This window comes from Aythya ferina (assembly GCF_964211825.1).
Source record: "Aythya ferina genome assembly, chromosome: 4".
NCBI lineage: Eukaryota > Metazoa > Chordata > Aves > Anseriformes > Anatidae > Aythya > Aythya ferina.
Window position 1 is genome coordinate 59,984,578 of NC_140300.1, and position 243,793 is coordinate 60,228,370.

The 243,793-nt window shown below is 35.3% G+C and overlaps 1 protein-coding gene and 2 long non-coding RNA genes across 7 annotated transcripts; 2 read left to right on the forward strand and 1 right to left on the reverse strand.

Moving 5' to 3' along the window:
* Window positions 1-76,440: 76,440 nt before the first annotated feature.
* On the forward strand, window positions 76,441-79,693 carry LOC311436485. Its single transcript, XR_014692893.1, has 5 exons — window positions 76,441-76,514; window positions 76,774-76,832; window positions 77,716-77,818; window positions 78,543-78,643; window positions 79,043-79,693. It is a non-coding gene; the product is annotated as an uncharacterized lncRNA (long non-coding RNA).
* Window positions 79,694-114,754: 35,061 nt separating this feature from the next.
* Window positions 114,755-238,486, reverse strand: TUSC3 (tumor suppressor candidate 3). Of its 5 annotated transcripts, XM_084518202.1 has the most exons (10): window positions 238,314-238,486; window positions 191,496-191,665; window positions 182,472-182,589; window positions 179,759-179,899; window positions 178,954-179,094; window positions 172,040-172,129; window positions 140,429-140,492; window positions 125,130-125,204; window positions 122,975-123,065; window positions 114,755-115,047 (listed from the first exon to the last, which is right to left on the reverse strand). In XM_084518202.1, exons 1-10 carry the CDS (start codon window positions 238,449-238,451, stop codon window positions 115,032-115,034), a joined length of 1,044 nt encoding a protein of 347 aa, XP_084374328.1. In that variant the 5' UTR covers window positions 238,452-238,486; the 3' UTR covers window positions 114,755-115,031. The 5 variants fall into 5 exon arrangements, with proteins under 5 accessions (XP_084374328.1, XP_084374330.1, XP_084374329.1 ...); XM_084518204.1 differs by lacking the exons at window positions 114,755-115,047; window positions 122,975-123,065; window positions 125,130-125,204; window positions 140,429-140,492 and adding an exon at window positions 146,260-146,317 and having other exon boundaries at window positions 238,314-238,483; XM_084518203.1 differs by lacking the exons at window positions 114,755-115,047; window positions 122,975-123,065; window positions 125,130-125,204; window positions 140,429-140,492 and adding an exon at window positions 147,317-148,179 and having other exon boundaries at window positions 238,314-238,483.
* Window positions 194,034-208,548, forward strand: LOC311436410. The gene is made up of 2 exons (XR_014692824.1): window positions 194,034-194,124; window positions 207,765-208,548. It is a non-coding gene; the product is annotated as an uncharacterized lncRNA (long non-coding RNA).
* Window positions 238,487-243,793: the final 5,307 nt, after the last annotated feature.

Consider the following 243,793-nt stretch of genomic DNA (forward strand, 5'->3'; position numbering starts at 1 on the left):
GGCTGTCATTTTCCCTTACCAGAAGCCTGGCAGGCTTTCATTGTATGAGAGTGCCTTTTAGTTCTGTAGAGTATCATTGAACTTTGGAGTAAAATATTTGATTACAGAGTAACATGCATAGGTTATCCTTGCATAAAAAATGAAATAGTCTGGTTCCTTAAACTTCTTATAAGCTATTTCTGTGAAGAATCACCTGCTCCTAAATTCTTCAAAGCTTCTTTGAAGAAAATCTTTTCCAAGAGGGTGGCTGTTGCCATATTAACACTGGATAAAACTTAACATCTCTGGAGCAAGGTTAGAATGAAAGAGCCCGGCAACATGCTGGGTCTTTTTTGTTTGAAATTGTGTGGAGGACAAATCTTTTCATTAACGTAAAATTGTCCTTAATAATCTTGATGGGAGGTTTTTTGGCTTCTTAAGAAACAGAGATGGGAAAATAATGGAGCTGAGTAAATGGAGTTCGAATGTAAGGTTATAATAAAACATAAAATTCATTCATCCAATTTCTGGGTTAATTGTAAGGCTTTAGCACAGCTCTGAAGCTAATGGGCCAAATTATTTTTTAATGTGAATAGAAATAAGTTTGAAAGAATATGAAACATAGTTGCCTCAACATCTACATGAGACTGGAGGGTAAGTCCAAATACATTACTTTTGTGGTTTAACGCAGCTGGCAGCAAAGCACCACACAACTGTTTGCTTACCCTTCCCCCCAGTGATATGGAGGAGAGAATCAAGAAAAAAAGTAAAATCTTGTGGGTTGAAATAAAGACAGTTTAATAGGACAGAAAAGAAATAATAATTATATTAGTAATAATAGGTACAAAACAAGTGATGTACTACACAACTGCTCACCACCCGATGACCAATGCCCAATGACTATCCGCAAGCAACAGTCCCTCCCAGCCAGCTGCCCCATACTAATTGTTCATCATGATGTCCTACGGTGTAGAATATCATATAGCCCCCAGTTTGGGCCAGCTGTCCTGGTTCTGTCCCCTCCCAGCTCCTTGTGTACCCCCAGCCTCCTCACTGGTGGGAGGTGGCGTGGGAAGCTGAAAAGTCCTTGGCTTAATGTAAGCACTGCTCTGCAACAATTAAACCAGCAGTGTGTTATCAATATTATTCTCACGCTAAATCAAAAACTTGGCACCATACCAGCTACTAGAAGGAAAATTAACTCTATCCTAGCTGAAACCAGGACAATTACATTGAAAAGAAAAAAAAAAAAGTATACAATTGACATATGGGGAAGAAAAAAAGTACCTCTCCTGTGAAAACAGGATATCTTCCACCCTCAGGCTGTATATTCAACATTTTCCCAAACATTAAGTTGAATTTTTAAATATCTCTGCCCACCTACTCCATTCAAAAAATACAATCTTAAAGATGTGGTGATAAATTACATAGTATTTTATTATGCAATATATTATTAACTCAGTGGTATATATATTCTTAGCATTGTACAAACAAGTAAGAGGAAACAGAGCATACCCTAAGGACTGCACAATGTAGGACAGACACAAGCAAAACAGCTCAGGCACATTAAAATCTGATTAACAGCACATACAGAAGATGGTGAAGCGATTTTGGAGTTTTTACAGAGGTTAAATTTGAAAGGCTTTGCATGGAGGAAATAATTTAAGGAGGGATTTGAGGGAGATGGACTGACTAGATAATGTAACAGAGATAGTTGGTAGACAGGTCCAGTCCTGCAGTAAATGAACCTGTGCTGTGAGTTTCAGGCATGGCTATTCAATGGGACAATAATGCAAGAACCTATGAAGGAACAACGCCAGGGAAGTAAAAAGGAAATTTGGACTGTAGATAAAGTAGCAAAAGAATGATGATGAGGCAATTAAGAAGGAGTAGGATAAATGGTAAGGGCATTCTAGAGATCTTATAATCCAATTAAGTATGGCTGTAATACCAGGTATAACCTGTTGGCTCTTGGTTTTCTTTCTGTAAACATGAAACATAATAAACAGAGATGAAAAGGACAAAATGTGTTGCATTTTGATGGGAAAAAAACATTATTTTCATCCACCTTTCATCTGTCTTGTCTCTTCATGCACTTAGCAATGAAGCTAAATGGAATATTAAGGTTCATCCTACTATGCATATTTTTCATCTTTTTTTTTTTTTTTTTTTTTTTTTCCCTAGGCTATGTTAATATTAAGCTGTCCTAAGTGCATTTACTAATTATCTGTTAATAACCTTGTGATATTAGTTAACCAAACCTTTTCAGAAATGCTGCTTTTTTTCCTGCCAAAAAAGATCTTTGCTTTCATGTGCTTAAATAATATTTTTTATTCAAGATGTTTAAAATTAATCAGATAAATTTTTCATTCCCGTTTAATTTTGAGGCTTCAGAAATTCACCATTACTACAAGATTTGGTAGCAAATCTTTTTCTTTAATATTTTTGAAATTTGAAAGCAAATGCTAACACATAACTACTGGTAAGTATTATTCAGAATAATAGTTTCTTTAAAGAAATGAGACCAATCTCCTTCAGAACATGAGCATATACTACGTTCAAACTAACTGTCCACCAAAATTCAGGCCTGACTAAAATGAGAATAAAATAGAGAAACTAAAGCTACCTAAAAAAGGCATGTTTTAAGAGATAACATAATTTCCTAACATGTAAAGTATGTTTACATTTGCAACATAAAGGTTGTAGATTTACACCTCAAAATAACTCAGTGGGAATTTACACACCCTTCCCATCACCTGAAAATCTCGCGGGAATGAGCTGCAAAAATCAACTGTCATAAGATGCATGGCTCCAAGAGAATGCCTCCGTGAGTCATACTCCTGCTGGAGGCTGTACTGACCTTGCTGGTGGTGGTTAAATCCCAGTCCTGAAATACCACACTGCATCATTGTCCTTATGTTGAATTCTCTTTTATCCTTTTCCTTTTTTTTTTTTTTTTTAATCAAAATACTAGTTTGATTGTTTTTTTGTTGTTTATGGGAGAAAAACAACCTGCTTTGTTTTCCAGCGTAGAAAAGGCAGCATTGGTGAAGCTGATAATAGTCTTTGTCTGAGTGTAGCAAAAACAAAGAGTCTTAAAACTTTAAGTATGCTAGAATATAGACAGACGTGTGTAGTTGGGTGTCTTGGATCATCCAGATTTGATAATAGACACATTTTGACACTCCTGGAAAGTACTGAAGCAAAGTCACAGTCTCTATCGTGTTCACTGCTGATGAAAGGACAAAGAACATTTGCCATTCTGCAGTTCCTTGGTGGGTTATTTGTTTTTGCCTCTTGAGACTCAAAGCTGGTAAAGAAGTTGTCACCCTAACCTGTGTCAGCACTCTGCTAGGCAGTGCTCAAAGATGTTTTGTGTGGCAGTTGCATCTTTGCCAGTGCTGTAGATTTCAGATTTACTTCGCTCCACCTATTGCCTCTGTTTCCACAACCAAAATCAGTGGAAGCAACAGAAGCCTGAAAACTTCTGTAAATGATAGTGGCTGCCACTCCACTGTCTTTACAGGTTGGAGAGAAAGAAAGTTCTTGCTCTAAAAGTGACACTCTTCAGATTTAGTAGACCTCCAGGGGCAGTGCTGAATCTTTCCCTCTCTTACTGCAGTAGTGATTGTAAAGCTAAGTGAGACACTGGAATGAGATCTACTGTAGGGCTTGACACTCCGCCATCTCTTTCCCATGTGTGAAGAGCTTTCAGAATATCCTGTCCCCTGCTCTAATTACAAACTGAAAAGGGATGAAACCTACTTTAAAGTTGTTCATTTAGTTTTATAATCTATATGTTTTGTATTCTTTCTGAATTAGCAACTGTGAGCTGTAGCATCCACCTCCTTCTGTGTTCTCCCTTTTTCTCTCTGCTTGTTATAATTTGCTGACCAGGAATGGTTCATATTTAATGTCTGTTAATAGTATTAATAGCCACTTAAAGGAAGCCACTGACAATTTCCCATACTATGGGAGCTGCTAGCTAAAAAGCCTCTGTGGCATGTTACGTCTGAGCCATGGCTAGGGCATTCACAAGGTGGATTTCAGACAAAACGTCTGGAATCTCCTCCAACATGAGCAGAGATGGGCAAACATGGACCACATGGCAGTCCAAGTTAATTGTACGCTAAAGGCAGTTCAGATACACTGGTAACTTGAGTCATGTATCATCCAAACCCTGCCCTCAGCACCTAAGAAAGCAACAGAAGAAACAATTGACTACACACCAGGCGGTGAAGATATTTTGCTTATGTAAATGAAACTTGTCTCTCTTTTCTTAAACACTGGGAAGACATGCAGCTGAAATATTGCTTTTGTCAATTCCTTTGAAGTTTCTACTATTTCTAAATCTTAGTCAATCTCTTAAAGAGAACAAGATGTGTAGACAACAAGAATATGGTTAGGTAATTTGTTATTTTTATTTTATTTATTTATTTATTTTTACTTCTCTTTTCTGTCTAATTTCTTCTTTTAATTACCTACTGGCTTACTGTTTTTTTTTTTTTTTTTTTTTTTTTTTGGTTTTGGTTTGTTTTTATTATTATTATTTTCTTTTAAAAGTCAGTCATGGTACTAGCAAGTTAACCAAATAAAAATATGATGACACCAGTTTGTGCTGTTATAAACTATTCTCAAACATGAATTCCTTTAGTAATAGCAATACATAACATTAATAAAGGGTCATGCTACTGAAAAGAAATGAAGGGTGGAAACAAATAGCAGCAGGCTGGCATAACACAAATATGATTTCAGGATTGAGAAACGTGTGACTTAGCTGAGAAGGGTTATATGAAGGGGTATAATGTGTCAAAGACTAAAAAAAAGGTGTATTAATCTGAGGAACAAGGTGGATATTAAGAGATTAAAAGGATTGATGAGAATGGGAGAAGCATGATGAAAAATATTTGTGGGACTATGTTTTTAGTGTTACCCAACTGGAGGTAAAAGTCAGTGCTAAGGACTGGCTAGACCAATAAACATAAAAATACAGAGTCAAGCTTTATACAAGTAAAGAAATCATTTTGGGAAAGAGTTAACTATTTAATAGAAGTGAAATAAATGTTAACATGTAAATTCCCAGAGATTCTAGGAAGTGCAGAATTTATACACTAATGTACATGTGCAAGAAGGTTCTGTTATGCACATTTTTACACTACATTGAATGTGAAGATTTAAGAAACTACCCTAGTACAAAGCTAGGAGTTTAAATCATTGAATTTATTATTTCTAACAGTTCCTATCAATATTGATTTCTACTTTTCCTTATCAATATATTCAAGTTTAAGTAGAAAGCAAAATCTAATTAAAAGGACCTCCAGGACTATACCTCACACTGCACTTCCCATGATCAAAGCATATATGATTTTGCCTGTAGGGAAGTATTAGCAGAGTCCTTAGGAAAAGTTAGAAGTCATCCTGTGTAAGAAGGCATTATTTTTCTGATTTCCTATGATAATGTCAAATGACTTTACAGTCTGACAATCCTCTTTCCGAGAACTTCAGACTTTATATAAATAGGTGTTTTAGGTGAGTATATAGTAGAAACTGTGAACACTAATAGAAGGAAAGGAACTGGGTGTGTGTTTCTAGGTGAATGTCCAAAATCGAGCTTTTGAACTTCCCAGACAGACCCTGCTTCTTGCTAGATGGTACAAGCTGGTTGTAAATTTTGGAAGTGTGTAGGCAAACAGAAGTGTCCCATCCAGTTTTCTGAAATTAATACAAAACCAGGAAGCAGAAACAATTGGGAGTCTAATTGTATTCCTGCATTTAGGCTGCTTAGAATAGGAAAACCTAGGGCTTGATTTTCTAAGAAGAGCTGGTGACAAAAGAGTTGGACAGATAAATCTGAGAAAAGATCTTGGAAGTGGGTGCAGGTCGTAGGGGATCTAGGAGGTGCATGAATACATTGTGAATGGGATGCTCCAGGATCCTGGCTGGTGATGTCCATGAGGGGTAATTGAGACCAGCAGCAGAGCAGGTACTAGCAAAACGTAAGGAACTTCAAGAGCTGGCTAATGTAGTGCTGGGGAGGGAGAGTGAGTGAAGGAATGAAGTAGATAATCAAGTAGGTTGGTTAAAAGTGCTAATCTCATTGGTTCTTAATTAAACTGCAGTCCCAGAGGCACATAATTAATGGAACCTGAAAGCTGTTATGAAAACCTTTGGGAAAAAGGAATGTCAGATGGGATATGTTAATGGGATACATTTTTAAAAATACATCTGATTCCTGTGAGCCTGTGTACCAATTTTATCCACCCTTCTTAGCAACTCCAGTCACAGTAGAATAGATTCAAGATAACCATTTAAGAAATTCATTCCTTTGAATCTAACATGGCTTTAATCATCTACAACTAGTTGAAAACATCATCCATGGTTATAGATTAAAAGGGAACTCTTTGGATTAAATGTGAAACTTTTTCAAGAACTTCCTTGTAGTTTGGCAATGAGCTTTGAGATTAACCCCACTTGGGACAGATTCATTGGGAAATTGGAATGGGATAATCAAAACTATTTTTTTTTTTTCCAGAATTGTTCTCAGTAAAATTGTTTTACTGCTGATGAAAGAGCCACACAGTTTAGTAACGAACTTTTGTAGATGCTGTGATACCATAAAAAAATCCAGGCAGTCTGTAAAGGGACTTACATGCCTCTGCCTTGGCTTTTGTCTCTAGTGGTTGAAGCAGTCTCAAACTGACTTTCTTAACAAAATACAGAAGATTGCATGAGGGAATGTATTTATTTTTCTTGGTCTGTGGACCAGATTATTAAAAAGTAAAATTCATGGGAATTAAGAGTCTCAGTGTTTTTTGATCTCTCAGAGGAATTACCATCTGTGGAGACTTAAGCACCTTAACAAAACAGACACCAATCACAGTCAATTGTCTGGGGCAAACACTTAGCAGGTGTAACCTGTATGATGACGGTAATGATGATAAAAAATTCTCTTATTACTGTTTGTACTGTTTTGTAGCACCTGGATCTGTTATGCCATGGTCTGTAAAAATCACATAGGGCAAGAACAAATGACGTTTCCACCAGCAGATTTACATGTTTGTGTGTAGGATAATATTGCTTATCCTGCTTGATAGGAGGGTTCAGAACAAGTGCAGTCACAGTAATCAGTTCTGGCTAAACATCTGGCAAGTTATGTTATCTCCATGTCTCAGGTACACACAAACATTTTCAAATGCTGACCTGAAGTGCTTGCTTCAGGGCATACCTGAACTTTTTTATCTACTTCAAAAAACTACATACTCAGAAAGTGAGTTTCAAGCTATTTCATAAATCAAATAAAATAGATACTTAGCACTCTAAGTATCTATTGGCTGCTATATAATTTAAGAGAGAATTGAAAACTGTCTGATGATAATACTGTAGGGAGAAATAATTAGTGTGAATTTTCTTTTCTGCTTTTTCAGAGACCTGTGATCTCTGCATAGCAGATGACAAGGTTTCTGAAGAAAACTCTCAAAAGGAAATCAGATTTGTTTATTGTCAGAAACCCTCAGTGCAGAGATTTGTGTCAACACATTCTTTCAGTTCTTTCAGTTTAGTGGTTACAATAACAGGGAGGTGAAGAGGATGGGAGGGGGAGGAGGCTAAAAACATAGGATCCTCTCTTGTATACAATTTCTAAGGAGAAGGCAATAAGAATTCTGATTTGGAGACAAAGTTTTGTGGCTGGAGAAAATGTATCTATGAATACGTAAGCAAACATTAACTTCTGCTAAACATGCATGCACAGACTCTCATGTTGAAGCACCTTTCAGGCTCTATGTGCAGATGTGATGAGGTTCAGTCTGTGTGGAGCAGAGGAAGCAGATCATACCTAAGAGACAGCTAAAGTACATTCTTGCCAATAGTTACAGACATGCAAATCTCAATAAAGCTCTGCTGTTGCTGTTCATGCACAGACTGAGATTTACTTCAAAGTTGATGAATTTATATGCATTATTTTAAGATTTCTATTGCTCTGACAAATTGAACATTATGAAGTAAATGAATTTTCCTTGGTCCATAGTTGTAGGGTGCTAAACCACACTCATTTCCTTTTTTAATATTATTATATTTTCCATTATTCCCTTGGAAAGATTTAATCCATTTGACTGAAATGTTCCTACAAAATTTTTCGTGAGGAAGCCATAGCTAAGTAAGATGATGTAACTGGAAAAAGGGGCTTTTATTGAGATATGTCAGATCACCTTATATATATTACAAAGATGCTGAATATCTGTAACACTGATAACATTATTTAAGCCAGGTTACACCCAGTAAAGAGATATTGCTCCACTTGCTTCACTCAAATTACCCACTTACAGATTTACTTCCCATGTTTTATTAAACTTTTGTCAGGTATTCAGAAAGATAAAGATAATGCATTTTTTAATAGTTTTCTACTATTTTCAGCATATTTGACAATGTGAAATCAGTATAATTTTGGAGTGATTTTGGAGGATTTATAGGGATAACAAAGTAAATCAATTTTGTATGGAGTCTTATTTTTAGAGTGCTAGTAAAGTGAAGGCAAAATATGAGAATAACATAAATACCAATCCCTTATATTTTCTTGACATTAAGTGTTTCCAAATTAATGAAGGAATCGAACATTTCTAAGTATTGTAAAAATTGCTAAAAGGTTTTGTAATATGTCAACTGAGCTTGATTATTTTCAATTGCAGAAGACCAGCTAAGTAATCCTTTTACTTTTTGGCTGTTTTCCCAACTCTGTTTGAGGGATAAGAGTCTGGGAAGATTGAAACGGAGAATGAAAGCATTACTTTATGCAGTCTGCACGCACAGGGCAGGTACAGCCAAAAAAAAAAAAAAAGAGAGAGAGAGAGAGAAAATACAACTTCAGACCAAGATTTTTTAAATGGGCAGATGAAAGAATAAATGTGCTAACAATAGCATTTCTAATTCTTTAGGTATGTAGACAGTAAATATGCATACAAATTGTGAAAATGTTAATCCCGTAAATCCAATGAATATGCAGTTTTCATGTTGCACAGAAGAAATTAAATGTGTAACTCTAGGCCTCTGTAATTGGAAAAGTTAAATTCAGATACCTTTGCTAAAGAGAATTTATCCCACTTACTCCTCATATTGTGCCATCCCATGCCACTGTATACTTTAGCAGCATAGCACCACTAGTAATTTAGGTTAGGAGATATGACTATGCAATTGAGCAAGTCAGAAACATTTTTTTAAAAAAGCAGATGGGATCTTTCTGTAAGTCATCCTCAGATAATAAATAAATATTGAAACATTAGTATTTGTCTGTAACCTTGTCAGAAAGCAGGTTGAATAAAGTGTTTTAAAATAGATGGAAATAACTCAAGTGCATATCTACCTTTCTAAAAAATGTCATGTCCACAGTGATCTCCTACCTGTCTGTAGTAAACACTTGTGAAGCAACTGTTAAAAAGTAAAAGAGGGCTATGACACATATCAGAAACATTCATTTTATTCCTGAAAATATTATACTTATTACATTGAACTCATTAGCAGGTATTATTAACAATATTGTAGTGTAAATACATTATTAAGGCATTCAGAAGTGTGCAGGAAGTGCTCTTAAAGTCAATTGTTAGATACATACCTAACTGAACTTCATTATTTTCTATAGTTTAAGTCCAGATCATTATTATTAAGTCCATATCATTATTATCATCATTATAACTCCTGCACTCAAGACCATCAATTCTTACCCAGATTAGTGTATGGTACTCCTAGTGAGTCAAAAGATCACTTGTGCTTTATTGGTTTTAGAATATCAAAGTTGTAGAAATGTAGAAATAAATAATGTGGGAAAAACTCATGATGGCTAGAGAAGACAATAGTGATCTAGAGATATCACACATATCTTCTGAAAAGACGGGTATTCTTGTCAAATCCAAAGAGTAAACTGACCATTTCACATATGTGAAAAGCACAATCAGAAAGAACACCACACCATTTTGAGATCACTTAGTGAGGAATAAGGTAAAAAATCTGTTTTGGAACAGAGCAAAAGAGAATGGCTGTTGTCCCAGCAATCTCTCTTAATATGTAGCCATACATAGTATAGCCATACATAGTATAACATCCCACGAAGTTATCCTGGCTCATATTCAGGTCTTTATTTATCAAAGCACAAAGTGTGGGAATGGCCACTGATATGAGAATGAATTGACTATAGATTCTGCGCACATTCATCTCTGTAGCATAGAAGGAACAGCTTACTAATGTGTAAGAAAACAATGGATTTGAAAGGCATATGTATGAAACCAAATGGATTGAATCAATTTGAGTTCTTGTTTTTGTTTGTTTGTTTGTCTGTTTTCCCAGTGAATTCCTTCTGATTTCAAATGTTATGTACCATATGTTCCTCTATGTCAGACAACTGAAATGACCAGTTTCTTTACAGAAATATAAACAAAAATTACTGAGTTTGGCATAGTTAATACAGCGCTACTTAATATGGCTACTATTACTCTCAGATCTGTAAGCCCTTCTAAAGCATTTGCTTAATAGATCAATGTGACATACACTTGAAGATTTGCTCTGCCAATATGCTTACATCTTTATTTAACCTTGTGCCTGTGATTAATGAAATATGCTATTTCTACTTTACTGTAATGGATGGTTATGTTGGAACAATACACAACTTAGTAATGACATCTCATTCCATGAAAAAGATTATAACAAAAACACATAGGTGAACCAGAGATGACAAATGCATTTTTGTTCAATATTTCTATCTCTCTTTCCCTTTGACATATCTTTACAGACTAAATGGTTTTCCAAGTAAAATCTCAATGGTAACACTTCTTGAAAGTTCACTCCTGACCACCACAGGGATTACATTGCCCCAAGAAATGAGGAGAATTTGTTGATACATTCACAGACTGTACACTGAAGTGCAGATTCAAATGTGCATCTCCTTCATTTTGAAGGCAGTTGTGCACTTCAAAGGACTATGAAAAGTATGTCATATCCCATGGTTACTAAAATGTTAAAGCATTTTTTTTTTTCCTGAAATGAAAGAATTATTGAAATCCTTTTGCTTACATGTATCAAGCATTACAGAAAGATAATGTGCCTTGTATCTGTAGATTTTCAGCTTTTGTAATAGTGGACTAATTTATATAGTTTCATGAATATAAAGAGAACCACACTGCCAAGACTGAAGACTAAAATTAATCTTGAATTCGTTTATGAATTTATATGTTGCCAGAAGTGTTTACAATTGAAAAAACAAACAAACAAACAAACAAACAAACATGCTGGTCAAGGCTAAATATTGTTTCTTCAGGTTTTATTTACATATATAAAGTGGATTTGCCATTGGATTAAAATAAGGTACTTGTAAAGCAAACAAAAACTACTTAACTGATCCTAATTATGCAAATATGCAGTTCTGGTCATCTCACCTCAAAAGAATATGATAAGATTGGAATAAGTTTAGGGAAAGATGGATAGAAAGTCAAGATTATCCTGTAGAGCTTGATAAACTTTTATTTTAAAAGATTTTTTTAAAATCAGAAAAGTGATAATCAATTGAAAACTAATCTATGCTTCTTAAAAGGCCTAGGGAATCAGGATTCCACTGCTCTAATAGCACAAAGGGTTCCAAAGGAAATAATGAGGTATAAAATAAATGGAAGGAAATACATTCCCACACAACACATATGTAAATTGAGAATATGATTGTCAGAGGAATTCCAAAAAGCAAAATTACAAACAAGTTCAGAAATGGTTTTGTCAAACTCATGAAAAATAGATCATTTGGCAACTGCGAACTCAAAAGTCCTAGATGCAACCTCTGAAACAGCAAGTCCCCTAAATTGGCATTTGAAGATATTGGAAGAAGAGTGGAGATATCAGATTATTTTTCCCTATGGGTACACTTCTCTTTCAGTTATGGTTGGCAACTGTTATTGGTTGTCATCAGAAAAAAAGATACTTGTGTAGAGAAACCCTGTGTTGACCACGTCGTCAATCTTCACCCATCCCTTCCATTGCCTGTTGTATTTACCTTTCATATTTTCTACTATTTAAAGTTTTTCAGCAAAGGCTTTTTTCTTAAAGTTGCCCTTGGAATTCATCCTGCAATGACCACAGCATTGATAATGCCAAACATTTGGAGAGTATGATTTAGAAAAACATATCTTATATAATGAAGTGATTACTTTTATGAAGTAAATAGAAGATCAAGGTCCTAAACATATTTTGGGCCTCTGAGGATAGAGCAATGCATATAATAATAAATATATCACTTTTTGTTTGTTTGTTTTCAGTAGGAACATTTTCAGGCTTTGCAGCAAACTATCTGTTAGATGGCCAAAATCAGTTTTGATTGTATTGATGCAGACCTATTTTTTTTCTTCAGAATCTCCTTGAACCATAATGTTTTACAAGAATTGTACTTGTCATTTTGATTACACTCAGCATCCTTCAAAAATGCTTATGTTAGTCTAAAACACTCGAATGACAAATCTTGTGTATTGATTATTGTTGACATTAATGCTGCAGTTAACATCAAAATATTATAGAATTTATTCAATATTTTTGAGGGATTTTAAACAGTTTTAACTCTTTTCTGGAGGTCACAGCTGCTTTTTCTATGTTACAGATATTTGTTAGATGAAGTTTCCCAGCAATGTTGCTTTATTTTTAAGAGATGGAAACAGAACAAAAAAATAAGGAAAACTGAAGCCTCTGTTCAGCTCTGATTTGGTTGGTAATTACAAATAATTTGCTTGTCATGGCCATGAGAGATATGGGGATGTGCCCTAAAGGATTCTAGAAGCTGTCAAAAATTGCAAACATTTTAATGACCTGTAAAGTTGTATTGTGAAAGAACTATTGTATGAGGTTATTTTCCTTAAAAACAAAATTAATTTGAAAGATGCAATACCATTCCTCTCCTCTCTTTTCTAGCATGCATTATATTTTATAATTCATTAGTCTCTGTCTGCAGAAAATAGAAATTGCTGTAGGGAAGTTTAAGGTATGTACATGGTGCTAACTTTTGTTGTTGAGACAGTGTGTGAAAATGCTCTCTGGAGTGTGAAATTCTCTAATAGAACCTATCAGAATATAAACTTACTTGCATATCATCACAAAATATGTGAAAATAGATTTTTTTGGATGTTGCTGTTGATTTTTTAAAATTCTTTGTGTTTATTACAAATAGAAGTATTTTAGAAAAGCTCTAATGGATTCTGATAGCGTCTATTTTGTGACAATTGAGATTATCTTCATAAATGCATACATAGTCTAGGGTTATATCACAAAAATATGTCAGCTACCTACTATGAATTAAGATGGTGCATAAGCATAAGCATTTTGAGTCTTTAGATGCCTTCAGGTGTAGAAATAAATTTATGTTTTGAGATTAGTGTCTTTCTCAATAAATTTTGTTTCATAAAGAATATCAAGCTATATCATTTTCCAGGTCTTGTGAATTAGCTATCAAAGATGCAAAGCAAAGATATATATAAAAATTAGTACTAATGGCATGCAGCCTTTCCATGGGCAAAATCTCCTGAAACATATTTGTAGTGACATGTAATTTCTTCAGTGGAAGTCAAGAGTTAAGATTGCTGCTTTAGATCAGCTGAAAACTACCTTTGGTCAGCAGAGGATTAGAACATATGGACAAGATATATGTAGGACATCTGGTAGGATTTTATTTTATTTTACTTATTATTTTAAGTTACTATATTTTAAACGATGTCTGAATGGATGTTGAAAAACGACTCTTCTTAATTCTATAACACACCAAGTCAGGTCTCTGACAGCTACATATACGGTCAAGTCTTTGCTTCTTGTTCCTGTATTTTACCTGTTCCAGAGATTAGGAGTTCAGTTTTGATGACAATCTACTGAGTTTTAGAAAAAATAAATAAATAAAAAATTCAGGGTGTCATTTGTTTCCTGGTTCTCACTGTTGCAGCGAATCCAAAATTCTCTGTTTTATCTTCTTAACAAATACCATCTCAATGCATTTGGGAGTAGCACAATGATACTTGACAACCATTTAAGAATAAATACCTGAGATTAATCTATTTATTCTTTCTAGAGAAATATTCTGCTTCCTTCTGTTCTTTTAAATAATTAACTTACTATTCAAGCAAAGTTTAACTAAAGCCTTATTTCCCTGACTTTCTAATTAGAGAGGCCCAATGATACACAGAAGCCTTTCAGTTTTACTTCATGAATAAATGAATGTTCTCTATTCTTTCAGATAATCCCAAGCCTTACAACACTTTGGTATAATGATTTCAGTGAATATACTGTCAGTACTGATGGCATAGATGATTACAAAGTTTTCTCTTCAAGATACATAAAAGGCAGTTTGGGTTCATGATCTGTCAGTAGCTTGTATTTAAGGTCCCCTCCTGTATGTTTCCTTCATGCATGGCTGATTTTGAAGTATTTTTTTTCTGTATGTTATTAAAAAGCAAATGTTGCTGCCATTTATTCTCTCTCTCTCTGTCTCTCTCTCTGTCTCTCCCTGTATCTCTCTCTCTCTTTTTCCAGACTATATAAATCAGCTACTATGTGAGGGAGACAGGACGTGTTTGCAAGTTAAAAGCTTTCATGCAGCATAAAGGAATGACAATGTCACTTCTCTAGCTGGAAAGACTAGTAAAGGACATCAGTTTTCAAAAACACTGCAGCTGTTTTCAAATAAAGAAACACATCAAGACGTATTTATAAGACGGGGGAAGAACATTCATACCATTCAAGTGAGAAAAATAACTTCAAATGGTATCTTTGCATCATACACAGTACATCTAACCAGAGCATAAAACTTGCAATGAGCTTTTTAGTTAAAAGCATACAGCTAAATATGGGTATATTTAGGGGTAAATACATTTGAGGTAAGTGAAGGAAGTAGTTAACTGTATAGCAGGAGTAATGTTAAACTGCTGTTAGCACTATCTCTTTGCTTTTACTCCCAGGAATACCCCCATGACTGTAGGGTATCTTGCTGCCAAATGCCCCATCTCAGTGATCACTGGAGTCTGCATAGTAAAGCTGGATGTGTAGAAAATGTAGAGTGGTGTAATTCTTAGCCTGAAGCTAAGCACAGCATGCTGCATACATTACTGTGCTGCCCTGCCTAAAACAGAAGAAATTAGACCAAATACTAACTAAAGGCCCTAGTTTAAAACAGCAAAAAGTGAAAAAGCCTGAAGTGCCAGCTCCTGACTATAGCAGTGCAGTTGTGATGCAGTAGTGTTAATATAAGCAGGGTTATCTAAAAAATATGAGTGACATGAGGGAGAACATGTATTAGACCAAATGATGCAGCTGGAAAATGCTCCAGGACACACAAGTTTTTCTGATGTTGTTACCTAGGAATTCAAGCAACACAGAATCTGAGGAGGAAAGCTCAAGCTCTCAACTTCATTACAAGCTCAATGCCTTTTTATTGAGATCTGTTATAATGTGGCCACAGCTCCAACAGCTCTAATATGAGAGCACACTGCATACATAACCTGTGGAGAAACATGCAGTGTTGTTGTGCTCTATGATTCATGTTGACTCCAGGTGAACCAAGCATTTACACTGGTTAATGACCTGTTAGTTTCTTTTATTATTCTTCAAGGGAACTTTCTACCAAAGTAGCAAATCCACAGTTCTCCTTACCTATGTTTGAGCTCAGTTTTGGGAGAGGTGTGATATGTAAGCAGTCAATAGATACCAAGTTTTCTTTTTAAAGTTTTATTTTGTTTGTTTGTTTTAGAGAAGATGAAAGGCAGCAAGACAACAGAAAGAGAGGATTTTGTTGCTTTTTTTTTTTTTCTTCCAGACATGCAAGAATGCCCAAGATGCATGACTCAGCTGTGTTTCTTTGCTTATCTTTCTAGTTTATGACAAGCCAATTCGTTCACTGCCAATCAGATCATCCCATCACAGCAGTCTGTGATGCTGTTAAGTCATCACTGGGCTAGCAAATACTGGTTTAGTTCTTGCTTGCTGACCTGTTTACCTCTATCCGATTTGCCTCAGAGCTTTTTATTTTATTTATGCTGCTACTAAGGTAGTAGCAGCATCTACTGCCCTGAGCAAGAGGCTGTTTATCTTGACTGCTAATTCAGAAGAGGAAAAAGTGATGAAAAAAGCTCATGAAGACATTTTCCTAGAGATTTGTATGTACTAATGAGGAGCTTAACACTGGAAGAATAACTTTCCAGAAAGTCTGTTACCAATACAGCAACACTGAAGCAGGGAGGAATAAGAATATTGATAGGAGTGGGAAAAAGTTGGACTTTTGTGGAATTAGGAGGGACTGAGATCTGTAAATGGTCACCTAACTAGAAATGTGGTAATGGGAAATATACTCTTTGATTTCATAATCTCTTAGGGAATATATGTAAGGAAAGATGGCTATGATGCTGAAAACAGCTACTGTGGGAAAGCAGACAGACCTGATTTCCCTTGCATCTCCTCCCAGAATTGTGCAGTAGCCTCATGGAAATATATTTAAGCTTTCCTCTTCACCTATTGTCCGAGGGGAGAAAAGCTCTTACACTATCATGCTTGTATGGGTGAGACAGGCACAGACTTTGGGTTATCTCCACACAGGTTTCTGTTTTCTCTTTCAGTGTCTGTTGGCTGTCCTGTTTTCTCAGAAGCAAATATGTGGTTATGGTGGCTGACTTAGTCTTGCATGGTCAGACAATGCTCCAGCTCATTTTGACCTTTGATAAAATGAATTATGTCATATGTTTCATATGTGCCCTTTGTAGATATGTTATAGATATCTATCTGTCAGAGACATAGAGAAAAGGGCAAGACAAAATAATAACTGATGTTATCGGCAACACTAGAAAGAGGAGATATATATATATATTTAGTTTTTTCATCTACACATGATTTTTTCTGAGATAGTAGAACAAATGTATTGCTTGTAAAATACACAACCCATTTTTCTTTCTGAAGTAAGTCAAGCAACCAAAGGAAAAACTTATAAGCCATGATACACACTATCTCTTTTTTTTATCTCCTTCCTATATGTGCTGCAACAGAGACTTTCAGTGGTTCAGTTTCTGGAAAATTCATCATCTGTCTTGAATAAAGCAGCATAAAGGCTTCTCAGCAATTATTTAAGACCAGAGTGCTGAGTTCAGCTTTTACGTAAACAGCAATTCTGAAGTTTGTATTAAATGGAAGCAGGAAAAAAAAAAAAAAAAAAAAAAAAAGGCATAAGCATAACCTAAGAACAACATTTATGCTTTCTAAGAAAAATGCAACAATCTGAATTCTTCTGTGCTGTTCTGGGAGGAAATTTGCCAGTTATTTATCCAACAGTGAAACAAATGTTTCTACTAATGACTTGAGCAAAAAGGCATCAAATTCTGTATAAATCTTATTATTAGTGTAAGTTCAGATGGGTTGAGTCTTGAAAAGAACAGCTTTTCAAAGGTAAGCACAAAGCATATGTAAATATGTGAATTGACCTTAATAAATAAGAGGCGAAATGTCTTAATAAATAAGGTGCCAAATTGGTGCTTGCATTAGTAGTATTTCTAAGGTACTCTGCATGTTGCACACACAAATTCATGTATCTTCCATTATGTTGTGCTGGCGTAACTGTACATTTAAAAATAAATAAATAAAATCATTTATTAGGTCTATACAATGTGGTTCCAATGCTTTATCGGGTCTGAGTATGTGTATCATCACATCTCTGCTCTACAGTGGGATATGACCTGCTGTGCAACAGGTTATCTCTAGATGTTTAGCAGGCTTCTCCTCCTGTACCTCTCATTTTCCTGAAAATAAGGCTGGACACACAATGTATGTAGAAACATGTACCCACTCTGGCTGGAATTAACTTCTGTATTTCAGAAAGGTGTTCAATTTTAAGAAACTTTCCATAAACTCTAGAAATAAAACTCTATAATAATAAAATAATAAAACTTAGATAAAACTCTCTGGTCCAGTAATCCAAATGGAGAGATTGGTTTTTCCTTTAAAGAAGAAACTGTAACAGGTGAAAAGACACAGTTTTAGTGCTGCAATCATTAAATACCTCACTAGACAACTTCTTATCTTATTGCCTTCAACACCAATTGCTACTTCTCACTAGCTGAAACTTGTGGTCCTGTTTAACATGAAATAAAAAATATTATGTGCCTGGAGGATGTCCAGGTGATGACTTCTTAATTCATAAGTGGAATACAATGTAAATGGAATGTCTCTCTATTTTCAGGCTTCAGCTTTAGATTATTTTTTGTCTTCAGTGTCTTAAAAACAATGTCTGTGTCTTAAAACAACTAAATAATTTAAGTTTTGAAATGGAACTAGCCTCCAAAGTTTGAGACATATGGACTAACAAATAATAAAAATCTAATTATTGTAAGCACTGTAAGCTGACAGAACAAATTTTAAAAAATTGTTTTCTGTAATGTTGTGGTAATAACAACATCTGGTATGAATATTTTTCATCAAGGGTCTTAGTGCTCGCATTCCTAATCTCAGATTGAATACAATATTTCTTTTGAAAAGAGCATTATACAACCTTATTTATTTATTTATTTCCCCCGGAGAGAGAAACATATAATTTATTTGCCTAATGTCAGAAAGGAAGCCTAAAGAAAATCCAGAGAAAAACCCTGCTCTTGCATAACTTGGCTTTACCAATTTGTCACATCTTTGAACAAACATTGAGAAATTTGCTTGACTGCTAACTCAGAAGTGGAAAGAATGTTTTTAGGAAAGCTGTATTTTGACCCAGAGAAATTACTCTATTTTTTTGTAACCATTTAAAACATTACATTATTTTACATGGTGATGTATACACCAAACACAGAAAGTGAGAAAGTCTGGAAAATGATCTGTTTCATAAAGGTATGTATCCTAATCTATGGGGAAAGAAAAATGTGAGTAATGCAGATATGCAGGATTGGATTACTCCGGTTTTCTTCATATCAGAAAGAAATAAAACATGTTCAAATAGGTACTGCACTTGACTTTTTTGTTTTACAGGTCATATAGCTTAATTGCTGGAAGAATTTAGCCAATTTTAATTTTTAGCCAATATTTAGCCAATTTTAAGCAACAGTAGACAGAAAAAAGCTTCTTAGTTGTGGAATGGACACTGCAAAACAACCAAGCCACAAGCCTCTCTTAGCCTGGGGAAACCACAGATTTTTGCCAGGATAGTGGGCACTAAAGATATTGCTAAAGCCAAAAGTATGAAACCTGGCAATAAGTGAAAGAACCGACCAGTTCTGTTTCTTTTGAAGTAGGAACGATTATGTGGAATATGGGAGAAGACTAAGTCTGACAGATTTAAAACAGTTCCTTACAAGTATTTGGTATTTTACATGAAAATGGCACATCAGTAGGCACATTTTTACTATCACATCATTAGTATTTTTACAATTTGACATATATTAACAATTCCACTGATATTTTCACTTAATGTCTTTGTGATGTATGAATTCTTTCCTCATGGAAGCCATCATATCCTTAATGCTATATATTCCATATCAAGAACGATTCTTTCATGCTAATAACAGAAATCTACCTAACAATAGGTTTATATGAATTATGAATTTCTGATATAGCATTTAACCTGCTCAGCTTTCTATTTTGTGTGCATTTATGAGCCTATCAGAGATGTTGAGTAGTACATTAATTAATGCTAAATGTCATAAGACCTTCCACAGCTAATGGTTCTTTTCTTGGCCATGGAAAACAGTTTTAAAATCAAGACTTTATGTGGGTTATAAAATTCAGGAAAAGCTGATTTGGGCTGATAAAGATGCTTTAATTTATGCTCTGATATCAAGGAGTGATATGAATTAAGTGAGCAAGTATACACAATTCTCAGTGGTTTTAAAGGGTAACAATTTTGTCAGCTGCGCTTGAGCAATTACTTGCAGAACACAATTGTTTGTTTGGTTGGTTGGTTTTTGTTTTTTGTTTGTTTTAAAACACCACCTAGAGTATATTTGCACATAACTTTTGCTGAAGTTAAGAACTAGAATTATATCTTTTAACACTCTGGACCCCCTTGGAGAAACTTTAATGTAAGTACCTCCAAGACACAAAAAATGTTTTAAATCATCAGCAATCAGTAGAAAAGATAAAGTGCAATATACAACTTCTAGTACCAATGAAATTACCTTAGTTCTCTATCATCTATAGTATCATGTTAATTTGCAAAACAAATTTGGTGCTTTTTCAACAAACATCATTATCACAGGTAGTAATAACAGTAATGATGATCTTTGAGAAGTTAAGCTAAGAAATAAGGAATCTAGTTTGTAAAAATAGAACTTAAACTTTTAAACAGTTGATTTTATTCTGCACACAGCAATTACTCCTGTTCTCAGCAGGATGAAAATTTACTACCCCAGGAAGTCATAAAGACTCTGATGCATTCTTACAAAACACAGCGTGAGCTGCATCCGAATTAGAATCTTTTCCAACAGCTTCACCCTCCCCTGTACTACACTGCATTAGTGCTTACATCTGCTACATACTGTTGGGGGCTTTTGCACATTGCAGGACCAGATGAAGCTGAACACCAGCCCTCTCTATTATTATTTCAAGCTTGGAAATATTTTCCATCTATTTTAACCAAGGGCATTTTCCATTGTTTTACAAAACACATTAAGATGTGATTTTGGCAAGACCATGTTTCTCCAATGCCAAAATAGCCAATAGAGAAGATTAAAAGTTTTACTATGCCTCTTATGAATAATCTGACAAAGCTATGAAATGGATGCTCACTTGCTGCCCATAACAAGGACTACTCTTGTTGTGAAGGTGAAGAATAAGAGAAAACACACCATCAGGATGTTGAGAATTTGGAGTGATCTGTCTGCAATGATGCTACTCGCTGACGTGCTTCTCAGGTTCTCTGAGACACTCTTTTTAGTCCTACAAAACATCCTGGGCACATAAACCCAATGGCAGCCAATTTGGACCAGATTTCAGAGTAACCATTATTAGTTATGGATGTCATGTTTGCTGACTGGATATTTACTCACTGAGAGATTTTGGTTTTAAGTACTTTTCACTCACAGTCTTCAAATGTAGTGCACATGTGGACTAGCACTTGAAGACTTAAAAAAATAAAATAAAATAAAATAAAATAAAATAAAATAAAATAAAATAAAATAAAATAAAATAAAATAAAATAAAATAAAATAAAATAAATTGTTCCCATTGCTTGCCCTGTGTCCATTCTGTATCACATTTCTGCAAGTTCATGTGTATGGAGAAGCTAAGTTGACAGAAATAAAAAATAAAATTCTTTTAAAGTATTGAAAAAGATGTACAGAAAAAGGTTCTGTGAGCATGAAATACAATCATCTATTTCCTTTCAGTGTCAGATGAATGTTTTGTATTGAACATATTTTAGGATGCTTTTCTGTTCTGACAAACTGAACAACAGAGATTAGTGATTGATCTCTTTGACTTACCTGTATAGATAAATATTGCAGGTTCCAAGAGATAAGTCAGAGTATTCTGGTATGGCACATCATCAAAAGGAATTATAGATTAAACAAATAGTAATGCAGTCTTTTTTTCCTGGCCTTTTACTATAGAAATGTATGTTTATTCAGTGAAATCTTCTTTTCTGCTCATTGATTGTTCAACATTTCTTGTAAAGTTGTTAGTTTTATTTTTTTAAATCAATAAAATCAAAAGTTACTCACAAATTCATTTAAAATAGCACTGAAAAGGCAGGAGAGAAATATTTTTGCAGGTATACTATTTTAAATCAGTAGTGCCATACAGAATAATTCAGAATATGGCTGCAGTTTTGAGTTAGAACCCCTTGTTTAATCAAAGTTCCATGTTTGTCTCTAAAGGCGAATCCTGTAGATACTCTGCAGACTGCAAGACACAGTTTTCCAGATCTCTCAGGCTGGTTGTCTTTTGAATTAATTCTGGGGCATATTTCTTCTACCAGAATATGATCAATCAGATTGGCAAAGTTTGCACTGTACAAAAGAAAGATGACTGATGTGTGGACCTTGGAGTTGCATGTTCTGCTTTATCAAACACATTTCTACTTGAGGCACGCAAAGAAAAAACAATAAGAAAACACATCCTGCTAGAGATCTGAGGACTCCTTCACTTCCTCTTCTACCTTCCAGGTTCATCGACTTATGAATAAATTTTCTGACTTTCTCCATCCTACATGCTGCAGTTTTTAGAACATTCTGAATTTTTCTCTGTTTGTATCTTCTATTCTGCTTTTTTTTTTTTTTTTTTTTTTTTTTTTTTTTTTTTTTTTATCATTGCTGTACCCCCAGCGTACCACCCAATCAGCCTCCTCTTTAAGAGTTCATACATTTATATTATTCATCTTAAAAGCTGATCACAGAATCACAGAATCACAGAATTTCTAGGTTGGAAGAGACCTCAAGATCATCGAGTCCAACCTCTGACCTAACACTAACAGTCCCCACTAAACCATATCCCTAAGCTCTACATCTAAACGTCTTTTAAAGACTTCCAGGGATGGTGACTCTACCACTTCCCTGGGCAGCCTGTTCCAATGTCTAACCTGATCACTATTCACTTAATCAGTCTTCTTGAAACAATTCTGTTTCTTGTAGATAAACATCTACCTCCATGTAGCAAAAAATATATTTTCTCCTTTTTAATGCTATCTCAGTTCTGTGTTAAAACAAAACAAAAAACAGGTGTTCTTCCTCCAGCCTTGTGCCTTGTAACCATTTCATTCATAGTCAGTATTTAGTCTGGTATGATTTGGATATTGTGTAGCATATCTTAAAAAACAAACAAACAAACCAAAAAAAAAAAAAACCACACTTTTTCACTTCTTCAGGTACATCATAACATCATGTAAACAATCTGGTACACAAAAATTGATCCATCTCTTTCCATTAGCATGTTGTCATCACTTACTTTATCTTATTTATAAATAATTTTCTTCTCACTTTATTATGAAACAAGGCTAGTTACAGCATTACTGATTTGAGATTTAGTGTGGCAGGTTTTACCTCATTGGTGTCATTTTCCCTTTGAATCATATGACGAAAAACTATCAAGGGATAGCCATGAAATCACCAGATAACTGTAGACCAGCATCCTGCTGTTTTGGGAAATGTCAAATCTTACATTATATTGTTGCACAGTATTAACACTGAAAATTAAAAAAGGTCACGAATAACATCAAAAAAAAAAAAAAAAAAAAAAACAACAACTTGCAACTTATATTCAAATTAATTATTTCTGTGATTATTTCTGTACTGATCTTTCAGTTCACCTCACAGAAAGTTTTTCCAGCTCTGCTAAGCCAGTAGTTTGTAATCTGAAATTGTTTCTCTTGTTATCAGATTGATTCTGAAATGTCTTTAATCTACTTCACTAAGCTAACATCACGACCATCACTAGTTAACACCTTGTATACAGGTTTTATCTCAGATTCCCAAAATGTTAAATCAAAGTTTTGAAATTTATTACCCACTGAAGGCAGTTCAGCCTGAATCTCATATGATCTAACAACAGCTCCTAAAGTCTCAGTTAAATATAATTCCGATGGATGGATCATATCTGTAGCATCTAACAAATTGTATTGGGTTTATGTGGCAAGGACTTGGTAGTGGGGGGCTGCAGGGGTGGCCTCTGTGAGCAGAGCCCAGCAGCTGCCCCATGTCAGATCAGAGCCAGGTCCAGCTGGCTCCAAAACGGACCTGCTGCTGGCCAGAGCTGAGCCAGGGAGCAATGCTGGGTGGGCCTCTGGAAGAATAGATTTAAGAAAATGAAGAAGCTGTTATGCAACAGCAGCTGGGAGAGAAGAGTAAGAAAATGTGGGAGAAGCATCCCTGCAGACACCAAGGTGAGTGCAGCAGGAGGGCAGGAGGTGCTCCAGGCACCGAGCAGCAGTTCCCCTGTGGCCTGTGGAGAGGCCCCTGGTGGAACAGGCTGTCCCCCTGCAGCCCATGGGTCCCAGATGGGGCAGATCTCCATGCTGCAACCCGTGGAGGAGTCCCCGGTGGAGCAGGTGGATGTGGCCTGGTGGAGGCTGTGGCCCATGGACACCCCAGGAGCAGACCCCGGGCCTGAGCTGCAGCCCGTGGAGAGGAGCCCACACAGCAGCAGGAGGTCTGGGGGGAGCTGCTGCCCATGGGGGACCTGTGTTGGGGAAGTTTGCTCCTGATGGATGGACCCCGTGGTATGGAGCCACATATGGAGCCATGTTGGAGCAGTTCCTGAAGAGCTGCTCCCTGTGGGAAGCTCACACAGCATCAGTTCAGGAAGGACGGCATCCCGTGGGAGGGACCCCATGTAGAGCAGGGGCAGAGAGTGACTGTGAAGGGTGAATTGGGGGGGGGGGGGGAGAGGTAAGGGGGAGGCTGTTTGTACTTTGCTTTTAGTTTCTCACTGTTCTAGTCTGCTAGTAATAAAAAATGCTGTAATAATAATTACAGTAATCTCCTATGCTAAGTCTATTTTGCCCATGACAGTAACAGGTGAGTGATCATCCTATCCTTATCTAAACCCATTAGCTTTTTTCATCATATTTTCTTCCCCTGATCTTTTGAGGAGGAGCAGTGGCAGACCTGTGTGGTGGAGCTTAGCCGCCCATCAGCGTGAAACCACCACATAAATTGCAGTGAACTTCTTGGCTGAAAAAAAAAAAAAAAATTACGTATTCAGCTGTGAGCACATGATTATCTCAGGATTTCTCAGGTTTGCATATCCAAAAGTCATAGCAAAAGCCTACATAGTACTGCCAGGAAGTAAAGGAATTGTATATCATCATTGTACACTAACTTAAACAAAGAAGCCTCATTAGCTACAATGGCTAACATACAATACATCATACCCATGCTGATGTCAACAGAACATACTACATTTATATTCATGGTTCAAGGCTAGCAATACGAAAAAGTTTTCTACATATGAGAAGAACTGACATGAATATAAGAAATATTACACAGTGAGGTCAGCCAGTGATTGCTTACAATCTTGTGCAGCTGAGTGTAAAGAAAGTAATGAGAGCTGTGGGTAAAGACATCGTGATAACTGTCTTTCCATCTCCTTGTCAGCAGCAATTCTTCAGACAGTTCATTGGAAAAACATTTTGTATGCACTTAACTAGTCCAAGCTGCTCACTTCTATTCCTGCAGCATTCATCTTTGTGTAGCACTCTAGATTATCTCTAAAATAGTTGTCTTTTTATTAGACTCTGAGGTCTCAAGTAGATTTACTGTTTTGTTTCATGTTTGTGATGCCAATGATTGCTTAACAGAAATCATCCACTCTAGAGACTTTAATCCTACATCAGAAGACTCTCAGGAGCACATGGTTAGAAACTGCAATACTTTTTCCTACTATGTTGTTTTCTTCTGAAAATGAGATACTGAGGAAAAAGAGTTTATATTTGCATTCTTCATAGATCACTACAATTAAAGAAAAATTAAAATTTTACATTTTATGTCCTTAGAAAGTAATACCCATATATATGAATGTAAGCTACATAAATATACATAATTGCACACAAAAATATACACATAAATATAATATTTTTTACAATGCTATTCTTTAGCTTAAGAAATTTTTCAGATGTAATGAAATATTTATTTCATACATACAAACACTCATATCTATGCCACTGAAGAAGATATGACTAAAAGCTTATTAACTTGCTGTTAATAAACTTCAGACCCACACAATGCCTTTCTGCTTACCAAATATTTAAAGCAATGATAGGTATATCCAGTTTTATTCTTTTACTATATTCATTCTCACCTTCTTGTACAACAAATATTCATTTCCTAATAAGTTCCTTTGAAAGGAGTAAAAATTTTGAAAATAGCCCCAAAAAGCTGCAAAAGGACCTATTAATAGATTATTCTACTTGCACAGCTTTACAGCTCTGCAAATCATATCACTATGGAGTACTGAATAATTTCACAACAGTACTGAATGCCATTACAGAACCTTCATTACTGGATTATTGGTCCATTAAAGCCATCAACATATCATTCTTGAATTATCAACATAATGATGAGCCACTGCCCTGAAACATAATGATGTGTATATACCCTGCAGCAATACTAAAATCACAAATTGATGTATACTAATATTACAAAATGCTAAGTGGAGTTGACAACAATCACTAAAAAGACTGACGTGCCTGTTTAGTATTCCCTAAAGCAATAAGAATGCTAGGTGAAGAATTTGTTTTAAATATACTACATCTGAGTTAAGATATGAAGAAGGACAAACTGTCCCAATATTTCCAGTATCCAGCCATGGAAATATAACAAAGATGTGCCTGTATTCTACATGTTTTTTATAAAGTAATATAGTAATTAAATATAGTAATTATAGCATTAAATTATAGTAATTAAAAAATAAGTAATTAAGAGATTCACAGAATTAATTCATGAAAAAATCTGAAAATCTGTAAGCAGAAGTTCTGTACTTCTGCAGAGAACAGATACAGCAGAGCAACTAGAAGTGCACATTTTTATATATTAGTCTGCCAAAACACCTTCAACTTTAAAAGACCCCCTTATAGAAAAGAAGTTGCTCATTTTCAGTGCTCATTCTGTTCTTGTAATTTCTTCTGAAAGTGCCAACTGGGATGCCAATTCCTTGGAGTTAAGATAGATTTTGTAATGTGTATTGAGATCATTGTATTTCAACAGTAGGTCACTGACCCACTGTTGGCCAGTAATCTATTACTGATCGAGAAGCTTCAAATTGTTACGATTCATCCACCAAGTTCTCATTCTTTTTTTGAAGGGAATTATTAAATTTTCCTTCTTTTCAGATAAAAATTGTATTGTACCCTGGAAGATATGCTATGGCTGAAATGCAAGTTACTGACTCAGTTCAGGGGCAACTGGGTGAAATATAAGGACCTATGGTAAGTGATCCAAGTATATAATCGTATTGTCCCTTGAGTGCCTCAGGTCTGTCAGTCTATGAAGGTTAGCTGAAGCATTCATGCTCTTTGAATCTGCACAGTTGTATGCTGTGATGAGCCTCTTCTTAAAGAAGTCTTATCACTGTTCTGAAGCAGCGACGAAACCCCAAAACAACTATTATGCTTCAGTTGTATTGATAGACCTGTAATCACAGACTACAGTGCTTGCCACTATAACAATAGTGAAAGCCATTCATCTACCATCCTTAAACATACTGCATTTTCACAATTAGTTTTTATTTATTTATTTATTATTTATTTCCTTTATTTCCTTTTAAAATGAGGCAAAAGGAGCAGATAAAGAAGGGGTGTCACTTCTAGATGATTTTCCTAAAAGAAATAGCCTGAACCTGGTAGGACGTGATTTTAAGTTCATCTGAAGATATTTCAGCTTTCCATTAATGTTTATGCTTCCCACTTTCCTGGTTGTAAAGTATTTTAGGACTATTGCATCATGGAAGGAGAATTATTTTTCATCATGGAGGAAGCCTATACTGACAATCTGGAGGCTGAGGGGTCTCCAGAGCTTGGAAATCTGTAGACACTTTTCCCTAAGTCTCTCCATTCAGTGGAGAGCTTTCTGTTTCTCCTTAATGAGCGCTCTGCAAATAAATGAAGGTGCTATATAATACATTTTTCATTTGGGATAAATTTGCACATGGCTACAGTCTTCTCATCTTTTTGTTTGTTTCTGAGGTGGGGAGGTAAAACTAAAAGGTCCTCACTGGCATATGCCAGTGAGCTAATCCACACTGTCCCCAGAGAATACACGCTTCCTTTCATAGTATTTCTATGTGGAAATGATAGGTTTGAAAGCTATGCTGTGCTTGTACAGCCACCATGATTTTTTGCCTTAGTGTTAAGGTGAGTGCTAGACAATGAATAAGGCTTCAAAACTTTTAATTAACAAAAGAGTTTATAATTTCCATGGTCAGAGCCAGAAATTTGCAGAATCAAGCTCTGAAAGTCTGTTTTTTTCTTCCTGTAGAACATTTGCCAATTAACTTTTTGACAATACGCTTTATTTCATCTGGTCAGAGATGTGGCTGCTGACTGCACCATACAAGTTAGCAATGTAGCAGATGGAGAGGGTGCACTAAAACTTAATTTTTTTTTTTTGCATATATAAGGCAGTAATACTCCACCTGGGATTTACTCAGCCTTTGTGCTTCATCAAACACCTCATCAGGCTGCAGAAGGCATCCTAGCTTTTCTGCTTCATAGAAATATTGTCCCAAACTTCTGAGTACCTAGACAAAACTTTTCTATCTACATTTTGCTTGAATGTATTTGATCCCCATGGGGAGAATTTATTATTCTTACCTTCATATTTTCAAGCCACAATAAGGAAAGTGGTAGTGTTTCAAATGAAGAAGATTAAAGATAATATAATATCTAAGATAGCAGAATAAAGATAATATTAAAGATAATAATATTAAAGATGTCAAGGAAACTCAAATGTTTAATGAACAGATGAAAATTAAAGCACATTGATCAGATTTTTTTAATTTAAAATTATATATTTATAAATATTTTTTATTATTTATAATTATAGCTACTAAAATAGTTAATCCTAACTGCCTCTGAATCCCTTCTATCTGAAAAAAAATCTGCTAGGAGGTGAAAAATACGAATGTTTCTTAAATGTCTTTGAACATTTGTTGATGCTGTCACCTTTATGTTATTTTATTTATTTATTTGAATTATGAATTACTGTAAATTTGTTAGTTGCAATTATCAGACCACTTAGTGGGCACAACTGATACCTTTTTGTAAATTAAACTTAAACTATTTTCATTTACAGCTGCCATATGTCCAGTACCAGCATATGGCTGTTACCCAGTGAAATATACTGTATTAATGGAATCAGTTCTTAAATACAGCAGCCTTGTGGAGCGAAACTTCTACAGAGAGTGTATGGAACAATAAGTATTTCCCCTCCATTAATTTGATTCATTGCGTTGTTTACTCGTTGCCAAAATATACTATAAAATGTAAGCAAAAAGTAGTCTTTGTCCACGTATACTAACTGCTGCACAAGATATACTGGTCATATTTGTGCAAAGAGCATGAAACTAAATCCAAGAAACATTTAATTAAAAAAGATTATTCAGATTCTGTGACACAGAAAATTAAATTATATCTAGTTGAATTCTGGGACAATGTTAGGTCACTTAAATCTTAAGCTGTACTCCAAACACACATTGTTTTCCACCTCATCAATCACAGTAAGGAAGGAATGTTGTTGCAGCAGTAGTTGCAATGCTCGTCTCAGCAAATGGTTGAATCTAACAATGGCTATTGCTTTAAATGTATGCTTAAAGGGGTGAGATGAGAAAGTAACAAATGCAGGTATTCTCTTTCTGGAGGGTACCTGTGGCAGAGCACTGTTCTTCATCATCTCCAGTGACCTTTGGCTTGAGCACTTTTGTTGCACATCATTTGATTTCCATCTTGCAGTCTGCAATACCTAAGGGAGAAAAAGAGAACTGTTTGCATTGACAGCATTGCAACTTGTCAGGAAAGGATTTAACTTTGTATGTGCTAGAGTTTGGCTGACCCAGAAAAAAACTCTCTCCTTTTGCACAAATGTTACCATTCAATGCAGTAATTGCATCTAAGGGATATGTCAGAGAAAATGGAGCAAGAGAACTGTCTTGCATTATATGCTTATGATGGCTCCAGCCACTGATGTCCTGGAAACTTTATCTGGCATCCTCTCAGGATGGTTCTGCTTCAAGTGAGTTGGAGCAGTTAAAGTGAGATACAGAGCTAAGAAGTTCAACACCTACATTTCTTTAATGAAGAATGATAAATTCTCTTTTTAATGATGTTAACTAATGAGTGAATAACTGGTGAGGTACTTGCACAATGCCACAAATCAGCCAGAGCTTCAAGGCTCTCCATACTGGTCTTTTCTTTTATGTGAGCTTTCCAACAAGACTAAGTAGCTTCTATATACCAATTTTTACTGGAATGAGAAAGTCCTTTTAAAATGAGAAGAAAATAGAATACGAAAAGGAAAAAAGGGGGACTTGGAAACAAATCTTTCTCCCTTTACCAGCCATCTCCTTGAGGAACAGGACCTTTCATTTAGGCTTGCTTTCATCCAGCAACCTTTACTGCCTTCTTTGGTGATAACAAACTAACCCTGCTCACTATCTCTGTCACCCTGGAGGAATAACTTTGGATTTACTCTTAGTTCAGGTGTCTCTGAAGCTAAGATGTTCTTTAGAGAACCACACCTGCCTACCCTACTTTGCGTTATGTCCCCTGAAAATTTCTATCTGTTCCCATTAAGGGTTTAATCTCTTCCCCCATGTTCTAGAAAGTTTTATTTGTGTCTGTGTGCTTCTCCAAGCACACAGACACTTCATCCTGAGGGAAAAAAAAAAATAATAATGTACAAAATGTGAACAAATAAAACAGCTGCTACTCACAAAAAAAAATATATATATATATGTAGGTGTGGTGGTTCCGCTCGAGTGGGCAGCCGAGCTCCACCACAGCCGCTCTCTCACTCCCCCTCCTCAAAGAGGAATGGGGAGAAAATACGATGAAAAGGGCTCAAAGGTTGAGATAAGGACACGGAGATCACACAGTAATTATTGTAACGGGCAAAACAGACTCGGCATAGGGAGATAGTAAGATTTATTGCTTATTACAAACAAGCTAGAGAAGTGAGAAACAAAGGAAAGAAACCAAAAGCACCTTCCCCCCCAACCACCCTCTTCCACCTCCTCTCCCCGAGCGGTGCAGGGGAACAGGGGAATGGGGGTTCTGCTCAGTCTACAGTACTTCTTCTCTGCCGCTCCTTCTCGGTCACTCTCGTCTCCTGTGCTGTGGGGTCCCTCCCACAGGATGCAGTCCTTGATGAACTGATCCGGCGTGGGCTTCCCACAGGTAGCAGCTCTTCCAGAACTGCTCCAGATATGGCTCCGTACCACGGGGTCCATCCCTCAGGAGAAAACTGCTCCAACCTAGGTCCCCCACAGGCAGCAGCTCCTGCCAGGTCACCTGCTCCTGTGTGGTCTCTCCACAGGCTACAGGTCCAGCCCGGAATCTGCTCCGGCAGGGGTCTTCCACAGGCGGCAGCTTCCGTCGGTGTAGGGCCACCTGCTCCACCATGGTCTCCTCCACGGGCTGCAGCGTGGAACCCTGCTCCATCATGGTACTCCATGGACTGCAGGGGGACATCCTGCTTCACCATGGTCCTCACCACAGGCTGCAGGGGACTTCTGCTCCGGCGCCTGGAGCACCTCTCCCCCTCCTTCTGCACTGACCTTGGTGCCTGCAAGGCTGTTCCTCACTCCTCTCACTCTCCCAGCTGCTGTGTGGTGCAGCGTTTTTTTCCCTGTCTTAAATATGCTCTCACAGAGGCGCAAAACAACATCGCTTATTGGCTCAGCTCTGGTCAGCAGTGGGGCCCTTCCCAAACATGGGGCAGCTTCTAGATCCTTCTCACAGAAACTACTCCTATGGCCCCCTGCTACCAAAACCTTGCTACTTAAACCCACTACAGTAGGCCATGACCAAAGGAATCAGAAAAGAAAACTGAATGCAAGATCACTTTAAAAAAAAAAAAAAAAAAAGTAACATTGCTGTTGAGTATGTTGAGTATTTATAATTAACCATTACAGCAATAGAGAAAGGACTTCTTCACTTTCAAAGAAATTTTAATCAGTGTTTATGAAAGCAGGTTCATCTACTGCTTAGACACAAACCTTACTTTACACACAATAAAACCCACTGTTATTGTTGATGAATGCATATGACCGTCTCAGTGCCTGTTACAACTTTAGCCTTCTCAGTGCAGAAACTGTGCTATAAATATATTTTAATTGTGAATATACGCTCCTTTGTAATCTTATTCTCAGGATCTATACGATTCTTGGAATGTGGTCTTGTCATGTGCTTTTTGGGGACCTGATATATTCATTGTTTTATTGATGTTCATTGTCAATGTATATGGGTATGTTTGAATCGACATCCAATGTTCTCTTTCAAATGCTTGCAAATGATACCCTTCTTATAAGGGAAAATTTCCACTTGCAGAGAAAGCTTTCATTTAACTGTTGCAAATGTTCAGTTAGCTGTTACATGCAGGTGGGATGCAGGAAGCCTTGTGATCATTGCTGCTGGCTGAACATTTGAACAGGAAGATGCATGGAAGCTACATCACAGCCATCATGACATGATTGCAGATTAGTTATCAGAAGAAATGCAAGAGATGGCATGTTTCAAAATAACTACATCAAGTAAATCATAGATTACAGTATTTATCTTAAAATTAGAACTTCAAAACATCCTTCATCAGTTATTTTAGAGCAACATTTTCCATGGTAAACATGTGGAGAGGAAAGTAAGTATGTGTTCAGTTCTTCTCCTACCATGAGAAGATTCCAACAGATCCCTGGCTAATTTTTGTATGAAGTGTGACCTTATTTAGAGAATATCATCCATTGTCTTCCCACCTAATCAAGAAGTAATGTGATAATGCTGTAAATGCTGATACTGTCAGTACCAGCCTTTATCATACTAAAAGTCTGATAACCGTTTTACTTTGTGCAAGAGCAAGTTTTAAGAATTCTACCAGAAACATCAGGGAATGAGGGAATGATCTTGGACATTTTATATGATTTTTTTTCTCTCTCTCTTTTTTTTTCTCTCTCTCTCTCTTTTTTTTTTTTTTTTTTTTTTTTTTCCTTCTTTCTTGCATTTATGCAAATATGTACTTCTAAGTCTTATTACTTAAATTTCACATCAGTTCATTCTCATGCATTGGAACATTGTATCACATGCATTAATGAAGAAGTCTGCCCATTTTTTCCCCCTTCTAACTTTTTCCAAAATGCATTTGTTGCCTGTTTACTTGACTTTGAAACTATACATGAGCATTTCTCCTTTTCTGGTTTGGAGATCACCTAATTCAAAGTCTCTCTAATCCTTCACTGTTGCAAACAATCCCAATCGCACTCTTCTGCATATCATGGTACATATGATGTGTAATAGTTAGTAATGCTTCTCTACTTTTCACATTTCTGTTCAGTTCTTAAAAGAGATTTAACCACTCTCTTCAAGGTAAGCTGATTTTGCTCTTACCTGTTCCTTTTGGACTGTCATCTACTGGCTGTATTTTGTGTACTACAAAGGATATCTGGAACCTCTATGTATGTATCTGATTCAGTAACCAAGGCACCATGACAACCAGTCTCTTTATTTGCAGTACAGATATATAGTCCTATTCTCTCAAAAAACGAGCTCGTTTGCCCCGTCACTTAACTCTTTTTTATTTTTTTTAGTTTGTTATATTACATTATATTTGTTATACTTGTTATATATTTAGTTTGTTAATATTACTATTGCTGGTCCCTTGCTTCACCTGCTTCTTTATCAAAGGTAAAATATCTGCTGCTGATTATTAAGATCAGCACTTCTCTAGGATGTTTCTCCTCTCTGTAGTACACCTCAAAATATCTGTGTTCTTCCCATTATTTCTCCATCTATCTGTCCATTTCATGCATGATTCTTCAGCCAAAAGTTTTGAGCAATACTGGAAATTTGCAGAATCATAAATTTACCAATCTAAATTCAGAATTCATTGCTGCTTGCTTAATACTGTTTAGTTTTCTCTCTGGAACACTGCTACTTTCTCTCTTTACTGATAATTCTTTGCTCTTCATTGGGCTGACAGGTTTGACAGAATAAGGAAAGCTGCAGATAGCAGGGGTATGTATAATGTATTGAAAGGTGAATTAAGAAAGACAGGCTGCTATGAGTGGATTTTTAGGATTGTGATTATTAGGATTGTAGTTAATGGGCAGAGAAAACTGTAGGCAACATAATGAAATTACAAGGTATGAAAACCAGGTTGTGAACATTTAATGAGGGAAATGGCTGTAACCCTCCAATGTCCAATATGACTCTTTCCACTAAAGTAATTGATAGATTACATCAAGTTGAAATTCCCATATGTTAGAAATTTAATAAAATTATGAACTAATGTTATTATATCTGATATCTGCCAATGTTTACCAAAGTGTAAAACAACATCAAGAACAAAAACAGACAAAACAAATCATTAAAAATTCATAGAAAACATTATCAATAGCCACAACAGCTACTAAAATCTTGATGCTCTTGTTAATAATCATAAACAAGATGTGGTTAATAATTATTAATGAGACATTTTATCTGTGTAAAACTAAACGGGGATTTTATTTTTGTTGTTAGATAAAAAGCTTCTTCAGCTAATTTCAGCTTTAAGAACTTTGGAAACCAGAACAAGGAAGGCAGTTTTATTAGTTTTTATTTTTTGGACTATTTGTTTTTTTGTTTGTTTTTTAGAAAAAAAATAGCCAACACTACTGCTTATATTTAAATTTCATTGATACCTACATATAAATTTACATATTTTTCTAGTTTATATCATAGTTTATATCTACATAAAAATCTACATTTTTAGCAGAGTCAGTGGAGAATCACATTTGAATGTGTGGATCTTTATAACATACCATAGTTTTAGATTTTGCTTTGGGTACTATATTAATTCCTTCTTAAATTCCCTTAAGACTTATATATATGAGTTCTTTAAGCAGGTTTTCTTACACACAAGGGTAAGTATTTACCCTTGTAGACAATATTTGTCATCAGTTTATTTAGAAAGTTTCTGAGAAATATTAGAGAGAGTATCAGATTAAAATTGTTCAGTCCTCAACAGTTCATCTAGAGTAGGTAAAACGTCTTTAATGTATCCCATACTATCCCGTTTAAAAAGTGCTTTCAGCATTTATTTATTTTTTTAACCGACACCCAAGTTAATAGAATTTTCCTGTATTCTTTGTATTCCAGACAAACTAAATACTCTCCACTGAGCTAGAATAACTTCACACTGGATCTTCTAAAAGCTAAGGAGAAATCCAGCCAACGTTACTCAAAGATCTAGCTCCCTTTTAAAAACAAATAGAAATGCTTGTCCGTCTCAGTCCCCCTCAAAAAGGAACCTGCCAAGTAATTATGTTCAAAATACTTTTTAGTCTTCTGATGCTGCATACTGCTTATAAGTTATACTGCTTATAAGTTAGCTCGGAATCCTTCAGGCTGTGTTGTACAACACTGTTAACCAGTTAAAAGCAGTGATTAAAAAGAACTAACAGAGCTGTCTGTAAGAAAAGTTCTCCTCTCTGATTCTGACTCAGAAGGCTATGAGGAGTGACACAATCATACCCTGAGGGGAAAAAAAAAAAAAAAAAAAAAAAGGAAAAAAAAAAACAAAGAAAAAGAAAAAAAAATGAAAAAAAAAAATAACTAAAAGCATAACTGTCCTAGCTCCATTTTTAATATTCTCTGCATTAATATCCCTGTGGAATTCAAGTGTTACTTTGTAACATATCAAAAAAGGTTCGTTGAAACACTCTGAATTCCCAAAATAATGTTATTTAACTTATTCCTCTAGCTTGTCTCAGCCCTAATTAGAGTACCAACTACATCATCTTTTCTGACTTTTGTAAAAGTCTGGTTTAGAAACTGTTTGCAACAGAATTTATCCCTTATTTGGAGAGTTTGATATAACTGGGTCCTCTTTATCCTACATGAATGAGATTCTTGTACAATTCCCTGTGTCTGGATGTTATTCCCCCCCCCTTTTTTTTTTTTTTTTTTTTTTTCTGACCATCAACTGTTGTTATTTATTGAATAGTTCTTCTCACAAAACTACAACTAGCTCTAGGGAATCAGTTGCATCCTGAATTTCTATCTTCCTTCCTCCATTTCTTAAGATTTCAAGAACTTTTTCTCCCCTGGAGGCAGAAATGATTTCCATTCAAGCTGTGCTACCCATTCAAAAGTTCCTCAGGGTTTATTGAAGACTCTGAAGGGTCATTCAGGAACAGGAAATAGATCCCTTCATTTGCTGCTCTACTGAACACAATGTGCAGTTTCCTTTATATACCTTACTGAGATAATCCCAGTTGTAAGATTTATGAACACAAGAATTATACCACATGTATTTCAGTGCATTCAAATCAGAATCAGAAGTAAAAAAAATAATACTAATAATCAGGAAATCCCCAGACAAAATTTCATACCTGCCTGGAATGTTTTAAATAAATACCTCTTGTGATATAAGTAAAGTATACTGGTAAAATGATGCACTATATTATTAATGTTGGAAAAAATATATATATAAATGGCATCTCAAAATACACCATTCATTTCCTGAAACCTATTGTAAACTTTAGTTGGTGGATAATACCAGAAAGGTAGAATATCTGTTTCATTCTTGAAAAAAAAAAAAAATAGTAACAGGCTTAACAGAGGGCTGATAAAAGGAAATTGTTACTATATCATCCCAGTTTCTAGAACCTTTTCTAATTGCACAAAGTTTTTCTGAAAAAAAAAATAATATTTATATATATATATATATATATATATTACTGTAAAACTAAGAGCTGACATTTAGGTTACAGCTATCTTACTGGTGAATCACAGCTTTTAGTTGCAAAGAAGAAAACCATCAAGTTTTCAATAAAAGAGTCTCAACAGTCCCAAATATTCCAAATGGAATATTTGTCAATGCCAACCACAGTCAGATTAGAGGCCTCTACCTGGTTAAGCCCTTCCCCCAGAACCTTAATTAAAAAAGTAGCTGAACAAGAGATTTTCTTTATCAGCTAGGAAAAAAAAACTCTTCCAGTATTTTTTTACTGTCACTATTCCTCTGTTATTCACTGCAGTACTTTCTTTTCTTTCTTTTGCATTCCCTGTCAGGCCTGCAATCGTGCAAAGAGAAATGAGGTATTGAAGGAAGAAAAAAATAATAATTAAGTGATCAAAGTAACTCCGAGCTAAAGAATATATAAATTAGAGAGAAAAAAATCTTTCAGAATATAGTGGAAACTAAGCAATAATCTGGGGAAAGATTATTGTTGAACAAAGTGGCTTGTTTTATAAATCCGTGGAGTGCCACATCAAAGACAATATGGCATTTGGTCAAGAGAAAGAATTACAAGCATCTTATAAAAGTGGTTTAAAGAAAAAAGGTCCAGTTATGAGGGCTTGGGTGTCAGTCTTTCTCAGGTGAAAGTGGTTGATAGGACATGAGGAACTGGTTTTAAGTTGCATCAGAGAAGGTTTAAATTGGAATTTAGTAAGGATTTATTCACAGAGAGCATTGACCTAGCTGCCCAGGACAGTGGTGGAGTCCCCATCCCTGGAGGTCCCTGTATGGATATGGCATTAAGAGACATGGTTTAGTGATGGGATTCAGTAGGTCAGATTGATGGTTGGGCATGAGAGGTAGAAGACAGCAGTGGCTAACAGAACATTAATAGTGATAGGCATTTGCTGTTCCCATAGGAAAAGATCACATAGTGGAGTAGCTCTAAATATAAAGAAACAGTTTCTGAACTTCTTCCGTTTCTTGAAAAGCTAATTCTAGTAGTATCTTCTCTGAAGTAATTCAGAAGCTACTTGGTGGTAGCTAAGCCTTCAGCAGTGAACATTGTTTATCAGTAGTTCAACATCTGAAAAGCAAATTGAGTATCAAAGAGCAGCACAATAACAACAAGCTTCAGAATGAAAGATCCAGTAAAATGTGGTTAGTCAAAAAGGCTGCATTGCAAATGGTAAAAGTAAGCAAAATACCTAAATACTAAACCAGATGTCATGAAAAAAAAAAAAAAAAAAAAAAAAAAAGCAACAAGTATTGAAAGAGAAATAGTGAGCAAGGCCTGGAAGATCTCTATCTGACAGTGGGACATCATGAGACAAGAGGTAGCTCTAGGAACACTAGATCTTATCCAGACTGATTTCCAAAGACTTTTTTTCCCCCTGAATGTATGACTTTTTCTCTTAGGTAATTATACTAACTTGTCTGTGCTATGCCAGACATCAAAGAATCCACATGAAGTCTCTAATAAGGCATAAACAGACACAGGGGAAACTGAGGTTCTCCTTATGCTTCAAACACTGACAGCAGATGTCATTTGTGTGTTTTCCCTGATGTGTAATAAAAGTTGAGCTCGTTGCACTGCATTGTCTCCTCCAGTTGGCATACTAATAAGGCCTCTAGTCTCTGCTTGATTTCTTACATCTAAAAAATTTGTAGTAATTTAGCATCTCTGAGGCTCATCAGATTTCTTGGCAATTTACCTCTGGCTTCAAAAGTTATTAGGAGGGGACTAGCAGGCCTCTAATCACATGGACCTGTACATTAACTCATAAATATAAAACAGGGCTGGGAATGTTCTTTGTTTTCTGAGAAAAACAGGCTTTTAATAAATAAATAAATAAATAAATAAATAAATAAAGCACACAGTTGAATCTTTTAAGAATCTTTGGATGCATAATGTTAGTGAGATCCCTTGAGAATAATTTTGGTAGACTTTCACAGGATTCTTGACAAGACTTGAATCAGGAGCCTAAGAAATGAAGTAAACATGAACAAAAAGACAAAGTATTGTTATGGATAAAAATCTACCTAGAGGACTGAAGAGGAGAAAAGTTTCATTGTGAGAAATAATTAGTAGTTGTGTTTCATACAAGAACTGTCCCTGGAAAGCTATTGAGCACTGAGACAATAAATCTGCAAATGATATAAAATTATTTAGACTAATCACTACCAGAAGGAGCTGTGAAGAGCTTCAGAAAACTATAACCAATCAGGACAATGGGCAACTTGACAAGCAGATGAAATGTGATATTACCAAATGCAAAGTAGAATGCATAAGAAAGAGAAATGCAAATCTTCCTTCTCCGAAATGCAAGGCATAAATATTTCTTTCACTAAGTATTTCAAACACGTGAGTCATAAACAAACACAAGAATTGGAATATCATATCCGAAGTAGTCTATATGTCAATATTTCAGTCTTACCTGGTGTCCTGGTTGACACCCGGGCTTTTGGTTACTTCACTTTTAAATAGGTGTTTCAAAATGAAAGGAGCTCCAAAAGAGTGAAACTACTGAAGCTGTAGAGAGAAATGTCCTGTGAAAGGAGGCTGAGAAGGTTAGGGTTATTTGCTTTATCAAAGAGACAGGAGAACAAGAGGAAAACCTACAATATAATCAAAGACAGACAATGTGAAGTCACCATATTTAACTGCTTGTTTCATAACACAAGAACATGGGGACATTCAGTTTAGTTCAAAGGCAGAAACTTGAAAGGCTATATGCACTTTTTTTCCTACAAAATGTAGTCATACTGTGACACTTGTGGCCTGTGTAAGGGGGTAGCTTATACCTTGTATATGCCAAATGCGGATTGGTTAACTTAGTCCCTCAAGCTCCTTCGTCCAGTTATTTCTAAACATAAATTACTGTACAAAGACCACTGGGCTTTTAGTATGACAGTACGGCATTTAATTTGTTTCTATGCTGCTGTGTAATCTAACTGAATATGCAGGTTCTAAAATACAAATAGATATATATATATTGTGACATTGCATTATAACTCAAATCAGAATGCAGCTCAAAGTGAATTCTAAAACTAATAAGAAATGAAGGTAGTTATAAATGCAACCTGAAGTACATGAACAACCACTTTATTTAGCTAGCAAAAATCTAACGGATGCCTGAGCAAGCTTCCCAAAGGAACAAACAAGCAATTAAAAAGTCAAAATCACAAAAATGTCAGTGGTTATTTTGGCTTTCTTTTCCATCAGGAGCAATCATTAAATAAACATGAGTCTTCTTTTTATGTTTTTGTGTTTTTGCCTTTTCCTTGAATGCTTATTGTTCCTTTGGGCTTTTGGTTTTGTCTGATATTGCTTTCTTCTACATTTTATATGATAGCTAGGATATAAGGAATATAAATTGCAAACTAGTCTTACCAGATGTCAGAATTACAATTGCATGAAAAGGTCCCAGGCCAGAAAAGCTTATAAAAATGAGTTTATTGTCAATCAATTTTATTTTATTTTTTTACTAAGATAATGATAATAGCGTAACAATATCAGCTAGGATTCTTAAAAGAAATAATGTGCCTGTTCTATTAGTTTCACTAAGTTATCAAGTTCCAGGTGTTTTTCTTGTCAGTCTCCCCATTAATTCTAAGCAGTCCACCAATTTCTTGGTTCTAGAATTGACCCATTAAATAATAGGAACCACAACATCAGGACAACAGTGCTTTCTGGGAAGTGACCGTGTCTCATAAGATGTCACAAAAATATATAACATGGTAGAAAGTAATGTTGTATTGACCTATTTCTGCTATAATGATGCTAATTACTAATATCAAAATAACCTGAAGAAGTGTCATTCTTCACTTTCACCACCATAGTAAATAATATTAAGTAAAGCTCTACAAACTTATTGTATCATAATGTTATTTTATGAATGTTAAAGAAGCAAGTGATAGTGTACATATGGCTTAAAATACAGTAAATGAAAATATATACTTTGTTCTGAAGTTCAGAATTGTGAAGATAATGTATTATTATGGATTTTATATAAACATTTACCACATACATTGAAAGACAAGTAAGTATTGATTACACAGGTCATGGTACCTACATTATATATTAGTCTTTGATTATGTATAGAAAGAATCTCAAAGTGAATATGAACCATACAGAAATTAGGTTATTCTAAGTTACATTAAAGAAATTGTTATTGGTTTGGTTTGGTGTTTTGGAAAAAAAAAATAAGAAATGATCAAAGCTCCACTTGCATGATTGCATAAACTGACTATGGATTTTGGATAAACTATTCCGGTAATTATTCCGTACTATATTTCTTCAACCTTTCTCTACAACATTTGATGCCAGCTATTGTCAAAAAGAAAATATTAAAGTCTGTGGATTGCTAGATTTTTGCTGTAGCAATGATTAGATTATGTTGCCTGTCATGGATTTTTTTTTTTTTTTTTAATTTAAATATCTATTTTTTCAGTGCATATTCAAATTGTTTTGTTGTTGTTGTTTTTAATTAATTAATTAATTAATTTTAACTCAGAAAACTTTTTAGTTGTTAATTTCAACATCTAACATGTTTTTAAATATCCCATAAAATTCTGTTAATCTTAGAGCTTGACACCTGTCCCATTCAAGGCTCAGCTGAATATTTGGCTGGCAACTTGTCTCAGTGTTCATCTCTTAAAAAGCAAGCCTGTCACTCTCTCGGCAATGTTATATCAGTCTGACAATGTCGCCTTCTCTCTCTCCTTTTAGTTTCATTAACTCCTGGCAGAAGCCAAACTTATTCATAAACGAAAATGGGAAGAGAAGACCTTGATGAGGTTCATTATCTCGGAAAGTGATAATTACGTTATGATCAGAGGACAAGATGTTGATGCAGCAATTTTTGATAGGTGGAGCTTCAAGCATAAAATTATATACCCAGTAACAAATATCCATGGTGATAGCCTGGAACAAAGCAGAGAGTGAATAGCAGCATTTCTGTAAAGGAAAATTGTGGTGTAAGAGGCTCAGTGGAGGAATAATGGGCAGAAAAAGAATACAAAATATAGGTTGGAAAGATTGTTGGTTTCTGTTGTTACAGTTACTGAAAACTAAAAGAAAGCTCAAATATGGTCAGGACAAGCTATCCATTAAAACAAATGATAAAAACTGGAAATGAGATTAGCTGCAATGAACTCAGCGTATTTTATGATCCCTGAAAATGATACTGATTTAAGTCTCAAGAATAAGACAGCATGGACAATCTTTTACTTTAGGTAGTGATACTTTGAGTTGGGGCATCATACTATATTATACTAAAACTGGTTAAAGAAAATAACTTTATGTTAAAAAAAGCAATGAAGCTATACTCCTGAGTCAGAAAGTTATGATAAACCTGCCTCATCTTCTGTGTAAGCCTGTAAAAATTTTGCCATTACTTTTAAGGAGAGCAGGTTAAAATTATTATTTAAATCCCACTGAAGACATTTGGGCCTATTTTCTTCTCACAAGGCATTTTAATTGCTTTGCCCTAACTTGTTATCTAGGTTCCCTCAATAATTAACAGAGAAAAGTAGGCATCTCAGGAGGACAATTAAGACTACCTGTATTAGGATTCATCTTTGGAGGGAATTAATCAGTTTGTGGAAGCATTTTGTAGTCTGACTACTATAAAGACAGCCTAAATGTCCAGTTTAGAAAACACATAATTTTTGAATATTTAAAATAAATTATGTCATTTATGCACCTGAATTTGAGTGCATGGTTTGGGGAAAGTGATTTTAACCATATAATTAAAGCCAAACATATCTTTGAATGACATCTGAATTCTCCTGAATCAGAGCTCTGAGAAGTGAAACAAGATGTTTATTTGCAGTGTAGCTCCACAAGCTTCAGTGAAGACTCCACATAGACTATGTGGCCAGATATACTGGCATCAAAAGAAGCAGTACGCAAAATCAGAAATGAATAATTCAGGAAAAAACTTTCAGTATTTTTATCTCAGCACAGCCTCTTCATTCATTCACAGAACTATTTTATAGACCAGACTTATTCCTTGCCTGCCAGAATATTCCTGGTGGACTCTTAAAGGGTTTAGATCAACCTTGATTTCTTAGACTCATTTCAGATGTAAATCTGTTGAAGTCAAGGGGTGAATTTGAGTCTAGATAAGGCACAGAATGATCTCCTGTGGAGAATTCCAACCTGCAGTTTTTAAAGCAATTTGGATAGAAATACCCAAGAGTATATGCATTAAAAGAATATATTAGGGAATAGCCCTGAATTTGTTGATTCACAGACAAATAAGAAATTATTTTGTGACAAATATAGTTTGATTTCAATTTATTTTATCTTTCTTTGGAGTTTGCTTCTTATTACAGGCATTCAGATGTCAAATGGTATACTGTAAACTGAGTAAATTAGAATTTCTTCTGAAAAAAATAATCAGAAAATATGAAAACAAAAGTAATATTTGCCTTTTCCTTTCTTTATTGTTTGCTATAGAAAAAAAAAATGTTAAAGAATAAAAATACATTGTATTTCACTTGTGATTATGTTGTCAAAATGCCTGTGCCAGAAGTAGTATGTGGTTTTATGTGTTTTTTGTTACTCTCTTTGAAACTGGGAGCCTAAGACATGATGTAATTATTGTCTATGCAAATATATGCATTTTTTACCATACAACTGTATCCCCTCTCTTGCACTGTACTTTATGTGGATTTTTTTTTTTAAGATACACCTTTCAAAAATGTATTTGTATTTTTAGGAGCCGAATGTATACTTTTGAAAATCCCATCATTTTAAGAAATATGACCTCCACATTTTAAGTGTATTTGGTAGCATACTAAAACTGGAAATGGAAATCCAGGCAGTGGAAATCAGTATGCCTTATGTGTAGACTTTTTTTTTTAATTTCACTCAGCACAAGACTGAATGTTAAATGCTATAAACATCTTTTAAAATCTTACCTTAAATTTTACTGAGAAAATTGAAAACAGCTGTCATGAAGAGAAGGAATGAAAAAGGTAAAGGAAGGACTCATATGGCTAAGCTTTTCATATGTTTATGATTAAACTTTTCACATGTTTATTGTGGTCCTATCCTGGCTTTCTGAACTCCAATGTCAGCTTTTACAAGTGTAATGCTAAGGTGACATTCTTTTAATTTGTAACAGGCAGTGTTTTATAGCAGTGTCTGACTCTCTACCATGTAAATGTTCCCCAGCAGTGCAATTTTAAACCAAGATTACAGCCACTATAGTGAAACCAGGGAGACCACAGCTTCACAAACTTATTTTTCACCAGCTCAGAACTGAAACTGTTTTCATCTGTGGAACAAAGTGCCTGTAAATAAATGATAGTATGAATAAAAAAGCAAGTTGTGTAACTGCCATTGTTATCTACATTGCATTTCTATCTTTTTGTGAGACACAAAAAGTGTGTGAATAATAAACTATGACCTCCTTAATGAAGGTACAACACTTGCTGTGTACTTGTACATGCTCTACCATAGTGGAGCACAAATTCTATTCAGGGTAATAGCTTTTGATAAAAGTAAAATAAAATAAAATAAAATAAAATAATAAAATAAAATAAAATAAAATAATAAAATAAAATAAAATAAAATAAAATAATAAAATAAAATAAAATAAAATAAAATAATAAAATAAAATAAAATAAAATAAAATAAAATAAAATAAAATAAAATAAAATAAAATAAAATAAAATAGAGAGAGAGAAAAAGAGAGAAAGGAAAAAAACATAACAATAAATAGCTGATAATAGAAAAAAGTACCGAGCTTACTCACATAATGGCTGCAAATCTGTAGTGTATGTTTGTTCCTGATCAGAATCAAACAATGAGTAACAGTTTGAGCCTTTACAGTTTAAGAGCAGAGGTTGGAAACAGTTTCATCTGGGGTAAACTGGAAGAAAGCACATATTACATTATATGAGTAGACATGATTCTAGAGAAAATACTTCAGCTGAGTATTTCAGCATGTTGTGTCATTATTGAAAGAAGGAGGATACTACATGTTTTGTACCAAAATAAAAGCAGGAACATTTGACGTGTATTATTCTAAGTTGTCACTGACTTTTCCTAGACAGGAAGCATATTTTGCTATCTTATTAAGTTACATAATATTTCTTCTTTGGACTCCTAACCCTCAGAACCATTTTTGAATAAACAAAGAATATAAATAGCCTTTATTTTTTTTAAGCAAAATATAAATACTTGGCATCTGATAGAAATTAAACTTCTTGTTTGTTTGTTTGTTTGTTTTTTTCTTATATTAAGAAATCTCTGTGAACATAACTTATTTGTATGGAAGAGAATAGTGCTAAGCAACAGTTTCCCATGATACTGGAATCAGGTAAATAAACATACCATACATTTCTTTAAACATATGTGTCAGTCATGGACAAATAATAAAATAGCTAGTATGGTACTTGACTAATAAAAAAATTAGAGGCAGGTAATGTAGTTAATGATAATCAAATAGATTTTTGGAAAATACTGTCTGGCTGACCTGATACTCATCTCCCCCCACTAAGATTATAAGATAATTAATAAAAAGTAATTATCAGAAAGACATTTGAATTGTTTCTATGTGACATTTTGATTAAGAATATAGAATGATACAAACTTAACATGACATGCATTGACTATATTGAAGCTGACAAACCAGCAGTCAAAACATAATGGTAGTTGTCACTGAAGGGTTCGATTCCAGCTGGGTCTCACAAAGATTGATTCTTGGTCTCATTCTGCTTAGCATTCTTAGCAGTGGACAAAAACATAAAATCAGTACTGACAAAGTTGGCAGATAACATAAAGATTGAATGAATGATAAAAAATGAGTGTGGTAGGTCACAGACTACAAGCAAACAATATATACTTTAGTATAGCCAAATAGAACCAGAAACTATAGGACATTGAGTTCTCTGCTTTCTTTCCTTCCTGCCTTCATTACAGCTCCATGTCTTTTCTTCCACATTTATCTAGCTTTTAAAACCTTGGGAGTTACATGCTGTTTGCTACAACTACTGCTTACATTCTTATTTTCATTCATTCTTTCATTTCATTCATTCTCCTTATTCCCAGCCAAATGTCCCTGTTGACATGTTTTATCTCTTTGGACGGGGACCACCTACTGCTCTGTGACTGAACTCAGTTCTTCAAAACTCTTCTGCTTTTTGGGCACTACAGGACTATAAGCCAGTTTCTAGTTGTAAAAGCTTTGAAAGGAACCATTCTAGCTGCCATTTCATTGGATTTATGAATGTGTTGGACTGCTTCTGGATTTTTTGTGGGAAATCAAGTTTTTAAAATAATTTCACACCTCCATATACTAATATATTTGTTTCTAGTCCATGAAATGAACAAGGCTACAATATGGAAAATATTAGTAACTTCTTTTATGAGAGTGCTTTCCCCTGTCCTGAGGTAATATGCTTTCCTTGATCTCCCAATGCATGTACGTGTATTTAAGATAGTTGGTTTACTACAAACTCAATATGTTGTAACTATGCTTTTAATGCTTTTAGTATTTCTCAAGTTCCACCTACATGTTAGCATCTTGAAGACTTGTCAGTCACCAGTAAGGGTGACTGACTGCTAACTGATTGCGCAGAACTTCACAGAGTATTTTCTCAGTGTAAACTTGCTCATAGGTGATTACTGCTGCTAAGACAGTTTTTCTCATAGAGGTTCCCCCCCTTGCAATCCAAAAAGCATCAATTGTTCTCCCATCCATATCATGTGATATCGTGTCTTTTGAAATTAGCATTCAAGTTCATGTGGAACATTCATCCTTTCATTCAAGGGAGCTCTATCCTTGATTAAGAGATTGGTCAACAGTCAAAACCCCTTCCACTTTGTAATTTATCCTTCACAATAGATTGCCTCTGGCCATCCCCCAGGAGACAGACCTGAACAGATGCAGGAAGACTGTCAAGTATAAAATGCCCATCCTGAGGGCTTATGCACACAGAGAAATTGAAGATGCTAAACGTAGTCTATGCTGAATAATCTTCTCAGATAAGTTAATCTTCCTGACAATTTCAATAGTGAAGTCAGATTCTAAAGCAGAGAAACCTGCTTCTGTCATCTCTTCTGTCCTCCAGACAGTCCACACTAGATCCTAGCTTCTTCTGCATTTATTTTACTGGCAGTACTCCACAACATATTAAACAATTTGCAGGCAGATAGTTTCTTGTCATAAATTGTAGATTATTATGCAAAGGAATTTTTATGTTCCACTACCTAGTTTGCAGTAAATGTATAGTGCTTATATAACGTTTGTCTTGTATGTTTACTTCATCTCTTTTACTCAAACGATGATGTCCTCAGTCTCGAGCCTACTAATATTTTTCTCTGCTAATCCAGACAAAGTCTCTTTACCTTTGGGACTGAGGGGTTAATCTTCTTCTTTCCTGACTGGCCTGTATGTTTGCTCTAGGAGTTATCAAAAGGATTTGGAATGAAGTGTGAAAATGAAGTCAAAGCACAAGGGCATGTTGCCTGATAAGGCAATGTTAAGAAGCAGTAGAGACTACCTAAATTTATAGTTTAGTTATATTGAGATTGAGGGGTCAGAATAAGACACTTAATTTGTGATAACATTGTAACAGAAAAAAATATATTTAGGTGTTAGTGACGAGAAAATACCAAATCTCCTCACTTTCAAAAAAGAAAGTTAGTACAAGAAAAAGCTGAAATTTACAGAAAATATATAGAATAAAGAAAATGAGCTTTCCTTAGAAGGAAAGCACAGTGAGGCTTTCTGTGGACAAGTTATTATCAAACTGTTTAGTGTGCAAAGATTTGGCAAAACTAGATACTCCTGTACAGAAGAAATTACCTGGGGTAAAATAAACAAAGAATAAAGATGTCTGATCCTTTGTTGCCTTGCATCTTGCCTAGTCTTGTTTTAATAAGCACAGAACATACACAAGGTAAATATAAAATGCCATTCCAATATGTGACACAATTCATGTCTCTTTTCACATGACCTTTGCAGTCTTGTAAGACTGAGTAAGGTACAGGGCAGAATGAGTGTCCACTGAGAGATGGGAATATGGAGTTAGGTGCCTGCTGAAAAGAACTTCCTCATCCAGTGTGCAGTTCACAAATAATGTAGTATCACTGCTATATCACTGCTATACCTGGCTTCTATTTAATTGTTTCTCTGCTCATGAATGTAACATCTATAGGGGATCTTTAAAAATTCTGTCCAAAGCAGATGATGTGGTATTGAGGTCAAGAGTTATCTCACTTTCTTAAATTTTTGTCAACTGATCAGCCCAAGAGAAATGAGAACCCCAAGGGCAACCCTGGTTGATAGGTAGTATAAGAGAATGTACATCTCTAACAGGTTACAACAACAACAACAACAAAAAGTAAGATACGTTTGCTAGATAATTAATGCTATCTTCTTCTAAAAATTCCAGGTTACCATGTAGTTCCTTCCTAACATTTAGTGATTTTTGATAAAACTGGAAAAAAAAAAAAAAAAAGGCAACTTGAAACTTGAACTTTTAAGCAAGATAAGTATTCCACAATATTATCAACTACTTAAATGCATAATCTTTTACTGTTCTTCCAATGTATATCACTTTATGTCATTTGCTGCTTATATTCTTAGATAAGATGATAAAATACTGTGATGTACTTGCTATCAGTCACTAACTTTGTGGGTCTAAATTTTTCCACTTTTTTTTTTAATTTTTTTTTTCAGATAAGAGCTGTGTCCAGTTATGTTATCCATTATGATCCTCTGAAACAGACTTTTTTTATCTGATTGTTCCCACTAAATATCAACATTAGTCACACTATCTTGTGATGTTGCTTCTATCAACCTCCATTGATCAAGTTTTAATAACTTTAGATCTCTTACCTGCATTTCCTTCTAGTCTGCAGTATATTAAACAACTTGACAGTTATGGAAACTTTGAGTGCAGCTGGTTTTTAATAATTTTGATTTGTTGCAGGAAGCACAAAAGGCTGGAATCTCAGCAGGATTAAATATATTTAGCTTTCCATAGTCCTATGAAATTAAATGGCAATGTGCCAATCTATATGCTGTGAGTTTCTACATATAAATATGAAAACAAACTCCTTTTTTTTTTCAGGAAATATTTGAAGTTTTTCTACATATTATCACTTGTTTTTCTATGTTTTTTCTATGTTTTTTCTATGTTTTTCTATTTTTTTATGTTTTTGTTTGCTTTTTCTTTGCTTTATTTTGTTGTTGTTTTTGTTTGTTTGTTTGTTTGTTTTCCTGGGAAAAGTGAACTCTTCCACATATTGCTCTAAGGGTTTGCAGTCGTGACACTGGGGAAAGAATGGAGTACATTTCTCTTTGTAAGAAGCAGAATGAAAACCACATCCATTTATAATGCAGAACTACAGTGTATCATACAAGAATAAGATCATAATAAAATAATAATGCTGTGATTCATGAACCAGAACTCTGATTGTTCAAGAAATATAATTATAAAATTAAGAACCTAATTCATTAGTGATATGAAATACAAGAGTTTTGAAACAGGACCTGAAGAAAGACTCATAGTAGTTTCTTCATTAGAGTTTATTAGGAAATTGAACATGAATTCATGTATAATTAAGGTTAAATTAACAGCAAGTATAAGACATATCATCCATAGTACCCTCATAGGTGATAGCTTTGGAAACATAATTATGCATGTGCATAGTAAGTGATGTCCAGCCAGGTGAATACCACCTTTAGGATTCATTTGCATGTTGCAGTGGCATATAATGAGGTTTACGTGGAATTCAGTGTGCTTAATTAAAGATAAATACCCAATGGTCAACTTGTTAATTAAGAGAGTGGCCTAAATAAGATTTTATTCCACTTCTTATCATTATAATTATACGCAGTACAGATGAAAACTACTACTTCAGTTTATCAAAATGATTACTTTGATAAGTAGCCAAATGGTACTGATTATTTTTTCAAGGACACAGGGTTGTATCTGAATTTATGGGATACATGAAAGATCAAAAGTCCAGGAGTGAGGAACAGCACCTGCTTCTCTTACCTGGCTGATGAGATCTTCTGCTGCTTGGCTGCTTCATCACCTGAGCCAAGTCCAGGTGCTATTTGGGGAACTTTGTTTTCCACAAGTTTATTGGTTTCTGCCTTCATTTTTAGTAACAGATTTTACTACTGTAATCCCATATTAATATTAACTGTGTATCTATGTAATGCTGTGTAACTGCCAGGGTTAAATTACAGTGGGACAGAAATTTGTCTGAGTGTCAGAACTTGCTTCAGCTCTTACCCAGTGAACTGCATGCCTTTCCTAAAGTGCCACGCTGTAGCATCCAGTACCATCCCACATCCCATCTCTTTTATCTCAATTGTATTTATTCCTTGCATTCAAACTGTGCATGACATTAAAAACAAACAAATAAAAAAAAACACAGCTGAGTCACAAAACCAACATCCTGAGCATAAACATTTTAATGGATTATTAATTAATTAATTAAGTTGTTGACTATTTTCAACAGAGCAATGAACTGAGCATGTAAGATCTTGAGTTTACAAAGCTGCAGGCACAAAAATGACCTTCTAAAGTGTTCACTGAATTTCAAACATGAAACACTATCAAGCATGAAGCAAGAACTGTAAGAATTGAGCAGTTTACTTGTTTTCCAGATGCAAACTAGATGTTGTCTTGAATGTTTCCTTACAGAAAGCAGAAAGATGGGATGCTTTGTAAAGACACTTTTTCTCGTACTGGTATAAATTCGTGCATGACAGAGACACTATAGTGGTGGCGTGGTGAGTCTGATAAAAAGGCAAATTAACATTCATAAGCATGAATATAAATCCTACAAACAAGCATTAGTGCATCGAAGGATATTCCCTGGAATATTGGATGCAGTTCAACTGAAATAAAAACAGTAACATTTCTTTGATACCAGATTTTAAGTAATCAGTCTAAAATATTTCAAATGTACCATTAATCTGTTCTTAAAATAGGTGTATTTTAATAAATATATATTGACATTCTTACAACTTTTGACATTATTGACATTCTTACAACTTTTCTTAAGCTGATTTTTTTAAATGATTATTTTTTTAACTCATTTTACATTAAACCTTTTTTTTTTTTTTTTTTTTTTTTTTTTTTTTTTTTTTAAGCCATTGATTCTTACTGATTGAATTACCTTATACACTGAGAGAATTAATTTCCAGTAAGGAAACTGCTGTTAGAAACAGTTCCTAGAACATGGAACCACTTCTTGGTTTTCAATAGTAGACTACAAAAGTAACTCATCCATCGGCCTGGGTAGAAAATACGATGTTACTTTTAATTCTGTGCAGGAGAGTATTTTTTACACCTTTTTCCCAGCAAACTTGAATACTACTTTCCAGATGTGTGCAATGAAAACTAAAAAGATACCACTCTCTTGAAATCAGTTTTGCTACCAATCACAGAATCAGAATCGTTAGGATTAGAAAGGACATCTAGTCCAACCATCACCCCACTACCAATGTCACCCACTAAACCACGACCCTAAGCACGAAGTCCAACCTTTCAATGACTCCAGTTTTGAATAAGCCTAATTTAGTTAGTAGCCTAATTTCAGAGATGATGAGGGGATAAGACATTTTTCTTTTTTGAACGATGTGTGGGTGTAGCCTATCCCAGCCAGAAGTACCTCATAAATTATTCCTTTTTGTTCTTTGAAATTTCCTGTGCACTGTCTTGACCTTAAATAAATTCTTAAAATATTAATTCATGTAAATGCATATAAATAGTAAGAAAGTAGAAATGCAGTAGTAATATATTAATAAATTCTTAATTGTATTTGGTTTTTGTGGAGATCTAAAAGTGTAGTTCAAACCATGGCTTATTACCACTCCTATCTCTTTCCATTTATGTTTTTAAAGGTAAAGTATATGATTATTTGTGCCTCAATCTTAAAACATCTGATTCACCTACAGATTTTGTACACATTAGATAAGCATCCCAAATCCAAAATATAGGTTTTGCTACAGTAAATAAAAATGAAAAACACATCATTGTAGTTTCAGGCTTTAAAATTACCTCATCATCACATATGTACTGAATTTAAGGTTTCTTTGGAATATTCATATAATCACAACACTGGCAACTCTCCGATTTTGTACTCATCAGAGGTTTATCTGCTTCTTATGGGTGTTTTTGTTGTATTTGATAATTTCATTTTTAATAAAACAGTAATAATTGTTAGGACTATAGGACTATAATAGGACTATAATTGTAGCACTACATCAAGTTTTTATTTTTAAAATAAAGGCAAAATATCTGCTTTCAGGGAAATTAAGTTTCAGTGCTTCTCTGCATTAGAACTTAAAATATGTTTTTCTCCTCTTGTTGCTAAATAATAATTGTGCTTCTGAGACTTTTTCATGACTATTGTGCCAAACTACTCTTAAAATAGAACCTTAAAAATAATTGAAGCTAATAGCAGTCTGCACTTTTTTTTTTTTTTTTTTTTTTTTTTCCCAGAAAAATAAATGGAAAGATAACAAGGATATAAGCTAAACTTAGTTTATCAGATTGCTTCTTCCATGTGAGCCATCTATCTTAGCACTGTCCCAGTGTCTTCTTGCATCCCTCTTCTACCTTTCTAAAGACATGGATCTTAGTCAAAACACATCTGAGAACCAGCAATAGTTCTATCTCATGGGTTTAGAAAAATGTGGAACTGAATCAATGAAGAAAATCAGACCATAGAAAGATTTGACTAGCCCTTATCCCCATTTCCAACTACAAGAGAAAATTAGTACTAATAGAAAAAGAGCCACCGACAAGATAGTGTTAAGTAGATTACAGATTATTTCAGATTACAGGCATAAAAAATTTGGCCAATTATCTGTTAGAAAAAACTTTGTGAATCTTGTATGTGGTTTATCACACTGTATTTCATGGGTTTAGGGGAATAGTTAGAAGGGAGATTTTTGTCATGACTAAGAAACTATAAAGCTTACGGAAATCAAGTTTATATATTAACTGGTTAACAGAGGCAGAGTTCAGTGACATGGAGATACATAAAATCCTTAAAGTTCTTATTTTAACACAACAGATTTAAGTTTATGCCTGCACAGTACTTTCTGAGGACCTGGAATATGAACGAGCTTTGATTCATGCTTCAGCAAATGACCAGGTTTTAGGGTGCAATATAGTTTGCTTTCAACATAATTAGCTTTGATAATGGCTAGCATTGCCCAATATTCCTTTCTGGTACAATCCAGACTACTCAGTCTGGAATACCTGAAAACTAAGTTGGTAAGCAAGACTGGAACAGTCTTCACTACTCCCCATGCTGTACCTTACCTGTGATTAAAAAAGGGCTTCATCTTTCCTCTCTTCCAGGTTAGTACTTTTCATGAGCACCAGACTAATTTATAAGATTGCTAGATACAATGCAAACTTGTCTGGAAATATTTCTTTTCCTGGAATAAATCTATATTCCATTGTCACTGCAACCTGAGGTAATATTGTATGTATCAGCATTTTTAATGTATGCTAGTCTGCTCATAAAACCATTGCTGTCTGAGCTTACATAATGTCATATTTTAATGCCCTAGTGACTAAAACAAAAGAATATGTGATATAAGCCTTTTCCAAAATCACATTTGGGAAACAACCAATGTCATTTACAGTCCAATAGAAATGTAACTATTTAATACATCAGTACATTCTGCTCAGCTCTAGTCCCTCTTCCTGAATATAAGATCCCAAGCATATATCATTTCTTTACTTATGCTAAGCACATACAACTAGATGAGATTCTTGACTTTTCTTCTCCACTTTTACGGCTTGAAATGAGATCAAGGTGTTATGAAACTCTTCCATTTTGTTGTCTATCATATGAAGAAATACCCTTTTTATATGATGCCATGACTTCAAGGTCCATTCAAAATTCTGGTCATTCCTATCAGTCCAATACCATGACAGATTTGTTTTCAGAATCATCAGCCTTCTAGGTGTCACCTTTAACACTGCTTTGAACACAGGTACAGTTCCTGAAATACAGATGAATGAAAAAGAAGAATCTGACCTTTTTCCCTCCAGCTCCTAAGTCATCTTGCTATTAATGTTTCAGTCCTTTATGGACATTTTCCATATAATCCCTAATATGTTTATAGTGCTAAGGTATTTAAAACGCTTCCTACTTGTTAACGTGTCTTAAATGCTGTTTATTCATATCAATCTTTATATTTTGTTGCAGATATTGAAATGCTTTTACAATCTCTCTTTATGAGAAATATTTGGGGAAATAATTCCTCTGTAGTTTTAAACCAAGCTCACTAAAGGGAAAAGAAGCTATGCAAAATGTAGACTTTGATCTGAATATAACCGAGCAGACACTAAGGACCATATGTAAAAGCTATCTTCAGTTTGCCTAAAAAGTAGATGCAAAATTTAAAACAGGTCCTTGGAATAGGATTCAAAGTAATCACGGAATTGAGAGAAGGATGCTTAAATCAACTTCTAGGAAATGAGAAGGAGATATGGAAATCTCACCCTTTCTTGGACTGTGATGGATTTTCTTGAGCTAATGAAAGACGGCAGTGAGGGATACTTGTGAAAATTGAATTCAGAGTCAGAAATTTCTACTGCACTGAGTGATGGGACAGGACATTACAGGCATGATGGCTGTAACCTTTTAGGAGGCTCAGGAGTTCAAAACCTATGTATCCTGTAACCTAGCCTTTCCTCACCTCTGCAAGCCAGTGATTTCGGTACCTACAGAACCCCTGACAATAAGGATGAGAGTACTCTATTGTGATGAAAAAAATCTGAATTCTGCTCCCTGATCTCAGGATTCTTTAAGTTTTTTTCCAATACAAGTCTAACGCATAAATATATCAATACAGTTGTGATCAGTCAAGTCTCAGTATACCTTGTGCCTTCAAAAGTCAGCTGTGTACTTGTTACTACAGCAAGTATGCAATAAGTTGAGAAACATAGAACAGACGATGAAACAACAATTATTTGAATATTGGATACAAACAGTAGTGTAGAAAATGGTTGAGACTTCTTTCACAACAAAATTTATTTTGTCCTAAGGGTGTATACGATTGATCAGACAAAATTAGTTCCATCTCAGCAAAATAGTTAGATATATGTTTAGCTTTTAAGCACAAATTTTATGTTAGATCTTTTAGGAATGGCTGAGAATGATTTACTCTATATTTGTAAACTGTTTCTAAATTCTTACATAATAGACATAACTCAAAAAATATTGAGATCAGAAGAAATGTAGAAAAAATAGGACTGGAATGTGGGAGCACAGAAATCACTCAAGCAACTTGCTGAGCATTCAGAATAATTCACTTGCTGTTATCATATTACTTCTTCATGAAGTGACCCATTTTTAAATAAATTAGGTGATGTTACTACTACTCTGACTAGGAACTTTCTAATTTATAATCTAAATGTATTCAGAATCAGTTTGTACCAACTTGTTCCTGTGTCAAGGAACAAGTCCTTTGGCTACTTATCCTTTAGGTCATGTTTTTTTTTTTTTTTTTTTTTTTAATTATTTTTTATTTATTTATTATTTCCATGTTTGTTTTCTTTTTGATCTATTTGCGGACAGTTATCCTCCATGGCTTGCATTTGCTAGACTAAAACAAGCCAAGCTATACTAATCTTCCCTGTTAAGAGATGTACTACATTTATTACTCATCCCAGAAGCAAGTATTTCTCAATATTGACCGTCTTTGACCCTCACAAGAAAAATTCATGAAGCATCATGTTTCAGAAATATTCACATTGTTCCTTACATTCACAGTCTCTGACAGCTAGCAGTGCACTGCACTAGAATAGGCAGTGTCTAAGAAATAAAGTGTCACTGCAATAACAATGCACAACTTTTGGCTTTGCTTAATAGCCAAGGACAGCTTTCACGGATCTTTATTTCTGCAATCAGAAAATACATTCTTGTTTCTAAAATGAATTGTATTCCAACACCCCACCCCATTTTATTTTAGCTTTGAATTGCTTCTGGTTTCTAGCCAACAGAATGGATTTTACGACTCATGACTGAAAAAAGAATGACATTGAATTTAACCTTCTAAATGTAATCCTTTTAAGTCTTGGTGGCTTATAATACAACCACCTTGGTTTTAATGGCAGCTGTTTCCTCAGATTTACAGCTCAATTTTCACAAATACATGAAATGCTTGTTGTGGACTCAAATGACACATGTTCAGGAACATTACAATAAGGAAAAAAAAAAAAGAATTTTTGTACTGTCACTAAACATATAATCATGCTCTCGAGAGTGTACGGTTTTGTGCTGAAGTACTACATTATGCTTTTTTTCTTCTGGCATTAACTCTATTAGATGGTCTGTACTACTTGATTATTTGTCCTTTGTGCAACATTCACTTCTACCAACTGAATATAAACTGCTAAAAGATTCATCTTAAGAAGGATGTTTATAGAGACAGCTACATCGGCCATCCAAACTATACATTGAGAAAGGCTTTTTATATACCTAGGGGAAGGGCAAGTTTCAGATGATCTGAGCAGGTTTTAGACTAAAAATTAATGGGAGATTACATGCTTGATTTCCACAACATTAACTATTTTCTAGAGATTACTACAATCTAAAATTGGTGAATCTTGTGAGAGGATAACTTCTTTAATATCCACCATTCTATGCAAAACCTTGATACAAAGAAACAGCCATTTCATGTGAGAAAGATAGTAAAAAAGAGCAGGTAATTGTGACCTTGGATGAGGAATTGATTGTCCACAGAAAAAGGAACAGTGGTTAATATAGGGAAACCTATAGGAAGGGGCATAAGGAGAAGAGGGTGGTATGTGCCAGGATTCAAAATGTCCTCCTTCAACTCTGTTGTTATCAATTACTGCTCTAGCTATTTTGACTATTCTGTCTGGAGCTGTAATTCTTGTTTTGCATGAGGAATACTTCTATTCTGTCAAAGATTCAAATTTCCAAGTTTTCAAAACTTTCATTTTATGTCAAAATCCAGTTGCATTCTCTTGTATGTACTGAAATTAGAAGGGCCAAAGCCCAGGTCAAGTTTGACTTGGCCACTGCAATAAAAATGTTTTTATAAGTACATTAACAAGAAAAGTAAGGCTAAGGAATCTGTAATTTCTGTACATATAGTTGTGATGTAACAATGTCTTTGAGAAACTTTTTTCATCTCATTTTGCAGTGTATTTTGCAATACTGTATTATTCTGACAAGCACTGAGCAAATAAGCTTACATTTGTGGATTCAGGTTAGACTTGTTTTTAAAGGTCTGGAAATAGCCAGTAAATTCCATTAATTTTCAAAACAAGTCTGTTTTTAAAATATTGAGTTTAAGTTTCCTCAAAAATCTATATAGAATGTGTAGTAGCAGCACTTAATAAAAAAAGTAAATAAATCTGTATGTATAAACCTCTGTAAATAATGATTGGTTAAAAATGAAAACTACAATGGACTACATCTCCAGAAAAAAAAAAATAAATAAATTCTGGCATATCACTACATTTCATTTGGCCTAATGCATTTGCTCAATCTTCAGAATGAGGACGGTGACACTGTGTATAGAAAGATTTATTTTTTTTTCCCTATAAAACCTTTTTTTATATCCATTACAGATAATGTCTTACATTGCTATATTAAAGATATAATACATTTAAGTCTGTCAATGCCAATTATATGGCAAAAGTATGGTGTCTTATATGAAAAGTACAACTGAAAAAAAAAATAATGAGATTTAAAAATCTTAAAAAATAATAAAATAAAAAAAATAGAAGAAATAGAAAACATTTCTGGTGTAATTTGCTCCCTTCCTAACACGAGATCCTTTGATGCTAGAATTTTATTACAGTGGCTAACACTGGACATAAGTTAGTGTGATAGACCACATTGTTTCTTTGAAAGAATATTGAAAATGTAACTGACATCTTTTTAATTATTTTATTTTTTAATCCACCAAGGTATGTCTTTATTAATGAAAAAACTGCGGTAGCATCTGGCGTGACATTGTTTACACTGATTGTGGAGCACGGTGTGTAGTCATCTGACCTACGCAAGTATTTTTCTTCAAGATGATTAAGTTTGTCAATATTGCTTGTTGGCTTGATATTCAAATTGAAAATCTTGGGAAGTTTAAGGTTGTTAGTTCTTTGTGAATAAGAAAGTGGAGTGAAGGGATGGGAGGAGGTCATCCAAACAGACCACAGCTTTGCCTCCATGTTGTCCTCACTGCACTCACATTCCTGTGATTCTAACATCATTCAAAGGCATTCTAACCTTGCCTTTGAGATAAACCAACGTGCCTACTTTCAGTAGTAAAGTCTTTAAAAATTATGCAGTTTCAGTCTAGGTTTTTGTCCAGGTTTTAGTACCAAGGAAGATATGATAATTTTCACAGTTCTAAACTAGTCACGGAAATGAAATCACCAAGTGACTTTCTGTGTCTTGAAAGACTTAGAGTTGAAATACCTCTGGGACCACTATAATTCACTGTGAATACCACAGGCAACTCTTTATCTAGCAAAGCTAGGGCAAAACTGTAAAGACTTCCTAGAAGAATAGTTCTATCAAATTAATAGCTGGCAGACACTCAAACTTCTATGGCTTGAGTACATGAGAAGCTTTTTGAGAACCTTAAAAATAAATGTTTATTCTTGAAAAAGATAGCTAAAATACATGTTTGCATCCTACCCAAAATGGTGTAAAAAACTAATCCAATAAAGAAATAAATGGATAAATAAATAAATAAAATAAAATAAAAATAGAATTACGGTACTCCATTTCTAATCTTGTAGTATTATTTCTAATAGCTACTATATTTAGTTCTAGACATTCAGATTACAGCTGTATTAGAAATCCATTGATGTATTAGATTAGGTAAAATTAATTCACTTGTGTTGTTGGATTTTGTGATATTGCTTAGAGACCTTTTTATTCCTCATGTCACAGAAGAAAAAAAAATCATCATAAAACTGGAGTATATTAAGCATGCTAAAAAGACAGGATTTCTGAAAAGAAGTTGCACAAAAGACTGTGAAAACAGAAACAGATATTTGTGTTATTTTAGCCACTGATCTTTTCCAGGTGTGATCTTTTTCACACTTTTCCCCCATTACAGAACATTCTGCTATAAAATGTCAGTTATCGTGTTCCAGAATCATCATTCACTTTTAAAGCCTCATACATGGCTGATACCAGATAGTACATCTCAATCGTATTTTTCCTGTCTGTGACCTTAACTATTACTATTGTATAACTAAAAGTGTGAACCATGACTACCTGAGTATAGCATTGAAAAATAACATATCTGAGCCTTTGTGGAAACTGGAAGAACGACAGGATCTGCTCTGTAACAATTGACCCAAATGAAAATGATTTGTATAAAATTTGTGATCTCTTTACAGCATGAAAAGAATAAAGCTAGAATTACATGACACGTCTTCTTAATTTTCAGGTAGAGAATACTATGAAAACTAACTAGGAATTCTAAAAGTTCTATATTTAGGTATCTGAACTACAGCTTCAGCAACTGGTGAAACTAAGAATAGTTAGTCATAGCTAGGTCTTTTCTAATTTTTAAAATCAGAAGTAATTGAAAGTTTCTATAAAGGAGACAAGTGAGACTATAATGAAATTACACATTACTAATAGTTTTTAAAGGAAGGCTAAATGTAATGGAAGAAGATCTATAATCCATGGTCAGTTTTTAATGTAATAAAAGCAATTGGTTTCTCTGACTTGAAAGGAATAACATGTTCTGTGCTCAGTAATGCTAATCCTGACAGTTGCTCCTGGCCATGTATCTCATATAATTTTGAAAGGTACTAAGACATGAAAAACTTTTTACATGAAACAGAACTCATGGATATTAAGATGATAGAGGGTGAAGTGAAGACTGTGGGCTTTGAAGAAAGCAAGGCAATTTTCAAAGCAACTAACTTTTTATTCTTTTTCTAGAGTTACTCTGTCAAAGATACTTAGCTCAGCTGTCATTTCTTCCTTACTAGAGCCATATGTTTCACAACTTAAATCAGCAGATCCATCTGTGTTATTGGTAGTGAATAGCAGTGGTTAAGTACATACTCTGCATACAAATCACTCTGTTATACACAGTCTCAATTTTGATGAGAAATAAAATATTATTAATAATAGTAAAAAAAATATGCTAGCTATGTCAGACATTTTCATGTTTCTGATCTAGGAACTGAGAGGAAAGAGATCTCTTTGTTCTTAGGCGCATAATTTGTGCCAAGCAATTATGAAAAATATTTTTCATGTATTTTAATTTTTTTCAAAATCAGAACAAGTCTGTTCCAATATTTACACTCTCTTTAGAAGAGCACACAGCTAGGATGCAAGATATTATTCCATTCCATCATCCACAATAAGCTCTGATATATTGGACCAATTTAGTTTTAAATACCACTAGGTAATAAAGATTCAGTAACATCCACTGGCTCATATCACCATCTGAGTCAAATTCAATAAGATATTTCAGCTGATAAAATACTTTATTTGAAAAGGAGTGTTATGTGGGTTGCATTTTGCAGAAGCTGCACCCTTCGGCATTAGGAACCAGAGACAGAAAAGTGAGGTATCATTTTTCAGGAGGAAAAAAACAAAACAAAACAAAAAAAAGCATGCTATCACTTTCAAACAGCTCTTGTACTGTCATGAAAGGGTCTCAGAATTGCATGCTCCTTTTAAGTCACCTTTGTACAACTAACAGCGCCACCAGTTTCGGCATATTTCAGTTTCTGACATCATAGTATTGCACTGGGAAGGGATTCTCATTCCTAAATACCAATTAGCAAAGCACTGGTTTATTTCTAACAAAATTATGATGATGATGATGAAGAAGGAGAAGAAGAAGAAGAAGAAGAAGAAGAAGAAGAAGAAGAAGAAGAAGAAGAAGAAGAAGAAGAAGAAGGAGAAGGAGAAGGAGAAGGAGAAGGAGAAGGAGAAGAAGAAGAAGGAGAAGGAGAAGAAGAAGAAGAAGAAGAAGAAGAAGAAGAAGAAGAAGAAGAAGAAGAAGAAGAAGAAGAAGAAGAAGAAGAAGAAGGAGAAGAAGAAGAAGAAGAAGAAGAAGAAGAAGAAGAAGAAGAAGAAGAAGAAGAAGAAGAAGAAGAAGAAGAAGAAGAAGAAGACCTCTCTCTCATAACACTGCTCAGAAATGACGACTTTTAAAGAGACAGAATAAATTAAATTTAAAAACAGTCTGTCCATCATTTCTTCAGAGTATGACTGATTTCATCTCCAGGCACTCTATGTAGCATAGTTATGTAGCTGACATGGAGGAGGAAACAAGATCTGAGAGACAAAATGTCTCTCCAGATCCATGGTAAGTGTGACTCTGCTCCCCAAGACTGCTGTTCAAACTTCTGACCTAAAATCCCGTCTGTCAATGACCTGTGGGCTGATTGGCAGGAGTTAAAAACTTTGAATCAATGCCTTTCCGGATTGCAGATGCCTTTTCTAGATAATAGAGTTATAATACAGCTCAAGAGTGCTATCCAAACTCAGAAAAGATCATAGTCCTACCATTACTTTAGGCCATTTTATCTCACCTCCATCCCGAACTAAGTAAAATACATGTTCTCCTTACCAATAAAAGTATATAGAAGTGCATAGTTGCTTTTAATCTCATCAAATTGGTCCCAAAAGTATAATCTTTGATTAGTACAATAGATTAGGGATGAAAGTTTTCTGCAACATTTTGCTTCAAAAACATACCTCAGTGAATAAGCTTATGCTTGAATGGAGACATTTTCACAGCAGCTGACTTAAGTATGAATCTTATTACTGGAAAAATTGAGTACTTTATGATAAATTTGAATAGTAATGCAGATACTACAACAATTAATCAATAAATTAATACTCAGTTTCTGTGTAGAGTGGTTTTTCATCAGCTTATATATCAGTTATGTGGATAGCTTCCTTTTTCATAGAAATACTGTAGATATTTTTTGATGAAACAAAACAGTAGATCATACTACAAGCATCATAGCATACATAAAAGGAAAGTATTATTCTATTTTAGCCTTTTATACTTTATACATTTCTATACATTTGTATACATACATAATATATTTAAACTGCTCAGATATTCACTTCCTCTGCTCCCCAGTCCACCACCTGTCAGTTAGAAAATTAAAATATTTTGATTCTTGAAATCGAGTTCAAAAGAGGTCCTGATATTAAGAGCAGAGCTAGATGATCATATCTGGCTCTTTGCATATATGTAGGTCTACATTCCTCTTGTTTTCTTTTTTTCCACCAAAGGAATCAGACTAGGATTTGTAAATGAAGACCAGAGGTTATTAATAGTAGAGGATAATGATTTAAAAAACATTGCAGATTTTTTTTTTCAATAACACTGTAAGTGTCATGTCAAAAGAAACCTATTTTTAATTCTCACTGCATGTGAACACATTTTGTCCTAGTGGAGTAAGGAAGCTTATCGCTTTTTTAAAGCTAATGAATTGAACCAAAGCTAATTTTCCCTCCCCAACATTTCATTTAATAAAGCAGTTCAGATTTATTATTACTATTACTATTACTATTACTATTACTATTACTATTACTATTACTATTACTATTACTATTATCATTATTATTGTTGTTGTTGTTATTATTATTGTTATTTTAATGTGCTTAATTTTTCTACTTTGTCAAGGGATTTCATCTGTCCCTTTCCCAAAATAATTGTCAATTCTTGCAAAAAGCAGCTAGGGACAGAGTGCATGTAGAGTGACTACATGTGGAGAAATGTTTGGAAAGGATTCCTTCTCTCAGGTATCCATTTCCAATAGTAAAGCACTTTTGGTTGTGTTTCCAATATTACTTGCTATAGCGACTGTCCCCACAGTATGAGCTGAGAAAACCCTGAATATCAGAGAACTGTCTACTGAGAGGTTCAAAGCAATTTTCCTTGTGACGTCTTTTTCTTTTGAAGTATCTGATTCACTGAGTTTCCTATATAGTATATAGATATATCAAAATTAGTGTCAAACAAACCTTAGATTAATTTATTGACATTAATAATTGTTTTAAAATACTTTTTCATGTTGTTTTCAGTAGCTTCGTTGCTTAGTAGAAAGCTTTCCTCAAACTTAATTAGGTAAGTCTAGTGAATACTAAGGACACCCAGCAACCCCTACCCTGAAATACAGAACTGTCTAACCTCTACACAGGTGAAGTAAAAAGCTGCTTTTTTTTTGCCTCTGTTTTCATCTGGCACTCTGGCTACACTCCTGCTTCCTCTGTTTTGTTAAGGTTCATTTTTTCTTTTCCATCAAAAACTGAATTTTAATCACATCAAGAAAAGTTATTGGATACATTTTCTGAGGTGTAAATTAATTTGGCCTGATTGAGTCCTGCCAGTTGAGAATTTGCAGTCTTGATTTTTGAAGAAGCTGTGCACCCACTTCAATTCTGGCTGATAATTGAAGCAGCAAAACCACAGAATACCTGCAAACTAGCTCAAAATCTTGGCCTGGGCATTCATACAAATGAAAGTATTTAGTATGGATAAGTAAACTGGTACAGTGCAGTTTCAATTCTACTGAACCTGGAACTCAAAATTTCCTTTTTTTCCTTTTTTCTTCTATATCCTTGCTCTGAGGCCTACCTAAATGCCAAGGAATGCCTTCTGTATCCAGGAGTAAAAGAAAGTTGAGCATTTCTGATTTCAGCTTCTAAGTTTAATATTTAGAGTCTATTTCTATTCATTAAGCCAGACACCAGGATGAATTCCTAACAATTATGAAAGATAGTATGCGTAATACACCTGCTCCAGATCTGTCATGAATGATCTATCTTCACCACCTGAAATATCACTCCAGAGGATCTTATGTCTTTAGTCATATTCCTAACCCAAAATGTTCAGCATTTCTTTGACTCCTTTTCTCATTTTATTTTCTTTCCTTTCACCTTCTCATTTCCTTTCAGCTTGAATTAAGGAAACTGTCTTTAGTTTATCTTGGAAAAACAGTAGACATGCTGAAGATAAAACTTCTTACAGTAACTTTTAAATTTACAATAAATTGTTTCTGGAAAGACCAGCTCATTTCTGCTTATCAGACAGTACAAAGAAAGGCTTCAAAATACATTTGACTTTTTAAAATGCAGAAAACATTAAAATGTTGTCCAATGTGGAACAGCAACAACAAAAAAAGATCTGAGAAAGCTAATGTCAAGCACTAGGTAATTAGTCCAAAATTAACTCAGACCATTGTACTGACTGATACCTATGGTATGTTAGGGGGAAAAGAATAACAAAAAAAGTCACTTCACAGGTTTCTAACTAACCTATTTCTAAAATGTTTCCAGATGTACTCAACACATTGTTCATCTGATAGCGTGTTTTTTTTTTTCTACACATTGCACAGAGTGCAGCTAAGCCCAGCCTTCAATAAGTGACAAGCTTCCCCAGTAGGATGAGTAAGCTATCTGAACTCACATACAAGGTAACATATTTGGAATTTCACTGATGACTTCATGAAACAAAGGAAGGTTTTCTGGAGCAAGTAATAAGTCTATTTTGCTGTATGCTTAGCACAACGTATCTTCTATTAAAGCACATACCTTTTATTAGAGCACGCATCTTCTATTAGAGCACAAAGTAAGACTCTCATGGCTAAGGACTTATGCATGGAAGGGGTGGTGGAGAAAAAACATGAGCTAAAGTACCTATAGGACTGGTAATTATCTAGTTATTTGGATTAAAAACTGAGTTACATGGACAGTAAGCATATCTGTAGTCTTTCTGTAGTCTTAAACTGCTATTATTACACTGCTAAAATGTTTGTCTTAATATATTTTGTTAGTATACTTGCTTTGTCCATCTAATTTTATCTCTACTTGGTGTGAAACAAATCTCATTTTTAAATTCACATACTTAGAAATGGTTGTGCTGAATATTCTACAAAGCTGTTAGTCTAATATTTATGAAAATTAAATTCTGCCTGCTTCGAGTTATGCTTAATAAGAGTAGTTTAATGTTACATTCAGAAACTGCATTTTTTTCTCAAAAACAGAAGAGTTTAAATATTTTAAAACATTACCACTGTGTAATAAGCAACATTTTTTTCCCAAAAAATATGTAGAAACCCATTTACTTGCAACTCATTGCTTCAGTTTCTGTATTGTAAGTTCAAAATAAATATATGGTACTTAAAAATGTATACATATAATTTGGTAATCCCTCTTGAGTATGCTTTTCTACTAATACCATCTTCTCTGTTCCCAACACTGATTTAGATGGCTGATGTGCAGATCTAGAACCTAATTAAGCTATTTTAATAATGTTCCAAAAGAGAAGAGTTCCCACTCCTAGCTCTTTAGCCCTATAGTTTGTAATCAACATCCAAAGTTTTTTGAAGGGCCTTCTGTTAGTAAATATTCTATTCAGACAACTTTTTACTTTTTTTTTTTTTTTTTTAAATGTAAGCAAACTCTGATATTTTTCTTTATGCAGTTAATACTTATTTTAGAACTCCTGATCAATCACTGTTTTGGGATTATTTTTTTGGTTTAGTTGTTTAACAAAGGGGTTTTGGAGCATATGATTTACTATGCTTACAGCGTGACTGATAAAGAAGTAATAGATCACCCTTGACAACCTTGCTCTGCAATGATGTTTGAGATAATGCAATATAAATAAATAAGCAAATAAATAAATAATTGCTGTTTGGCACTTATTTTGCATTCTCAAGAAGTGTGTGTCATTGATTTCTATTATGATTGCATTTAATCAGAGGTTAATTCTGATGTTCTGGCATTCTTACAGATTAGATAAACAAAATGAAATTCTTAAAAATACTAACAAAATTGTAATGTATTGTAAGGGTTAAAATATTATTGCAGGTATGAATCTTTTCAGCAGACATGGAAACAATGCCCAACCCTATTTCACTTTAAGACAGATTATATGTTTGAAAACCAATTGCTTCCATTATAGATTTTTTTTTTTTTCCCCAAGAGATTTAGGAAACCAATGTAAATTTGTGTGACCTTTTACATGAGCTTTGGAAACAGCAGTGTATCAATTAAATTATTCAATATTACTGAATGAGATTTTGCCAACAAAGACAATGTATTAGCAAAATCTTGCTCATAAAAAGTATTAAAACAAAACAAAACAAAACAAAACAAAACAAAAAAAACACCTTATTGATCAATTTTGAGCGAATTCAACAGAAGGTATATTAAAAGGTCATTTTGTAGATACACTTCTCATGAATAACTTTTATGTGTCTTAAAATCTCATATTAAATAATAGGTCTAACTATCTGAAATGTCATTTGAGCACTGATCTTGGACTATAAATGTACTTATAAGAAGGAGGAGCATTTTAACTATACATATTTTAACTATGTCTTCCTTGAGACAGTCTTCTTTCAAATCTTGCTGTTGTGGTTTAAGCCCAGCAGGCAGCTCAGCACCACACAGTCACTCACCCTCCCCAGGTGTGAAGGGGCAGAGAATCAGAAAGGTAAAGTGTGAGAATTTATGAGTTGAGATAAAGACAATTCACTAGGGGTCAGGCTACATAGTATGAACATCAAGCTTTTAGATCACTTTTTTTTTTTTTTTTTTTTTTTTTCCCATTTTACTAAATCTGTTAATATTATGCTTACCTGCCAACCTGTCACATCCCATGTTACAAATGATACACTAACTTGTAAGGAATTGTTGTGTGGGTCCACACTGAAGGCATGTCTATGCTACCCAGACAGAAAAGGTTATGGGGTGCTTCAGCAGCTCAGCAGCTCAGGATTAGTTACCTGAACCATCTTTGCAAAAAGTGGGCAGAGTCTGTGGTAAGGATGGGATGATTATACAATGGTTTACTTTAGAACCTTGCGGAGCTCAGAAGTGACTGTTCTAACCCAGCACTTGATTTTTATTTGCTATTATAATGGAAGTTCAACAAGGATGATAAAATCTCAGGTGTTTGTATAATACTGTCTGGGGTTTTACAAGAAGTATCTAGCCTGTTAGACAGGTGACATGAAACTAAGTATATATCAAACAAATCTGCAGTCCAAGCTGCAGTCCAAATCACTGTTCTGGGCACAAAAATGAGGCTGAATGTATATTTTTTTTTAATTGCTGTTGCATAAACACAAATGTTGGAAGATAGTTTTCTGACATGCCCTGAAGTTAATTCCTTTATATATTTTATTAAATTGAATACATTACATTCAATACAATACATTTTATTAAATTGAACACATTAAATCCCTCCAGATTATTTCTGGTTGGAAAAAAAATAATTAAAAAAAAGCAAATTTCCATTCTGTTTTCTGTTGCTGTGCTTTGATTCAATCAAATGAAACTGTGAAATATAATTCCTCTTGAAATAAACAATTAAAAGATTTTTATTTGATTTGATTTTTTTTTTTTTTTACCAAAAGCTGCTGCCATTTTTTATATTTTATTTTTTTTTTTTTTTTATAAATGGTTTAAGCTGCTCTTCTACAAGGGCTTGTTTGTGTGTTTTTTTTGGAAAGCTTTGGCCAGCTGTGTCAGTAAGCTCATTACTGCACACATTTTAAATGGAGAAGAATCTCTTTAGTCCGGTTGCTGAATGACTTACCTTACATGTAGCCACTTTCAGACCTGAAGACAACAAAAAGTCATTTTTTAAGTACAAATACTGAGACATCATTGGAAATGCATATATGAAAGACACCAGTTATTCTATGTGGGAGATAAACCAACACATCTCATGACAAGCAACCCATGTCTGGGTAAGCAAATGAAAATATGCCATGGTAGGATTATTGCAGATTTTAATATTTTTAACTGAGACACAGCATTAACTATTCATATGCATCTGATAGGAAAGGGGAGAAACATGAAGGGAATGTTATTGACAGTGGCTTTGAGCATCAGATATTTTCTACCTTTGTAATTCATCCCAATGAAATTTTTTGCTTGCAGAAAGTGCAAATGCTCAGTTGTGTTATGGCACCAGATACTAATACATAATACAGAATCACAGAATCACAGAATCACAGAATCACAGAATTTCTAGGTTGGAAGAGACCTCAAGATCATCGAGTCCAACCTCTGACCTAACGCTAACAGTCCCCACTAAACCATTTCCCTAAGCTCTACATCTAAGCGTCTTTTGAAGACTTCCAGGGATGGTGACTCCACCACTTCCCCGGGCAGCCTGTTCCAATGCCTAACAACCCTTTTGGTAAAGAAGTTCTTCCTAACATCCAGCCTAAAACTCCCCTGGCTCAACTTAAGCCCATTCCCCCTTGTCCTGTCACCAGGCACGTGGGAGAATAGACCAGCCCCCACCTCACTACAGCTTCCTTTAAGGTATCTGTAAAGAGCAATAAGGTCACCCCTGAACCTCCTTTTCTCCAGGCTGAACAAGCCCAGCTCCTTCAGCCGCTCCTTGTAGGACTTGTTCTCCAGGCCCCTCACCAGCTTCGTCGCCCTTCTCTGCACCCGCTCAAGCACCTCCATGTCCTTCTTGTAGCGAGGGGCCCAAAACTGAACACAGTTCTCGAGGTGCAGCCTCACCAGAGCCGAGTACAGGAGGACGATCACCTCCCTAGCCTTGCTGGCCACACTGTTTCTTATGCAAGCCAGGATGCTGTTGGCCTTCTTGGCCACCTGAGCACACTGCTGGCTCATATTCAGCCGACTATCAACCATCACTCCCAGGTCCTTCTCTGCCTGGCAGCTCTCCAACACTCATCACATACAATACATACAAAGATAAATTTGACATTTTTAATATAAGGATTTGATCTGAAATGTTTTAAGGATTTCTAAAACACAGACTATAACATAATATTTAAATGTTGCAGAAGTCTAACGGCTTTCCCTGTTATTATTTTTTTTTATTATTATTATTTTTTTTTTATTACTCAAAACTTCACATAGGAAAACAAATTTGTCCTAGTAGAGAAGTGTGAATTCTACCTGATTATGACTAATTTTAGGTTTAGTATTGTGTAATTATTCTCATTTGGGATTTTTGATTAACGTATATAGATAAAATCAATACAAATCAAATAATATCAAACAAGTAATTTGTTTCTTTAAAATGTGTACACAGTGACCAGCTTAAATAAAAATTAAATCTGGCAATTGAAAGCATTACCATTTTAATTAAAATGACTCCTCTGTTAACAGATTGAAATGTTAACTTCAGAAGGTTAGATGCCATTTCCAGACTACCAATCTCTAAGTCAGTAAAGTAAGAATAATAAGAATAAGAAATAAGAATAAGGTGTGGATAGAAATCTATTCATGCTATTGTATAGTAAAACATGATATTTTTCAAATGGAAAAATATTCCTAGTTCCTAAATGAAATTAAGTTCAGAGAATTTCAAACTACTTTAGAATAGTTATTTATTATTATAATAATTATTAATTATTATTATTATTATTATATTTTTATTAACTGCTAGTGTGTAAAGACAACTGTTTTATAAAAATAACTTTTATGCCTACCGGAACCCTGAGGGTTATGTAGAAGTCTTACATATTCTCCATCCTTATTATTCTGGCTTTGGATTATCCTAAGCAGCCAAGGTCTGATGTTCATTCATCAGATTTGGGGGAGGGCGAAAAGTGACTTTATTCTATTTCATAGAGTACCTGTTGTGAAAAAGGACATGAGGCTTACAGTTCACCTTACCGGTAATCCATAAACAGTGTGACTTCTGTTTACTAAAAGTTTGTCCTACATGTTGAGAAACCATAATTTCTAGTAGATATTTGTTAGTTTTGATATTATTCGATCACACCTTTTACACAGAAAAGTATTATTTTATCTTTATACAGTGGAATAAAGAAGTAAAGCAGTTAGATGCAGAATTCAAATAACTAGCAATTATTCCACCTATTGTACAGTGTGTTTATTCTACCACATTGGTGACTAAATTACCTTTCATTTCAGGAGTGCTGCATGAATACAACTGTACATCTTATGGATGCAGTCCATTATATGTTTAAATGTTTTATTGAGCACAGTTTTCAAAATCTCATGTAGAAAATTATGTAGGATAGTGATTTCTACCAATTTTTGGTACAAAAAACCATGGAGTTTAACACTGGTAAAACATGAAAAAGAAGTACTTTTTAATATTACTTTATAACAATAAAATAACTAGCAGCAATGGGAGGAGTGAAATCCATCTAGAGCCAGTGACCTTTCCTTAAAGCTTCAACTCAGAACTTTACACATCTTAAAGTTACAGAAAAGAGTGCCAGAAAGGAATTGCCTGCCTGGGTCAGCCTGTTTTGTCTGGGGGTGACATTTGTGGAAGGACTTAGAGTTCTCAACTGATTTATTGCAGTTATTGCAGTTTTCTCTAGTTATAGTAAGAAGGTCTCAGTTGTTTTCTTGCATGGGTTGGCTTCTGAAGTTCTAATCTAAAAAGTTCTAAACTTAAATATTTTTCACAAAAAATAAATAAATTTGTCTTTATCTTTCAGAATATAAATAGAGTGCAGTGGTGGAAGTACAATGTTGTGGGAAAGAGTCACTTCTGATCTAATGAATACAAAAGAGACACTTCCACCTCAGGAGGTGAATGTGTGGTCATTATCAGTCACATAAAATATTTTAACTGCCCTCTGGAGTTGTGACTTCTGGGCTCTCATAAATCAGATGAGATACTGCTGGTCAAACAGTCTTATTTATATTCCAAGAGTCAAAAGAACTGTTTTTTTCACAATCATTTTCACTTTGCACTCATCATCCTCTAACCCTACTTTAAAAAATCTCTATTTTTTTTTTTTCCTTGCATGTGACTGATTTCCAGCAAAGAAAAACTGGCACCTGACTTCTGTGCAGTGAAAAACGAAAGCTTCCTAGCTTAACACTAACCTTATCTACCATGAAATTCTACCATTTGCCAATCAGCAGGACTTAGAAACATAAATGCCTTTGAGTGTATGTGAGTGTACACCTCTTGTATATGTGCACAAGTACTAATGCCAAAAGCACTCCAGGAGGTATGTACGCCCTGCTAGGAACAACATCTCCTCCCACCCTTCAAAGAACTCTTACATCTGAAAGATAGATGAGGCCCTACTACTGTTTTCTTTTTGTATAACTTCTTGCTGAGAGCGAACTTTTTCCTTTTTGCCTTCTTCACATTTCAATGAGATGCCAGGCTCTTGGGTAACTTGGAGATCAAGTGATTTTTATGCGCATAGTGCTAGGGCAAATAGAGTCAAATGAAGGATGGCACAGGAATGAAAATAAAAAAGTCAGTTCCTATGCCATAAGAAACACATTCCAGACAAACTGAATAATAATAAAAAAAAAAAAAGGCTATATCAGTCCACAAGGAAATTGCTTACAACACAAGTGAAACTAAATGATATAAAAACATCTGATTCTGACTTGAAGAGGACAGTCTTCAGCTGTGATCTCAGGTCCTAGAGAAAAAGATTGAAATAGTCCTTTCTCAGGTATCAAGAGAAACTTCCAACAGAAAAACTTGCAAGGAAGTCACTTGAAACACTCAGCTAGATGCATTAGGTATTTATACTTACAAATTTATATTTAGGTAGTGGATGAAATTCAGTGATTAACCAATGGATGCTAATCAATTTGGTCACAGTTGAATCCTGCTACTACAAAAAGAAGTAGGATTTCTTTTTAAATTAGCTTCAATAGTTGTAGAAAACAGCCCATAAATAAAACACAGAGCTGATAGCAAGAACCTGGATTATCTGATCTGTAGGAAAAAAAAATGTAGTTAATGAGGTATATAAAAATTTACTCTCAAGTTTCATGGTATTTCTTCTGAAATGCTGTGTTTTTAAAGAAATTGTGACTTCTAATCCTGTGTACTTACAGAACAATAGTCTTCCTTTTCAATAAACATACTGATTTTGTCAGTTTTTAAATTTGAAGAGACAGCATTATGTAGTGTATAAACATATACATACATATGGGCACACATGTATGAATTATCTACATATAGAAACATGTAGATTTAGAACTTAGTAGTATGTCTTAGTGGTCAGCTTGTCAGTACCAGGTTAAAGGTTGGACTAGTTGATCTTAGAGTTGTCTTCCAACCTGAGTGATTCTATGATTCTATATATGAAACACAGCTGAAGAAAAGAAAAAAAAAAAAAAAAAAAAAAGTTATTTTTCTTTTTTTTTTTAACTTTTCTTGCATACTTGGAATCGGCATTCTTCAGATAAGTGAAAATATATATATATAATATACAAAGATATGAAAAATACTCTTCTAAAACTCAAGCAGAAACTCTCTTTGGAGCCAGACATAATTTTATGAAGAATTTAGCTACAGGGCAAATGTTTCCTATTTTCAATTTTTACAAGTCAACCCTTTCCTGGGATGCTCCCTGATACACTCATTTATTATCCAAACATTCTTTGCTACTGGATGGTTTTACCTAAGCTGTTTATCATACTGGTGAGGTCAGAGAAGCCAATTTCATCAGTATTAAAACTCGTCTAAAATTCTGAGTGACTCTTAAGTTCACTGTAGCATGTCAAAAGCTCAAAAGACTTCTTCCAGCCTCAGTAGGAATTGTTGGCAACACATGGAACACTTCTCTCTTCCCCCACCTCCTACAAACTGTAAATTTGTAATGCAATTTGGGCTGACATTTGAACTCTGAATAATACAACTCTGGAATTATATCAAAACATACATTACACATCCTAAATATCCCAAATTATTTCTTAAATAGCCAGCATGTCACAGGATGAAAGAAATCAGGTATGTCGCAATGCATGGAGGGGATGGCCAGTTGTATGAGGGCCTTAAAATCCATATACAGAGAGAATTATGCACCTGCTAAAACTAAGTTATAAGAATACTAATCTTCTCTGCTCTGCTCAACTCCGCCGTTCCATACACTGCATTCATTAAAAAATAAATAATAAAAAAATCTTCTATATTGACAAAACTTTTGTTAAAGGGCAGGTTCTCTACAAAACAGGTTCTTGATCTGAGCTAAAAAAGATAGTCACACAGGAAACTGCTGTTTTTTTTTTTACTAAAGTATTAATAGAAATGAAGTTTTCTGAGGAATGGTAAAACAGCTGAGAGAGGTTGTGGAGGTGGTAAGATGCCAGATGGGACCTCAGGAAATCAAAGCAGCACTCCTAATTTTATTAAATAATCCCTCTGTGGCCTTTAGCAAGTTATTTAGAATACATTTTGCAAAAGCTTATAAGGAATTCAGATGCTTAAATCCCACTCATTTTCAATGAAAATTAGAGTACTGAATGTACCTGAGTCACTCACAGATGTGGGACATGGTTTCAGAAATTGCTAAGGGAAATGAGTCACTGGGGAACTAGGATAGATTTAAAAAAAAAAAAAAAGCTATTAGTAGAACAGTGTTGAATGATACTAACATTGCACAAAGGTATGGGAATAGCTTGTACTTTTAATAGCTTAGAGAGATGTATGGATATAATACACAAAATGCATGTTTTATGTGTGACCCATATACATAATTGGCTTCTCTTTATCAAGATGAGAAAGCTCACCTTGCACAGCTGGAAATGCAGGAAGGTGTCAGGTCTCAAAGTTTCTGAACATTATGGCCAGGTCATTTAAGTTACTTCAAAGAGCGCTGACTCCTTGGAAAATTAGGACTACTGATGCTCTGTTTCAGGTGACCCAGAGGTATCACTGAGGGAAATGAACTGGCTTTGTTTTGTTTTGTTTTGTTTTCTTCAGAGAGTTCATTGTCAGAAAAAAAAAAAAAAAAAAAAAAAAAGAAAAAAAAAAAAGAAAAAAGAAAAAAAGCTGATTTTATAGTTCAGTTGATTATCCTGCTGATAATGAAGACAGGAAAGAGCTGAAGATTTCTCATGTAGGCCTGTTCCTTGTGATTAGCTTCCTAATACTCTCAGCCCAAAGCAGGTTTCTCAGAGTCTCAAAGAAATCGTAGTGCTTAATCATCTGGGACTGGGAAGGAGAACACAGCCCTCGTTGGGTGACAGGAAAGGGTAGCACAGAAACACTCAGAGGCTGCTGATAAGGTAGGAGTTATTTCATCTTGTTTTTTTTTTGCTCCTCTGAAGGAGCACAGATAAGTTCACTGCTACAAGAAGTAGGAAATGCCCTCAGGCACTGAAGATCTCAAGTGTGTGTGTGTCTCTCTGCCTCTTTCTCACACCACCAAGCTGAGTAGTTTTTTAAAAATCCTTTTCCACACAAATAACTGTACTCATCACATAGAGCCCGGAGAGGAATGAAACTGCACCAATTTCTAGGGTTAACTGCAGAGGAGGAATTTCACACACATCAGTCCAGCAGTTAGGTGTTGGAAGTCAGCAACGTGCATTTCTAATCCATGGTTCAGACAAAAAATAAAATAAAACAAAATAAAAATAAAATAAATAAAACAAAACAAAATAAAATAAAATAAAAGCAGAACACAACATTTTCCTTTCCCTCTTCTTTCTCTCCTCTCCAAAACCCTCAAGTACATACTGACATACTCAAATATTTCTAAAAGAGGCAAGCATTTTTTTGCTTACAAATAGTCCAGCAAAGCCCTTTAGAAATATGCTAATTTAAAATAAATAAATAAATAAATAAATAAATAAATAAATAAAACACTTCGTTATTCTTTTGATGGTGAGTCAGCAAATAGGAATAAACAGATCCTCATGAGGAAGTCAGAGGTAAGCTGAGGCCATGCTCTCAGTGTTTGTTTTCATTTTGACGGTATGTTCCCCTGCACATTTGCCCTCCTTTCAGGCTTCCTTCACCTTCCCCAGCCCAGATGGTGCTCCTGACCTATGTGATAAGGGCATTCCCACCATGTGGACCCAAGTAGGCTCACCAAGGCATGATCTCTGTGGAAGAGAAATACTTTTAATGGGAGCATCTGGCATAGTCTAGGTGTGAGTCACACATTCAGCTGCTCAACACTATGGCAGGATGGCAGAGCTTTAGGGCTTAACCTGAAGCAGATTTGTAGAGACTTGGGAGAGTTAGTCTTGGCACTTACTGTGCCTGGAGTCGTCATGCAACTCCAGGGTTAAACAAAAGCTGGTTTTGGGGATTCTGATTATGTTCTTGTATACAATCCTTTTGGAACTAATTTTATATTTTTAATTTATGATTAGATGAAAACACAGGTGTTATTTGAGGCTTTGAATTCATGAATTAAAATGAATCCCAAGAGACATATATCCATGTAAATTGAAACTAATGAAGAGGTTCCTACAAAGCCTAGCAAAGCCAAGCTATACGGCTTCATAGGTCTCTGCAATAAAAGCATTCTATAAAATTGAGTTAAATGTATTAATGCAGTAGTGTGCTACTGTATTAAGTTAACATACTGCAGCATGAAATGAACTTTATCTCTTTAGAAAAACAATTATTATTTAATGTAATACAATTTCCAGTGTGTTAGTACTGCAGAAACGAGGAACCATAGTCTAAATATGATTATAATCTCAGCAAGATAGCCTTACAGATTCCTCTTGTTTACTTCGCCTGGCATTTTTGCAGCCTTGGAATTGCTGAATGTAAACAAACCAATATGAATTTCAAACAGTCATTTTGCTAAAATCCTCTAAAACAATAATATGCTGTCCAGAGTATATGTAGATATGATTGTTCTGAATGACATTTCTAATGGTGACTTACTCTAAGAAAGCTGAGAATCAGCTGCTTTATAGTGTTTCAAATTTGCATTAAAATTCGTTTTAAGCCAATTTACATTATTTCTAATATAACTGAACATGAGGGGCACTCAGTCATTTATTTTGGGGATAATTCATGAAGTTCTGTGTCTCTAAAATGAATATTCTCTTTACCTCATTTGCAAGTTGATTTGGTTTAATATAGAAATATGACTGAGATCTAGTTTCATTTATATACTGATCTATAAATATGTTTATTTCTTGCACTCAGCTAAATGGAATGCTGAAAGGAACATGACTAGAAAACAACAAACCATTATCTGTTGCTAGTGCTCCATCAGGAAAAAATAAAATAAATAAATAAATATATATATAAATAATATATATAATATTATTTTTTATTATTTTTCTGTTACATTTTAGTTTATATCTAAGATAATAAGCCATGTTATGATGATTGCCCAGACAAAATAAAAGATTTGTTTTCTCTGAGCTGGTACCATTGTTTCAGCTGCAGATGCCATGGAGAGATGGAATATTGAACATTTTTGTCCTCTTTGAACATTACCTTTCCTTTGTGGCATATATTGCCCATTAGAAGCAAGCTTAGCAGGCTGCAGTGACCAAACAGCCAATATTTGTGACTTTTTACAACACTAACTGATACTACAGATTTTGCAGTTTATTATACCAGCTCACCAAATTTACTTTAGAGATGCATGATTAAATGCTGTTTGTCTGTTGTTGTTTTTTAAAGACTGAATAACAACTGAATAATGAAAATTTTGTCTTTAAATGAGATAAATGTGATAAAAGGCCAAGATGAGGTAAGTATTTTGTTCAAGGGACAGTAATATATTATCCTCCTCACTGAATTAGCCATCTACTTTAACAATCTTCTTGATACCATCTCTGATATGGCCTTTACTCTTACTTATTTATATTCACAATAGCTCTACAAAAAACAAAAACAAAAACAAAAAAAAAGTGTTACTCACACTTTAGAACTACGAGTAGTTAGCAGAGGTGTCTAAGTCACTAGCTTAGGTAAGTCAGGAACCCTAGAGACAATTTATACCTTGCCCACATAAAAGCTGAGATGATCAAATCATCTTAAGCAAATATTTCTGTGCTTTTTTCCTCTTTGATATGCTCCTCCATGATGTAGAAGATCGGGGAAAAAACACATGTAGTGTGTTGTAATGTGATGTAAGAGCTATTTGGCTGCTGCTGATATTGTCAAAGCTCAGTCTGACAGGTCAGAAGTGGAAATTAGCTTGAGCAGCACAGCCTTATGTAGTAGAGGTCATTTAGATAGGCTTGCAGAAATTTTTAAGAAAGAAATTAAGTGCTCCATGAGGAGACCATGTGAGCACTCCCTCACTATGACGAAGGTAGCCTGTTGTAGGGACATCATTTCCTTTAACAGGGAAGCTTGGCCATTTAGGGCTCACTTAGCCTGCAGTCAGCTGCACCTGTTCAATTATAAGACCTACTGGGAAAGAAACCAGCAATCATAAAAATCAGTAAGCGGCTCAGTTCTGGCTGACATGGGCAGAGGAGGAGATAGGATCATACAACAAGCCTGAAGCAGGGGGATTAATGAGAAGATGGGGGGAGCGTATGTTTCTTCAATTTCCTTACCTGTGGTAGGCAGAACTTTTTGTTTTGATGTTTGCTTAGGTTTTATGCTAGAGAATAAATTTTATCCTGAAAAAGAATAGAGCCTTTCCTGCTCTTGGGAAGGCTATGCAGGTCATCTTTAATGCAATCCTCCACTGACAGTATGATTCAGCTGATATCACATTAATGCCTCAAGTACTTGCTTTCAAGAAGGATAAAAGGTGATGTATTTGTGTGTCTGTTTTCCTCTCTGTTTTTGTTTTTGTTTTTTAACATGCACGTTACTCCTTGTAATATGTCATGGAAGCACGTGCTATCCTGAATATGGTTTTTTCATGCCACATATAGCATAATGAACGTGTCAAACTCTCCGTATTAAAAGTGCTGTGGGTTCTGGAGTAACATGAAGTTGCTATGCATTGACTTCTCTGTCATCCGCATAGGAGAGTGAGATTTTAACTTTCTCAGAGAGATCCCTGGGAATCTTGAGCATTTGTATGATATAAGACAATGCTTACCTTTTTGTATCTTCCTTTTCCCAAAACTCACTTTGAGTTGTATAAAAAACGGGTGATTTCTACAGGCTTTCAAATACATTGCTGCTCAATGGCTTCAACATGTGCTTGTTAAAATATTAAGAAAATACCAAGGGCATTTCCCAAACCATTTTAATTCCAAGCTATTGCTCATCTCCACTTTATTTTTTAAAATATCATTATAAATTAGTTTAATTTTAGAGAGCAGAAAAACCTGCTGCTTGAGAAGCAATTAGCACTTAATAGCATGCAGAATTGGATATTATTTTGCTTAGTGTGCTGAGTTATAAAATAAACAATAACAATGTGATACTTAAATTCCTTGAGTGCATTGACAAAAATATATTTAGTCAATGGGGCTACCAGCAAAAAACACTTTTTGAAGAGCAGGCCCTCCTGCTTATCACTGTGTATTTATTTATTTAGTTATTTATTTTGTCAATTTGTCTTTTGTAGGATAGTAACTATACTGCACTAATTTGAGAAAGACAGATACCTCAGTCATCTTAGTCTTGAACAACTATATTTTTTTGATAAATCAAAAAAGTAAGTTCATACTACTTTCCAGGCAGACAGAAACACTGGCAAGAGGCAAGCATACAATGAAGATAGAAAGCTGTCACATGTTTTTCAAAGTTTATTAAACATGAAAATTACAAGACCAACTGCTGGTAAAGACTTTATTTTATCAAGTGAAGAAGTGGAATCACTATATCTTCTAGCTATACCTTTATAAACTTGGGGTTCACACTTTTCTCACTCTGTTTAAATATCGTTCCTACAAACATCTACACATGTGAATATATTGATCTCACATAAGAAGCACATGGGTAGATTGAAAGGTTGTAAAAAGCTAGGATGATAAAGTTATCTAATTTCCTGCATAAGAATGGTGGTGAAACTTCCCTAAATTAACTCTTGCTTGTATTTTTAGGAAAATATAGTGCTTTATTTTTGAATTGCCAGTGATTGTTTTTGGGCCTATGTCTTGTTCTGTGTCATTAAGTGGAAAGTAACAATAATTCACAATTATTGCGAAAACCTGGAATTTTGAGGTAATTTCAAGAGATGTCTCAACATTTGAAGGATTACCTTTAAGGCATATTCATCAATCCTCCTATTAATAAATGGGAAACTGTTTGATGGAAAAAGGCAAAATAAAATCTTTAAAATAAAACCAATGGATTTTTTATACTTACAAATATATTTTCACTTTGAGACCAAAGTTCACTTCTATCTTACTGACTATTTATCAGTCAAATTTCCCCACTGTGAAGCTCTACTGAGTTACTTTAGGGATGCCTTTAGTCTGTTATCTATGTAACAAAAAAGCAACATTGATTTCACCCTCATATAACCCAAAAGTGAATGAATGGTGTTTTCTTTATTTTTCAGAAATTCTCATTCCTCTTAAAGCAAGATCAGACAAAACATGGAAAAATCCCAAACCACCCATTTTCTATTAAAGGCCTAATGAAATAATAACTACAGAGAAGGTCTGTTAAATAAATACTGTAATTATTTTCATATGGGCATATGGGCACTATATGGGCATATGCATATGGGCACTTACTATTTCTCCTAGCTGAAATTTTCTTAGCCATCTGTCCAGAGGTAAAGCATCTTTAAGATTTTGCAAGATCATGGTAAGCTTTATGTTCTGATACACTTTGTGGTTCATCAGCTCTGTGTTTGGGACTACTGAATACATTATACTTAAAAACAAGCTCTCCTATTTCTGCAAAGATAGTGATTTTGTTCCATTCTCCAGTCTCAAGTGTATAAAGGCTGTGACAACTTGAAATCACTGATCATTGGCTTTAGTACAAAGCCACAGACTATATGAAAGAATGCCCAGTGTAAGACCAAAACTAACTGCTCAGTATCTATGACAGAAAGGTTGCAAACAGAAAAGAAAAGCCCTATATTGTTGACAATCTTCAGCAGAGCAAGAAAATGAAGAGCACAGGCATGAAGATGAAAGCTTTTGGCAGCTCTGTATGGAAAACTGCACCAAGGAGAAGAGAACAAGCAGAGACCTGCTGGTGATGCTGACACAGCGTTGGAGGCATTCTCCTCTGAAGTGAGAGTACAGAAAAAAGTTTAATACTGTACCATAATCTTGTGGTGTACAGTCCTGATATGTGGTTTGGATCTGCTCAACAAAATAGGGATAAATGATAGTTTTTTGCTGCCGTTTCAATGTCTTTTGAGCACAGAAGGCTTGGAGGAAAGAAAATATTCTTCTCAGGAAAACTCTGTGCAAAGTTTCAACCTTAATTTGGAAGAGCTCAGGCAACCTTAGTATCTATAGATTTCCCCAGAGAAATATTTGTAACGTGTTTGCAGTCCTGTAAGGATCCTGTTTGTTTTAAAAGGTGAAACAAGAGATTTAGTGAGTGGAAAATCAACAGGGAAATAAAAGGAAGTGTTTTGGAGAATCTGAATGGTTTTGAGTAACACATATTTTTACACAGTTTGCTCATTTAACTAAAAGTAACTCAATGTACTTTAATTTTATAGCAAAAAAAAAAAAAAAAAAAAAAGGTGAAATTACAAATACTATGATTAAACCACTGTAAATTATTTCAAACCAGTTAAGTGTTAAATAACATAATTAGAAAACTGAAATAAAAATATATTGAAGCCAGTTGGCTGAAACATTATCATCACTTCATAATTCTGAACAGAAAGTTGAAGGAGGTGGTTTCCAAAATAATGATAAATAATATTTATTTTTTATCAGTCTTTAGATTATATAAATAAATCCATTTTACTTTACATTTGCAATGGAATAATTACATGCATTTGCTCAGCAGTAAATCTGAGTAAAATACTCTCAAGGGGTAGTTTATGAAGTTAGGGTTCCTCATTCATTTGCAGTCCTGTAAACATGCTCTTAGGCACCTCAGTATGTAGAGGTTTACAAATGCCCAATATGCATTCATTTCAGAAAGGAGTTTAAATATAGTTCCCTCCAACATGCTTGAAGGAAAGAAATCAGGGTTTCATTGTGTACAGATTCAGTTCATGATGAATGAAATGAGATAATGGATCAACAATGGCTTCTAATGTTTATCACTTTACATTAATGGATGCTTGTGGGTAAATAAATAAACAAATAAATAAATGTACTCCTATATAACATTTCCACCGTTCCCTAATCTAGGACATTAAAATCCAGTTTTGTGATGATTGTTATAAAAAAAATAATAAAAAAAACTTCTCCTTTTAAGGGATAATATTCTATTTTATTTAACCTTCCTACACATCTGTTTGTAGTTTTAATATACAGGAAGAAAAAAAGATCAGATAGATAACACGAAATGGACGAAAGATTATCAGTGGTCAGGAGAATGGATAGAAAGCAGAAGAATAGAATATATAGATGAGTATTTAGCTGAAACAGATAGTTCAAGATTATTCCAGCTAAGGAAATTAGTTTCTGGTCAGTAAAAAGTAATTGAAATGCTATATATTTATGCCAGCAGCCTTAGTGGCAAAATAGAGGAATAAGAACAAGAACTATTGGTTCAAGACCTGAGAAATATTCTCCATTTAACAGAAGCATCTTAGAAGAGCAGCTGTGGCAGGAGCACAGGTATAAAAAGTTATGCATCGTTCGGCACAGACAGAAATAAAGACATAAAGTGATTGTACCTTAAGAATACAAAAACTTCAGGAAATAAGAGACGAGATGCATAAAGCAGATTTTTTTGGAGTCAAAATCATTTGGGGAAGAATAATAAAAGATGAATTACAAGTAGGATACTGAGGGGTTTGGGGTCTGGTGTAGGTAAGAACAGACAACTTTGTGAAGTTGCTAGAGAAATACTATCAACAGTTATATTCATAGGATCAGCTATCCTGGAGATGGCAGCTGACAGATTTCTTCATCAAAAATATGAAAAGGAGGCAATGCTATTTTAAACTTTTGGTAAGTACTAAACATATATCTGGTGCTAACAATAATCAAAGTTATAAGACTGTAAACTAAGGGATAAATAAATAGGGGTAACTACAGTACTTAATTTTAAAATAGTAAACTTAGAGAAAAAAAAATGGAAAAAGTTGGGGAATATCAAGCAAACTTACACTGCTGAGGGACATAAATATATCAGAAGCCAAGAATGTATTTCAGTTGAAGATACTACAGATACATAGGACCTACATCTCAGAAAGAAAAATAAAACAAAACAAAAGCAAACAAACAAAACAAACAAACAACAACAACAGGGAATCAATGGAGATAAAAAAGTCTACACCAACCAGCATGAACACCTTGAAACAGATATTCAAGCTATTTATAGCATCTAAAAGGACAAACAAAAAGAAAAAATGATCAGCAAAAAAACCCTGTCAAACTATAGGGAAGAGTAGGGAAATATTAAAACAAACAAAACTTGTTCTTGCAAAGAGAAGATAAAGGTGACCAAACAGCGAAGATGTGATAGGAGAGCTAGTGCTTGGTCTCCAAATTAAATTAATATTTAGCCTTACAGTTCAAAGTTACAAAGATACTAATATTGACCATGAGATCAAAAGCAGAATAGCCCCATGAATGACAATGGGGATGGAGTTACCTCCACAAAATACATGCTGGTCAAGAAGACTTGATAATGCTAGCACAGAAAAGTAAGTACAAGATCATACAGGTCCTTTCCCTCCCCTCCCCTCCCCTTCCCATCTGATTTATGACTAGTCTGAGGGTAATCACAGCCACAGAGAGCAGAAAATGTACAGAAAACCCATATTAACAAAGAGGCCCTGGGGATCTCCCATTATGCATCTCTTCACAAGGATTTCTTCATCAGAAAAATAGAGTACAAAGGAGGCAATGCTATTTTAAACTTTTGGTACGTACTTAACATATATCTGAGATATATATATATATATGGTATATATATATATATGGATATATATACAACATATATCTTCACACACACACACATACAAAAAAACAACAAAAAAAAAGCCTTGTTTAAAAGCAAAATACAACCTGGATACAAAAGAACTGGATACAATGCAGCATAGTTTTTACATATGAATCATGCCACGCTAATTTAATATTTTTCTTTGATTTTTCCATTAGGAAACTCAACCTATGGGAAATAATTGATGATAGTAAGAGAGAATAGAGAAATTGGAAGATGGATAAAGAACTCACAAAACCTATTACACACAGAAGTGTGCATTTATTGGTTTTAAAAAAAAGAATTTTAGTGGAGTTTCTATGACGTAAATTTATGACTTAAAGTTTTACAATATCTTCATTAGAGAGCTTAGCACAAAAATGACAGGGTACGGATGAAATCAACTGATATTGCAAAATCAGTAAATGTACTTGGCATGAAGAAGGAAAGATCTCTGCTAGGGGAACAGGAAGCCAAGACTAGAAGACACAAATTTTGGAAGTAGACATAGTTATCTGTAAAATGCATTAGCTAGTTAACACTTTCTTAACAAGAATGCCCAGACTTCAAAGGAAATCCCAAATTAATACTGAAGATAAGATGAATCTTGGGGCTGAATTGACTGAATGGTGCCTATCTCAATTCAATATGAGTCTTTTCCATATTATTATGAGGTAGCCATTTCCATGTTATTATGAGGTAGCCACTTCCATCGCTACTTCAGCTTGCTTTTTGCTGGCTTCATTGCAAATTCCCTCCATGCTAACTTAGTCTGGAGGAGATGGTCCACCCATGAGTTTGGTATTGCTAAATGGAGATGAACAGACTCTTACATACTCTTGACAATAAGAAAATGGTCCTAACTATGTTTGACCTTGATCTTTCTTTGACCTTGTTCAGAGTTCACAACTTATTCATTATTTCCTACAAGGACAACATTGGATTAGAAACCATGCATAAACCAAGTTTAAAATAGGAATAATTAATGCTCATTCTCATGAAAACATCTCTTTCCACTGATACACAGCAGACAGAGAAATGCATTCATCTTTGAAACTATGCATGTCAGTCCTCACATAACCCTAAGAAACCTTTTAGTCTGGGAGCACAAAGTGCGTGTGGCTGTTGCATTCTTTCTGCCAACCCTCCTGCTGCTTCCACTTAAGTAGAAAAGTTTTAACAGTTATTCTGTACTATGAAATTTACATTGGTTTTGCTACATAACCTTTTCCTAGCTGGCAATAGTCTGATTGCTGTATTTGAGTAGATAGTGGAATAGTCTTACCTAAACAAATCATGCATAGAGACAGGGTTCAAGGAAGTTTTGGGTTTATTCATCAGAAGTAAGGTTCAGCAAAAATTAGTTCTGCTCTCCTTAGTCAGATCCAGTCCTTTCCCGTATTGAAATGGAAGAGGAAGAGGCTGTAAACAAGGGAGAATCATGCTAGCAGACCAGACACTTTTCATGCAGACTTCATTCATTAACTGTAACATCCAGGCTTTTATTTCTTTAATTTTCTCTCAATAATATTTGAGGCTTGTTTTTGTGTTTTATGCAAACAAAACAGAGCTATAAATCCGGAGAGTTTTTTACATTAATATGTTATAGACTGGGACGAATTAGAAAAACAGCCATGAATTACACACTAAGTAAAAAGATAGTTTTTCCCAAATTAATTGGAACCGCACAAAAAAAGTGGGGCAGTGAAAGAGCTACTCCAGTTTTACCCTCCAGTGTAATAAAACTGTAAGTAGAACTTTCATCAAATCAAACAAACTTTAAAACAAGGAATTTGATCTTCATGGAAACCTTCATGATCTTTATGTCTTTTAATTTCCCTGTGAAACCAGGCATTATTTCCAAAGGTTGAGCAGTGTCCTGGTCTCCAGGAAACTTCTGAAACTGTGTATTCTAAAATGTGTATTTATGTAAATTCAAGTTAAAAATAACAATGAGAAAGATGATCGGTACCAAATTCAAGTGAATCTGGGATATTGCATCAGTTTTTGTGTTTCTACTTTATAAGAACTTTGGTTCCCCATCCTGGTCTTTTACCTTCATTTCTAGCCCAGGTACTACTTATATCAGAGTTCACGGAAAATATAGTCATGAAAGATTTAATAATAAGAAAGTTTCTGTTTTTCAGCACTGCCTCCCAATAGTAATCTAAGAGCTGCAGAAAATGGATTCTAAAAAATAAATAAATAAAACCAAGACACTTCTTCCAAGCTCTAGGAGTCAAGCCAGTATAGTGAAACAATCCCATAACTGAATATTCCCTCTGTACAAATTAACTATAAACAGCAACTCCATGTTTCCTTATACAACAGCCAATAAAGCAAGCCACAAAACCTGACTGTCTTTCATTTCTTTTCATACATGGTAGTATGAAACTGATATCAAGTGCACTGTTTTGAAAAGTACTTCACAAAAATTAAAAAATTTTGTGATCCTCCAGGTGCAGAGAGGTTAACATAGAATCTGTCATGGAGTTATGAAGGCAAGGTGGTAGTAGTCACTATTTCCACCTTATCACCTTGCCTAAAGGGCAGAAGTAGTTGGATGAGGCTGGAAAATTTCTGGCTGTTTTAAGTGGTTTGGGTTGTTGTTTTTTTTTGAAATACTTTGTTTTATAAATCAATAAAAGAAAGCCCTGAGGACCGTGACTGAAACTCTGGTGCTGGTGAAAACATTATTCGTCTTCATTGACTGGTTGTTCAGCCCACTGGCATACAATCCTACATGGAAAGTGATAGCCATGACTAACAGGAACGGATGATAATTTGTCTAAAGGCTATATCTATTGGGTCAACATAATTTTATTGCAGGTAAAAGGAGTTCTGTAATAGACTAATATAAAATGGAGATCTAGCTCTGAAAGATTACTTACAAATGGCATAAAGTTACTTTAGGTTCTAAAGCTACATCAGAGATACTGTAAACATGTCTCTTATTATTAGAAGGGGAAACTTAATCATGTGTATCAAGTCAGAACAAAGTCTTTATACTACTTTCTATAGTTTATAAATCCCACTGTTAAAAAATATTAACTTATAATTATTTTTAAAAAGTAGATAAGGTTATAACCTTAATATGTTTGCCTCAAGGAAGGAATCAATTCGCTGCTCAACAAACAAACAAAAAAACACCAAACTTATCAATGTTAAGAATGAAGATAACAAGGAGTAGCTCTTACACCTGTCAGTACATGAAAGAAAATGTGGTTTATTTTCGTGAACACGGACATGCACTCTTACACATACAACTGCCACATATGTTCAGTCACTTTATTTGTTTTCCTTTTCATCACTCTTACTTAAACTTATTTTCACAGCATGTGAAAATAAGCGTTAGGAGAACAGACTTTCAGGGCCCAAACACTCCCCACGACATCTAGTAAAAGAAAGTCTGTAGGTATTGGTGACTCATTCGTGCCTATGTTTCTGAAAATATTCACCTTAGATTTCAGCCTCTTCAGAACAGAAACTTTTCTTTCTTAGTGTTGTCAGAAAGCACCTGACACCATTATATATACCACTATATAATATACTATATACTACTATAAAAACATTCATATACAGTTCTTTCATGAATGTTAATTATTTCCTTCTTTCTGACCTGAAAAATCCTTCTAACTCCTCACACTTGTATTTTGAGTATCTGTCATCTTGCATCTTTTGATTTTTATCTGACAAAGCTAAATGTGCTTTGTTCCTGTCATCTTTCTTTTAGCATCTTCTTGTAGTCTTTTATGTTTCTCTATGTGTTCTTTTAGATGTGTCAATATTAGTGATCACAGAGAAAGGGAAGACTTCAGGATGATCTAATAGGTAACTCTAAATTAGGAATTGGTTTGACAAAGTAATGCAAGCAAACCTGCTCTGTCTGGTACATTGTGCCCAGCGAGGCAAATGGAAGAAATCATCTTAAGAGACAGCTAGACATTTTTATGGTGAGAGAAAATTGGAGGGGACGGTGACATATCAGAGGGTAAGCTAAGCTTAAAAGGAACTGACTTGGGATGAGTTGACTTTCCTTGTATAAGTAATTCTTCTACTTCTATGACACCTCTTACTTCAGCAGCTGTTAGTGCTCTATTTTATACTGAGGTAAAAAGTTGGCTAATAAAATCAAATTTGATTTTTTTTTTTTAAAGTAACACAGAGTTGCTTCAGGAGTTCAGGGCAGGTTAAATGTGACATATCTGAGATTTAATATTTGAAGAACTAGCTTTGCTAGCCAGAGACACTGCAGATTTAATGTGCTTGATAAATCACTGTCATTGCTACAATGGGACTGACATAGCAGGTATAGTAATAGAAGCCCAAAGGAAACACAACATGTTGAAGATGAATGATATCAAACAATACCTTTAATGGAAAACAACTTGGACAGAAACGCCCTTAGCTGCTACGGTTCTTTATCACAACATCTTCTAAAATCATTGCATTGCTTCAACAGTAATTCTGAAATTGATGTGTAGGTGTATGAAAATACTGTGAGAATCCTGAAATATACCTGATATATCAGGTATATATAATATACATTATTGAATGTAACTTTATTTGCCCAAACCTGGCACAAAGTAAAACATGAAAATAAAGTGGTAAAAGTTTGTTGAGTTCTAAGCCCTATACACATTGGGATATTTCCACTATATCCTTCAAATGTTAAGCAAAATATCATAGAATACAAACAAGAAATAGCTAGAATGTTATGATACAGACTAAATATTGAGTTTTCTGAAGCAGTTTCTCAGTGAACTCTGTGACTGCATTGGTACAAGAACAAAGTTTAGCCACAAACAAAAAGCAAGAGAATGAGAGAGAATTTAGGGAAGTATTTACACCACTTTAAACAACTAAATAAATTGTTTCTAAACTGCAAATTAGATTCTAAAAATAAAATCTTATAACGCTGTTATTGATTCTTCTGGTATGATATGAGAAGCCACCTTAAATAAGCAAGTTATAAGTAACAATCATTTAACATGTCATGGACAGAAATGTAGTAAAAATATCCAATTAAAAGTGTATCTTGTGAAGTGTAGTCTGCATTTCACTATTTTTTTTTCTGATATACTTTGTACAATTGTTTTGAAAAACAATCTTTAATACTCAGCAAGTTTGCCTCAAGATGTGCTACGTGTACCTGTCCTTGATTATTTGGTTATCTTTAGGAGTTAGAAATGTTTTTAGGAGAGTGCCTTACTGATATTTCTGCTCCTGGGCTACACTGACATTATTCCAGATATAAATATGAGTAATAAACTGGTAGGATTCCAGCAGCATTCAACATATTGGTCTACCTTTACTAAAATATTTTTGAGTTAAATACGGGCCACTTGTGGAAGTTGTGAAAAGTAGGGCTCTAAGTGGTTATGATAGGTTGACTCTAGCCAGCACCTAAGAATCCATCCAGGCTCTCAATAACTTGCTGTCCTAGCAAGGCAGAAGGAAGAAATGGAACACCAAATGCAAGATAAACTCATTGGCTGAGATAATAAAAATAAAAATAAAAATAAAAATAAAAATAAAAAAACAAACAAAAACAAAACAAAACAAAACAAACAAACAAACAAACAAAAAAACACTTTAACAATTGAAGGAAATACACACATACTCCTCCCACAGACTGATGCCCAGTCTGAATGGGTACCATGGAAAGACCAGCCAAACACTTTTTACTATGAGCCTATGAGCACAGGACACCCTGTGTTATATAGCACAGGACATCACTTTGTTCAGTTTGGCTCAGATGTCCTGTGTGTGTCCCCTCCTAACCTCTTGCTCATGCCCAGCCTATATTTTGTGGGTGAGAGGGGACAGTGAAAAACTGATAGCTATGACACTGTGCAAGCAGTGTTCAGCAATAGCTAAAATACTGGTGTGTTAGCAACACTGCTTTAGTCACAAATCCAAATCACAGTAGCACAGAGACTTCTGTGAAAAAAAAGTTTACTTGATCGCAGTCAGACCAAGTACAGTGAAGCATTATGGACTAAATCTTAATTTTAATCTTCAACACTGCCTGCCAGGGAATTATCTGTTGCAGGGTATGATCATGTTGTCGTTCAAATAAGTGCAAATAGACATGAGGTCATAGTAAAAGCAGAACTAGATATTCTGTTGTCTTGTGGAACATCTAGCTACATCAGCTATTCAAGTTGGACATGATTAATTGCCTTTGAAGCCAAACAAAATATGAATCACAGAATCACAGAATTTCTAGGTTGGAAGAGACCTCAAGATCATCGAGTCCAGCCTCTGACCTAACACTAACAAGTCCTCCACTAAACCATATCACTAAGTTCAACATCTAAATGTCTTTTAAAGACCTCCAGGGATGGTGACTCCACCACTTCCCTGGGCAGCCTGTTCCAATGCCTAACAACCCTTTTGGTAAAGAAGTTCTTCCTAACATCCAACCTAAACCTCCCCTGGCACAACTGTAGCCCATTTCCCCTCGTCCTGTCACCAGGAGAATAGACCAGCCCCCACCTCGCTACAGCCTCCTTTAAGGCCCCTGAGCCTCCTTTTCTCCAGGCTGAATAAGCCCAGCTCCCTCAGCCGCTCCTTGTAAGACTTGTTCTCCAGACCCCTCACCAGCTTGGTCACCCTTCTCTGAACTCGCTCAAGCACCTCGATGTCCTTCCTATAGCGAGGGGCCCAAAACTGAACACAGTACTCGAGGAGACAAACAGACAAAAAAACAGCAAACCAAAAAAATTGCCCTAGATATATTAAATAGCAATATTTAATTTTAAATACAGCCCATATTCTATTTCTTAACTAAGTCAACATACACAAAAGTTAATAAAAAAAAATATATTTAATTCATTATGTCAGACATCATAAACTCTGTAGACAGAAACAGAGTTTGGGTTTGGATCTAACAGTCAATAATATTTAGCAGATTAAAAATTGACCATATAATTTTGCATTGCTATATAAGTGTTTAAACAGCTCTCTGAGTGTTTTAGATTTATGACCACTGAAAAACAGAGGAGTGATAAATCCTGCATCAGCTGCATAACTGCAGTAAGTAATGCTAAACTGGGAAATGACTTCACCCAACAGAAATGTAAACAAAAAAATTAATTGGTCCAAGGGGATTCTTTATGTCATTAAATATGCAATAGAGTTTGTACACAGCAAACTTCTGCACAAAACTGATAATAAGATTGAATCCACAGCAGAATTGCCTGCCCCAGTGCTAGGTACATATGTAACCCATCTGTTTGTGTTGTCTCAACTGATGCATTGGATTACTCACTTTCAATATTTGTTACCAAAATTACATAGGACAGCTGAACTTCATAGATGGTTGTATCAATGCTCATGAGTTGACAGCATCAATGTCTGCCTCAAAATTCACAAAGCTGGTAAGCACAGACAAATAGAAGTAATTATTTTTGCACAGTCATCTGCCATATTTTATGTAATTAAATTTTGTAACAGTATTTGAACACCATACTCTTTGCAAGATGTTATTATATTTTATGTATGCAGCTAGAATCATTGGCACTGTGAGTTGGCACTTGTCAAGAAAGCTATGTTCTTAGTAATAACATTCTTTTCTTTGGGGCTGAATTTTTCTCTCATTTTGAGACAGTTGTAGAACAGAAGATTAAAAGGAGAATAAAGATCCTGAACCATGAATATAATGTAGCTTACAAAATTTTTTTTTACTATCTTATTTTCCCTATCCAAAATAAATGTCAATTAGCAGGAACAGTGATCTCCTGTGAAACTCATCATGGTGGTTTCACACTGATAGGCAGCTGAACTCCACCATGCCACTCTCTCACTCTCCCTTCTCAGAAGAACAGGGGGAGAATATGTGATGAAAAAAAAGGTTAATGGTTTGAGATATGTACAGGGAGATAACTTACCAGTTACCATCATGGGCAAAACACACTCAGCATAGAGAGATTAATACAATTTATTGCCTAACAATAGCAGACTAGAACAGTAAGAAACTAAAAGCAAATTAAAAACACCTTCCCCCTATCCTCCCTCTTCTACCTCCTCCCCATACAACAGAAATGCTGGTGATGTTCCTCATAGCATAATAAGAAAGTCAGTTGTTACTTGAAATACATAGGAGCATACTAGCTCTTTCAGTTTAATTTGGAATTGTGTATTGGCAATTATAACTGCTACTGTGATCTGGATAAAAATGAAATGAATATTACAATGGCTTCATGTTCACTCCAGATTTCTTTACAAGCAGTATTCTCACTAGTGTTGTATAACTATGCTGTAGTAATGAACAATATTAGTTTCTTAAAAGAAAAAGTAAATACAGGCAGTTCTAGAAATATATTAGAAATTAAAGTAAGAAAGATGGTTTACATAAACTAGAAAGTGATATTTCTGCAGATACATTCTTATTCTTCTCTTTTTACTCTTAAAGCTACCCCTTGATGGGGCAAGCTGGTGAGAGTCCAAATGGACCAGACTGACCCCTGAGAAGTACCTCAAAAGTCCAAAAGACTTTGGTCCTGCTGATCTGCAGTGTTGTGGACCAATCTTGGGTCTCAGGCTGTGCCCACTCCCAGCGTGCATCCATGAACACAAAGAGGTCTGAACCCAGGGGAAGCAGTGAGCAAAGGGCACTTTTTTCTGGCCAGACAAAAGACACTGCTTATGTGAAAGGCAGGAATCCCTGTAATCACTTCACAGCAGAGTGGAAACCACACTCTTGCAAAGGCAGGATATGGTTTTCAGGAAAGGTGGTCTTTTCTTGGCTCCTGTCAAGCTCAGTGAGAACCAAGAGACCTTGACTATTGAGGTGACAAGCTCTTACTGCTATAAAAGCAGGTGCATTATGGGCAGGTCCTTCTGAACTTGGACATAAACACTTTGAGAGCTGGAACTAATTTATGAAAACATTTTTTGACTGAATCAGACCACAAAATGAAGCAGCAAATAAGTGCCAGGCAGAACACTTGGGCACATCTGAGCAAAGACCTAGATCCCAAGCAGCCCATAGGATATGAAGACAAGGATCGGCTGTGCACTGTAGAGTGTTATAGCAGTACTAGAAGCTTAGCTGAATCAAATAAGAATTAGCCACCTTTTCCTGCTTGGGTCACATACTGCCACAACAATTAGTGCACATTATTTTGAGAAATTATATTTCTAATAGTATAGGGCTGATTTGTATATATATATTTTTTCCTCTATTTCTCTTTTCCTATCCTTTTCTCTAGCAGTAAATTACCTGCTGCTTTTGTCTAGTCTGGCTCGTTATTTGATTACTTATTCCTCTCAAACCTAATAGAGTGAATAATCTGTCTTAACCATAGACACTAGTGTGGAGGTCTCTGCTCACCATCTCCCGTCAGCTTTCAACTACATTGCATCTTTTAAATGCCATTTACCTATACAGGAACTGGTAAGTTATTACTTTAAACACGTTTATCCTACCCTGTCTTTCTACTCTGACAGAAAGCTCAGCTTTCCAAGTTGGCTTGGCAATTTGACTGTCCTCAAAGGTGGAAAGTCCTTCCTTACTTATATCTCCACCTTGTTTCTCACCAGATGTCTCCCTCCATCTTGCCCCCTGTATTGAAACAAAATGACAATGTAAAATGAAAATCATCAGAGCATTTAGTACTTGTTATATTTGCCAAACAAAACCAACATTTAGTTCTGATAGCTGTTAGGTCAGAAAGGTGTTAGAACTGAGGTTTGGAAGCTTTTGACCTAAAAACTATACAACTAACCAAACATTGATACTGGTTCAGTTTACTTACTATTTCAAGTCATTTTGATACCTGAGATACCATTAAAACCAGTATCTCTCAGCTCTCTTTTGTCTTAGGCCAACACATTTACTTGTAAAAGAATAATGTTCTGTCTTTGGTTTAAATTTGGAATGACATATACAACACAGTTTATAAAAAAGCATAAAATATTTCTGTTTATTTAATGTCTTTGTTGTCTGCTGTATCCAGACTTGAGCTATAGATGGGTTTCATTCCTACTTGCTCTAAGTAGTAGAAGCTATCTCTGACACCAAGAACCAGAACTTTAGATTGTTGAAATTCAACTGGAAGTCTTTATAAGAACCATTACCAACACTTTTACCAGACGTATTTTCAAACTGAAAAGCATATATTTTATTTTTTTTTTGGAAGATGATTATTTTTAACATCTGCAGGCTTTATTAAAGAAGAAAAACAGACAAGCAGTTCTGTACTCTTTGCTTTCTTTAATGTGATCTTCTGTGTCACCTCTACAAAGCAGCTTACTTCAGTGAGGAATATATAGCTTTATGTGACACAAGTCAGTAAGCATGAAAATATTCCAATATGAATAATATTTGTTAAACTGACTCTCTCATTTACTGTATATTCATATTATTTATGTTCTTCTACTTATATGAAAGTTTATATAAATATATTTTTAGAGAAGTAAAAATATATTAAAAAAATCTTACCTCTCCCTCCTGTACCAGATGAAATATGAATCGTATTTCCGCATGTGTGAGAGAACAAAGACTGACTGTCCCCTCTAGGCATTTGGTAAGATAAGAAATAACCTTCAGGCAATATTGTGACTTTTGCAACTATTGCTGTTTTGGAGATGTAGGGTAACGAAGTCCATTCCTTCCATTTTAGCTGCCAGCGGCATTCAGCCCACAGAGGAAAGAGCTTATGTTTCACATTTTCTGCCTTTCATGGATAATACTAGAACTACAAAATCTTTGGCGTATTAAAGGAGATTTCATACAAATCCCTGTAGTCTCGCAGTTTTAAACATTTTAAAATGGGAAAGAAATATTACTTAATAACTTAAATGCTGAGACATAAAGTTATTTCCAAAATTGTTGCAGGATGGAGGATGCACCATCCTGAAATTCTACCACACAGACTGGGAAAGTGGGGTGGACCCAGTAGTACAATGAACTTTAGAGTTTTAAAACTCCCCTTAAAATAAGAAAGAAAGACCAAGTGGCTCATATGTGAGAAAAAATATTAAAAATTTTTGTTTTATTAGAGAAGTATTTCAAGGTTAGATCCCACAGGACTTTGAAAGACAATCCCTGCTGTAGGGCAAGTTAGAATCCTGGAATGTGACCAAATCTAGCAGTGAATATAGTGTACATGGAAATTAAAATAGCTGAGATATATATATATATATATATATATATATATATAATCATTATTGCTGTTACATGTATCTCAAAGATGATGAGTTGGATCTTTTGAAATATTGAAGAAAATGGTGACTGAAATAAAAACCTGTAAGTAAGATTTATTCCTATTCTGTTGCAAAAGTGTTCAAGTTGTTTAGCATTTTCAGATAAACTGAAGATCTTGGGGGAGTTTGTAGATAATTATTATTTCCAGGGTTAAAAAACATGTAATAAAATCATGGGTGGAACATAACATCAGCCATTACGAGCTCCCTAGACAAACTGTCTATGGATTTCTGAGACTATGTCATGTGTTGCTGAAAATGAAGAGGCATTGCATTCCTTCTCTGCATCACTGCAAACACAAACAATTCAGTGGGAAGCAAGCACAGTGTCTTCAGAGAACGTGTAATAAAAGAGCATAACTCTATCTGCAGTGCTTATTAGTCACTTGCCACTGGTTTCCTGCTTGAGAATCACAACACTCTATAGGTCAGGTGTAGCCTGCTAAATGCATTTCTCTTTTACTCATTCTTCCAAGACTTAAAATAATCCCAAATGAGCTGAAGTGGGTCAATACATTCCCAAATAATCACTGAAGCAGGAAATGTAATCTCATGGAATCCTGATTGTCTGCTCAAGAGACTCCTAAAAAGAGTAGATGTTATGCATACGTATTTAGGCTCAAAGACACTGAGACAAATGAAATTTGCTTGCATCTCAGTCAGCAGGATTTTATCTTTCTTTTTTTTTTTTTTTATTATGGTGTTTAGATATGACAATAACAGACACAGATAATCACCAAAACAAATATTACATTATACTCATACAATGTTATTGCCAAGACAAAAAGTTCTAACATTAGATAGTTAAGTCACAACTGAATGAAGTTCACAGAATCACAGAATCACAGAATTTTCTAGGTTGGAAGAGACCTCAAGGTCATCGAGTCCAACCTCTGACCTAACGCTAACAGTCCCCACTAAACCATTTCCCTAAACCATTTCATCTAAACGTCTTTTGAAGACTTCCAGGGATGGTGACTCCACCACTTCCCTGGGCAGCCTGTTCCAGTGCCTCACAACCCTTTCAGTGAAGAAGTTCTTCCTAACATCTAACCTAAAACTACCCTGGCTCAACTTAAGCCCATTCCCCCTCGTCCTGTCACCAGGCACGTGGGAGAACAGGCCAACCCCCACCTCGCTACAGCCTCCCTTGAGGTACCTATAAAGAGCGATAAGGTCACCCCTGAGCCTCCTCTTCTCCAGGCTGAACAAGCCCAGCTCCTTCAGCCGCTCCTCGTAGGACTTGTTCTCCAGGCCCCTCACCAGCTTCGTCGCCCTTCTCTGCACCCGCTCAAGCACCTCGATGTCCTTCTTGTAGCGAGGGGCCCAAAACTGAACACAGTACTCGAGGTGTGGCCTCACCAGAGCTGAGTACAGGGGGACGATCACCTCCCTAGCCCTGCTGGTCACACTGTTTCTGATACAAGCCAGGATGCCGTTGGCCTTCTTGGCCACCTGAGCGCACTGCTGGCTCATATTCAGCCGACTATCCACCATCACTCCCAGGTCCTTCTCTGCCTGGCAGCTCTCCAACCATTCCTCTCCCAGCCTGTAGCTCTGCTTGGGGTTATTGCGCCCCAGGTGCAGGACCCGGCACTTGGCCTTGTTGAACTTCATGCAGTTGACCTCAGCCCATCGGTGCAGCCTATCCAGATCCTCCTGCAGAGCCTTCCTACCCTCAAGCAGATCGACACACGCACCTAACTTGGTGTCATCTGCGAACTTACTGAGGGTGCACTCAATGCCCTCGTCCAGATCATCGATGAAGATATTAAAGAGGACCGGCCCCAGCACCGATCCCTGGGGGACGCCACTAGTGACTGGCCTCCAACTGGACTTGGCTCCATTCACCACGACTCTTTGGGCCCGGCTATCCAGCCAGTTTCTAACCCAACGAAGCGTGCGCCAGTCCAAGCCAAGAGCAGCCAGTTTCTTGAGGAGAATGCTGTGGGAGACGGTGTCAAAAGCCTTGCTGAAGTCAAGGTAGACCACATCCACAGCCTTTCCCTCATCCACCCAGCGTGTCACTCTGTCATAGAAGGAGATCAGGTTCGTCAGGCATGACCTGCCTTTCATAAAGCCATGCTGACTGGGCCTGATCGCCTGCTTCCCCTGCAAGTGCTGCATGATGACTCTCAGGAGGATCTGCTCCATGAGCTTTCCTGGCACTGAGGTCAAACTGACAGGCCTGTAGTTTCCCGGGTCTGCCCTCCGGCCCTTCTTGTAGATGGGCGTCACGTTTGCTAGCCGCCAGTCAACTGGGACCTCCCCCGATAGCCAGGACTGCTGATAAATGATGGAAAGTGGCTTGGCCAGCTCCTCTGCCAGTTCCCTCAGTACCCTTGGGTGGATCCCATCCGGCCCCATCGACTTGTGCACATCTAAGTGCCGTAGCAGGTCACCAACCAGTTCTTCATGGATAATGAGGGCCACATCCTGCTCCCCATCCCCTTCCACCAGCTCAGGGTACTGAGTATCCAGAGAACATCCGGTATTGCCGCTAAAGACTGAGGCAAAGAAGGCATTGAGCACCTCCGCCTTTTCCTCATCTCTTGTAACTAAGTTTCCCCCCGCATCCAGTAAAGGATGGAGATTCTCCTTAGTCCTCCTTTTTGTGTTGATGTATTTATAGAAATGTTTTTTGTTATCTTTAACGGCAGTAGCCAGATTGAGCTCCAGATGAGCTTTGGCCTTCAGTTAACATATAGCAAACATCCTTTCAGGAAAAAAACAAACAAATTTAAAGTCTTTAAAAAAATATCATCTGCCCAGTTCTGCTAAATGAGAAGGCCAACTGTGCTGTAGCCTAAATTACTAGGAGTATTTGATTAGGCAATGATGATTACAAATACTGAGTGTAAGTATTAGCCAGATGAGCAGTAGTCCAAATTTCACTCAAAATTTTGTCTGCTAGCTAAACAGAATGGTGACAAACCTAGGAAACTTAATAAGCTTAGTTTACACTGAAATAGGATTTCAGTTTAATGAGAGAGAAAGGATATTGTTCAGTAGCTGTCCCATGAGAGATGTAATTGAGAAATATGAGTTCTCTGTACTCTTTCCAAAGACACCTAAATTTGAAAATGTTGATTGTGTGTACATTTCTCCATATCTCCACACAATGCAAGTACTTGTGTGATAGGTTACTGAACTGGAGCAAACTGACTCACATAATTCCAGTACAGTTATATCTGAACCCATGAACACCACTAGGGGTTAACGAAGAGATGTCTGTGCATGTGAATCTCCTGAATAACTTCACTCATGAGCGTCTGGCTAGAGCAGTCTCCTTTTCTGCAAAGACAATCTACCTGTCTAATGGGTCTCCCAGAATTTAATAAGAGGTTCCTGGTTAAGCATACCTCAACCAGGATGTAAGAGCAAGCAAAACTGCTTCTGATCATATTTTGATGTCATTACGTTATATATCCTTTCCACCCATATCAGGAACTACGTTTAAAAGTATCTCAAATATAAGGTATTAGAACTAGAATCTGTTAAAAGGGAAAAACTCTATTACATTGTTTTTTTTTTTGTTGTTGTTGTTTGTTTTTGTTTTTGTTTTGATTTGTTTTTCTTGTTTGTTTTGTTTTGCTTTTGTTTTTTTCCTACATTGATCTAATTTATCTGTGTGATACTTAGTGTCTAAGCATTCTGTGAAAATATTAAAACGGATTAGACTACATGATAGAAATCCAGTACTGTTTATAACAATCCACTGGAGACTACAGAAGTATTCAGAGGAAGTAAACTGCTCAAATTCAATGAATGCTGGTGTTCTGCAATAATTTACTTGTCTAGAGACGCTGTGCAACCAAAACCAAAGGAAAGGAAAAAAAAAGTGAAAAAAAAAAAAAAAAGAACTAGTGACAAAATCTATACAAAATTAAAGGCTCTGCCTTTGCCAAAATTCAAAATTTCAATGGAGAAAAGGAAAATATAAAAACGAATCATTTGAAAGGAAAATGCTGATTTTTTATGAAATACTGTACAAGTGAAAATTGGCATATTCTATTATTGTGAACAGGTAACATTTCCAGCCTCTTCTTTTCATTTTCATTCTTCCTGAGCTTGGATCCTGAGAAAAAGTAGAGACTTTTGAACTGTGCCATAGCAAAACCTTGATTACTTTGCCTCCTTAAAACTGCCATAAAAAAGAACTGTCTGGCATTGATTTGGCATGCTCTGTGGTGCAGGAATAAAAGGGTTTCTCAGTGACTAAAAAGGATGTTGCACCCTTGTGCAGAGCAGGATATTCCTCTTGTATAATGATTTTCTTAGCAATATGTCTGCTTAGCTTTAAAAGATACTGACCTGAGCTTTAAACATCTGACATTCCTTTTCTTTAAAAAATTTACCCACTTCATTTATGGCCTAAATGAATTATGGCCAAGAATTCACATTTGTTTTCTGGGAATATTGCTCAAAGTGTTGTGTAGACAGAACAGAGCTGGTATTTTAGTTTAAGTTGAAATGCAAGAAATTTAGGCTGTGATTACACACTTGTCTTGTGCTATATAGTGACCATGTCTAATAACTCCATTACTCATCAGAACATATCTGATCTGGATCAGACCAGAGATAATCATATTTTTATGTAAAAGATCAGAGAACGTGATAAAGAGATTTTTTTTTTTTTTAATATTGGTTTTATATTTGATGATGATTTTAGGAAAATGTGAGAGGAGAGATGATATGCCTTCAAGGTTGTGATTAACAGATAGACTTGTTCTTATGCTAGAATGCAAATCAATTCCTGAAGTTTACATTTAAAATTTTATCTTTGGTCTGACTTTATGATTTAAAATATATATATATATATATATATATATATATAATAATTTTAATATAATTTAGTATAATTTTAAAATATAATAAAAATATATATTTTAAATATATATATTTTAAATATATATATATATATATATTTTTTTAATTGTGGCAATGGCCCAAATGTTGATTTACTGAGCTTTTCTCATGTATGCAGGAGATCCACTCACAGTTTTTCTGACTGTCACAATATCTTGTCTGTTCAAGGAAAATAATATTTTTGCTAAAGTGGAATAACTGGAAAGGTTTGAGAACCTCTCTGCATCTTTCTATTTCTTATTTACGTTTAGATGTTCTCTTCCTTCACACCTCTTGCATCTTGAGTATCTTCTCAATTTACATCATAAGGAAACTCAGTTTGTCCTGGAATGGTTACGCAGGTCTAGTACCAAGAGTCCAATCTCTGTAACTAAATTCAATGACTCAGTCCTGATACTTCCTGCAACTACCAAGTGTCTACAGCAAGCCATTTGCGTGTCTTGATTCGCTGTCTCACTTGTATGGATGAGTTTTTACATGACCTAACCCCGTTTTGATGACTGGACTAATGGGTGCGCCTTTTATCCCCAAACTTCCCAGGGCGTCTTTCATGCAAAAAGAAAGGAGTGAAAGAACAGTATTCTTGGGAAGAGACCCTTTTGTCATCCTTCCCTTCCCTTCCCTTCCCTTCCCTTCCCTTCCCTTCCCTTCCCTTCCCTTCCCTTCCCTTCCCTTCCCTTCCCTTCCCTTCCCTTCCCTTCCCTTCCCTTCCCTTCCCTTCCCTTCCCTTCCCTTCCCTTCCCTTCCCTTCCCTTCCCTTCCCTTCCCTTCCCTTCCCTTCCCTTCCCTTCCCTTCCCTTCCCTTCCCTTCCCTTCCCTTCCCTTCCCTTCCCTTCCCTTCCCTGAATTTTACACAGCATTAAAACACCTTAATATATCTAAGGACATACAAACAATCAAACAAAAAAAGCCATGTGATGTATTTTGTTTAATCCATGGCACATTATAATCATGTCCTACTATCAAAAAGAAAATCAGGTCCAACTGGATAAAGATTCTGACAGTCAAAATTTTGACACTAGGGCACTATTTTTTTCTCTATTTGGTAATGTGAAATGCTGCTTTCTTCCCACAGTGGCAAACTCAGAATTATCTCATTTGCTACAATCTGTCTGAACTTTCATTTCTCACCTTTCCTGTCAATCAACTAACGCAGAAGGGGAAATAACTTATTGGTGACTGGACACACAGAGCTTTAATCATCTGTCAGCTGATGCAAATCAGCAGAAAGAACAGACAAATACTTAGTTCAAAAATTATAACCAAAATATCTAAAACCAGTCAGGTTTCTCTGATTGCTGGATTAAAAACAAAACAAAACAAAAACAAACAAACAAACAAAAAACACACTAAGTTTAAGCATTAAAATTGAAATTAAAGGACAGTGGACATCAAAGAATACTAAGTACTTGAGGGAGAAGATATAATGAGCCTACACTTATAAGAATATGTATAACCTAATGGTTAATTAGACTTTAGAGAACACAATGAGCTAAAGAGTTTGGTTAAATGGAGAATATTGTAAGTTAACTTCTCTGCCTAGGGTTTTCAAATGTAAATAGAGTCAGTCCCATAAGCTGGATTCTCAAACTAGTTATCCTCTTTGAGACCACCTGAGTGGCTGGAGCCTGTCTGGTCATCTCCTTCTTTCAGCCTAGGACTGGAATTAAGAAAAACATGTTGACAGAAGTTAAATTGAAAATGGAGTTTGAGTCAGGTGAGGCTTACTGTTTTCTCATTGATGTTAACTCCTTAACTACACCACTCTCTAATTTAAAATGTAATCAAAAGTCTACAAAAAAGAATAGTTGCTCACCATGTCTTGCTGCCACCACATCTCAACTTCCTCTGTGGTTTATGTTTTGTTTTCTCCATCCAGATTGCAATGGTCACCCGGTGCTAGCCACAACAGAGTGAATTAGGAAAATGATTTTTCTCTTGGTCAAGCTATTGACAGCAGTATTATTTCATTTTGGCAGTTCTTCTACACTTCTCAGGGCCTTTTGTCATCTCCCTCTTATCCAACATCTACTTTTCTTTCAAATGTTCTATAAATGTTTACTTATATTACTGTTTACATCATTTTGTGTGTGTGTTTACAAAGTTAGATTTGTCATTTCTTTTCAGCCTCTCAGTTCTCATGGTTAAAGTAATTCATATAGTTTTCCTAAAGGAGCTCTGATATTTTAAAGTTTTTCATTCATGACAGAAAATGAATTTCAAGTTAAAATGCAGTTTAATGAATACTGACAATGCAATTAAAACTTTTCTTATGATGGGTAGATCCCAAGGAAATTGATGAGAAACAAACAAAGGTAGTTATGAATCACAGATCCTTTTTCTTTACAGAATAATAAGAATGTGAATTAAAAGACAGAGATAGTCATGGGCAAAATATTCCAGTATATCATCATCAGACAAACTTATCTTTGTTCTTCAAGTTCATTCATATCTTTTTCCCCATTGCCTTTAATGTTCCTCTACAGATCAGCAGAGATGATGTTAGAACTGATTACTGCTCCCGAGGCATTGGAAGAAGTAATTCTGATAATATCAATGATGGACAAACCTCCTACAGAATGAAAGTAGAGTTAAGATAAGGCTTAGCATGCTCCTGTGTCAAAGATCCCAAGACCCTTTACAAGAGACAAATGTAGGCATTACTTTGTCAAACAACTGTAAAAGCCTTTGGGGGGAAAAAAAAAAAAAAGTTTTTTAACAACACAACTTTATGGGGTGCAGACAAAATACGGCAGATGTCCTTAGATTAGTGGTAATATTTACGTGTTTAGAAAATAAACATCTGAAAATTTGGTGCTTACTTGTAGCAGCTCAAAATCATTGCATTACCCTTCTCTTTCTCAAAAGGTGAATCAGGCTAGAAATTGAAGGAGCAAATTCCAAATCCATGAAACTTTGTTGTGAATTCCCAGTCAGAAATATTTTAAAATATTTCAAAAAGGATCATGCAGTTACTTCTGTGGCACTCTGAGTAGAGGGGGGCATTTTCTCCAGCTCTTTCTCCAGGAGCTGCATACATTTACATGCTGCATGTGAGGTGAGACCACAATAGCAACAGGTGAAAATAAATGTGCAATGAAACATGAAGGACATTTTGGGGAGGAAAAAAGACGTTACTTGGGAAACAACACTTATCAAGGAATGGTAGGGAAGTTGTTGCTGTATGAACAGTGATCAGAGGGGAAAAAGATCAGAAAAAAAGGCTGACTGGTTATTGATCCCTACCTCATCAATTTATGCCAAATGGTTATACAGATTATTGCTTTAGGAACATATAGATAAGATAACAAATGCAGGCACTGTTAAACATACTATTAGCATAAACAGTTGTGTTTTTTGTTTGTCTGTTTGTTTTTAGAAGCAGATTTTATGGATTTTTAAATTAGTTTTCTCTATGTACTGACCAGATTTTTTTTTCCAAAAGTAACATACAGAATGGGAGAAGGAAGATATTTCTTACAGTAAGATATATTTTATAAATGTATAATATAACGAACAAAAAAAAAGTTATCAAGCATTTAAGAAAACTTTTTTAAAACACATAATACAATTCTATTTATGAATTTAAGTTAATTTCCTTGAAATATTTACACAATTGCTAATTCTATAGTCAAATTTTTCCAACATATATTATTTTCCCAGAAGAATTATGTGTAATTGCAAACGATGGATAATTATATCAATTCTATTACCCTTTTAGGGCTTATTATACACAGCTGATGAACAGCACCACTGAATTCAGTAGAAAATTTATAGTGAATTGACTCCAGCATTTAATTTATTATATTTAATATAGAAGGGCTGGTGTTTCCTTGGTTTATTTTAGTTTTCTTGTTATTTTTCCATTCCATTCCATTCCATTCCATTCCATTCCATTCCATTCCATTCCATTTATTTTATTGATTCAGCTGATTTTATTGATTCAATAGTTCCCAGTGGGCTCAGATTTTGACATTTAAAAGTTTTCATTTTCCTTGGTCATCCCATCTCACAGACTGCACTGGCAAACTAAAACTGTGACTTGCTCATTTTTCTATAATAGATACTTTGTTGATTTTCATTCTTTTTCTTGATGTTCATAGAAAGAACTCAGATTCTTTTTTCTCTGTTTTGACAACTTCAGGGCCTGCCCTTCTATGAGTTAGAGAATCAGTGAGGTTTGTAGGATGCAACATGAGAAATGTGTCGATTTGGGTGAGGACAGGAGGTACCAGGGGAAAAGAAGAGTGGGTGCTGACTGGAGTGGCCACCAAGATTTGTGCTAGATCCCTGTAGGGACTCTGCAAGAGCTTTTGCAGCAGATAAGCAACATCCACCTGGGTAGTCCTGTAGTGATCAGTGTAACTGCAGGATGTCAGCTGTGGGCTCAGTCCCCTCGGCAGCTGAAATTGCATTTTTATTCTCATTCCAACAAATATTCCAGTCCTTCTTTGCAATTAGGAAAGGATGAAAGAACTTAACAATGGGAGTTGTGAGGGCAGTAGCATTCTTTAGCATTGTTAGTATTTTTTCTTAATCCTTTTCTCAGTTACCTTCAAGTGAAGAGAAGGAAAAGGATTCAGCCACTGTGTTGTTTAATAGCGTAACTTCATTTCTCACCCTGGCAGCTAGCACCAGTACAACATACCTCTTCGTGAACAGTTACTTTGATGGACTGTACTCCTGTGACATTGGACAAGAGCAGTAAAGGCAGACAGTAAGTCCATCAAATGGATTCACATTGAAAAAGCTGCAGACCTTGTCAGAGGGCAACCTACATGTGAGGGTGTGACCATTAATCTTCCCTTTTTGATTTTTTTTGTCCTTTTCATTAGTCTTAATTAAATACCAGCTATTAGATCAAAGGTAATTAGTTCAAAGAAGGAAAAAAACTCAGTACATTTAATGATAAAGTATTAGGCAAAATAATCTCTCAACAAGCCCATGAGAAGTCTTTTCTAACTATATATTTATAGCCAAAGTCTAGGAGTTTTATGTTTATTTATAGGTAGTATTCTGCAGATTTATTTATTTATTTATTTTTAAGTCACAAAAACATGGCACTTTCAGGACTGTCTCAGATTAAGGTATCCAGTTATTGACAATCAACCTGAAAGTGGTGCCCAGGTTCAACAATAAATAGTAGCTTTGCCTTTGCTACAAATAAGCATCTCCAAGTGAATTTGAAGATGATTAAGCAGAAATCTGCTCAAAATTTTAACAAGGATTTGACAAGAGAAGCAATTTTCCTTTGAGCTTGTACTCAGCTTTGAATCTCACTAGAACAGAGCTTTCATTTCACAGGCAGTCTCTCACCGCACACCCAAGCTTTAAAATTTAATGAATGCACCCTTTGCAAGAGACTCTGGCAATAGCTCAGATATATTAGTAAGTGCAATGATGTCAGTCAAAAAAAAAAAAAAAAAAAAAAGAGAGAGAGAGAAGAAAAAAAGGAAGTGCAACTGATATCTTTCACTGTTATAATCTTATTGATGGTTTCAAAGCCTCTGTTTTGAGTTCCAGAACCATCCTCTATTTTGAACAGAACAGAACCTTAATAAATCAGCCAACAAAATATATCTATTTATTTACTAATTATACAAATGACGCTATATTGATTAATATGCATAGTTTAGAGGAAGTGTTTCAAATATAAAAGAGCTGATGCTAATTTTTTCCAAACATGCCATGTGAGACCAGGGTTAACCTCAAGAATGAGGCAGAGCAGCAGGCCACTGGCTTACCTGATGGGGATGAAAGCGCAGGAAGAGGCAGGACAGAGAGAGAGAGCAAAGCTAAAGCTTTGCAGAGATGAGTGAGCCTCAGGGATGCAGAGGATATTGATTTCATGAGCAACAGTAATGTGTGGCCATGGTGTGCCAGAGAGCTGTTATGAATCTGCTCTTTGCCTGGAGAGGCTCTTCTGGAGGACAGAGGCATGGCCACAGGATTTCACCCCATTTCCGGCACTGTGTTGGCTTGTGAAAATTATCCCAGATATGCACATATCACCTGCAATTTAGATAGCTTTCTCTATCAAAGCTCTCAGTGCGTGTTTTGTGGACTCAGATCTTTGTGTTGTGCTGCAGACAGATATGAACTAATATGTTTCCTCTGTGAGAGCTGCTGTGTGTGACACGCAAAATCATTTCATGCCCCGTGTCTGCCTGAGATGGGATTTCGATAAGTTGATCACAGATAGCTAAAATTGTGTTGTTTCTATCTTTTCCTTGAAGTCAGGATACCAAAGAGCTTGCTATCTTTAAAGGGTGAATTTTATTAAGGTACTCCAAAGATGAATGCAGACCTGTTACATAAAATGGAACAAAAGATGAGTTATTTAATCATGTTACCTTGCCCTCTGTATCCTTGTAGGATGGATAATTTTCTTCCTAGGTTTCCTCCTAGGACCCCCCTGGGTTGCAATAAGCTATGCAATCTCTCTTCTGAGTTTTAGCTGTGGATCTGCTCTCTTCTACTTAGAGTACTGTAAATCCATGTGGTAGGTTCCCAACTTGCTTGGTCTCTCCCCAGCCTGCTGCCCGACCTTGTGCTGTAAGAAACCTGTGTCAGCAGGTTTCTTGTTCAGGCAGCATGTGATGTCTTTGTCCCCAGGGCTGTGTCCAACTGCAAAGCTGCCTTAATATCTTGAGCAAACAAGTAGATATAAATTGAGCAAGCAACCTGTACCATCTGTCCTAATATCCATGAAAACTACGTGCAGATAGTATATAGGGCGAGTATATGGATTCAATGGTTCCTTTTTTGTTTTAATTTTGACCAATACATTTTTATTTATGCACATTCCAGTTAACGTTATCATTTTCTTGAGCTCACATCTGCTTGGAAATATCAGGGACTCACAACTTGCATTTCTAACTGGAAATGGTCTGTTTTTCTGCTTCATGTTGCTTATTCTGCTTTCATTTTATATTTCACATGCTTACTGTGTTGAAAGTAATAACTGAAATAATTGATATCGGAGCCATAACTTGTAAATAAAAAATTGCATTTTCATATGAAACTTTTAAGCTTGATTTAATCTCTTTATCAGAAGTACAAATTCTTGTTCTTGCCATATCATTTTTGATTAGGACTTTGAAGATGATTCTGATAATTAGAGCAAATGTGTGCCCTCTGGAAGCATGAGTGAGTTAGAGCACAGCCCAGCAGTCTACCAAACTGAGCAAACTGCTAAGTAATCAATTATTTCTGAGGAGGAAGACAAGCACTTTGCATAAGAAAAGATTCATGTAAAATGCAACTGTTGCTTTTATAAGCCAGGATTATTCATTATTATGTATCTCATAATGCTGTAATCCTAATTACATAGAAAGCCATGCATCAGATCCACAAACCAAATTAATCCTACATGTATATCATGTAGTCCTAAAATATTTACTCCGAGGACATGACTAATTGTGTAGTGTAGTCTTCTTTTTTTTTTTTTTTTTTTTTTTCCTTTGTGTGTGTGTGTGCATGTCAACAGCAATCAGATTTGATTTTAAATTAATGTTTTCTTGAGGGTAAATAGAATAGATAGTATACATGTTTTATATAATTTAGAGCAATGAACTGCTAAAGGAATGAGGCATTATAGGGTATAAGTAATGTTTGCTGAATAATTCTTACTGAATCTTGTTGTTATGTTGGATAGGATGAAGAAAAACTGTGTACAGAAAAGCATAGTAATTCAAGAAAAAAAAAAGTAACAATAAGAGACAGTTATTCATCTTAATGATTAGCTGCACTTAAAAAAAAGAGTAAAATGTCAATAAATTTTCAGCGCTTCATACTGCATTGGATTTAACAATGCTATGCTTTATATTGATGTACAAATTGTGAATGTGAGGTGAAGAGGTTTGTCTTGAAGATTGAGTACTGATTTTTAAAAATAAAAATAATCGGAAAAGAGTAATACTGTATGTGTGAACATTACCTTTCATTTCAAGATGTTTAGGAAGCATTATATTTACATAGGAATAAAAAAAAAAAAATTAAAATTAAAAAAATGCTCTCCAATCCCCAGTTCAGCAACTGATGTGGTTAGAGTTTCCTGTCTTGTACCTTATGCACGCCCACCTAAATACCTTCCTTAATGGCTCTGAGTATATATGCATCTACTCCTCCTTAAGCACACAAAATTGTGTTACATAGATGTGATTGTATGTACACCTTCACAGGTTCAAGGTTTAGAGCATCTGTACCTCTCTGCATAATTTTTGGCCTATAGCTCTATAATAGATGTGGTATTTGGTGCTGCTCTGAAAGGCCACAACAACCGACAAGTTATTACTTGAAGAAAAATGCTGACTCTAAAAACAATGAAGTATGCTTATTATTGGGTTTTGATATAGTCGAAATCAAATCCCCATCACAACTAAAACTAAGACTGTACTGCTGTTCCTTCAGTTTTCTAGTATTTCAGTGCTGAGAGCAAACAATAGATGTTGTGGTTCTTCTGCACCTAGAGTTACCTAATGGAACTGTTTGGTTTGGGAGATTAATTCTAGATTTAATAATAAACCAGTATTGATAACACAAGACTGTTTTGTCTAGGTTGTGTGAGTGGTGTAACTCAGTACCCTGTATCAACTGTAAATTGCACTATTTACATTTAATCCAGCAGAGAGGTGATGGTGGCATATGTAGCAAACAACATGCCAAAGGCAATTTAGAAAGGCAACTACACTTTCTGCTTTGGTGAGCCGAATTAATTATTTTAGAAAGTTGGTTATCTTCTTCAGTAGAGGCCATTGGATACTGTTTCTTTTATGGCTATCTGGAAATGGATAAACTTTCCCTTGGTGAAAGTAATAACACTGAAGGTAGATGTTTTGTTAAGCTCAAATCACCTGCAGCATCCTCTCCTTACAGAGCACGGGCTGAATGAACTCTTCCTAGCCATTTCCTTACTCAGTATGATACAAAAACCTGTGTGTGTGTCTTCTGTCGTCTAAAAACACTGCAGTTGGGTTCTTCATGCTGGTTACAGCACTGAGCACCAAGTGCCACCAGTTCCTTACAACAAACATGGCTTTAGGTATGTTACTTAAGAGCAAACTTTTCAATTACTTACCTGAATACGATATACTGCTGACTGCAACTTACATGTAGATTTAAATAAAGGATTATCAGCAGAGCATATTAAAGTGCAAATAATATTAATTGAATATTAATTCAATTATTTCTTCACAATATAAGCTTTGATTTGGGAAGTATGACATGGAAAACAGGTAAGACTGTATGAATATACTCATTAGTAAAATGCAGATAGTATGAGACCCTGAGACCCTGCTATGCATCAAGAATACATTTTGTAGCTGTAATTTGTCTCTAAATCCAGCACATAAGAATATTCTAAATCTACATATTGAGCAACAGAGCTTTGCCTTTTAGATTTCTGACACTCCTGAGAGAACTGCTGCTGCCCCACCCCACCTATAATTTGTGCTGAATGCTAGTCTGTATCAAAGCATTGTATTACACATCTTCATTTATCTCTCTTACCTTGTCCAATTTTTTGTCTTTATTAATGCATGACATATTAGAGCACCATTCAGCACTGATTTATATTAGTGTCACAAAAATTGAGACCTGCAAAAAGGAAATTCCCTCCCTCAAAAGGATGACAAATATCTACTTAGGCCTGTAATGACAGTAAATGTTAATGTTTTCCTGAAATGAATCAGACATAAGAGGTGTTTGAAGGAAGAGTAACCCAGAAAGCATGACCAATTGAAACCAAAGTCTTTTAATGCACTTCTTCAGGTATCCCTCAGTGTGAATGACACTTGAAAGTACTCTGCCACTTCAGAGAGAATAATGATGCTACTTGTACACTAACAGCAGTACAGAGCTTTGTAAAGGAACAGTAAATTTTTAAGGATTTTCAATACACCTAAGATTTCACAAGAAAGGAAGCTGAATGGAAGCCTATGCAGGCATGTAGGGATTGAAGTCTTAGGAATGCATATGGTCTTGCTTTAAAATAATAGGACATTTGAATAATTAAGGCACTTCAGACTAATTTTCTTGCTCCCTTAAGATTTTTCTGACTTTGCAACAGTTTAAAACATGACAAGTGCTGTATCCAAAGCTGTGGTGGTCAAATTTTGAATGATGCTGATTGATAGTGGTTTCACTTAATACCAGGACGTACTTGTGTGAATGCATGAATCTGCTGTTTTTATTTTGTGAACTAAAATGTATTCTTAAGGTTTGCTGTGATGTGTGTGGCTGTGGCTTGCACAATTTTCTGTGGAACCAGTTGGGGGAAGGAGTGACACATACAGCAGGAGATCTCATTTTCCTTTGAGAAGGTTCTTGAGCCAGCTTTTGTGTGAGAACTGGATATACTCTTCACTTTCTACATGTCCTCTGTATTTAAGTATATGTGGCACGACATGTTAATTGAAGATCTTAGGTATAAATAATGGTAGTGTTTACATGAAAAATGCAGTTTGCGATTTATTTATTTATTTTTTCTCCCCAAATCTGTTTCTGTTGTACTTTCAGCCTGTCCACCAGAAGCAAAACTGGGCTTCTAGACTGTAGGAAACAGGGCTGTAGGAAGGCCTCTGTCTATGGACTGATGTGACACCATGTAGCAGAGGCTGATTTTGAATTTTGTTTCCTCTTATGGTTTTATAATATATAAAACACGAAAAGTGAAAGACTATTCTGCTTCAAAGGGCAAGGAAAACTGAGCCTGCCTAGCCCTCTCCTGAGCCATGATCATCTTAGGAGAAGACCATCTGTGTTCTAGCAGTAAGAAATAATGTGGAGGGCAGAACAGCTTTGGGCTGAGGCTGAACACATCTGAAATGAATGCAACTGAGAAAAGTCATAGCACAACTCAAAGCAGAGACCTGTAGTTTGGTCATAAAAGTTGCTCAGTTGCAAGTTGCTGAGGCAGGAGTTAGAGCCTGGGGAAATGGAGCATCTGACCAACAATTAGCTGATTAGGATTTGAAGTAACATGGAAGCAGGGCCATCAACCTTCCATGACCTATCCAAAGGGAAGGTGGGGAGAAGAATTGAGAGTAAGTATAGTAATTATAAGACTATTCTGCAACAGGTACAAATATTCCTAGCTCCAAATACCTTGACTGAAGGGAGCACTATTGACACAGATGTATGGCCAAGTCGGCTCAATATCGGGGTGATTTACTACTTGCCACCAGATGTGTTGGTAGTAGGTAGCCCTCTTGAGATATGCATGTTAACATGTCCCCACCAGAAAAAGGCAAAGACTGGCTAAAAGCTCTCTCTCATACTTACAATAACTTCCACTAGCTTTGCTTCCACTAGCTTTGACCAATGAAAATATTTTCCCATAAGTAAACTGTTCTGTTTACCTTCATTCTGCAAAATGAATCCATTGATGATGAAAATGCATACCAGGACTAAACAAACTATAACTGAATAGGACTCAAAAAGCTCTTCTTTAAATGTAATATAAAGCTTACTGATCTCTATCCTTAAACATAGAGAATGAAACTTCTGCACCACATGCTACCAGAGGGGAAATAAATACCTGTGGAAGTGTGTGCACTGCAGCCTGGATACACTCATATATTCCATTGTTTTTGCCTGAAGGGCTCCTTAGTAATGACTTACCTTGAGGCTCTTTTTTTCTCTAGAGTAAGACTCCTAAAGCAAAAGTGCAACTATTAGAAGATAAAGCAAAGCTTTGCAACATGGGAACTTCTGAGACTTTGTTACTGTTTATACTTTTGAACAATTTTTAAAATGCAAGACAGAAAGGCTAAAAATGAACCAGAGAAATATTCCCTATTTAATTAAATTCTAATTTAGAGGACCAATACACAACCTAGTTATTACGGAAGTCACTCATCTCAGATAAAATGTACTCTGTTAACGCAGAATACAAACCTCCCTTGAAAATATGGAAAGATGCTTCTTTTGACATTATGCACTTACTGCAACACGCAAGGAAAAATATATGGTTTTCTTATTAATTCTATCTATACCTTGCATAATACTATAGCTAACTGGGGTGAACAGAGAACACGGAATTTTGATTTTGAGCATAGGTAACATCAAGTTAAAAAACACTCTGTAAAGGTTTGTTCTACCTGAAGATACTTTTTTTATGTGACAATGTCAAAGAAAGCAGAAGACATGTCATTTGACCTAACCTTTGTTCAAGATGATGTTGGATTTGGTTTGTCACACAGAAGACGCTGAGTTCTGAACTGCTATAGCTCTTAGTGTAGCCATGAATCCATACCTCTGAGGTGAACATAAAATGATCCTGATAAAACAATACGGACTGTGCATAGGTGAATGTCTACTCTATTATAAGTGAATATGCAAGAACACATCTATTTTACATTTTCAATAGAGGTAAGATTATATATATGTATTTTTTTTTTTATGTCTTTTTACTCAGTACTACCAGACATAAACAGCAAAATCATGCTCAGTTATATATATTTATCGTAAAGAATTATAAGAATAACTGCCAGAATTTCTAACTAAACTGTTCCTTTAATGATAATATATGTTATTCCAGTTACATCAACATCTAAATAAAGTAACTAAGTGCAACAAAATAAATGTATGGTATGCTTCCTCAGACTTCATCTGGATACATGTAAAAACTCAAAGGCATATGATATAGAAAAAAGACACAAGGAAGAAGCTGCTGGTACACAAAATTGGAAGAGAACAGAACTAATGCTTTTGAAAATGCTTGCTAAGGTCCATAGGAAAGTATTTAAACCCAGGGGGTGGGGAGGAAGCATATGGGCCAAGTACCATAAGATAGAGCACCCGTCAGAAATGGAGGAATCCGTATTGCCTGTTGTGCGTAGACATGCAGTTCTATTGCTTGTACTACAGCTGTGTTGTTTCTCACTGCTTTAGTTTGTTCTTTAAATCAAACCTAAACCAGTCCCCAGACTACTGTGAATGCCATAGTTAGGGTGATAAATTCATAGTGCTGTAAGTGATCACCTATGAAATAAGACAGGAACTGAGTTATCAGCTTCTTATGAATATAACAGAAAGACTTAAATCTTACAACAAATAGCATTCAGTCTAGCACTTCAGAAAATGTTGTGCATTAGCATCATAAGAGTTTCTTAAGATTTTTGATACATGAGGAAAATATCTTGAAGTTGTTAACGCTTTTCTGTATATATTTTAAAGCCTGGTTGTATGTGCTTTATAACTTAGCAGTTCTTGAGATCTAAATGCATTATTCTGTGTATTTGTTTTCTGCTAAATTTTGTACTTTTTTTTTTCTCCCTCTCCCCACAGGGTTTGTTTGATCACATCTTGGGATAGGGGCCTTTCCTGAGTTGCAGCAAGATAAGGCATAACTCATTTTTATTTTTTTTCTATGTGCGTTGATGCTCATCTTCCATCTTTTTGCCCTCTCACTGCCTTTTGAGAGGTTCTTTTGGAGTTTTCACCCCATCAGCATGGCACTTCAGTATCCAAGGTCATTGATCAATTCAACTGGTCCCAGCAACAGTCTTTTGGAATGTGCCAGCTGTTTTTGTTTTGTTTTGTTGTATTTTGTTTTTCTGTCATGAGAAGTAAGGTAAAGGAAGCCCTATCCTTTGCTTGGTATTTTCTAATTGCTTTTCAATTCATGAAAAGGACACTTCCTCCAATTCTGGATTAGGTTCTTTAATAAAACCTTGCCTAGGTGTTTTTATCCATGTGCTTCTCTAATACCATTCTATCTCTCTAGAAGCTTTGCAAACCTGAATTTTCCTCTATAAAAGTCCTACAGCTTTCTCAGCTGACCATTTTAATCCTTGTCCTCAGTAAAGTTACTTAGTCTTTATTAGACACTTGACCATCCTATCAGGATTGGAAATTGTTCACTGGTTTGCAGCTCTGAGGCTTCCCTCTGGACTCCTTTTTATAGATGAGAGCTGTGTTGGCAATCCGTCAGTCCTCTGACACAGCTGGCAATCTAATGATAGGTGGAGGCACCTCGGTCAGCAGTTCTGCAGCCTCACATCTGATTTCCTTCAGAGCTCTTTGATAAATGCCATTTGGTCCTGAGATCTTAGCAGCATCTAGCTTACCTTATTTAAAGCAAATACACAGAAGGTGCTCTGACCTATCTGCTACAGAGAATTCAGCTTCTCTGTCAAGGTCTTATCATAGAATCATATAATCATTTAGCTTGGCAAAGACTTCTAAGATCATCAAGTCCAACTGTTAAATATGCGGAGAATGCAGGCAATCAGTGGGTGCCCCATCTTAAACCCTGATCATCAGCTCTCTCACCAGTTCCCTGCTGGGTCCCCTCCTTTTGATGTGTTTTAGGAATTCTGTGCTACCACGCTGCTACCACCTTGAACATCATCTTCTCATTACTTTTTTAGCCTTCTTAAGTTTACAGTGGACCTGATGTTCTATGAGTGTTGCTGTTCCCCTTGGCAGCATTTAAAACACAGAACTCCCTAAGACACCTTTTGTAACTTTCTTGTTCAGCTACGAGTCTTTTTTATTTCTTTTTGAGTTGTGGCACATTTTACCTAGCCTTTAAATAGAATATTTAACAGTCTGCAGGTTGCTTGTTGGTGTCTAGCTATTTGGACTGCTCCTTTTTAAAATTTTAATTATCTGCCTTTATTTCTACATTACTCCTTCTTTCAAACTGATTATTTCAGATTTCACTTTGATTGTCCACTCTTGCAACAGTATTGAACCTGCTGTATTATGGTTGCTCTTGGAGAGTTACTCTCCAATTAATCTTTCTTGTGCTTAGTAGCACTGCTTAAGTTGCTGCTCTTGATTTGCTTATTAATTGTGAGATCTAGTCTTTGTTCCAGGAGGCAGTCGTGTACTTTTGGAACACTTTAACTCAGCAAAAGCTGCAATACTTAATCTCATCAGGATGTCATCTTGAGATCTCTCACAATTACTCCCTGAGTGTTGCAGTTTCTCTTGCCTTACTTCCTGATCAATATCATCATCTTGATTAGGGGTCAGTAGAACAGTTCTAATTCTTCTTAATAATAATAATAACAATAATAAATTATTAGAGGACTACAGACCTCCAACCACAGAGAATTATAGTTATACTTCCCCTTCCCTCCACCCCATAAGACTTCTATGTTGTCACATGTAATCCCTCATGCACAGTGCCACTTCATCACCCACATATCCTGCTGTGCCATTCCTAAGGCAGAAGTCTGGCAACAGTATCTTACAGACTTCTTTTCCCCACCAGGTCTCTGTGATGTGTTATCCCAGGGCTGTGGTTTGGCACCACACATTCTAATTCTTCCACGTATTTTTTTAAGCTTCTAGCGTTGACATAAAGCACTTGTAAATTCTGCCTTAGCTTCACCATACTGATATGTGTCAGTCAACTGGCACTGTGGGCAGTCTGATTTGCCTTCCCTACATGTTGTGAGGTGTTCTAGCTAACATTCAGAGTACCTTTGACAAGGCTACATTCACCTTCATGTTTCATAGCAGGCTATGAACCAGGTGCTTTGATTTTGTCATTTTTTTTTCCCCAGCTTCTGGTTTATATATTGATCTACAACTTTGCAACATTTTCACACCAGCAGTCTTGCTGCGTTTTTGTGTAAGATATACTATGTCCTTCCTGCCTTTTCTTGTCCTAAAAGGTTTCCCAGTTGTTAACATAACTCTAGTTTCCAGAAAAGGAATAGCTAGAGCATTAGATGAAGGGAGTTTTGTACAGATTAGTGAATTTTATCCTCATATTTAGAGGCATTTGTATATGATACATAAATAAATTCCAACCTGACTTTATTCCTGGAATGCCAGTGATAGTGAACTGGTCCTTGGAAAAATCTTACGTGTAGTTCTGATTGATCTAAGCCTTCTTGACTGGAAGGTTCCACAAACCATTCTGAACTACATCCTTTGGTATGGAAGAGAGATGAACTGAGTGCTGAGCCAGGAAAAGAAAAAAGAAATCCAACATGAAAATATGCCTGTGGAATATCATTTTATACTAATGGCTCAATATGCTGGAGTTGAATTAGGGACTCTATTAACCTGCCAAAATGAATGCTGGCAGGCTGTTCGCTCCACATCACTCCAAACTCCAGTGAGTAAGACTAGCATTAGGTGAGTCCTAAATGTACCTCTAGAACTGGAGACAAAGGCATTGAGTTGTCTGGCTAATTGGTGGTTTATTTAATAGTTCAGTAAAAATGAACAGATGGGGCTTTTCCAAGACTTCCTTGATCCTTACTCTTGTAATGGTAGCTACAAATATATCAGGTTGTACCATCTCTAGAATGGCTACCGAAGAGCTACACTGTGTTTTGGGGGGATCCTACATGACACTGTGTTAGTATGATCAGTGTGCAAACAATAATGTAAAATTAAAGCTTCTGGGCTGAATTCTATTGTCCGCTAAGATAACAGTTTCAAAGCAAAGTGGTAGCAAGATGTATGGAGTTGTTAAATTACAGTCCCCACCTACATGTTTAGGTATTTCTCTAAACAGGAGTTTAAAGAACAATATTTTGTTCATATGCCAAAACACATCGCAAAAGCTTTTAACAAAATTCAGATGAAAAATCCTGGCAATACACCTTGTATTCTTGTCAATGAGGAAGACTTAAACAAAAGCACATTATAAAGAAATTTATTTAAATTCTTGAGCACTAAGTATACTATATTCATAACTTTTTAGCACTTCCCAATGAGATGTTTACTGTATGTTTCTATAAATTAAGCATTCATTGCATAAAACTGTATTCATTTCTCTATTGGCATACTATATAAATTATCACAAAAACAGACGAACCAACAAAAGATTCTTGAATACATGTAACATTGGCGGGCAGATAATATCAGTAACAGCTTATCTTCATGGTAAGCAGCTCTAAATGAATCCCTCTTGAATTCATTTAATTAAGAAGCTGAAAAGAAAGGAAACATGATTAAATGCTGAGAAATGTCTATAAAATATAGCATCACAATTATTTCAAAAAGAATAAACAAGGACTTGAAAACATTCATTTGAAAAGTCATCCAATGTTTGTGTAATAATCTCTTAAATTTTTATATTCCATTAAGTAATTACTAAGCAAGATGAAAGCCGTCAAATAAAAACCTGAGTGACTGAAGCTTAAATTTTCCTATTAAAAAAATTAAAAAGCAAAATGCACTTCAAACATCTGTTCTCTTCAATCAAGCTCTGCATCTGCTCTTACTACTTAAAGTGAGAACTACCTCTCCCAGGAGATGTTTCACATTTATTTTAAGCATTCTTTACTGTTGAAGTGGCCCCTGAGCAAAGAGGGTATAGAGGACTTAGCAAGGCTCTGTAAGGCTGCAGTTTCTTACATTTTTAATGTTTTAATAAATTAAGAAGTTTCAGATGACATTGTTGCTTCTTTACCCCAGAACACAGCTTTTTATTTACAAAAACAAACAAACAAACAAAAAACATACACATTGCTTGTCACACCTTTCATTTGGGGATTTACAAGGACTTTACCAAAGAAGAGTTATCTTACAAATAGGTTAATGGGAACACAAAGACACAATCACAGACTCAGTTAACAGTACAAACATAAAAACAATGAGCTACTGAATGGAAGGATTTCTACAGCTTCACTGCCTCTAGCTTTGCATAAAAGATCTTTCCACTCCTTTATAGACACGCAGTGTGCTCTAGCATACACATTGTATTAACTTCATCAGTTTTCCATTAATGGCATAATTAATTACTCATTACAGAACAGCCATGCAATTGCCATAAGCTTAAAAGACAGTACCAGTATAAAGATGTTCCCTGCTGTAAAAAGTTGACACGCTTATTAGGCAAGACATACAAACCAAGGCAAAACAGATGGCAACTGGTTGGGTGCTGGAGGGTGATTACTGAAAGGGAAAAGCTAGCAAGAACAACTGCGTGATGAGGTGAATTGTAAGGTGCTGAACAGAGAAGAGAATGCTGAGCACAGTATACTAGAAAGATAACCTAGCTCATAGATTGGTATTTAAGGCCATGTATAGGAAAAAAAGAATTGAGAGGAGAGGAGAGAAGAGAAGAGAGGAATTCAGTCAGTGAAAAATTTTGGAGGTGAAGAGTGGGAAGGGTGAGGATTACAGTAATCATGCAGGTTGTGTTGATAGACAGGGCTGAAAGATATAACTGTAGGAATATATAAATATAGCAGCATCATTTTGAATAAATACACTGTCGTATTTACTGTTCCTTACTTTCTGTTTGTAACTGAACAGCATCTTTAGCAGCTAAGAGACATAATATAGAACATGCGTAAGGTAAACACTGAAAGTAATGTAGAAATTATAAAACAAGCCAAAGAGATGCTCAAAGAAGGAAAAAGCCAAAGGTGGAAAATGACAAAAAGCAAAAACGTCATAAAAATCATGATATAGGGAGTAGCCAAAAAAGAAGGGGAGGAGGCAGCATTTCTGAAAAATCTGTGACAAGTTGGACAACATCTGTTGGAAAAGATCTGCAAAAAGAAAAAAAAAAAAAGAAACCATATCCCCTTAGGCAAAGCACAGCAGGAAAGGATGGCCAAATTGTGCCCTTCCAGACATTAACTAAATGGAAATGGGTACAACAGGTAGGAGGAAATGGCAGAACTTATAAGACTTATAGGAAAGCTATACATGCTAAAAGAAATTTCTAATGGTGACAATCACAGAAGTCCTACTCATTGAACAGCATGCAAACTGCCACAGGAAGAAGCATTCCCTTCTTAAGAGATGTGCTATGGGGCACAATTCAGGTCTGTTCTTCACCTGAAATTCAGGTCTACAAATTGGCACTGAATGTGGACATTTCTCATGGAGAGAAATGCAGTGGTTTGTGGCTATTCATTAATTAGGTATGCTCTTGGATAGTTTAGATGCATGGAAGAGACTGGGCTGTTTTGTTTCCATTTCAATGGACAGCTTCTTTCTCAAGAAGCTGCTGCCTGGCCACATTAAGAATAATAATATAAAAACAATAAATTTGAGGTGCATTGTCTTGATAAATGTGTATTGTAATTCTCCTGCCTTTTAAAATTATTCTTATTTCCTCTGTTTTGAGGAAAATAACCCATTTTGCCATAGACCTAACTGTGAATCTCGGTGTTCAACAGAAATACATTTATCAGTTCATAAACGTGAATCAAACTAATTAGGCATGAAGTCAGTGTGGCACACCTGAGCAGTTCTTTGTAGCACTCATATCTATTAAAAAAAATAATTTGTCTGCATACATGTTCATTTATATTTTACCAATATATTTTTAAGAAATAACTATTCTATTTTATTCACTTGTATTTAATCTCTATTGTTCATTATTATGCAAGTTTTCTTTACTGAAACTAATTTAATTACATTGAGGATAGACATTTCTTATATGGGGTATACGGTGAATGCAAGGAGTTTTGCAGCTCTGGGGCATCTTGTAATTTGTCTGTTCATGTTGCACTGACTGCTTTTCTCTAAGCAATGAATGAATACTTCATGTCTGACTTAACATTTATGTTCATTTCATGAAAATAAGGCATCTTTTATTTATCATGCTATCTTGTAGCTTAGTTCTTTCTCTCTGCTAGTCAATAAAGAATATGTATTTTTTCCATTCTGCCAGTACATAGTTCTGAAGGCTGATTATTCTTTATGATTTAACTAAAACTTCTTCACCTTAATCTTTTCAATAATACACAAATGCAATTGCTATAAAGGCTAATCTGATAATGAAACACTCAAATGCAAGTTAAAAAAAAAAAAAAACACACACCAACTTTTGTTGCATAATGTAAGCAACTTAAAAATTATTTGAAAACTTCAACTTTTCAGCTGTTCGTATGATTTAAAATCAGATTAAGAAAAAAGTACATGGTAAGTCATAGACTTGAAAGGACTGTAAGAGGTGTGAACAATAACAAAACCATACTAAAAATTAATGCAGAAAATAAAGCATAAAAGACAACACACTTGGTAAATTTCAGCCAAAGCTGAAAAGAAAAAAAAAAAATATATTTTTTTAATATTAGTAAACAGTGGGTAAGACTTTTGTCTGTCTGTCCTCTTGAAGAAACCAGTGTTACAAATATTTACATTCCTAATATTCATAATAATACACTACTGTGCTAGCGTACTGATACCTTCTGTTTTGTTCTTATTGTCCTTTCTCATTCTTAATATTTTCTGTGCTTTTTTTGGACTGCAACTGCCTGAAGTGACATTTGCATTGAACTTTCAAAGCTCTTTTCTGACCAGAAAAGCTAACCTAGAGTTCATACGTTTGGCTCAGAGTTAAGTATATTCTCTCTGTTGTTACTGATAAAATTTTGTGCTTATATAGTGAAATTTTATTGCTCAATGACTGAATATCTGATACTTAATATATCACTTATTCAGTTTAAATGTTGGGGTGAAAAAGCTTCTAAAAATATTCCTAACAACACCGTTATCTTATCCAGAAAGCTTTATAAAGTGGAAAATGTTCAACAGTGTGAAATAAAATTAATGAATTATCATTCAGCCATCAATGACAACAATTAAAATAAAAGTTTTAGCACAATTAAAGATTCTATCTTGCTCCTTACAAAAATGTAGTTTAGTACCAGCATGAAAAAAATCTGCCCTGATAAAAATGGCTCCAGGGGAGAGATTTATTACATGCTAACTCATCCATCATGATTGTGTACTCAGTAAGTAACCTTCACGGTGACCTCCATTTTACATCACCTCTCTCATTCCAAAAGTTGATCGTATAAGAGTATTTTACCAACATAGGAACTTTTTTTTTTTTTTTCCCCAACACTAACCTTCAGAAAGTAATATTCTGTGGAAGGAAGAATTGAAAACTTAATTGGAAGATGTCTGAAGTAGATGAAAATAATGTAAACATAATGTTACTTTTCCTTCCTACATACATACGTGCCCTTTATAGAGCACGTTTATAGACTTGTGCTGTTCTCTAGCACTTTTCTGTTTGTCACAGAAATTAACACTGACAATGGCATTACTGGGGTCAAGGAAGTAACAGCATTCCCAGTACTTTTATTTATGCACGTTAGAAAAGGAAATGACTGTTTTACTCCAGTTTTTGACTCCTGCTTTATGTTTATCTATCTCTGTTTTTGATTTATCTTCACTACATAGAGGTCAGTGGAGAGAATGAGGATGCACAGAAGGTTATGTTACTTTTTCAGTTTTTATTGATGCATACTGCATACTGCTTCACAGAGGACTTGATTGTTTAGTGACAGCACAAACAATTTGGTATATTAGACCTTTTTTTTTTTTTTTTTAAGACAGAAGTTGATGCTTGTGATTATGTATATAGCATTAAAACAACATTTTCTTTAAATACTGCTTTCGGCATGTGTAGATTCTTTCATAAACATTCTTTTTTTCTGACAAATCATTAGTATGCATTGTTGTTACTGTTGTTACAGACAAAGCTTTACTAGCCTGAGGACAATTTATCACATAAAGACTGATAGTTTCAAGGTGAAACCTACTAACAGTGAAAGTAAACAGACAGACATATTTCACATTGTAAGACATATCTACACCAGGATAAACTGATGGGACAAGAAGCTCTTTGGAAAGATGCTGAGAAATTCATACAAAAAGATCAATGTGTATCAGCATATATGACTAAGATTTAAGAGCAGGATATAAAATTAATGGAGCAATGAGAACATAACAGAATTTATATACTTAGTCTACCTTACTGTTCTGTGTGTTCACTTTAAATTAAAATTAATTAAGTATGAGCATAAAGAAACTTCTCCTCTTCAGAAAGAGTATGGCAGTGTCATGTAGACTACATGGTTGAGACAACTGAAGTGTCAAAGAATCCATAGTATGTTTATTTATAATAACAGAACATAAAATGGGTTCAGAACTACCCAAGAGACCAACAAAACCCTCAAAGGAAAACCTCTCCTTAACAATGGAAAGGAACAGATAAGTAAATTAAACATTTGGAAACAAACAAATTTAATCATGGCAAAGTAATATGATCAGTTCTAGTGACGGTTTCCAGTAATTCTGCACTGAATGAGGATTTAAGACTGAATGGTTAGTTCATTCCCATGAAAACAGAGAATCTAGAAGAGTACAAGCAAGCCTGTAAAACCTTGCTAAATCCTGTAGAAGCAGTAATGTGGCAAAAACAAAAACAAGGAACAACTTCAACACACCAAGTCAGCTACTAAATGTTTCTCATGTACTCAGCATCCATGGAGTTCATTCTTTCATGAATTTATCTCATGGGTATTGATTAGTAAGTTGTGATGCTGATTCTAACTCAGCTCCTTAGGACAGATTTTGGTTTATGGGTCTAACAGTTTCTTCACAGTAGCAGCATGATGAAGCAGTATCTCACTTTAACAGGATTGTAATGAATCATTCTTTTCAGCGCTATCCTAGAGTTCTTTTATTTCTTTCTTCACCAGCTGTAACATAATAACGTGCATTTTTCCACATGCATTGCATATCAAACTAAATTTACCGAACCTTTGATAGAAATCAAATTTTCTCTCTCTCTCTCTCTCTTTTTTTTTTTTTTCTCCTGCTTCTTCACATCCTTTATTCTTAGTTTGGATACTAACAGAGGAGTCTAAAATCTACACAGGCTTCAACTTCTGCTAGACAACTGAAAAAAGATGTCTTATTTTTTCACTAAGAACAGATCCAGTTGTTGAAAAAAAAAATCTGCTTCCCCAAAATTTACAGCAAAAAACATTAGCAAGAAAAGAAGGAAATTCCCCAGAAAACAAGTATGCATGAACATCTATGGTGTTGTGTTCACAAGGTACGGTTCAACCTCAGACATCTTAAGTGTAACATGAGAGTCTAAAATGTCTAGTGTTAGCATTCAGAAATACCATGCAAGGTCTGGAAGTTGGCAAAATCATATAAGCATGTTGTTAATATGTGGTAAGAACATTCCTAAGATGAAAGAATTAAAAATGAAAAGTGACCTTAATGTGCTGCAGATGAAGCTAATAATTACTTCAACCTAAGCTCTTAATGGGAAGTAAGAATATCTCACACTTTTAGAGACTAGATTCTGTTCTTCACCCCAAGTTATTGAAGGCTAAAAGGTAGAATATGTCGAGAGGCTGTACAGACTACCCCTAATTGAAAATTACAAACCCCATACTGATGAAATCTTGCAGTATTATAGTATTGAGCTCTTTAAAGAGCTTTTCCCTTTCCAGCAGGAAAGAGTAAAAAGCAGGAACAGCCCTTCTGTGCATATTGCAAGGGGAAGAGCTCTATTGTCTTGAATGGTAGAACAAAGCACAGAATATAAAACTGGCTACTGCACTAATGCACTAGAGCTAGTCATAGAAAGCAATACTAAGAGAAAAACTGTAGAAGTATTCTTTACATGATTTGTTAACAGTGGCATTAACAGCGGAACTGTTAAAATTAACAGACAGTTCTTTTGTTCTCTACTTCAAAATATAGCCTTCAATCTATGGTGCAAAACCTTCCTTTATTTATATTTTGTATATGTATTAGATGACATTTCATCATGTCAGATCTTTCAGCAAAATGTTACTGTATCTATACAGCAACTTGAATATCATCCACTTACTTTCATCCATGTTAAATAGTGATGTAGATTAGTATTCTGTGAATGATTAGTCTACTAGTTTATAAAAAACAATTTTACTGGAAATAAGGCAAACATCTTATTTAAAATGCATTGTGGACAGCTAGAGGGAGGAAAACAGCTCACATGCATCTTATCTCTATCGTAAAGCCTTACATAGCACATTAAGACTATGCCAACTGTATAATATGAACATATATATACATGAAAATATATTAAAAAGGAGCAAAGACTGGAGCAAAAGAAAGAACAGCATAGTTTCAAATAGGATCAAAAGTCAACGGAACAAAACTATTAATCTTGGAGATTTGTTGGAACAACAGAAGACTCTTCCTCATTAAAAATATTTTAGTCATCTTATAAAAGAAAGCTTTGAATGAGAAAAATCAACAGATCTCTCTGTTTTGTTCCACAAACTTGATGACTCAGGAAATGTCACTGTATGGCTTTTATCTCAGTAACCTGGTCCATCATTACTACAGCACTGAAGACTTCACATAATTGCACATTTCCCTTTCCTCTGGGGTAGGATTTTTCATGTAAAAAAAAATTATACTGGGATTAAGAGAAAATGATATGGATTTTTAACAGGCTGCTGAAAAAATACGTTAACAGATGAGCAAGGCGATGTGAATCAAGTCTAGAACTCTACAGGTGACTCACAGATGAGAGCATCCACCTGCAAAATGGAGAGAGCTTCCCTACATCCTTGGGCAAGAACTGTTTTTCCTTTACTGTTTCTCCACTTTTTTCTTCTTGTCTGACAAACTACAACTGTTTAATTGGCAGATGTAAATATAATTAAAGATCATAACCCTTTATTTCCTCTCTGGTGTTTCTGACAAAAAAGATGGAACGTGGTGATAAAGCATAGCTTAGCACTGTACACTGGTTTGGTGTTTCTTTTATCTTAGTTTCAAAGACGCACAAAAAAATATCTAAAAAAGGTTTATAAGTTTAAGCACATGTTTTCCTTTGCATTTTTAGTGGTGGCACCGTAGATGCCATGGTCTGTGCTCAAACCAATTTAACTGATCTGCAGTAACAGTCATGTCAACCCCACTAGCTTTCCAGCCCTTTTTGGTTCGTTTTGATTAATCACCTTTCTTCCTGCTTCTTCCAGATCCCACAGACTCCAGTGATAAAAATTAAATATCTGTTACCTAAAAGCTATTCTTAAACTTATTCAAAGTTACTGAAATATATAAAATGAGAATTTATTGAGAGATTACCTATATGGGTAGCCATGGTATTTGGAACGGAATATCGACAAAAGGAAGCTGAAGAAAAAGACCACCAGACCCAGGCCTACCAGGCATATTACTGGAAAGAAAACAACTTTGTTTACTAGCATATAAAAGATTTAAACTGGAATTTCTACAAAAAATATTATTTATGTCAATCATTTATAAGGAATTTTGACAGTGAAATACAAAACTGTTGCTGCCTTGCCTACTGATGCCCGCTATCTTCTGACAGGATTTCAAACACACATGGAAATAATATTTATGGTTATTAAGAAAAAATAACTTGTCAGTATGAATGTATTTTCAAGAAAAGAGTAGCAATTTGCAACTCAAATGTGTGTGGATACAAACACCTTACCACTGATAATGGATTTAGTAACCCTGTAAATTATACATATCAAGTAATGTCATTTCAGGTTTTTGCTTGTTCTTTTCAGAAAACAAATCACATTTAGAAAAATACTGCTTGACTAATGGAATCATGTTCTCTCTAGTCAACCCTCTAAGGCTAAAGTAACAGCAAAGGCTGTTTAGTAGCTACTGTATCTAATTCTTAATGGCTAAAATATTACACTGTATTAAGTTCCAAGATTGGTAGCCAAATTATTTTTTACTCTTAACAACAATATTAATCTTCTGGTACTGAAGATAAGTAATAATGACACAGAGCTTCTCATAGCACCTAGATGAGATGCAAGCTCTTTTAAGTCTTTTCAGGCTACAAATGAATTAGCAAACTAAAAACTTAAATTAAGAAATGATATGTGAAACAGCAGTTGGCACCTATATGCCATAGCATAAAATTTTATCAGTCATCACTGTTCACTCAATTGTACGTAAGTGGGGGAAAACAAAATAAAAATAAAAAAAAATGTTTTACAAGCTGTTGCAGATAATTGAGATGCATCTCATCTACATTAGGTTATGTTTTGGTTCTAATGAGCAAATTTGGTTTTAAAAGCTTTTCTTATACTATTCCTAACCTAGGCAAACCTTTGCTATTTAATTGCAATATTTCTGTGTCAAAAGTGGCTGGCTTTGAGCAAAGAACAAGCAACCATGAAGTCAGTGAACCTGAAAACAGATGCATTTTTTCATTAAAATTGGCCATGTGAAAACTGACATATGTAAATTTAAATATATGATTTCTGCAGTTATTTTAAGAAAACTAGCCATATACAAATCTTATAAACACATTTTATCATCAAAAAATCATCAGTCACAAATACGACTTCAAAACATGAATAAATAAATTCATAAGCATGAGCAAACAATGCAAGGCAAGTACACAGAAAGCATTCATGTAAGGACCACAAGCAGAAAGGAGTTTGATTTTGTACTGTAGTCCATTGTTATTTCACTTACATTCACACACCCAGCTGCAATCTGGATCTATGATCTATGATCGCATGCCGATTAAACTCATGTCAATGTCTCTTTCAAAAGCAGTATTAGTTACATACTTTCATATCATGCTCTTACACGACTTATTGCCAAAAATCTTTTAAATATTCTGAATGACAATGAAATTCAGAAAAATATTAAACTTGCACTTCAGCCTTAGAATCTTTAGACATTACAGAATAGGGTATGTTCTATACTGTTGGGCTTTCACTTTCCTGTGGAAACCTACAATATTGGCAAAGTGTACCAAGAAAGAGAGTTGTTTCCACTCCTTCCAATATCGTCATCTTAAGCATTTTAAATGCCTGAATTCATGTTTTAAAAACAATATTTTATAACTCTTGTTCTTTAACTCACTGACTTTCAAATAATCCTAATCCAAAAATCATTCACACTATGCCTTACTACATCACGGAGATGCTGTGTTAACCTGTAGGTTGGCTGGGGATGCTTAAGCCATTTATATATATACATATTCGTGCATATATATATATACATACATACATATATATATATATATATATATATATATATATATATATATTACAGCTACAACTTCATATGAATGCAGCTTTATCTCCTGAAGGTTTATGCTATCTTTTCTACACCACAAAACTTAAAAATTGTTTTAAGGGATACCTTTTGAAAACTTAATCAGGATTAATCAGATTCATCTGTAATTTCTCAATATCTTTTAATTGTGCAAACATTATTTTATTTGAAATAAGCAACTTACTTCTCCTCTTTCCAACATCCCCTTTGGAAGTAGCAGCTTCATTCAGGAGTACCATTCCCATGGTGATAGCAGCATCTGTATTGCCATTGTCAAGGAAACGGCAGATGTGTGGATACCTCAGGAAGTCACAAAGGTACAGCTAAAAACTAAAGTTTTCAAGGTAAATAAATGAAAAAATATTTACATACAAAGCTGCATATCACAATCTGTACCGTAACAATAGATTCACCTGTAGCAAAAGTAGGTAGCAACATTTTCCTTTGTGCATTCGACATAAAAGAGGATAGGAGGTTCAAAAAGCTTTAAAGGGTAAGTCCTCATGTAGGACACACAACGTTTGGAGAGTTATGGAAATAGCTATTCCCCAATATCTTCCAATATTCCGTATATTGGAAATAAAAGACTTTAGACAATGGAGACTAAAACCAGAAATCATTGTTATTGCACACAATTCACTGCTGGTTTTTTTTGTTTGTTTTTTTAATGAAAATTGAAGCAGTTGGACTGCTTTATCTTCCTCTGCTTCTAGACAGATATTAGCTCCCTCTTTAGTGTCATATTGCTTAATAGTTCAGCAGAGAAACATCCCAGAGGCAAAGTCCTCAGTCACTTGCAGTGTTTTATTGCCTAATTATTACTGTTACAAATATGAACAAGCACATAATGATAAAGCAATTTGACTAATTTAGCAAGATCTTAAACCATTCACTTAATTGTTTATTTGAAATTGTATAAATAAAAAGAATGGTTACTACTGTGCTTAACATCTGTTCTGAGGAGGAGGCATGCATGAATGCCACACTGAAGCAGGAGCATGTCATGTGAGTTATATTTCACAATGTCAGAAAATGCAAACTTTGAGACAACTGAATCTTGAATAAGGATTATTATTTTTTTTAATTTTACTGACTCTGGGGCTAGGTAGCAGGATGACAGACTATCAACTTTAAGAATGAGATGTATTCCAATTTACCTACACAGATAATGCACGAGAGATACTTCAAACATGCTACAACCATGAACAATATGTGCATCCTCTAACATTATACTTGCACTAATCCTATCAATATTTGTATTAACATTTTTTTTCATGTTAGAAATTGATCAATATTAGACCAAAATTCTTAAAGACATCTTGAATCACAGTTACACAATTTCAAACTGAGACTGGGCAAAACTATTAGAAATGTCATAGAATCATAGAATCATTCATGTTGGAAAAGACTTCTAAGATCATCTAATCCAACCTTTAACCTAGTACTAAAGTCTACTATTAAACCATGCTAATAAGTTCTAAATCTACACATTTCTTGAAGACCTCCAGGAATGGTGACTCAACCATTTCTCTGGGCAGCATATTCCAATACTGCACACCCCTTTCAGTGAAGAAATTTCTCCTAATATCCAACTTACACCTCCCCTGTAGCAACTTGAGGCTATTTCCCCTTGTCTTATCACTTGGAAAAGCTAAAAGCATATCAATGCTAACATCATCCCACTTCAGTGGAGATCAACAGCCTGACTAGGGGTAGTGGCTTTAAACTAAAAGAGGAGAGATTTAGATCAGAGGTTAGAAGGAAATTCTTCACTCAGAGGGTGGTGAGGCACCAAACAGGTTGTTCAGAGAGGTTGTGGATGCCCCAACCCTGGAGGTGTTTAAGGCCAGGTTGGACAAGGCTCTGAGCAAGCTGATCTAGTGGGTGGCATCCCTGACCATTGCAGAAAAGTCGGAACTAGATGGTCCCTTCCAACCCAAACTGTTCTATGACTCTATGATTCACATTTGAGACTTCTAGATTTCATACATGAAGAATAAGAAAAGTCAAATATTGAATAATGGGATTAACAAAAATAAGCATCAGTGTTGAAAAAAAGGTAGATACTCATCTCTGCAATATCAAATAAATACAAGTATAAACAATCTTTTGGGTACAGACATCTTATCTACAGTCCTAAATTAGACACTAGCAACACATTAGTAGCCTGAATTACTTTTCTCACACATGCACAAGGTATAAGGCACAGAGTGACCCTTTTGAATAAATGGTTATATTCAAGTTCTGCACAAAATCATTGCTTAGAATTGGCTGGGGAGTGAAAAAGTGGGGGATCTAACTCCTCCTAAACTCACTCCCCGTCTTTCTGATGATGCTGTCCTACTTTACCTAGAGAAAAAATGCAAAATTCTTAAAGGCAGAGAAAATTAAGAAACAATAATTGAATCCCAACAATACCGGGGAAAAATCTCTTTCAATTCCCAGTCTTAAGGCCATTTATAATTTGTTTGTTTTTCCCCAAAGCATCAGAAACTCAGAATCAATAGACATAGGAATTTGTTAAATTTATGTTGAGAGACATCAGCATCACTATTATCTTCTTTTTCAATGACTGTTTTGAAGGAAAAGGTCTAAAATGTATTGATTGTTCCTAATGCAATGCTGTCCAGATGCGGACTGTGTTAAAGGAATTGGTGATTTCAAGGGACTTGTGCACCAGGATGCTTCATTGTGAATCTCAGAAGATGTTAGTTTCATTAATCAGACATTAACATATGTAGAATTGTATACCTAAGTACTTTTGGCATTTAAATACAACTGAAGGCAAAAATAACCTGGAAATAATGAAAATGCGTCAAACATAGTCATATTACTACTGGGAAGACTGCAGATGAAAAGTAAAAGAAAAACAAGAAAAAATTAGTAGGTAAATATACAAGGAGTTTGAAGCTTCAGATAATGAATAGTTTGTTTCAGTGCAAAATCTGGAACACGAGGTTCCAACTCAACATCTGGAAGCACTTCTTTACTGTGTGGGTGACGGAGCACTGGCACAGTGAACTGTGCTGATTTTTTTTCCCAAGTCTTTTGGAGTCTCACATCATTACCCCTACAACTTCCCTCACACTGTCACTATTTTTGCTTCAGTTGTTGCTTTCTAACTTTAGCCTCACTTGGTTAGTGTCAATGACACCGGCTTTATAACTTCACACTCTAACAGTGAGTGTGTCACTTACTTTATGACGTTGAAGCAAAAGAATCAGTCTTACTGAGTTCTGATTTCAATGCAATCATTAGCTTTTTACCACAGAATTCTTAGCCTAACTTAATATATTGGGCTACTGTTTCCTAATACTGCATGTTTTTTTTACATTATTGTGATATTTCACAAAATAGCTCAATGGTCCTAGCTACAGAGATAATCTTTTATGATAACATATTCTTCCAGTATTAGTTACTTGGAATATTGTTTACTTCGAAGTTTTCTATGCACAAAAAATAAGATGGCATTAAAAGATGTACTTATTTTCTGTTTCTCTTTATCCCTGTTACTATGCATCATGCAATTATCCTGAAAACATGAGGGAAGTGTGGCACTCAGATAAACCATGGCTAGCAAATGTTTCAAATTCAGGTGCTTATGTTTTCTGATAAATGTATACTTTTGTAGGTAGTTTGTGTGAGTACAAATCCAGTTAAGTATCTTCTCATTTTTAAATTTGGAATGATTTACCTACTGAAATTCTGCTGCCCTTTTTTCCCCAGCTGGTACATACTTTTCATAGAAATTGACAACATACACAATTCAGTTAGTTCTTTTGAAAAGGCTCCAAATATTTTGATACATGAGGGAGATCAGTTTAATAGCATGATGAAAAACAGTGATCACCAAAATTCATAAGATTATTAATAAAATGATCAGCAGTAGCAGAGCATAATATTTAGCTCTGTAAATACCAAGGTGCTTGCCTGGAAGTATTAAAAAACAAAAATAAACATTGCATCAACAAACTATGATAGCTACCTTACAAAATGAAAGTGATTACTAGTAAATTCTGGCTACTGTTTATTAGCATCCTTTGACTGAAAATTTAATTGCTACTAATTCCAGCCAGAGTACCCAAAAGGAAGAAAATCTGGTAATCCATAAATGTATTAATGTACCATTTGTATATTTTCTTCACAAATTTAGTCCTAATCTGTTGTGAGTGGGGAGAAAAAGGAGAGAAAATGAATTGATAGACAACTCGTTAGCTTTGTGAAAAAGTTTGGTGGCCTCATTCATAATCTGCTGGATTACTGCCAAGAGTAAAAAACAAAACCTACATTAACATTATTCACATAAAGAAACAAGTGCATTAAAGCTGCAGATCACGCAGCTTGCTTAATAACACATGAGCAAGAACAACAGGAGGACAAAATGTTCATCCACTCAACTTTGTGCTCAGTTTATTGTTAACTAAAATAGGGACAGGTTATCCCTTGAACTTTAAAAACCTCTTATTCACTTTATTGTGCGTGGATAAAAGGAAAGCACATACTTATTTTTTTTTTTACTTTTTTTTTTTTTTTTTTGTGAAGAAGTATCAAGATTTACAGGAAAATCAATGCCTTTATTTCCCCCCCCCCTTTTTTTTTTTTTCTCTGAGTAATACTAAGTAAAACATGATAAAATTCTTTACTGCCCCCTTATGAGAAGGACATATTCCACTTACCTAGCGAAATACCAGCCTTAACGTTTTCCTGCTAATATTTAAACCTCTAAAATACCTGTTATAACTTCAGAAATATTGACCACATTACACATTCTTTAACTGAACCATTTCAAGGTGTATTTAACTTTCAACTTACATTTGAGAAATCCCAAGATAACATGCATTCCAATCATTCTGTTTAGGAAATATTCTTTAGCTATGTGCAATTCTTGAAAACAAGGTATTAGTCACTTTTCTACCTTGAGAATCTGACTTTTTTACGTTAGTGTGAAGATAATAATCAAGACAAAAAGTACAGTTCCGAATTTAAACATTTCTCAGTTTCTTTCATGACATTGTTGCTTCAGTTCATGAACAACGATTCTAATATTCCACTTTGGCTCTTCAATGTATCATCAATTCTGAATTAGATCATAACTATCTCAGTGGATGGTTCGACAGGCCTTGAGGGCTGAGGAAGGAGGCAAGTTTAAGATAGCAATCTTTGTATGTCTGATCTCAGCGAAGAGGGATGAATCCTAAATCATCAGCTGAGAAAACAGAGCATAATTTGAAAATGTTTTGAATATGAGCTTAATTTACTCATTAATTGTACAGAATCAGAACATACCTCAATACTTTTAATTGCCTGAACGTAGATGTACTGATCATCACAGCAACAACCCTGAACATTACACAGAATGGCTGAGATCATCTAGTCCTACCTCTCTGCTGAACCAGGGTCCCCTAGGGCACGTTACATCTGGATTGTGTCCAGAAAGCTTTTGAATATCTCCAGGGAATCCCTTTCCAGGAATTGAGGTGAGGCTGACTGACCTGCAGCTCCCTTCTTGCCCATTTTGAAGACTAGAGTAACATTCACTTTCTTCCATTCCTCAGACTTCTGGCCTTCCTTGTCACATTTTTCCACACTCTGACAACATCCCCATGTTCACCCCACGTGGTCCCTGCTTCTGTCTCCTGTATACCTCCAACTTATGTTAGAGTTTTGTCAGGAGTTCCTTATTCATCCTTGCAAGTCTCCTGCCCCCTTTGCTCCATTTCTTGCTCAGCTCAAGACACTCTGGCCTCAGACACACCAAATAGCTTTCCAGAAGTTTAGAAGTTATACAGCTTTTACAAGTTAGTCTTGGCAGTCAAGTTCCCCTCAACTCATTGAAACATGCAGTTCATAACTCTAAAGATGTTGGAAGTCTGCATTTCAACCATGTAAGTACCAAGCAAAATACACCATTCTTCTTTCTCGTGCCTTTTCATCAATTTTACAGAGCAGAGAATTAATTTGATACTAATATAGAATCTCTTATGTTGAAAACAGTTTTTTTATTATTCATTCAATTAATGTCAGCTTCAATCCATTAGAACTGCACCAAGATTATCACTTTAATCCACAGATAATCTGATGGAACCTGCCCTCCAGTGATGCTGTTACTTATTAGAAAATGGAAAGACTTTATACAAGCTTTAGGAATAGAGAAAGATTCTGGAATGCTTTTTAATTCAGCTGCAACAAAATAGCATAAAGATACCTGCTTAGGCTTGTACTAAATCACTAATCAAGCATTCATCCCTCCGTTCAGGGTTTTCCAGCCTGATTTGCATCCTAATTATTCATATCAGTGTTGCCTTTTAGGATCACATTTAAAATGAACTTTGGAAAGATTAATTTTACTTTCAATATTTATGACCTTTTCAGTTCTGTAAAGTATATCTGATGGAATTTCAGGGTTAGTCCTGTCCATCTTACAAATTTTTGTAGTGTAGTTGCCATTGTACAAAACAAATATTATTTCTGACCTTATTTACGCTTTATAAACTGCCTCTAGAAATTTTCTGTCCTAGAGGCACATGAATCACAGAAGCGTTCACCAGAACAGGCAGATATGTAGCAGTACTTTAGTTTCCCTGCTTTACATTATTTTTAAGCACTTACAAATGCTATACTTGCTTTAGTACGTTGCATCTTCTCTTTGCTAGTATACAACTAATTCTTTAGCATGTACACATACCATCTCTCTTGCTCTCTCTAAGCACCTATAGATTTTTTAAAGAATATCACAGATTATTTTTCTATATCTTAAGTCACCACCAATACGACTCTAGGCTGGTATTGTGCTTTCCTTCGCTTTTAAAGACCTGCATGATACCGTAATAGATACAGTTTATCCTCATATGAATGTACTCAGGGACTATTCAATTTATTAAAAACTGTCTGTGGATACAAAAGGTACAAAAATACTTAACTTCTGACAATGTTTCTGCATCTTTCAGTCAAATAAACGTGTCTCTTAACAATTAAAATACCCATTAGATTTAAACTGATAGCTAAAGAAATCCTGAAAAATTCTGTTGGCTTTAGCCTGTGGTCAGTGAATGTCTTCTGGTCTGTGGACTACTAGTCAGATAGTTACAAAAGGCAAATGAGGAAAATCAGGCAACTGTCAGAGCAGCCCACAACTAAATTTGTTTCTGAGGGGTTTGTACTCCTACTGAAAAATTTTAGAGATGCAGATATTGAAAATGGTTAATGGGAAAATTACCTAACTACAGGGATAGCAATTTCATACACAGGACAAACATCCCATCAGAGAGTAACTCGCCAAATTATCATTCAATTAGCTGATGAAATAGAATTATGAAATAGTATGTTGTACTGACAAAAAAAGAGTTGTAAATTTAAAGTCCCTGTGCATCATTTTGACATCTAACAAACTTTAGGGTCTTTCTCAAGAGATCATATTATGAATTATTTTGAGATGAAAGCAGAGGGAGAATGAGATAATAGAAGGAAACATCAATGACAGTATTCCTATTTTTTCTAATTAGCATCTCCTTATGCATTGTTACATTTGGGAGGAATCAGGTAGACTCCAAAAGAGCCAGAAGCTCCTACAAGGTTAACAGATAGACAGTATTAGAGCCTAAATGCAAGCAGATTAAGTAGATTATAGAAAATATACACCATGTTTTGCTGCGCTGGACATTGATTTCCACAGTTAATTAAAAAAAAAAAAAAAAAAAAAAGTTTAAAAATGCTATAATTTTGTGCTATTCCATCTTTTTCCACTGTGGTGATCTTCCCTTTTTTCCTTATCCTTATGATTGAACAAATAAAAAACTTGTATCACTGCTTTCATTAGCACCTTCTTTTACACAATAATTTGGGACATAATTTGATTCCATTACGCATGACTGATAGTGTCTTAGAACACAGATCTAAATGAGCATTGTTCAACTGACACTGACTCAAAATTTCAGGTTCTTACACTCAGTGACTACATTTTGCATTGACACACAGGAAGGCATCTTTCATTTAAATTTATTCTATAGTTAAGTTCCCTTACACCAAAGAGGCACTTAATACACTTCATTAAATTCACTCTGTAGGACAGGAAATGTCTTTCATAAGAGGTGTAATTTTACAGTTATAGAAAAGATTTGTCTTTTTCTTCATAACTAATCGGATTTTTTTTTTCCTTTTCAATCAACATCTTATATCCACCTACACAGCTGTCACATTAAATTCTGTCTTGGGAATTCAAATTAACAAAGTGGAGAGATTTCCATTTTCACTTAGGTGCGTATGTTTTTATCAGCATCAAAGTTAAGTAAGTTTAACAGTAATAATGTGGAATATTATCAGGTTATAAGTAACTGCTAATTCCTATAATTGTGCCTTTAGATTTATCTCCTTCTGTGCAATCAAATAATTTGCTTAATGAAAACTGAAACTCTTTTGATAATGCAAATATTTACTGCAACTTTTAAACTTAACTCTACATAGGAAGGAAGGAAGGAAGGAAGGAAGGAAGGAAGGAAGGAAGGAAGGAAGGAAGGAAGGAAGGAAGGAAGGAAGGAAGGAAGGAAGGAAGGAAGGAAGGAAGGAAGGAAGGAAGACACAATAAATTTACCGTGTTCAAACTATAGGCTAAAAAACAACCAAACAATGTAAAGGAGTAACTAAAGGATGCTACATGAAGTTAACACTACAAAAATTAATTGCTATAGAATGCTGTGCCATAACTAGTTCAAAAAAGGATTAAGAAGAATTAAGAATGTATTCATTCATCAGTGTCTAGGAGCTAAAATATTCTGCACGTCAGGCCTGGCTCAGAAATCCATAAATTGCTGGTTATAGTTGGATATTTTGTTTTTGTACTCTCCCTTTCTAAAGATCTGATTAATAGTGACCATTGCACTTACACACAAAGGTGTAAGCTGTGATGATATCTTGAGAAGCTGCTAAGTCTTAGTATTAAATCATAATGTGTTTAGATATACCCTCTTTTTATGTGTTTGAATTAGATATCTAGGCATTGTCTTATCAGGATTACTTATGTGAATAAAGTTATTCATTTGTGTAAATTATGCCGTCCCAGGTTCCTCAGATATTCACATTCTTCAGAAGCAAAAACTTTGCATTATAGACTGTGTAATGTCCAGCATGGTGGCAGCTCCACATAAGTTACTCCTTTCATATCCATTTAACAACCACAACAACATAACTATTTCTATTTAAATAAATCTACCCTATGCTGTTATTTTAAATATTTTGCTTGCACAATCTGCCATGTTTATTCTACAGCAAGTATAGACTGTTATGACTTATTGATCACTTTTTTACTTCTTAGGAAAGTCAATATTGATATAACTCTAGGTAACCTCTCAAATTATTGTGTGTGTAAATTACACATAGTTGCTTGAAGAAGCAGTGATCATCAGGCTGATGTAGGGATAAATACTGGCATATTACACAAAACTTCCTCGATTGCAAATGATAACCCATTAATCTTGCTCCTCAGAAGGAAACCAAATTTAGTCAATTTAAAAGAAAAATAAAAATATATTTGAGAGACAAGCATGTATATATGAAAGATTAAGAGCAACCTCAAACTATATTTATACCTACTCTTACTCTTCCTCTTTAAATCAACATAAATCCATTCTCTACTCTAGGGGTGATCTGCAAACCAGAATAAATAAAAGCAAACCATGCCTTTTGTTTTCTGCTAGGTAATAAAAAAGCTAAAACATAGTGGATCTCATTATTCTACTCCTGAAACTCACCAGACCTTAAACAAAACTCATTCCAAATCAAACAACTGGGGTAGAACCAGTCTAGACAATATTTTCCTTTTTGCATGAAAATCACAGAATCACAGAATTGTCTAGGTTGGAAGAGACCTCAAGATCATCGAGTCCAACCTCTGACCTAACATTAACAAGTCCTTCACTGAACCATATCGCTAAGCTCTAAACCTAAACGTCTTTTAAAGACCTCCAGGGATGGTGACTCCACCACTTCCCTGGGCAGCCCATTCCAATGACTAACAACCCTTTTAGTAAAGAAGTTCTTCCTAATATCCAATCTTAGCTCCTGGCCCAGGATCCATTTTCCCCTTAGAGATAGGGACCCGTCTGCGGCCATCAGGCTGACAAATAGGTCCCTCTGTTCCCCTGAGAAGGGAGTTGCCCACAACAATCACCCTTCTTTCTGTCCTGGTGGAGGCAGTCCTGAGATGCAGAGTTGACTTCCTCGCCCTAGGCATCCTCCTGGGTAGACTTTCTACCTCTTCCTCAGCTACCGGTCTCTCAAGCTCCAGGGCCTCAAACCTGTTGCGTAGGGGCACCTGGGAAGGTGGTGCCAGTAGGGTGGGGCATCGCCTGCGATGTCCAGCAGGGACCTGTCTCCATTCCTCCTCAACTCCTAGGTCCCCTGCCTCTGCCTGACAGCAACAGGGCAGGGGGTCCACCCCCATTTGGGGTGTCTCACCCTGGTGCCTGTCCTTCAGGCCGTGCAGGGAGTTGCTCCACAAGTCTATCTCCCGCTCACACTCCCTGATATCCCTCAACCTCTCGACCTCCTCCTTGAGTTCTGCCATGACGTGGACCAGATCATCCACCTGTTCGCACCTCACGCACACAGTCTCTTTGCCCCCCTGAGGTGGTAGCAACAGGCACAGGCACTCCCTGCACCTGGAGACCTGAAATGCCGCAGTTTTGAGCGGGCAGTCGGTCTGGGTGTGTACAGACTTCCTGGAGTGCACACTGTGCCTGGTGTACAGTAGACCACTGTTAGAGGAGGTGTTCGTATGGGCGGGGGGGAAAGCTCTGCCCTTCCTGCTCACCCTGCCTGCATGAACTGCTGTACTAACTGCCATGCCTCTCCCTTCTGATGTGCCACACCCTGTTTGCCCGTCCTGGTCACCGCACTCCTGGTCGCTCACGCTCCCTAGGGGCAGCTTATGAACAGCCAGGGAGGGGGCGCTGCTGGCTCCACCTACACCTCGTTCTCGCTTTGTTCACCTCCCTTGCGAAGGCTGTCAGGTCCTGGCGGCTCCCTTGAATTGGCTTAGTGCCAGAAAAATTGGCCCTGCCTGTCTGATCCCCCGCTCTGCTGCAGAACGCGTCTGCACCAGAACTGATCGTCTTGGCAAGACTCGACAAAATATTGCTGAAGACCCCACTAATTCTACAAAGTTGGCAAAAAATCCAAATGGAAGTCAACAAACTATGACAGACAAGATTGCTACACACAAAGCCGTGAACTGCCAGCTGGGAGGTTCACAATTGATGCTAGGAACAAATTCCTTTCTGTATTTGCCCAGAGAGATTATTCAATCTTCATCCTCAGCATTTTTCAATACTGAGATATGGAAGACAAGATTGTTGGTGACAATCCTGCTTTAAAAGGAAGTTTGGGGTATGTGATCTTCACAGGTCCCTTTCAATCAGCATTTCTGTGATTTTCATGATTATTTACTGAAATTAACTCTCCAAGACAAGGGAAAGAAAAGCCAAATAACAACAACAAAGCTGAACACCAGTATTGTCAGAATAGCATAAATCCCTTAAGGTTTCTGAGTAGTAACAGCCTGAAAGTCACAGTGGCAGAAGTGTATAACATAACAAGCACCACAAATCATATCCAAACATGCTCTTTTACTGTTCTGCCAGGTACTCACCCAGAAGGATTTATTAGCTCAGGCAGTTTGGGATGTCAGCTCCATGTATTTGCTCCATACCTGAGATAACAGCCTGTTTCTGAGTGCCATCTGAGTGGCTGAACAGGCATTAGTGTGCGTGCAGCAATGTTTATCAGCTCTGGATCAGCTTGAGCATTGGCAACCAGGTACCTTGTACTGCATTCCTAATGGGAAAATTACATTGGGATGCCAAGCCAAATGTGTGGATTTTGATATATTACAGTTTAATAGGTAAGATCTCTGCCATAGTGTGAAGCCACACTGTTCTGACTGAAATATTCCAGGAACAAGTAGAAATGGGGTTTGACCAGAGATGGTTTTGTATACTCCATGACCATTTGACAACATACAACATAGTCTGGAATTAGATGATTCTGAAAGACCTAGAAACCCTAATTTCATGAAGTAAAAGGAATATCAGAATTAAAGGGGCTATCTCATACATAAAGAGTTAACTGTTTTTTAAGAAGTCTATTAAAATTTTTACTTGCTATCCTGCAGTCAGAAATTCAGCAAGGCCTATGTCAAAATACAATTATTACTATTTTTTCTTTAGTTTCTAAAAGGAACCTTCACCCAAGATGCAAGATACTGTGGACTCCATCCTCAGAAAGATAGCCCCCATTAGCCATGTCTAAAGACCTTCAGAATGAATCAAAACCTGGAATTTGGAAATGCAATAATGCCTCCTTCTTGTTCTGAGGAGCTTAGTATCAGTTTTTAATGTCATCAGAAAGACATTAAATAAAACACTTTCATCTGCTGCTAAGTGCAATACCAGTATTTTGGTTGTTAGAAAATATGCCACAGAAATTAAGTACAAAAGTCATCTCCAGAAGTAATCAAAGTGTTTTTTTGCATTTGTCTTCATTTTACAGATATAGTATTCTGTGCTGTATTATTACGGTGACTATTTCAATTGTGTTATTACTAAGATGTAGTTACCACATTTTAGGACTAAAACTATTTGTTTAAAACTGTGTAAGAATTTGGGGCGTACAACTAGTATGTACTCAGAAACGCTGTACAGATGTTACTAACATAAGATGTAAACTTAATTTGCCTTTATAGTATAATTGAAACAGAATATCTGATATCTTTACAAGTCCTTCTTACCCAGCATCCTCTTACTTGTGTAGTTACAGCTTTGGCAATAACAGCACATGGAAATTATCTAGCAGACTGCATAGAATCATTAAAAACAAGTATAGAAATATAATGGAAATTCATATTTTTTCACCAAAGATATTCAAAATTCACAGAAACACAACATTGCATTTCAACCACTATCAGGAAGCAATGACCTTGTCCTTACTTCTATGAAGTAAAAAGCAGCAACCAAGTGAAGCATGTACATGGCAATGTCTAACATGAAAATTCTGTGCATCTTCTAAACTTTAAACAGTGAAGTGTGACTGTTTATAGATCTAGCATACTTTCTTTATTTACCTTTTTATTATTGTTAAACTAATCCCCATATTTTCTATCAACATCTCCTGAATAAACAAAAAATAAAGAAGCAACGAAGCAGAGAGTAATTGCTACCAGCATTGAAAGGATAAAGAAATACTAATTCCTTCACGCATAACTGTTAAAATCTGTCAAGACTTCATGTCACTTGTGAAATGTTTGTGTCCAAAATCCCAGCTCAACAGTGTTGAGCTATGAAATGAAACCTTAGAGAATTCTTTTCGCAATTGGCAATGAACAATCTCACTAAAAGTATTCTTTCAGCCAGCTGCTTTAATACAGTTAGCCAACTTCCCAGTTTAAAGATGGTCTCTGCCAACAAAAAATATCACTTTCACGTCTGAGTCAGACAAACAAAATATGTCATGAACAAAAGTTTTGTTTATTTTTAATCTTAACTAGTTTTTGCTGTAAAAAAAAAAAAATAATCTCATTTTCAATCAGCCAAAATGATTTGTTTTAGATAACAGATTTTTTTAAATTGTATCTGTTTGGGAAAAGCAAAAAGCATTACAAAATAAATTGTGGTTAAACTACAGAAAGCACAAAACCCGTATAATAATATGCATACTGTTATATAATACATTTCCATCTACAATATAATAGCTGTCTCTGTTTATGTTTAAAAATGTATCAATTAAATTAATAACTAGAGAGCTCTGACTTTGTAATTTTCACGTAAATCTATCTTTAGCTCTCCCTTCCCAAGAAATGGAGTGCAAATTTAGAAAATATGAATGATAAAAAGCATCTTCAAATCTTGAATGAATACAATGTCATTTTTACACAACATTAATTTGGGTATGATATAAAACCTAGAGAATTCACAGAATTGCAGGACAGTTGAGGTTGGAAGTGACCTCTTGACATCATCTATTCCACCTGATGAAAGTGCTTGAGCAGGTTGCCCAGAACCATGTCCAGCTGAGTTTTGAATGTCTTCACAGATGGAAACTCTCCAACACCTCTGGTCATCTGAGCAACCTGTTCCAGAGTTTGACCACCCTCACTGTAAAAAGTGTTTTCTCATCTTCAGACCAAGAAACTAGTTGTTTTTCTATTTGGGTCCACTGCCCCTTCTAAGAGGGAAGCCTGGCTAATCTTCATTTCCTTTCATCTCCCCTGAACCTCCTCAGTCCCAGCCTTTCCTCAAATTACAGATGCTCCAAACCCTTAATCATCTTTGTGGCCTTTCACTGGACTTGCTCAAGGAAGTCTGTATCTATCCTGTACCGGTGGTGGGGAGGGTACAGAAATGGATGTATTACTCTAGTACAATAGGGAATGCTACATTTAATCTGAAAAATCTGTTCATAATTTTTAAATTAAATTTGCCTTGGCCATCTGTGGAATAAGGTTTAAGGTAGCAAAATTGATGTCATGAAGGAATGATGAAAAGAATGAAACAAGTAGACAAAATGATACTCTTCTCTTTGGATAGTAAGTGCCAAAGATGAAAATAGATGGGGAAGCCAAAGGAGGGGCAGGATCTAAATAAGTCTACATATCCTCAGGAAGAGGGCAAGAGAGTGGCTACAACTGTCAAACTCTGAGATCTGGCTACTACTTCACAGCTTGGGAAACATTATTTTTTCCCTCATGTTCTCCTTAGAGGAAGATATTTGTGAAGGAAACATTGTACTTTAATATTAGTTAATGGTGACTACAGTTTTCACTCACTGAACAAAGCTGACCAGAAGCAAGGTTTAAACAAATCAGATACTATTTGAGTTCTTCTTACATGTTCTTACGACTTATTCAACAAAACAAACAAACAAACAAAAACTTAATTTGTCCTGTGTCAGTAAGAATGAAAAATTAGAAGAAGGATGCTGAGTCTTTCCACCAGGAGGCAATGTGAGAACAAATGGGACTGAGTTATTATTATCATGAGAATAAGAAGTAAACTGTTTAGATTAGTTAAAAAGAAAAAACAGAAAAGCTGAAGACTACTGGAGGGCAAATAATCCTCATACATGATCAGTAAGTTTCAATTTAGCAAGTTCTTGTCTGTTAACAAAAATAAAATAAATGACACATCATTTTTAACTTTCAAAAAAGAGTGAAAAAGAGAAGAAAATTCATTTCTGCCACTGCAATGATAATATTGAAAGGAAAAGCATTAAGAATAGTAACCAGACATTAACAGTAACAAAGGTGATAACAAGGAACAAAAAGCGAAAAGCAACGCCAGCTTTCCTTGGCAGCAGAAACAACATTGAATATTTATTTAATCATATAGTAAGCCAAAATACAATACCTGCTCAAAAGTTCAATGATGTTCACTGTCAGAGCAATTTCATTTAATAGCACAGCTTTTTTTTTCTATTTATCACAATTTTGAAGGATACTCAGCAGAAGAATAATATGAGATTCTGCAACAAACTGAGCCTGACTGCTTCCATGTATGTAACTCTGTAAAACAAAAATGAAAAGCAATCCTGTTTAAAACAAAGAATTCCATTGAAAATTCCACACAACTGGATGTGTGTGAGCACAAACAAAACCTGTTTTGCAGAAAAATACAGGCGGCAGCAGCTATGGCTGAACAACAAATGCATCCATATATGGTAAAAAGGAGTGTTAAAAAAATAAAATATTTAGGGTTATGCATACATATACAGAGAATGTAATATTTTATATATGAGAGCATTATGCTGTACTTACTTTCACACTGCTAAAGTAGAGTAAAGAACATACATTTATTTGTTCAGGACATAAGATTTTTGAGAAGGGAGGTTGACAAAATCAAGGCCATGCCTCTGCATACTTTTGACAGAAATGAAAACTGAACCTTGCAATGTTGCCTTTAAAAAGTCTATCTTTTTTATTCGTAGATTGAGTGAAGTTACTTAATGCAAATATTTTGTTTATATGAAATTGTAATAAACACAATCACAGATGCCAATACTAAATGGAAACCTAAGTAAGTCAATTTTTTTCCCCTAAATAATTATTGTTAATGGACATATTTTGTACATTACTTTTTAATAACATACAGCATATTATTCAGAAGTTGTTAGTTTTTATTGTTAACTAGCTATGATAGCAAAAAAGAAAGGAAAAACAGGAATGTAAACATGCAAAAAATGAGGGAATTTCTCTCTCTTCCTCTACTATAGCAATTACAATCTTGACTATAGATTGTCATGCTTTTACATAGAAATTAAATATATCTGTATTCTCAAAATATTATTTATATGTATTCTTCTGAGGCACAGACACAATTTTCACCTCAAATAAATAGACAAAAAACGCTCACTCCCACTAAAGTAAAGAAAAAGGAAACATTTTGCACCCCTCATGGTTTCAGGGCTTTGTTAGTCTATTTTACCTTTTGCTTTAATTCATTTTATTCTGAATGATTTTGCCTGAATAGAATTCATGTCAAGATTCAGAACAACTTTCCAAATCAAACATTTGAAATACTCTGATGCTTCAGCATACAAAAGAATGCCTTCATCCATACTGGTTAAATTCTGGTTGATGCACTGTTTAAACGTGTAGTTCGTAAGATATTATAAAACATTTTTTACTCAGTGGATGGTTATCTACTGTTTTCAAAATTGAGTTATTCTGTGTTCACTCAAATCACTAATTCAAAGCTAAAGTATGCAGGAACTTCATATATCTAAAGATTCAATCTCTCAAATGAAATGTCTTTTTTCTTTAACAAGATAAAAATAACTTACAAGATTATTTCATTGCAATATGACTGTGATAATAGGTCAATCTGTATTTTTTGACTTTTTGTCAGGGCCCCTTCTAAATCTCACTAAGGCAAAATAGACTGTTATAACAAAGGAAGAATATAAGAATATTTCACATTAAGAAAAATTAAAGATCAAGTTAACATGCTTCTCAACAGACCAATTCTTAATTGCCTTTCTTTGCTGTCCTGTGTAAAGTACTATAAATGAGCACTTTGTGTTGTTATTAGCATATAAAACTGTAACTAGAAGAAAACAACCCCACCATCAGTACAAATATTCATATTTATCCAATCAAATTAATTGTTCTATCAAAATATAGGCTAAATTAGAGCTGTTTTCCCCAGAACGGTTATTAAAAAATAGTAGTACAAAAAAGTTCCCTGTAGCATACTCTGAGTCAGTTGTATCCACATAGCTGCAAATAATGACCCTGTCATTATTTCTCATGCAGCTAAAGCAGTATTTATACACACATATAGACACATGTGCAGTGTCTGGATTTACATGTGCCTAACAAACTGTAAAAATGTATTTCTACTTATTATCATAACACCAAGTTATAATAAAGCTTATAATGATTAAAATACGTACTATATTTCTGAACACAAGATGATTTGAAATAAAAAGCACACCTTTCAATGGAAAAATGTAACAGGGTCTAACAGCACTATCCTGTTATTAAGTACCTATAAGTATTTATACATAACCACTACTGGTCTTCTCCACATAGCTCTGGAGTGGTCTGTCCCCACGTGCTCACAGACGAGCCGGCATGGAAGACTGGCCTGGCTGAACAGAGAGCTGTGGCTAGAGCTTAGGAAATAAAGGGGGTTATGATCTTTGGAAAAGAGGGCGGGCCACCCAGGAGGACTATAAGGATGTTGTAAGGATGTGTAGGGACAAAATTAGAAAGGCCAAAGCTCATCTGGAGCTCAATCTGGTGACTGCTGTCAAAGACAAGAAAAAATGTTTTTATAAATACATTAACACGCAAAGGAGGACTAAGGAGAACAGCCATCCTTTACTGGATGCGGGGGGGAAACTTGGTGATGAGAGATGAGGAAAAGGCTGGGGTTCTTAATGCCTTCTTTGCCTCAGTCTTTAGCGGCAAGACCAGTTGTTCTCGAAATACCCAGTACCCTAAGTTGGTCAAGGGGATGGGGACCAGATTGTAGCCCTCACAATCCACGAGAAAATGGTTGGCGACCTGCTACGGCACTTGGCTATACTCAAGTTGATGGGGCCAGATGGGATCCACACAAGGGTACCGAGAACTGTTGGAAGAACTGGCCAAGCCACTTTCCATCATTTATCAACAGTCCTGGCTATCAGAGGAGATCCCAGTTGATTGGCGGCTAGCAAATGTGACACCCATCTACAAGAAGGGCCAGAGGGCAGACCCAGAAAACTATAGGCCTGTCAGTTTGACTTCACTGTCGGGGAAACTCATGGAACAGATTGTCTTCAGTGTCATCACATGGCACTTGCAGGGCAAGCAGGTAACCAGGCCCAGTCAGCATGGGTTTATGAAAGGCAGGTCCTGCTTGACAAACCTGATCTTCTATGACAAAGCGACGCTAGGAACAGGCTAAAGTTGCACCAGGGGAGGCTTACATTTGATATTAGGAAGAACTTCTTTACTGAAAGGGTTGTTAGGCATTGGAACGGGCTGCCCAGGGAAGTGGTGGAGTCACCATCCCTGGAAGTCTTTAAAAGATGTTTAGGTTTAGAGCTTAGTGATGTGGTTTAGTGGAGGACTTGTTAGTGTTAGGTCAGAGGTTGGACTAGGTGATCTTGGAGGTCTCTTCCAACCTAGATGATTCTGTGATATACACGCAACAGCTCCACCCAATATGGTATCATCCACAAACTTGCTCAAAAAACCTTCAAGTCCTTCATCCAAATTATTTATAAAAAAATTGAAGAGGACTGGTCCTAAAATGGAGCCATGGGGAACCCCACTAGGGACAGGTCACCAGCCTGATGTAACCTCATTTACAAGAAAACTCTGGGCCTGACCCATCAGCCAATTGTTCACTCATCTTATTATACTTTTATCTGACTGTATTCTGGTCATTTTGTCCAGAAGGATATTATGAGAGGCAGTACCAAAAGCTAGAGTATTACCATCACCTGATATTCAGTATAGATAAAAACATAGACTGGATACAGCTTATTGTAAATGCAAATAAAAAAAAAATTGAACTAACTTAAAACAAAGAAAATGAAGCTAGAAATGAAACCTGCCTAGAAGACCTAAAGCAGAGACTGAACTTTGAAAACTGGCTGATGAATATGAATTTCTGGCTAAATATCTCATAGGGATCGATGTTATATATTTTTAAAAATATCAATTGCTAAAGGCATAGCCTCCCTTGCAAGGAAGTTGATGTACTTTGATTTAGTTTTGGAGATACTATGTTTTAACATCTAGTAAGAGACAATTGTTACACACTGCTCTTTCCCCAGAGAGAGGACAGGAATGGCTACAAGCAAAGTGAGTAGCCACCTTAACCATAACTTAAAAGCCATCATACCATCTTTATTTGAGAGATCAAGATATGCCAGGTTAACTTAAAAGAGAGAGACAGAGAGCACTAATTAAAAGCTAGTTAGTTGAAATGTTAAATAAGACAGATGTTTTTAGTCCCGTGTGCACATATATATTTAGTTTTTCATTTTATCTTTTAACTTCTTTGTTCTATTACAAATCTGCTTAGGTAAGCTATTTTTTAAAGTTACCTAGTAATAAATCTAACTTTGGGTGATCAGGAGGCTCCTCAGATTGCTTCCCAATGACATTATTCTCCAAATTCTCAAAACAACAGGAGGGTACATCTGCACGACAGCAGCATGACAGTCCAAGGAATGGGAGTGTAGATTTTGAGAAAATGAAAGACTGTTGCAGTGACAAAGGGAAAACAAAGTAACTTCCATTTGACACTATAATGTGAATCACTGAAGTTTGTCACTACCCTACGCCATATCTAATGGGGAATGTATTGATAACCACTGCATGAAAGGAATTACTTGCTGCGTTTTTTTACCGCAAACAATGTGCTTTCAAATACAAATAAAAATTCAGAAGATGGAAGATGAGTAGTTAATGCAAAAATGATGGCAAACAGCTTTTCATGAAGAGAGAACTGTGAGTACTGTGTAGCACTTGTCCTTGTGTCCTACCCTACAGGTATATAATGACACTGTGAGGCCACTCAAGAGGTATACATTTTATTTGTACAGAGAAATATTTATGCATTATGTACCCCAATACAATAGTTTTGTATACTGCAATGGCTATTGACTCATCAGATTTTGAAATTCACGGCCATCTGTGGCTCAAACCTGCATAAAATAGAACACATTTAAAAACAATATACATATATATAAAGTGTGACTATATGTGTATATGTATGTATGTATGACAAATCACCTTTTCAACAGTTCTCAACTTATTTTCTCAATACTTTTTTGTAGTTCCACAGCAGCTTTTAATTGTATAAAATTATTGAATTTTGGTTATTTTGGTTAACCAAAACAAGGGAATTGGTCACATGTGAGGTGTCTTTATTTTCACACTTGTCTCCCTTAATAAAATTGCTGAATGACCTACGTGGAAGACATATATTCTTGTGAAATTTTATCTGAGCCTGCAAACTATTAATGGACTGAAGTAAGATTTCTGGTTTTGCTATCTTTTCTGCTTTTTTTCACTGAATCCGTTTAATATTTGGAAGCTCTGTGAAGTCTGACTGTGAATGCTCTAGGCAAAAGCTTTAAATAAATTCATGAATAAAATCAGTATTTCTCTTTCATTTTAGAGGCATCAAGAGGAATGACCATGTAAGTTGCAAAGCTGAAGTCCGTCAGAACAGATGCAACCATGACTTACACAGAAGAGCCATATAGCCACACAATTGCCACAACCAAGACAACGGCAAATACTATTCTAGCAAGACTTGTAGTGGAACTGAAATGTGACTGACACATTGAACAACTGGTCCTTTTCCACCTTTAATGTTGTCCTATCTCAAATTTAATTCCACAGAAGCAATTTGAATTGCTAACTAAAATAATCATGTCCTCAAATCATGCCATTTTATTTGTTAGTGACAAACAGTTGTTTACTGCATGCACATTTCTACAAAGCAGTGTTAAATATTTATCTACTATTCATAAACTTATTAAATATTTAGTGTTATTGAACTGCAGATGGCATATGCATATAATCCCTCACTAGGATAGTCAAGGATAACAACAATGTAATATATTTTTAAATTTCCCTAAATACAACATATGCTTGTGATTTCCCTTCAAGAGTGATAGTTGTTCACGTTCAGGAAAATACTTGAGTTAAACATAATCTGTGCTCTTTCCTCCCTTTCTGTTAATGCAATGTAAATAAAACAAAGTAATCAAAAATAAGGCCTCTATGAGTTACACATTAAATCTTAAGGCAATACAATTACCTTCTGGAGTAGATCACATCAAGTTGAAACACAATTTCAAGAGCTCCAGTGCTCTTTCCTAAAATAAAACATCATAATGTTTATGAGTGTGTGGATGAAGGAAGCTAGGGTGGAAGGAGCTGATTTAACTGAGTTGGGTTTAGCAATAGTACACCATGCAAAGCTGCTTCATGAAGTATCATTCTGGATAACTGAGAAATAGCTTGCCCTGAATTTGCAAGATGTGACACACATATAACACTGTGTATTGGAAGCCAATAAAAAGCAGACCATTGAAATAGTCCAGACGTCATCTCACTTCTCTCTTAATTACTTCCTTAATTTTGTAAAGCCTCTACAAATGTCTAAAAATAAACTAATTGTAGATTTTCTGCTCAGTTGTCAGATTTGTTATATTTACAGAATAAGAACAAAGAAACATCACATATCTCAGTAGGTCTGTAGAATGTATTCTAATTTGATAAACAAATTAGAAACAAACAAACAAAAAAACAGAATCCAAGTATTTCATTCCTTATAACACTTCAACTTATCCTAAGCTTTATGAAAGTGTTTTTCCCCCACTTATTGGCTTTGTTTCTGCTCCCATTTTTTTTCCTTTTTAAAATATATAGTATATATAAAAATACATATTTATACAATTTTTAAAAAAAAGAAAAAAGAAATGAGAGAACAAAGAACAGGATTCTAGTTCTAACAAAGCTCCAGAAGTAGTATTAAAAATCTCAAATAGTATTAAAAATCTTAATAAAAATACTGAAAAAGTAAATAAATACATGAAGAAATATAAGAAATATCTCAAAAACTAGAGAAATACAAGAAGTAGTGACTCCAGTTCATTTACTGACCAACTCAAAAATCTTTGATTAACCTAACCACGTTAATTTCCAAAGTTTGGTTGATATTCAAATGTTTAACAGGATAATTTCTTTAACTGTAGATATCCATTTATAAAAGGACACATTTGCAAGTGATGCTTAACTGCTTTACAACTGAATGTAGTATTAAACACAAAATAAATCCAAACTCACAACTAATTTAAATACAGCTTTAATGAATTTGTGTTTCTGTCAAACTGAAAATTGTATATGACTATAGCAATAACTGTGAAGCCGGCTATGATCTTCGCTTTGTTTAACAACAAAACAAAAATAATTTAGCACTAACCCACAGGAAATAAACTCCTTCAGAGTGTTAATAGCTCTATGAACATCTCCAACTCAAATTAGAGTCAACAGAATGCTACTCTCGTGAAAACTTCATGTTACTAAGCAATCTCTCTCCTCTGTACAAAATCCAATCCAGCTCAGTTACAGATCAGCACGACAAGGATTAAGAAAAAAGTTAAGGTACACATGCCAGCACATAAAAATGGTTAGAAATAAGCATAAGAATTACTAACAGTGGTGACTATGTACTTTTAGTGATTTTGTTCAGCTTAAGCTCAAGCTCTGTATTGTAAAAAGTTGTAGGTTAATCTAGAAAATCAGCAATGGACCCCACAGATAGAACTCTGTGTATGTAAACTTGCCTCAGCACCCTTGGAGTAACAGTTGGTATAGGTGTGGAGATTCTCCCTTAACAAGCATGACTGTATAGCATATAAGCTACTTCTATTAAATTTAGTTTAATAGCTATGGATGATTATTACCTGATTTAAGAAAAATTTAATGTTGATTTTTTTTTTAATTATATGCTACAGCTACACATGACAATCTTATACAGACTCCTTGATTCACTCATATTAATTAAATGATTGAGAAGTAGATCTTCTATGCCTAAACTCACTGCTGCCCCAAAACACAGCCCAGAGAGAGCAGCCAGTTTTCACAGGACTGGCTAGATGAAGCAGACTGTGCTGGCTGGCTTCCATGAGGTCCATCTGGCACCGAACACAGAATATGACTTGGGTTCCCAAGCCTAGAGCAAAAGTGGAGAGATATTGCTTAGTTTTGCAGACTAACTGGCTGGGAAGGGTAGCTGGTATAACTTAAAGGTATGCAAATCCTGGCTTATGCTACAGACTTTGGTTGCACCTAGACAGCTTTTATAGCTATACTGTATTACTTACGGTGTCATCAAAGTGCTATCAAAGGTATTAGGTAGTAGAGGTGATACTGCAAATACAGAAACTGTGAACTTTCTGCTCAGCTATAGATGTTTTAATACAACCCACTGAATAAGAAATTATTCTAGTGAAATAATTCTCCTACATTTATTTATTACTAAATATTAACAAGACAAAAGATACAGCAATTCTTTGAGGAAAAAAAATAATAACAACCAACCAAAAAAAAATAAAATTGAATTCACATTAGGAAAAAAACATTGCTACCCTTATGACACTTAATTCCCAAGTTACCTAAAAGACTGGCATACAACAGATGTCTTTTCCCTGAATGTACATTATGACACACAGTACCCACGTGAGAGACTTTAACTGAGATGAAGTTGAAATTTCCAGCATCTCTGAACTAGCATTCTGGTAGTTTGGGGAAGTTTATACAACACAGCTTAGCCAAGCTGCCTAAGAAAAAGAAATGCTGCTGCTGTGATGCTTTGCTTAAAAAATTTCAAATCAACATGCAACTTTCAAATCAACATGTAAAAGAGGACAAAAATCTCAAAGAAAGCTGACACTCCCACAGCTTTAATTACAGTGAGACAAAGGTGAGTGTTAATCAATAATACTAATGAAAGTTCAACTGTTACTAGTTGAAGTATGAACTGCTTGCTTACCACATGGAAGGCAAACTATGATATTTCAAATTAGGAAATAGGGAGAATAAACTTACAGGTACAGACTGGAGTAAAACAAATGATATTGGGAGGACAGAGTGCTATAAAAGAACAGTAAATGAGGGACTGGAAATGACACAAGAGCCGTTACAGTGATTTCATGTTAGCAGTACATAAGAGTTTGTACCCTAATGTTACACTGTCCAAGACAGAAAACTAATCAGATTTCCATCATCATGGTAAAATAACCATAGAATTTAATAAGAAAACAGATTATTTCCCTTTGCACATTTTATCACTATCCAAATTAACATTCATAATGAATTTACATGAAAAGCTACGGGCCCAAAGGGGCCCAAATCTCCAAATAGGAACAGAAATTGAGGCCACGGTAGAAAGTGCAGTCCCACCTGACCTTAATGTTACATTATTTACTCAACAGAAACATTCATTTGACTATCAGACCTTCAATTCACAGCAATTCTACCTTCTTCTTGTGCTGAGGAAACTCATGATTGCAAGTCAAACTTAGTGACCTCTAAATGTAATATGAGGATAATAATGATACATTAATTCAAATGTGCAGTATATATTCACAGTATTGTGCTCCTAGGGTCCTAAATCATGCATGTAGTTTCATTTCAGGTGATGTATTCTACAGTGCTTGGAACAAGAATTGTGCCCTTAGATAAGATGATGAAGTCTCACCATCTACATGACATTGTTATTTATTGCAGTGACAGAGGATATACTCTTAGTGAAATACTATCAGAAAATGTAAGAAATGTTGGCTGCTCTACAGGAAACAACTGAATTTAATCCACTTCACTATAGCACTGTAGTGGTCAATGACTGTTACTGGGGATGGCCAACTTCTTTTTCCAAATAAATTTTGGTTGAGTTCTTCTCTATCAAATACATTTTTGCAAAGAAATTTTTCACATATGGAGGACAAAAACATAATTGGTTACAAGTTATTTCCTAAATACCCTTTGATCCTTCCTTTCTTCAGTTAGTATGTCCAAACAGTTTTAAAAAATCACTCATAATGATGAACTGTCCCTCAGTATTTTCAATTGCAAATGTTATTCTTCCATGTGTCAATTAATAATCCCATTTTATTTTCCATTTGATGTCTAATTAGATTGCTTCACCTCTTAATTCTAACAGTAATATTTACCAAGTTTCACCACATACCACTTTAGGTTGAATACCTAATGCTAGACTGACCTTGTTACTCTCTACAACTTCCTGAGGAGGGGAAGTGGCAATGTTGGTGTCAGACTCTGACCCCTGGGAACCAATGATGGGACATGGAACAGCCAAAGGCTGCACCAGGGGAAGTTCAGTCTGGACATCAGAAAACATTTCTTTATGGTCAAACACTGGAACAGGCTCCCTAGAGAGGTTCCTGAGAAAGATGCCCCCATGCTGTCAGTGTTCAAAAGACATTTAGACAATGTCCTCATTAATATGCTTTAAGTTTTGGTTAACCCTGAAGTGGTGAGGCAGTTGGACATGATGATCTTTAAAGGTCCCTTCCAACCAAACTATTCTATTCTATTCTGTTCCATTCTAAAAGTGACCAATACAGCTAATCTAAACCTAAACCAAATCAAAATCTCTCCCAATAAGTGAATACAGACTAGTATTCTGAGATTAAAAAAAAAAAAAGGGAGGTTAGAACCAAATAAAATTTGCTGTACTGTTTTCTAGTCAATTTGTTCTAGAGTAAGTCTATAGTTTTCAGAGTTGTACAGATGAGTTACTAAAAAAAAAAAAAACTACTCTGTGTTGTCCAGAGCAATATTTTGTATATTATTTTATGTTTAGTTAACATGTTTGAAAAAATACTACTTACATGACATAGAAACTGAGCCAAATGAAGTCTTTACTAGGACAAACTGAGAACAAAGGAATCAACTCCATGTTTAGAATATAAAATTTGAAAGTAGAGACTGTACAAACAGGAATTTATTTCACAATAACAAGTGCTTTGAATCCATGATTTATGACAGCAGCTATGGGAGTCACATATTTAAATTTGTTGTTTAACACACTGGCAGATGCTTCCTAATTATTAGAATGCAGGAGTGAGAACATTATTTTTTTTTCAATGGATGTGTTATTAACATTAAACATCTTGTACTTTGGCAACTATCAAATTTGTAATGATGTATTTTATGAAGTTCTGTTTTAGGATTGCAAGCATTAACTTAATATATCATAAAAGCCTGTAGCTAAAAAATTTATGTTATGACACAAAATCTCAGACCTATCTACTGTGCAATGCCTAACAAGTATTCCATCCTGCAATGAATATAAATCAAATATTGCTGTCTGCAAGACGTTGCATTTCAAGTTCTTCCCTTCATCCGTCTCCAACAAAAAAAAACAAACCCATGAATTGTCAAGAACTACAAAAAACAAAAGTCTGAACAAAAGTTCAGAATGATCATTACTTTCAAGTTTATACAGAAATATTTTAAATGTTAGCTTTACTAAAAGAGTCATAAAAAATAATACCTAGAAGAAAATCAATAGAATACAATGTCCATGTACTGGGAAAAAGAAACCTGGGATTTATTTAAGGCCAAATGAAAAATTCTCTCAGATGTAATAACTGCTTATTCATGTGAGACTTTGACACTGATATGCAAGGAAGTTAAAATAATTTTACAAGTATTAAATTGTGAAACTGCAGTCTCCTTTCAGCTCAGAAAGGAAAACATTAGCTTTGAATATGTTACTTCTGGTATCTGTGAATGTGACTAAGCTTAATTATGTCTGAATTCATAGAACTACTCCCATTTTATATTTTATTTTCATATTTAGTGATTTGAAACAAAAAAAAAACAAAAAAAAAAAAACAAAAAAAAAAAAACAAAAAAAAAAAATAAAAAAAGGGCCACTGTGGACAAATAAGCTTTTAAGGCAGAGGCCATAAAATGAATTTCATTAACAAAGTAGACTGAAATACAAAGTAGAGCACATCCAGTACCTCATGATGATAAATGATTCTGCTTTCTCTGTTATAAGGTAGAAAGAAGAAATAACTTTCCTTTAGCTGATCACAGCTTTGCAGAACTGAACGAAGGCAGAGCTGACTATATCAAAAACATAAAATAGTCATCATAAAAATTTCAAAAGCCAAACTACCACCATTGTGCACGCACATCTGAATTATTGAAAATGCTGGAATTCAAATTTGTACAGATCTTAACTCTTTGTATTATCCATAAATTTGCAGTACTGATATAGTACAAGAAATTTTCTGAATCTATATGGAAGAAATAAAATCCATGTGATCTATGTAGCCTAGCACCCGGATTCTAACTTCACAATGTTAGAAAAACAAAACAAAAAAACAACCAACCGATAAAAAACAAACAAACAAACAAACAAAAAAAAACAATAAACTACCTTAAATTACAGGTTCAAGATTTTCAGATTTCAAGATTTTTACAGGTTTTCAAAAAAATCAACAAACCCAACTCCATAGTTGGGGGTATGCAAAATGATTAACATATGTACAATTATTAATGTCCTGAAATTTTCTTATAGCGTTTCTTATACTTTCAACAGTTTCTTTAAGTTCTTACTGCATTCTGTTGACTTTCCCTTCTTCAAAGGGAAAAGTACTAGTTTACTTTCTCTAATAGGCAGTTATGCATATTGCTTTTTGTTTGTTTTTGTTGTTGTTACTTTGAGCTAAAGACAAACAAATTTGAGAACTCACTGCTGACTGATAGCAGGAGGGGTATATTTTACAGTGCTTTAACATGTTTACATTCCTATTGTATTGAACTTCTCAGACCTCTGGTACCTCAGTTGAATTCGAGCATGTAAACTCTGGATAAATGTTGAGAAGCTCCCCACTAAAATTTTGTTTTGCTGCAAGTTTTTCAGCAAGTCTTACTGTAACTGCATAATTCTAATATGAGAGAAGATAAATTACTCAGGATTGCACAAAACAATACATCAAGCACGCATAAACTAAATTCCCAATCACACAGATCTTTGAGGTTACAATTATAGTGATGGTTAGATTTTCAAGTTAGACTCTGTAGTAAACCCTTAGTGGTTTGCAAATAAGTGCTATTAGTTTGGGCAAAGTTGTTGAAAAGCAAACCCTTGATTGATCACTTTCAGAAGAGAATATTAATTTGCCCATTAAAAGGTAAAATACTGATGTCATGTATTAGGCTTACATGGCAAGGTTTTAGTAATAGGAGGGAGGCTGCATTTGTACATTGTACATAAATACAAAACAATTTTTAAATATTTTTCCACTGATAATTTGAATAATTTTCCATTGATAATAGAAGAAAACCAATTAAAATTGAAAACTTACAAAACGTAGTATTTTATTAATACTTTGTTTGCAACTCTCTTATACTAAGCAAAAACTTTGCATTTAGATTTGTCCTAGAGGGAAATTTATTCACTAGCTGAGCCTGAATCGAGATCTGACAGGCTGAATAGTGCCCTCAACCTTCTGCATTTCTCTGAATTTAATTAATTCACTAATTTATTGCTGGCTGAGACAAGCAAATTCTGATGTGGTGTTTGTTGCTTTCTCTAAATGAATTAAAATTAACAAAACGAACAAAACTCCAGCCAATAATTCCTAGAATTTTCTGCATTGAGTCAGTTTTCAAAACTCATCTATACCGGTAAGTTTTTCTTTAACTTAACACAAACATGTAATCTGAAGATTGTTTCTCCAGGCATCCCACCACTTCATCACAAAGGTTGTGCCCAGTGTTGGAGGAGCACTTGTTGGCTTCATAATGAATTTTGTCTGCTTTCACCTCTCTGGACTTTCAAGATTCCTCTCAGTTCCTATAAACTAATTAGTGATTCTTTTAACATTACAAGCAATTTCTCAAAGTATGTTATTAAAAAAAAAAAGAAAAAAGTTTTTGCTGCACACTTCCGTTTAGTTTACACACAGTGAGCAATGAATTCTAAGGCTCTCGTTACAAAACCTCACAGTGACTCTGACCTTAGCAGAGTTTCAGTCCCATGCTATTTCTAAAAGAGCACAGAGGTTTCTTCTCTGTACACAAAATAATTTGGATGAAATGCTGATTCAAAATAAGTCAATAAGCATTTTGCTATTGATTTCAAGAGAGCCAATATTTTACCTTAATGGTTTATTGGACATAGAGTTTCAGAATATCAATATTTAGAAAGATATATAGTATGCAATAAGCCCCATAATTGCATAGAACAAACTATAAAGTAAAATCATTTACTCTATATTAAAGAATTTTAACCTAACATTTATTTCAATGTAACATTTAATTGAGCTTCAGAAGACTAAATTGAGTGCCACAAGAAAAAAGTACGTCGAAGTCTTTCCATAACAAAAAATGGGTTCTACAAATAAGCTCAAGTAAGAAGTTCAGCAGGTGAATTGTCATCCATGTTTCTGGTGGTTAGAAATGCCTCCAAAACTGACCTAGAGAGAGAACTTTTTACTGAATTAAAACTAACTGTGACTAACAGTGCATGGAAAACATCTGGTAGACACTTCATGATATGCCGACAATAATGCTCCAAATAGAGTCTGGTATCCCATCTTTAGCATTTGATTTTTCTCAGGTCTAAAGGTTGTTTCTCTGCTCCTTATCAGAATATATATATATATATATTTTTTTTTCTCATGAGTGAAACACTCCTTGCTTATTCAAAAAGGCAAGAGACAGGAAAAGCACTAATTTTTTACTGTAATATCTATCTCAACAAGGAACTGTGATGGCTAGAAGCTAATGTACATCATGTACATTAGCTCATTCTTCTCAAAGATTACAATCACACAACAAAGATTACAATCAAGATGAGAACAGTCACAATCCACCAAGTACTATCTCTGCTGTTTCTCAACTTCTGCTACTAGGAGGTAAGTCTCTTCTACCTGTTGAATCTAAGCATATTTTACTTGTCCTAAAACTCCTTCCAAGTAAGAGGAAGCGTAGCATCTGCCCTGATAAAGTACTCCAAAATATAAGTTATTTTCAATGCTAGGAAGTATATCTTTATATCTTTGTCTAATCATCTTAAGAGTTACATACATGTGATCACCTTTTCTGTTTTTCCGTTTCTCTCTTCAGTGACCTCTCAAAAGTTAACCTGAACAGCTGGCTGCATGCACGAGCAGCACTACATAATGCTCCCTATCAGTCCACATCTCATTTTCCCTTCCTCCTTAAATCTACCTCCAAAAGGACATGGATTAAGATGTATACCATGTGAACGATGTGGGTATTCCAGTATGAAATTCAAATAACTCCAGCATGACTAATACAAAAGACCCTTCATCCTTGCAACATAACAATAAAATAAATAAATAAATAAATAAATAAAGCTACCTAGTTTTCTTTTAAATGACCAACTAATTAAAATCTTCATTCTTGTGACTACACTGCTAGTATTTTCCACATTTCTTACACACACTTGAATTATTTACAATTTTTATCCTTCTATCTTATTAAATGCTGTGGACAAAGACAAAACTAACTTTGCTCTTAACAGTCTTCACATACTTCAAGACAGATGCTATTAACGACACTACATTTTGATGTTTATGTTGAGGTTTGTGATCTAGAACCTTTAAATCTCTCCCTGAGATACTGCCTCCCAAGCTATACTTGTTTTAGGCAGACTACCTTGAAACTACCATCCTGAACAGGTTTTATAGCTATAAATTTGTTCAATAGCTTTTTGCATACTTTAAGGTTTAAATGCCTGCAATAACCTGCAGCATGGAGTTCCACAGCTGGCTGCATTATGCATAGAAACGTTTTATTTGAAAATGCCACCTTCACATTTAGTTTGAATAAATTGAAAAGATTATTCTTTTGATGCTTTTCTCCATATCATTATTTAATGGACCTCTTCTGAAGTTCTTCTGCACTGAACTCCATCTATCATTATTCAACAGATGGAAAGTCTTTAGCATTCCAAATAACTTAAGGCCAACAGCAAACTGTCATGCTTATAGAAAGGGATGAATAGCAAATAGCAAAGGTGCTAACATAAACCCCTGTGAGACACCACTGATTTTCTTTTACCTTGAAAATTGGTAATTTGCACTTTTTTTTTCAATTTATCCATGAGAAGAACTTATTAGACCTCATTCTGTAACTTAAAGGATAATGGAGTACTTGAACTCTTGAAAGCTTTGCCCAAACTCTCTACTCTTCTTGGAAAAACACAGCTGTGATATCTTAAATCTCCTCATCCTTTGTCCCCTGCTTTTGGAAGCATGCATTGCCTTTCAGTGTAAGTTAAACAAAATTACATTCTTAGCCTCAAAGTAAATTCAATATAAATGAAGTACTCACCACATATCTCTGCAGCATTGCATATGTTCTTCAAACTGCTTACAAAGATGACATGATATCTTTAAGAATTAAAGATTGTATCTATATTTTATAAAACATATCACAAGGAAAATGTAAAACTTACTTATCAAATGTAATTGCTAGCACAAAAGCTTTTTAGTGACCACAGAACAGACTCAAGAATATTTTTTCCCTTCCTACACAACTTCCAATTAGCTTTTACTAGTTTTCAGGGAGGCCCAGCTCATCAAAAACTAGTTACAGACTTCCTAAAACTAGCTGACTGGAATTTCTTGTTGTTTTTGTCTGTAGTCCTTTTTTAGAGAAAGACCTGAATGGGGCATGTCATTGTTTTACCCAAGAACGGCTACATACTATACAGCCTAGAGCTATGAGAACACTCCTTGTGTTGCTTCCAGTTAAAAAAGACACTGATATACAAAAAAGAGCAATTCAGGAAGGAGGTCATTCCAGATATTTCAGTATATTTCAGCTCATCCTAATAGTAATTCAAGATTCATGACACAGGTCCCCTTGATCTTAATATACGGCATGTCCTTCAGAAAAGATAAACTAAGCTGGTTAACAAAACCTAAAAACAACTTCAAATACGGATGGCAACTGTTTAAGTATTGTAAAGATATAACGATTTTATTTTTTTAAAAGTTAGACTGATATAAATATTACACCTAAAGCTAGTTTGTTGCAGCACTTTGCATAAAGTTTCATTACTTTATTCTCTATAGGTCTGGAACTTTTAAGACAGTCTGTAGAGCACACTTCGCAAAATATTTGTCTTCTACAGTGAAAAAGCTACAGTGAAAGTGAGCTACTGCTGCCTGGATTACACTCTGGTAGTTGACTGTTATTGGACACTTTCTCAAATAAGATTGAATATTATAATTATATAAACTAAAGAGTAAGAAGAAAAGTTGGATAGTAAGTAAAATATTTTACACCAGTGTTGCCTCTGCATTTTCATTTCTTTGAATTGTTTCTTTACTTCCTATTTGCATGTTGAACCTTTTTAAAACTATAAAAGATACAGGAATTCAATCTGCTAAGCTATGCAGAGCAATATGAAAGTATGTATTTGCTAATAATACTGCTTTATATATACTTTTATCGTTTTTATCTTTTTAATTCAATGCTCTATCAGCAATAAGATAATTGAGAAAACATTTATCTATTGCTTCAACCATTTTTGTTTTTCTTAAAATAGGCAGATTGGGAGGAAAAGAGAAGACAGCAGAGAACAAAACAGAAATAAGAAAAAATTTAGTCCTCATTCTGTAAGATGAGCACTATAGCCTGACCTGTCATGTATTATAAAATATATATTATCGGCTATGTAGCTTGCTAAAATTTCTGACACTGATATTTTTCACTGGCAGAGTTCTTATATCCAATATCCAGTTAATCAAAAGGCCCCTGTATGAACTCATCTGGAGTCTTACAGTTAAAAACAACGTGTGTATTATCAGAATCTTGAGTGATACTAACAGGGAAACAGTCAACTTTACAACATATGGGACACAATACAAAATGAAATCTATGTTCAGTAACAATTAGTTCCAATAGTTATAGAATATGGAGTATTTTTTGATATTAAAAAAATAACCTAGCTTTCAGCTGAACCACAGTTGTGCCTACATAAAATTTGCTAGGCACTTAGCATATTTGATGATTATTTGAATTTAATTTATGCTGATGTATTACGAAGTGTTTTCATACATCTGATATATTAGAGAATCCTAGTGAAGCCCTATGCACTGATACAATTGTTAATCTTTATTTGTTAACCTGTACATTGGAAGATCAGGGATGAGAATTTCATTCATGTAAAACAAATATTATTTCAGAATACCTAGATGCAATAAAAGACTACCAAAGACTACCTAAATCGAGTAGTGAAGATAACATATAATTCTCATAGAAGAAATCTTGAATTATTGAGTTATTTGACATATTCCTAACAATGACCAACAATTCAAAGCTGATTAAATGAAAACCAGTGCCAGTGGGCTGAGAGTTGTAAAGGCTAAGCCATCAATTAATTTCAGTGTAAATATTAACAAGTTTGAAGTAAGCCAAATGTAAAAGCTTAAGTGTCATCTTCTTAACATGTAAAATTTGCACAATACTTTTACACGCATTGACACTGTGTGCATTAGCTAGATAGTATAAAAAAATCAATATTTATGTGAAATAAAAGTAACAAGCCAAGTAACAAGTAACTACAGTTCAAACCAACTTATACAGTCAAGTAGTAAATATAATGGGTTTGCATGCATTATCAGAAAAAACATTAATCTCCTTGTACACAACCACCATAAATAGCTTGTAATGGTACTTGTACATTATGTAGGGGGCTGGCATTTATTCTGTGTGTTTATATTCCAGTGCTAGACTCTGAAGTTCCATCTGGCTGATGATTCCACACACATACCAGGAAAAAATGCAGATCTTAATGTCAATTTCAAAAACCAAAAAAAGGGGGGGGGGGGGGGGGTAGGGGGGGTAGAGAGGGGCATGGCTACAAATGTGTTTGAAAATATTTTTTTTCCAGAAAATATTCATAAAAATCTGAGAGAGATCAAAGTGAAACTTCATCCTGTATAAGGACTGAGAGAAACATTCAGAATTTAGTTTAAAGTCTGACATATTTATCATTATACTAATATCTAAACTATATTAAAAACTGCATTTCAGTACATGCAATGAGAAATTGGCTACACTATAAAAACACTGATAATAGCGTTATCTCTTCTGTACCAGCGAATATAACCTCAAAAAGGGAGCTTACTCTATTGACAATTCAAAGTCTTCTCGAGTATTCACATTATGACTCTGACACTTGCATGACTGATAAGAGACAAAGTCAGAAAAAGTTTGAAGGTTATTCTTTTGTCTCCCTTGAAACTAGTATTTTTAACACTACCTAGTAATCCTTTTCTGACAAACCCAGTTAAGAAACAATTTTTTTTAAGATATTAAAATGCAATTTCTGTATGTTTGGAAGAGTAGAGTCCTATTCCTTTCTTTTTTTTTTTTTTTTTTTTTTTTTAGCTGGCCAGATAAAAAGCCATTAGGAATAACAGCACTGTCCTTCTTTAAAATGAAATAAGGGATTTTAAAATTAGGAATTATATATATATGTATTATATAATCTGAAGTAATTCTTAGTTCTGTTAAAAGTTTGAGCTTTTGTTTATGTCTATGAAATAATTTTTATTCCTCAGAGTAATAAATTTCATCCCTTTATAGCTTGGTCCTTAATGTGGTTTGTTATGTTGCAAAACTTTTACAGAAGCAGCTTGGATGTTGTTAGATTCTTTCCTACTCAAGGGATGAGGAACACTACAGGTCTGATCATGGGATTTGGCAGTTCAGAGAACAGGAAGTATTAATGTCTGCATCTGCAATGTCTGCATCTTCTGCATCTTGGGAGATACAGAACAGCAGGTATTCGGTCTTTCTATTTCCATCTCTCTAAGAGAAGCCTAAAACAGAAGATGAATGTAGTAGCTATTATAGATAAAAGTAGACATGATCCGAAGCTCTATCTAGTAGTGTCTTTCATATATATATATGTGTATAAAGAGCAGCAGGAAACAGATAAGCAATAGAAGATCTATTTGAAAATCTAAGATCTAAGAACATATCTGGTAAAACATGACACACCTGGTCCTAGGAACAGGTATATCACATACGATCTGTGGTTCAGTTATGTTCACGGAATCAGAACCTCCCACTAACATCACCCTTCACATCAGAACAAAGTTCAGAAGTTCAGCATTTGACTGGAAGAATACCACTGCTACTGATGCAAAGATGTTTATGTTGAGCCGCTGAAGACTCCCAGGCTATGTTTGTATTAGCGAGTAGTGCCTATTGATTTTTATTGATTTTTTATTGAATTCACTATCCACAATACACATTTCAAGTATTTTTACTTCACAGTAGATCCTCTCTAGTCCTATGGACTGAAAAAACAGCAGCAACTGGGAGCATACTGGGTGAACTTCTGGAGTTCACTATTTGTCTTCACTTCATTGAAAAGGAACAGTCAATGTGTCCAGCGTTATGTGAACCAAAGCATACCAGGTGGGAATGAATGTGACATGGGTTTCAAAAAAGTGTTCCTTATCTGAACTAAGTACCGATGCAGGTGAAGTCACAGAGAAATGGAAATGAGAAAGTGATAAGCTGAGCTTCAGTGGAACATTTCAGGCCCTGGAGGAGAACAAGGTCAACAGATAACTCAGGCTACCTGCATGGTGAAGGATATTGCAAAGCTGAACTGAAAGGGATTCAAAAAAAAGAACTTCTCATGGTAGATGGAAGACTAATTTTCTAGATAGAAATTGAAACAGATACTACTAACAGCAGACTTCAGTGATCTTTATGTGACAGCTGGCAGATTCTATCTTCAATTACTGGTTCAACAAGAAGCAATGCTATTTTAAGCACAGTTTTCATAGAAAAAAAGGCACTGTAAAGACACAGGAAGTATAAAATAAGTTCACAGAAAATGTTACAAGTTAATTCAGTAAATTAGACTAAAAGATGAACAGTAACATTTAAAACTTCCATTTAAGATTTACCATTTAAAAAGATTTAAACTGAAATAAAAATTGAATGAGGGTAGTCATCTAGAGTAGAAAAATTGGTGAATTGAATTTGAGTCACAAGCAAACAGTTAACGTTTCTTAAGTTATCTTGAATCTGTATCCGGCACATCTTTAAATATAAAGTGGCCTTTCAGGGAAGGATTCCAGACCTAGCTAATTAATAAACCCAAATGGAATAACAATGAACAACCAGACCTAAGAGAGTGGAAAGAGACCGACTAGTAGCAAGTACATTTCCCTCTTATAAAGTCAGGAAGCTTAGAGATAAAATGAAAGTTGTCAGTAGGTAAGCTGAGGTGACCCTGCAAATGAAATGAAAACAGATAGCTCATATGTCAGCCATTAAAAGAAGAGAGCAAGCAAAGAGGTTAATATGCAGTAAAGGATGGTAGTGACCTATTTCCTGAATCCTGTTTTCAGCAATGCTGAGATGAATATAAGGGAGACAAGGGTTCAGAGATGACAGAATGCCTCTATACCACATCAAAAGTTGAATAAAAATTCGAAGAGACACATTCCAGAAGTAGCACATCAATCTTAACGCTTAATAGTGATTTTAATTTTTATGCATTTATTCTAACCAATTCTATCAGAGTATGCTAATGTACATTTATAGAGTAGCATACATGGAAAGTATATGGGTTCTAGAAACAAAGAAGTTAGATTTCATTAACATGAAATGCTTTGGGATAAATTTTAATTTAGAGAACAATTAAACATATAAAGGAACATGAAAAATGAGATGAAGTAAAGCATATTTATTCCAAAGAGAAGGGTACCAGATTCAGCAGGCACAGTATCTTCCTTTAGGCATTAATCCTCTTGACAAAGAAAATGTGGTATTTATCTGGACTTTGGTAATTCATTCTGTTACATGTAAAGCTGGAGAAAAATGGGTTTGGAACATTATAGGAGGCTGAATAACTGGCTCAATTGGAGACATAATGGGCTGTTAAAAAAAAAAAAAAAAAAAAAACACTTAAAAGAAGCCTGGATTTTGGGACTAATTTATTAAGTATCAAGTTGATGATAAGCACAAAAGTAAGTACTAATGAATTCAGATGATGCCAGAAAGAACAGATTAAAAGACAAAAAACCACACACTACATTACATGGGAAGAAATTAAGATTATCTTGCTTGGAAAGTCAGAATTTCCACAAATTATGTTCTCACTGCCTTAAAAAAATTGGAAAGAAGTACACACTAATGAATCATATTCAGGCTGTGCTTATATAGTATGATCTGCCTATTAAAAATTATGTTAGATTTGGGGTACAAAGCACTGCCCCGCAATATGTTAATATAATACTCATCACCCCTACTCAGGATCTCTCTAGCATGGGCAGAAAGCAAGCCAAAAGAACACAATAGTCTTCTAGATGAAAGAAAAGTGAAAGAGCTTGGTTCAGGCCTTAGAAAACCAAGGTTTCAGTAAATTAAGCTTCCCCATATTTTAGTAAGGAAAACAGGAAATAAAACAAAAAGAAGGAAAAAAGCCAGGAGATTCACAAGTTGAAATCTGTGTATGGTTTTTGTTTTTCCAGATAGTCAAGATTTGCAAAGTGTTTTTGTAGACCTGGACTTAACACGGTGTTTTTAAGGGATGAGAGCAATAGAGTGGAAAGACTAGCGCAGCAAACATAGTATAGTCCCTCTGTGAGCACTACAGAAAGTGGCATATAAACTCATGTCACGTCCCTACAGTTTTGTATTTTCCAGAGAGAATTAACAATAATGCAAGTGATCAATTATTGAGATATGAGATGACGAGTGTTTTGAATTTAATTCAATTTGGTTCTTAAATCAATTCTTAAAATCCATTCTTAAACTGTGTGGCTGCTCCAATGCTTGCATTATTTCCACTTAGTGTAGCATATGTATAGTTAAAGGCACATTCAGAAGGTCAGGTACCTAATGTTGACAAAACTGTCTCCAGTTTTTTAGTGCCACACAAAATGTTTGTGAATAGTAATATGCCCAAATGTTTCTGCACTTTTACAAAGCTCAGTTTTAAAACTCTGTTTTTACATACAGAGCTTTTTAATGGCAGTATCCCTACTTGTGTTCTAGAGACAATCTTAAGTGACAGCACTGGACACGATGAGATTGTTTATTCATTCATTACTATTTATTGAAGTGTTCTTTGTTTATAGACAGATAAAACAAAAATAACTGTAAAACATTTTCAGCTTGGTTCTATAACTCTGGTATTTAGCTCCAGAGAAGACTACAGAACCATTCCTTCTTTTATCTGGCAGGGATTACTTAGCCTGAGGTAGAAAAATATGGATGAACGAAAGGCAAAAGAATACTTTTGCTTGAAATGTTTTCCAGAACAGTGATGATAAAAAATAATAATAATAATCGGAGGTCAAAGGCTCCTTTCATTCCATTAACCCATATTAATAGTGTGAAGGACTGGTAAATCCAGACAGCTTCCATCTTTTAAATAATAATGCTATTTTCTCTTCATTTAGAGAACCCTACTATGCCAAGTGACCTCAGGATCTGGAAGTTATTTCATATCTTGTTTGTTGCTCAGAAACTGGATTTGCAAGACTTTCAGTAAAAACTCTAAGTTGCATTGTGCTTAAAGTTAAAGAACTCCAGCTTCTAAAAGCTTTTAAATAAATATTAATGATAGACATTCAAGGAGAGGAATGGTGCAAAGTGCCTCCTCATTTCAGTACAGACATATGCAAAAGAACTGCAGTCCACTTCTAATAAACGTTAAAGTTTAATTCTGTAAGCATTGAATACTATGAAAATGTGATGTACACTAAGCCTACTCTCTTACTCACTTCTGTATATCATACTAGATTGATGCAAGATGCTTTCAAAACACTTAACGAGCAGATCCATCTCAGCTGTGCTATTCAGATGAACAACCCTGCTAAGTAGGACTGTAAGACCAGCTTTTCCAACCCATACATGTTTCAGTTCTGTAATATCTTTTTAAGTGGAGTACAGGAGCTTCCTTGATTCAAGAATAGTGCAAACCAAAATAATTCCTTGTGTAAAGCTTCATGTAATGCCCATTTCTTTCACGAACTTGTTTCTAATCAACGAAGACAGAGTTTGAAACCTGACTAGCAAACGGGATAAAAATTACATTCTCACTGTCTCCTTCCTTCCAAGGAAGATGGCTGGAGGAGTTGGAAGATATTCACAGTTCAGCAATTTTTTTGATAGACAGCTTACCATATATATATCCACACCAAGAAAATAAATTTATAATGCCTGCTTCTACATATAAGCACTAATATAACAGCTCTGTAAATTATTCTTGTGAACAAAATACAATTGAATTAATATAAACATAATTAACTTGAACTTTTCATCAGGCTGTAATATAAGACTACAGTTCACAAATTAAGTATATTCTAGTGAATTCTGGGTGTTTAGGTTGAATTTTTCACAAAATTTCTGTATTGTATTTCTGACATAATAAGCATTTCAGATTTGGTATGTGTTTCTAACAACTTCTAATTGTATTTAAGATATATTACAGTAAGGAGAAATGAGAAAATGAAAGTATATCCATACAAAATATGTTTATAATTACAAACATTGTAATAACAATTCCAAAGAACAAATAGTAGATAAACTGAGAAATGCAAAAATCAGGAAAAGAGGTCCTTCATACATTTAAAGATTCTCATTGTTTAGTCTAAGGCTAGACAAAATTTTACTTCTGCTATTGAAGCACTTCCATGGAAAAATAAAACTGAAGTTATGTTTTCTGGATATGATTTTCAAAGGTGCTCTAACAGCTCTAACTTCATTGCAATCAGAGGTAATTTCACCAATGAACTGGAAAAAAACAAAACACTATTTATCCCAGTAGTCAATCTTTATAAAAATGAACCAGAGCATCTATTCTTACATTCTGCTCAGATATATAACCTTCTGAAGTACCAGTTTATTCCTCTTCAATTTTAGCACAGGAATAAGTTTTGCCTATCTGAGCACATTATCTGAAGGCAAAACTGGTTTCCCAGATACCCGGGTTCAGCCTGTTGAAATCTTATGTAAGTATACTGCTAGGCAGCAGGGAAAAAAACACAGGAATATAATACACTTCTATATCTCAAAAGAAAAAGTAGAAAGAATAGCAGTAGCAGTATCATTACTTTGTCAATATTCATAATGCTTCAAAAGAATATATAAGGAAAACTTTGAAAACAGATTTCTCTCCTTTGCTGTATTATCTACAAGATCTGAATGTCAACATATGTTAATTAAAAAAAAAAAAAGTGTAAGTGGTTCAAATAAAAGAAAAATAAAAACATAGATAACTTGCCTTTTAATGTCCAGGAACTCAGAAATATTTGCCATCTGAAAGACATCATTGTATAGTACGATCCTACTGCTTATTAGAGGCTCAGAAGGACAATCAGCATATAGAATAAAACTTTTTATTTACCTTTTAATTTTATCTTTATGTCTTCTTCTATGGTTTTTCGTTCAGGAAAAGTCAGTACACATAAAAGATTAGCCAAAGAAAGGAATTAATGTTGACATGAAAGCTAGACAAAAAAATGAGAATAACTTGTTTCCTTGAAAATATATAAAAAGCATTTTATATTTATCAAAATATAAAATAGCAAATTACTGTTGCTTTGCAGATAAAGTATCCAAAGTTCTTTGCATTCAATAATTCAACCACCACAAAGGAGAATAAATATAAAATAAAAACAATAAAAACGTATCCCTCCAAGGCAAAGATTATGGGTGAATTAGTCCTGGAAAGGCTGTCTGAATTTTGCTGCTTCATTTACAGCATTACACATTCAAATGCCTGTTCTTTCTCTTGACATTCTTCATAAGCAGATAAGAGAAATCTAACACTGTTACATTGAAATGACAGCATTAGAGTTTACTGGCAAAACTATATGGAGAGTAAGTGCTCTCCAACTGAAAAATATACCAGATCTGTAAGTCTAAAAGGCCCTGAAGGACACAATATATTTTGATACTTAATTAGTAGTTAACAAAATGATTCCCAACCTGTGTTGCAGGTTATCTTTAGGGAGGAAATACAAATGATTTGCAAAATAATCCATCTGAAGTAGTAAAACACAGCTGTACTAAGATGCAAAGAAAATTCTCTGTATGTCAGGTTTAACATTTTCTCATTTCTAGTATGAGTATTGCAGAGATATAACGCTGCTGCCACTTAAGCAAAGGCATGCTTTCAGGAGCACTGAAAAGGTGTACCCCTTGGCTAAGTTTAACTGTACTAAAGTCAGTGGTAAACTCTACTAACAATTCAGCTATATCAGTATATCTGAACAGAAGGATAAAATTTACTTTAACTGTTCCCAAAGGAAAACCAATATCTATATATATGTGTATATATATATATATATATATGAACATATATATTTTTATATATGAACATATATATGTTCCTGTATATATATGTGTGTGTGTATATATACAGGAACATATATATATATATATATATATATATATATGAAATATAAAGATTAAATTAAAAAGTAAAAAGTAGGAGAATTATGTGGATGGTAAAACAGTGCAACAGGTTGCCTGGAGAAGTTGTGGAATCTCTAACCATGGAGACATTCAAAATTTGCTTTGACTAAGTCCTGAGAAACCTGACCAGAATTGAGCTGGCCTAGTTGCTCTTCATAGGTATGTTTCAAACAAAATTAGTCAGTTAGAGAAGGCCTTTAAACATATACACAACCAGTAAAGTCCAAGGAGAAAAAATAGATTCCTACTTGATACTCAGCCAAAACTGCTCTTGCCTGTGCAAGCAACAGCAAAACACAAACGTGCTTTTCCTTGCATCATTCTTTTTTTGTGCGTGTGTGTGTTTTTAAGAAAATGTAGCTTTTCTGTATTTCATTATCATTTTATCATTGTTATTCTGTCTTCCTATCTTCATATACATGTACGTCACAACTTCACACAGCTGAGGTTTTTCTGACTTCTGATATAAAAAGAACTGTTCTGTATAAAATGGTTCTTTTTTCCAAATGAAACTGAATTTAGTCTAAGAAACCCATTCACACACAGTCAAAATATGTGTGTGGGGAGGGGAGGAAAGGGGGGGGGGAGCATAGGGAGAAGGAGTGTTTGTTGTTTTAAAGTGGTACTGATCAATTAAAATTGGCTTTTTCTTTTTTTTTTTTTTTTTAATTGGATTTTATCATGACAGACTACTTGTTGCCTGCCTACCTGTCCAAAATCTGCTTTTATTTGATGGGAATCTGTTCCATCGTTACTGAGCCAAGAATACAGTACTGCAATAAAATTACAGTCTATTCTCTAAACTTTTTTAGCATATATGCTTCAAGAACTGATAAATTTAGTAATTTAGAGGTTCTCTTTCATCCAAAAAACTCTTCTATCTCACCTCTTTTTCTTCCCATAATAAAAATGGCTACAAAATATTGGGTGAGAGTTCCCTTTTCTGATATCATGGTAGAAACATTTGTTATAACTAAAGTTATTGAAATGTCAGCTATGACTTGCCTTGCTATCTCAAGCATTAGGACAGATGTCTTATACAGGTTAATAGTTTTCCCAACTCTAATTTAACAAATGAGCAACATCGTATCTAATGTGTTTATCTGCTAATAGAATTATTTAATAAGATCATTTGTTTTACAGTAGTTCAACCAGTTCCTTACACTGCCAATTGTTTTTTTGACTAAATCAAGACAGAAGTTTAAATTACAGGCTTGATAAATCCTTTACTAGTTGCAGCTTCTAAGTAAACTCACAGTTTTGATGATCACAGAAAAGCCATTTCATTAAGTACAGTCATAATGTAATCTACTTCTCACTTCTACCAAGTATATTAATGTAAATAATGTAAATAATTGCTTATTCCAATAAAAAATAAGAAGTACTTTCAACAGTACGATGTTTGTGATTATTGTTGACAGATGCATCAAAACATCACTGGCGTAAGATCAATCTGGATATCTTATGTTTGACACTGATACAATGACCAGTAAGAACTTTTTTTTCTTAATTTAAAAGCAAGACAAATACATTATAATGCATCATACAGCAAACTGACTTTTTTTTATATATTGAACCTGCAACTAAGCAATCTGGCCACTTTCAGAAAAGTCAGGCATTTCAAATACAATCTGAATTCAAACATATTTCTGGATAGGTTGAAGGCAAAAAGACAATGTATTTGCTCTGATTTACTGATATGGGAAGGTATTTCTAAAACAGTTCAGTACTCACATGAAAGTTTTATCCTGCTTAGCTATAGAGGATTAATGTGAATTAAGTTTCTTGATAGTCTAAGCATAAATTTTCACAGAGCACCTTAACTTTACATTGACAAATGGAAAAGTGAATCAGAGCAGTCAAACACATTTTTCATTTAACTTCAGAAACAGACAGATTACCAGATAACCCTGCCAGAGGGACTATTTGAAAAGAGATATTTTAAATAATGTTCCTGAATAAAGATCAGTGTTTTTTAAACTGTTAAAAGGCAAGTAGTAATAAAAAGTAAAAAAAAAAAAAAGCAGAATAAACAGATTGGTAACTGAACAAACATTTAAAATTGATCTGATATTGAAAGGTGATATTTAAAAGACCTACTAAATGGGTAAAAATTGCTTCCTAATGACACAACTTTTTTTTATGTTTGAACAATTTTAACAAGCTTCCATAATATAAGACATGTAAAAGATAATCTAATTAATATAGTAGCAAATAAAACCATTATCCATTTCATAATGCATCTGCTTATGTAGGGAAAATATCTTCAAATTAGCAAATAAATATACTAAATAAAAATGCACGTCCTCCCTTCACAAAAAAGCTTTTCCAACTTCTAATCACTTCTCACAAAACAGAAGAAAATTATGAGCTTTGAAAAATGTTTTCTCTCAATATTTTAGCTCAAGCTTGTCCTTTATCTTATTTTCCTACATAATAAACTTTCAACTATTTTAAAGATGCAGTCCTGAGCATACTGCACAATGAAAATTGTAGAATTTGCATCCAAATATTTTAAAAGTTGCTGATCTATCAGGATAAATATACATAAATATTTTCCTAGCCATTTGATTTTCTTAGTACCTACGTGTGTAAAAGCTGATGAAAATTTAATAATTCTTTGCTGTTAAGTGAATTAAATGTCAACAGAACTACCTCAGTAGGAAGCTATTTTGCTGTATTCACCATCTCTCTACTTGTCCCACCGCTAGCTCTACCACTGATAAAATTCAGAACTCTCTCAAGATTTTATATATAATCAGTGGGATGTTTAGCTTTCACTCTAAATTTAGTTAGTAAGGGTCTAATCATAACGAAATTACTAAGCAAAAGATGAAGAACTCCAAAAGTACAACAGATGAAGAAGACATCAAGATAAAAGACTGGCATGACTAGTTTCATCAATTTAAAACAGAACTGAAAGATAATACTGCTGCCACTTTCATGTGGACCCAAAAACTGAAATTACCTGAAGGCAATAAGGAATAAAGGAAGCAACGACCACCACCTCAGTAACAGAGCGTATCAACTTCACATAATAGATCTACCCAGAATACAGAAGAATACAGAATTTCAAAGAATACAATCATAGAATTAAAGTAATTTAGGTAATCAAGAAAGGAATCGTAAATGCTGTGCACAAGCCAAAAATGCCAAGAAATGGTATGCTACTTCTAAAAGATACTGGCACTAATAAGTAGTCTTGTTTAAGCAAAACAAACAAATATCTTTTCATCTTTTGAAAAAATAGGAATTTAAGCAAGAGAAATGAAGTGTCATCCAAAATTATGATAAGAACAAAGCATATAATAGGAGATATCTGAGGTAAGGAACAATTTATGAAGACAGAATTATTATCCCTTTCCGGGAGGCATATCAGGCCCTGCACTACAGAACCTAACTACTAACACCTGAAATGAAAAAAAAAGCTAAGTTTGACCCTGATAATAACACAACTAAGCCTGGTGAGCTGTTCTATGCCTTCTATTGAAAAGAGTTTACATGTTAAGATTGTTGAACAGTTTGTGAGTATAATGTACATGAAAACCTTGTGCAAAATTGGCATGTAAATTTGGAATTGGTACTAAGTCCTGGACAACAGAAATAAAATGAAGAGTTAAACATCATCCAGATATAAAGATAGTACTTGTTAACTTACTGCGGAACACCGTTATAGCTATCATAGCTAAATAAATCTTACAGAACTCTCAGATAATTAGTTTTATGACATCAAATTCAGCTAAATGCTAGAAAAAGAACATAGGTTAGTGCTAGAAAAATGAAACAGGAAAATGTTCAATAAAGTTCTTTAACAATTAGAAATGTAAAATAAGTCAAGGTTTATAGAACACTTACTAAGCTTCTAGCACTGGTAAAAATCAGAGCTTTAAGTTACAACTGTATTGGTCAGTGCTATTTTAAATTAGGAACTTGGTGAATCAATACCCGTACCTTTTTAAATTCTTAGAATCTGACTTTTTACTTAATGACACAGACAGCTCCATGGGAGGTAAAAGCACTGACACATGAACAAGTTAAAGACAGGGGAATTAGAGAAACAAAATAACTTACCTGAAGTCATGTAGTGGAGTGAAAACAGAAAAGTATGTATTGACTTATATAGCAGATTAGTAATTAGAATTTAAGACCAGCCCAATGATTACCTTTATTTAGTTGTTTATATTTATACTCCCTAACTAGTAGCTTTTCAGACATTCAGAATCTGAGCTCACACTCTGAGAGACAAGATGGCACAAGCTGAGGAACAATTAAAGAGTTACTTTTAAATGATTTAATGAAAACAGGTCTTTAAAAAGGGTGGTGTATATAAACCTGGCTACGGTATAAAACTAATTTATCAGGAATGGTGCTTGTTCTGTGCAGTATTTCTTCTTTCTGCTGCTCCATGGGGAAGCTTCATAAATTTAATACTGCAAGGCAGTAATGAAAAGCTAAATTTTTCTAAACACAGTGTTTTACAAAGATTATTTATTACATTTCCAGCTCTACTTTTGCATAACAAGGTTGACAGATAGAGTCATGTCACTTTATGATTTTTGTATGGTGTTACATTCCAAATACAAAGCAGATTGGTAAACAAATTCAAACCATTATTTTTTCTGCTCTCACAATTACGATACAAAGGGATCTTTGAAGAAAATTTATTCTTTAAGTCCTACACCAGTCTCTTAACTAGCAATGGTCAAAGCTGAACATGGCTCAATATGCCACAAAGTATGGAGAACCTTCCTGTCTGCAACTGTAAATTTCACAGATTCCATCCTAACAACTTCTTCAAGAAGTGGTAAATATGGAAGAGTAGTAGAAATTAGCCAAGGTCCTCTTTACTTTCCCTGTAGGTAAAGAGAGTTTCTCCTTGTGAACTCTGATGAACGCTTACTAATTTATGAGCAGGAAGAAGCAAGGATGAGAATTCCTTTAAAGACAGCAATGACAGCATATAGTAGCAATTTTGGCTGTACTGAATTAATGTTAACTTTCTAAGAAGCTGATAAAGACCTTACATTCAAGAAGTAAAGCAAAACAGGAAAAAACATTATGTAAAATTCAGGAAGTTCAGTGGAAGTGTGTGACAGGTATAATGGAAAATGGTAAAAAACATTAAGACATTTCCCATCTTTTCTAAACAAAACGCTCAAGATGAAGAGGTTACAGGAAGAGGTTACATATCTCAAAGGTTTGGATAAATGAAAAATAAAAAATAGCTTGCTTTTCACATTGAGAGGGATCATGCTTTTAAAAAAAAAAAAAAAAAAAAAAACAGAACGCATTAGAGCAGTGGAAATTGTGTGGTATGGACTATTTTATGGCACATTCACTGTAGCTGGGAGCCTAATTAGAATTTTGAAAAACACAGGCACTCATTTCACTGCCCAAATCAGAAGTGGTGGAACTTTCTAAACACCAAAAAGTCTGTAACGGACTCTGCTTCTAATTTGAGACTTAAGAGAATGGTGCAGTGCAAATATCTGCAATTACAGATTCACTGTAGGAAATATCTACCCTCAAAATAAAATTTAAAAGAATTAACTCACCACTTGTCCATTCTGAGGATTTTTATGAGCATATGGGGGTCCACGGATGTGATTCCACATCTGACCAGATGTCATAGCAAATACAACACACTAGAAAAATAGAAAAACAACAATATATTTGTTTTTTAACCCAGAGGAATTGAATAAAAAAAACACTCTGCTAGTGATGTTTGTTGTAGGTATATAATTGTTTACCTAACCAGATACAGTATCTACTTCTATTTGATGTTTAGGATAGGGTTTTCTGATGTGCTGCTCTCATAAAATTCTTAATGACTTCTGTTAGAAAACGAGTTAGCTAAAGACAGAAATTTTCAGAATCTCTCTTCAAATAATCCTCTCTTTATGTGCACTTGGAATTGCCACATTTACAAATCCGCATGGCAGAAAACACTCATGATAGTAGAAAGCACTCACTGCAAATATTCTGAAAACTGTCATTTGAGATTTCTACAGTCTTTCATGATGTTATTTCTGCCTCTAATATAGCTTTATATAGTTTAGCTTAGCTGTTTACTTTCAGGTATATGAAATTATTTATAAAAAAAAACACCAGGAAAAAAAAAAATCCAACTATCCAAATGTCTGTCTCATTTATGAAATGCTTACTTTGTGTCCTATATGACTGTAATCCATTTTAGCCATGACAAAAGACATGGCTGAGTTGATAGATAAGTGATATTCTCTATGGAAATGTGTGGAGTTAGGATAGGATTCTATGAAAACTGGAAAAAATGGACATTACTTCTAACAGAAGGTCATACTACAGAATCTAAATGGCAAAAATCAGTCATAGCAGTAGTCGTGGCTATCTTAAAGAGGTAATTAAAATATCCTTTAATAGCCAAATGAGAAAAACAGTAATACAGAACTTGGATCATCTCAATGTCTTCTGATTTAATAGTGCAAATAATCCTTAAAAGACTGATATAAACTAGGTACATATATATATATAGGTATATATGTGTATATATATATATATATATGCTTATTTTTACTGTAAATGTATATTTCCACTAGCAAAAGTATAGCCATAGCAATTTAAGCAGATGGTTCCCGAATATGTAATTTTTTATTTATTTTTTAACCGGGATAATTAGCTAAACCAGAGATGACTAACTTCTCTTTACTAAAGAAAAGTAGTGAGGAATTCTTCAGCTTTTCTTTAAAGAATATTTAATAATGTATTTGTGAAATAAATTTAAGCTAGTGTAGCTCTGTAGCACAGTAAATCCAGAACACCTCTAGCAATATACTTTGAACCAGCTTTGGAAGGTCTTAGCACTGAATCTTGACAGACTTTATATAAACTTATCTGGCTTTTCTAGAATTCTAACTTGATTAGCTGAAACAGCCAGTTTTTCAAAGATCAGATGGCTTCAAAGATCAGATGGCTATACTTAGTTTACATTATTTTTGCTCATCTCTGTAGGGCAGAACCATTTTTTCCCTCTCCCTTCCATTTAGGATGAATTAATTATGATCAGCACAGTGATGCAGTGTAACCAGAGATATCAAAAGCAGTACCACAAGATACACTGTACCAGTATGGAATTGTAAGATGGGGGTACACGATGACACTAGAGATCACAAGTCCATAAATATTGCACCAATGCTGAATTACAGAAACAAAGGCAAGGGAGCTGCTCAAACCCAGTTTTAGGGATAACAAATAAAACAGATAAGCACCAATTTATCAAATTTTTATGTGAGGTGTAGTTGCTGGTCAGTGGAGAAAAAGGACGATGTGTAAAAGTAGCCCCACGTGAGCTCTAGGGCGAGGAGGAAAAAAACCATCCTACTTCCAGCAAAGTGTGAAACACTGAGAACTCACCATAGCAGTACACCCTTTCACCGGATCAAAGCCAAGGATCTCAAGATCCAAAGAGAATCAGTGGAATAACAACCATGACATTCAGAAAGAGGGAAAGATAATAGGAGAGTTTGCATAATTTTGTGTTGTTACTATTGACATTTTTTGCCCTTGTAACAGAAAGAAAGTAATGAGAAAAAATATATAAACTATTTCCACCCTGTAATAATGATATCTGGTTTAACAATAATACTTTAATTATACTGTTAAGATTTGAATTACATTAAGAACAGATTCTTGGCTCTAAATATAAAGTGAGTTTCATTTTGTCCATAACAGGATTTGGAGTGTAACAGTATTGTAATTAATATGGCAGATGAAAGCATATTGGTAGTGATTATTAGCAAATGGGTTATGTTTTAATTAATAATATGCAATGAAGTGAAGAGAGTATGTGCTTCTATTAATGAAAAAAAGGAGACCGTTATTTCTATACCTTGCAGATTATTTTAGCTGAGAAATTTATACTGCAATTTTGGTGATGAATCACAGAGCTGATAGCTTCTGTGAAGATAACAAAAGTGTAGAAACTGAGATGAGGGTAATAAAGGTGAGGTGAAAGATGTGAAAGAGCAAAAGTCAGACAGCTGAAATGTGAAACATCAAAAGAGCAGAGGTGCATGTAGTGCACAAATACTGGTGGCTCTGAAAGTGAGTCTTCTATTAAAATTGTGATTTTCCTCATTCTTAAATTTATATATTTAATTTATGCTCTATAGGGCCAAGTCTGTTTCCATATGTAAAGATATAAAAAAAAAACACAACCTCAGTTTACATTAGTGATATGCTTTTAATTGGTAATTCTTTCAAATCGCTTTAGTTCTCTAATGATGGCTAGTACGGATATGTGACCTCACAACATGCTAATATCTAATGAAAAAAGAAAAAAAAAGATAGGAGACAATAGTAGGAAGAAACTCTTAATCTATTTTAAGTACCCCAAGAATATAGCATTTCCATCTTATCCCTTAGGAAAGCATTTTGTGTGCTACAGGTAGTAGTTGACATTCAAGCTCCATTCCATGTTCTCCTATTACTATCAATGAAGTATTGATCTGTTATATTCATTATAGTAATCTACAGACTTTTAATGTTTGTAAAATATACCTGAAATATACCTCATTATTTGTAGAACTGACACATGCATCATAGACACACTGATACCCAATGCTCACCATTCCAAACCCCTTTCCATGTGATCCCATGCTTTGGGATCCAAAATTTCCAAATCACCTGGTTGTTTCATTGCTATGAATCAATGTTCCTCAGGATAAAACTTATACAAATTCATTCTTACAAATGAGCAACTTGGAACATGTGATTAATGACTTCATATTTACCTTAAGGTTTTCTATGGTATTGATTACAATGAAACAATTCATATGCAGAGAAATTACTGTTTTCAGTTTTCTTGGACCTTGTCAAAGGATGAAAAGTACAGAAAGAAGATTCCAGCAAGGCACTTTTCTGTGAGAACTTTAAAAGATTTATTTTTATTTTTTTCATTTACCCAGGCGAAGCAGAGTCTCTACTTTAGCAGTTCTACAAAGAAGAGAAGCACTCAGCCTTTACCAAAGACAGTCCTTTCATATACTCACAACCCCTTCCTTTCATACTCCTTACTAGGAAGAATAGGAACAGCTCCTAGGCAGCTGCCTTGGAATCTGAAAACAGGCTTTGCCCTCCCAGATTCCATAGGTACACAGGCAATATTGAAATGTACGCTGAAAAACTGAAAATTGCATGCAGAAAAGCATGTTGGCAACCCAGCAAAGAAACTATTTTAAGAAGCCCCATGTTGTCCACATTCTAGGCATTTGAACAAATATTTTCTGAGCTCTAGAGAAATTGTTGTCTGAAGTGTAGCAATTGCTTATGTAAAATGTTAGAAATTTGCTCAGCCTTACACTATTTGACCTTTTATTCTCTGCTTAAGAAATGAAGAGTCTTGACAAGAATCTGAATTGCTTCTTGTTATCAGTATAAAAGGACAGGAGTCTGCAAATATCTTAGGACTGAAGTCTTTCCTCATCTTCATATTAGTATGTAAGGGGAAAATACCCATAGATGAGCAGTAGGATTTAAATTAAAGTCTAAAAAAATCTAGGGGATAATTTTTGGGTGTGATCTCAATAGATATCTTTTGAGTACTAGGTACAGTGACTCAACCACCACAGTTTGCCTTTCCAGAAATCTTCTGGGTAATGCTGCAAGTAAAAATGCCTAAGGCATACAAGATACTACCAGAGTTTGCAGCGCTTCCATGAGAGGATGAAACAGCTTATCACACTGATACTGCTCGATCTAATATTGAGGACAAAACTAATTCAACAGTTTTGTGTTAACTGACATTGGAATCAATGTATGACAGTTCTCTTGATTCTGTGCTTATTCAAATCTATTAGATGGGTTGTTAAAAATGGCATTCCAAAATATTTTCCTAAAACATGGCTGGAAATATTATTTATGAGGTGTGGGTTGTTTTTTTTTCAGTTGATGTTCATACCAAACTAAAAACCAATCTTCTGGGATCCTTTTTCCTCCTTCTAGTGAAAATAGCAAAGGCACTTTATGCAGAGAACTTTTTCTAATTTCTAGGAACAGAGAGGCACTGTCCTTTTTTTTTTTTTTTTTTTTTTAATAAAGATAGGTCTCCAACCTTTGTGAGTACAAAAGCTCTTCAAAACAGCACACCAAAGAACTCTTTAAAACAATGAAAACAAAAAACAGACCTGTCTATTTGCAATGATACAGAATCCCTGCTTTTCAATTACTGAATTTCAGGAGATCTATGATTAAACTGAAATGTAAAATGTTATTTTCCATAAGGTTAATGAATGCGGGCCATCTAGCAGAATGAAACATGAGAAGAAAAAAAACAATTTTGATTATACACAAAGTTAGAGTACACTCATGCCTTCAACTACAGCCCCAGGGTACACAATACATGACCTCTTTAAAATGGTGCTAACAAAAATCTCTGACAGATGTAGTATAAAGTGGTTTGATACTTGCATTAAAAGGCAGTCACTATAGGTGATAAAGGTTACTTTTTCTTTCGGGTCATTTACCATCATCTTTTGAGATAATTTGTCTACTACCTTTCCTAGAGAGAATTACAGAGGCTTTGTGTTTTGTTTTTTTTTTTTTTCAATTAAACTAAAACGATGTAGGAAAGCAGACAGGAAATAAAATAACACTAATAATAATAATAATTAAAAAAAAAAAGGTTTAACACCACCTAATTCAGTCCTAGAAATTTGACTGTATTACTTTTACTATGTTTTGGCCAAAGTGTATTCGGCCAAGCAACTATAAAATGAGATTATTTACCTTTTTACTATAAGCAATTAAACTGGAATATTATATTATAAGCCTAAATTCTGTGGTATTATTCAGAAGCATACATCCAAATGACATTGTTATAAAAGTGGCAGTAGAGTGCAGCCTCATATAGCTATAGGGCAATTACCGTTGCAAGGGACCTCCACGGGTCATCTTACACCTGTTACAGTTCAGGGCATTGTCCAGTTGACTTCTGTCAGGACAGCAGTCCTGACCCCTGACCCTCAGTCCAGTTTTTCAATTGGTCTTCTCCTAGAAAGCTCCAAATTGGACATAAAAACACGCATACACATGCACTGCAGGAATAACAGGTGGCCAACACTACATAGAATTGTACAGTGTCTCGTTTTGTACACTTTGGACCTGCGTAAGTCTGAATAGTAAAAGAAACGCTACAAAACACTTCTCTGTTTTTTGTTAGAAATCACAGATGCCAGAAGACATCCACTCCTTTTTACTCTCTGGTTTCTCTCCATACTCTCAGCTCACACTTTTCAAGGATTCACAACCCAACACTTCACTTTCAAAATGATTAAAACTTTTTCATTGGAAAATACTAGTATTCTACACAAATATATGGATCTAAATTAGACAGCCTTACTTTGAAGGAGAACTATCAAAATTCTGTGTTAGAGCTCAGGATACTGTAACATACTGAAACAAAGAACATTCTGCCCATGGCTCTCTAAATTGAAAGAAAACATTCTACTTGAAATCTAGTCCTTCAGGTGGTTTATTTGCAATCTTGGACTTCATTCTTTGACTTCTAGTTAACTACTAGTATTAGTAGTTTTTAACTACTAGTATTAGTAGTTAACTAGTAGGTACTAGTTAACTTCATCCTTGAATTTATGTAATAAATGCTGCCAGTGAGCCCATCAGCTGTAAGTTTCACAACAAGGTAGTATCTCCTTGTCTTGTTGAATCAGAGCAAAACTGACCACCAATGTGACATGGCTTTGAAAAGGCAAAAACAATTTTGTTTTGTATCAGTAACCTGCTTCTAGAAGAGCTAAAATGCAAATGCCACTGGCAAAAGTAAACTCATATTCCATCTACAATCCTGGCCATATGCATTCAAGAAAAATTAATTTAGATAGAAGCAAGTTGAGAAAAGGTCTTCAAAATGATTGAGTGAACAAATAACCCATTTACATGGAAAGAGAAGAAAAGCTTGACTTATCTTGTACAAAATACATGAACAAATTTCTAAAAAGTACTGTTCTCATTGCAAGCATAGAAGGAAGGAATTCTGTTAAGCTGTAAAATGTTGGATTGACTTGATGCTACTCTAATGCTGATAACCAGGCTCCTGAATCATGGTTCAGGAGCATGTCCCCCAAAATTAAGTCTTAATGCTACTTCTCAGATTTAATTCTTCTGTCAGTCACAATGACAGCAGAAATTAAATTAATGAGTACTTGTTGATAAACCTTAACTGTCATCTGTCATACTTACATGCTATCTAAAACTAAGATAGCTGACTATGCAGCACAGACAGTGTTTTTCCATGAGTCTTCTCAGATGTTTGAAGACTATGGTATAAATGAACATACTGCAATACACTGTTAAGCACATTCGAACTTAATTCATCATTTATGGCCTTTGGTTTTTAATTTACTATGCAAGTAACAAAGACACATACACTAAGACAGGGAACTAACGCAAAGCATATTAGTATGGAAAATCTGCATACCAGAGCTGCCATGGCCCAGCCAGTTTTGTTGTAGATGAATTCTAAATTATTTCTTCTCAGATATAACAAGCCACCAACAAGAGATACCAAAAGAGCCAGTGCAATTGTACCAGAATAGTTAGGAGGCCTGAAAACTCTAATCTGGAAAAAATAAAAACAAATACAGATCGGAAATAAATACATACCCACAGATCTATTTCCATATAAGCAAACAAGGAGCATAAGGAGCATCTGAAATCTGGTTTTGACACAGACTAATCACTGAATGTATCCATAAATAAGAAAAAACATAGTACCTGCCTTAATAAATAGATTGCATGAAAAAAGCTGTAAGGACCATTTTAAACTAATACGCTACTGGTCTGAAAATTTCAATACAGAATATTCCATTATCTCTTCTTTCAGAAAAATAACTGTTCAACTCAAAAAAATATATGTATTTTCAACAGATATGCATGTTGTTTCTGAATTAGGAGCAACTACTTTTAGATCCATTTGTTTTGTATGTAGTATTGCAAGCATGTATTACTCATTCAAAATTAATTATCACAATATCACTACTTCTTTTCATCTAGAAAAAAATAAACATAATTTAAACAAGAATAAAATATAATCTGCAAACTGTAGAAGTTACCACAACTATCATGAATATTTATTTTGGTTTTGTTTCTTTAAAAATATGCATTCAAGAGCCTACGTTTTAATGGAAAAACAGGCATTAAGGAGGGACTGCATTTGTCATCTGCCTGTCTCAGACTACAAAGGTACATTTGGCTCTAACTTTTAAAATTGTCGAAAGACTTACATGAACATCTGTTCTGTCAGCTATCCATTTAGCTAGCTGTTCAGCTGCAAATCCGATTCTCTGCAGGTCAAATGTGTCAGCTCTCTTGGGCTTACCTTTTGGAGGAAAATGCATGAAAGTCGGAGCAGAGTTCATATTCAGCTTAAAAAAAACAGGAAAAATAGCAAAAAAAAAAATTAGTAACCCCATACTTTAAAATGTTTACCTCTAATGTATCAGACAACATAAGAATATTCAATATGAAAAATATTATTTGCCCTCCTGTCTAATGTGTTACTCTTTTTTATACATCTTCATGTACAGTCCTAGAAAAAGTGCTCAAAGTATTCCTTGCTTTTTTCTTCTGGTAGATTCTTTTGGATGTTTAATTATTCAGAGTGTTTCACCTACCAGCTTTTTTGACTAAGAGTATCTTACACTATATAGTTCCCACACACTGTAAGAACTTCCCAGCAGTTAGTAAAAACAGACAGCCCCCCTCCCTCCAATCTATTAAAGTATATTAGGCTGAAATTCAGGGGAAAATAAAAGCTTATAGCTTGACATTGTTTCTCTTGCTTAGCTCTCACCAGTCCAAAGTTACCTAGGCTATCTTCATCTTCACTGGTTTTAAGACAGACTACCCCACTAGTGCTTAGTCCTTTTTGAATCCCAGAAAACCTAGATAACTAGCTTCGATGACATAACTTGCTCTGGGAATTGGGTGAATATTAATCCACATGTCAATACTTGACATTAAGTATTTTTCCAATACTTAATTGGAACTATTCACACTGCATCAATCTGGGAAGTTTGTTTAAATATAATTCAATTGATTTAAAACCTGTAATAATTAAAAGAAATAAAAAGTGAGAGTATGCCTCTTTGTAAGTCCTCTCAGCTATATTGTGTACAGGGTAAAAAAACTCATAGATGATAAACAAACAGATTTATATTTGTCACTTTGTTTAAATTTTGACTTCAGCTTTGTTATAGGTGCTATAGGTATATATTACTATGGGTATATATTATAATTATTCTATATAAGATTCCTCCATATTTAGTCCATCTCAGAAAAGATGTAATAAACCATTTGAAAAACATGAAAATTAATGTAAACAAAATCAAGGAAAATATTTAAATATGATGCAATATGGAGATCTTTGAACAGCAAATGCAGAGTAACCTTGTTTGTTTCATTCCTGCAAAATGAGTTTTACCACATTACCAAAACATATTATCTAATCAAGTATAGAGCTGAATTTATCATTAGAAATTACCAGCTATTAAAATATTTTCCAACTAAGCAAAAAACAGCTCACTTCCTTAGTGAACCTATTTGTAAATAAAAGTATTCTGAGAAAGGCTAAGAGAAATTTTGCAAAATAGTTTAACAATACTTTGTAAGATTCAGAAACCTCAGATACAGAAGCCTTCTGACACTGTACAGAGATGGCAGTTGGTTTGCAGCTGTTTTATCATTTCTCTACAAACAATATAAAAGCTGGAAATCCAGTCTTCTTTTTAATTATTTTTTTTCTTTCTTTTTCCTCTGACATCAGTATTACATTACTGGTTTGCACACATAAGGACAAGGTCAGAACTACTTGAAAAATCCATCTTAACCATCTTAATCCATCATCAGTCATTCAGGTCCCTTATGCTTATCACAATATTTCTCACAGACAGCCAAAAAAATTAAACATTTCATTTAATTTGGTATAATGTTTATGTGACTTTAAATGTGCATCATCTGAAATAAACTGAACCTGTGCCCTTTTACACAAGTAATAAATTGGACTGTACTACTCTAATATGTATTGATGGCTTAAGGCAAGATCAAACATTGTATTTTATATTAGTGTAACCATAAAGGATAATGTAAGATAAATTTTTAAAGGTTGAAAGTTTTAAAATCAAAATCTTACCCATTAATAAGCATATTTTTACACAACACATTCTAAGATGTCTGACAGAAGCCAAAATATTTACAAAACACAAACTAACAAAATATAAAATATTTGAAAATTAAATATTTAAAAATTTCAGGGAAAATGTCTAGCTCATATTTCACCAAAAGGTGATTAAAAATATAGAGAACTTCAAAACTTGTTACTCTTCTTAATCTCTATTTTAGCTTCAATCAGTAGATAAATATCAAAGAGAAAAAAGCATAGTTTTATTTAGTATGAATTTTCCAGGGATGCTTTTTGTCTTGATTATTCAATTTAAGACTATTTTCCAGTAATTGATTCCTCATTCTTCACAGCCAGCATATAAAATCTAAAATCTAAAAGTCTCCTCTCTTTACCCTGAAGAACTTCCAGACTAAGAGTACTAAAGCTGAAAAATATTTTCTTCAACCTATTCAACTAAATGGCTTTTAACTAAGACCATTTTTCCTAAAGATAAATAAAATCTTTAAATGCAAATGTTATTTACACTGCATTTCATTCCAGAAAACAACACTAATAATGGGCTGATTCAATTTTACATACATATAAGATCATCTATAAAGAAATACCATGAACTACATTTAGGAAATGCTGAAAGTGGCTACTTGTACTATTCTTCCTTGTTAATGTTATAAAAATTCCAGCATCTGATATTTTTACCAGAAAATTTATATATGAAATGCATATGTATCTACAGAGAGAACACTTTTCTGCTGTCATTTATCAAATAAATATGTATTATAAAAAATTAAGAATGTTTTATAATATCCAGCATTTACCTGTTGAAAGACATCTGCCCCTTCATCATAATCCACTATTGTGAAGAACAGCTTGTTTGAAAAAGCAGATGAATAGCGCCATGAATTAGCCAGCACTTGATATTCTTCGTTAGCTTGCCTAAAAGAAACAAACATATACCCGTGTGGCATCCACTGGCAACAAAGATGACCTAGCCAACTGCAGTGGTTAGGTGATTTACACTTAAAATTTCATTCTCAACACCCATATTATCAATTAATAAACAAAGTTTCAGCTCATTATACAACTCTCTGCTTCACACTTGCATTCTCCAAAATTACAAATGTGTTAAGTCAAACTAAAAGCAGAGAGATCCCAGAAGATGTTAACAAGAGTAATCTCCTTCATAATCAAAAGCTTCAGAAAACACAATTAAAACCCTCAGGAGCGGCCTCCTGAGGATCACCAAAATCTGCAAACAGATCTCTGTATGGAGATGCTTACATGGCCTTCAAGTATAGTAACAGGATTTACTTGCCAAAGACAAATGCACATAAAGAAATCTGAAAGTAGTGGAAAAATCACAAAGAAACGTGACTGTAGTATTCTGTACAAAAAAAATAGAGCCAAAGAAAAAGTCTGTCCACACTATGCCAAGAACTGCTAAACACTGGGGATGTGACAGCAAGCTAACAGGAGGTTCGTAAGTAGCATAAAAATGCTCATGATTATTTCTATAAAACAAGGTTTAAAAGCAATACAGAATAATTTTCCATAACATATAGGGTTATATAATCTTTTTTATCATCATTAGAAAGCCATATTGCTACTACTTGTGATTTGTAAGAAAGCCTCTTATTTGCTTTCCTTGCGGCTGTACATTCAGGGTTGTTTTGGGTTTGCTTTGGTTGCTTAGTTTATTTTAAACCTTTCCATGTCTGCCCTGAGAGGAGGAAAAAAAAAAAAAAGGGGGGGTACACTGATCCTTACCAGGAGAGAATTGCCCCAAATACACAAGCACAGAACCATTTCCATGCATATGATGGTGCAGACTACTATTTATTTAAAAGCTGGGACTGCAAGAGAGAAACTCTGCACTAAACACATACAAAAACATCATATTTTAAGAGCAAAGAGAAGGAAGACAGAATTACAGGCGTGGTAAGACAATACCCTATTTCCTTATAACTGTGATCAGCCTTAGGCATGAGGTATATTACATACAACTCCAGCAGAGTTGTGTTGTATCTAGGAATATATTGTATACAAGAAAAATCTATCGTGAAAAAAAAAAGTTAAAATAAAATTTGATCATCTCTTCTTCCTGAAAAAGAAATTTCATGAAGCGCAACAAAACTCAACTTTCACTCATTACTTGATTAAGACTTGCTCCTTAAAACATTTATTCAACAGACAAAATTTGGAATTATAAAAAATGGATTATGCTTTTTTTTTTTGCCTTTTTTTTTTTTTCTACAATCAAATATTATCATTAAGCAGACTAACATATTCACTGTCATCCTGAAGAGGGCAGTCAGACAACATCAAAGGAATGCTATAAAACCTCAAGAAATATCTGTGGGACACTCTTCACTCTTCTGTTAAACCTGCTATATTAAAGTTTCACTATTTTCATTATAAAAACAAGATAAAATCACTTCATCTTGATGCTAGCATTCTTCTTAGTCTACCCTTCACTTGTGATGTAACAATATTTCTGGAAGTTCTGATACTCCAGTTATGCCCCCACTATTTGAAAAAACCCTCTTGTTCCCTTCGATCTCCATGCATTTCTTCATGTTTAAATTATGCTATTTTGATTTAATGTAACTGGTAGAACACAGGTTTCAGAAAGTAACATTTTTCCAAACGTCCTCTTGAATTTTCTGTAACAGTACAATTTTATCTTCTCACTGAACGTTCCAAAGCATTCTGCAGTTCACCCTTATAGCAGCTCTTGGAGGGTGTGGAGGAAGGAGACTGCAACAAGGAGGGGCAGGAATGCAAAGTTACAGGATTGCTACTGAAGAACAACCTACAATTATTGTGTTAAGTAATTAAAAAAAAAAGATATTCTACATCCACTAAATAAGTTCCAATGGATATCCTGATGAAGCCAAAAAAATTGCTTTTTTTTTTTTTTTTTTTTGATGTGTTGCTTACTCGTTCTTAAATATAATAATAATAAACAGCTGGAAAAAAAAAAAAATCAACCTCCAATTAACATCAGTTATATCAATTCCATCACTAGTTATCTACTTGTCTATCCCTACCATTAGTTAACATCAACTCTATCACAGTTTGTTTACATGAAGTAATGTTAATTATATAATTCATTATAAAATTATATAAAATACTATAAAGACATAGGGCAGAACCACACTTGGTATGAACTCATCAGATTAACATTAGCACTGTTCTTGTTAGTTCGACACAATTTCTTGATAGAAAAGATTTAAATGATATTGCTGCTACAGTGTCGTGGTTCCGCTCGAGTGGGCAGCCGAGCTCCACCACAGCCGCTCTCTCACTCCCCCTCCTCAAAGAGGAATGGGGAGAAAATATGTGAAAAGGGCTCAAGGATTGAGATAAGGACGAGAAAATCACGCAATAATTATTGTAACGGGCAAAACAGACTCGGCATAAGGAGATAGTAAGATTTATTGCCTACAACTAACAAGCGAGAGAAGTGAGAAAACAAAGGAAAAAAAACCAAAAGCACCTTCCCCCCCCATCCACCCTCTTCCACCTCCTCCCCCCGAGCGGCGCAGGGGAACGGGGAATGGGGGTTATGGTCAGTCTACAGCACTTCTTCTCTGCCGCTCCTTCTCGGTCACTCTCGTCCCCTGTGCTGTGGGGTCCCACCCACGGGATGCAGTCCTTGATGAACTGATCCGGCGTGGGCTTCCCACAGGCAGCAGCTCTTCCAGAACTGCTCCAGATATGGGTCCGTACCACGGGGTCCATCCCTCAGGAGAAAACTGCTCCAACCTGGCTCCCCTACGGGCAGCAGCTCCTGCCAGATCACCTGCTCCTGCGTGGGCTCCTCTCCACGGGCTACAGGTCCGGCCCGGAATCTGCTCCGGCAGGGGTCTTCCACAGGCGGCAGCCTCCGTCAGTGCAGGGCCACCTGCTCCACCGTGGTCTCCTCCACGGGCTGCAGCGTGGAACCCTGCTCCACCGTGGTACTCCATGGGCTGCAGGGGGACATCCTGCTTCACCATGGTCCTCACCACAGGCCGCAGGGGACTTCTGCTCCGGCGCCTGGAGCACCTCTCCCCCTCCTTCCACACTGACCTTGGTGCAAGGCTGTTCTCCCACTCCCTTGACTCTCCCGGCTGCTGTGTGGCGCAGCGTTTTTTCCCTGTCTTAAATATGCTCTCACAGAGGCGCAAAACAACATCGCTTATTGGCTCGGATCTGGAAAACAATGGGGCCCTTCCCAAACATGGGGCAGCTTCTAGATCTTTCTCACAGAAACCACCCCTATGGCTCCCTGCTACCAAAACCTTGCCACGTAAACCCACTACATACAGTCACCTCTTAATCTTGTCATAACAAGTAGCAACATAGGAACTAGCAACACCAACAGTAATAATAACCAACTTCTAGAAAATAATGACCAGATCAAAATAAAATGCTACTACTAGAGTTTCCTAGAACCCACTGAAAAGTAAGCTGCTAGGCAAATGGTCTATAAAATGTCACACATTACACAAGAGCACTCATTAAATATTAAAAGTTTTATTTAAAACTATTAATTACATTGGTGGCTATGGCAGATAATCACATTTGTATAGCTTGAGCTATATTAAATTTGATTAATTTTGTTCTATTAGTCTGACATTATATTAGGGAAAATGCAAACTGAATATTGTAAAAGGAATAAAATAGACTGTAGAATTATTTGTCAAAGAAAGCAGTAAAACATCAATTTTTGGCATGCTATGGAATGCAAAAAAAACATTTACAAATGTACAATTGGCAAAGAATGCATTACCAGGTGACCTATCAGTTCTTAACCCATCTGCTTAAGCAGAAATGTGATCAATGCTGCAATTTACATCCAGAACAACTTTTGTTTTTGATTTGAAATGGTTTTCCCTAAAAGATGAGACAAAGAGGCTACATGCATATTTTAACTACTGCTCAGTATCAAGATAATAAATTCAAACTGCTTATTTGCTTTTGTTTTTAGCATGACTCAATGTCATGGTGAAAAGCATGAAAGAACCTAACAAATTCATCCAAAATATACTCCAAACACTACAAAATAAGACAGAACGGACAGTAGTTGAATACTACACTATTTATGCAATCTAAATATTGATAGTAACAGAAAACAAGCTAAAAACCATGCTATTCTATTTATAGCATCCCAATAGCTCCAATTCCAATTTATTCTGGAGATGAAAGGACACTTCATCATATTTTGTAGAAAGAGAATAAGGAGCCTCTCATGGTCCACACAAATAACTACTATTCTGGAAAACAAGACTCATCCATACTTCTATCATAATACTAAAATGTACTGGAAAAAAACAAATGCAGAACTTTCACTGGCTCGTTCCACACCTCCTTTTGAACTTTTTTGAACAAAAGTTCAAAAGATAATTCCCTCTCAGTACAGTGAAGAGACATAGCAATGTTTTTTCACTACCCGCTCATGATCAACCAGCAAAAAGCTGAAAGGTAGAGGGAGGATCCTGTCTTCTCATTTCTCATGACAACTCCTTGACTGTCAGAATTTTATTTTTTGCTTTTGACCTAGTCTTTGATCAACTACTTGAAAACAGTTTTCACAGATATCCTCTTGAACAGGGAAACCAATAGATTTCATTTCTTTTCTAGATAAAAAAACCTCCTCCTAGATATATCTTACTGATGGGGTAGATGGTAAAAATATGTGGAACTTATTATTTTGTGTATTTTGTCATTCCTTTCTGCACATTGTGAGTCAACAGCAGAAGGCAGCTATACTTAAGGGCCTTTTATGAAAGGCACATGACATTAAGCTCAGAACTTAAAAATGCACAAGCTGTATGTTGAATTATAATATACCTTTTTATAATCCTAAAGCAAATACAAAAGAAATAGTTAATAACTAATTGACTTGGAGCTCATGCTACAGCATGATATCTGCAGTAGCCACATCTTAGTCCAAAAGACACCGTTAATCCTTTCTGACAGAATTCAGCCTCGTCACTCAAAACGCACCAAAAGAAGTCTTTAGAAAACATATGCCACCTGCAAAATTGAGCTGCCTCCCTCATGACCAACACATATACAGTATACACTTATTTGTATTTATACAAAATTATTATTTAGATAATTTTATATACTTATTATACTTATATATATACTTATATATATATAAGTATATATAGTATATATTTATATATACTATATATATACTGTATATATTATAGTGTATTATATATACTATACTACAAGTATATATATAATATATATACACATGTATATATACTTATATATATACACTTATATACTTATTATACTCTTTACACACACATATTTACAGATGCATACACAACTTCATCTAATGGGAGTGCTCCTTTCAATACAAGCTTTTACATATACAACAGTCTAGTCAACACGGGGTGAAAAAAATACTGGCTACACAAGCTTCTCTCCATTCCTAGCCTTTTTTGTCTGCTTCTTCATAAACACAGCCTTTGGAAAACTGTTAGTGAAAATATTTCATTAAGATGAATACCAAACCAATCCGTGTCTCAGAGTTGAGAAATTTGTTGTTGCCTTTTCAGAATCACCTGTAAATCAATCTGATTCGTTATGGACATAGAATAAATCAGAATTTATATATATAATTTTTAACTTTTAAAAGTATGTATTTAAAATATTGAAAAGAGATTATGTAAAAGAATTTGAAGCAAATCAAGCAAAATTATGTAAACAAAGCATTAAATACAACAGTATGACATGTATTAGGAACAAAGACATAAAGCACTGGATGAATAGATAAATTACATAAAAAATGACAAATTAAATGAGAATCACTGATTTTTTTTTCAGTTAACCCTTCTCAAGCTGATGTGTAACATTATCTATTTATTTCCTGCAGTGATAAAAAAATGCTTCTCATTCCATTGGAAAAAAAAATCTTCAGTAATTTTTGCTTGAGAACATCTACAAAATATGCAATATTCTTTGATTTTAATCAAAAAGATCAACTAGTAATTGAAAGGTTAATTTTACATAGTTTCATCCAAACTTCTGAAGTCACAAGGATTTCTTGGCACTCAGCATTTTAAGAGTAAATTCATATTATTTCCACATGCTTTCACAAACCTGTAACTTCTACATGATTTATGTGACTGATGTGACAATGTTGTCCTTGCTGCACACAGAAAAAACTTGGATTTTCTGAGACAAATGGGGTCATTTCTCCACGTATGGGTTCTTACTATATGTAAGGGTATACTTTTTCACAAGTTATTACATAGCATAATCCCAAAAGTTTTAAGATTTGGCTACAATCACTCAACCAAGTTTTAACCAAAATATGGAAATTTTCTGGTGTTGAAAAGATTGGGAAAAAGATCTTCACACCTTCTAGACAATGTCCAACAACAACACTCTTCAGCAATGGACAAACACTGTATTCCTTAGTCTGGTACAAAACTTGATCACTAAACTGATTTTATGTTCACTCTGAAAGGGTACCAAAGGTGATGCTAACTTCCTAGATGGAAGAAACTACATCTCCATTGTTGGTAGTAAAATCATTCCTGCAAGTATACTTGCAAGAATGTACAACATTGTAAGTAGGGGATCAACCTGACATCAAGCATTCTAAATTTAGACAAATGCAAAATCAGATACACAAAAGATACAGTTTATTTTAACACAATAGGACACATTAACCCTTGTGGCCTCAGATGAGCAAGTCTCCAATGGCCTGCTCCAATGACAATCAGCTTCCATTGCTCTTCTGCAGAAGAGAAGCACATCTCCTACCATTGCTCTCCAACCTGTTATTTCTCTCTCTCTTTTTTTTTTTTTTTTTCCCCCCCATATAATACTTTGTTATTCATGCTTAGCATTTGAGGTAGCTCTATGCAACAGCAGCACACTACATTTCTCTTTTAAAAATACTGCTCCCCTATTCTTATACAAACTGGACACTGAGATAAAACTCCAAAATGTCAAATTGTCAAATCTATCCACCAAAGAGAGAAGACCTTTAGACTTTTTTTTTTTTTTTTTGTGCGGGGGGAGGGTGAGCATACTAATTCTCGAGACAGTTTTTCAAAGACAAATATTTCAGTCTAAATACTACTTCTTATTTTAAATATAACATTGATTTTTGTATACAACTGTTTCAAAAATATTTTGATTAGTAACAGCTAACTTAAACCATGGATAGAAGCATCCTCACAGAACATTACAGATTTAGTTAAAAATCTATTTTTCCTTTAGGCAAACTGGCTAGTGAATAGCTAACAATAAAGTAATGCATGCATTTCAGTTCTGTATATCTTTTCAGTGCTCCCATCCATTAATTAACCATTGATTTGAAAATGTCGATTTTCCTAATAATGGTTTTATGTGCAGTACGATCAACCTCATTAAATTTCTTTTATTTCACATGAAAGAGAGGATCTCAACTTCACATTCATTTAAATAATCCCGACTGAAAGCAGTATGTTGATTTTTTTCTTCCTGTTACGCTTAAAGATTTTTAGTTGCTTCTATACATAAATACCTAGCCTAGCATATTACAGAATGAAGCTTATAAGGTTAACTTATCCACTTGGAAGGAAAATAAGAAGTGATTTTAAACAATATGGTAAACTTCCAACTCTTGTTTCATTTCCTAAAGTTAAACTCTGGCAATGCAAAGAAATAGTAACAACCAAGTGCAGGAAGTGGTAAAGCAGTATAACTGACTTAGCAATGTTAGACAGCTTCTGTACCTAACTTCCTCCCCTTCGCAGTTCAGATGTGGAGGGTGAACTCATGGGAATGCAAATTACACACTCTTCTTCAAAACTGACAAACTGAAACCAATAGCAAAAAATTAACCTATTAAAACATCTAAGAAAAAACATATATAACTACAGGTTTACATCTTATGATTGCAAGCCAGTTGAATTTTATGTTGTATATGTTGCATTCTATTGCCTAAGAAATCCAACAAGTTACTAACAATTATCAACTTTAAATATTGCTTACATTACACCTATTTAAAACAAAGAAATATTCTTCATATAAATGTTACCTATTTTGTAGTTCTATGCAGCATTCCGGTGCCTATTTAGATAAGTTTTGAACACCCTGAATAATAAGCCTAAACACAGTAATTTCTAATGCATGTTTTGGCTGAAGAAGGTTTTATTAGCTCAATTTCTGATTTAGTAATGTAATTAAGTACATGACTAGCTCTCAGTCCCTTGGCCCCATTCCCATGTCTATCATTTGTCATTTTTTGATTAACTGCATTGAACTAGAAACTTGCAGAGAAAGATCTTGGACTTAGAAGAATACCATTACCACTCCAATATGTATTCTAAAAGGAGCTAACAGCACATTTCAAAGTGCAGTGCCAGACAGTATTCCACAATATTTTTCCTTGTGGAAAAATGCACTTGCATGTAAGAACCATCCAAATCGGTGAAATCACAGCATAACTCACATCTGTATCAGAGCTTTAGATATCACTTAATGGGAGAAATTAGTGAAATGTCATATTATTGAAAGGTAATTATTTACTTTATCACAAAACATCTTTGGAGAGATTGCAGCTGACTGATAATAGTATAAACCAGATTTCTTAAAAAGTTTTAGTCCTAGGTGGCATACATTTTGTTCAACTGCAATAAAAAAATGCTGAAACTAAGAAAACTTCTAAAATTTATCATATATATTAAAAAGAAGTTGAAATGATGCTTTAACAAACACATGAGGCTGTTAAATAGTAAATATCTGCCCCAAGCAAAGAACAGTCCTACCTGTATTTCACATTGATTAAAATGTTCACCTGAAAATTGTGGTGAGAAAGACAGAAAAAAAAAATGAATTACCTGCAAACAGAGCATTGCCGCTGTGGCTGTAGAGCAGTGAACATCACTATCACAGAGTAGTTACGAGGTGGAGCCTTCACAAATCTTCGGAATTTGTCTCCATTCATGCGGATGACCGAGCGCCTTGAGCTCCACTCCATCAGCTGTTCTACCTTCTCAGCCAGAAGATTCTGTAATTGAGGACAAAGATGAGGAACATTTAAGCTTAAATTTCAAGCACTTTGTAGCTATATTCTGCCTTTGCATGCCCAGAGGGGACAACTGTATAGCACAGTTTAGTCTTGTATGTAGACAAGTAGATTGTAAGTATCTTAAAATAACTCAACCCGGTCTTAAAGAGAAAGGATGCACAAAATGAAATCAGATAGCTTCCTACCTACAGCAAAGGCGTAGAGTAAGGCTGACTAAATAAGAGATATCAGTATGGCAATAATTTAACTTCCATTGAAAATTGGAAGCTTTAGATGATGCAACATTATGCTACACATTCTGTTTCGTAAAAACGTTAGTAAAATATTTAGTAAAAACATATTGTCAAACATTAAGATGAAAGAAAAATCTGTTACAAAGAAATAGAAATAACATTTCTTTACACACATGCATATTTATGCTGAATTTATACATTAATATTTTGTATTTTGATACAGATTGCTCTGTTTTGTAAAACCTAGCCACGTTCCATTCTAACATCATGGTTTTAGTTTCTTTTAAGACTGGGATCACGATACTATTTGGGCTGAACTATGACTGTATAAGAAAAAAAAAGAAGCACACATTTTGCTTGCATGCTTTTTTCTTTTCCATGAAAGTATTAAATTATATGAATGATCTAAAAGCAGACTATGACACACTAGCAGATGGCCCTTACATCAAATACACTCATCTAACTATTCCTGTGAAAATCTATTTATACTTTTTTTTTCTAAGTGAGACTGATGTCATACACGCTCTGTAGAGAATTGTTAGTTTCTCAAAATCACCTACTTTGAGTGAGGCTGCACTGACAATGCTGTAGGTGGATTGCTACACCTACAACATACCAGGACCAATGCAACAATCCATCTTGTTTTAAGTTCCTCACCCAAGGACACCGTGGAAGCTGCCTATATTGAGTAATAGCAAAGGGAAAAAAAACAGCAGAGAAAACTGGAATGATACACACAGAAGCTGAGTACTGAGGGAGGATGGGTAGGACAGAAAAAAGAGACAGACAGAAATAAAGTGAAGGCGGTACCAACCAAGAGAGAAACTAAGGTCAGAAGACTGGAAGGTGTGAGACCTGTGATAAGACAAGGATGAGTTGGTGAAAGAGGAAACCAATGAGGATCTGGGAAAAGAGAACATGGTAACAGGCGAGACAACAAACACAAATACTGTGCAAGAACAACTGTCCAAGGAGAAAAGATGGCTTCTCTAGGATTGAAAAAATAAATAAATAAAAATAAAATAAAATAAATAGAAGAATAACATCATCTAGTAATATTCCGACAAATCAGTATGGCCATAATTAAGAGTCAAGATACATATATGAAGGAGGGAAGGACTAACTACAACAATAAAGGAAAATTACTCTCAGATCTTCCATCCTAAAGATGACCCTTGTAACTCCTAAGACACAAACAGTAATCAGAAGTTTTAAGTCTAAAAGAAGCTTTGATCAGCATAAATCTTGAACAGTTTTGAGACAGCTACATTTATTTGTCCTGATAAAGATTTAAAGAAAAAAAAAATCTTTTAAATTTTCATTGCCATTACTATATTTTGGCTGAGTTCTATAATCACAAATCCAAAGGAGAAATTGCAACTCTGTTTATCATGAAAACACCAATGAATCAGTTAATACTAGAAGTTTTCTTCTGCTAATAGACTTACTCATTTTTGGTAGTTTTGCTTCAGTAAGGTATTACAAAAACAGAAAGCAAAACACATAAAAAAAAAATACAGCCTACTCATTTGTATCCTCAGTTAGCCGTATCTGGATTAAACATATTAATTTCAAAAGACACACTGGTTTTGTATTAGGTACACTAGTGCACAATGTGCTGTAAAGCAGGAACAAAAAGGATATGGAAAATATTTCCAAAAGTTGTAATAACTGAAGTAAAGGATAAACCAAGGAGAACTAAGATAACTTTTAAATTAGCACAGAAGAACATATAATGTGTTTCTTGGTAGAGAAAACCACACACTTTACAGAATAGGTCTTATTCAGAGAAAAGAAATACAAACCCATGAAGTAGCATTAAGGGTACTATGGTAAAAGCACGATCTTAACAAAAAAAAAAAAAAAAAAAGGGGGGGGAGAGAGAGAAAAAGACCGTTGTTTATTACTGCTATATCATATTTTTTTCTACAAAATTATCAATTATATCAAAAGAGAACTCCCAAGAGAAGCTCCATAAAAAGTTGAATTTGGAAACCTGTGTTACCAATAAGCAATTGCCTCGTGCTGTGGTAGTGTGTTTTTTTTTTCCCCCTCCAGATTCAGCCATGTATATGGTCACCTACATGTAACCATGAAGGCTCTTGTAGAGCACCACAAAGTTCACCACAACGTTCTCAACCACTTATGTCTTCTGTTCTGCTTTTTCTAAATGGCAGGTAGAAAGTCAGCAACCAAGTTAACCAAGTAAGTTTATGGTACTAAGTAACCAACTTCATATTCTTGAAATACTAGCTTGGCAGGTACAAATTTATCACTTGCTTCCCTGGATTCTGGAAAATTTTTTTGAATATAAAAATACCATTGAATAAACAGTAGATAATCACATACATTACAGAAATTCTTCTATAGGCCAGATTACTTAATCTTAGATAACTGACTGCACTTAATTATTCAACCATTAAAAAAAAAAAAAAAAAAAAAATCACTTCTATTCCAGAAAGTCTGCTTTTGCAGAATAATGAATAGATCGCATCTTCTGGAGTTAGGTAGCTTCACTGTAACGTCTGTGCCATGTCCTATATTTTAAGTCTTTCTGGTTTATAACACTTCACAGATAGATGAGGTCTGATACTGGTCTGTCTTTTCTATCCTTTACACAATGAATACTGCTCATTTCTTTTAAGAAGGAAAGAAATAAACCTAGTGTTAAATGAGTTTCCACTGTAGCTGTGCATTTTACTTTGAAGTCGAGCACCAGCGTTCAGGAAAGATGGCAGATTTCAACATTACAACTGTTTTCGACTTTGAATCAAAAAAGGCACCGACTGTCAATACTGTTAGAAATTGAGCAGTCTATTAAAAGAGAAAAAATGTATATTTTAAATGCTGAAGCTAGCAGACTGGACTTTGAGATTTAATAACCCAGAATGTATATTAGATATTTTTATAAGAAAATTAACAGTTCTTAAAATAAGACTGCATAAAAACAAAGAGGAAAAAAAAAAAAAAAAAAAGATTGTTGACTACAAGTATGACTATAAGCTGTATCTCCAGTAAAATTTTTTCTCCTGCATAAAAGAACAGTGTTGAAAAACTAAGGGAAAAAAAGTTTGTCAGTTAATACCCAGGAAAGCATTGTTAAAAAAATTAACATGAAAATTAACATAACCCTAAATTATTCTTGCAACATACATTACTGAAACTAAAGAAATCCTTCAGCATTTTTCTTTCACTGATTATCATCCAGCTATACGAGCTATAAAGAAACTATCACCAAAGCGAATCACCTTTAGGATGCCAGATTTTTGCTAAAGTGTTACTGACCCACCTCTTTCCACTTGTCAGACCTGTCTGTTTGCCAGAATCCTCCATCTCTCCAAATCCTCTATATCTCCAAATAAGAGAAAGTGGCTAAATCTGATACGCTAGGCAAAACGCTGCTTGCAATGACTGAGATACACGAACGATTGTTGCTTATGTCCAGAAAATCACAAACACCATCTCATTTTGCTCTATGCTGCTAGTTTTCTGCTCCTTTCCAGTTCATAGAAGACCCTGCATTTATTTAAACATTTATTTAAAGAGATCCTCTGAACATTCACTAGTTAATTTACCAGCTTTCTGCTGATAACTCAAAGGGGCTTTTGTTGTTGTTGAAATACCAGCATAAATCTCAGGAAGCAAAACTCCTCTTTTAAGAAAAAACTTGGAATGTTGTTGATGCAAACAGCTATGTAAAACATTTAAATAAATTGGTGAAAAGGCAGCCATGTATCATTTATTTTCATTAGCTAATGCTCCAGTTAGAATAAAGGAAAATGCAAGATGTGTGTGTAAACAACATGAACATTAAGAATTGTAAAACACAACAGTAACACTGCTTACTGTTCCTACAGTGTTTTGTAACAAATGCAAATATACAGCACAATTTTTTTCAAAACTAAATAAACCATAAAAACATAACTGAGAAAATCAGAATCCAGGAATTTTCTGATGCAATAAAGAAAGCAGTTCAGGGATTGCTCCATGAAGAGATGACCTATGAAAATCATTTTTGTTGCTGGAGTAGGAGCAGAGCAATTAATGTTTTGGCCTCAATCCCGTTAAGCAGATGAGCAGTCCCTACTGAAGTCAGGTGCTCAGGAGAGCAATTCTAAATAATTCTGCTTTTGTTACTATGGCTAGCAAAGGATTTTTCCATGTGAAGTTACATCACTGAATCAAGAACAAAGCAAAAGAATAAAGTTAAAGTTCATCTATTATAGATCTCGGTTTTCAGTGATGTGATGAAACAACTATGCCACCTGTCAGAACTGAAGGCAAACTGTGACAAGCTACGAAAAAGATAATGCTGGCAGGCCTGGCTTCTGGCATCTGCACCTGGTTAGAAGCCTTCCACAAAGCAATTCCCAGTTAGGAATTGCTTCCCAGTGATCCCCCTTATCTCCTCCTTGTTTCTTAACCCAGTAGAGCTTGGCATTTACAAGACTTCCTTTTTGTACTCTGCCACTAACAACTCAAAACACAGCTTTATTTAACCATTCTCCAAAAACACAATGCCTACAAGACAAAGGATAAACAATCACCACCACCCTGTATACATGTTTCCCGTCACTTGACTGCTAATCTTCCTTGACCAGATTTTGTAAATTTCTCTTGGCCAAATAAAACCATGCATGGCTGGGGAAGAAAAACAAATGTTACACACACACACACACACATATATATAAAACCACAACACACAACAGATTTTCCCAATTGCAGCTTGCCCTGGCTGCCCAATGGATGTGATACATTCTCAAGACAAACCTTTTATTTTTAAGACAAAATAATATACAGTCTTAAATCTTTTAATTCAGATCTGTTTATCTTGGCAATAGCTGATTTGGGAAATATGTATCACAGTAATATGGCAGGAGTATGGCAAAGGGTAGTTTCTCCCTGATTCTCATAAGAGTTCCGTCAGTGTCTTTGTCATTAAAATTTTGTTTGACTTTACATTACAGGAAATGTATTAGGAGTTGAGTTTCTACTTTAAACAACTTTTGATTTACCTTGCTTTCAGTTAGAACATGACCACACAGGTAACTTAAAACAAACAGACATTTAAAAAAGCGAAGTCCCAAAGATCCTACTAAATGCTTACGTTTCCAAATTAGCTCCCATTCATTTGAAACTTACTGGGTCTACCAACCAGCCTCCTTCAGGTTTCCAAAGAGGGTTTAGGTATGAGAAAAGAGGATGCCCCTTGAATACAACTAGACTTGTGAACACAGAAAACCTTAACTCTGGAAAAGTAGGGCCAAGGTCTGTAAGAGGAGATTCCCATAATAAGAAAAAGTTCTCAAAATAGTTACTAAGAATTAGATGAAGACTCTACTAGTAAGACTGAGGAAACACTTATTAGCAAGCCATGCCCCATTTCCTGATGAAAAATTCAAATTCAGCCTAGTAGCTCAAATCTCACAGTTTCAGTAGTGCATCTTCCAAATTAATGGTGTTAGACTAACATTGCTACAGGAGATTAACTATGTTTTTAAAGGATTTCTTAAATTACAACTTTGCCAATCAAAAAGTTGAGGTAGCTTGACTGTCATGTTTCTTAAATGTATACCTTAGCAAAAAGAGCTTATGTAGACTGAAAGACTGCTTGAAGTATGAGTTTCTCTAAACATTTGTTATGATTTCTTTCTTTTCTGTAAGAGACAAGTCTAAACGTGAGCTTATATGGCTTATGGACTTGAAGTTACTTAAAAAAAAAAATCTTTGACCTGATTGTATCTTCACTCTCCTCTAGCACTTCCATGATCCCGGAAAACTATTAAAGCATATTTCAATTTTTGCAAAAAGTTAATTCCTCTTGGGAAAAAAAAAATTGCAGCATGAATAGTTTTACATAAAATATTATTTATTGTTTTGAACTTGTCTATAAACAGGGGTAGATATTGTGGGTCATGTCAAATTTACACTTCATTAAATACAATTTCTTCATAAACAACACAAGAAAATAGCTCTAACAGAGACCTTTCAGATTAAAGGTACTTGATCTTCCATGACGGAAAATGCTTCTCTTCAACAGAAATTAGCAACGTTTACATCAAATTCTATACAATGCTTCTGATGCCTTCAATCTTCTATAGGTCATAAACTAATTCCTTTGTTGAGAATGTTTTTATCTGTACTAAAATGTTTTCTTCTCTTGTCCCCCTCTATCCTCTACAGCTTTCCTAGATCTTTCAAATCTAATTTTATTTTTGTGCCTTTTAAAAATAAATGCTGTTAACAGAAAGATTACTAACTAGTAATGTACAAATAAATTTTTAAAGACAGTACTTTCACTGAAAGGGAAAATTTTATTTACAAAAAGACATTGTCTAAAAATAATTGAGAAGCCATGTAAACTGGCACAGTATCACTGACTCAATATTATGCTCCACTGACTTGAAGTTGATATAGCTGTGACAGTTTAAACACGATTTGCTTCTTGGAGTTTCATCTTTTCATCATGATTTTTAAACAGATGCTTTAAGTTAGTTCTATACCCAATTCTTATTTCACAAAAGATGGAGAAGTAAACTGTCCTTTTAAGGTCCAGATAAATAAGTCAACAGAACTAAAAGTACCAAGTTTTATTTTTTATTAATATTATTTTAGCCCACAAGATGCACTATTAACAATTAAAGAAAACTTTTGTTGATTTCTTATTACACAGTTGTCAATTTCTGATCACTATACAAAAATAAAATTACATCAATACATATTTTTCACAGTAGAAAAAGCAGGTTATAAATTAACCTACATAATGGTTTACATGGATCTATTTGATCCAGAGGATTTCAAAGTGATCCTTAATTTCCATGGATCCATAATTGATTATTGCTTTCAAATTGTAAGAAATTAAATTTTTAATAAATATTTTTCAGCACATATTAAAAATTGTGACGTTACGAATAACTATTTATAAAGTTCACCTAGTATAAAACTAAGTCTGTATAGTCAACAGTATTAATTACAGAGTAGGACTCTAGTGCTGAAAACAAGCACATATCCCTATTGTACTGTGTTAAACTCTGAGATATTAATGCAGTGTTTATAGAAATAGGCCTAGATAACATGCCTTGTACAACATTAACAATAGACTTTTTCCCCCTTTTTTTTCCCCACAGATCAGAGAAGTAATTAAAAACATGAAAGGAAGTTGTGGGGAGCTAGGGGAGGCCTTTTCTCACAGGTAACTATTGACTAGAGGGAATGGCCTGAAGTTGTGCCAGGGGAGGTTTAGGTTGGAAATGAGGAGACATTTTTTCTCAGAAAGAGCAGTCAAGCATTGGAACCGGTTCCCCAGGGAAGTGGTGGAGTCAGTGTCCCTTGGGGGTGTTTAAGGAAAGGTTGGACATGGCGTTTAGGGACATGGTTTAGTGGGTGATATTGGTGGTAGCGGGATGGTTGGACCAGATCATCTTGTAGGTTTTTTCCAACCTTAATGATTCTATGGCAACAAATATAAGGAGGATGAATTACAAATTAGAGAAAATATACTAGAAGGAAAAAATCTGCTAAACTTCTAAGTATATTTTGTTTAGGTCACCTTTACACTGAAAAGATACTACTCTTGGGAAAATTAATATAGGACAATCAGGAAGATTCCAAGACTACACTTTATATAGGAATACTTAAGAAGTTCAATTTATTCTCACTGGAAAACATTTCAGGGTGACCTAGCAAAAATATTGCAAATGTTTTAATTTATAAGATGGGAAAAAAGCCTTTGCAAAGTATTAAAATGATACAAAGAGTTAGAAAACTAACATTATTGAATAAGAAGCAAATCATAGAATATCCTAAATTGGAATGAACCCACAATGATCACCGAGTCCAACTCCTGGCTCCACACAGGACCACTCAAAAATCAGACCGTGTGTCTGAGAGCGTTGTCCAAGCACTTCTTGAAGTCCAGCAGACTCGGTGCCATGACCACTTTCCTAGGGAGGCTGTTCCAGTGCTCAATCATCATTGCCGTGAAGAAAGTTTTTCTAACATCCAGCCTGAACCTCTTCATGCCATTCCCTCAGGTCAAAATTGAAATATCTGTGCAGAGTTATAATTAGTAGGTTAAGCATCTTATAAATAACTATGCTTTTTTCAGTATTTAGAATCACAGACTCTTCAGATTTCTGATAACTGGATATGACCATTCCTTTTCATTGGTAAACTTACGATTTTTAAGCAGATACTTTTAAATCAGTTCTATGCCCAGCTGTTATTTCACAAATAAAAACTTTGTTTGCCCAGGAGCACACCTCACAGCTACAGATCATCAAGATATGTCGTGGCATTTAATACACTCATTCAGTCTGTCATTTCTGAATACTTTGAGTTTTAGCTAAGAGTGTATATTTAGCTAAGACAGCCCTTTAAACTAGTTTCTAATAGTATTTCCATTCCGAGTTTCAGGAATTCTTCCACACATCCAAGAGCTTTTATGAAGTTCAGTTTGCTGTAATACTTATCTCATAGCACTCAGCAGCCTGGCTGAATGTACAGTAGAGAATTATGAAGTAACTACTGGAAGCTATTCAACAACTGTTACATAATATGTGTACCTCTCTTTCTAGAAATATCAACTTCTCCGACTCACTATTAACACTTTTTTTTTTTTAAAAAAGAAACTTTTGATCCCACTCGTTTCCTTTCACTTTTTTTTTTTTTTCAAATATTTGCTGTAATGAGCACCTTATTTAAACAATCCATATCATTTAAAGAAATGGCATTTGTGCACTAAAAGCAGTCTCAATAGTATAGAAACGAGATGCAAGCCACTTCTCTTTTCTTCCCCTCAATGATGATGATGGCAATAAGACACAGGTAAACCATTTCAGAAAATTAAGGTTGCTTTTCATTTGGTGAAATGTCTACAGTATATCACCATTTGAAAGGAAACAACAACTGAAAAAGCAACAAGAGTTCAGGGTATTACTGGATGCTAAGACACACAAAAAAAGAATTAGCTTGGACAACTCAGTCAAAACACTGTGAAGACAAAAGAAAATACATATGCCCATATGGGAATATGCCTTAAGACTCAGTCTTAGAGAACAGCATACATGTATATGAAGCGTAACTTACTTTCTCTCTGAAAAATTAAAGAACTTAAATTGCAGCCAGATCTTTTCTATTTAGGAATACTAGAGACATTTTACAAAGCCATTCATAGCTGAGCTCTCTTCACTGTGGAATAACCACATAGCGACTAGCCCCTCAAATCTGTGAAGTACTGTGCTACGCAGTAATAAATCCAGATAATAAAACCTCGCGTAAATGTTAAAAAGGGATTTTCTTTTTCATCAATTTTCTAAGTTATTTCAAACATCAGGTTAAAATGCAGATGCTGTAGGTTCTATTTTCAATCATTAGATGTACAGAAATGATCTTGAACAACTGATGCAACAACAACAAGTTTTACTTTAAAAAGAAGCTTATTATAGACAGCTAGCTATGGGAAAAGCACTAAGACTTTATAGCAAACTAGATTCTAACAGAAGAATGGTAAGGGACAGGAGCACATCCTATTAAAAGAAAGGATGCAAATTAATTTAACTTTAACAATCATTTAAAATTTTAAATGCCAAGTGAATACAATATATCAAATATTTATCAAATGAATCAAAGATGCCTTGGTTTCATAAACGAGCATAAACATACTAGAATAAAAAGGAACGAAAGGGCAGAAATGAAATTGTTGTAAGAGCACTTAAGCACTGCTTAGTAATCAGAAATAACTGCTTGAACAAGAAAACAATGACAGCTCAATCAAACATGCCGTAATAATGTTGACAGAATCCCCTTAAGAATAATGAATGTAAGATTTTATTTTTTTCAAATTGCTCCATCAAGAAGCATAACAGTACATTACCTTATTTTGTTATTCTATAATGGACAGTTAAAATGAGGGTATAGAATATTAAAGAACATAAAAGACATTTAGATGAGGCTAAATGACCTTTAACTAAATCAATACATCAGCAGAGTTCTTACAAAGAAGTTATTCCACACAAGCACAGAAAGACCACTTAAGTTGATCTAGAGGCCACATAAAGTATCTGATTGAAAAACATCCTGTGTACAAGCAGAATCTGGATACCTCACCTCCCCAGACTTAGAACAGAGAGAGGTCACAAGTTTGCCTTTTTGGTTTTACCAAAAAGAGTCTCAAGTACCGATTTTCTAGTGGCATGTTTACAATTACCACCCCCTCCCTCCCCCGAAAAAAAAAATAAAATAAAATTACCTTGCTGATTAGCACACAGGAAAAGTACAATAGTTAAATCTCTCATCTGCTTCTTCACAACACACTGTGAATAGTAAGTGAATTAAAAGACTAATTGCAGAGCAAAGATGTGGTGATAAGCAATAAACAATTTCTATCTTGTGACAAGCACATTAGGCACTTTATGAAGTAGGATATCTAGCTATGCAAAAACTAGTCTATGTACAACATAAGTGTCAAAGCTATTAATCAAAAAATTGCAATCAACCTTGTTATCAATCTTTAGATTAGTATCATTACTAAAGACACTGAAACATTTTCTAAATACGTACCACGGATATCAAACTGAATTTCTTCCTTAAAATTCTAGATGCCAAAAACATCAAAAGAACGTGAATGTTTCTCAATTTGAGTAGTGTCATAAATTATATAAGTCCAAATTGCACAGCTAGCATACCAAGTCAGGTACTGAGATCACTAAAATGGGAAAGCATTAGAATATTGTCTACCAAAACACAATTTGACAAAAGCTTCAGTACATTGGCATATGACCAAATGGCTTATTTTTGGCTTTGGTGACTTTTTCATTCTCTAAGAAATTTAGTATCATATATTTGGATTTTTGCCCATATCTTTTGTTACAGCACCACAATTATCCAAAAGTTACTGCAAATTAGTAGAATTACTTTGAATATATTTGTAATATAATATTGTTTAGAGCCTGATTTCTAGGCACGTTCTAAAGCTTTCCTAGCAAGTTTGTCTAATTACAAATTGAATGCCATCTTATTTCCATTCTTCTTCTATTGATAAGTAAGCAAAGATGTGACACAACCTCAGGCTCAGAAAACTTAGAAGCTACACACTTCTGTGAGAAAGAGGTTATATCTAATGAAATACATTCTATACATGTCTTTTTCTTACCATCTCTTTCTGAGCATTTCTACTGGCTGCTTGTTAGGGTAGGATACTACACTAGCCAGACTCCTGGTGTAAGCCCTGGGACAGTATCTGCTGCATTGGAAATTTCTATCCTGTCTGGTATTTCAAAAGCCAAAACAAGATATTTTCAGTTTAGACTCCACTTCTGCTAACCTGCAGTACAGATTTACATACACACGCCCGTAACTGAACAGAAAATTTTAAGGGTATACTTTCTATTTCAAAGCTATTAATCTACTAACTTTAGTAATTCCTGTTGCTCTGCAGATATTTTGAATATACTTTTAAACATGGATGACCTGGGAAGAAACTTCTTAATGAAGATGATGGCACGTCACTTGGGAATTGAATCACTGCATAGACTTAAAGTCGTTAGTTTGCAATTAACTTATTTTTAGACAGTGCCATCTCCAAAATTATACACTTAAGTACCCGATAATACAGTATTCCCACAGTGTTGTTTTGGAAATAAGAACTTTGGTTATTAAAAGCAGAAATAAATGTCTTCTGTGAACTACTGTGATTTTATTTATATATATACACTTTTAAAGCCATTAGATGTTGGTACCCTAATTAATATATGCACTGTAACCATCATTTGCTTTTCAAATTTCAGAGAGAAAAAGATGCTTATGGTATAGAGGGTTTCACAACACATGAATAGTAAGTGCATCCTACCACACTGGGTTGTATGAACATTTGAAGACTTAACAAAAGACTACTAGTTCTATGATAAATTAATAGAACTAACTAATACAGTCCTATGTATTTGTGCCTTGAGCTTACATTCTGGTGTAATCTTGTAATCTTGTATATCTTGTGAGATACCAATATCAGTCACAGATTTTTCTTGCAATGGAAATACAACATCTTTTTGCTCAAGAATTCTCAGGTATTTATTAATGCTGGAGTTGAAATTGTCCAAGTATAAAGGCTTAAGAAGAGAAGAGATAGACATGCAGAGATTGTTTTGTTCTTGAAATCAAGGACAAAATTTGTTTTGTAACATATGACTGCATGTCCAATTTGAACGTGTGTTTAAAGAGATGTGTAAGTTCTTACTAATATTATCTGTTCTCTTTATCTTCATGTTTTACCCATACTTACATACCCATAGGATTAAACACCTCCAGTGCTCCCATGGAAAGAAATAAATAATACTTACACAAGCAAACCTCCTCTCACTGCACAATAAATGATAGCTATTAAATCTGCTAAGTCTAGGAGTTATCAGGGCTAAAAATAACTGATCCCCCCTCAGCTCACCAAGACACTTGAAACTTTTTTTGTGAAAGAGTAAAATTCCTATTTCAAGACCTAAGAAAGTCAAACACCAAGCTTCAGTTCCAGTAGACTGACTCAGTAGACTGCTGGTTATTCTGCTTCTGAATTTGAGGAAAACACAAGAACCCTTGTGCTTCTGGAGTGCGGGTTGTTTAATGATAGAAAACTATAAGGGAAATAAAGTATTTGGCAGTTTGTTTTTAGTGGTGGAATTTAAGGATTTCATTGATTAAAAAATGGAAAAACAGAAGTAGAGAAGAGGCATGGCTATAAAAGCTGTATGTGCCACAGACCTATCCTAGAAATTAGCCTTCAGAACAGTTAGAAGGATAATTGTGTGAAGCACTTTCACTTTTTTTTTTTTTCTAGCTGTAGAACAGCCATTTCTGCCCCTGATTATCTGCAGGCACCCTGATCCACTCTCAAGTCCTGTAAGGATATAACAGAGGTTGTATCAGGCCATGCTAAACATCAGCCTAGTCCCCATCCAACTGCAGACACCTACAAAACACTGCAAAAACTGAGCACACGTTATATATCTTACTACATACTCAATATCTCAGGGACATGTGGAAATAGAAAATGTTATCTTTGTATTTAATATAACTCCACAAAGATAAACAATGAAAATTAATGAAGCCGAAGACTGCATTATCTTCAAAGAACGCATCTATACATATACAAATATAATTTATGCAGCTTCTTGCCTCTTCTTGGTTAGCAGCTAAGCAAAAAGATACACTGCAGCTAACTCAACTTTGATTTAAATATTCTTCTTTTTAAATCTGCATTCTGTAAGGTCAGTATTAACACACTAGTTAACCACTCTACCTTCCAGCACCCATTCACCTTTCAATTCCCATCCATCAGTGTAGAAAAAGAAAAAAAAAAAAATAAAAAGGCACCTCAAAAACCTTGTTTTATAAAACAAGGAATTCTCATGAACCTGCAAAAACAGCTTCCATGCAAAAGGTTTGCCTTTATGACTGAGCAGGCATAAAGCACTGCACTTCTCCCATGTGATGCTACAGAAAAGCACTGTACCACCTTCCCCAACAAATGCTATGCCATTTGCCATGATAATGAAATAGCAAAGTCAGCCACACCAATAGCTCCAAAAAGTAAGTGAAAACACATCACTTTACAGTTATAACAGAAGAGATGTTGCTATTATTTTTATGATAGCACAAAGGTCCAAGCTGGAACACTCGCACCTTCCTATTGGAAGGATAAACCATAAAACCTGGGGAAGCAACTGACTGCTGATAACCAGAGAGCAGAGTTCTGAGCTCTTCATTTACCAATTACAAACTCCTTTACAAAGAGGACCTAAAAGGCAAGTTGTGTAGCTAGTCAAAGACCAAGTGCGGGGAAAAAAAAATCAAAAAAAACTTTCTCTAGTTTAGGGAACAGGAGGAGTCTAAGAGCTTTTGACAGATTAACAATAATTGCTATTGAGAGGAAGATCACAGAGTCCTCAAAACAAAGGTAAGATTAGAAATAAATACAAAGATAATCAATATGTTTAGCACAAAAATTGGTGAATATTCATTGACTATGCAAGTACATCAACCAAATCACCTCAATACAAGGAAAAATGCCAGTCAGGAACATTCATTTCACATTGGTTACATACCTTTGAACATAATCAGTTAGGAAGATTTTCATCATTGGAAGCAGCTGAAACTTGTTATAGCATTAAAAATATGTCAAAGAAAAAAAGGAAAGATAACACTGACTAGCTCCTTCCAATTCTAACCTGGCACAATTTATATCCCATGATATTCAAGGGCATCAAGGTTTCACATTTCATGACCTGGATGCTAACAAATCTCTCTTCTACGAAATGACCTATGAAAAATTTCCTCCTCACTTTTAGTATAAGAGGGAAAATGAAAAAATGAGTAACAGTAATATGTATGTGCACATCCCTAAAAAAATTTGCAAAATTATACCATAATTTACAAATATATTACAAATATATATATTTTTTACTCTATACTTAAACAAAAGGTAACAATTAGGGGTGGGGGGGACCGCTTTGCTCTAACAAGCCTAGAGATGAAACAAATCTGAATTTAAGTCCTGTTGCTTAAGAAATTCACAACAGACACTTCAACTCCTTCCTACATTTTCACTGAACTAATACATCAGTGACCACAGGGAGGAGAAAAGCATTACAAAAAATTAGATGCAATTACTGTCCTAATCCCAATAGACATAAAGACTAAGAACATACTTTATCTCCATTTGACAGAACCGTATCCTTTAACAAGAACACCACACGATTTGTTGTAAACTTTTAGGTCTGAATCACATTTAAAAATAAGCATGAGAGGCATTATTTTCCAATTTACTATCCTGGTACATACTTATCTCCCACTCCAAGAATTTAGTTCAGCTGAACTGAATTTGCTCTGCAGAACAATATAGTTCCAAAAAGAACAACATCTTTAAAATGCATAAAATGTACTTAGCAAACAATAAATATAAAAATTAAAATGCTGCATTATATATGCAGTTAAATATGCAGACTGAAACTGTAGAGTGATAGTCATCTATACAAAAATGATTAATATAGAGTTTCTTTATACACACAATCTAAGTAACACTGACTAGACTGAAATCATCTGACTGCTCAGCTAAGACACCATTAGCTTGGCCCATTGGGTTTGGCCAAATATCCAGTAACGCAGCATTTTGTGGTACAAGGTAAGAAGAGACATTTAATATTTTTCTGAAAATACTTTTGCCAGAAATTATGCAAACATATGGTTCAAACAACAAGCAAGTCCACATATTTGAATACCCCATAAAATACAACACATAGGGCAGGTGGGCTATATGGCTTTTTTTTTTTTTTTTTTTTTTACCAGCTCTTAAAAAAAAAGTAATCTGTAGTGTGACTAAGTAACTTCGCATATACAAAGCTCTGCCTTCAGAATAAATTATCAGGCTCTGTAATGCTAAAATAAAGCTTCATATGTATACAAAAACAAACACCCTGTTTGAGTACATCATAACGTTTCCACGCAAAAAAAAAAAAATACAGATAACACAAGTGGTAAATTTACCTTTCTGCTACTTGTAAATGGCATTTAAACAGACTGTCAGGGGGAAGAAAAAGATGCACATAAGGCAACCTTTAGACAATTAAAATTTTAAATTTCAACCAATATGAGAGATTTCAGGAAAAGATACATTTTCAAAACATTCCTACCAAAATATACATATCAGAGGCAAGCCAATGCTTTTACAAAAGCTGAAAGCTGTGCTGGTGAGAGCCCAGCTCAATTGTAACAACCATTTAGAGCAAGTTCGCTTACCTGTTATTACCTCTCAGTCCATACTAGATTTAACAGGTCCTTTTTCTCTTTTCCATTACACGCAGACATGAAATTATCCCCCCTCTCCCATGGAAATGAATGAGAAGACAGACAAAAGGACTGTCTTTCAGCTTACTGCCAGCAGAGCTGGTTACTGGAATTGCCAGTGGAGCACAGGGAACAGTCAAGAGTTCAGAAAGCCATGGGATTTATTTTTCTGGGAAGAGGAGATCCAGAAGATTTTCAGATGATATTCTGAAAATAACATGGAATCTATGATAATGGAGGAAGAAGAGAAGCAGATCAGGAAAAAAGCCAAGAAACTATAAGCACAAAGGATGGGAGCTTCTGCCATGCCCACAGTACATGGATGAACAGTATATTTAAATCTGTGCTATAAAGCTTAAAGAAACAAGAAGCTATGCTCAAGACCTTACACATCTCCCCAAAAATCCATGGCTGAATCCATGTATTCAACTCACTACTAAACATACCTTTCAAACTGTAGAACAATGCACTTCTTTTTTAGTATTGCAATGATAAAGACTTTATAGACTTAGGTTGTTCAGAGCACAGGCTTTTTTTTATTTTATGCTGATTATCACCAATAATAAGAACATTGAAATAATAATTCCTTGCACAAAATAGAGAGTTCTTTAAAAACTTAGTCAAGGAGAAGAAAATAATTGCAGAAGGTGGTAACAGATGAGCATAGAACAAAGAGAGCTTTAGTCCTAACAATGTAGAAGCCATGAAAGAAGGAAGATGTAACAGATCTCCTTTGCTTGTTTACATGTGTCTGTGCACAAGATATAGTATATCAGTGAAAATACAGGTGAATGTGATCTACTGTTGTTTCACCGTATCTATTGTCTAATAATATTCTATGTTAAGGTTTTAGAAATATGACAGAAAAAGCAGAAGCATCTTTATGAGGGAAAGAACATAAGTTTTTACAATGTTTTAAAGAACAGGAGTCTTTAAATTGCTTTCTGAGATGCTGCTTCAATAGGAAGATATTAATAAGTTTTGGATTTTTTTATGAAGTTAAACAGATGGACAACAAAGACACTGCAGGATAATGAAGACTAGGAAGTTGGCAAAAAAAATCTGCTTGTGCACAGAACAGTAAAATGAAATATGTTCTGAAGCATTTGTTTACTACCAATAGTTGCAGAAGTAAATGGTATGTCATTTGTCACAAATACTGAAGGACCAGGGCTGGAATACAAACAGAAGGCAGATGGGGTAAGTAAAATGCTGTCATTTTTGTAAGTTTTCAGAGCAGGCATTGCTTTAATATTCATTAACTGTAGAGACCCTTTATTTCATCCCTGAAGCCCTAATTATTGTGAACCCACACTGTCATCTACATTTTTTGCAAGACTGCATCCTCTCCCTTTTTAGAAAACTTAATTAAATCTTTAATAAGCCAGTATAAATGTAAAGGATGTGGAACACAAAATATCACCTTATGCATATTTATTAAATTTCTGCAAACCCTAAAGCATTTCTCCCCAAATTAATGGTACGGAAAAAATTGATTTCAGTTTACCTGCCAAATTATTTCCTTTTAATAATTCCATCTGTTAACTGTCATGACAGGGACCTTACTACTAAATACTGTCTGGATATAGTCTCCAGGACTTGGTATCATCCCCAAAGCTTACTATCAGGCTAAACCACAGCTGATCACTTCCTCAGGTAATTGATTAAAATAATGTTGTTCTAATCATTGTGTGAAATTAAGTGTGAAATCTACCCATCCTCACCAAGCGGATGGTTTTGTTTTCATCTTCTTGCTCAGGTGCTAGCGTGCTAAGTAGTCTGTAAGATCATCAAAGAAGTTAGCAATGACATTCAAGTGGTGTTACCACCACTCAGATATAAGAGCTCATGTTCAAACTTGTGATAGTAAAATTGCAATTTCTAAAAGTACTTAATCCAGTACATTTCCTTCAGGTAATTTGTTAGATTTGTTAGACCTCTTTTGGCAAAAAGATGGTAAGATAGATATCACAAATCAGTGAACTGAATACTCATGGTTGCATATATGCAAGCAATCTTGTCCCCAACAGCAAATGCTGCCTTCACACAATACTAGTATATCCAAGTTGTCCAGGGGACAAAGGAGGAAGGAGAAGCAGAGACGACAATTTCTACATGTTTAAAAAAGAAAAATGGACAGCTACACTTTTTGGGGGGATAGATTATATTACTTAAAATATATTGATTCCAGCTGACACTTGTGATAAAAAACATAGATGATTGATTGGACATCAATGCACTGCTGATTTCCTGAAGTTGTAGGAAATTCAACAGCTATGAAAGCATGACTTGCATTATTCATCTGCTCCGACTGAGATCTACAAATGACATTTAGAACGTCAGCACTGTTAATTTCAGTGCTGAATACTCTGATAGAAACATTCAGCTAACATTCTAACAAACTATCCAACTGACTCTCAAATACCAGAACACCAATGATTAACAAGAGAGCAGTATATCTAGTTTGTCGCTCTGCAATGCAGTTATGCTTTGTTGATACAAATATGTGGCATATGGAAAGAATACACAGCATACAAAATGAACCGCAAAACAGAAATCAGGGAAATTGTGCTGGTGATGGGTAATTTTCATAGCTTAAGACAAGAAGCAGCATTACAAATCACTTAATCTAAACAACAAAAAGACAAAATAAATTAAATCCTCAGGTAAATTAAACTAAAGTTAATGAAGTATCTTACATTACAAAATTTGCACCTGATCTCTCACTTTGCCTAAGCTTCAGCTTTCAACTGTCAAACCAAACAATGTTTGATATATGAGACAGGCCTTACTAAACAGATATATATATATATTTTTTTATACATAGGTAAGTTTAGATTGTGGTCAAGGCCATCCTTAATGCTTCACTTTATTCAAGGATTGAATTCAAGCCTTTACCTTCCAGGCAGATCAACAAATATTTATCGCAATTCTTTCCTAAATACTTCAATGTTTTTCAAACATTTTCTTCAGCATAGATATCAGAACTGGCTATAATACCCTACCAATTGCTTTGTCCATGCCAATACAATGTGCACATGAAATAATTTGATCAGATAAATACTTCTTCAATTGTTTACTCACAGACCAAACATTCTCTTCACAACAGCTTCAAATTGACATTCACTTGTAAATGGTTGCCATTATTTTCCTCCCTATCACCACAGCATTCCAGGACCACCTTGTGGAAGTGACTCCAGACTTCATTCCTAGTCACATGCACCTATCAAGTGGGTGAGTTCAACATACAGAACTACTGCCCCCCCTTAGTTTTTAACCACCAGAAATAACTTTTATCATGCATAAACCTATGTTTCTCTCTCCAAATGACTGATGGAAGATGACCTATACATTAGACTGTTTGAATGAGATAATTCAATATTTTTATTTTTTTTTTCCTGTCACGTGATTAAGTTTTCTTACTTTTAGGTCCTTGAACCTCTAGTGCCTAACTGTCAGGGAGCCTATCATTGAACACAGCACTATCTCTTTTGGCAAGATTCAATGCGGATTCAATTAAAATGCTTTTCAGAAGCCTTACATATTTTCTTCTCTAATCATTAGGTATTCAAAAACAGTTCCCCAAAGGAACACCAATTCTGGAGTACAATACTACAGTATATGGTAGCAAGACAATACGAGAGTCTTAATATCAGGATCCTTTGAGTGAAAATGTAGTCATGCTTAGTGTTTCACAGCGAGAACACCTCCTCACCTGTCATCTCTGTATGTTTAAGTTCTTAACAGCTTCACAGTTTTAACTAAGAAATGCCACAAACTAAGTTGGACCTTTGTACTATTCTTTGTTTCAGTCTGTTGTCATGATGTTTTACATAGAATCACAGAATCACAGAATCACAGAATTTTCTAGGTTGGAAGAGACCTCAAGGTCATCGAGTCCAACCTCCAACCTAACGCTAACAGCCCTCCACTAAACCATATCCCTAAGCTCTACATCTAAGCGTCTTTTGAAGACTTCCAGGGATGGTGACTCCACCACTTCCCTGGGCAGCCTGTTCCAATGCCTCACAACCCTTTCTGTAAAGAAGTTCTTCCTAACATCTAACCTAAAACTCCCCTGGCTCAGCTTAAGCCCATTCCCCCTCGTCCTGTCACCAGGCACGTGGGAGAACAGGCCAACCCCCACCTCGCTACAGCCTCCCTTGAGGTACCTAAAAAGAGCGATAAGGTCACCCCTGAGCCTCCTCTTCTCCAGGCTGAACAAGCCCAGCTCCCTCAGCCGCTCCTCGTAGGACTTGTTCTCCAGGCCCCTCACCAGCTTCGTCGCCCTTCTCTGGACCCGCTCAAGCACCTCGATGTCCTTCTTGTAGCGAGGGGCCCAAAACTGAACACAGTACTCGAGGTGCGGCCTCACCAGAGCTGAGTACAGGGGGACGATCACCTCCCTAGCCCTGCTGGTCACGCTGTTCCTAATACAAGCCAGGATGCCGTTGGCCTTCTTGGCCACCTGAGCACACTGCTGGCTCATATTCAGCCGACTGTCCACCATCACTCCCAGGTCCTTCTCTGCCTGGCAGCTTTCCAACCATTCCTCTCCCAGCCTGTAGCTCTGCTTGGGGTTATTGCGCCCCAGGTGCAGGACCCGGCACTTGGCCTTGTTAAACTTCATGCAGTTGACCTCAGCCCATCGGTCCAGCCTATCCAGATCCTCCTGCAGAGCTTTCCTACCCTCAAGCAGATCGACACACGCACCTAACTTGGTGTCATCTGCGAACTTACTGAGGGTGCACTCGATGCCCTCGTCCAGATCATCGATGAAGATATTAAAGAGGACCGGCCCCAGCACCGATCCCTGGGGGACGCCACTAGTGACTGGCCTCCAACTGGACTTGGCTCCATTCACCACGACTCTTTGGGCCCGGCTATCCAGCCAGTTTCTAACCCAACGAAGCGTGCGCCAGTCCAAGCCAAGAGCAGCCAGTTTCTTGAGGAGAATGCTGTGGGAGACGGTGTCAAAAGCCTTGCTGAAGTCAAGGTAGACCACATCCACAGCCTTTCCCTCATCCACCCAGCGCGTCACTCTGTCATAGAAGGAGATCAGCTTCGTCAAGCATGACCTGCCTTTCATAAAGCCATGCTGACTGGGCCTGATCGCCTGCTTCCCCTTCAAGTGCTGCATGATGACTCTCAGGAGGATCTGCTCCATGAGCTTTCCTGGCACTGAGGTCAAACTGACAGGCCTGTAGTTTCCTGGGTCTGCCCTCCGGCCCTTCTTGTAGATGGGCGTCACGTTTGCTAGCCGCCAGTCGATTGGGACCTCCCCCGATAGCCAGGACTGTTGATAAATGATGGACAGCGGCTTGGCCAGCTCCTCTGCCAGTTCCCTCAGTACCCTTGGGTGGATCCCATCTGGCCCCATCGACTTGTGCACATCTAAGTGCCGTAGTAGGTCACCAACCAGTTCTTCATGGATAATGAGGGCCACATCCTGCTCCCCATCCCCTTCCACCAGCTCAGGGTACTGGGTATCCAGAGAACATCCGGTATTGCCGCTAAAGACTGAGGCAAAGAAGGCATTGAGCACCTCCGCCTTTTCCTCATCTCTTGTAACTAAGTTTCCCCCCGCATCCAGTAAAGGATGGAGATTCTCCTTAGTCCTCCTTTTTGTGTTGATGTATTTATAGAAACGTTTTTTGTTATCTTTAACGGCAGTAGCCAGATTGAGCTCCAGATGAGCTTTGGCCTTCCTAATTTTGTCCCTGCACATCCTCGCTACTTCTTTAAAGTCCTCCTTAGTGGCCTGCCCACTTTTCCAAAGCTTATAAACCCTCTTTTTCCTCCTAAGATCAAGCCACAATTCTCTGTTGAGCCAGGCCGGTCTTCTTCCCCGCCAGCTCGTCTTTGGGCACGTGGGAACAGACCGTTCCTGCGCCATTAAGACTTCCCTCTTGAAGAGCGCCCAGCCTTCCTGGACCCCTCTGCCCTTCAGAACCGCCTCCCAAGGGACTCCACCAACCAGTGTCCTGAGCAGCTCAAAGTCAGCCCTCCGAAAGTCCAATACAGCGGTTTTACTGGTCCCCTTCCTGGCCTCGCCAAGAATAGTGAACTCCACCATTGCGTGGTCACTCTGCCCTAGACAGCTCCCGACGATCACGTCCTCCACCAGTCCTTCTCTGTTTGTGAAGAGAAGGTCTAGCGGGGCACCTCCCCTGGTAGGCTCACTAACCAGCTGCGTCAGGAAGCTATCTTCCACGCTCTCCAGAAACCTCCTAGACTGCTTTCTCAGGGCTGTGTTGTGCTTCCAGGATATGTCAGGGAAGTTGAAGTCCCCCACGAGTACAAGAGCTGATGATTTTGCAACCTCTGTCAGCTGCCTGTAGAATTCCTCATCCGTCTCCTCATCCTGGTTCGGCGGTCTATAGCAGACCCCGACCAGGACACTAGCCTTGTTGTCCCTGCCGATCCTAACCCAAAGGGACTCGACCTTGTCATTCCCAACCTCGAGTTCTACAACCTCGAAAGACTCTCTAATATAGAGAGCCACACCACCACCCCTTCTATGCTGCCTGTCCCTTCTATAGAGCTTATAGCCAGGCATTGCAGCACTCCAGTCATGAGACTGGTCCCACCACGTCTCCGTGATGGCAACCAAGTCGTAGCCTGCCTGCCGCACGATGGCTTCCAGCTCCTCCTGTTTGTTACCCATGCTGCGTGCATTGGTGTAGATGCACTTCAGCTGGGCCATTGCCTTATCCTCCGGCCTTGCCATTGTTCCCCCTGGCACAGTCCCAACAATCCTAGCCTCAGCCCCATCCCCCTTCCTACCTAGTTTAAAGCCCTCTCAATGAGCCCTGCCAGTTCCTGGCCCAGGATCCTTTTTCCCCTAAAAGATAGGGACCCGTCTGCGGCCATCAGGCCAGGTGCTGAGTAAAGTGCCCCATGATCAAATGATAGGGAACATCATGATAGGGAACAACGTTGTACATTCTTTGCTTCAAACAGCATCTTTCCTCTGGAGGTGTAAGACCTATTCCTTCCTTTCTCTTTATTGTAAGCTGTTGTCTTTAAAAATATAATTGAAAGTGCTACTTCTTCAAAATAATCAAAGTTCATTTCAGGTAAAACGGCAGGCTCAGAATTAAACTGTGATTTAAGAGCTAAGACAAGGTTCTTCCATTCAAAACATAAAACCTTATTTTGTGTTGTTGTTAGTATAAATTACTGATTATACGATCATGGTTAATTCAATTTTTCAAGAAAGACTGATTGCTAATGTATTTCGAAAGCAGTCACATTTTTTACCGGGTTGATTTACTGGTTGTGATTTACATCACAAATTCATTCCAAATTCAAGGGACTGCCACTAAAAGTAAGATCTCATGCCCTCACACCAGCCATCCTCATCACCAGAAAACAAGTTCTCTCCAAAACCCACATGCTTTGGTATGTCATAAATGCAAGCAAAACAAAGAGCATCATGCTGCTTGTTCAAGAAGGTGCGTTTTTCTCTTTCTATAAAGCTTCAGAACTGATAGCTACAGGTTACATGGTAACCACTAGAGACAACTAATCTCTTTACCAACTGAACATATTAAGCTTTATTTTTTTCTATATAGTTAAATCATTCCTATCAGACACTTCCTGTTTAATAGGCAACCACTACAAACTGTAAAGTACACAGCTGAGCACTTCACTGCTTCTGGACAAAAAAAAAAAAAAAAAAAAAAAAAAAAAAGCAACAAAAAAACAGATCAGTCACAATTTTCCTATTTTTTTTTCCCCTGGAAATGTCCAAGTAGAGCCAAGAATTTCCACATTTACATCTCTGGACTGTTCAGAACTACTATATACAACCAGGAATATCAGGTATACACACTGAGCATAGGCAGCTCCAATGCACTGTTCATATCTCTTTGGCCATCTCAGTAACAGAAAGCTGGACGACTTCCCGCCGAAGACAGTTGACGAACTTTATCGATAAAAGGTCCAAGTATCAGCCCAATTATCCTGAAAGAAATACTCCCTTCAGCAGGGAAATGAGCTCTCCTGAATCTTAAATAGAGAGGACAATGTTTTGGTACATTCTTAGCGTAACATTCCTGCAACAAAAGACACACAACAGCAGAATTTACATCTGATAACATACTCTTAATTTGCAATCCTCTCCGCATAATACGTTTAACCGCAGACCTAGATTCTGTATGAGCTATATATCAAGAAAAGCATAGAAAGAAAGGTACAAGATCTAGGACTGTTGAATTAATCATGACAGTTCATTCCGCAGAGAGCTCCACTAGTGGAAAACATCAGACTCAAGAAAATCTGAGCTGAAAACAGTGGAAGGGTGGGAGACTACAGGTTAGTGATGCAGTAATACTTATCCTGCTACTACTCCTCCCTATGCATGCATTTGCAGATGTTGTTTGAGAAAGAATATTGGGACTAGGTGAACTTCACCTAAATGAGTTAAGTCATTTTTACCCACCTCATATGGAGATCTTAGATGATCTCAGGTTATAAAATAATGAATGCACTATGTAGTTTTTAATGGGAGAAAAAAAAGATTTCTTCTGATTACCACAATATGGCATGCAGTTAGCTGCTCTGGAAAGAGATATCTGAACCATTTTCACTCAATAAAACACGGCAACAGAACAAAAATCCTTCTGTGAGATCTTCTGTCAATACATGGATAACATGAGAGGCAACGATTAGAGTTTAATGAGTGAGAATCATCCCTTTTATAGATTAGAGCAGAGAGTGATCATGACAAGCCCAGCATCCATTACCAGCCTTGTACATATCAGGGAACTGCAACGAGCAGAGAGGAAAAAAGAAAGGTATCCAACAGAGATCACGTTTGTTTTGATAGCATTTCACACCATATCATCCCAGTTATTTTTCTTGTCCAAGTAAAGCAAAGGAGTAGAGCTTCTTGAGTTAATTCACACTGCCTGTTTTGAATTTTCAGAGAAATAAACTCAAGACCTCTGAGTTACAACAAACACCCCGTGAGTCAAAAACAAGCAATGTAATAAATCTCTTAAGACAAAAGGATATTAGTCACAGAGAAACAGAATCATGCTGAAACCAAGAACTTTATGTCATAATTACAAAAGACAGCTCCAGGAGAGCTAACAAAACCTTTTACCTTTCACATTAACAATAAGTCAAGTATTTTAGCTCTAAAGACTAAAAGTCCTTCAGTATCTTACAGTTAGAAATGGTAATAACAGTTACTTCAAGGATTTATCCTTGCTCTTATTTTGCAGTGTTAGGAGAGCACAAGACACTTAAGTATATGAAAACAATCGGATCAGCATTGGTATGAACTCTCTCAGAGAAAACCTGGATCAAACCAGACAGCATCTGGAAAGCAAATTCTGAGTATTTCTTCCTGGAGTGGAAGCCACAGGATAGTTTTCTAGATGATTTGATCAACTTAGAAATAAACAGATGTTACAGTTTTAGGGAAAGTTGACTCCTTAAAAGCCCATAAATAAATAATCCTTCAATTTCTGTCTTCATTTACAAGGGATATGGACTTTGAAGGAGAAGTGATGTGAGGCAGAAACAAATAATCAAAATAATAAGCAATGCAACATTGAGCAGTCAACTCAACAATGAGGAGGAATTCAAAATAGTGACAGACATCTGCTGACAGAAACCAGTAGGAAGAATGACGACGTGAGCTGCTCTTTCTTGACTGCTGTAAACTGAACCTATTCTGGTCCTGACAGACAGGAGAAATATTTGCATGCACCTCAACATTAATGTGCACATGGTCTTTGATTTTACAATAGATCATACAAACAGAGTGAGATAGAGATAATTGCATTCATAAATAATTAAAAGAAGCCCCTGTTAGCTTTGTACACTTGTCCAGAGATACCATGATGTTATGGTTTAACCCGGCCGGCAGTTAAGCACCACACAGCCATTCGCTCATCCTCCCCCCCTCCCTCTCTCGGGGGAGGGAGAGGGGGGAGAGAATTAGAAAGAAATGAAAACCTGTGGGTTGAGATAAAGACAGTTTATTAGATGATTAGATCCCATCAGATGGGATGGAATACCCCTTTGGCCAGTTTGCATCACCTGTCCTGGGTCTGTCCCCTCCTAGCTCCTGCTACACCCCCAGCCTGCCCGCTGGCAGGACAGAGTGAGAAGGTGAAAAGTCCTTGGCTTAGTGTAAGCACTGCTCTGCAACAATTAAAACATCAGTGTGTTACTCTTCTCATCCTAAATCCCAAACACAGCACCATACCAGCTACTAGGAGGACAATTAACTCTATCCTAGCCAAGACCAGGAAACGTGATTACAGACATGCCTTTCTTCCTTACCCCAAACAAATCTAGAGGCATGACACTCAGATTTTCGAGGAAGAAAAAAAAAGTCCAAATTTCTTCCAATACAAGTACATCAAAATCTGACTTATCCTACTTTGTTATTTTCATTAGTTCTTAAAGTAGAGCTGAACATAACTATTATCTAAAAACAAGAGATACAACACATAGATAATGGGGTCGTCTTTTTAAATTTATCTGTATGTACTAAGTAGTACATTGATTAAAAAAGGATCAAAATCCTTGGGAAAAAATGTTGAAAAACACACAAATGATGAAACCAATGGCTACAAGGAAAAATACCTAGATAATCAAAAAAGTGTGTGACACTAAGCAATAGGTATGATAAATAAAAACGTACAAAGGAAAAACATAATATCAAGGAAAATATAGAAGCAATTGGAGATGCAACATGAAGAAACAGAATGGAAGAAAAATACTACATTCTAACATTAAAGGGAAGGGGAATGTAATATAATGCAGGAAGTGAACAGTGACAGTTTGAAATCTGACTTTGAACAGACCTAGAGAACAATTTTTTGGCAGAAAATATATCAGTAGCTTTCCCCAAGGCAGCAACACACATTCCAAGATGGAGTTTGCTCTCAATATTGAGCAGGCATCATCAAATGTCCATCACATACATGAATAATTAATTTCTGAGAAAGCAAAAAAGCTAAGATTTAACAGAACATTTAACAAGAATTAACAGAAAGAAGAATCAAGGAAGTGATCTAGACAAATGAAAGCCAAATTAGAACACAGAAAGGAAATAAGTAGACATTTTGGTTAAGCAGAATAAGAACGCAGTCACAGGCAGCAAAAAACATAACTCCATGTGTGATGACTTGCAACTGTAGCAGGTGACTGTTTCATAAAAGCTCAGAGGCTCCTACAGACAAGCAGAATTCTATCTTCAAAAAAAAAAAAAAAAGCAGGAAAAATATAACAAACAACTAACAGGGAAATTAAGAGTTATTCCTAGAAATGTTAAAAAAACTGCAAAATCCCTATCAGAGGAAAAAAATGAGGTTTTAAGAAACTGACCTACTATCATGCCGTTTCTTTATTTACAGGTTTTATAAACAAATATCCAAAAAATAACATCCATACCAAACTGCTCCCTGAGAGAATTACATAGAAAGGGATAAAAAACAAAGAAAGATAGCCAACGAAAACAGTCAGAATAATGAAAAAGATAAATACTTTTCTGATCTAAAGCCATATAAAGCTAATGCTAGAAGCAGCACATATTACAGGATAACTGCATTCCCTACCACACATGTGGGAAATAATTTATTTTGTATATATAAAGAAATTTCAAGGAGAAATGATAGGTCAGGATGACTAACAGAACACAAAGAAGACTACAGGCCAAGACAACAAATTTGTTAAAAGATCTAAATAGCATCCAAAGAACAAAGTAACCTGAACTTTGAAATGCCATTCTGTATCACAGAAACATATTTAATTCAGGCACCTTACATACTTCCTGTCCCAATTAAATCAAGATAATTTAGTTACCACAGGAATAATCTACTGATAGAACTACTCCTTAATTTGCTTTTTAAAAGTAAGCATTCAAGAACTGAGGCCATGCAAGAGTGCACAGCAAGTAAAAAGTAACTCAGATAAAAAAGAAAATGTATACATTTTATTCTGGCTTCCTTGGGATTCTTCACTACAAAAATGTTGTTCTTTGTTCTCTGTTTTATATGGTGCTATTAAAAATAAGGCAGATATTCTGGTCCTGTCAAACAAGTAGCATTATGTGGGCCACTGTTAAGCCATCCCTATCTGGAAGAGAAGCCATTCCTCTCTGGAAGAGGGACAGACATTTTACTACTGAGCAATATTCTTAGTGGTCTAAATTTCCCCATTCCCATAAAATTAAAAAAAAAAAAAAAAAAAAAAAAAAAAAAAAAAACAGGAGAAACTCTGAAACTTTAAGTGAACTACTTGCCCTTTTTGAATTTTTTTTAAGACAAGATGCTTAAGAAACTAAAACATTTATACAACAGCTTTAACAGGAGAAAAAGGTGACTAGACAGACTAAGTCAAGGAAAGGACAGGGACACATCAAGCATGAAAGAAGCTGAGCTAAAAGGTAAGGAAGAGATTGTAAACTGTTCATTTCCATTTTGGATCCATTCTGGAAGAGGTCTTTGTGAAAAATACTAGGTATAATCTAGCTGACAACACCTAAGACAGTGGACGTTCTGGGAGATATCAAGCTGGGAAGACCATAAAGAATATTTCCCTTAATTTAGACAGTAGCTATCAGAAGCCAAAACTGAATAACAAGTTTAATTTCCTTGAAGCGTTTTTTTTTTTTTTTTTTTTTTTAAAGCTTACACCTTTACATTTAAGCATTTTGCACTCTAGTTTTGTCATTCACTATTAAGGAAACATTGAGGTGAGTATTTATCTACTGCACCTATAACAATAGGTATTATCATCACATGCAAGACAATTAATTTACAATTAATTAATACAATAGTTACTGTAGTTAGGACATTGTTGTAATCTTGACTATTGCTTTGAAAAATCAAAGATGGTTATAGTTATTGGCCTTTTGTCTACTTATAGCTTGTTTAAGTGAAAAATATTTCAGATGTTCTTCTATACAATAAATTGAAATTAATATGCTGGCTAGACTGAAATTAAAAAAAAAATCCCTCTATAGTATTTAAAGAGTATGTTCATTATGTGTTAAAATCCAATGCATAAGAGACTGTTTTAAGGATAAAAACAGTTTATAGTCCTCATAATGCTGCAACAATAGTTTGCACATCTTGCCATCAGTTTGTAAGTAAAATTGATGATTTTAATCCTTTTTTTTTTTTTTTTTTTTTTTTTTTTTTTCTCCCGGAGAAGTTCTGGATGCCATCCCTGGCAGCATTCAGGAACAGGCTGCATGGGGCTTTGGGCTACCTAGTCTAATGGGAGGTGTCCCTGCTTATGGCAGGGGGTTGGGACTGGATGGGCTTTAAGGTTATTCCCAACCAAATCATCCTGCGAGCTTAGGATTTTTCAGGTTCCAATATCCATAGTCCAATATCCTTATCAGCTCAAACAGCTGAACCTGAAAGTAATAATCCTCCAATCTTAGTGCATGTGTTATCTGAAGGGTCTTTAAAAATATTTAGAGTTCGGTCACCATTCTAATCGACAAAAAATTTAGGGGAGGAATTATTTCCACTATAGTGGTACACAACGTGGCTGTCAGTCTCTCAGCAAGAGCAGCTGCAAAACACACACAGAGCTAGCTGCTCAGCATGTATGCACAGCAGTACAAGAAGGGAATGCATAGAAGTAACTTTAAAAAAAAGCATTTGGAAAGTATCAGAAAATCTAATTAGAATGATATCGGAAATGCAAATTAAAATAAATCAACAGCAGCCCAAGACTCAAGACAACTGTAAAACAGATCATAGCATTAACTCAACATTGTGACTTTTGAAGATTTTTTCATCTAATGACTTCAGAATCAGTTTGCTGGAATTCTCAGCCAACTCAAAACATATTTGAAATTTTAAACAGTCTAGCACACACCTTCTAACAATGTAACTTCTGAGGTTTTTCTTTTGTTTAAGAGGGGGGTGCACTGAGCATCTGCCTGAGAATTTTTGAATAACACTAACTCATGGTTATCCACCCTCCAACCATAGTTTTTAGGCCATGACTACAGTAGATTAATTCCCAAAAATATGCAAATTGCAGCAACCTTCTCTAAGCTGTTTATAACACAGCTTACAGGTCAGAAGGACTTTTGCTATTGCTTACTAGTGCTCGTGTGCCTGCCTTTTAACTTCTGGAGGCATAGTATATGCACAGCAGTTATATGTACGACACAAAACGTGAGATCTATTCCCAAGTTGAAAATAATGGAAACAAGGAAAAATACAGGCAATACGAAATTGGAAGAAAGCACATATACTTTTCTGCTCATCTTATTTCTATTCTCATAAGAGCCTGTGTAAACATAACATCTTCTTGTGAATATAAATAAACAAAAACTACTGTTATTCATTTAAATATAATACTGGAGTGTAGCAACATTTCTACCTACAGAAGAAATCTCTAAAAATCTATACCTGCTGGGGAATTAAAGAAACAAATTATTCCTGGTTTTGAATTACATCAACCTTTTGAAGAACACCAAGACAACCTATTATCTTTGCATTCTAAATATGATATATAGTAATACCACTATTAATCTCAGTGTGTGAAATTATTTACAGAAAAATTAAACTCTCAAAATTAGAAAACATGATGGCACTAATCAACTGGAGATGGGTTTGAATGTTATTATACCTTCATTTTCCAAAATTCTGCTCACGGATATCTGGAAATGAGGTGAACACTGCAGCAAAACCAACAACAAAGGTCTGCCTTAGCCTAGAACAAGTGTGGTATGCCTTCCGCTGATATTAGTATATGTAAAGAAGGGGAAAAGCATTCTATGTTGACATTTATGCATACATTATAGTTGTCCATCACTAATTTTAAAATAATAACCACAACTAAAAGCTCTCATCTTACAGCTTCATGCTAATACAACAGCTCTAATCTTGAAATGTGTTGTATACTCTACAACATTACGATGTATTAAGAGCATCAACAAAGGAACTGTTCCAAAAATCATGTGATGAAAAAAACATTTTTATTTTGCACTGAGTGAATTCCACATGACCAAATCACAATTATAACCCTGTAACTGAGACAACTTGAAGGTCTTGACCTCAGTGCCTTGATAAAAAAAAAAAAAAAAAAAAAAAAAAGACCTAACATCTTAGATGCTATGGAACAACATAAGCTGCAACTAGATGCTTCTGTATAGTCTAACTCCTGTAGGAAATGAAATACTTCTTTTAAGTTACTTTTTCCTTCCTCTTTGCTATCAACAGTAGAATATTTATAGTCAGGAAGCCTGGATGCTGTTCCTAGCTCTGAGAAATAACAGTGGACAGAAAGGAGGTGGCAAATCAGTTTGGTCACTTTGAAAGGCAGGATGAGATATTAGTAAGATTTGCACAGACGATCAGCCTTCAGTCCTACATCAGCATTTTTATATAATTTTTTTTTAAATTTGGAAAATACACAGCTTTCTACTTTCCCAAGCATCATTTTAATTTTCTTGTTTACAACTGTGGCAACAGTCCTCTAGATTAGACAGATAGCTGGTGGGGAAAAAAAAAAAAACAAAACAAAACAAAAAAAACAGTATTTCCCTCCTCTTTCCTCCACATGCTTATCAGGAAGATATCAATATTTGAACTATGGCAGATACATTATCAAATTTCATTGAGCTTATCTTTGCACATGAATTCTCCATTATGGTGAAAAAAAAGCTGTAATCTACTGCATATAATTGACTCCATATAAGTCACTTTGGTTAATGAAGAGATTATATACTATAATTCTATGTTCCAAAGAGATTCCAGTAAGGAGCTTAGACCATATGCAAATAATGCTATAAAACATAGTAAGCACTATGACTGGAGTCAGGTAAAAACAAAAAACAAAAAAAAAATCACAAGTGTTTTTGCATCAATAAATTTTCAAGAAAGTATGAAAGATTCTGATATTGTCAAAGTTGACATTCTGCACATTATTTTTTTCCACTTCAAACAGATGAACAAGAAAAAAACATGTTAAAACTGAACAAAGCTACAACTGATATGTAAGCAAGATCTGTATCAAAAATTTTATTTAATCATCCTGTAATTTCAGTTTTAAAACAGAACCATGCAAAAGCTTACTTCAGAAGGCAGGTGGGGAAAAGTGTGTAACTATAACATCTGTTTGGCTTGCTGAATAGACGCAGCGAAGAGTTGTAAGTGCCATGAATAAAAAAAGCTTAGAACTCTTATTTTCTCTCTTTTTCATACATGTAATCTACATTAATTTAACCCAGGTCCTTGTGTCATTAATGGAAAGCCTATAATCTTCAGAGAGATGTAAGGATAGAGGACAGAACACTTTGTCATCAATCTTCCTCTATTAAAAGAATTCCAGAATATAACTAATGATCTACCAGCAGGTCCTTGGCATCCTGCAAACAGGTTATAGAGAAGTTCAAAATTTCCCTCTATTTATCACTTCACATACACATTTCTTCACAATCAAGTGTTATACAGAAGCGATGCCAAAAATCACTTATTCTTTAGACTGCTGTTTTAAGTAGTTCAAAGCAACTGCTATTAGAGCATGTACATGTACATTTACTAATAGAGCAGCCAACAATCTGGACGTATTCTTGTTCCTTACACTTCCTTGGAAGATACTTAGTAAAATGGCACAACAGAAAAGTTCTCTTATAAAAGAGTCAAAGATAATGGATGGTATTATAAGGGGAAAAAAATCTTCAGGATTTCCAATCTGCTACTGTTGTAGAAATCACAGATCTCTCCAAGAGAGAAGGGAAAGTTGTATTTATTTGACCACACGCTTCCCTGAATGTACAAGTCCAAATATATGAAATTTCATGCAAGCAGAGGAAGTTATAACATGCAGACTAAGTCAAAAGTTTGGATTCATGTTCAGGCTGATTCTCCGTTCCCTTCTTCCATCATGCAGAAAACATCCCCCCCTTTTTTTTTTCCTTTTGGTAAAACCTTTCCATAAAAAGATCCCACAAGCAATTAAGACAAAGTTAGAAATAGTAGGCAGTAAAGAAAGTTTTGAAAGCATCAAAATTAATAAAGAGTAATCTCCACTTTTTAAAAAAATCAAGCAATTTGATATTGTATCCATGATCTATGTTAATGCATATTTCAGAGTAGTATGCCTCCTAATACCTTTTTTCAAACTACTTTTGATCATGACTAATGTTCTCATTGTGAGAAAAATCTTCATCTATCCTCATTTACATTAGTTCAGTGTCATTTTATTGCTAATACTCATACATTCTTCACTATCTCTGACATTTATTCTCCATAGTTTTATTCTATTGTGCCATCTTTTTATTGGTCACTTTATTTTACTTCTTAGTAACTTCCATCTCTCATGAGGAAAACAATAAAAATACAACAGAGCCACTGGATTTAGCATTCTTCTCTGTGACTACTACTTCCACATTTTCTAACAACAAAAACTTATACAGAACTTTCTCCTCTGTCAGCCATCTGGATGAAGTTCTTGCTTACCTACAATTACCCGTGCACTAACAGATCAGCACAAAGCATTCCTGGAGCAGTTCTTCTCATTGTAATGCCACCTTCATTGTGAATGTAAGTCATTCATTACAAGACAAAAAACGTAGCATGGTGCTAATATTAATGAATGGCCTCTGAGGTTCAACAGAAAGCAGACAATCACCTGTGATGGATAAAGCCCTTAATCCTTTCAAGGTAAAATAATTACTTAGTAGTTCCAAATCTATTTCTAAGCAGTTTAAGGAAAGACTATGCATAGATATCATCACATAATTTAGAAGTTTAAAAAAAAAAAAAGTGTCATTGATAAGATTAAAGCAGAAGTTTGTTGAGGAATGTCAAACCAGGACTGTACAAAACGGTCATGATGCTTTAACAGAAAACCTTACACTTTAAATATGTTAGGAAACAGCAGCACGAACGTATGAAGGCTAAATTTTTACCTTCTGCAAAGAATTTCTAAAATTTGACTGAAATCAAATTTCTAAAGGCCTATTTATGTTAGTCTTATAAAAAGTGAGTATAGATCTAATGATCAAAACCAGCTGAAAGTCTCTCTCTGTTTATAAGCTCATTTTAAAAACAAATTGTATTAACTCATTGTAGGTTCAAAATTTACTATATGGACTTGAGTAAAAATGTGTTTCCTAAAGAACATTTTTACTATCAAACAGTTCATTAAATTTAAGAAAAGTTCTATTTTGACTTCCTGGGAGAAGTGCAGACTTGAAATTACTTTGGAAAACAAAGCTGCTGTATCAGCTAATGAACTTGTAATTTCTTCTCTCAGCCAAGCGAGCACAAGTTCTGCATCAGAGCACAATGCATTCAGTGCTCAAAAAAATGATGCTATAACTGAACAACTTCAGCTAGATTTTTGAGCCACTTAAGATACATCCCAGTAAACTAGCGTATTAATACAATTGTAATTATATTACTTGAATGTGGTGGGACAAGAAAAATGCAATTAACAATAAAAGTTGTACAAATACAAAACTGTATTTTATCTGAGTGTGCAACATATAGTTGGGACTTATGATCTCTCCAATTCGCCTCACTTGAAAAATCTTGTAAAATGAACACTAAGATACCGGCATATCATCTTTTTTTTTTTTTTTTTTTTTTTTTTAAATTAAATGAAGAAGCTGAAAGATGCTGAAGACAGAAATATTAAGATATTATGTGGGTGGAACCATATTCTCGTCTACCATGGATGGCAATAAAGGTTGGTAAGTCTCCAGTAAAAAATATCTAAACTGAAAGCTTCAGTTGTGATGAGTTCAGGTCTCATCGTTTTTCAGTGTAGCCCAATTACTAACGTTTTATACAACATTCTGCACTAAAAGAAACTCATCTTTTATCTCCCCTCATCCCATCTTATACTCATTTAAAAATAGAGTCAAATATCACCATATTTGACTACCTATAAACTAAGTCAAACACCACTGCAACTTCACGCTATACTTTACCTCTCCTGGTATTTGTAGATATAACGCAGTACTTAGTTTAAGCCACACAGAAGCTGTTAACTAGAGGATTGTGACCTACAGCAGCCATGGGGTGAGACCACAGCTAGCAATTCTAAGTTTGAAGAAGCTTCTCCTGGTTCTCTTGGGTACTTATATCCAAAATGTTGTGTGTTCTCCTTCTCGTCCACAGATCTGTAATATACAAACAAGCCTAGAACTTCCTTCCTTCTGCCACCTCCACTGATCAAGGAAGTTAAACCTAAAAAGGTAACAGCAGCTTAGATGGAGAGAGTGAGTGTGTGGCAGTTATCCTGAAGAGCTCTCACTACTCAAAAGTAACCTTGGTTTCTTCCACTGCCCTCTGTGTGTTCCCCAGCTAAGAAGTTTGGCAGGCAGTACTTATCTCCAGATGGTGGACAAGTAAACCTACTTGAACAGATTGTATTGCAATATTTTACATTAAACAGTTATTAGATTAAATGTATAAATAGTTCTGGGAACTCGGGACATCCTTCTTCTGAATGATCATCATTCAACTACAAAATTACCTTCCCTCTTGTTGCTCCTCTCCGGCCCAGTGAATGCTTCAACCTTTTCTGAAGCACTGTGCCTGTGCAAGAGGACAGCTGGACTAAATCTGTATTAGCAAGTAGTGCAATGCTAAAGAATGGATTTGCAGAACAAAACAGCTGGTGTTGCAGTCCTAATAGCCACACCCTGCATGTTTTGAGAATTTTACTTCAAAATAATTCTCAACCAGTTCCAAGGACAGAATGCCAATTAGCACTTGGAGTGCATTACCTGCACTTCTGGAACATCTCGTGCTTCAGTTTAATTTCAGTAATAGAATCCAGTTTGCACACTCAAGAGCCCATTCCAAAATGCAAACAATGCATTGCAGGTAGAAGACAGCTGGTTCACTTCAGAGCCTGCTCATAAAATTAATAACACAGACCACCTTAAGAGAATCCAGGCGCCCAGAACAGCAGACAGCAAAGCATTTAGGGCACTTTACGTGAACCAGGATAATCGTTTGATTTCTGGGAAATGGTATCAACTGCTCTCACTATTTCAATTTCCCAGACGTGCTCTAACTATAAGGCTACTAAATAAAGGGACAAGATGTCACATTCCGCTGACAAATTAAATTCTATCAGTGAATGTTACACAAGTTCACAGCAAACAATGACAAGTTTAAGAATGCCAAGTTTCCGTGCACAGAATGGGCTGAAATACAAGCTACCAAATCAGACAAGGATTGTCCTCCATATGCGCAAAAGCAGAACTGCACGTGCCTTGGACTAATTTAGTTATGTTAGCAACCTGCAGAACAAATATGCTGTTACACAAGAACATTTTAGATGAAAGTTTTGAACTCCAGACGCTACATTCTCCATGAAGTTTGGTTTAAGTACTTTGATCACGTATGGGACCTGGGTTTAGAGTTATAGGAAAATGAACTCATAATTGTCAACATAAAGGCAAATGTTATTTCACATAGGCCAGGGCAAACCTCTCTCTATATATTTTATTTATTTATTTTGCTATTGATATTGTCTAATTTATCCAGCTTAGACAAACCAAAAAGAAAAATGAGAAAGCCTACCACACATTTTAAGGATCAGTAATGCCCAAAACCAAAGAAGCATAAAGGAAATGAAAAGTAATGATAGAATCTGGAGCCTCTCCAGCGGATATTAATAATGTTTTATCTTAGTTTCTAAACAACTTGCCACTAAAGAAGTTAGTGCTTCCATTTAAATCATTGTCACATTCCCAGTAAGTGAACCCATCTGCTGTGGGTTCACAGCAGAGAGGCATAATAGTCTCACATTTTCATCTTGGATTAGGTTTTCTAGGACTGCCATCCTCCTTGAAATTCCAATGCAATTCCTGCCACTCACTTTCCACTAGGGTAGAAGATTTCACAGAAATCAGGCATGGAAATAAAAGATTAATGCATTTCACTGGAAGTTTTTTAAAGCTGAACCATCACGTGGTTCCCAAGAGTACAAACTGTGACTAAATTGGATGCAAAAATAACAGTTCAAACAGTTTAGCAGTACCCTCCTCTATCCTCTAGCAGACTTCAGTATTTCAAACCTATTCAGAAGTGAGAGTTCTTAAAACATATTGATCACTGAACCTGGCTTCTCATAAATCTCAGTATTTAAACCTGGTAAACATTATTTACTATTTGCGAAGGCAAATTACCAAATACTGTCATCTGGATTTCACGAGAACATTTGCTGCTAAACTGTAATAAAAGGACAGATCCAAGCAGCATGACCAAGATGTTTGTGCTGTATCAAAACAGTCTGATTAGATGATCAAAACTTGTCTTTTTGGAATTGCATGCATCTTACTGTGGGCTTCTTAATATGTTTACATGCAATTTTTTGGATTATCATATTTCACAGGCATTCTGCCTCAAAATCAGATCAGCTACCCATAAAAAAGCTGATCAGATCCAACACTCCAACCTGATCGGGCCATCTGTTAAGCAGGTCACATTGCAGGATAAGTTAGAAGAATCTAGGACTTGCTGAGAGAACTTGGAGGAATCTGTCTCCTAACGACATTTTACATGCCATTAACAGAGACTCCATTTAAATCATATGGCTGGTAGCTGATAAGAAGAAATCTTATCAACTTCAGTCATCCATCACCACAAAGACCGATCCACCTTCAAGTGATTTTTGCACTACACCACATTCATACACTACACTAGATTCATGCACTACACTAGATTTATACATAACCTGAAAACCTCTTTTCAGTGTTACAGCAACATTAGGGCTTGAAGAAAATCTAAAGTTTTTTTTTTTTTTTAATTAGGTCAGAAAAGTAGAAACTTAAGAGAAAAAAATTTTTAGCTCCTCATATTTTTATATTAAAAGGAAGAATTTTCAGTGCTCTCTGGGCCTCTGGACATGTCCTACACTTTTCCAAACGTTGCATTGAGCTTAACTCTGTGGCCCCATTAAGAAGATGGATAAAGCAGGTAGCATGGACGTTCTCTTTTTGAAGCACCTGATCTCAGGCATAATCTGAAAAAAAATCTGATACCCAGAGCCATCTCACTAAAAGGAGTCAAAGATTTAAAGAGATGCTTGAAAGCAAAACACATTTATTGCTGCGTGCATTTGTGCACCCTTCTAAATTCAAGAGTGTTCGGCCAAGTGAGGAGATACAGATTCAGCCTGATCTTCATTAACCTGAAAGAATTTAAGTCCCACATCTCAGAAGAAATCCCTGAAATATCTTACATATCACAGACAATATATGTGCTTTCACCACTTCATACAACCTTAACCATAATTATGTCACTGCATGGAGAAAAAAAAAAATCACAATACTCTAACGCAATGATTTAATTCATGCGTTACTTTTTTATTGATATTATTTTTAAGGACTATGTACATAGTCCTCATGGAATAATTAGTCATTCCTTCTATCACCTCTTCCTGTAGCTGAACTCTGTGCAACATAACCAGTGCCAACAATACCAAATTCTGGACTTACAGTTCTGCCTTACAAATTCTGCCTTACAGTTCTAAGTTCAATATCCAAACTCTAGAGAAGGCCAAGATTTCGGAAACACCCTTCTGCTTAGCATTTCTTATTCCCTAGGTTAAGATCAATGATTATACAGTGTGCAGTTATTACACACTGATGTGTCCTACTCCTCCTTTTACTAAGCTTCTCTACAACAGCCTCACTTAGTTGTAGTTTGAATTTCTCTCTTCAGAGAGCCACCTAAACACATGCCGGTACAGTTAACTTATTTCTTCACTTTATCTAGCCCAACATCTTCCAGGGTACCTAGAAAATTATACACTTCCTTCAGTTAAGACAGATTTCTACATGTATTCAAATACCTTTTTTAAACTCCCTTGCAGAATCTGAGTCTCCAGTTACGTCTCTTACAGAAAAAGAAAGGCTCACCTAAGATATGGCCACAGGTTTAAAAAGTAAAGATTTCATATTTTTAGTAATATCAGTACCCCAATGGATTTACTAATCAGGGATTCAACTTAGGTTTCATTCTAGTTTACTACTAAAGACAGAGGAAGGTAATACAGAGTTGGTGCTATGAGAAGGAAAAAGAACAAAAATGTTTTAAGTAATAATTTAATTTGTACCACTGGAGTCAACAATGAAGACAAAGAACCTATAATTATCAAGACAAGTTCAAGTAGCAGTGACAAAAAAATAGTTCTCATACTTACATGTTAAAATAATCATATTCTTCAGCATAGTGAAGAAAAAACACAATCATATAAAAGTAGTCATACTTTTATACTTATAAATGAACAGGCACTTAAGAGGACAGTGCAGTTCCGAATTAAAGGCTTAACTTTATGAATGTACCTCTGCCATTAATAAGCTCTAAGAGAGAAAATGTGTTGAAAACCTAAACGCGTAGAACCTGGTAATATGCAGTATTAAGGGAATTAGCTAGTTAATTAGCTGAACTGTCAATTATTTTGTAAGTCATGAAAACAGTTTAAGTATCAAGACTTCACAAAACAATCAAGTTCACAAAAATTAACCTTATACTTGAAGGACTTTCACCAAATTAGCCATACTTTTACTCCAGTAGCTCAAAATCTTTGAAGGGACATTTACAGTAGCTGAGGCATGAAAACATCATACCAAGACCTAGAAAAGTTGAACAAAAATGGAAATGCTCAAGATTCAGGACTAGAACCTGTCTTAGCTGGCCTCTGTATGGCAACTGGATGAGGAAAGTAACCAAAGGTTCTGATCTTGTAATAGTACAGCAGATAGCAATGGTGATAGGAAATTACTGAAACAAATCTCTAAACCAAAACGCAGAGTAGAAAATAGCTTTTACCCTTACTGCAGGGGATATTATAGGCTATATCCTTGAAGGACTCTACAAGCTCAAGATGTCGTTCCACAAAGGCACTGCACAATTGTAGTTACCATTTGTGTTATGAATTTGATATACAAATGTTGTATGTAATACAGTCAAACTTTGCTAAGCTTCATGTCCAGTATGTATTAAATTCAGAAACAGTTGCTCTGGATTCCACAGAAAAGAGCAAGAAAAAGTAACAGAATGGCATAAGTAGTATAAGAACTGCAACTGCTTAAGTAGAATATGGAGAACTGAGGATATTCTACAGTGAATTATCAGATTAAAGTAAAATCTTACTGGTAAATCCTACTAGATGGGAAAACAGTTGCCCCCTAGAAAAGACAAAAGTCCTGCCACTTTAGCTATCACAGAGTATTGCAATGGAGAAGCCTGCACTGCAGGGTACAAATCTTTTTATTCTCAAACCAAAACATTGTAAATTATTTTTAAATTATTTTGTAAAACAAGCAATCCATTCAATGGAAATAGAAGTTTGCTTATCTTTCTCTGAACGCAAAGAACTTTCTACATTGTAATAATAGCATAGAAAATAAGTCTACCTGAAATACAGCATGGATAATTTCTATAGAAATGTCTTTCAATTTATTTCATGGCAATCATTCATTATATAAATTTTTGAGGAAAAGTAGTTATTAAATTCTACATACATATCAAATATTAAAGAAGGCACTATAATACCTATGTATATTATATCTAACAGCACTATATGAAAAGACAAACAATACTTTTTATTATGCTCACTTTCAGATTTATTAAATCCAGAGGAAGAGGCCTAAATCATACCAGATAAAGTTTGTTTGTTGTTTTTTTTTTTTGTTGTTTTGGTTTTTGTTCATTTTTTTTAGTTCTGATCACTAGCTTAGCCAACAAAATGTGACCTTCAATACACTTTCAGAAATGAAAATAAATCTAAAGATCCAATATAATAATAATAATAAAAAAAAAAAAAACACACCATGCTTTCCCTTCTAATTACACTGACTGATTTATCCTGAGTATCTGCTTGAGTTCTAAGTGCTAACTGTATTTTCCATGTGGCTGCACAGGATGTGCTGTATAAACGGTTATAGAACAGAACAGAGAAAAAGATCAATTAAGCCACTGATCTGTCTTATGACGGCAAGGATGCCAAATGGAGACAACTGGGCAGAAAAAAAGTTTCAGTAATCCAATTACAAAAACACTATCAGGCTGTTGTAAGCATTCCTTATTTCACTTATTGTATGCAATCACTAAAGACATTAAGTTTCTCTACATGCATTTGTTAAAATTAGAACTGCTAGTTAATTTTGTCCATTTTCTCCAAAACCTCAGTTAATTAGGAACAGAAATGGAAGGGATACAAAAGGTTTTTGTGGCTTTAAAAGAAGTCAGCAGAAAACAAATAATTCTTGCAAATGCTCCCACCCCCGTTCCTTTTCCTTTTAGGACAGATTCAAGAAACAACATTTAGAGCTGTATTCAAAGACATTTACATTTTCAGGTTGTATTTATTGCTTTTATTTCACTTCAAAACCAGAACAGTTACTTTAATGCTCTAAGTATTAATTGAAAAAGTTTCTTCTCTCCCTACTGCAACAAAAGATAAAATGCCAAATTACCCAAATGGATATAGACCTTGCACTTTAAATACAGCTTTAAGATTACCTGAAGCTCAATCTATAACCTGGACTGCATTTCCCTTCAAAGATTCAACCTTTGCCAGATCTTAATTTTTAATAAAGCTTTAAAAGAGGAGCCTGTGACTTGGTATAAATGCCAAACTTTTTCCAGCATGCTGTTTTAAAAGCAAAAACATGCAGTGTTCCGCAGTCTGGAGACCAAACATAATGCTTTATTGATTAGAATACCAAGAAGTCTTTTATATTCAAGTTTAATGTTAAATAAAATTTCAAGAGAGAAAGATGAAACATGAGTTTTAGTTATTACTATTTTGTTTTTAAAAATAAAATTATCAAGAGGTCAAGAATCTGTCCTTTATTCTGCGCATGCCATTGAACATGCTAAATACTTCTAATTCTTCATACATCTTTTGTCTGTTTTCTTCTTCCAACACCGACTGTTCAGTGTTGCAGTAACAGAATGCCCAAGGTAGCATCAGTATTACTTCAGAAGAAGACTATTCTTCTAATGTTTGCTTCTTTCCTTCTCCACTGGCTCTACTACACGTTTCTCACCACTTCTTTATTTAAAATTAAACAGGCAAGCAGAATGCTGATCAGAAGAACTTAATATTACTCTGAGAACAGCATAAGAAGACAAGAGGAAGGAACTACGCATTGCCTTTCCACGTTGGAGCAATGGCAACCTAAGGCGGCAGGTTTTGCTGCATGGTGGGAAGTCCCTGCAAGGGTGACTTTCACTACTTTTACAACAAAAGACAATCACAATAAATTGGTCTAAGAAAAGAATTTTCAAACAGATGTCCTATCCTGGCTGCAATGGAAGGAACACACCAATAATCATCGAGAACCTGGAATAACAGAGATGGGCTCACTACGCAAATCCAAAGGAAAACAAGAACACATGGCAGCAAGAGGATCTTGCCAATCTATCCCTGTTAATTTCACACAGAACAAAGTTCAGGACTGAAGATTCTCTTAGGAAAGCCATCACCTTTAGAACTCACAGCCTTAAAGAAAATATGTCCCAGAAGAACTGTCAAATGCTACCTTTAGTCTCTGTCTAAATGGAAAAGACTATCAAAGAATTATCTTTATGGTCATCATGAGGACAAGAAGTAACTGACTCAAAAATACGGAGACTAAACACAGAAGTTTTGATTAGAACTTCACAAAAAAAAAAAAAAAGGATTTTTATAACAGTAAGATGCTGTAATAGGCTACTTAAGTTCTAGAATCACCACAACTTAAGACTTATGAGGACACATAAGGTAAGATGTTTGTCATAATTTGTATATACACTTGGGGAAGGGATGAGGGAAGTAAGAAGGAAAAAGTAGGGAATCATGGCAAGTATACCTGTCTTTAAACAGTTCAAAAATACTCAGGCAAAGGAAACCATTACAAAAGCTTACAGTACAGAAGAGTGATTATAACATCATTACACCTTAACAGCATCTTTTTCAGTAGACTTTAGCTTAACAAAATACTTCAACCTCAATGAAGCTGATATGCAATAAAAAGACAGCTTCCCCATGTCTGAATTAGCAGTAATGACAAACTTACCTACAGAAAAACAACTACTCCAATTGCATATCAGTGGTTTAATTAAGCTTCTGAATCATCCATCTGAAAGCTCAAAAATAAGCATTTTGTATCCAGAGTAAAGTTCATAATATTGCAAAACCAACATCTAACTTTTATGTGCTTCAGTCCAAAATGAATCTATCCATTTGGACATAAAACAGTGAATGATATTAAAGCAACATGAAATCTAAATTACCCATGCAAACTTATAATAAAAAGCCAAGTGGTATATATCAAGTTGTAATAGTCTCATTCTGATTTTCTGATTTCTTTCAGTTTTTAATAGTTACACAAATTTTAAGTAGGTAAAAGACACATAAAGAACATAAAAGGATTGGAAAGAATATGCCTTAGTGAAAAATGCTTATATTAAAACACAATAACACAATTATATTACCTCAGATACTGTGGAAACAGTTATTTTCTCAAGTTACAAATATAGGTGCCAAAAGAAAAACAACTTCTTCAGTCACTTGCTGCTACTTCCACAATCAGAAATTTTTTTTTTTTTTTGCTTCTCTTTACTTAAAGGTACTGCTCAACACCAGAATTAAAATTGTAGAGCTAGTTAAATTTGTAAAGACTGCTTTTAGGTGTGAGACTGGTAAGAAAGATACGATGTTGGTCTTCATCTAAGTTCCAAGTTAAAATATTTTACCTTTGGGCATGTTAAATGGTTTCTACATATTTCTTTAGTGGCAAAAGCTGTCTTGGGTGTCCATAATACATAAGAGTGAATAGCCGGATTGAAAAGAAGCAAAAAGACTGTTTATAGATTTATGGATTCATGTTGCTACTTTATTACTTTCATGACACCACAGAACTAATTAGAACTAATTCAAAACCATTCTGTCTCTCTCTCTTTTTTTTTTTTAAAAGACGAAACTCAACAGGCTTCTGTATTTATCATTCAGAATATTTTGCAGCACAGTATTTCAGCAGTTTAAGACCTAGTATTTTCCACTCTAAACACAGATATAACATAGTATTTACAAATCAATACAATGAATCTGTGACACAAAGTTATGCCAGTTTTCTCTAGTTTCCTCTATTTGTCTTTCCTTGCTAGCAGTAATTCCTTCAAACACATTTAATAGCTTAACTCAGTCCTCTTTTTTTCTGCAGTCATTATTTCCATCTTACGCACTCAAACAATCAATCCAGACACCAATTTATACATAATTTTCTACATAGCTGACACTTTAAAAGAAAAAATAATAATAAAAATCATTGCCTTCACCAAGGTTTCTTTCTTTGCTTACGATCCAATATCAACACCTCGAGTTCTTCTCAAGTATTTCATTTTGAAGTACTTTTTCAAGCACTCAAGGTTTTCAAAAAAGTTGATTGGGAAAGACATTTCCTTTCTCTAGTCCTTAACCTCTCCTTCCATACAATCACCCCGAAGAAATGCACACACAAAGCAAGGAAGAAAAAGGAATCTGAGATGTGACATCTTTTTATCTCCCAAGATAGGCATTTTAACCCTACTACATTAACTTCTCTCTTGAAGGTTCACTTTGCAAGAATTCACTGTATGTTCAACTATTTTTCCAACTTCTACAAAAGCTACGGCAATCTTGTCAGTCTTTGTGTGGAAAAACAGGCTCATTTTACTCACTTAACCTCCATCACCTTTGCCTTGTGCAACTACACTTCCAGACAGCGTTGCAAACCAGGAACCCCAACGTCCCATAGCACAAGTTTCTGTGCTCTTTCAGTTTAGACAATTATCCTGACAATGTTTTGTACATGTTATTTCCAAACCGCTTACTGTGAGAAAGTTCAAGTTTTGTATTTCTCATACAGGTACATCTCCCCCTATCCCACATATATCGGGCAGTTTTCTATATGTAGTTAGCAAGGCAAGAAAAGAAGCCTGGCTTTAGCTGTAACGTATATTATACAGAATCATACAAAGAGACAATATTTATTCAACTGATTAAACACTGAAAAACACGTTATGCCTTAAGTTTGCATTTAGGGTGAGGAAAGTGCTTACAATGTTGCAGTGGTTTCTGTAAAGATGTAGCTGTAGATAGAGTATGTTTACATAACACTAGTTAAATGTTCTGTCTATAGGAGCAGAAGGCTTAAACAGGACTGAAAAGTGGAGGTAAAACTACGCAGAATGCTAAGCACTAGTTCACCAATTAAATAGGTTAAAGAAGAAAGAAATCAAGCAACAAGCTTTTCAGAGGAGAAATACCACCTTGAACAGTACTACCAAACAGATAGGCAAAACGTATCTGTTTTAATCCTGTTACCTACCATCTCTTCAGTAAAACTGCTAAACTTTATAGAAAGCATTTGTAGATGGCCATTTTAATTTGCCATTATTTATTGCCAGAAAAGGATTCAATTTAAAAAGAAATAAAAATTATTTCAGCTATCTTGGTAGCACAGCTACCAAGCTCCACAGGAAATTGTCAACAAAAGTTGCAAAGCCAGTACATCACAGCATGGGAGGATCAATAGTGATAAATGTCAAACATTTTATTAAAAAGAAAAAAAAAATTGAAAAAATAAGTTAATTATAGCAGAAGACTGCCTACTCTTTCCAGTTGCAGAAAATTGTCCAAAACAAAACAAACAAACAAAAAAGTGGAAAAAGAAGGGAACATATAGAGTTCAGGTGTTAATTTTCTACCTCGACACTCAAATGATTTATCTTGACTTCCAAAATTGTTATTTAACTTGGTAAGTCCACAAAGTCAGACCACTACTTTGATATTTAAATCAGGATTTTACAGACTACATTAGGGCTTTTACTTTCTTGACCTACAGACCTTAATAATCTACATAGTTGAAGAAAATCAAACCCAACATTTTTGATCGTTCTCTCTGCCGGATTACATAGTTGAAGGAGATGATTTGTTTGCAAAACTTTCCTTTTCTACCACCAAGTACAAGTCTGGTAACACTAACAGAAAAGAAGGGATGCAAATAAATTAACTGAATCATAAAGCTCTACAGCACAGTAGCAGTCTGTGGTTATTCAATGGTCAGTGAAAAGTTATTTTCCCCCTTAAGTTACAGAGAAAGCGTAAGGAGATGCTACTACTGGCTGGCCTAGCGATGGGTATGCAAGAACCTGGCCTGAAACTGAGTGCAAGACAGGATGAAGTGCAGCAACCTGCAGCAGCATCAAAACCTGAACAAGACAAACATAGAGTTGATGAAGGCCTCCTGCTGAAACCGACTGCGAGCTGCCCCTTCCTCCGTGCCCCCCTCACCCCCAGGATGCCCGGAGCAGGCTGAGCACCCGCAGCAGCACACGGACACACCCGCCGGGGCTCTCCGAGCCGGCACCTTTCATTTCTCTTTAATTTTTCCCCCTAATTCCCTCCTGCTGCTCGTTCGCAGGGGCTCAGCTCCCCCGCCACGCTGCGGGTGGGGCCGGGCAGGGGCCGCAGCAGCCGCCCCCCGCCCCGCAGGCAGCCTCCCCCCGGGGCTGGGGAAGGAGCGGAGCCGTGGGGGCAAAGCGGAGGGCGAAAGAAGCGAACGTTTCTACCTCCTTCTTTTTCTGTCCTCCCCCGAGCTGGCCGCAGAGGAGCAGGAGGAGGAGCAGCAGCAAGAGGAGGCAGCTCCCGACCGGCGGGTGCGGCACCGGCACCCACAGCCGCTGCCACCGCCGGGCGCCCGGCGCCATCTTCCCCCCGCCCGCCGGCCGCTGGCCTCCAGCGGGCAGAGCACCTGCGGCACCGCTGCCCACCTCCCCGCCGCGCTCATTGGGCTCGGGTCCCGGCCAATCGCATCGCCCTCGGGGCGCGGCGGCTCCTGGGAGATGTAGTTCTTCGTCCCGCTCGCAGCGCCGTGTGCTGGGGGGGAGCTCGCCGGTGCCATTTTGGCGGCGGCGGTGGTGGTGGTGGGCATTGGTGGAGGGCGGCGCGCCCTGCGGGCGGGTGGCTGGAGGGGATTTCATGTCCCCTGGCTGAGCGCTGTGTTCAGCTTTGGGCCCCTCACCACATGAAGGACATCGTGGCCCTGGAGCGTGTCCAGAAAAGGGCAACAAAACTGGTGAAGGGCCTGGAGCACAAGTCTTAGGAAGAGCACCAGAGGCAGCTCAGATTGTTGAGTCTGGAGAAGAGGAGGCTCAGGAGAGACCTTATGGCACTCTACAACTTCCTGAAGGAAGATTGTGATGAGAATGGGGTTGGCCTCTTCTTTCAGATAACTAATGATAGGACTTGAGGAAATGGCCACAAGTTTTACCTGGGGAAATTTGGATTAGACATCAGGAAAAACTTTTTCTATCAGAGTGGTCAGGCACTGGAACAGATTGCCCAGGGAGGTGGTGGAGTCACTGTCCTTTGCGGTGTTCAAGAAATGCTTGGACAAGGTGCTACAAGATACAATTTAGTAGCTTAGTGATAGGAGGACAGTTGAACTCAATGATTTTGTAGGTCCTCTCTAACCTTCTGTTTCTATGATTCTACGAATGTCTCCATCTGTGTTGGGTCTGGCTGAGCTGGAGTCACATTTTCCCTGCAGCAGCCCACACAGTGCTGTACTCTGCACTTGTAGCTGGAACAGCACTGATACCGCTCCAGTGTTGTGTCTATTGCTGCGTAGTGCTGGCACAGCAGCAGGACTCCTTCCAAGCCCCCAAGAGCCGGCAGGCTGGGGGTGGGCAAGTGATGGGGAGGGGACATTGCCAGGGCAGCTGACCTAAACCAACCAAAGGGACATTCCATAACACCTGATGTCACACTCAGCAATAAAAAGGGGGGCTCTCGTGGGGGAGGGGGCTGTTCCTCCTGAACAACCGCTACGCGTTTTGAGGCCCTTCCCAGGACGTGGCAAAACCTTGCTCGTTGATGGGAAGTAGAGAATAATATCTTTTTCCCTCTCTCTGTGCTTCCGCACAGACTTATTGTTTCTTCTGTTTCTTTTTCTCCCCATTCCCTTTCACTTTAATTACACCCTTCTCATCTCAAACCTCGAGTTCTCTGTGTTGTATTTTTCTCCCCCTTCCTCTTTGAGGAGAGAGGGAATGAGAGAGCAGTTGTGGTGGAGCTTGGCTGCCCACTTGAGTAAAACCACCACACCATCAGATATTTTGTAACAAGGCCCTAGAAACAGTGGTGCCAGACATGGTGGTGGCCCCCTGGGCGGGTGTTTCTGCCCACCTGGAGCAGGGGGAGCTGCTTTACCTACTGGCCAAAATTCCCCATCCCTCTACCAGCCAGCCACCACAGCAGCTGCCAGAACCACTGCTTCATTAATCAAGACTGTATATAAAAAAGGAAAACTGAAGACCCTTATTTTCCGTATGTTTGTATGCATACACTTTTCAAATTTCACTATTCACACAAAAAGTTGTCTTTGCAGAAAATAATATTCATGTAATACAGTAATATTGTTAATTTGAATATAATTCCCAGAGCATTAACCATGCAGCTTTAATTTGATATTCTTGTGCATGGTACAATATTCAAATCATCAATTGCATTATTTTTTTCCATGGAAATACACACTGCAATGCATAAGCTAGGTAATGTTAAATTAATATGCATCTACTTATTTTTTCTCAGACTCCAAGTACTCACCTTATGCTACATAAGTTATTTATACACATCTGTGCTACAGACTCCACAGACAGAACTATCCATTTCATCAGAGATTTTGTAATGTCACTCAAAAATATTTTGAATTTTATAATCAAAACACCATATGAAAATAGAAAGATGAGACACTGAGAGAGTATTCAAAAGTATCTGTTTATTTTGGGCACAGAATTTTTAGATGGTATTTTAATGATAATATCAGATGCTAGTTCAGTGATACTGCAGATATCTTAGCACTATGTGTTTAAAACATTAAATAGGCTGTTGTGTTCCTTTCGGTTATATTTGCCATGTGCCTTTGAGGAGTTACTCGTATCCATAGGAATTACAGATCATGTTTAGATAAGGCGCTGGGATCAATCTTAAGTGTCTGGTAGATTAAGTTCAAGAAGGTTCAAACCATTTTATCCATGTTACATAGGAAGGCTGGCCCAAAAGCCCTTGGTCATAAACTTTGAATTCAGATACCAAGGGTGCCATAATTACTAAAAAAAGTAAGATGCTGACTGTTTTCTTAATTACTCAGACTTTGCTCTGTCTAGTAAATATAAAGATCAAGGTAGAATGTTTGCAAATGAAGAAGGAGTGAGTTCAAAAGAAAGAATGAAAACAGGAAATCAAAGGAAGGAAAGACAGGACACAGGAAGAGGTTTATATGTTTGAGCAAGTTGAAAGTAAGAAGATCAGAAGTGAGAAGCGTTAGTTTTTCCTAATGTGTTCCAGGGTTTTGTAGTTCCATGTCTTCCAGAGCATGTAGGTCAATCTTCTCCAATATGACCTCTACTTGGGTTCTCGAATTCTTTATGCTACCTTTAATCTCTGAGGTGACAGTAGCAGGAAATGACAGCATGGACAGCTTTACTTCTTCTTTGCTCAGCTTTCCAACCAGATTTCCACAACAATCAGAACTTTCATATTCCTGACTGGTTTTTATTTTCTCATTGGTGAACTGTGTTTCTTTGCACTCCAAAGCTATCTGGAGTCTATGGTGATGGAACTAGCCTCACAGATATTTTACATGAACATAGCTGCTGTACAATGACACATATGAATTTCAAAAGTGTTTTATTAACAACAAAACACCACCAACAACAACAAAATCTCTCTTTCCTCAAGAAATTACAGAGGTAGGAGTAAAGCCTGGAAAAGAAGTGCAGTGCTGGAGAAGGATTAATGGAAAAATTTCACTGATTTCACTGGAGACAAGTAGTACAGTGAAATTTGGCTAGGGAGAGTGGTATGAGGAATACCTGATCTGAACATGACAAACCAACTGATCAGATTAATTCAAACCTTGCAATCCAGAAACATTAAAAAAAAAAAAAAAAAAAAAGTGGGGGGAGTGCAGCATTACATCCTCTTAAACAATGTACCCATTCAGCAGCGTGGCTTTAGTTTTGATTAAGCCCATCACTGGAACATTTAGTTATGATAGCAGCTGCCTATCTTAATGAGAGAAACGTCATATGAGGCTTTTGTGCTACAACTTCATGGAAAAAGGAATTGCATTTATGAAGTACAATTTAATATTGGCCTGACCCAAAACAAAGTAGTTGTGTCATTTTATTAAGCTATGATGAAACATCTGAGTTTATATGTTTCTTTAAAACATATAAAGTTAGTTTATATGTTTATATGGAAAGTTTATATGCTTCTTTAAAACCAATGATAACCTTGAAACTAAAATTCTTGAAATTTCTTAATTAAAACCTCAAAAAAAAAAAAAGTTCTGAAAAAAAATATATGAACTTTGTTATGATTTGGGATCAAAATAAATGTGTCAGAACTTTCTGCAATAAATTTAAATTAACACAATCCTGTTCCTTAAGAGATGGATGTTAACAGACAGTGTCAAAGGCTACTTCTGAGAGAAAAGATTGCAAACTTCTGACCAAACACAGATTCTTAAGAACCATTTTATTACTTTTATATAGTCATTTAGCAGTCACAGGTCAAAAGATGCAAACTTTTAAGCTGAAAGATGGATTTACTCCTACCATCAAATGGAATGATACCTTCTCTTCTGGCTTTCAGCTGCCAGCCTTCAGAGAGCTTTTTTTCATTCACGCCCCATTGATATCTCTTTAACCAATGAGCCAGATCACATCCAAGTCAGGTCTGAAGAGTGGTTTACTGAGTTATTTTTTTCTTTCTCATGTTAAAGATGAACCATGCAGAACAAAACTTGGAGTAGCTGGGAGATACTGCCTCCCAGGGTGGCAAGCTGCCATTAATCAGTTGCTGTTGGTAAGTGGCAATTTGAGGCAGAAAATTATTGCTGTATTTGGAAATCAATAGGAGTTTTATCTATCACAGATGTACTTTTCAAGACATTGAGGCTCTTAGTTTTTTGCATTGCGCAGATCCTAATGCATACCATCAGAAAAAAAATCTGCTCACGAGCAGTAAGTAGTACAGCAGTTGCTGATTTGTCATCTGGACTTTGTTTAGTCTTTGTAAAAAAAAAAGATAAAACTACCTAGCTACCTGCCAGCCACCCAAGCTCACCAGTTTACTAAGTGAACTATTACATTTTTCTCTCTCTGGACTTCAGGCAACAGTTGGTCAGGCGGATAATACTGAGAACGCCTTCTTGAACTGAAACCATACAATTTTTTTTCCAGAATTATTTCTTCCTGGGCAAGACTCTGATTCATTCCTCAAGAGTACAGCCTAGTACTTGCAGCAAAGCTTACTGAGTTCACTGTTGCACATCAATTCTATCAGCATGCTTTATACCGTTTTTGCAATAGAATAGACAAGTGCTGTGAAACGACTGACTACAGAACTTTGTACCTTTTTACCTTTAGTATTTTTTATGACACGTAATTTTAGTAAACCTCTTATTTATGTATACAAATCCAAATGATATATTTTTTCTATCATTCCCCTATTTCATTAACTTAAACTAGGATTCCATAGAGTATTATGCAAAAATAATAATAATAATCTGTTAATAAATTAATATTACATATTCAAATCTTTTCATATTATTATGAATGCTTTACATTTTGTCTTGGATAAAGAAATTCATGGAATAAAATAATCCACACATTCTGGAGAATTTGGACAGCAATCTAAGCATCCAAGAATTTTCTGTATAACACTATATTTAAAGATATAAAAATGTACATAGATATATGTGTATATCAGCAACACAGTTCCTAGTATATGCAAGCAATACCTAAGATCAGATTGTACTGCTGATTTGTCTAATTTTGCACCATATTGATAAAATGTAAGAAAGTGTGGTTAAGAAACCTGACCCTTGTTAAACAATTATCAGACTGTTTTTAGCCTTATGCTTATTTAGCCCTGATGTCATGTTTTTTTTTTTTTTGTTTAGTATTGTTTTGGCTGATCTTATTCTACAAAGTTCCTTTATCTGTAAGCACTAATATATCATCTATCATATCACAGACAT

What these genes read in the sequence shown, in the direction of transcription:
- TUSC3 (XM_084518202.1), bottom strand. Translation starts at nt 238,451, where the DNA reads ATGGCGCCGGGCGCCCGGCGGTGGCAGCGGCTGTGGGTGCCGGTGCCG. An exon ending in CTGACAGAACAGATGTTCAT is followed by an intron (nt 179,095 to 179,758) that starts GTAAGTCTTTCG and finishes TATTTTTTCCAG; the next exon opens with ATTAGAGTTTTCAGGCCTCC. An exon ending in TCATATTATTCTTCTGCTGA is followed by an intron (nt 125,205 to 140,428) that starts GTATCCTTCAAA and finishes ATGGCAATACAG; the next exon opens with ATGCTGCTATCACCATGGGA.